Source organism: Capricornis sumatraensis, chromosome 12 (genome assembly GCF_032405125.1).
Source record: "Capricornis sumatraensis isolate serow.1 chromosome 12, serow.2, whole genome shotgun sequence".
Classification (NCBI taxonomy): domain Eukaryota; kingdom Metazoa; phylum Chordata; class Mammalia; order Artiodactyla; family Bovidae; genus Capricornis; species Capricornis sumatraensis.
Genome location: NC_091080.1, coordinates 26,454,062 through 26,742,419, shown reverse-complemented (window position 1 = coordinate 26,742,419; position 288,358 = coordinate 26,454,062). Strand labels below are relative to the sequence as shown.

At 41.9% G+C, this 288,358-nt stretch overlaps 2 protein-coding genes across 5 annotated transcripts; one reads left to right on the top strand and one right to left on the bottom strand.

The window, feature by feature from the left end:
* The first annotated feature begins 14,955 nt into the window (after positions 1 to 14,955).
* Positions 14,956 to 35,187, top strand: ESD (esterase D). Of its 3 annotated transcripts, XM_068984478.1 has the most exons (12): positions 15,019 to 15,060; positions 17,385 to 17,458; positions 17,593 to 17,821; positions 18,225 to 18,273; positions 20,761 to 20,835; positions 21,409 to 21,497; positions 25,014 to 25,112; positions 26,540 to 26,664; positions 27,932 to 28,051; positions 28,752 to 28,850; positions 30,736 to 30,903; positions 34,972 to 35,187. In XM_068984478.1, the coding sequence occupies exons 5-12, from the start codon at positions 20,768 to 20,770 to the stop codon at positions 35,050 to 35,052; spliced, it is 849 nt and encodes a 282-aa protein (XP_068840579.1). In that variant the 5' UTR covers positions 15,019 to 15,060; positions 17,385 to 17,458; positions 17,593 to 17,821; positions 18,225 to 18,273; positions 20,761 to 20,767; the 3' UTR covers positions 35,053 to 35,187. The 3 variants fall into 3 exon arrangements, with proteins under 3 accessions (XP_068840578.1, XP_068840579.1, XP_068840580.1); XM_068984477.1 differs by lacking the exons at positions 17,385 to 17,458; positions 17,593 to 17,821 and having other exon boundaries at positions 14,956 to 15,060; XM_068984479.1 differs by lacking the exons at positions 15,019 to 15,060; positions 17,593 to 17,821 and having other exon boundaries at positions 17,393 to 17,458.
* A 16,790-nt stretch (positions 35,188 to 51,977) lies between these two features.
* LRCH1 (leucine rich repeats and calponin homology domain containing 1) lies at positions 51,978 to 271,708 on the bottom strand. Of its 2 annotated transcripts, XM_068984230.1 has the most exons (19): positions 271,210 to 271,708; positions 162,125 to 162,269; positions 136,483 to 136,609; positions 123,721 to 123,826; positions 118,240 to 118,376; positions 117,311 to 117,438; positions 115,712 to 115,775; positions 112,398 to 112,500; positions 109,926 to 110,053; positions 105,499 to 105,566; positions 103,832 to 103,918; positions 99,086 to 99,175; positions 98,950 to 98,986; positions 94,224 to 94,277; positions 93,404 to 93,476; positions 81,791 to 81,900; positions 77,476 to 77,613; positions 73,317 to 73,394; positions 51,978 to 54,330 (listed from the first exon to the last, which is right to left on the bottom strand). In XM_068984230.1, exons 1-19 carry the CDS (start codon positions 271,499 to 271,501, stop codon positions 54,220 to 54,222), a joined length of 2,076 nt encoding a protein of 691 aa, XP_068840331.1. In that variant the 5' UTR covers positions 271,502 to 271,708; the 3' UTR covers positions 51,978 to 54,219. The 2 variants fall into 2 exon arrangements, with proteins under 2 accessions (XP_068840331.1, XP_068840332.1); XM_068984231.1 differs by lacking the exon at positions 73,317 to 73,394.
* Between the last annotated feature and the right edge of the window lie 16,650 nt (positions 271,709 to 288,358).

The following is a 288,358-nucleotide window of genomic DNA, read 5'->3' as shown; positions in this document are numbered from 1 at the left end:
TCCAAGCCCTCAGGAAACCATTATATAACAGGCTCACCACCTTTTAACCTGAATTCCAAAATTCTTTATCCTCAATTCTAACGCCCTAAAGTTCTGGACATTAAAAAATAATTCTTAATAACAGATTTGGTAGCAATACCTGACCTGACCTAAAGTCTTTTGTGGCAAAAATCTACCGAGTTGAAATGAGGTGGCATAATTTTTTCTGTTATCTGCTTGGTGTGACTATTCGTATGTGATTCCTGAGAGCTGGTCTAGAACCTGTTGGAGATGTATGTTATGGAATGTATTGGGTTCGGATCACCTTTCCAAAATTAAAACAGTCTAAATTCATGAATACTAGCAGCAGAGAGAAGACACCCAAAGAGGTATCTATGAATATAGTGGAGACAGAAAAAGAAAAAACTCATTTTGGGTTTGGGTTTAGGACAATAAAGATTATCACTATCCAGAATGACAAAGAAGGAGCCCCTCAAGTTAAGGAATGTTCTATAGGAGTTTAAGAATTTTCCAGAATGACAAAGAAGGAGGCCCCCAAATTAAGGAATGTTCTATAGGAGTTTAAGAATTTTCCAGAATGACAAAGAAGGAGCCCCTCAAATTAAGGAATGTTCTATAGGAGTTTAAGAATTTTCCAATTCAAATTATTCATTTTTTATAACAGTGTTTAAAGGCACCATTATACATATCTAGAAATCTACGTGTCTGGAATATCTAAAACCTCTTCCAAAGCAGTTAAGAGAGAACAAACCCCATGCCTTCAAATCACTGTAGTGCTTTAGAGCTTATCAAGCAATTTCCTATAATTATTGCACTGAATCCTCTGAACCGCAATGCATTTTTGTATGCATGTGCTCACATTTAGCCAAATCTTAATTTCAAAAAAAATCTTTCAGTTTATTTTTACATATGTTATGCTTCAAAAAATATACTCAATACCAGAAAAGCCTCTGTGCAGAGAAAAGCTTAATATTCTAGGGAAAAGAGTCCACAGAGCCACATGCATTCTAATTAGTTGTACTTCCATATCAGTGTGAAAAATGTGGAAATCTATACCGAATTAATCAAATAATACAGCACTATGGGACTGCTGTTAAAAGAAGGTGGGGGGCTGCCTACACTCCTCTCCCTTCAAGCATTTGAACAGTATGCTTTGACCACTATTTTCTTTTCAATCAATAAACTTTTCTCCCTTCTAAAAATAATGCACCACAATCTATAATCATATATCTGTTACCCCCAATTGTACTTACATTTCAGTCTCCTGAGTGAAAGCGAAAAGTGTTAGTTGCTCAGTCGTGTATGACTCTTTGCAACCCCCTGGACTGTAGACTACTAAGGTCCTCTGTCCATGGAATTCTTCAGGCAAGAATACTGGATTGGGTAGCCATTCCCTGCTCCAGGGGATTGAACCCGGGTCTCCTGCATTGCAGGCAGATTCTTTACTGTCTGAGTCACCAGGGAAGCCCAATCAATCTCTTGAGGCAATAACAAATTTAATGCTTCCATTCCTGATTACATTGTCCTTTCTAATGCTTTATTTATCAAATGGTTCCATGGCACTGTGCAGTGCCCTTGCTAACTGTAGATGCCAACTATTTCTCTTGATTAATGTGCATCTCTGCAAAGCTCATGTTAAAATGACATTGTTGGTTGTTTTTTAGTCACTGAGTCCTGTCCGACCCTTTGCAACTCCATTTGGACTGTAGATTGCCAGGCTCCTCTGTCCGTGAAATTCTCCAGGCAACAATACTGGAGTGGGTATTTCTTTTTCCGATCCAGGGATCAAACCCGCATTAGTAGATGGATTCTTTACTGCTGAGCCACCTGGGAAGCCATGCTGCCTACATGAAAAGAAACGTATCCTTAGCAAAAGCTGTTGGTCTCACCCATAACCTTTAAAACCCTTAAGCAAGTAACTTAAGGCTATATTGTTGTTGTAAAACATTCAAATTCATAGCCACACACTCAGCCAAATGGAAAGGTTCCTTTACAAATGTTGAGGCTCTCCTACTTCTCGCCATTGATAATATTAATAGTTTGGTAAGTCATCTCACCCTCCCCACCCTTTCCTATGCTCAAGTAGTTCAAAGGCAGAATTCAGTTGTTTTTCATATATAATTTTCCTTTTATTATATATTTAATAAAAGGAAAGGTACAAAGACAAGGAAAAGGGGGAAAAGGTGCAAAGGTATGAAGGAAACTGATTCATTAACGATTGAATTCGTGGCTGTGATGCTTGACCACTCATCAGTCAGCTAGCAGTTCTTGATCAATCATCTCAGTATTGTGCTAGATGCTAAGTAACACAAAGAAACATCCAGATGAGTTTGAGATGAGGGAATGTGAGAAGATGTCATTTTCACCTAAAATAGAAAACAAGTGGAGAGTTATATGGTACATACTCTCAGCAGTACAAGGACATCTTTCCCTGTAGTCATAGCCCTTGATTCAACTATGAATGAACAGATCTTTTAAATAAATGATATATCTGTTTCACAGCTAAGCACATATCCACTCCCTATAATTTGTTCACAGTTAGCACACTCTTGTAGTGCTAATAGACCAGACTAATAGACCAGAACTTAATGAGCGAACAACGTGAGGCATTGAAGAGTTTGCATTAAATCATAAGGATAACGAGAGATAAAGGTCTGTGGACCAGTGGTAGGCTGAATTCAGCAGGACCTGGGTGGAAGGTCTGGCAAGACTGGGGTTCGTGAAGAAGGGATAATAGGACATCGTAGGCAGGAGAAACAGAAGTGTGAAAAAGAAAATTGAGAGGTCAGGGCAAGATGGTTAAGGCAGGCCTGGGCCTGCCCGGGCATGTCTGGACATGCCCCGACAGAAGACTATTCACACCTCTTAGAAGTTCTGCCCGGCAACCTAGCTGACCAATCTGGAGCCAGCACGAAGCTCTCGCGGTCCAACCAGGAGCCGACACGGAGCCCTTGAACACCAATCACCGCTGAGTCCGCGTGCCCGCGTTTTCTTCCTTATATGGGAGCCCCGGCCAAGGCTATAAAACCTTTTCCCCACCCCTCCTACCTCGCAGACTCCCTTTGTCCCTTCGCTTACTCGCCCCCGGGAGTTCTGCCCGAGAGCGACCGCCCAATAAAGGCCCCCTCCATCAAAAGTCCGTGAAGGTGACTCCTTCTTCTTGCGGCGGTTCTTACAAAAATGATCACAACAGAAATGAGGGACAGTAAAACAGTCAGTTTGGCTACAGAACAGGGCTTAATACAAAGCAGGAGAAAATGAAGTTGAAAAAGCTAGACACAGGCATTTGGACTTGACGTGATAAGAATAGGGAGCTGTGCCAGATTTTTTCTCATTTTATTTGGAAAATTTTCAAACATCAAAACCAGTTCAAAGAGCTATATGCTAAACACCCTCTATGCATCATGTGGATTCTATAATTTACATGTCAGCATGTTTGCTTTATCCCTATCTAATCATTCCTGCATTAATCATTCCTATTAATCCATCTTGTGTTTTGGGAATTTTAAAAGATGTGGCAGATTTATTCTTCCAGATGAATCTTGAATCATTTTCCAAGTTCCACAAGAATACTCTTGGAATATTGATAGGCATTACACAAAACTTGTCAATAAATTTGAAAGGGATTTACATGTTTAATTATCTGGTTTTCTTTTCCAGAAAATACGCTCAGTAACGTTTTGTGTTGAGCATTTTGTATTTTCCACTTGCATGGAAGTGGAAATTTGCCAATTTATGATTAAACATATTCTTAGGTATTTTAATGTGATGTGAATATCTTTCCCCCAGCCACCACCATCTTATGTTTCTAATTGGTGGCCCAGATCTTTCATCTTTTTTTTTTTTTCTTCTTTAACGCAGACTTGGCTCATCTTGTATGTTTCTCTTATCCAAGACTCCATTATAACCTGAGCTCACAGTGCCAGGTGCAGGGCTGAGATCAAAGGGAGAGACTATACATACAAACTAGCATTCTTCTCAACAGTCCATTTAAGTTATTCACAAGAAAAGACATCTTTCTCAGTAATTATTGACTCTTTTGCTAACCTAATATACAAAAGAACAATTTATTCAAAACAAGTTAAAGAGTCAAGGGAGTCAAAGACATGGCAATTGACAAAATTTCATAACCCTAAGTAAACCTATGTCCTTCTTCAATAATTGGTAGTATTCATTTCCTGGATCAACCATTTATTTTCTTTTGAGAGAGAGTAAAAATCTGGGAGATATAGGTGGGTTATTTAAAAGCAAAGATAAAAGAGAGGGCATGTGAGAACATGTTCATTTTCATCTAAAATGGAAACGCAAGTGGAGGGCTGCATGGCACTTACTTTAAGCAGCACAAAGTCATCTTTAGTCACAGTCCTTGATTTAACTACAAATGAGCAGAACTTTTAAACAAATGATGTATGTGCTTTATAGCTAAACACAGAATCCAAATGTTTTCATTGTGCTTTAAAATCAATTTTACAGTAAACATATTCAGGTATTTCAAAAATCAAATGAATATATTTAGGAATCTCACTGCTTCCTGTTCCCTCATATCCTCTACAATTTATTTACAGTTAGTATACTCTAGTAGATTGTGCATTCTCCTAGTATTTCTTTATACACACACAAATGCCTATTTGTAATTTGTCACTTTAATACAAAAGCTAGCATGCTACATTCATTGATCCTTGATCTATGCTTGTTTTTTCTTTGGACTAGAGGTCATTTTACATTTGTACAAAAAGAACTTTGTCTGATAGCAGGCGGCATAGTATCCCATTTTGTGCTGTACCAAAGTATACTTAATCAGTCCTTAACTGATGGAGATTTAGGTTGTTTCTTTTGTTTTGCTGCAACTAATATGGATGTATAATATTTCACACATTTGTAATCATATCATGGGGTTTCTAGTATATGTACAGTAGATAAAATATTAATACTAATGAGTTAAAAGGAAGAGGAGTGGGAAGATGGAACAATCCTGGTTACAAAATTCTCACTTTTTTTTTTCATGAAGTGGCATAATATTAAATCAAGTAGATTGTGATAAATTGAGAATATATATTGTGATTTCTAGAGAAGCCACTTAAAAAATATAAAAGGGTAAAACTGAAGAGCCAATAGAGAAACATTGACCAAACACTGAAAATGGAATACTGAAAAATATTTAACAAATCCAAAAAAATCTATAAAGAGGAATTAGAAAAATAAAAAAACAGATAGGACAAATAGAAAATAAATAGCTAAAGACCAAAATCCAATAATATCAATACATATATTAAATATAAATAGACTAAACATCCCAGTTACTTTATAATGATAAATTATAATAATAATACCAAAAAGATATAATAATAAAGGTTTCCATGCTTAATACCAGGGTTTCAAAATACATGAAGCTAAAACTGATGGAATTAAAGGAAAAAACAGACAATTCCACAATCATGGATATGTACTTTAACACTTTTTCCTGAATAATTAATAGGACACATTTAAGACTAGACAAAAATTAGTAAAGATGTGTAATATCTGAGCAACTTTATCCACTAACTTGACTGTATGAATATTTAGAATCCATATAATTGACAACCACATGATACATATCATTTTCAAGTGCAGATGGAACATTTATGAAGATAGACACTATGTTGGGTCATAAAAGTATCTCAATAAATTTCAAAAGATTGAAGTCTTTCACAGTACAGTCTCTGACTACAAGGGAATTAAATTGGAAACCAATGACAATAGAGAGAGAAGATGGAAAGGAGAATTACAAGTATGGAAAGACTATAATGGGGTCTAATTCAATAGGAACATGACCAATAGGAAACTAGATCGATATTTCCCAAATTACGTTCCAGACAACGCAAATCTACCAGAATGCTCTAAGACAAAAACAGTGCTGTATCACCAAGGGGGAGTTTCATAATTCATACCTTAAAGATTCCTTAAATCTTTAGCACCTTAAAGATTCAATGAAGTCCTTCATTTAGCCTAGCATTCTCATATTTAATCCTAGAAACATGAATCTAAATAAAATTCTAAGGAGTTAGAATTTCCCAGTGTCATTTGGAGAAATGTGGCACCAGATTCATAAAGAAAGTCTATTCATTAATCAAGCTTTGTCAAGTGATGATAAAATTTAAAGTGAGATAAAAATTGTTATGTTAAGCTCTGATTTCACCTAAGTATATTCCTGAAACATCCTAGCCTATGATTTTATATAACTAGTTGGTGAACATTCCAAAACTTTGTCAGCTTTGCAAGAACAGTCTTTTGTATATCAGGTTATCCAAATATAACAATAAAATTATCACTGTTTTATGACCATTTCTAATAAGTTCAAAATGGTCCTGGCTCTTCTTCAATTCTTTCATTTTGAATCAAGTTTCACTCTATAAAAATCTCTCCTATTCACATATTTTATTCTCTTATTATTCTTATTCTCCACTCACTCCTTTTCTCAGAGTTTTTAAAACAATGCTCTTCTTCACTTGTTGATTCCAACAAAAACATTTTTAGAACCGGCACATTACCCCCCTACTCACAAGGTAAAGTTTCTATAATGTTTCCATAACATTTCTGACTTCCATGTTCTAGGTTGATTTAGTTGGAGGGAGACTGGAAAAAATCAGAATTTAAAAGAATCAAGAGATACTAGCTATGTCTTCTTAAATCCAGCTGAGCTAGTCTGGGCTGAAAGCCACAGTCATTTACACTCTGGATTTCATTCTGTGGGACTGATGTTGCCTTTCTTGAAGACCCTGGTCTGCTTCAAGCTAACACATAGTACTAGAAAGATAAAATTCTAAACACAATAATGTTTCAAAAATACAGAATTGGAGACAGATTATTTCAGAATGTCAATCTAAGGATGCTAGATCTATCACCGTGATAAATGCAAAATATTAAAATGTGCAGTTGTGATTGACATGTATACTCTCCCATGTGTAGAAGACATAGCTAGTGGGAATCTTCTGTATAGTTCAGGAAGCTTAGCTCTGTGCTCTGGGATGACCTAGAGGGGTGGGAGGGAGATTCAAGAGGGAGGGGACATACGTATGCATATGGTTGATCCACTATATTGTAAAGCAGAAACTAACACAACATTGTAAAGCAATTATATACCAATAAAATTGTCTAAAAACTCTTCTACACTAGTTCTGTGTTGTAAAAGAATCCATTGGATGTCTTATTAAATACAATTTATGAAATCAAAATTAGATTAAGCCTAAAATAAAGACTGATTACTTCTAGATATCTATATTATTTTGCTAGGCACAGAAAGGTGAAGAGCAAAATAACTCACACTCTAACTTTTAAATTGCTCTGAGATCATACTAGTACAAAAATTAATACATAACAAGCCCCACCTCCAAATCATCTATATGATTAAAGATGTAATTTTTATCAACTGATTTAAAACTTGAACTTCCCTCTCCATCATCTAAAAGTTATTGAGGGTATATTAGTTGTAGCTAGAGCCAAACATTCCAAAAAAGAGACAAAAATAAAAATTAAGTAGAAGAAAACAAAATTTGTATTTATAAAAATATTGATTAAAGAATGTGATAGTAGTTTGGTAAAACATAGTTATGAACATCCTAAAAAACAGGACAAAGAAGGAAATATAATACGTAGCACTTACTGATGGACAGAAGTAGAGTAGTTTACTGGGGAAAGCAAATGTTTATTCAGACCCCTAGTGCTAAGAGAAACAATTTTAGGAGGCTGTGTAGAGACTGTGCTTTATAAATATTATATAAAGCCATCTCAAATGTTACATGTTTTCATTTCAGCTATCTGTCTAAGAAAATAATGCCAAACATCATTCTGAAATGTAACTATAGTAGTGTAGTCTAGGTATTGAGTTTTCTAATTTTTTTAAACACATGGTACTCATCAAAGAGATACTGCATTCATCAAAACATCTCATTCATACAAAATTACAACTAGACAGTTATTCTATGTGATTTCTGAATTCACATTGGGAATTTGTAATGAAATGTGCTCAGGTTACACACTATAAAATGCAAAGTGCCCCTCTGGTGAAGAACATTGCCTAATGAAAAGAGCATAAAGAGATGGAACATATTGATGGGAATGTGAAATGGCATAAATGTTTGATATTTTGGCAACACATATCAGGAGGCTTAGGGCTTCCCTGGTGGCTCAGACGGTAAAGAATCTGCCTGCAATGTGGGAGACCCAGGTTTGATCTCTGGATGTGAAGATCCTCTGGAGTAGGAAATGGCAACCCACTCCAGTATTCTTGCCTGGAGAATCCCCATGGACAGAGCAGCCTGGCAGGCTACAGTCCTTGGGGTTGCAAAGGGTCAGACAGGACTGAGCAACTAACACTTTCACTTTCACTTCACATCAGGAGGCTTAAAAAGGAGAATGAATTTCGATTTAGAGATTCCATTTCCAAGATTCTGTCCTTAGGAAACAAGAAAGTCCCAGGGACTCCCCTGGTGCTGCAGTGGCTAAAACTCTGCTCCCAATTCAGGGGGCCCGGGTTTGAGAGAACTAGATTCCACATGCCACAGCTAAGACCCAGCACTGCCAAATAAATAAGTTTCATTTTTTAAAAGTAGGCAAACTTCTTACAAAATATACATCATCAAGTTCTTTATAGTAATGAAAAATCAAGAACAATCTAAACATGCAATGAGAGTGGTAAAATGCATTATATGGAAAATTAGCCATCCATTAAAAACTCCTTCATAGAAAAATATTTTTTTCTTGGAAATATGTTCAAATATAAGTTAGTGTTAGAAAAGGGATAAGGAAATAGTTTCTTTCCTGCGCTGAAGGCTGCACACGTTTGGTAAACTCTTAGAGGAGTGTTATGAAGTACATTTATCAAAATTCTAAATGTGCATGCCTTATTTGTGGGAAACACTCTGCAGGAATCCTTGCTGTGTGCACACAGATATACGTATGCACATCTTCACTGTTGTGTTGTTGTAATGAACAAAACCATAGACAGTCTACATGTTTGTAACAGGTGTGGTGGTTTTAAAACACAGACACAAATCCTTTGACTCTTCTCCCATCAAGAGGTGGGTCTAGATTCCCCTCTCCTGAAATCAAGGAAGGCTTGTGACTACTATTCAACAGAAAAGGCTCTGCAGCTTCTGCCTGATTCTCTTGGGACTCTCAGCGTTAGAGCCCTCAGATACCATGTGAAAAGTCCAACTACACTCTCGTTGTCATACTGTAAGGAAGTCAGACCACATGCAGAGGTAGGTGCTTTGTATAGAGCCAGCATTCACCAACAGGCATGTAAGTAAAAATGTCTACTGATGATTTCACTCCCCAGTTACTGAGTCACCTCAGTTCTTGGTTCTCCCCAGCTGAGGCCCCAGACATCATGTATCAGAGACAAGACATCCCCACTGTGCTCTGTCTGAATTCCTAATCCACAGAGAGAGTGCAGAAAAATGGTATTTCACATGACTAAGTTTTAGAGTCATGTTTATGTAGTATTGATAACCAGAGCAAAAAGGCACCAGTTGAATAAAGTATGGTATATCCACAGAATGAAGCACTATGCTGCTGCTGCTGCTGCTGCTGCTAAGTCGCTTAGGTCATGTCAGACTCTGTGAGACCCCATGGGCAGCAGCCCACCAGGCTCCTCTGTCCACAGGATTCTCCAGGCAAGAATATTGGAGTGGGTTGCCATTTCCTTCTCCCATGAAGCACTATACTGCTATTAAAAAGAAAAGATGAAGTAATTTTAGATCATATGATATGACCTTAATCTGTTTTTTATTTATTTTTTTCCCAGTTAACTGAGGTATAATTGGGTCACTATGACCAGTCTGTGAAAGGGAGAAATAAACACTGCACATGAATCTTATGAGCTTTCTAGAAACCAATATTGTAGTGTATCTCAAGAATACTAAAAATCTTAAGATTTGTTTAGTTGACTTAATATTTATTTAGTTGACTCAATAATCCCTCTTGTAGGAATATATTTTAAATTTCCATTTAAAAATTCATACACAAATCTAAGTATTGTTCTTTGGAAAGACCACCTAAAAAGAATCATCTCTGAATGAAAAAACAAAGCTAAATGAGAATGAACACAAACAGTGCCAACAAGGGGGAAAGTATGATAAACACAGGTGTGGAGATTTTTATTTTTAAAAAGAAAATACTACGAAAAATATAAAATCTGGATAAAAGAGATTAACTTCTTGGAAAACATAAATTATCAAAATTTACCTGAAAGGAATTTTAAAATCTAAACAATCATGTTAGAAAGTGAAAAAGGTTTCACTATTGCTTCCAAAAATTCATCAGGCACAAAAGCTTTGCAGGCAAGTGTTTTCAAACTTTAAATGACCAGATGACCTAGCAGAAAAATTGAATGAAATTCTCTCTTAAACAGTAAAATTATTGGTGATTTTATTTTATTTTTTAATTTTTATTTATTTTTATATTTGTAAGTGCTCTTTTCAAATATATCCTTGTATTATTAATATAATTAATACTGTATATATTAATGTAATTAAAATGTATTAAACATTGGGATGAAAAGAAATGAAATCATGAAAGTGGAAATATGTACTTTTTACTTTATGAAACGTTTGAAATCAGTGAAAGACAAGTAAAATGAAAGTGGTATCAATTTGGGGATGTTGAGATAGTTAGGAAGAGAGGAAAACAGAAATGTAGCCTGCCCCTTAAGGCGAAGCTCCAGGACACGCAAATCGGCCTCTTTCTCAGAAAGACTGGGGCTATGCTTCAGTCTGTGTGAGCAGGGCCCTGGGGTGGCGTCTGCTGCTCTGACCTCCAGAAACAAGTGGCCAGTGGGCATGCCCTGGGCTGCAGCCGCAAAACCTAGGGCTCTAGATGTGTGTAGAAGCTCCCTTCCGGGAGATACTGCCACTGTGGAGTGTGTCAGGAAGAGCTGGAAGATAGTGCCCTCCATACCCCCCAGAAAACAAAAGAAGTCCAAAGTTTAAAAATAAAAATAAAAATGGTACCCACCAGCTTTAGCAAGACAGAGGGACAGCGTGAAAATGGCCCCTGCCAGCACCCCTGCCCAGGAGAGTATCTGGACAGGCCCTGCCCTCCCCACTCCCTGCAAGCCAACCTGCGATATTTTAAGATTAGCAAATTAGTCTCTTTCACATAAAGTCTGAGAACTTTTCAACCACCAGGTGCTTCTGCCCTGAGCCCCAGAGCAGGTAGCCCAAACATGCTAGCCTTTGGAGGCTTGCTTCTCAGCTCGCACAGCCTTCTGGGTCTCGTGGTTTTCAAAGCCAGACATTTCAGGGGGGCTCATTTCTCAACTGCAGGTCTTAAAGGTTGGAGTGCCTAAAGCAGGAGATGAACACTTTCTCCCACACAGAAACTCAGATTCTGCAAGGTCAGGTTCTGAAAGGTCCCTCCAGATTGTGGGTTGACACGCAGGAGTGGGGTTTAGGGCAAGACTCTGTCTCAGCCTTGCCTACCTGTCTGGACGTGTTTGCTGATGTGAAGGAGTTGCTCAGATAATTTTCAGGTCATTTTCAGAGTGAACTGTACCCTCAGGAGCTGTAGACTAGGGGTGTCCCTCGGAGGAGCTGAGTCGAAGCTTTTTCTATTCTGTCATTTGAACTGCCTTCCAGGACTCGTTTTCCATAACTGGAAGTCTGGAAAGTCTAGAAATCTGGATGATTTTGCTCATCCCGACCCGTCCATCCCCGAACTCGCACCCTCCCCGCTCCCCTCTATCACCTCTGACAACCATCAATCAGTTTTTAATATCCAGGAGCGCTCGGTTTTTTTTTTTTTATAAGATCCGACATATAAATGAAATCATTCACTATTTGTCTTTCTCTGTCTGATATATTCATTTAGCATAATGCCCTCGGGTTCATTTACCTTGTACCGACTGATACTTTCCTCTTTTTAAAGACTGAATAACATTCCATTGTGCATATATACATAAAAATCTCACATCTTTTTCATCCATTCATCCATCAACGGACGCTTAGGATGCTTCCATGTCTTGCCTATTCTAAATAATCCTGCAATAAATGTGGTGGGTGCATACATATATCTCTTGAAATTATATATTATAAAATTATATACATATAGTATTAAAGAAGAAACAGAAATTTATTGAAGCTATAAATTATAGCTGTATTCATGTTGAGTAAAAGGTATTTTAAATTTCACTTGTGGTTATCATCACACTGTATCAACATAAGAACCTTTCAGTAGAAGACTTCATGTCACAGTTCTTAGGCTAGTCTGCACCCCACAGCAATCAATTTACCAAATAAATACCCTTAACTTTCTCCAAATATTTCCTATCAATTTTAAATAACTTGCAAGTTAGGGTATTCTATTTTAGTTGTGAAACTCAGTTTGAAGAAAATTCCCTTTTCAGTAATTTATATTAAAAAACAGTAGAAAGTAAACTGAAATTTTCATTTCAATGCTTTCTCAGAATGAAAACATCATTTTGATTAAATAAATACTATCTTCAGGCTGAATTCCACTGGATCCACAGCTCCTCAGACTAGTTCAATCCACAGCTCGCTATGGCCAAAGGGGCCTAAGCCACTGGAAAAATGCTGATGGGTAATCTCCTGTGTGGCATCTCTACCTATAACAACAGTTTCAACTACCACTCTTCTATGAGCAACAGTTCACCTACCGCTGCTTTCAGACATCATTTGCACTGAGTGCCTAGTGTAAAACGGAAATACAGGAGCCCTTTCCAAATCCATTAACAATGTGGCATCAGTTCAGTTCAGTCGCTCAGTCGTGTCCGACTCTTTGCGACCCCATGAATAGCAAGCACACCAGGCCTCCCTGTCCATCACCAACTCCCAGAGTTCACTCAGACTCACATCCATCGAGTCAGTGATGCCATCCAGCCATCTCATCCTCTGTCGTCCCCTTCTCCTCCTGCCCTCAATCCCTCCCAGCATCAGGGTCTTTTCCAATGAGTCAACTCTTCACATCAGGTGGCCAAAGTATTGGGGTTTCAGCTTCAGCATCAGTCCTTCCGATGAACACCCACGACTGATCTCCTTTAAGATGGACTGGTTGGATCTCCTTGCAGTCCAAGGGACTCTCAAGAGTCTTCTCCAACACCACAGTTCAAAAGCATCAATTCTTCGGCGCTCAGCTTTCTTCACACGCTGGTAAAGTAATGCTCAAAATTCTCCAAGTCAGGCTTCAGCAGTATGTGAACCATGAACTTCCAAATGTTCAAGCTGGTTTTAAAAAAGGCAGAGGAACCAGAGAGCAAATTGGCAACATCCAATGGATCATCGAAAAAGCAAGAGAGTTCCAGAAAAACATCTATTTCTACTTAATTGACTATGCCAAAGCCTTTGACTGTGTGGATCACAATAAACTGTGGAAAATTCTGAAAGTCATGGGAATACCAGACCACCTGACCTGCCTCTTGAGAAACCTACATGCAGGTCAGGAAGCAACAGTTAGAACTGGACATGGAACAACAAACTGGTTCCAAATAGGAAAAGGAGTACATCAAGGCTGTATATTGTCACCCTGCTTATTTAACTTCTATGCAGAGTACATCATGAAAAATGCTGGACTGGAAGAAACACAAGCTGGAATCAAGATCGCCAGGAGAAATATCAGTAACCTCAGATATGCAGATGACACCATCCTAATGGCAGAAAGTGAAGAGGAACTAAAAGCCTCTTGATGGAAGTGAAAGAGGAGAGTTTAAAAGTTGGCTTAAAGCTCAACATTCAGAAAACTAAGATCATGGCATCTGATCCCATCACTTCATGGGAAATAGATGGGGAAACAATGGAAACAGTGTCAGACTTTATTTTTTGGGGCTCCAAAATCACTGTAGATGGTGATTGCAGCCATGAAATTAAAAGACGCTTACTCCTTGGAAGAAAAGTTATGACCAACCTAGACAGCATATTCAAAAGCAGAAATATTACTTTGCCAACAATGTGACATAGCAATCAATTATACTAAGTGCAGGTTCCTTTTGACGTCCTGTTCCACTGGGCATGTTGCATGCCCCCAAAGCCAGCCTTGTCTTTTAGAAGATGTCATTAAAATTTGTCAGTATAACTATTGGCTAAAAAAAAAAAAATTGTAAGCTTTTTATGTAATCATATTTAATTTCCTCAATGGGCAAAGTACACTAATAATCAATTTGGTTAAAACAAACAAGCAACAGAAGCAGAAGGTCAAGCAAGTATTTGTTGTTAAGTCAGCAACCAGCAACTACTGTTGCTCAATTCATCTAACATTGAGAGAAGGGAGAAAACAGGACACAGGCGAAGCTCCTACTATGTTTCCAGCATAGATTTTTTTAAATGGCTCCTATTTCACTCCAGCAACCAAGCAGGTGAAAGATTGGGATGGTGGGGGGCTAGGGACTTGAAGTTATCTCCTGGTTTCTAAAAAAACTTCAAAAGATTACACGAAAACATTTTACGCAAGTTAAGCGAGAGCCAGAGTTCAGGTTCTCTCAAGCCTGGGCATTATCCTGTGTCCTCCGGGACGAGTCTGGTGGGAGGGAGTCGGGGAGGGCGGGAATAGAGGGAAAGGCCTATCCTTGACGTCGGGGGCGTCTTATCTTAGGACAGGGGGCTGCGGGCTAAGTTGCTTCAGTCGTGTCTGATTCTTTACGATCCCATGGACTGTATGGAGCCAGCCAGGCTCCTCTGTCCATGGGATTTTCCAGGCAAGCATACTGGAGTGGGTTGCCACGCCCTCCTCCACGGGCTCTTCCTGACCCAGAGATCGAACCTGCGTCTCTTACGTCTCCTGCATCGGCAGGCGGCTTCTTTACCACTAAGCGCCCACAAGGCAAGTCCTGGAAAGGGAGAGCGGCCCACAAGCGCTGTGGGAGGGGCAAGTCTGAGGGAAGGGGAGGGGACAGGGGGCGGGGATTATTTGGGGCGTGGCCAAAGGGAGGGTGGGGCTGCGAAGAGACTCGGGAAACAAGACCCCAGAGTGGGGGGGCCCGAAGGGGGCTGGGCCGCGGCAGAGGCTCCCGCAGCCATATTTAGGCCGGGCACTTCCCTTCTGGTGCAGCTGCTTTTCCCGCCGCCACCGGAGGTGAGCCTGGGCTTGGGGAGAGGTCTGGTCGTCCTCGGGCCGCCGGGGTCCTGTGTCGCACGGGTGACACTGGGGGTTCTGGTAGGGGCGGACTCTCCTGAGCCCTTGCGGCGGCTCGCGTGGGTTCGATCGCTGAGAACGCGGCCGCTGGGCTCGGCCGCGGAGAGCCGGAGCTGGAGGCCGAGGGAAGGGCGCTGGTCGGAGGACTTTGTCCCCAGGCTCGGCGCCTAGTCCCAAACCCGTGTTCTCCAGTGAGCCTCCAAGAATTGTAACTGCGGGCGCTCGGGCCTGCAGTCTCTTTCTTTGAGCAGCTGCTTGTTTCTTAAGTGCCCACTGCGTTTCCGTAGCTGTTTCTGCGTGAAATTGATGTGCAGCCCACTCATGTAGGAAGCAGACCCTAGACGGTCGCAGTCCCCACGGGAGGGGGAACCCGCTTCTCTGCACGCAGTTGCAAGCTCTTGGGAAGTCCGATCGTGTTGTAAATGCGCTGTCAGAATTGTCTCGGGGCGTGGAGGTCATCTCTGATGGGGTGGTCAGGGGGGCGACATTTTGCACGGACCTTGAGGGCCTTGGAGGTTGCAGAAATAATAGTGTGAGTAATCATAGCCAGCAGCGTTGTAAGTGCATGAATTAACCCTATCGGATTGGTCCTATTAATATCCCCATTTTATAGACGGGGAAATGAGGCATAGAAAGTTTGCCCCCAGTCACTACCACGACCAGAATACTACCAGGAAGTAGTACCTAGTGAAGCCAGAATTTGAACCTGGAGCGGCTGGCTCCACAACCTACTTTAAAATCACTGTACCATGGCCCCCAGGAGAAACATCCAGACTATACTAGAATGATTGAGTTTGACTAAGTTAAAATAAACAAGCCCAGAAAAACAGTGTGGGATCACTGAAGACAATTTAAGTTAAGGTGTCTGGAGTTCATGAATCCTCTTTTTTTCCCCAGGGTGGATTAAAAATTCTTCTGTGGGCAAGCCATGTGAATTTTTATGAAGGAAAAGAGATTATGATTACTACACAGTTAATAATATGACCGAAGTATATATGGCCTTTTATTCATCGTGCTCTTTTTGTCAGTTCATGGTTTGAATTTTGTGAACTTTTAATGGAATCAAACTTGAAAAAAATCGTATAGTTAATGCCAGTGTCTTCCATTTCAGTGACATACTGGTTTTCTGCTACTGGCCTGATAGTTGGGTGGGATTAACTCTCTACACCTGTAGCAGGATCCTGGCTGTGGGCCAGCATTTGTCATCTGCTGGTTAATGTGAGCAAGCTAACCATGTTTTCAGATGGACAGACTATACTTAACACTGTACAACTTAACACTATTGAACTATGCACTTAAAAATGGTTAAGACAGAAAACTTTATGTTTTTATCACAATTTTAAAATAAAATTAAAAATAAATTTAAATGATGAGTGATTCCAAGTAGACCATGTTAGACTTGACTGTGACTTTTGTAGGGCTCCATTGAGCAGTAAGGTAAATGGATTAAAGCCCTAGGCCTCTACTCAGGATCGGTTTTTGTGAGACATAAAAGAAGAAAACCAAGTAGGAACCTAAGTTTTAGTTTCTTGTATATAATTAGGATGGTGGTAATGGGAATTCAAAGAGGGGATAACTTTAAGACATTACAAACAGAATTGGGTAAGATGGGCCTAGATGTAAAGAGAGCAGAAAGAGGAATAGAAAAACATGGTTTGAAGGTAGGAGATTGAACTTAACTTCAGATGTGTTGAGTTTTGCTAGCCAGAGGCCTATCAGGTGAGATGGGTTCAACAGGAAATTTAAATTCTGGCACCAATGTTTGAGGACGATTGTGTGGAGAGGGGCAGATTTATAGTCTTTCACACAAAAAATGTAGTTGAAACTTTGGGAATGGGAGTTAAGGAAAGAGTGTAAACAAAAAAGGAAACGGAGATGGGAGGAGAAGGAAAGAATGGAAGAGAAGAACTCAGATCCTGTAGTTTCGTCGAGGAGAAGGATTTTTACGAAGAAGTGCTGGTGAGCAGTGCCGTAATTGGGTGATGCTGGGGAGACCTGTGCAGGTCATTAAGAGCCAGTGGGATGGGGACACACTTGCAGACAGAGAAATGGATCAAAGTCCATGAGAGGATGGGAACGGAAATCCAGGGAGAGATGGGCAGAAAACTTTTGACGCTGAGGAGAAGAAAGAATGGGTAAAATACAAAGAATACAGATTTCTGGAGATAGCCACAATGAGTAAAGGCAACAAAAGTAAGATCTGACAGTTTGGCCTTTTGGAGGAGTAGAGGCTTTGTGAATAAAGACACCTTTCTCTTTAATAGTTTTTACCTAAGTGGCGTTCCACGTGTTGATACCATGCAGTTGAGAGAACCTTTGTTCTCTGAAGACTATTGAGGTACATTTCATTGACTTTCTAGGAAGATTGGCACTGTGGGTTTTTGGCGGGGGGGTTTGGTTTTCGTTTTGGGGTTTCAGAGAGGGGTGTTTTTATTATTCTATTGCACTCAGTAATTTCATTTCTCCCCCAAGATCTCTTCCTAGAACTGAAGTGAAACACCTGTCAGACAAACGTCTCTCAGTGTGCACTGCTGCACACATTTCTCCTGGTTCCTGTGTTGCACTCGCTTCACCATCTTTCATAAGCCCAGTCAGTTTTCTCACCAGCTCGTGTTTTCTAGCCAGTCAGCCCAGTGTCCTTAAGTTCTCATCTCTCGCCTGCTTTATCCTCCCTGCGTGACAAGTGTGACCTGCAACTCAGGTGGGCTGAGAGCTCCCTCTTCCTTTGCTTTTGTAGGCTCCTCACTCTCAGCAGTTGATCATATCTCATGCTTCCAAATTACGATTTAGAACTTCTTTCTGTTTATTTAAAAAGAAAAAAAAAAAACACCTTTCTTCATTGGAATCTTATTCCAGGAAAAGTTTTTAACCAAACACGAGGCCTTGTGGCAAAGTAGGCATGAAGGTTACTTAGACTGTGGGCCTGGGTAAGGCGACGATGCTGCTCCGTCAGCTGGCCTTCCCATTCTGCCACACCCAGGGTGGATGGTCATCTACCTTAAGAAAGGAAGATACCTCTATTGAGAATGTGTAGTGGACTGTTGCCTTGGTTGTAAAAAGTATGTCCCATTTATACATCATTTGGTCTTTTTTTTTTTTTTCAGGATCATCTACCCTTTGGTACAGACCAAAAAGCAAGTAGTGATTGGACAGGTACATTAAATTTTATTTTTGATATATTACTTTTGAACTTGAATGTAAAAAATCTAGTAACTTGGCTTAAAATATGCTGTGTTTAGCATAGGAAAATTTTAGTGAAAAATGTAATCGCCTAGTATATCATATATCAAAGTATATCATATCTATTTCTTAGCTTATGTCTTGATTTTTTATTGAGCCTTTTTCCTTCATTCATAATTGAAGAGAGTTTCTAAAATGGGTGGTTGGGGGAAAAAAACTTTAAAAGCTTTAAAAAAAAAAATTCATTCTACCAATTTAAAAAACAGTATTTTCACTTTGTCTTCTTTGCCCAAACGGAAAGTAGTTGATTTTGAGTTTTAAGTAAAAAGAGCATTCAAAGAATAGAAGAAATAGACAAGTGATAAGTTACTAAAATAGGTGAATAGCAAAGTATAAAAACAATAGAGGTAACGATTAAGTTAATTTTAAAAACTTTCACATAATTTGGTAGCTAGAAGTTTAAAATGTATTCATTAATTCAACAAATAATTTTTAGATATCTTTCATGTACTAGATATATGCTCAGTGTATCATGTTTTGGTAAAGCAGATATAGTCCCTGCTGAGTCTAAAAAGCGAGAAGGCAATGGCACCCCACTCCAGTACTCTTGCCTGGAAAATCCCATAGACGGAGGAGCCTGGTGGGCTGCAGTCCATGAGGTCGCTAAGAGTCGGACACGACTGAGCAACTTCACTTTCAATTTTCACTTTAATGCACTGGAGAAGGAAATGGCAACCCACTCCAGTGTTCTTGCCTGGAGAATCCCAGGGACAGGAAGCCTGGTGGGCTGCCGTCTATGGGGTTGCACAGAGTCGGACACGACTGAAGTGACTTAGCAGGTCTAAAAAATAGGAATTCCTTGCAAAATAATTCCACCAGGTAAATTTTATTCTTTGGTCTTATATGCATATATTTTAAAAGTGTACTTCTGTCTCTTTTAATTCATTGTTTAAGATATAGTCATGAACAAGAATGGCTGAAATTAATATTCAGTAACTAATAACATTGTTTTTTCTAAAAATTGGCCTTTTGAAGATTAAAAGCATAAACCTTTGAATAGAAGGTAATGCCTCTGTTTGTAATTGTAATACCCTAATGCTGTGAAATTAGTCAATCTTTTCTGGGAAAAAAAAAATGTTTTTTTAAAGAGTGTTTAAAAAACCCTCTGGTGAGTCAGGAAAGCAGAGCAGCAGAGGGGCTCTGAGGTCAGACTCTCTGGGTCACACCCCAGATTTCCAGCGTGAAGCTCAGTGTTTGGATTTATCGAGGAGATTACCTAAAGGTAAGGTTGAAACTAACCTTTTGCAAAGACATTTCCCGAATAAGCTTTCCAAGATTGTTTTTACATGTCTTTTTAGAGTAACCATAGCAGCACAGCTGGACTAGGATACAGCAGAGGATTTCACCGAGCAGACCACCAGAGTGGCAATGCCTGTTCCTGGGATCCGAGGATTTTTTTATTTAGTGTGTGTGATTTACTGATTTGTAATAAGGAGAGAAAGGGAATCCTTCCTTGAGAAATACAAATCAGAATCTGATTTTTCTTTGCTCAATGGGTGCTTAACCATACATAAAAGATGGTGTTCCCGTTTTTTGTGGGATTTTTTTTTTTTGGTCTTATTATTAAAAATTAATAATGTGTGGTATTTTAACATTTAAGTTTAAAATTATTCATGAAAACTTTCAGATGTTTTGGAGAGAAAAGAATTAACCAAACTTCAAAAATTTTTTTCTGACAAGTTCCATAGACTGAGGAGACCGGTAGGCTACAGTCCATGGGGTCACAAAGAGTCAGACACGGCTGAGCGATTTCACTTTCACTTTTAATTCACTTAGGACAGCCGTATGTTTTCCTTGCTGGTTTGTTTTAAACGGAGAAATGTTGATCTGAAAGTTGTACAGCACTTTCTCTGAAATACTCCGCTAGGGTGAGGAATTTGATCTGGTTTAATGTATAGGAAAGTGCCTATGCTCTAAGTGTTGAATACATGTTCTTTCTTATTATTATCAAAACCATTACTGTTACTTCATTTTCCTCCCATTTTCTTACCAGCCATAATCAGTCATACCATTGATTCTTTCGTTACAGTTCACAGCAAACTATTAACAATGTTTAATCTTCTAAGCTAAAGTAATCAGTTAATAACTTATTTGTATTCTCTCGCTTTCTAAAAGGAATTTGGGGCAGTCCACAGACATACACATCATGAAGCTTGTTAATAAATTAGGTAATGACATACCAGAGTACTTAAGTTTTCTAAAGTGAATGTAACAAGTGTAAGTATACCTAATAAACTTAGTCACTTTCATAATAACGATTTATCAGAAAATTAGCACGTGAAAAAAATTCGAGGTGGCAGACAGCCATATGTTTAGATACTTTATCTGAAAACAGTTCTGTTGCAAATTGTCTTAAGAGCTGATTCTCTGGAGATTGATGAGATCCCTCTTCACTAATAGGGGAAGAATGGCCTTGAAACAGGTTTCCAGCAGCAAGTGCTTTGGCGGACTGCAGAAAGTTTTTGAACATGACAGGTAACTACAAAGAGGATACAATTTTAGATTTCTCTCTGCTTCCACCTACTGGAATCTTTAAATAAGCCCATGAAAGATCACGGTTGCATGAATAACTGTTTACATGGAAAACCTGTGGTTTTTATCAAATTTATCTTACCTAGTTTTGACATTGGTGATAGTAATAAGATATTTACTTGTAAGTTACATATAAATTTCATATTTATATGAAAAGAGAATTAAGGGTGTGGTCCATTTCAGTGTCTGTGAGCAAACATGTAGTTTAAGATCTTTAGATTTGTTATTTCATACATTTCTTTGAAACAATTTTTCTTTTAAAAATTGTCGTGCTCATATTGACGGTATTATATTTATTGTTTTAATTCATTCTTCTCCAAATGACTGTGTACCATGCACAGCATAAGCTCAGGTTGATTAGTATGCTAAATTGGCCCCATTCTTTCTTTAAGGGCTAGGGGTATATCCCTAAAATGTTGACGAGATCACTTATTCTGGACATCAAATCACTTGTTTTGTGTTTCTTTCTGACTAATGAGGGGCAATTTTTTTTTTTGATGTCTGTTAAAATTATAGTGTTGAACTGAAGTGCAAAATGAAATTTGCTGTCTATTTACCACCAAAGGCAGAAACTGGAAAGTGCCCTGTGCTATATTGGCTGTCTGGTAAGTGTTATGCGTTTGAGTTTTGTAAAGGAGTTTCTTTTTCTTTTTTTCCTGGCTTATCTTACTCTTCCATCTTGACTTTTTGTTATGCTTTCTTAACCATTTATAAAGACTTTAGGAGCCTGTAGTCTGCTCTTACTTTATCCTGAGAATAATTTCAAACCTACTGAATTACATTTCTTTCATTACTTCTTTTTCACGTCTGTGTTGTTATTGTGTAATTGCTAAGTCGTGTTGGACTCTTTTGCGACCCCATGGACTGTATCCCGCCAGGCTCCTCTGTCTATGGGATGTCTGGGCAAGAATTCTGGAGTGGATTGCCATTTCCTTTTCCAGAGGATCTTCTCGACCTAGGGATCAAACCTGCGTCTCCTGCATTGGCAGGTTGATTCTTTACCACTGAGCCAACCAGGGAAATCTACTTCTTTTTCAGTTAGACCACGTAATTTAGCAGAAAATATAAAGTTCTAGACTCATTGGCAAAAGCTTAGAAAACTTATTTAGTTTGTACCTAACCAAACATTTCTTAGAGACTTTACCACTCAAATAGAACATTGTTAGGTAAAATCAGGACCCCTGTGATATGGTAATTAGAAACCACAGACGAGTAACTTCTTACAGTGTTCTCTAGAATGTTTTAATTGGACCCGGATCTTCTCCCCCAGCAATCTGGAACATCACAGAAGACTTCTTCTTAATCACTGGTGAATATCAAAGACTGTCCAGTGGATTGTGAGAGCTCTTTCACAAGATCCTAGCACTTCATCTTTAGAAGCAAACATTTTAAGAGACTCATAGAAAACGGAATTATGTCATAGAGTTGTATTGTTGTTTCTTTAAAATTGCTTCTTACAACTTTGATTTACTAAATCCTCCCTTATGTATGTTTTCTCACCACACTCTTAGAGAATTATATTTCATTTTAAAAGGTAAAAATTAAGTACGTACATAACTTTAACTCAGCATCTTATTTCTTTGACTGGAGAAAGCAAACCAGTTTTGCTGGAAGAGCACTGGGCAGTGCCAAAAGCAGTGATAGATCCCATGTTTGTTTTAGAAACATAGTATTGTACAGCTAAAGATGCTTTAGAAATCATGTAAGCATGGCCAGGATATTATATATTACTCAGAATCACATACAGGAGTGAACACGTTTTCTGATTCATGGGCCAAAGCCGTATTCATTCTTTTCTCCTGTTCTTTTGGAATCTTGTTTCTTGTGAGAGCTACTTCAGTCATATCTCTTGTTAAAAGAATAATAACCCAGGTCAAATGTACCAGGGTATTGTATAATAGGCACTGTAATAATAAGGTCCCAAATTCTTAACTGTAATTGAAATCTATCGAGATGTATCATCTGAGCTTTATGAATATAGAAAATAGTTTGTTTGTTTACATCAAATGACAGGACATTTTCCGTAGTGAGATGCTAAAGAAGAGATAAACCTTGGAAATTAAGGCTTGATTTTCTGAAAAAAGGTAAGATTGACCAGCACACTTGAGAAAAAGTGACAGAAGAATACTGGAAGGTTTACATCCCAGTTAATTGAAGGAAAACAGTGACAGAAAGATAGCATCAATTGTTACAAATTAACTGAAATTAGACTATCTTTATTCTGAACTGTATACTTTAAAGGAGTGAATTGTATAGCATCTGCGTTACACCTCAATAAAGTTGTTCCCCCCCAAAAAAAACCCAGCTTTTCATATAAAATAAGTATAGTTGACCAAATAGCTGTTATTAATAGTAACCATCTTCGTATGCTTGCGCACAATTCTGCTAGTAGAAGTATCTTCATTTCCCTGAGTACTATTCACACCCTACTATCTTAATCAGGAAATTTGTGTTCTGACTAACGAAAAAAAATTCTTTTTCTCTGATCTCTAAATACATTTCCATTTCCCAAATGCACGACTCTGAACTGTGTCTCAGACACAGTTTAAGACCCTTTACACCTTATCGCATTTAATCCTCATAGCTACCTTATGAGGTAAAAATAGGTAATATCATCCCTATCATTTTTCAAATGGAAGAACTGAGGCTCAAAATATTCGTTGCTTGCATAGTTAAGTAACTAACTTAGTTAAGAAGGAGTTGAATGACATTTACAACCAGATACTGTTTGAAATCCAAAACTCATGCAGTCTGCATATTACCCTGCCTCCTTTGAACACGTCTACATTAAGGTTACATTTGATTTGCATTTGTATTACATTTACATTTAATTAAAATTGCTGACCTTTTATCAGTATTTGAGGCAGTTCTCCACCATGATCCGGCTCCAGTGTTTATGAAAGGCATTCTGAGAGGAACGAACAAGGACCTTGTTCCCTTGCCATAACTAGTGAAAATATATATGTCCTAATGGTTTATTTAACCATAAACTCTAGTAACATTTATCCAATGACACTTGTAACTTTCTTATAATTATTAATTTAGCACATCTTTATTGAGCAACCATTTCATAACTCTCTGTGCTGGGCTGTTGGGGAATAAATAGAAACTGTATGTTGTATAGTTAATTTATTCTGCTTCATGCAAATCAGTAAGTTTTAGTTTGCTAATTATCAGGCATATTGGGACATTTACCATTGGCTCCTAGAAAAGGCAATGGCACCCCACTCCGGTACTCTTGCCTGGAACATCCCATGGATGGAGGAGCCTGGTGGGCTGCAGTCCATGGGGTCGCTAAGAGTCAGACACGACTGAGCGACTTCACTTTCAATTTTCACTTCCATGCATTGGAGAGGGAAATGGTAACCCACTCTCGTATTCTTGCCTGGAGAATCCCAAGGACGGGGGAGCCTGGTGGGCTGCCGTCTATGGGGTCGCACAGAGTTGGACCCGACTGAAGCGACTTAGCAGCAGCAACTAGAAAAGGGCTATTGGGTTAAATGGTGTTTAACTTCAAGCTTCTATTGCATTAATAGAAGGACTCCCAAGGGCTGCCGTCTATGGTGCATAGAGTCGGACATGACTGAAGCGACTCAGCAGCAGCAGCAGCAGTTCTCTTCTTAGTACACTGAGAAATTCAAAGATGATTAGTCCAAATTTTATTGCTGAGAACTACTTGTATATAAAAATAGTACTATGATGACCATAATATTATCTCACTGAACATTTATATTTTAATGCAGGAATAGTATTAGCATACTTGATAACACGCCATTGGGATTGTTATAACATTTGGTTTAGGCACCATCTTGCCATTCTACGGTTTGAAAAATTCTGAATTCCCAAACACATCTAGTCCAAATGATTTCTGTAATTGAAATTTTAGTGGGTGACTTTGAAAAGACAGCTGGGGGATTATTTAACCTAAGACAATTCTTAGATTGCTACTGTTACAAATTTTATGAAAAGAGAAACTTTAGTGTCTTTTTCAGCATGATTTCTTTAGAAAAACAGCAAACCTTTTTAATAGTAAGTGAGCTTATTTTCTTGTATTGTAAAAAAATTAAAGCTTATAAGCCGTTCACAGTATAGCATGAGATAACAATATTTTTAATCTTTAGGCTTAACTTGCACAGAACAAAATTTTATATCAAAATCTGGGTATCATCAAGCTGCTTCGGAACATGGCCTTGTCGTCATTGCTCCAGATACCAGCCCTCGTAAGTGTTCTTACTCCAGAGATCCTTTGTAAAAGTATAAATCTTTAAGTTGCAAGCAGAGTAGCATATACACAATCTATTTTGTATTTTTGCTATTTACTAATCTTTCAAGCAACAGCATGACTCTAAAATACCATACTATATATTTTTCTCACTGAATTTTACTAACAGTTTTGCTATTCCCGTTTCATAGATTGACACTTTAAAGCAGAGCCTGAGCAACTCAAATAATCTTTGTCATATTGGCACTAGTACCAAAATAACTCACAATGCATAGGAAATAATTTTTTTGTTCCTTGGGTAGCCTGTCTTGTCATGTAGGAATTATCTTTTCTCATTTCTGTTAGTCATCAAACAGTCATGCAGTTAAAGAAATATTAGTTTTAATACAAGGGATTATAATGTATACATTAGAGAAATGAGACTATCAGGTATTTGAGAACTCAGTCCATCAGATTGTTGAAACTTGTTTTGTGCCCCTGGAAAGGTCAGGAAATGAAATATAAATGGAAGCTAACTCTATCTGGAAGTTGAATGACCGGCCTTGGGAAGCAGTGCATTTCCTTTCATGGTCCCTATGATACAAAAAGTAAAACATGTCTCACAGGAAATGTAATGAAATGTTTAATTCAGAAGAGCATCAAAAACATGTCTCCAGAATAAACTTTTAAAATAAGGTTTATTTTTAAGTAAAAACCATAAGAAATTCTTAATGATCATTAGTGGAAAAGTGCCATGTTCCTGGATGAGCAGACTGACTCTTACAAAGAGGTCATTTCCATCCAATTACATATCACTATGATTTTATTTGAAATCCCAGTGGTTGACTTTAAACTGCATGCAAGTATATAAAATAAAACCTAATTAATTAAAAAAGAATGTAAGAAAATTCCACTGGGGGGATGGATAAATAGAAGAAACAGGATGGAATGATTCCAGAGTATATAAGAAGACATTTTCGCTGTCAGTTCAAGATTGCGAATTGAACACAAGCATTTGTCCCCACTCCCTTCTGAGATCACAATGGTACAGAGAAGCAAAGAAGTGTTGGGGTAGTGAGGAGGGTCATTAGAGAAGAAATTTCAACACATTTACGAAGGATAAAAGAAGGTCGAAACCCTTTGACAGGTAAAACAGAGTGAGGATGTGTTCAGAACACTTAGGAGCTTCTAACATCAACAGAGAAAGCCAGTGAATACCCCGCCTGGAGGACCATGTCCTCCCTTTCCTACCTCATTGGCTGGAACTAGTCACAGGACCGCACTCAAGAGGGCAAGGAAGTACGTGCCCCCAAAGGCCAGAGAGCTCACAATGTCCAGTGAACAGCTCTGATGCAACTGAATATTCAGGTTCATTTTAAAGTGTATTATTAAACGTGGGCCATTACTAACAGAGTAGATGAAACCACGAGACTTTTCTTTAATTAGGTGGCTGCAATATTAAAGGAGAAGAGGACAGCTGGGACTTTGGCACTGGCGCTGGGTTTTATGTTGATGCTACTGAAGATCTTTGGAAAACTAACTATAGAATGTACTCTTACGTAACAAAGGAGGTAATTTAATTTACATTGTAATTATTAATCAATGACTGTGAAAGTTTGATTTTGGACACAAGGTCCCTCTAGTCTTTTAAACTAAGGTATGGTATTGTTGATCTGTTTGGTATATGTGATGTGATGTGGTCAGTTGTTCAGTCCAACTCTCTGCAGTCCGTGGACTGTGGCCCACTAGGCTGCTTAGTCCATGGAATTTTCCATGCAAGAATACAGGAGTAGGTTGCCATTTCCTACTCCAGGGGATCTTCCCGACCCAGGGACTGAACCCACATCTCTTGCGTCACCTGCATTAGCCACTAGTGGCACCTGCGAAGCCTATTTAGTCTATATTTACTAACTACCTTTGCAAAGATTCCAAAGTTTACTGGTACTATACTCCTATTTTCTACAATTTAAATTCACTAAGTACAATTGTAAAGAATTTAATAATTATCTTGATACCTGTTTACATTGACCAGCTTATACAAAGTAAATAGTATATGAAAACACTTTGCATTTCTCTGGTAGTTGGTTCATTCAGACATATTTCACAGGGATTAATCATAATCAGAAAGGATAAGTGGTAAAGCATTGCTTCTATTAATAATATTTGTGTACAGTTTATGCATTTTTCTAAATCTTATGATTTTAACAATGTCCACATCATAAAAATTCAGAAATAATAGTATAAAATTTTAATCATGCGTAATTCTGTCACCCCAGACAACTATATTTTGGTATATTCCAGATTTTGTTTTATGACTAGTTTTCATATAATTGTGAAGCATTTTTATCTTGTTCTTTTTTAGTTATGTAAAGCAAATATTTTATAATATTCTGATCTATTTGTAACATAATTTTAAGAATTGCATAGTATTCCATCATATGCCATGATTTACTTTTTTCTAATGAAGCTATTTGTATGTTTACATATGTCTTTTACCATAATGTGTATTATTGCATTGATTATCTTTGCATATAATTTTTTTTACCCATAAGAACTTTTCCCGTAGAATAGATTCCAGGAAGTGACATTATTGGATCAAAGTTTAGAACATTTTAAAGTTTCTTTCTGCATTATCGTCTTAAATTTGCTTTCTAAGGGTGATGTATCATATATTCTCCAGTGATATATTAATAATCATTGTCTATCCTGCATTTTTTAAAAAATCTTTATGGTGTAAACCATTATGATTTGGAAGTATTGATTTTTTTTATACAACTTTGAAAGAGGCTAAACTTACTTCTCTCATTATTTTCTGTCGCACCATTAAATTCTCCCTAGCTTCCCCAACTCGTAAATGACAATTTTCCAGTGGACCCCCAAAGGATGTCTGTTTTTGGCCACTCTATGGGAGGCCATGGAGCTCTGATTTGTGCTTTGAAGAATCCTGGAAAATACAAAGTAAGATTAACCTAAGCTTCTGGTAACAGATATTTCTCTGGAATAATATAATGTTAGGAACTTACAGAGATTGAAATTAGATCCTGTTGTTTAGTATTGGGACTAAACTTTTCTAGTGTTGGGCATTTCAAGAGATTGTGGGGGAAGAGTATTAAATTGACCATACAGTATATGCTACAGACTCAGAAGAATAGGCTTGTATCCCAGTGTTTTCTCATTGGTCTGCTAGAGGTATTATCAAGAAATTTTCATAGCTTCTATTCAAACTATAGTTTTCTAGGCTCTTTTTTTCCAAAAGTTAGTCTTGACTAATGTTATTGTAGCAGTATGTTATGATTTCCTTACATTTTTATCAAGAATATTCTCACATAAAGTTTACTCTGATTTTCCACTGTTTTAAATGCAAAAACTGAGTAGAAATTCATCATAAACTTTCATTTGTGCCTTATTTAATGAAAATGTAATGTACAGCTTTGTTGCTTTAGCAATTACATTTTACTAGCTCTTTAAATAGAATACACAAAGGATGATGGATCTTGGAGAGGCATATAATCTAAGCTCATAGTATAGCAGAAGAAAAATCGTTCGCAGGGATTTTCACGGCAAGTCAGACTTTTAAGCAAGTTGCAAATATCTGTGCATAGCCAACTTACGAAAATATAACTTGTTTGTAAATTTTATTTTATTTTTGTGCCTTAAGTCTGTGTCAGCATTTGCTCCACTTTGCAACCCAGTGCTCTGTCGTTGGGGCAAAAAAGCCTTTACTGGATATTTGGGGACAGATCAAAGTAAATGGGAGGTAGGTACTGGATGGCTCTCTTAATACTCACTCATAAGTTTTCAAATTTGTTGAAAAGCTGCTCTACAGACATTATATTCCTAACTTGTTCAAGTAAGGATCCAGGGTCCCCTGCATTGCAAGCAGATTCTTTACCATCTGAGCTACCAGGGAAGCCCAAACATCCAGAGCTAAAAATAATTAACAAAAGTGAATACATATAACAGTAACAACACCCATGAAGATCTTTTTAAAATTGTATTCAATTATGGCAGATATTCTGAGGCTACATCTTTTTTCTGCTAATGATTAATTTATATGTTTATTTTCTAAATTAACATTACAAAAAATACCCCGTTACTAAATTTAGACTTATCTGTTATTAACTATGTGCTTGATTGTATGGTAAGAACCAGGAGGCCTGGGTTTTTATTTTATGTATCTGTTTCAAAATCTAGTGTCTCTCAGGTTTAGATTTTTAATTCTAGGCTTAACAGCCTTTAAACATAGATACTGTGTATGTAATGTACATTTATGAGTCTATTTCCAACAGCGAGATTGCTTTTTAAAGCATAGGAGCAGATGCTTCTAGATGAAAATAAAACAGGCCCTTTTTTTCCAAGACTGTGCAGAAATGGGCTATTTGAAAACTCCTACCAAGAATTTGAATATTTTACAAATGAGCTCATCACCATGTGCTTGTTAGCAAGTAGCAGATACTTGAGTAGGGGGAAAAAAAGAACCTTTTTTCATTGCTGTTAATTCAAAATCATGTACTCATGGACCCCTGTTTTACTTAAGTTTGGTCACTGAAATTCTAACAGAATTGGAAAGTTAATCTCTTAGTCACTAGATTAAAGTTTAGTTTTGCTTAGGCCTAGGTTTTCATTACATTGGAAGAATGCCAAAAATTGTTACCGTTAGTTACTTGGAGAACAATGCGTTGACAATGCTTGCTCATCAGTGCTTTGAGTTTTCACGATATGCAGAGTTTGTGTGGAGTTTTGAAATCTTCTGTGAAGAAGGTGATGATCCTTTCCTGTGCACAGGGGCCTTACGGTCTAATAGGAGATTTGAGTGAAAGACCAGCTGATTGAGAGAAGTAGGGGAGAGGTAGCCTATAAAGGAGGCCAGCATTTAATTTACTCTTGGAAAAAGGAGGCTATGCAGAATTATGAAATCAAAGAACTTTAAACTAGTTGGACTTCATATGTCTCCTTTCACTCTCCTTTTAAGACTAAAGAAAGCAAGTCTGAAAAAGCATGATACTTTAGAAGGGAAAATCTTTTGTTTGTCTTGATCAATCCATCAGTGTGGTTAGTGAATATACATGAGTGATCAACATTTAAAGATGGATAGTAAAATAGAAAATTGTAACTAGTGGCAGCTCCTCAGATACTAAATTTGAGTTGTTAACATGATTCAGATTATTCAAGTCTTCCTGAAAGTTCCTGGAGATTGTAGATATTTGGTGGTTTTCAGCAGATAGAAAAAGAGAGATTTATGTCTGGAATTAGTCAAAAAGCAGAAACAAAAATAGACTGCTTATTTGAAATAGAAGAAATAGTCAATTTGTGAAAGGATTTACAAAGGAAAAAAATCAAGGCTTTGGGAGTTGAGAGGTGGTTAATAACCTTGATGATTTAGAAGAAAAAAGGCTACACAATGAAGAATACTTGAGACATAAAATCCTTGCTGTTGGTCTAGGACTGCTTGAAAGTAAGGAGGAGGCTGTAATGAGAATAGCATTCTGAAGACCTTATAAATAAAAACCAGACAAGCCAACTTAATCAGCCTTAGAGCTTGAGTGACTTAAAATTCTATTCCGTTCTAGTATAGGATATTCTGAAGAATATCTTTCTGGCACTTGTGAGTTTATTTTTCATTATTTCTCCTCTTTTTATAGGCTTATGATGCTACCTGTCTTGTGAAGTCCTATCCAGATTCTCAGCTGGATATACTAATTGATCAAGGGAAAGAGGATGAGTTCCTTTCCGATGGACAGTTACTTCCTGATAACTTCATCGCTGCCTGTACAGAAAAGAAAATCCCCGTTGTTTTCAGATTACAAGAGGCAAGTACCAGGAAACCTTACCTTGGTCTAAATTCACTATTAAAAAAACAAGATTCCATAGTACTTTTTAAATTTGATTTTAGAATTTGAAAAGGTACCTCTAGTTAAGATATTCTCTAATTATAATAAGACAAAGTGAAAACCTCCCTATTAAGTTAATGATATCTAAGACCAGATTACAGAGAAATAGGAAAGCGTTTGGCAGTGAAAAGTATTTACAATTTTCTGTCCTACTGTAAAATCAGTAAATAGCTCAAAGTTTCATGCTTGGGTGGTACTTAATCATCAACATTATCGGGCATCTTTCTTTACACACGCAGCTATCGTTGCAGTCAAATAAAAAGACAAGCTTACACCTTAATTACTGTTCACTTTAGATACACCTTTTAGCCTCGGAAGCTGTGTCTGACACACACATATGCACTGTATATTGAGTTAGATACTAACCTATCTGTTGTGCGGCTTGCTCGTTGTTTAAGAGCAATTACTAGATTTCAGTTGGTTTGCAGATTTTCCTTTTTCCTTGGCTAAAATACTTTTGACTATTCACTACTCACCTAGCTCTATGCTAATATAGTTATGATTAAAGAAATTCTGCCCTTTATTTTTTTTAAATTATATAGTCATATACTTCAGAACATAATATAAACAAAATTTTTCTTTCAAGATGAAAAATGAACCCTGAAAATTATACATGGCCAGGCTTTTTGAAAACATTTTTATTCATGTTTATGGGTAATATGCCATATGGGTAATATGTTTATGGGTAATGTTCCAGGCACATTGATCTAAAACTTATAATGATAAGTGTTATCTAGATCAATGTGTATGCTTACAAAACTGTTTTCACAGGATTAACTCATTTTATCCTTATATGACCAGATGAGAGACCATTCCTATCCTGTCTACCTGTTTGGGTTTTTGTTTGTTTTTTTTTTTTAATTTTTTTCAGCTTTTTAAAAATTGTGGTTAGATACCACAATACCACATAAAATTTACTGCCTTAACTCTTTGTAAGTGTCCATTTCAGTGGTGTAAATTCATGCATAAGCTGTGCAGCTTTCACCATCATTCCTCTCCACAATTCTTTCATCTTGTAAAAGTGCAACTCCATTCCTGTTAAGCGCTAACCCCCAATGCCTCCCTGCCCCCTACCCTTAGCAACCACCGTTTTACTTCCTGTCTCTGTGACTGCCCTGAGGATTTCCCATAGTGGGCTCATACAGTATTTGTCTTTTTGTGACTAGCCGGTTTCACTTAGCATAATCCTCTTAAGGTTCATCCATGTTGTATCGTGTGCCAGAATTTTCTTCCTTTTTAAGGCTGAATAATATTCCATCCTATGCATATACCAGATTTTGCTTATTCAGTCATCTGTCAATGAACCGTGAAGGTTGCTTCCAAGTCTTAGCTCTTGTGAATAATGTTGCTATAAACACGGATGTGTAAATGTTTCCTGAAGATTCTGCTTTTAGTTATTTTTGGTTATTATGCCCAGGATTGGAATTGTTGGGTCATGCGGTAATTCTGTTTTTAATTTTTTGAGGAAACTTCATACTGTATTGCATAGCAGCTATACGACTTTACATTCCCATCAGCAGTGCACAAGTGTTCTAATTTCTCCACATCCTCCCCAACATTCCTTTTTGCTTTCTTGTGACTATCCATCATTTAAAAATAGAATTTTTTTTATTGATAGATTAATTTGAACATTTATCATCAGAATTACATGTTTTACATCAATGATACACCTTGAGAAATTTGATAATAAAGATAACTGTGTTGAATTTTATTAACTCTAGCTATAAGTGATGTAACGAAGCGGGTTTTTTCCCAAATGACTTTAACTTCTTGGCAATAGTGCTGTGGGTTGCCTCTTCTGCATCCCTTGAGTTTATGCCAGGAAATTTTGTGGTTACCACTAACAGCAAAGTTTCAGCCTTCCTACAAAGACTGAAAAATTTCTAGAGTTTGTTATAAAAGCAGCAGGGTTAGAACACTGATGAAATTCTTGAGGGGAAAAAAATAAGTCAATTTTTTTATTTCTAAAATGCCTATATCCCAAGCAACTGAAAAATGTAGTTGTCTGTGGTTAACGAAGAGTGAAGACAAAGCATTCCTTTTCCTTTTTTATTTAACGATGAGAAAGTGTTGAAGTCATCAGTCACACTTTTTAGCTCAGGCCCAGTTTTCTGTTCCCTTTCCTTCCAGCATGGGCAGTTTGAGTGATGCACAGTCTGGAGCAGGTCTGCATTAGGTTTGTTGTAGCTGAATGTGCAGCACAATCATACCTCGGCAGTGGCTCCAGAGAGGCAGCTTTTCAGAGTTTCAAGCCAACTTCTGTTGGCTGCAGACTACCTCAGGTCTGAGGGACTTACTATCTGCTTTATCGTTAGGGTTTCCCAGGTGGCTCAGTGGTGAAGGATCCGCCTGCCAATGCAAGTAGACACAAAAGGCACGGGTTCGACCCCTGGGTCGGGAAGATCCCCTGGAATAGGAAATGGCCACCGCTCCAGTATTCTTGACTGGAAAGCCTCATTGACAGAGGAGCTTGCTGGGCTCAGTCTATGGGGTCGCAGAGAGTCGGACACGAATGAGCATACATGCATACCTGTTTTCGGTCATTTTTTATCTGAAAACTGGCAGATACTACTTGGTACGATGCTTCACAGGTTTTGTGGCCTAAAAATCGTGGGTAAATTTGACCTCTTAACAAGAATTACGTGGGTGCCAAATGCTCGTCTCCTACTTTCTTTATATAAGAAACTGTCCTTCAGCTCTAAATTAACTGATTAACTGGGACTGGTCTAATCATTGAGTGACGTGAAACCAAATAATTCCAAGGCTCAGCCTTAATTTTGACAGCATTCCTGTCAGATTCACTTCTACAGTTTGGCCACTGAAAATAGAAAACAGATTGCTTTTAAGTTTCTTTGATAATTTTAAAGTAGAACTCTCTATTAACGGGTGTACCCAAGATATGCTTTGCCTACTGCTGGAAGTTAGAGATTGAGAAGGTTTACTGATTCATCAAAACCTTAGGGATTTTGCCTTGTTCCCTGAAATGCAGATGATATTTTTCATTAGGTCCAGTTTTGTTTCTTCAGTGCTTAGAAAAATTTGTTTTTCTTCCAATCAGACCATTTGCTTGATCAGGTTAAACTTTCTTAGACTCATCTTTCCTGGTTTATTCTATTTTATATTTTAATTGCCTCTGGCAGGGTAAGGGCTGTCCTAAGAATTAACCTGGTTGTTAACACGCTCAAGTTTTTCCCATCCTATTTTTAATTTCTTTTTCCCTTGAAAGGTACTTACTTTGTACTCAGAGGACACCTTCAGGAAGGGTTGCTTCTCCTTTTGCCATTGATTTTATTTGACCAGATAGAAATCTGTTTCAACTCAATGACATTTTCTCTCTGCAGCATGGTAGTTTTTAAAAGTTTACTGACTTTTTACCCAATTTGGTTTATTGCTGAGAGATGTCAGCATTTAATTAATTATTCCTTTTTCCTCAGCTGTAGTAGGCTTTTACTGCACAGGAGGTCAAATTCTCAATGTGATTTACGATGGCCCTGTTTAACTTCCCAGGATGGGGCATTCGGCTGTGCACAAGTTCTTTCTCTGTATTGTTTATGTGCGCTTATTTTGTATCTTAACGTTTCCTTATCGGTGGGTGTGTGTTTCCTTTGGGATTTGAAACTTCTTGCCTGTGTTCCTAAGCTCTCTAAATTCTGAGTCTTTTATGTCCTTGTTGATATGACCACGTTTACTCTGTGCATTTAATTAATGTGTTATTTCTTTTCTTTGCATATATTACTGGCAGCATCTAGAAACTAGGCTATGCAGAATGTTTCTTTTTTTTTCTTTTTACATTTTTGCTATTCTTTTTTCAGTGAAAATATTGAAGTACAAGTGTAATAAGCTTTACTTTGATTAGAAACTGTTCACATATGGTGATAGTGTAATTATTTACAAGCAAATTAAGTGACATGCAAGATATATTTAATGTCCCTTTATCGACTTTTTCTGAATGGTAGATAAACATCATCTCTCTGTTTTGTCTTCTAGGGTTATGATCACAGCTACTACTTTATTGCAACCTTTATTGCTGATCACATCAGACATCATGCAAAATATCTGAATGCATGAAAAACTTCAGATAAGAGAATCTCTTCAGGATTATAAAATTGTAATAAACAGAATTGCAAGGAAATAAGATTTTAAAACTTTGGATTTCATAATGCTAAAAATGCTTCATTCTGTAGTTGAATCACTCACTGAATAAATATATCAAACCTGCTTCTGATTTTAAAAGTTACTTTACCAGTGTTTACTTGGGAAATATTTGATACTTAACAGTTTTTTCAAGATCATTTGGAAATGATTCAGAGGCATGGGGTGTCTTTTCTCCTGTTTTGTATCTAGTGTCTAACAACTGCTTGGCTTCTAGTGGTCACTGAATTGAATAAGTATTTGTTAGTTGATGAATACAGAAATAGACTCAGAAAGATTAAGTGAATTTCCCATCATTACACAGTTATTTGTGGGAGAGCTAAGATTAGAAGTCAGATTTACAGAACCCAGTCAACGATATTTCTTATCTGTTGAGTCAAATGGATTTGTGGACATTGGTTTATGGACCTCTCTCAAGAGACAAGAATTAAATACTAGATTAGATCTGAAATTAGATAGGGAAACTTGTTTCATATGTTACTGTGAAAGATATTTTCCTTTAGTTACATGCAGAAATGTAGCTTGATAAACTCGGCCAAGAAAAGTAATGATTCTCTTTGTAAATACCAGAGTGTGTTGCTTCGAGAACTTAATGGACACACTTTTGAAACATGATAGGTGAATTCTGGTTGTTTTAAAAGAAATATATTTTTCTGTTGAAGAGCACAAAAATTATACATTTTAAACATTCAAGAAGAGTGCATATTACATGGTGATAGAGGAAGACATCAGGTTTTTAAAGTTATAAAATAAGTACTATGTAAATGTGAATTAGACTAAACTTTTTTAAAATTATTACTATTTAAATATTAGTATTCAAGATTGAACCCTACAATGAACTGCACCCAAATGGTTCTAAGTCTGAACAAACTTGTGTCCTCTAATAAGAAAAATTTTTTAATTCACAAATTTTTTCATGTAGATAATTCCTTTATAAAGAAAAATAATTGTGTGATCCTATGATCTTTGTATTTGTTGAGGATTTAACCAGAGAAGCAGAACTATTGGTAGACATGTACAATAAGAGACACTTTACAAGGAATTTGCTGTGTCATTGTGGGAGTTGGCTAACCAAGTCTGAAATCCATGAGTCTTTCATATAATAAGGAATCATTTCCATGACTTTATAATAACAAATAACCTAAAAATGAACTCCTAATACTAGTTTTGTGTGCTTCTAGCAGTCACCTGACAGAAGGAGGCAAAGGAATTGACTCATTTCCTGGATCACTGTAGATATTGTAAAAGCTCTCTTTAATCTCCCTTTACGAAACAATACAGTAAAGCCACCATTACTAGTAGAGGCAAGCCATGAAATGGGTGGAGGTGCTTGCAAAATGGGGATTGGACAGAACCTGCATCCAGAATATATAAAGAACTCCATAAATTAATTATTTACAAGATAAACCAACAGAAAAGTGGGCAAAAGATTCGATTGGGTACTTCTCAAAATGGGATGTAAGTATGATTAATAAATACATGAAAATGTGTTTAACTTCATAAGACCAGGGAAATGCAGACAATGAAGTGCCACTATACACCTCCCTGAATGGCTGAAGCTGGGAGAAATCGCAAGTGTTGGCCTGTCGGTATGGTGGCCTGCTAGTGGGAGCTGCTGAGATCCAGCATAATGTCCAGTCACTCAGTCATATCCAACTGTTCGCGATCCCATGGACTGTGCACGCCAGTCTTCCCTTCCCTTCACTGACTCCCAGAGTTTGCTCAAACTCATGTCCATTGAGTCGATGATGCCATCCAACCATCTCATCCACTGTCACCCACTTCTCCTCCTGCCCTCAATGTTTCCCAACATCAGGGTCTTTTCCAGTGAGTCAGCTGTTTGCATCAGGTAGCCAAAGTACTGGTGCTTCAGCTTCAGTCTCAGTACTTCCAATGACTATTGAGGGTTGATTTCCTTTAGGATTGATTGGTTTGATCTCCCTGGTGTCCAAAGGACTCAAAGGATCTTCTCCCAGGGGCTCCCCTGGTAGGTCAGGTGGTAAAGAATCTGCCTGCAATGTAGGAGACCCTGGTTCGAATTCTAGATCAGGAAGATCCCCTGGAGAAGGGATAGGCAACCCACTCTAGTATTCTGGCCTGGAGAATTCCACGGACAGAGGAGCCTGGCAGGCTACAGTCCGTGGGGTTGCAAAGAGTCGAACATGACTGAGCGACCTTCACTTTCACTTTCTCTAGGACTACAATTCAGAAGCATCAGTTCTTCAGCACTCAGCCTTCTTTATGGTCCAACTCTCACATCTGTACGTGCCTACTGGAAAAACCATAGCTTTGACTATATGGACTTTTGTCAGCAACGTGATGTCTCTGCTCCTTAATGTGCTGTCTAGGTTTGTCATAGCTTTTCTTCCAGGGAGCAAGCACCTTTTAATTTTGTGGCTGCAGTCACTGTCCGCAGTGATTTTGGAGCCCAAGAAAGTAGAGTCTATCACTGTTTCCATTTTTTTCCCATCTATTTGCCATGAAGTGATGGGACCACATGCTATGATATTAGTTTTTTGAAAGTTGAGTTTTAAGTCAACATAACGGCCCTTCCCAACAATCCCACCAGAGGTGTACCCAGCAGAAACATGTATGTAAAATCTATATGAAAATGTTCATAGCAGCACTGCTTATAATAGCCCAAATCTGGAAACAACCCCAATGCCCATCTACCATAGTATGCATAAAATCGTTGTATTCATACAGTGGAATATTCTACAATGAGATAAACACACTAAAATTAGATGCAGCAACAGAGTCTCAAACATTAAACACAATCTTTTTTTTTCTTCTTGCCATACCACATGATATATGGGATCTTAGTTCCCCAACCAAGGCTGGAACCAGTGTCCCTGGAAGTGGAAGTGCAGCGTCTTAACCACTGGACCACCAGGGAAATCCCTCGAACACATTCGACTGTATATGTCATTATGTACCGTTTCATAAAAGAGTCCAAGCCAGGCAGATTTCATCTGTGGTGTGAGAAGTCAGGATGGGATTACTTACAGCAGAAGGAGTATGTGGCCCTGGGCAGAGGTGATTAGAGGTTAGCATACAAGGTCCTTCAGGGAACTAGTGATGATCACTTCATTTGGGTTAGTATATGAGCATGTTTACTTGGAAATTCATCAGGCCATACACTTAAGATTTATACACATTTTCATATGTGTTATACTTTAGTGAAGATTGGGTTAAAATCTCTGAAGTAGCCATGTTATGGAGATCATAAATATACTACTGCATGAAAAAGAAAAAAGATTCTTGATGTTACACAAGGATGTTTATTTGGGAGAATACAGTTTTCGGTGGCCACATCTTTTATGGAGTCAAATAATGTTGTTATCTCACTTAGAAACCACTTAGAAGTGAAGGTGATGTGTGATGGCTTGTGAGCGCTCTGAATTTTGAAGATGCAAGTGGAGTCCAGATAAAAATTATTTATTGAAATCTTACAGTGGAAAAATTCCAAACTGACATTTAAAAAATATTTTTAATATGTGTAATAAACTGTGACAAGTAGATGTGAATTTTTGTTTTGAAGGGTTCATAAACATTTCAAATTATCCAAACAGCTTTTTAACATAGACTCATCAGAAAAAATGCTGTTCTTGTATTTGACCACAATGAACATACACACTGGATGAGAGACAAAGTGGCTTTAGTTTTGATGGCCGCGGTCAACTTTACTAACAAGAAATTTGTGCATATAGCATATTTTAAGTTGGAAAACAAATTTTAAACATTAATGTTTAATAAATGTTGAAAGCCAGGAAGAAATAACAGTGCTTACACCCATCCATGTCAACATCTTTATGTGTATGTGTGTGTGTGTGTGTGTGTGTGTGTGTGTTTGGCTGTGTGCTGGGTCTTCATTGCAGCAAAAAGGCTTCTCCTTGTGGTGAGCAGTTTTCTCGAGTTGCAGCACACAGTCCTCTTGTTGCAGAGCACAGGCTTAGTTGCTCTGTGGCATCTGGGATCTTAGTTCCCCTGCTGCTGCTGCTGCTGCTGCTAAGTCACTTCAGTCGTGTCCGACTCTTAGCGACCCCATGGACTGCAGCCCACCAGGCTCCTCCGTCCATGGGATTTTCCAGGCAAGAGTACTGAAGTGGGGTGCCATTGCCTTCTCCTACCAGGGATCAAATCCACGTCCCCTACATTAGAAGGTGGATTCTTAATCACTGGACCACCAGGGAAGTCCCATGCACTTCTCACTTTCTTTACAGCCCTGAGAATTTAAGTTCTGATTCAAAAACACTTTAAAGATAGAATTATTATGATACTTTCAGAAAAAGTTAACCTGATATGTCTTCTGCTTCCATAAGGTAACATGGGCAGCTCATTTCATCCTTATAAGTCTAATTTCTCATCTGAAAATGTGTAGACAAGAGCCCCTTCACCCTCTGACTCACAGAACCGTGGAGCATAGCAAGATGAGATACCCATATGAAATCACTCTCATCCCACCCAGATATTAGGAACCACTGCACTATTGTCAGAGGACTCCTGAGTGAGGTGTCCTTTCCTTAGAGGTCACCCAGAGGAATGTCATAGAGCTTCTGCCTTTGTTTATTTTCATTTCATTCCCTATTAAAATCTATATTTATATTTTTCTATATGCCTTATACATAATGCATTGGTAAATTAATATAGGCAACTGTAAATAATAGTTCATATGCTGAGGATGCCTATGCAAATATGAGACCCTCAGAAGTCCCCAACTGCAACCTTTTGTGCAAAAAGATTTGTGAGAAAAAAAAAAAAAAAGATTTGTGAGGACCAACAAAGAATATCTGCTGTGCCATTAGTTTGTTTTTCTAAAAATAAAATACCTCCCTCCAGGAAGACATAGTTTGTATACTTCTTCACCTCCTTCAGTAGTCCTGGCCAGTCCAGGAGAACATGTCCTTTTGGTCTTAAGAGATAATAAAAGGAATTCGATTGTGTTCTGTTTGGCCTGATTCCAGGACTCCAATCCAAGAGCACGGATGCCTCCTCGCCTCTTTGGCCTCGGGTGTCAGTCTTCCGCCTCTGGTGATACCTGATGAGTGGCAGCAGGTGCCAATGAGAAGCCAGCTCTTCCCCTTTGGGCCGATAGCAGCACGTCCTCAACCAGTGAAATCAGTGAACATTTATCTTATTGGGTTTGTTGGACAAATTCAAATATGAATAGAAAACGTGCTCTGGAGGAGGGAACTGAGTGAGAGAACTTGTTTTTTATTTTTTTCATTTTTTTCAAGATCGTATTTCAGAAATCTTTCTGAAATCTAGACAGGTGTCTCTGTGTGTTTTACCCCTGCATGAAGCGTTATAATATTGAGCACAGGCTGCTCCAGTGCTGGATTCAAGATGCATTGCCTCTTTGGTCCTTGCTGCATAAGCACAATTTTTATTCTCAGAAGAGGAAAACCTAGTCCTGGTTGCTTCTAAAATCATTTCAGTAAAAACACTGCCACCTAGTGTCTTGATTAGGAGAAGCACGATAGACCATTCACTGACAGTTTCCCAGAGTAAACAGCAAGTAACTCATTTTCTTAGTTATATTCACAGAAAACTTGATGGAGTATAGAAATTTCCTGTATTGATTGTAAAATAATGTAGCCCATCTCTTGCTGCATAGTGCAGAGAGGCTGCCCCAGCTGTTGGAATGATTTTTAAATATAGATTCTAAGGTAATTCTGCTAACAGCCCAGCTTTATTCAGTTAGTCTGATCTGGCTCATTGCAGAAAGTCAAGGCAGAGGGATTATGTAGGTGCTTCTCACAGGGTTGCTGTGAGATTTACAATACAAACCTTTAACAGAGTTGGTCAGGTCGTAACTACTCAATTTTGGGTGCATGCTAAGTTGCTTCAGTCGTGTCTGACTCTTTGTGATCTATTGACTAGAGCCTGCCAGACTCCTCTGTCCATGGGATTCTCCAGGCAAGAATACTGGAGTGGGTTTCCATGCTCTGCTCCAGGGGATCTTCCCAAGCCAGGAATCGAACCCATGTCTCTTATGTCTCTTGCACTGGCAAGCAGGTTCTTTACCACTAGCGCCACCTGGGAAGCCCCAAGTACTCAATAAACTTCAGCTATTGTATTTAATTTTCTTTGTCACTTGATTCTGTGACTACTCTGGTTATTAAGATTTCTATAAGAGAACAAATAAATTATTGTGAGTTTTATTATGTCCCTTTCCCCACTGAAATTATTATTTGTCTAATATGAGCTTGATAAAAGAGGTTTATTGGGAAGCAAACCTTCAACTACAGCAGAATGGGTTCTTTTTTCAGGAGTACCAGGGAGGAAGACATCATCTGGAGGGGGAGGGGAAAGCTCACCGAAATGAAAGGCATTGACCATCAGTCATTAAGCCTGGGTAGCACTCTGCAAAGTCAAGAAGAGGTGAGAGGACATCTTAAGCAGGACGTGTAGCCTAGGAAACAAAAACATCAGAGGCCCTGGTGGTAACGGGAGACTGGCGGGGCCGCACCAACTGATAAATTGCCAACAGGCTGGAAAGGCATGCATGGCACTGAGACCTGCGAACAAGTAACCATGAGGCAGTGAAGGTGTTTCTAGTAGGGAAGAGACATGCTAAGACTTGTGCTTTTTTTTATATTATGGTCATAGGAGACGGTTGCAAAGATAAGGTAGACAGGGAGACCAAATGGACCCTTGACTATTCATCTCAGAAAGAGTTGATGAGGCTGGCACTAAGGTGGTAGAAGTGAAGAGGCGGTGCTGGAGCTGAGAGATGTTTCTGAGGAAGAATCTACATTGTTAAGTGACCAACTGAAAGGGCCAGGGACGCATCAGTGATGACCCTCCCGTGTCTAGCCTGGGAGACTGGGAAGGTGATGAAACCATTGAATTAGGAGATACATGAGAAGAAGAAGGAGTTTTGGGAGGTATTAATAGTAGGGAGTCCAATTTCAAATACATTAAGGTTGAAGAACCTCCAAGCGGATGACTTTCACAAGGACATTCAAGTGAAGATACTCAGAGCTACATTATTCTGGATCACAGAGGGGAAGCAGGGCCTAGAATTACAAAGATATGTAGATTTATCTATACATCACTGCTGCTGTTGGAACCACCGGATAGATATCTTTCACATGAATGGAAGAGTGTCAACACTCCTCCTTTAAAAAAAAAAAAAAAAGAAGGTGGAGACTGTGAAGAAAATGGAGAATGAACACTCTGAGAGAGAAAAATGGCACCAGGACAGAACTCTTGGGTTTCAAGTAGCAAGGGCTCAACATCCCAAATGCTACAAGAGAATCCGCTAGAACAAGGACTCAAAAGAGGCCACTGGATCAAGCGACTGGGATGGGATCCATGACATTATTACGTGTGTTTTCAATGGAGTGGTGAGGACAAGAGGGAAAGTGAATGGAAAGTGAAGACGTTGGTTCATTTGTTCAACAAACGCTTATCAAGTGCCTACTATATTTTAGACTGTCCTGGCCTCGTCCAGCAGGAAACAAAGATTCCTGTGCATGGAGCTTGCATGCCAGCATTGTTCAGAGAATGCCCTTCAAAGAACATTCTCGAAGGGTCTGGGAGGACAAGAGACTGGCCGGGTTTTTTTGAGCGGAAAGTGGAATCAAGGGAATTGTTTCCCACAGGCTGGTGAGGCTGGAGTTTGTGGCTGAATCACGATAGACAGAGGAGAGATTGGGGAAGATGCAAGAAGGAGGAAGTAAGAGAGAGAGACACACACAGACAGAGACCAATCACACAGAGCCCCCCGCAGCTGTGGAGCCGGCGATTAGCCTTGGAAGCGTGAGCAGCCACGTTCACCTCCAAGACAGGAAATGATGTAACAGTTCATATCTGACGGTCTTCGTTTTCCCCGTAAATGAAGAGACAAGCCGAGAGCAGACCAAAGGAGATTTGAGACCGCAATCTGAAGAACGGAAGCAGGAAGTAGGAAGAGAGCCAAAGGACACAGCGTCAACACCATTTGCCAAGCGGAGCTGTATCCAGCTAAGCACTGAATATGTGTGTGGTGCAGTGCTATTCACGTCTGCACGTGCATCCTCACCAGAGCCCCCCGCCGTGTCTTCCTCAGACAGAAGATGTGTCTTCCTTCTCCGTTCCCAGCCCCCAGCTCTTGTGACTAGAGCAGATACTTATGTGGGGCTCAGATTCCAAAAGATCGGATAATTTCTTTTACCTCCCAAAGAAAAGCGAGAGTTGTTAGGGAGCATCTACCGGCCAAGTGCTCAATTTTCTTTACTTAGGTCTTCTTGGAAGAAAAGTTATGAGTAACCTAGATAGTATATTCAAAAGCAGAGACATTACTTTGCTGACTAAGGTCCGTCTAGTCAAGGCTATGGTTTTTCCTGTGGTCATGTATGGACGTGAGAGTTGGACTGTGAAGAAGGCTGAGCGCGGAAGAATTGATGCTTTTGAACTGTGGTGTTGGAGAAGACTCTTGAGAGTCCCTTGGACTGCAAGGAGATCCAATCAGTCCATTCTGAAGGAGATCAGACCTGGGATTTCTTTAGAAGGAATGATGCTAAAGCTGAAACTCCAGTACTTTGGCCACCTCATGCGAAGTGTTGACTCATTGGAAAAGACTCTGATGCTGGGAGGGATTGGGGGCAGGAGGAGAAGGGGACGACAGAGGATGAGATGGCTGGATGGCATCACTGACTCAATGGACGTGAATCTTTGTGAACTCCGGGATTTGGTGATGGACAGGGAGGCCTGGCGTGCTGCAATTCATGGGGTCGCAAAGAGTCCGACATGACTGAGCGACTGAACTGAACTGAACTGAATCGCAGGGGAGAACAGGCAGCTCACCCCTACTTACGCTTTCTCCCCAATCCCTCCCCCAACCTTACCCTATTTGATCCTCCAGAAATAGTCAGCTGTCCTCTCTAAATCCTCAGCACTTTATTTTTCCATTAGTATTGCTGTACCAATCAACCTTCAAGTCCAGCATTTGAATCACAGAGGACAGTCATAAGATGGATTTTCTACAGGCAATTGCCTCCTGTTCCTTCAGTCTCATCACCTCTCTGAGTCAGAAAAGGCCTCTTTGCCCTCCGTCTGAGGACGTTCGTCTCGTCTCCTCAATGACCTTGTGCTCAGTGCAATGATCCTCAGCTCCAGACCTGGCTGACAGACCAGTGTCCTCCATCCACTAATACGTGTACCTCTTAACACAAAGACTTTTTGGTTGAACACAGCTGTCCTGGATATATATTGACACAGATTTCAAGTACCACTTGCTAGAGGGTTCTGCTTAGCTATTCAGATGATTCTCCTCAACTGCCTTTACCGAGTGATACTCATATAACTTGACTGGCTTTCCTTTTATTTATACTTGTGGAACACATACAAATCAATGTGTGGTCCTTTTATTTTCAATCCGTGTCCTTATATTTCATGGTGTCTGTAAACATCATATAGTTGGATTTTTAACCTGCCTTTTAGCTATCTAGTTCCTTAGTATTTACGGTGATTGCTGATATATTTGGGTTTATTTCTACTCTGTTATTTGGAGCCACTCTGCGTGTTCTGCTTCTTTTGCGTCTTTTTCCCAATCCACTTCCTTCCTGTGACTTTTAGAAGGGATTTTTAACTTCATAGCTTCTTCTCTACTGATTTAAAAGCAATAAACTCTTACATTAATATGTCCAAATTTACATTTAACACAATTAAAAATAAATCAACATCTCTACCCTCCACCAAAGAAGTACAAGGAGTTAGAGTATTTGAACTTCCATAATGCCTTCCTGTCTTTTGTAATAAGCAGCTGGTACTTTCTTTCCACTGTCCTTTAGTTAGCAACCTCCTACTCCAAATTAGACACCAGTGGTCCTATGGCCAGTGCTTATTCCAATATGCTTACATAGTTTTATATTTATTTCTCAACCATACTTTTTTGAATTTTAGACCTTTCTTCTCCCTGAAATAATTAATTCAATGAAGGTGAGTTGATGGTAATCCATTTTTTGTCTCAAGTTATGAATATTTATTTTCTCTTTGCACTTTAAAGAGGTTACTCACTGTCTGTTGGCTTCTGATTGTACTATCAAGAAGTCTATATTGTCAATTCAATTGGATTTTTCTTCTTTTTTGTAGGTAAGCTGTCTTCCCTTTTAGGATTGTCTTTGTCTTTACTTATCCTGCTTGAAATGCACTATGCTTTCTCCATCTAAGCATTCGAATGCTTTATCAATTCTGGAAAGTTCTCAATCACCATCTTTATATATTGCCTCTCTTATATCTATTCTCTTCTGAATACTGAGGATAAATGGTAAAAACAAAAAAAAAATTCAAATAGCCTCCTGACAGTTCAGATCAAGACTCACCACCAAGTAAGTTGCAGAAGAAGCTTTCAGGCTTCAAGTTTCAGAGCTAACTTTGTCACTTTGAATGGTAAACCCATGCATGGTTGGGTATAATCCCGAGAAATTAGGGTCTTGGTGGTGGAAATCTTCCTTCAGTAAGGAACTGCTTTTTTATCTCCCTGGTATCCTAGAGTGTGACAAATCTGAAAAACTTTAAGTAAACATGCTTCATCTTGGGGTTTCCCAGACTCTATCTGTGGTAAAAATTCAAATCTTAAACCTATGGAAGATGAGAACTGTAATGACAAAGTCACAGGAGATAATATTTCCCCATCTATTCTCAGTCAATAATGGCTAGTTTCCTTTGGAGATGAACAGATTTTTTTTTTTCCCCTATCCTTGCAATGATGAGGCAGCTTTATACAGATCCTAGCTTTGTGCAGAGATTTCACATCTGACTCAGGAGTTACCCTTGAATGGGTCCATGCACTTATTTCCATCACAGAAGACCTATTAATAATGTCTTTTCTTGGTCATCGTCAAGATGGACAGAAGATCCCAGTACAGCCGTGGCTCCACCTTTGTCTTATCACTCTGAGCTCCAGCTCTCTATGGATTTCCTTATTTTCTTATAATAATCACAGCACTTCAGTGTGTATTATTTATTTTTTAAGCATTTCTAGGCATGTTGTTGGAGGAGGTTTTTCTGGGCTATGCATACTGCAGCTCCCTCCAGCGAGCTTGACTGGGATAATTCTGAAGTGTGAGCTGTTCTATTGTCTGTCTGTCCTCTGTCACTTCAGCTGCGTCCGACTCTTAGCCACCCTGTGTACTGTACCTCCCAGGCTCCTCTGTCCATAGTATTCTCCAGACAAGAGTATTAGAGAATGTTGCCATGTCCTCCTCCAGGGGATCTTCTCAGGGATTGAACCCGAGTCACTTACATCTCCTGCATTTGCAGGCAGGTCAATCGCACCCCCACTCCAGTACTCTTGCCTGGAAAATCCCATGAATGGAGTAGCTTGGTAGGCTGCAGTCCATGGGGTCGCTAGGAGTCAGACACGACTAAGCGACTTCACTTTCACTTTTCACTTTCATGCATTGGAGAAGGAAATAGCAACCCACTCCAGTGTTCTTGCCTGGAGAATCCCAGGGACGGGGGAGCCTAGTGGGCTGCAGTCCATGGGGTCGCAAAGAGTCGGACAGGACTGAGCGACTTCATTTTCACTTTCACTCACTTCTTTACCACTAGCGCCACCAGGGAAGGCCGGAGGTGTTCCATACCATTTCTCAAAGCTTCCTCCAGGATTGAGAGGAATTCAGCAGCTCATTGTGGAGCTGCTTTAAGGACGCACCCCCTAGTGGCCACTTTCTAGAAGGCATCCCTAGTGATCACCTCTTTCTCTTTTTTAAATTTATTTTTAATTGGAAGATAATTGCTTTATAATGTTGTGTCGGTTTCTGCTGTACAGCAACGTGAATCAGTTATAAGTACACATATATCCTCTCCCTCTTGCACTTCTCTCCCCTCCCATCCCCCTGTACTTCCCCATTTTCTTGCAGGCTCCCTTTCACCAAAGACCTAAGTGCCCTTACCCTTATTTCCAAGTATGTCTGCTTCTTTGGGGCTTCCCTGGTAGCTCAGACGGTAAAGCGTCTGCCTACAATGCGGGAGACCTGGGTTCTATCCCTGGGTCGGGAAGATCCCCTGGAGAAGGAAATGGCAACCCACTCCAGTATTCATGCCTGGAAAATCCCATGGACCGAGGAGTCTGGTGGGCTACATACAGTCCATGGGGTCGCAGAGTCGGACACGACTTCACGACTTCACTTCACTGCTGCTGCTTTGGGGATTCCCTGGTAGCTCAGCTGGTAAAGAATCTGCCTGCAATGCAGGAGACCCAGGATCGATCCCTAGGTCAGGAAGATCCCCTGTAGAAGAGGATGGCAACCCACTTTAGTATTCTTGCCTGGAGAATTCTATGGGCAGACCACGGGGTCACAAAGAGTTAGACACAACTGAGCAACTTTCACTTTCTGCCTCTTTTAGGTATTGCCTGCCTAATACCATGTGCTTCTAGGAACTAGACATGCTTCTAGGTGCTTCTAGAGGAAGCCTCTAAACTATCCTGTTATGCCTGTTAGAGACCATAGTTTCTTTCAGGAAACAATTCTATCCTGGAAAACACATATACTCTACCATTAACAAGGGCCAGGGGCGGAGGGAACCAGTGTATAAGGTGGTACTCTGTAAAAATGCATAGGAATATCTCAAGGAGAATATTTTGAAAGTTTAACAGTTCCCTTAAGCTGGGATTACTGGTGACCTTCCCCAACCTCTTTATAGTTTCCGAAGTTTCTGTGATGAACATGTGTAACTTTGATAAACAGAGAGAAGAATCCCCAAATTTTAAAAAGTCGTAGCAATATTTTATTAAATTGGGATTAAAAAAATGGCAAGGAAAATGGAGATTTGTTCCTAGACCTCATGTCAAAGTGAAGTATGTGTCCTCTCATTGTGCTTATCTTATAAATCTTTTTTTCCTATTTTTTTTTGTTCTGACCTTAATCTGTTTTAGCTAGCTTTTGCATTGGTCTCAACAGGCTCAGCTTACCAGGTTTTATTTTATACACATACTTTCTTTTGTATCTCCAAACATCTTAGGTATTATCGAGAACTTTTTTTTTTTCTTTTAACTCTAGAAACTTCATGTGGGTTAGCTCTGCTGGGAAGTTATTCTGTACCGTGAAAAGGACATAGGCCAGAGATGGTTGAATTTGACTTTGCCCTGCTCTCTCACCTGCTGTGACCTTGAATGAGTTATTTGAATACTCTGAGTCTCAGCTTCTAGTTAATTTGCACTCAGTTAATTCCATGCAAAGTCACTGCCTCTTGAAAGCATTCATGGGAGGTTTGCCAACTCAAGCTTCAGAAATACAGAACTCTTTACTACTGGATCAAGAATGCAAACAGCAGGCCATTTTGGGTTACTTCTCCCTGCAGGTCAGTTTTATACTCTAGGTGTTTCCCAGATTTTGTGTCTTCTGTCTTCAGTCACCAGGAAAGAATCTGAGTCCTAGAGGAGACTTATTAGTCAATTGTGAATAACGGGGCTGCTCCTGAACCAGGTGGGCAGCGTCACATAAGAACCACCAAGGGAATGCCTGGGCAGTACAGTGGTTAGGGCTCTGCACTCCTGTTGCTTGGGTATGTGTTTGATCTTGGTCGCAAACTAAGATCCTGCATGTCACTTCACTTCAGTTCACTTCAGTCGCTCAGTTGTGTCCGACTCTTTGTGACCCCATGAACTGCAGCACGCTGTCCATCACCAACTCCCAGAGTTCACTCAGATTCACGTCCATCGAGTCCATGATGCCATCCAGCCATCTCATCCTCTGTCGTCCCCTTCTCCTCCTGCTCCCAATCCCTCCCAGCATCAGAGTCTTTTCCAATGAGTCAACTCTTCGCATGAGGTGGACGAAGTACTGGAGTTTCAGCTTTAGCATCAGTCCTTCCAAAGAAATCCCAGGGCTTATCTCCTTCAGAATGGACTGGATGGATCTCCTTGCAGACCAAGGGACTCTCAAGAGTCTTCTCCAACACCACAGTTCAAAATCATCAATTCTTCAGCGCTCAGCCTTCTTCACAGTCCACTCTCACATCCATACATAACCACAGGAAAAACCATAGCCTTGACTAGACGGACCTTAGTCAGCAAAGTAATGTCTCTGCTTTTGAATATACTATCTAGATTGGTCATAACTTTTCTTCCAAGGAGTAAGCGTCTTTTAATTTCATGGCTGCAGTCACCATCTGCAGTGATTTTGGAGCCCAGAAAAATAAAGTCTGACACTGTTTCCACTGTTTCCCCATCTATTTCCCATGAAGTGATGGGACCAGATGCCAGGATCTGTCTTCTGAATGTTGAGCTTTAAGCCAACTTTTTACTCTCCTCTTTCACTTTCATCAAGAGGCTTTTTAGTTCCTCTTCACTTTCTGCCATAAGGGTGGTGTCATCTGTATATCTGAGGTTATTGATATTTCTCCCAGCAATCTTGATTCCAGCTTGTGTTTCTTCCAGCCCAGCATTTCTCATGATATACTCTGCATGTAAGTTAAATAAGCAGGGCATGTCACTTGGGAGTAGCCCCCCCCAAAAAAAGAAACACAGAAAACCTCATGGTATACAAGGTAAGGTTAGCTCCTAGAAGCATGTGGTATTAGGGGACAACCCTATGGGTGTCTGGGCTTCCCTCATAGCTCAGTTGGTAAAGAATCTGCCTGCAATGCAGGAGACCCCGGTTCAATTCCTGGGTTGTAAAGATCCGCTGGGGAAGGGATAGCCTAATCACTCCATTCTTCTTGGGCTTCCTTTGTGGCTCATCTGGTAAAGAATCTACCTGCAGTGCGGGAGACCTGGGTTCAATCCCTGGGTTGGGAAGATCCCTGGAGAAGGCCACCCACTCCAGCATTCTGGCCTGGAGAATTCCATGGACCATAGATCCCATGGGGTCGCAAAGAGTCGGACACAACTGAGCAACTTTCATTGCACCACGGGTGTCTACTGCAAGTCCCTTCCTGATTGCCTCTTGGTGAGAGATTTTGAGATAATATATGTAAAATTCATTGATTCTCCTGACTGACATCTCTCCAATGCCTACTGCACGATAAGCAATGTACTGGGCAATGGAGAACCAGCAGAGAACCAAATAGACAAGCAGTCATGTTTTAATGGAGCTTATAGTTCAGAACCTTTATAGTTCAGGACCTTTACCAACAAAGGTCTGTCTAGCCAAAGCTATGGTTTTTCCAGTGGTCATGTACGGATGTGAGAATGGACTATAAAGAAAGCTGAATGCCGAAGAATTAATGCTTTTGAACTGTGGTGTTGGAGAAGACTCTTGAGAGTCTGTTGGACTACAAGGAGATCCAACCAGTCCATCCTAAAGGAGATCAGTCCTGAATATTCATTGAAAGGACTGATGCTGAAGCTGAACCTCCAATACTTTGGCCACCTGATGTGGAAAAGCCCCTGATGCTGGGAAAGATTGAAGGTGGGAGGAGATGGGGAAGACAGAGGATGAGATGGCTGGATGGCATCACCGACTCAATAGACATCAGTTTGAGTAAACTCTGGGAGTTGGTGACGGACAGGGAGGCCTGGGGTGCTGACCATGGGGTCGCAAAGAGTTGGACACGACTGAGCGACTGAACTGAAAGTTCAGAAAAAACACTGGACTCACAGGAACCACTCCATAAATTCTGGCCATTTAGGTGGCCCATTAGCATGTGAGTGTGGGAAGTACAGAGAGCTCTTTAGAGGGGAATCCTGCCTTACCCACAGCCAACGGGACCTGATCTCTGCTAGCTGACCTCCAGTGGAAGACAGAAGATTAGATAACCAGTCCCACTGGTGTCACTGCTGCCCTAATCTCACCCCAAAGGAAACCAGGAAATGCTCAGATACAGCAGGTGACTAGAATTCAGTCTCTGGGACAGTCCCCAGCTGCGGTCAGTGCCATGTGGCTGAACTGCATGGGTGACCCTAATGCAAACATGCCCTGCCAGGCTCCCCCCAGTGCTCTCACTTCCATCCTTCCCCTTGTCCTTCACACATTCCCAGTCATTCCAGTCAACTTACAATGCAAAGCACCTGCAAAGCACTGGACTCCTGTAATGTGCAGGGGACCAAGATGGCTCAGCTTTGGGTACAGTTGCAGCACTTCCAGTCAAGAGCCTCACAGGCCGGGCATAGCTCTTCCTGACTCGGTAGATATGGTCCCAGTCATCCCTGCTCAGGCTGGGGTCTCGGCTCTTGTGTGTGGGTTGGGGCAAGAAAGCAGAAATGATCTGTCCCTGTTTTCCCTTGAATCCCTCAAAACAGCTGCTCTTCTCCAGGCTGAACGTGTGGGGGAAATGGTAACACCGACCTGGACTCACGGGAGGTGTAATCAGGAAGCCACTGCACTCCCTGAGGGTCGGATTCCTCAGTAGACAGTTGGGAGGACCAGACCCCAGGATTTCACAGCAAGCACCACAGAACCTCCAGATTTCCTCAGGGACGCTTCTGGGGCCACTAGCCAAGGGGCAAGTGGAGAGGGCTGATGTACCATGGACCCCAACTGCCCTCCCTCACCAACCCCTCCCAATCATAGCAACTCCGCTTTTGAGTGCGGTACGTTCTGTGGGTTCCGGGGGAGATCTTAGTTTGAGTAAAAACTGTCCTATCCTATATATGCATATTATATTTCACAATACATAACATAAAAACATATAAATACACTAGATGATTGCTACAATCTGTTTCATCAGTGACACTCTACGTATGACTTTTTTTTTCTGTATCTGATGGGTAAGTCAATCAGAAGATGGTCTGTACAGATTCAAAGTTTTAATGGCTGTTAAGTCATAAAAGGAAGGATATTTGCACTGCACATATTCTGTCTACTTAGGGCACTGTCAGCCAGCCATGCACATCTTATTGCACATATAAGCAATGGACAAAGATCTTGAAGACATCTCAGCCACACAAAGGATTCCATTCTGAAGAAAAAAAGAAGCATTTTACAAAATATTGAAGTCATTCATATTATACAGCCAACTGCAAGAAAATACTGAAAATTAGTATCAAAAGAAATATTTTAATTCTGAAAAAAAAATCTTTCAAAACAAGGATTACAGAATTTCATATTGCCATATATACATGTTAAAAAAAATATTTCAGGACCCTGCATTCTCAATGCCCATCAAGGTGCAGTCATCTGAATTCCTATTTCTATCATCAACCTTTGACTGTGGCTAACACTGAATACGCTCTTTGTTCCAAGTGTTTTCTTTTTTTTTTACATCGTTACGCTATTTGACAAAACAGGTATTTGTGCAGTACAGGAAAACATTAAAATATATTTTCAATTAGGTTAAAGTGCACAGTACATTTGACAGGAAGTAACCACTAGCTGCCAATCCAAACGACTGTTTTCAGCGTCCCCTTCCCACTTGCCCAGACGGGAGGGCAGCCCTGGCATTGGCTGATGTAAGTCTGTGTTCAACGCATACTGTCCTCCTGGTCTCTTTGTGTTCACATCTGTCTTATAACTTGTGGCTGCTGCTGCTCTAAAAACTCAACAATGGCTTTTGACAGAGGCAAAGATGCAGTCAGCATTCACAAGACTTGGAAAGACAAATTCCTGGGAAATCTGTACCTGCAGGGTGAGTGCACACGCTTGTAACTGCCTAAAATAGGCTGTGTGTCTGTGAAGTCTTACGTGACTCCCTCAGACCAACACGGATCCCTCTCCTTCGCTGGGTTTTCTCAAGTCATTGTTTTGTTTGAACCTGCTCCCTCCTGGGCCCTTCAGGCTCACAAATACTACTTACTTCACCTTCTCCTGTGCCCACCTTGGTGCCGCATCCATCTGCCCCACCAATTCACTGACTCACTTCTGTGGTTTCACACCAGACATCACGAGTCTTACAGTGTTTTATGGGCTACTTTAAAAGCCACCAGCTAAGCTGCAATAAAATAAGCACGTCTACATCTCAGAATTGTTGCCTCTTTTAAAATGGGCAGCTGTAGAAAGTGCTGGTTTCCTGACCTAGGTCCTCTGTATCTCAAGTTATTTCTTGATCACTTTTCAACGAAGCTGCCCTTAAAAAACTTTTTGGTTACAGAATCATCTTTTTCTCCTCTCCACTCTCCTACACCACTTTCTTATTACCTACCTTTGGTGCTAGACTTTTCCCCAGGTTACAGTGCAAAATTACACAACAAGACACAGGGCCAACACTCGTTACTTCTTTGTGTTAAAACGTGAATGTTTTGTGCATAGCAAAATAAGTATGAACCCAAAAAAAGAACTGTTCACATTTTAATATTCAAGTTTAATATGTCTTTTTTTCCATCACAGCTATTTACAAATAACTTTGGGGTGCTCTCTTGATTTCAGTCAGTTCATTATATCAAGGGACAACAGGGCTGCTGGAATGTAGGAAGCTGGATGGAATGCAGACATATAAATAAGACCAATGTTCCATAAACCAAAGTGTAAATAATGGCTCCCCAGAAAGCAGTTCTTGTCACAGAAGCACCTGCTTTTTTTGCTTAAATTTTTTTTTGAGTCATATACATCAGAAAACATGACTATGGAGACCTAGAACTACTTGCACACCAAAGAGGATAGAAAATAACTCAATATTTATAATATTAAAATAAAGTGTTTAACCACAAAAAAGCAGTAATAAAATAGTTTCCTAGTTTACAATTTGCATCCAAAGGATGAATAACAACTCACTAATAAATAATATTTATATAAATATTTTGTATGTCGAAAATAGTTGTTTTTTTTTAAAGGCAATGGTCTCAAGAAACTTCTTGAAAAATTTGGTGGCGAAAAACCTGATTGAGTTTCATTCCCTCCACCCCCCCCTCCCCCACGAAATACACAATGTGTTTGGTTTTAATAAAAACAAATGCATCTTGCTGCAAAACGGTTGTGCTTGGTGTCTTGGTAATGGCTGTGGGTGAGCATGGAAGGGATGAAGGAGGCTGTAGAAGGCATTGATGTGCTGCTCTGTTCTTCACAACCAGCTCCCTCATGGGTTTTAGGTAATTATCTGTCTCACCTTAATGTCGGAGTCAGTTACAAAAGGTAGGAAATCTTTCATGTTCTTCCGTCAATTCAACTTGAGTTGGGGAACTGACGAGCAGGGAGGGGGAGGTGGGGGGGACAGGTGCTGAGAGCACAGTCCAGGGTCTCTGACCAGACAAGCGGGACCCAAAGGAGGGAGTTGTTCTCATGTGAACAGAGCCTTCGTTACAGTTACGTCTAGCAATGCTTGAACAGTAATGCCCACTTTGACCAGGCCTTTCTCTTCAAGGATGTGATGGGGTAGACACAGTTTTTCCTAAAAGGAAGAAGAACAAAGCATTGATTTTTAGATGACTGGAATCTCATGATAAAACCTTGAGACACCACTGATAGGAGTTAAGTCGAGCTCTGTCATCTGCCTATTTGATCACCTCAGACTGCTCTCTCCCTAGCTTTCAACCCATTACAAAGACCTTTTCTGTGTTGGCAAAGAAAACAATGATTTTTTTCCACAAGTGAGGGTTGCTCTAGAAAGACTTCCAGGCATCCTGAAATGTGCAAAAGATCTAAACGTTAAAAAAAAAAAATCTTTGACACTAAATAACTGAGCTACTTACAGTTGAAAACCACCCACCAGAAACATATTAGCTTATACTCTTACAAAGCAAAGTTGCAGACAGCCTCTCACACATTTTAAGGGAACTTGAATACTCATTTATACAGACCACACAAGGTTCTACTGACCATAAACCTTTACAAATCTTTTTTTAAACTGGCCATTAATCTTGAGTTAGTTCATTTTATTTCCCATGATCTCTGGAATGGAGGCATCCTTTCTCACAGTTTGCAAACAGCCTTATAAATAAGTAATTTTAACCACAGCCTTTAATAGCCTCCCTTTTAAGACTCTTTTATAAAACTGTCAAAGACACAAATGTCCTGCTACTTTCTCACGCTGTATTTTTGCTCTTGGGAAATGTCCAGCACATCCTACTCAAGGAAGATAATCAAGGCGACTCACTCCCTGTGTGTAGCACCCTGCATGCTCAACTGACGGTTTACAAAAGAGCAAAGACAAAATACTTTTATACTTCTGTCGTTTGACCCTGGGCTAATACCATACAAGGGAATCTCCTTCCAGAGACTGTCTGCCTGACGGGGAAATGACTCCACAGCAAACACTCCCTCTCATGTACCCGAAAATGGTGTGTTCTCCACAGTCCAGTAACCACTTTTTTTTCCAAACTGGAGTATCATTGCATTACAGTGTTGTGTTAATTTCTGCTGTACAACAGAGTGAATCTGCCGCATGTCTGTGTATATAGCCCCTCCCTCCCACCCTTCTAGGTCATCACAGAGCACCAAGCAGAGCTCCTCGTGCTGTACGGCAGACTCGCACTCGCTATTTCACACATGGTAGTGTTTCTATGTCAACCCTAATCTCCCAGTTCATCCCACCCTTCCCTTCCATGCAGTGTCCATGTCCCTTCTCCCTGCCTACGTCTCTATTCCTGCCCTGCAATTAATAGGTCCATCTGTACCACCCATCTGTACTTCACATATATGCGTTAATATATGCATATTATTGGGGTTTTTTTTCCTTTCTCAGTGGCCACTGTTTTTAAGAAGAGTTGAAATGAAAGCTGTATTAAGCCCCAGGTGGTGGATACAGTGTTTAACTTGAAGCCAACTGGGGTCACTGGTCAGAAATGCTTCCTTTCACGTGACTTTTCCTGGAGGAACCAGATCTTCCTGTTGCCTCAATGCAGGAATCTCCGTTAAGTTATCCCAAGTACAGGCTTTCTGCTCTTAAAAAAGATCTTTAAAAGACACATGCAAGAAGCTGTTCCACAACCTCGAAATGTCTGTAGATTCTAATCTCGCGGTCTTAGCATCCCCCATCCCTCTCACTTCCCCAACTTACAGTAAACTTCAGAGTGTCTCAAACTCTGACTCCGGGCTTTAAGTAATGGCTATCTGTCAATATAAAACAGCTGATTCTTTAAAACACAATTTGAACAGTTATTTCAAGCGGCTGGTGTGTATCAAATAGGATTATCTTGTCATCAATGTTGTGTTTGGTGGAGAGGCAAGCTTATGCTGCTCGCCAACTTAGTAGCCAAATGTCAACTTGAGAAAGAATAGGAGGTTCTGTCCAAGTTATGAACTGGGCCCTAGGCCACAGTGGATTCCTCCTTGCGCCACAGCCTGAGGCCAGTGTGCGCCCAACACCTGTTTGCCATGGCTTGTGAATCTCATTGCATTGCTAAGACTAATACCACAGGGACAGGAATGTATTTTCCTCATTCTCACGGTTTCCACAGAATCCAAGTAGGAAATTATAAATGCCTACAAATTATGGTTAAGCTCCTGGTGCAAGGAATTCCTTGGGAAAAAAAGAAATCTTCACTTTATACCAGATGCCAAGAACAATTTGAGATGAATTGAAGAGTTAAAAAAAAAAATCCCCTAACACTCCTTCCAATCAAATATAGGTATGTATTTAATATTTTCTCTGAAAAGCAGATGGGGATGAAAATGTGATATCCAAATCACAAAAGATAAAAACAACTGATCACCTGAAAGTGTAAAGCTCCTGTGTATCAAAAAACAAACACTCAATTAAAAGATAAACAAACTACAAAAATCAGCTGTATCAAATTACAAAGGGATTATATTGGCACATAAGCTCAACAAATCATTGCAAAAAAACACTAAGAAATCAATAGAGCACTGAGGAAGGAACATGAATAGAAGTTTAAAAACAAGGGATTTGCCCAAGGCATTTTGAACAAGATATTTTGCATCTTATCCTCAGTGTTCACCTATGTTTAGCAGCAAATATTCTTGAATTCTACAACTAATAGTTGGACAAAGCCTAACCTCTGTGTGCAACATGGCTTCAACAGGGCTGTCCTGAGTCCTGCTTGAGCTGTATGTCTCCATCAGTGACTGCCCAGTCCCACTGATGAGTGATGGCTCCAGTGTCTGCAGAGTTGAGTTTCCAAGATAGAAGTCATGCTTGGGAAGGGCTGGGGCTCCAGGGAAACAGGATGGGAAGATATGAGGCCTTGGCTGCCTGCTGACAGGACACTGGAGTTGTCACACACCAAGTGAGCTCAAAGTCCTCCCATAGAGTTCAAGATTCTCCCTTCCACCCTTGCAGCTGGTGACAAGGAGCAAACAGAAGATATAAAAGGTACCCCTTGCATCCTTTCTGGCTTTCTCTTTTCATTTAGACTTTCTAAGAATCCCTGAGGTGCCCTCCGATTACATTATGGGGTTGGAGGTACCTAGGAAGACAAGCATCAGATCATAGAAACCTAATAAAAACAATCAGAAGTTGTAGTTATTCTGTTACAGGACTAGGAGGGTATCTCTGACGTGAATCACAACCTGAGGTGCTGGTTGACAGGACGAGTCTGCCAGAAATACGGAGGCGCTTCAAGGGTGGCCAGAAGGCCATTTCGGTCACACCAGTCCTATCACTGCGTATCCCACAGGGAGAGAATCCCTGTAGACGTTGTGATGGGAAGGAACTGCTGTGAATTTATAGCTGGATGGGAAATGATTTCACCTTAACCTGTGTAATAAACTTAAAAGAGTGAGAGGTGAACATTTACACTGGGTTTAAATGCACAAAAATCTCCTTGTTAGAGGAGGTAAGCGGCTTCCATTGAGAATGTAGTAGCAGACTGCTCTCCTTTGCTGTTTCTTTTCAAAGCACAGAGCAGAATCAGAAAGTAGTATCCTGCATGCAAATACTCTGAAGAACTCATCCTATCCTTTGCATTGTTTGTCCAATCGTGAAACAATTATTCACTCTTATCCCTTCACCCATCCCTCTTCTGAGCCACAACAAGTAGGGCTGAAAAAGGCAGGTGAGCCATAAAGATTCACCTCCAACTCTGCAAGACTTCTGGGGTACCTCCTATAGGTCTGGTCCCAATGCTATAGATTTACGTTGCTTTTTTACTTTCCTCTTTTTGACAACTCTGCGAGGTATTGGGTTTTTCTGTAACAGCATATGGAAAAATCTGAATGAACTTTTTGGCCAATCCAATAAACAGAATATTCTGCTTTACAGAGGAGAAAACGGAGATGTAGAGAGCTTAACTTGGCTACAGTCACACAGTAGGTAAAGTAGGATTTGAACTCGTGTCTCATCTTACAGAAGCGGCCCCTTCCACGACATCATGTTGCTTCCCCCAAGGTCCTTGACTGAGAAATGAGTATGTTCCATCTGTGTCCAGGAGACAGGAAACGGCCCCTGGCCCCTTGGAGTTCTCTCTAGGTAAGTCGCACCAAATTCAGCATCAGGTGGGCATGAGAGAACACTCAACACAGGAAAGGCATTAGCTCTGCTGGTTAGCTCACTTAGTTTCCTTTGTAGTGAGCGACAGACGTCTTGTTCTCGCAGAAAATGCCTCGTGGGAGCAGGCGGATCGCTGTCCCTACCTGGCTCTCCTCTTTCTCTAGTTTCTTATGCTCCCCAAGAAGCACGCTGCCTCCTGCCAGGCCACCCACTAGACAAAATGAAGTCACCCAGGCAGCACATTTCATGTGGTTCAGTCTGTTGCTAAAACGTAAAGTCTTGGCACTAAATGATTGAACCTTGAAACTGTCTGCATGGCTAAGAGAACCTCAGTTCCTGCTCTGCCATGTGAGAACTCGGAGGGGCTGCTTCCTCCGATGTGAAACACAGATCATGTCAACCGCTTCTAGACCGAGAGAATTTCTTGTCAACTTTTCATTTGGTTCTCTGTTTTCCAGCCCAGCTACTGTCTAGAATGTTTGTTTTCTATACATATCCACCCCTTCTCTCACGCTTCTAAACCATACCCCCTTCACCTGGCTATTCCTACACATCTTTAAGGCTTCAGTGTAAATTTCATGGTTCTAGAAAGGCTTCAAAGACCACACACTCTCATCAGGGTCAGTCCCCCTCATCTATGTGTTTCACATACAGAATCCTGTACCTGACCTATCACAGAAACTTATCCATCGAATTCCTCTTCAGTTGTCCACTAAGTCCACTATATAGGGTCCAAAAACCTGTAAGCCAGTCCAGCCCGTGGTCTGTTTTTGTAAATAAAGTTTTACTGAGACACATTTATGCGTCATCTGCGGCAGCTTTCATACTACAGCAGCTGAGCCGGGGAGTCCTAAAGATAGGGTTTAGCCCACACAGCCTAAAATATTTACTGGCATTTTATAGAAAAAGTTCGCCAACTCCTAGTCTAGAATGTAAGTTTTTTTGAAGACAAAGTCACGTGTCATGGTTAACCTTTTTATTGCCAAGGTGGGGTGCTGCACAATCTTTATTCAATATTTGAAGAGTGAATGAATGAACACAATCGCAAACAAAATCCAGAGAAAAAGCCACAGAACGGGATCCTGATAGTCTGAAGGGAAAAAGCAAACATTCTATATACCTGATTATTTATTGAGAACTAATTTCAAAATCTGAAGCCAAATTTTAAAAGCCCACATGCCCCGTGGCCCAAAAACCCAAACATAAAACAGAAACAGTATTGCACAAATTCAATACATGTTTTAAAAAACTTAAATCTCCTGAAATAAAATCCCGTTAAAATATTTTTTTACCTGATCCAGAACCATTTTCAAAATCATAAAATTTTAATTTACTGTCCATTACATTTACCCTGTAGGTAAAACATCCTTTCTCCTTATAATAGAGACCAGCATGGAATTGAGAGACATAACCCTGGCCACCATAACACTAAATTTAATTTCTTACTCACAAATAATTGGCCTTTATTTGTGAGTGCCTTTACTTATCTACTCAGTGATGAAAATCCTACTCAGTGGTTTTGTTTTTGAGTTCTGTGGGGCCCTTTCATCAGCACCGTTTTTAGGTGTTTCTTCCCAAGGGCAGTGAGCTACCTAGGAAACACAAATCCATAAGTAGGACGAACTGATAGAACTCACTTAGTGTCACAGATTTTGGAAATCCCGACACTGAGTGGCAAGTTGCCACCGACTGGAAGAACTGGAGAAAGAGAAGTTTCTATTTCAAGTAGATCTATTTCAAAAGAATGTGTAAATAAATACTTGATCGTTTTTATCAGGTATTAGAAGGAAATAACTAAAAAAAATACAAGTCTTTCTTGTGAAAGGAAGATTTAGTATGCATATATAAATCACAACTAAATCCCCAACCACCTCTCAGATAACAAGTGGGTTGACCAAGTATCCCTAGTTATATGGCAGTGGCAGGCACCATGCTAGCATGTGAGCTGGTGCGTGGGTACCTGGGGGAAGAACCACGGGGAGGTTTAATAATATTCTGAATAAAAATGAACAGTAATGGGCAAGAGAGTTCATTCCAAGTTTTGCCTAGAGGGCTAAATTAATTGTGTTCTGCTTGTTACCAGACTATTTGATGAAAAAAAAAAAAATACCATCCAACAGATCCCCAAAGGAGCAGCACATTAGGGTACAGATGCATTAAGGACACAAGAAATGAAAGTGCCTCCAAAAAACTACTTCGGAAGCCAGAACTGAAATAGGAACGCAGCCAAAGAATGATGTCAGGTCAGTGTCGAAAATTAAATCTGCTCTCATGGGATTGTGCTAGGTTTTATTGACAGAATTTTCTTTCAGGTGGCCACCCAATAAGTCATCTCTCTTCTTCCTCTGTGCCCCCACCCTAATTAAGAAGAAAAAAACCAAAGAGCTATGACCGTGGAAGGGAAGTCTCAACGCACTGCAGAGCTGGACATTACGTGCTGAGTGTAACTCTGGGGGTGCACAAATTAATGTATTGATGGGCTGATTAAAAACTTGGATTTATCACCCAAAATGTGTTTATTAACAACTTATGGCTCATGGTGCTCGTTAGACATTGTACAAAGGGATTTTATTGTGTTACAAGTTAATGAGTACAAGACAGCACCAAAGGCAATTCAGTACATCTGCAGGTTACTTATTACACAACCGATGTGAATAAGACAACTTCCACACACCCCGTATTTCACCAATCAACACAAAGTCAGGAGGGAAAGGCTCAGTTAACTCAAGATATTACCATGTAAAGACTGTCTCCTGTTAGAAAATCTGATCTGACTTACCAACAAAGCATCTTCATAAAATATATTCTTCTAACTATGTCAGTTTTCCACATTCTCAAGTTCCCCTAGATTCATGGAAATGTTCAGAAAAATAAAATTATCTTCTTAGTAGCCATCTATAAATACTGCTTCTATCTGAGTAAATTCAGAAATTTATCTTGAGGAAGTGAACTCCATTCTCCCCCTCCACCCAACCTAAGAAAAGATATTTGGCAGCCGGACGTAAATTGAAGCACTGGGGAGTCTGTCTTCACCTTGGAGCAGGGCCTTCTCGTATTATAAAATGACATCCCCAAACCAGGAATATCTTGGTCTAGATAAGATCACAATGCCCTTTTCTTTAATTACAAACTGATAACATTCTTCTGAAAGCAGATATAATAATTAACATATAATCTAAGTTTATTAAATATAGAAGTAACTTGCTAATGTCACTGGAAATCAAAGGTTAAATGGAAATTTCAAGTCACTGGAGAAACTACATTCTTCTAAAATAAAAGCAATCTCATTGGCTCCTACCATAGTAACCCAAGCCCCAGGACCAAGAATATTCCATGACTCATGGCTTTATTTGGAAATAAATACTGTCAAATCCATCACATTCTAGACTTGAAGTTACGATGTGATGTAGCAAAAAAAAAAAAAAAGCAAAATGACCCATCATATTATTTAAAAATAGAAATCCCTTCTGGAAAATCCTTTCTAAGAGCCTCAGAGTAGACCAAACAAGGAATAAGTAAAAATATACAGAAAGAGTGGTGTGCAGTGGATCCTCCAGGGGGCACTCTGACAGTGTGAGCCCCCTTCTCCCTTCAGCACAGCTCTCATGCAGCAGGGCAGAGGGGCTCTCTCAGGGTGGAAGTGGACGGTCACCCTCCCTGATGCCCTTTACAGCTCCCGCTGCAGGAAGCAGGGAGGAAGCCAAGTGGACAGCCAGCAAAGCAGTCATTTTCCAGATGGTAATTTTCAACCTGGTCAACAGTGGTTATTATTAAAGATTTTTATAGACCAAATTGGACCCCAAATGCTTGCTTTCTGTCTTCTTAGCAAGGCAGCCCCTCTACAGCTCAACTGCCCAATCCCGAATTAGGATTCAGCTTCAATACTGACCCAATGGGAAGATTTTCATACGCTAAATCCCCTTTGCTCCTGTTCTGGAAACTTCTTCCGCTCTACCCAGGGCAGCAAAGCCCACTGGGAGAGAGAAGAGGCCCTGCATAGCACTGCTGCTGGCACTACATGGACAAGGAAACACACGGTGTGGGTACACCGAGTCCTCACTGTCTCTCAGCAAGTGAAATTATTTAATGCGAACCGCAGTCTATAAAGTTTGTGCTTCTGGAAAATCTGATGTATAAACGTTCAGCTTCAAAACTTGAGATTACTGAAGAGATGACAGGGATGGAAGTTTGCAAGGCCAAGGCTCAGAGGGAGGAAGGACCCTGTCACAGAGCAGGGGACAGACCAGAGCGTAAGGATGCACATGCAGGCGTTACGGAGGCGGAGCATTCCAGCGGTAAGTGATATAGATCAGCACTATAAAGAGAATATGGACAAGACAGAAGCTTATAAGGTCCCTGGAGCGGAGGGCAGAAGTTGGTTGTGGGGGTTTCTCCCCAAGTGCCAGCAGAGTGTCAACAGTCTTTCGAATGTGACGAAAATCCAACTGCAGGATGTCATACGGAGAGCAGAGGTCAGCCTATTCCGAGGGCAGCCATCAGAACAGAAAGAGACAGTGCATACAATTAAAAATACACAGAACAATGGCTGGAAAGAAGCACACGTTTTTACTTAACTAGCAAATGGCAAGAGTAACCCCTTATTTCAAGCAGGTAAAAACCGTTTCACTAAAGGTTTTTTTTTTTTTTTTAATTACAAAAGAAAAGCAGCATACCCAAGGACTTCTATGCAAATAGGACAAAGAAATTCTTTACCCCCAATCTTGCTAATGAGGAATAGAATGTTCTGTAATTGATATGTCATTCTGGTATTCAAAGAGTTTTAATATTCAAGTGTTCTCATAAGTCAACAATGGCATTAAAATAAGAGCTTTTCACCTGGGACACATTTAGGCCTTCACCTTACTAAAGGGAAAAATATAAACTTTAAAATTTAAGCCCTTTCTTCACCATTCTCTTAATGCATTTTTTATCCTGGTCTATGAAGACTGAATATAAAGTATTTCTCTCTGAAAGGTAATGAATGCACCTAATTTGTTTTTCTTTTAGAATTACTGATAAACTCTGGGCATTGCTAGTTCTAATTATATCCCTACATGTGCCTCAGAAGTACATTAAATTTCACATTTTTGCTACTGACATAAACCAAAAGTCTAGCAGAGCTTCTTAGATCTGCAGTTAAATAACAGTACATTCCTGCATAGCATTATTATATAAATTTCTTCACCACTAAACAGGTATGGTTGGGGCACAAACCTTCAGGTTTTGTCTACGTGACAGTCACCATGCAAGGAGGCAGAACTCTTCCTTTCTCAACTAAACGCAAAAATTAAGTGCTGAGTCTTGAGTTGACCTCTGGATGCCTACTGCTCTCAAGAAAAAAAAATGGTTTTCTGATACCCTGAATTCCTGACCACAGTTTCAACTTAAAAATTATAATTGATATGTTGGTATGAAACCAAAGTTCTGGTTTTGTTTCCAAACTGAAAAAGAAAATTATTTGAAAATATTTGTAATATATTTCATAAATGCAGCTTTATGTCCAAATTAGGCAAAGCATTTAAATATATATATAATATATATTTTATGATATACTTTGCAACAACATTGCCCTCTGTTTTAGCATCACTGCTAAGCAGAGGCAAATCACAGAGCAACTGAAAGATGTTTCTAAAAGACTATGTCTTTCTCATATATTCTGAAGTTAGCTTGATGCCCCCTGATAAGGAGGCAAACTCAGTGTAAATGGGTTGAATAAGATTATAAGCCTCCCAATCTTAATTTATGAAGGTAGAGATACTCTCAACAAAAGACGTTTAAGGAAATTAACAAATTATGTTACATCTGTTCGGATCATGCATCTTTTCTCAGTGCATTAGGAGGAATCAAGTCACCACTGCTATTTTCTCAAGAATTAAAACAGCTACTGTATGTGTGTTACTTGCTCAGTCATGTCTGACTCTTTGCAACCCCATGGACTGTAGCTCGCCAGGCTCCTTTGTCCATGGGATTCTCCAGACAAGAACACTGGAGTGTGTTGCCATTCCCTTCTCCAGGGGATCTTCCTGACCCAGGGATTGAACCCAGGTCTCCCGCATTGCAGGCAGATTCTTTACCATCTGAACCACCAGGCTACTAATAGAATGTATTTCACTAGGACAGTGATGGAGTCAAGAATTAACAGTTGGGGAAACATCTAGGAGAAGTAGCTTCCTATTGCAATAACAATTTTCTATTGCAACGTTGTGCTTAATCAGTGAACTCTGAACAAAACGAACATAAGACAGAAGGCATATGCACATTGAAATGTGACTGTCACAAAAGTGGTATTTCCATGGGTAAAAGCAGTATATATCTCCACTATGTATTTCAATACATTTCCCAGAACCCTATGGAAAATGTCTGGTCTGCTTCCCTGCATCTCCATCAAAGAACTCAGATCGTCTATGGTTTCCAGTGTATTTATCCAACAGTACACTTCTCACATGGGTGGGCAACAAAGACCATTCTTCTCATTCTGGAAATAATTTTCATGATGCCACAGATTCTGGGTTTTATTTAGATATGATGGGTAGAGCTGTTTTTAGCCAATCTGTGGCGGGTGGTTTAAATTAAATCACAATCTCTGAAGAAAAAGGCATGGGTCTAAGATTGGCTGACAGGCCCCTCTGCTTCCACCCAAGTCACACAGCTCACAGCCATCAAATCAGTCCCTCAAGGATGCCATGACGGGAACCAGGGCTGAAATTGCCAGGAGAACCTGGGAGTTTTCCAACCCTTGTGCTTCCCCAATTTCAGTTTTAATAAGAGGGACTTACAGATTATGCTTTATTTTTTCTTATAATTAAAATCAGAAAACACTAAAAGAGAAGGAAATTTAAAGAGGCCAAATTCCACCATATATTTACAGAGCACTAGTAAGTATTGCAAGGTGTTTGAAAAACATAGTTAATACACTCAAGAGTCCCCAGAGGCAAATGCAAATACTAATTTCCATTATAGTGAACAGAAATCACCATTACTAGAGGTTAACTGATTCTGATACAAGGCAACATGTGTGTAGCTAAAATTACTATTAAAGATTAATTCAGGTTCCCCAAAATACTACAGATATAAACAGATATGTAGATGGATCTGGCAAAAGGTTTAATTTACAGGCATTCTGAGTGTAACAGACTAAATCCTAAGAAATTTAGAATATATTGTTTATTTACATTTAATTTTAAAGGCAGTACACTTATTAATACAAAGTACTTTGAATCTAAAATATCATAGCACAGGAACATTGATGGTTATTCTGAAAATTTAAAGTCTTAATTGACAAGGTATAATTTGGCAGAGTGAATTAGGAAAAGGTTTCCAGAGTTTTCCCCAGATATGAGAACTAATCACCAATTTTATGCACTTAGAGAGTAACTCTAATATTGGTATGATAATTTATCTAGAAATGTAATTTTAAGCTTTTGGAATAAAATATTTATTTTCAACCATGTACATCTGAAAGGCTGTCAGACCACTGACCAGACTTTGTTCTGCCATCAGGAGACACCCAGTGGGAGAGGATTCTTACATGAACGGTGATAAACACCTACTAACTATTAAGGGATGACTGGTTTTCTAAGCTAGAGATTAGCTTTATTTAATAAATTATGAATTTAAAAACTGATTTTAATATAATCAGGTATATAATCAGGGGCCTGCACCTCTGGTTATCCAACCTCAGAGATAATCAATGCAAATATAAACATAAAGCTTATAATAAGAATCTCACCACCCCTCCAAAGTGTTTATTAGTTAGGATTTAAATTGATACTGAAGTCATTGATTTGGGGAAGAAAAGAGGCATCGGGCTCAAAGAGGCAAAGGAACTCATATCTCCTATTTTAAGATTAAAACAAACAAAAAAGGTAACGTCAATGTATCAAACGTGTTTCAATTAAAAATTTCAGATGTTTTATATGTATAGTGTCCTAAACCCTCAAAACAGGTGTAAAGTAGGAAAGGTTTTACAATTATTTTCAAAAATAATACCTCATATAAAAGTAAAAAAATACAAATATGAAAAGTACTGACAAGAAGACTCAATCATAATTCCATTTGTATCAACACAGTCATCATTAGCTTCTCAGTATATTTTAGGATTTTATTTTTAACTCATCTGGCTGATGCATAGGACTGACACCAAGTGACTTGCCCTGTGGACATGGAATGAAAACATTCCCCTCCCACAGTCCAGCAAGGACCGCTGGCCTCTGTGCTGCCCAGGCAGGCAGAGGCCCTGTATAGTACATGGAGTTGCTGCCCTAATACTCTTCCCTATTTCCTCCCTGGAGTTAGTAATGAATAGGAAGCGCTAGGCAGCTAGGTGCATTTAATTCCAAGTTCCTTCTTCCTCTAAAGAGAGCAAGTCTGTTAAATGAAGGACCTTGGTCCACAAAGAGGTTGGAGGCCAAGGTTTCTCATTTAAATTGGAGAGACAGAAAACAACATGTCCATTCTCAACAGGACCAAGGGTTCCTTCCTCAGACAGAAACCTGGGCAACTCCTCTCAGAAAAAGACCAGGGCAATCCCCTCAGAAAATCTGGCAACTTCTCTCAAGAAAGACCAGGGAGTCTCACCTTGGACAGACACCTGACAGAGACCTGTTCTTTCCCAGGAGAAAACAGGGTTTCTCCCCTCAGACTGAGACTTGAGCTATTTCTCTTGGAAAAAGAACAGGGCATCTCCTTTCAGTCAGAGATCTGAGTGTCTTGACCCAGAGAAAGAATAAGTTTTCTTTGCTCAGAAGAAATGTGAGTGATTTCTCAGAAAAAGACCAGGGCTTCTCCCCTCAAACAGAGACCTGAGCAACTTCTCCCAGAGAAAGACCAGGGTGTCTCCAACTCAGTCAGAGACCCAAGCACTCCTTCAATTAAAAAAAAAAAACAAAAACAGGACGTCTCCACTCAGACACCTGAGAGACTTCTCTCAGAAAAAGGCCAGGGCATCTCCCCTCATACAGTGAGTTGGGCGACTTCTCCTAGGAATGGCCAGGGCTTTTCCGCTTGTCAGAGACCCAAGCAGCTTGTCCCAGAGAAAGACCAGGGTGTCTCCCCTCAGTCAGAGACCTGAGCAACTTCTAAGAAAGACCAGGCTGTCTCCCCTCAGTCAGAGACCTGGAAGACTTCTCCCAGTAAAACTAGGGCATCTCCCCTCAGTCAGAGACCTGAGGGACTTCTCCCAGGGAAAGACCGGGGTATCTCCCCTCAGAGACCTGAGGGACTCTTTCCAGAAAAAAAGAGCAGGGCATCTCCCCTCACGTAGAGGCCTGGGTGACTTCTCTCAGAGAAAAACCAGGGCATCTCCCCTGGACAGAGAGTCGGGTGATTTCTCCCAGGAATGACCAGGGAGCCTCCCCTCAGAGACCTAAGCAACTTCTCCCAGAGAAAAACCAGGGTGTCTCCACTCAGAGAGACGCCTGGGTGACTTCTCCCAGGAATGACCAGGGCTTCTCCCCTCATTCAGAGTCCTAAGTGATTTCTCACAGAGAAAGACCAGGGTGGCTCCCCTCAGAAACCCAAGCACTCCTTCCATAAGGAAAGCCAGGGTAACTCCGCTCACAGAGACACCTGAGCAACTTCTCCCGGAGAAAGACCAGGCCTTCTCCCCTCAGGGACCTGAGCGACTTTTCCCAGAGAAAGACCAAGGCTTCTCCCCTCAGTCAAAGACTTGAACGACTTCTCCCAGGAAAGACCAGAACTTCTCTGTTTAATCAGAGACCTAAGTGACTCCTTTCAGAGAAAAAACCAGGGCATCTCCCCTCAGACAGAGAGCTGGGTGACTTCTCCCAGAGAAAGATCAGGCTGTCCCCCTCAGAGAGAGACCCATGTGGTTTCCACCAGAGAAAGACCAGGATGCTTCTCCCTTCAGACAATGAGTTGGATGACGTCTACCAGAGAAAGACCAGGGTGTCTCCCCTCAGAGAGAGAACTAAGTGACTTCTCTCAGAGAAATACCAAGGCATCTCTCCTCATAGGGAGACCTGGGAAATTTCTCCCAGAGAAAAACTAGGGCATCTCCCCTCAGACAGAGACCTGAGCAACTTCTTTAGGAAAGACCAGGGCGCCTCCCCTCAGAGACCTGAGTGACTTCTCCCACAGAAAAACCAGGCCATCTCCTCTCAGTCAGAGTCCTAGGCAACTTCCTCCAGAGGAAAGACCAAGGCATCTCCCCACAAAGACCTGGGTAGCTTTCCCCAGAGAAAAGGCCAGGGTGTCTCTCCCTCAGACTTCTCCCAGGAAAGACCAGAGCGTCTCCCCTCATTCAGAGACTTAAGGGACCTTTCTCAGAGAAAGACCACCGTTTCTCTCTTCAGACACAGACATGGGTGCTTCCCAGCAGGCTGAGAGACTAGGGCACTATCTTTCAGAAAAAGACAAGGCTTGTTTCCCTCAGACAAAGAGACCACGGGATCTCTCTCCAGATAAAGATTTCAGTGTCTCCCTCTCCAACCACCACCCCCCCCCCAAAAAAAAATCAAGGTGAAATATTCCTGGTAAGAAAAAAAATATTTTCTAGTACTTTTGATGCTAAATGAGAGATTTCTCTTGACCTGAGACTAGTAAGAGTCCTAAAATAGCCCTAAGTTTGGATAAACTTGGGAACCCTCCAGTAGCCAACTGTGAATTCTCCACATCAAGGTCAGAGACCAGGAATGACCAAGATGACTCAGAAAAGGCAAAGAAAGCCTCAATATGTTCACAAAATGCCTCATGACCTGGAGGCTTAATTGAAGTCAGATTTTTGGTGATTGAGAGTATATTCTGAAGAACTTGGAAGCCCACCAAGGGTAAGCCTGTGTTCGAGATCAAGTTAACACTTGCACCAGAGGTCAGACACAGCACACAGTCTGACTGGCATCAACATTACTGGTGTCTTTGGGACAGAGCCAGCAAAATCTCCCAATTCCCAGATTTCCATGAGATAATTTTCCTGCAGCTGAGCAGCTGATGGCAGAAAGCAACTGGAACAATTCTGAAATCATGGGGCTGCAGAGCATCCATGGATTATTGGCTAAAAGAAACCTTAAGGGTTCAGTGATTTTCAAACTATAATTAGCAATAGAACACTTGTCCCCCAAAGGAACTCTTAACTGGAAAGTGAGTATGTGCCACAAGCAAGGGAGAAACTGCTGTAGCTGAAGCAAGGCAGCAGTGATGATCCGTGACCTCCCCAAGTGGCTTTCCTCGCCTCCCAGGTGGGGCCTTAAAAAGAATCCAGGGCTCTGGAGAACGTGGCTTAATCTATCGCTTAAGTCCAACACCTGCAGTCTGCAGAGCAGGGAACTCCATCAAAGGGACCCTCCACGTAAGCCAGAAAGAAGGCAGGCGCTTGATGCTTTTCAACCCGACAGACCTGGGTTCAAAAGCCAGCTCTGCTGCTTCCCAGCTGCAAATGTGAGGTTAGGAAACTGTGTAACCTCTCTGGACCTCATTTTCTTCATTGTAGGTTAATAAAATACTTCTAATTCTCAACAGTGAGCACTCAAGAAGATGAGGCAGGTGTCAAAAGTTCTCAGCGAATGGCTTTAACGGCTCTAGGCTGCCACAGGCTCACCCTGGGCACATAACCAGTCAACGACACAGGGGTGGCTAATTTATCCCAAACCCCGAGAGTGCCTCCCTCTGCTCACAGACCCTCCACACTCACACTCATGCCTTGCCTTCCAGGTGCTGTCCCTTTGGTTGGGGAATTGGCCCCAAACAGAAGAAAACAAAATCAAAAACAAAAACCTAAGGCACAGGGAAGCAGGAAGTGACCCAGACTGAAATAACTACCGGAAGAAATATTAACTCTGCCAGCAGGAAAGAAACTTGCCAGGGAGGGCCATTTCCAATTTGTTTTTAAGGATCTTTCCTTGGCATTCTCATTAGCAAACCTCTACCTCATCCCAGAATCCCTCAGAGATGGCAAATGTGCCAGGTGTAACCCTAACAGAATTTCTCCCGAACTCCAAACCAACTACTTTCTGTGATGTCAACTCCTATCATTGGCATCAATTGTGCCAAATCCTAACTGTGCCCTAGACTAGGAAATGTATAGGTCCAGCCTAATCCAAACATCACTAGACGTCTGTCTAGAGTCACCAGTGTTCTTGCCTGGAGAATCCCAGGGACGGGGGAGCCTGGTGGGCTGCCGTCTATGGGGCTGCACAGAGTCAGACACGACTGAAGTGACCTAGCAGCAGCAGCAGCAGCAGGGTCACCATACACATCTGCTACATACTTTAACCTTCTGCAGAGATACTAGGCTGCTTACACTGTCTGCAATTCTGAATGCAGCTCATCTGAAGAAGCCACATTTATAAGTAAGCCACTCCACTGAACACACAATAAAATGCTCCATAAACCTTGACCAACCCCGAGGCAGATACCTGGGACTGTGTCCCTGGAGACTTCTAAAGAAAATATAATAAACTATAACAACTGGAACAACTTAAAAATGGTTTTCTTCCCACTGTATTGCTTTATGTGCAATAGTTTTAACTTAACAACCACATTCCATCCAGATAAACCTAATAAAAGTGAATAAGCTGCCGCCCCTGACTCTGGTTTGTAGTTTCAAATTGTAACTCTATTACAGAGGGCAACAAACTCAGGCTAGAGCACAGCTGTGGCTTTTCAGTCTCTACAGGATGGTTTATCATTGTCAATTAGATTAGCTTAAAAAATACAGAATTCCCGATCTCTGTGACTTCTCGGTATGTTTATGTAGATAAGCTATGAATGGAGAAGAGAGGACAAGCTTGTACATTAGGAGCAATTCATTAAGCTACTGGGAAATCAGTGAATATTTTCTTACCCAAGTATTAAGTTTGAAACCAAAAAGAAAACGTAATGTTAAAGGCCCTCTGCTCTTAAGTACCAGCCTTTTAAAACACCTGATTGCAAGGGGAAATTTCTGCAACTAGGTTTGGGATATAATTTCCTTTTCACTATAAATCCTGAATTGCAGTGTGCCACATACACACTGCAGTTCATCAGCCACCTTAAGTAGTGGAGGAAGGATCCTTATCTAAGAGGGACGGAGTCATTCCAACCCTCCCCCAACTTAGTATCATATTACTAGACAAAAACATTTCCATATTTCCAATAATTTATTCCTCATTCGTTCCAAGAGATGAAAACATGTTCCTTTCTGTGTACAGAAGATGTGCCAGTTGCTCTCTCCAATTGGCAATTTCTGGTTTCCATCAGAATATTCCACCCTCCCTTTAACATATCTTATTAAAGAAGTACAACTGCTAGCCAGTCAACAGACTGTTGCTCGTAGCAATGAACTTAATGTATTATAACTCCAGTTACCAGTAAAATTCTGTTGGATTATCCATCAGGATGGATGCAGATAGATGTACACACAATCACATACACACATACACCATGTGAACTTGAAAATCATCTCAAATCTTAAAAAAAAATTTCAAAAATAACCTTAATGATGTATTTCTTACTAAGCATAGTTAAGTGAAATACTGGCAAAAAAAAAGATGATTTACTCCTTGCAGTTCAATCATCTCAGGAATTATCAGCTGCCTGTTAGTGCTAGCGGCATAATTCAGAAATTATGATAAAATTTTCTCTGCATTTTGATGCTAATTTCCTTTTCCTCACTTAAAAAGGAAACCATAATTACCAACCTTTACCCACAATAAATAGTTAAGGGCATTCCCATTTCATTTTGTATCACTGTAAGCCAAGAAAATGCTGATGAGTTTTAAAATATCACAAGGAATTAGGTGATAACTCATCAGTGCTTTTGAGTACAGACACGAATAATTTACAGTCTGAAACTTGGTATGATAATTTTGATTCACACATGGGAAATCTTATTAACCCATGATGGAATCAAATTATTAAAAGAGGTACATGTATGAGAATTTCACAAACATTTGTAGCCAGGAATGTATGTGCAATAGTAAAATATACACATACAATATAGACACACAGATTAACATTGCTGAAAGACCTCTGGATAGATCATAAAGGCATTTAGTACATTATATAAAGATTATACTCTTTTTAAAAATGAATTTGCAAGCTTCTTTTAATTGATACAGTTTTGATTTAAAGATGCTTTAAAATTTTTCCCTTTTTCCTCAAGTAAGATTAGAAGCCCACTGCTAACCCTCACCTTCAAACCTCACCAAGTTGAAAAACAGGAAGGAAAGAAGGGAGGAAGAGGGAAAAAAGCCCTAATTCCAATAGCTAACTGTTGTCTCTGAGTAGAATTACATGAAAATATGATTCCTTCACATGCTCAAAAACATTCTCTCATGATAGCATTTGTAGTTACTTTATCCTGGAACATTTAAGAAATGTAATTTCTGCCCATTTCTGTTTATCACAATGATGAAAAGTCTGTCAAATTACACCCAAATTGAGTGGACTGGCTTTTATCTCCCTAAGAAATCATTTTATGTTCCTTTAGTGGACTAAAGGGGAAAACATAAGTGCAACAGTTAATAAACTATAAAACAATATGCAAACACTTCTATTATTAATGGTAATGATTAATGATAATAAGAATAATTATAATATTTTCAATTAATGCTGATTCTTTTGATCCACATTCCCCAAAAGTGTGAAAAGTCAACTACAGATCTGCTCTGCTTAAGAACTCTGGATAAGGAAAAACACCATCTCCAAAATTCTACCCTATGTAACCTCACAGAAGGCTCCCTGAAGCTTCAGCCACTGCTGCTCTCTGAGTGGAGAATCATGCTGACTAATCGTTTTTTAAGTTTGGAATTTCTCATTTATTTCAAAACCTTAATGTTCCCCTTTTCCCCAATTGACCATACCATTTTAAGCCATTTTTATTTCACCGCAATAGAGTAATTTAAACTAAAATTTTATAACTTATTCATATCATTCCTCAAGAAAGACGGACACAAAAAAGGATGGACAAAGAAGTATACCTAGTGGGTTGAAACATATATTAAATAAAACCGTTACTAAAACATAGTTATTGGAACTAAGTTTGATGTTACCTCTGGTACTCCTAATTTTCGGCATGCTTCCAAAAAGTTCTCCACGTTTCTTCTGCATTTGGCCATGCTAAGTTTAGGCTATAAATGCAACATTCAAAAGTAATTAGTTATTAAGAGGAATAATTGAAATAACAGGTTAAATTTTAAGCTTTCTAAGTGGCACAAGTAATACATGTTTATTGGAGAAAAATAATACATAAACAAATAGAAGACAATAAAATAATTATCCAGGAACATCTACCTGAACAGCTGTTAATATATGGATTATATTTTTCTAGACACTGTGTATGTACATGTGTGATCTAACAGGTGTGTACACACACAGATATGTGTTTATATGTAGAATTTCAGCATATTTGCATACATGTGCAAAATTTCTGCACATGTATGTGAATGTATATGTGTGGATACACACACACACTATTTTTATAAGATCATACTGTTGTGTAACCTGCTTTAGTTTACTTAAAAGCACACCATGCTGCTGCTAAGTCGCTTCAGTCGTATCCGACTCTGTGCAACCCCATAGACGGCAGCCCACCAGGCTCCCCTGTCCCTGGGATTCTCCAGGCAAGAACGCTGGAGTGGGATGCCATTTCCTTCTCCAATGCATGAAAGTGAAAAGTGAAAGTGAAGTCGCTCAGTCGTGTCTGACTCTTCGAGACCCCATGGACTGCAGCCCACCAGGCTCCTCCATACATGGGATTTTCCAGGCAAGAGTACTGGAGTGGGTTGCCACTGCCTTCTTCAAAAGCACACCATAAACATCACCTTTTCCCATGAGCAAATATATTTCTATATTAAGGGTTGATTCACCAGGCTAATGACTGTCTTTCTCCCCAAAGCAATGGGTTTTATTAGAAGGCTAAATTTAGAGGCACCGTGGGGAGCAGCCTTCTAGGTTAGAATGAGCAGCTTGTGCAAACACGGGAGTGGAGCGTGAAGGCGCAGAAGAGGCAGACGCAGGTTCTACGGCTACAGCACAGCTGGGTCTGGTCAGCGGGGGCTCAAGATGCCCAGTGAAGAATTTCTAAGAAGCGGACTAGATTCAGAAACATTTCTAAAAAGGAAAACTAAAGAATCCATCCGCAATGCAGGATACCTGGGTTTGATCCCTGGGTTGGGAAGATCCCCTGGAGGAGGGCTTGGTAACCCACTCCAGTATTCTTGCCTGGAGAATCCCCATGGACAGAGGAGCCTGGGGATCTACAGTCCATGAGGTTGGAAATTGCAAAGAGTCAGACATGACTGAGTGACGAGGCACAAAATATTTTACAGTTGTTAAAATACATGGTTACGAGGAATTTTAATGATTCAGGGAGATACTTAGGTTTCCATAAATTTTTTCTTTTAATTATTATTATTTTTTAATTTAAAAATCTTTAATTCTTACATGTGTTCCCAAACATGAACCCCCCTCCCACCTCCCTCCCCATAACATCTCTGTGGGTCATCCCCATGCACCAGCCCCAAGCATGCTGTATCCTGCGTCAGACATAGACTGGCGATTCAATTCTTACATGATAGTATACATGATAGAATGCCATTCTCCCAAATCATCCCACCCTCTCCCTCTCCCTCTGAGTTCAAAAGTCCGTTATACACAGCTGTGTCTTTTTTCCTGTCTTGCATACAGGGTCATCATTGCCATCTTTCTAAATTCCATATATATGTGTTAGTATACTGTATTGGTGTTTTTCTTTCTGGCTTACTTCACTCTGTATAATCAGCTCCAGTTTCATCCATCTCATCAGAACTGATTCAAATGAATTCTTTTTAACGGCTGAGTAATACTCCATTGTGTATATGTACCACAGCTTTCTTATCCATTCATCTGCTGATGGACATCTAGGTTGCTTCCATGTCCTGGCTATTATAAACAGTGCTGCGATGAACATTGGGGTACATGTGTCTCTTTCAATTCTGGTTTCCTCGGTGTGTATGCCCAGCAGTGGGATTGCTGGGTCATAAGGTAGTTCTATTTGCAATTTTTTAAGGAATCTCCACACTGTTCCCCATAGTGGCTGTACTAGTTTGCATTCCCACCAACAGTGTAGGAGGGTTCCCTTTTCTCCACACCCTCTCCAGCATTTATTGCTTGCAGATTTTTGGATCGCAGCCATTCTGACTGGTGTGAAGTGGTACCTCATTGTGGTTTTGATTTGCATTTCGCTGATAATGAGTGATGTTGAGCATCTTTTCATGTGTTTGTTAGCCATCCGTATGTCTTCTAAAACTACTAAACCGTATATATGTGAAGCTCACAGTTCAAAACAACATCTGTGTTGAAGGAATGCTAGGAGCATAAAAGCCAAGATGTAAACAGTGGGAGTGGGATAAGACACTATTTATCTTCCTCCTGCATTTCTCCATTATCTCTTTTTCTCTAATCAGGCATTATTTCACATGACATTTTCAATTTAAAGTTTTTTATTGGCAAAAAGATAAAAAGTGACAACCAAAGAATGCAGCATGTTTTTCCCCCTGAAGAAGGACAAAATATACAAATGTGTATAGATACATGATTCACAGTGTCTCATCCCTTATAAAACCATAATTGTATATTTAAATTGGGAGCTGAAGAATGATAGTTTCTTTCTTATAATTTGAGGAAAATCACTGAATGAGAATTTGGTTCACAGTTCAAACTTTACAGCTGTCTGGACTTGAAAACTTTTGCATATTAGGTTACAGGACAGCATTTACTGTCCAAACTAAGGCAGATAAAGCAGATTTAAGTCAGAAGACAAACTGATCTGTTTTTCCCCTGTGTTTTCTGAAGCCAAAATGTGGTCAGTCTTTGGGAAGCAAAAATTATGTTTAACTGTATAGAAAGAAAACTGAGAGTTGAAATGGGATTATTTTTCCTGCTGCCAAGAGAAAAGAAAGTAAGACAAATAGTGCCACCGAGATGCTTTCCCTGAGGGGTCGAGAGTGGGCAGCTTCACATGAGGCTTTCATTCCACACACTCTTTGTGTGACCTTTTATGAACACTGTGCCTTGAGGTTGGGGGCTCTGACTTTTGCAAATCTGCTCATAAACACTAATGATCACAGTGGCTTGCATTCCTGTTTATCATGTACGGGACCTCATTTCATCCTCATGAGAGCAGTTCTGTGACAGAGAAGAGCCAATCAAGTTCAAGAGAGGTTAAATAACTTTCCCAAAGTCATGTGGCTCATAAAGATGTGGAATTGGAATCCCAACACTACATTCTTAGCCCCTAAACTCTTCTGCTTCATCTAACAGCAATAGTGTAGAAAAAGTTTTTCTCTACTTGTCCAGTGAAACCTGTGTGGGCTTCAAAGACAAGCTTATCTTTGATTCCTCTCTTCTTGATGGTAGCATGCTCCATGAAGTACAGGGAAAAGATTCCAGTGCTGGCTTTATCTCCTCAACAGCGAGACAAGGATTTTTTTCACTCACTCTTTCTGATCTTTTCCGTTTCCTTGGTATCTCCAACCGACCCTTGAGCACAGCTAGCAGTCAAGGAATTACTGAATTAATGACCAGCTAACCAATCTCGGCCCTGACAGGTTACTAATGATATTTTACGCAGAACCTACATCTTTTTAGAGTGATCCTAAAATCCTCAATAATTATAAAATAATAGATTCCATTAGAAGAGAACCTACCAACCAAAAAATGTTTTTCAAAAGGACTTCTCGCTGCTTAAATAAATGCTTGTGAGGAATAAATCTCTGTCTCTACAGTCTTAAAGTTAGCGATCAGAGCAGTCATTTCTTTAACGTGATTTGCTTTATATTTGAAAGTGGTTCATTTTCTCTCATTTACATATTTACTTGAAATAGTTTCCCTTTTTATAGTAAAAATGTTGCTTCATTCAGAAATGCTATCCCTGGAATTCTCTGGCAGTCCAGTAGTTAGGGCTCCACACTTCCACGGCAGGGAGCACGGGTTTGATCCCTGGTCAGGGAACTAAAAATCCTGCATGCCCTACGGCATGGCCAAAAAGTCCCCAAACAAAGACAGAACAGACACGCTATTCCTTTTCTGCTCTTTCGAGTTGTTTGGGGTCCAAAAGAGAGGATTTGAACAGGGTCCTGGTGACCCCCATCAGTGTCTTTAACCAGCAGTCCTGTCCCAAAGGAGTTTGTTTTATGTAAGAGTTAGTTTTCCTTAAATGGTGTTACTTACGACTGCCGGTGAGGGGACATGGATGCTTGCGACGGATCGCGGGCGGATGTGGTTGACCAAATGGCAGAGGACAACGCCATCCATGAGGGCAGCCCCCAGGTCTTCGTGCAGGGTGACCTTGAGTCTCATCTCGATGCTCTGAAAAGAGATCAACAGGAAGTCAATTGCTCTCAGGCAACTGAGGGTAAAATACAGCTATGAGTATTTATGAACTGAGGTTTAAGTTTCACCATAAAGGATAAGAACACCTGGAAAACACTGACATGACTTAAACCTTTCAAAAGATATTAAATAAAAATCCCTCTGTAGAAAAATTAATTCAGTTATGCCAAAAATTTTTAATCGGTTGAATTTTTAAAATAATGGAATCACTTCTTGAGTTCAATATTGCCTCAGGCTTAGCAATTAAAATAGAAAACCAGAATGAGTTGACAAATAAAAGCCAAATCGGTGGTGACTGTTTTACAATGTCCAAAAATAGCGAATCAATATGCTCTACACATGAAACTAAAATCAGATTGTAAGTCAACTATATTTTAACAAAAAGTAAATAAAATAAGTAAATATTAACAAAAATCAAATGAAAATCCCAAGTCCAACCCAAACATTACATTTCGGGTAATGTATCTCAGGTAGCCTGCAGGGGGCAGAAGAGAGATTAGGGGTGTTTATGCATTGGAGAAGGAAACGGCAACCCACTCCAGTGTTTTGCCTGAAGAATCCCAGGGACGGGGGAGCCTGGTGGGCTGCCGTCTATGGGGTCGCACAGAGTCGGACACGACTGAAGCGACTTAGCAGCAGCAGCAGCATGCTTTCATTCAGAAGGCAATTTTTCTCCCTTCTTAAAAAAAAATTCAATGTTTTATTTTGAGGTCATTATAAATTCATATGCAGTTATAAGAAGTAATACAGAGAGATCTCAGGTACACTTTACCCAGTCTCCTTCTAAGGGAGCAACCTGCTAAAGTACATACACAGCTGGGACACTGACATCGATAGAACATGTACCTCACTGCAAGGATCCCTCGCGTTGCCCTTCTACAGTCACACCCACTTCCTCCCACCCCCAAGTACCTCTTTGCCCCTGCTCTCTTCTCCTCCCCTTCCAGGACTCCCAGGACCAGAATGTAGATCATCGGTTACAGTAACTCCCAAAGGTCCCTGAGGCTCTCTGCTCACTTATTTTCAGTCTGTCTTTTCTCTCTGCTGCCCAGATTAGGTAATCCCTGTTTTTCTTTCCTACAGTTCACTGATGCTTTGTGATGCTGTTGAGCCCATCCCCTGGGCTTCTCTTTGCAGATAATGTATTTCCCAGTTTTAAATCTCCATTGGTCCTTCTTAATGTCTTCTGTTTCTTTGCTAAGATTATCTATTCTTCTGCTGAGGCATTCAATTTTTTCCCTTTGTTTCAGCCATGTTCATAACTACTTGTGGGAGAATCTTCACGGTGAGTGCCGTAAAATCTTAGTCAGATAATTCTAACATCTCTGCCGTAACAGTGCTGTCATCTATTGATTACCTTTTCACATTCATTTTGGTTCTTGGTAGAATGAGTGATTTTTTTTTTTTCTGGTTGAAAACTGGACATTTCTGGTATTACATTATGAGACTTTGGATCCTATTTAAACTTCTCTTTTGGCTAGCTATTTTGGACACTGCTCTGGCAGGGAATGGGAAGGCAACACCTTGCTACTGCTGTGTAAACACAGATTGCCACTTGGTGTCAGTTGACTGGGACTGGGATAGAAATTCAGGGTCCCCATGTATAGGTTGCACTGACACTGTGGGAGGGGATGGGATTGTTTTTAGTTGGCAGGGATGAGATTCCTCGCTCCCAACTTGGCCTTCTCTGACATCATCCCAGCAGAGGAGAAAGTCAGCTGCCTATTCCATCTTTGCAGCCATAGGTAGGGATGGGGCCACAGGTTTTCTGTAGCTGGGGTAGAGCATTTATTGTCTAAAAGTTTTCTGTCTCCCTGCTGCTGCTAAGCCGCTTCAGTCGTGTCTGACTCTGTGCAACCCCAGAGACGGCAGCCCACCAGGCTCCCTCATCCCTGGGATTCTCCAGGCAAGAACACTGGAGTGGGTTGCCATTTCCTTCTCCAATGCATGAAAGTGAAAAGTGAAAGTGAAGTTGCTCAGTCGTGCCCGACTCTTAGCGACCCCATGGACTGCAGCCCACCAGGCTCCTCCGTCCATGGGATTTTCCAGGCGAGAGTACTGGAGTGGGGTGCCATCGCCTTCTCCATTCTGTCTCCCTAGGCTGTCCTTTTTCTGGTCCTCTGAGTAAAGTAAGCAAGCTTTTGTTGGGACTTTTTTTTTTTTTTAAACTGCTCCCATGAGCATTTCCAGTTTCCAGCTACTTCAGCTCCAAGTCTGAGAAAGATGAAGCAAAAAAAGAAAACCCACTGGACTCACCACCGAGTCATTCCTAGTCCCAAGGAGCCCAGCTGGTCTGAATTATTGTCTCCACCTTTCAGGGTGCTCTTATGCTTATTTTATATGTAATTGCCAAGGGTTTTAGTTGTACTTAGTGAGAGGAATGGGGAAAAGTACATCTACTCCAGCTCCTCAAAAGCAGGAAAATCAATTTTTTAAACTTCAAATATAAATTTCTGCTTTACAGCAAAAGCTCCTCATAATTGGGTAACACTGTAAGAAAGGATGACTTAATTTGGAGATTTGCAATAAGTAAAGCACTTGAAAATCAGTGTGTGTAACAGTGTTGCATAATTCTCTTTCAGAACTGTCGTGTGTCTAGACATCACATTTTTTTTCCTAAGCTTGCTTTCAGTCTCCAATTAAATTAAAACATAAGCTATCAATATGACCCAGGCTTTAAGATAAAATTATATCACTCTTTGAGAGGCTTGTCTCAACTTCTCATCTTATTTTCACATATCTCTGAAAGTTCGCCTCCCAAGTTTACAGCACATCCAAATACTCGAGGCAAATGACAGAGGTCTGACTTGCCCAAATGTGACTGTTGAGTCAACCACAGTGGCTTAAAGTGGTGGTGAGGAGTTTCTGGGTTTTTCTCTCTTTCCACCTGACTACCTATATATACTTTTGGGGCTTCCCTGGCGGCTCAGAGGATAAAGCATCTGCCCGGATTCGATCCCTGGGTTGGGAAGATCCCCTGGAGAAGGAAATGGCAACCCACTCCAGTATTCTTGCCTGGAGAATCCCATGGACAGAGGAGCCTGGCGGGCTATAGTCCACAGGGTCGCAAAGAGTTGGACACGACTGAGCGACTTATATAACCCCATATAAAGCATCATCTACAACAAAAAGAGATTCTGACCGACCTTAAATTCAGCTTTAATTTTACTTATAGCATTCATTGCTCATTCGTAAAATTCACTGTGATTTGAAATTGTATATTTATTTGTTTCCTTCTTACTTATTCTCTCTTCTCAACAGGCTTCATGAAAGCAGAGACCTTTTTGTTCTTTTCTCTCTCCATCACCTAGACTATATGGCCTGGCACAGAGCAGCAATCAGTAACCACTGGCTAGTGAAAGAAGCTCTAGTATAAAATCCACCTCTTCAAGAAGCTTCCTGTATTCTTCTAGCTAATGGCTATGGTACTTCTCTTTGAACATAAAAGAACTTCTGTAGTAATTCATGACATGCTGCCTTTAATAACTAATATATAAAAAAAAAGCTAACTAATATCAATGTGTTCTTTGGGAACTGATCCTTGGGCTGCCGTTTGACCTTCCACATACTTATGTGAGATCCTCCTAACTAGACACAAAGACCATGAGGGTAGACAAATGTATACACAGTTGCCACTAGGAGCTGTCCTGGGGATAGAAACACAACATGGAATAAGACAGCCACCAGCTCCTGCCATCACCAAGCTTAAAATCTCCCCTAGCGCCCTGCACGAGACTTCACTCTTGGTAGGAACTCAAATGGTTTGCCTACTAAATAACCTTCGAAAATTCTGCCTAGCAGGGATAACCATAAACATCCTTTAAAGTCATGTAATCTTATTAAATACATTAATAACAACACATTTTTACAAGTTTTAACTTTTATACATAGGTATTAAGTATTTCTACTTATATTACCTTATAGATTCCTCACAAAATCCCACAAAGGTAGATGGGAACCACTGTTTTAATATAGGAAAAAACTCAAACTCAGAGATGTGAAAGGACTTGCCCAGTAGCAGACAGTCAGTAGGCGAGTTGGCTAGATTTGAAACCAGGTCTGTTTGAAGTATTTCAAAATCTACTTTTAAAAAATACAGAATGCTGCTTCAATGCTGGAAATTATTATTCAGTAACACAATGTTTCCTGGTACCTCTCGGAGCTGTTCCACCAGCTCTTTCTCTTCTCTCATCTGTTCCATTTTCCTCCGAATCGTAAACTGTGGGTCTATAGATTCCAAATTTCTCTGTGGTCTTAGAAACACTAGAAGAGAAAGGGGGAAAGCCTTTATGGAGTGTCTAGTACAAGACTGCCGTATCGGGCTGCTCATGTTTGAATCAAATAGTTTATTTATCCCAAATAATTCATTCACCACTCACAAAAACAGGAAATTCTGACTTCACATGAAAAGCTTGATTCAAATATTCTAGAGAAGATTATGTTTTCAATTACCCTGCAATGTGTGGACAAACGATCAGCTGAATCCAGGAAAGGGCTTGGTCATCCTTGGTATTATTCCAGACCCCTCCTGTAATTTTTCTACTGCTTCTATCCCAAGCTTTCATCTACACGCCAGGTTTCACAATCCTTTCATTAAACTTGAATACTCCGTTTCAAGTAATAAGACAGAATCTCTGTACATGTTATAAACAAGCACAGGTGAATGATTTTGTTGGCTGAGGTTTTTTCGTCAGCCTGGATTAAGAACTACACACTATCCACTCCCAAACCTTATCTGTCTGAGTGTACAGGGGAAATTCTGGCTTCTATCACGTCACTGAAAGTGCATCCCTAAGTCAGCTCTTCAGAGATGACCGCAGATTCCTTTGAGAAAAGCTGTCAAGATGGGAGGCGGTTTTAAGAGATCATCTTTGCCTGCAGGTCCTTAAAATTACAACCTTCCAGGAATAGCAACTCACAGTGGCAACTCTGGAAGGAGTTAAGTCTCTGACTGCAGACAAAATGAATGTTCTCAAACTTTGAAGGATACCATCTCTTAAAGACTATCAAGAAAACATGAAATATTCTACATATGGGCAGTGATTCTGACAATTTATATTAGCATACAAAGCACAGGGCAGATTTAAACTTGAATCTTTTTCTTCCTTTAGATTCTTATTAAGACTATCAACTTTCCATGCACACTAGAGAGAGCAAAGAATGGTTAAGAGCTGTCATTGGTTCTCTGTGTCCCATAGATTTTCAGATTGGGAGAGGTGGGGATGGGAGGATGGGGGGCAGGGCTTCAGAAAATCTGGGGCAGAGAACTCCAATTTTACAAATCAATACCACATAGAAGGCTGCACCGACATACTGCAATTCTAGTTGCTTCAATCACCATATCTTCAATAATATAGAATAAGAAGATTATACGACATTTATTCTATTCTGACAAACATTTTCTATGAGCCACTTTAAAAGCTAATTCAATTTATTTATTGTTAAATATGGTTTACAAATATACTTTGAGTTAAAAACTGGGGCCCACCATATAATCAATTATCCTACATTCATACAACTATGTCATTTTAATCCTAATTTGTATATTTGAATCAAAACACCTTAATGAATGTCTTACACTATGCTTTTCACATTTAGGTATTTTCTTTCTAAATCAGTTCTAGGATATTTGAATCAGCACTCTGGTGCTCTACAGAGGACCAGCAAGTTGACACATCTTAAAAAATCCTTGACTTACAGAAGTTAATGGAGCAACGGGATGACTACTGTACATAAAACACCTGGAACTTCAGAGAGAAGTCAGCCTGGGGCCTGGGCTTCTGTCTCAAGCCCCCTAAGGAAGTCACAGGTGGAAAGAGCCAAAGTCTTGTCACCAAGACCCACAAAAACCAAACCCCACAGGAAGTGAGACCAACTGCTTCAAAAATAAAGGCAAGGCAGGCCAAGCAAGCAGGGTAGACCAGCCAGGAGGGGGAGATGAGATAAAGTTGCCTCTGCACCATATACAGCCCAGTCGAAAAATCTACCCACTTAAACTTAGTGATCAGAAGAGACATACATTAAAATGGAAAGTCCAGAAAAAATCCACACCCTCAAAGAAAAGAAATCAACCAAATTTACCAAAAAAGTCAAGGAATGTGGACTTAGTTGAGTAATACACATACTTGTCCGCAAGGGGGAGCGCCAGCTCCATTTAAACAAATCCGATGTTTTCTTTGGGGGTTTTGTTTTCCTTTGGCTTTTTTTTCTGGGGGCAATCTTATCTAATATTACACATTTAATATTTCCAATATGTTTTTACTGGCAGACTTCATTCTGAATACGAAGCTATCAGGAAGTTAAATTAACTGTGAGCTTTTGGTTAACAGCACACTCTTCAAGCATCTATGCCCTGTTAGAGCCCTATGTGAGATAACAACGCAATGGTGTCTGGGTTTTAAATACCTCGTATTGCTTTTCATCTTAAATGCCCATACATCTCAAAAAATACAAAATGCATGCTTAGGTATTTGCTTTATGAATATAAGCAGTCAAAAAATGTTAAAACATATGCGAACTGTTATTTTTTAAATGAACACTTCAAATGTATATAAAATTATTGGAAACTTTACTACTAGTTTTCTAAATAGATTAATTATTGTAGAATATATGAGAATTTAAAATGAATTACTTAGACTGATAATAAATCTACAAAGCACATACATTTTTTATGACAGAATAATTTTAATACGATCATTATGGTAGCTCTGATTATACTATACAATTTTTTTTCAAGTCATATTTAAATAATAAATACAGTGACCAGTTTGGTCAAAGCTTCAGAAAATTGATCTATGGAGCAATTATTCTAGCTTTCCTTAATTTTCTATCACTACATTTAAGAACTCCCCTACTTAATTCAGGGGAATAAAAGTTAACTTGGGACTACAAGAGCCGCCCTGTTATAATAAATATTTTTCAAAGCAAATGCCACACTGATTAATGTAAATAAAAAGGAAAAAAAAGCTGGGACAAGAGAGCAGAGGGAGGGTGTATATGAGCGAAGTGAGTGTGTGTGTGTTTGTGTGTGTGTGTGCTCAGCTATATTCGACTCTTTTCGACCCCATGGACTGTAGCCCACCAGGCTCCTCTGTCCATTGGATTCTCCAGGCAAGAATCCTGGAGTGACCTGCCATTTCCTCCCCCAGGAGATCCTCCTGACCAGGGATAGAACCATGTCTCCTGGGGCTCCTGCACTGGCAGGCAGATTCCTGACCTCTGAGCCACCCAGGAAGCCTGTGTGTACACACGTGCATATGTGCCTAAAGGGCAGCAAAAGGCAAGGGAACGGGAGATTTAAGATGCAGGAAAAAAATGAGTCCTGCTTCGCTGGCTAGTTACTATATACCAAATACCACTCAAAGAATGAAAAGGATGGTTTGCTCATACTTATACATACAGAGACAAATTTCTAAGCAAAAATTCTGCAGGGAATGATGAATATGCTTAGGCAGAATATCGAATTCATTCTGCAGGTACAGGTCAAATTCTACTATTTTCCCCTTATCTCCACCTCCTCCTTCACTCTCTTCATCATCTTCATCCCTGACCTGGGAATGGTCTGTCAGCTATGATTGCACAACGTTCCTTATCTGTGCCTCTCACGGCACTCATCACTTTCTGTCTCACAGCATAGATCTGATTTTCTCCATAGGACTCCCTAATACAGAGTTTATGTCTGTTTCCAATTTAAACCTCTACCCCGTCCAAGAAAGCAGCTTGTTCGATGAATAAACAACAACAAAAAAAAGTGTTTCAAAAACTCCCTCATTCAAAGATCAGACAATCTGGGACTTCCCTGGTGGTCTAGCGATTGAGATTTCCCCTTCCTACGCAAGGGGTATGGGTTCGATCCCTGGTCAAGGAGCTAGGATCCCACATGCCTCATGGTAAAAAAAAAAAAAAGAAAGAAACATAAACAACAGAAGCAGTACTGTAACAAATTCAAAAAAGACTTTAAAAAATGGTCCACATCAAAACATCTTAGAAAACAAACAAGTAAGAAAACAAAGATCAGTCTATCTGGAGAGTACCTTGGCAGAGATTACCCTACCCTGATATAAGCAGTCACCTGAAAAATCTCCTAAAGCTTAGTTTCCAGGTTTGAATGCCTTAGACTGCAAAATAAAAAGTTTCACAAAGGCAGAGATTTAGTCTGTCTTTTTCGGAGCAGAGTCCACAGTAAAGTGCATCATGCCTAACACACAGTAGGCACTCAATAGATATTGGAACTTTCCTGGTAACTCAGCTGGTAAAGAATCCACCTGCAATGCAGGAGACCCCGGTTCGATCCCTGGGTCAGGAAGAGCCCCTGGAGAAGGGAAAGGCTACCCACTCCAGTTTACTTGGGCTTCCCTGGTGGCTCAGATGGTAAAGAATCCCCCTGTAATGTGGGAGACCTGGGTTCGATCTCTGGGTTGGGAAGATGCCTTGAAGAAGGGATTGGCTACCAACTCCGGTATTCTTGCCTGGAGAGTTCCATGGACACAGGAGCGTGGCAGGCTCCATGGGGTTGCAAAGAGTTAGACACAACTGAGCAACTTTCAACAGATATTTAAGGATGTGCACAAGAAACTATTATTTTTTCTGTTATAAAAGTATCTTTCAGTTAAGCAAAGAAAGCCCACTCCTCTAAAAATTCCCTGAAGTGCTATTTATTACAAGAAAAGCATTTTGCATAGAAATTATTAGTGGATATTATTAACCTTTATTATCTAAATTTAACTCCAGATTTCTTCTCTGTGGACAGATGAGGTTCGGAATTCAGCTCTCCTCTTCCCCTTGAAAACTAAAAAACCTGTACAGGGTGTGATGTTAAAGACATACCGATTCAAGGGCAGCAATAGGGTGGCTTTGAAAAAGTATCATGAGCTGTAGATCCAGTTAATGTGAATCAGAAATCTGATTAATACATTCATTTATTCCCTCTGGTACCTAAAAATGAATTAGATAAATTCTCTGCCCTCAGAAGGCTCAAATTTCCTCTCTATTGTCTTGGGCAGTTTATTTAACCCAGGGGTCTTTACCTGCTTAAACAGAACATCAAATCAGCAAAACAATCAGTGTGAAGACTCCACGGTACACCAAATAAATTAGCATCTCTGAGTGTAGGGCACAGGCAGCCATTGTTTGAAAAATGCCCAGGTGATTCCAATATAAAGCCAGGATTGAGAACCACTGAAGCAACCCCTCCCAGCTTCAGTTTCCTCATTTTTGTAATGGGGAAAATAATACCTAGAAGTGTAACATTATGGTAAAAACAATTCCAGAAAATGTCTGAAAACTGGCCCAAGATAGGTATGTCCGTCCATTCATTCACTTTCCAGTGATAGTTTAAAGATCAATGTTCAGTATAAATTAGCACCCACCAATTTGTTGAAAATGAAAAAGAGAAAATACTTCAAAGGAAGGCAGGAACAACTTTAATTTCAAAATGAAGGGGGAAAGGAAAGAAAGCGGCACAGTAGTAAGAGGGCGCAAGAGAAGGAGCGGAAGTGAAGTGTTCACGTTAAGAACAACTTGAACTGAAGCTGCCCTCTCCAGCCCCAGGGGGCGGACAGACAGAGATACAGGTCCACACCCTTCTCCATCCATTTTAGGAGGCAGGACTTTGAGGACTGTAGAAACACAAACTCCCGAGGACTTCCTAAGCCAGTTTGTCATTTTTAATTTCTTTGAAGAATGAGTTTAGGGAAGATATGGGAATTTGAAATGACATATATTTGAAACAAAATATTAGAAATCAATATTTATTATTTCAAATGTGTTTCTTTAAATATTTTCCTTCAATATTGTCATTTTTAAAAAGTGGGAATTTTAATACAAAGCATGACAGTGAACAAGGCATAAACATGCCAACTTTACCAAAAGTAATTAACAAAAACCATAAATGAAAGGCAAGTTGCATTATGCTGGGTAGAGTGGGAATATGATGCCATTTATTTTCACAGGTTGAGATAACCACAGATATTGGACAACGGCGCAAATATGAGGAAAAACAACTGATGGGGTAATCGGCTTTGAGATGTCATGAGGGGCCTCTGAATGGGATCGACTGTTTCAGAGTAACCAGGAAGAACAACATAAAAGTAGGCTATTTCCCTCTTCCAACTTTAGCTCACATACTTGGGGATACATACAGTGCTTCTTCATTAATTAAAAGAACACTTACAAAACAGAAAGAGAATGTGAATGTATGGCAAAAACCACCACCATATTGCAAAGTAATTAGCCTCCAATTAAAATAATAATAAAAAAAAAAACAGAAGGAGACTCACAGACTTAGAAAATGAACTGATGGTTGCTGGGGGAGGGGAAGGGATAGTTACAGAGTTTGGGAAGGCCATGTACACACTGTTATATTCAAAATGCATAACCAACGAAGGACCTACTATATAGCACGTGGAACTCGAGTCAGTGTCAGACGGCACCTGGATGGCAGCAGGGTTTAGAAGGAACCCTGAGTTTAGGGGAGAGTGCATACGTGTATATGTATGGCTGAGCCCCTTTGCTGTTCACCTGGAACTACCGTTAACGTTGCTAATCGGCTATATGCCAATGCAAGATAAAAAGTTTAAAGTTTGAAAAAAATTTCAAATGTATTGGAAAATGTATTCAAATACATTGCTCTTTGAGCAACATTTAGCTCAAAGAGAATGAAGATTGTATTTGAAAGGTCAGATTTGGGAACCTACACAAATATTTGAAAAGACTTCTGCTGCCAGAAAATTATCAGATAACTAACAGAAAATTATCCCTTCCCTAGGGCATACTGTAGACAAATTGCAAAAAGGGGAAAATAACAACTACCCAATGTCTGACCCAAGTAGATTAATACTGAAAACCATCCCTTTGTTATTGTGTGTGTGTGTGTGTGTGTGTGTGTAGTACACTATAATAGCTACATGTGAATCCCTAGAATTTTCACTCAGAAAAAATATTAGATAAGTATTACATAGTTATTTTATTTTCAGGAAGGTTTTCACAATGATTATTTTCTATGGAAATCTTAAGACTTTATCTGGCACAAAGTATCTTGCACAAAGAATCCTCAATAAACAGCCGTAGATATGAAGGTAGATACGGTGGAGAGGAGACTGGACCCTTGGGCATGGCCCAGCTTCCCCTCTGTCTAGCAGGGTGAGCCAGGCAGGTCACCTCACCTTTCTTGTTTTAGTTGGTTCATTTATAAAGATAGAAATCTTACTGCTACATCTAAATCTTACCTAGCTTTAAAAAGTCTTTTTCAGATATCATTCCTAAGGAAATACCAAATCACACATAAATCTTTCATTCTAGGCCTTATTTCCTTTAGACATCATCAGATCCATAAATAGCCATGCTTTCTGAGAAACGAAAATGATTCTCTCCCCTTTATTTTTAAGTAAAGGAATAGTTTATTAAGCAAGTTTCTACTTAGCCTTCCTCAATTTCCAGGATTTAAAGTGGGGTGATACAAGAAGGAACTTTGGTTTCCTTGTTGTTCTTGTTTAATCACACTTGCTTTTGGTTTGAAATTTTAGAAATCTATGAAATAATAAAATTCCTTTTGTAACTAACCTGCCAAAATATACATTATCCTTCTATGTAATGAAGTCTGAAAAAGCATTTTTAGTTGAATTTTGACCAGAAATCACAACAAATGTTTTACATATATGGTTTCTATTCATTACATGTAACATATTGATATTGAGATTTAAAAAATAACATCAGAAAATAGATCTTCTTGTGTTTGCACTGTGGTTTTACCCCACGTCACTTCTCTTCCCTATAAATCATACTCTATTTCATTTAACGTTACTTTCATTACTTTGCATCTTGGAGTAAAATGCCTACGATCCGAACTAACAGACCAATAAGGAGACTGAGATATCTGTAATAAGTATATCTAAATAACTATATGTATTTTATTTTCATCTTTTAGGCTACTTTAGATATATAGTGGCATGAGATCAAACAATATCCACATTAATCCTAGCTGAGTGTCCTCAATTTTTTATTTGCACATTTGATTCTCAAGCCAATTTACCATTCGTGAATATCTGTTGTTGTATAGTTGCTAAGTTGTGTCCAGCTCTTTTGCAGCTCCATGGACTGCAGCATGCCAGGCTCCTCTGTCCGTGGGATTTCCCAGACAAGAATACTGGAGTCCACTGCCTTTTCCTTTTCCAGGGGCTCTTCTGGGCCCAGGGAGCGACCCCATATCTCCTGCACTGGCAGGTGGATTCTTTACAACTGAGCCACCGGGGAAGCCCTCTTGAATATTATACAGATGAAAGGGCTGAAGTTATCAAAAGTCAAAATGTGCAAACAATTTACAAAGGAAAAAAAAGCAAGTGGTTTCTCCTCATTTTTAGAAATTCCTTACTTCTAACCATTTGCAGTGTACTCCTTTCAGATCAGTCATAGTGTATCTTAATCACTTTAAAAATCTCATTATCGAAAGCCTAGATAATAAAACATGAAACTCCAAAAGCATTAGTTCAGAAGAGATTATCCAAATGTACAAAACCCCAAATTTTTATAAACAAGCAAACACACACACTAAAAAAAAACCCACGTAGAAAAAATAGAGAAGAAATTATTGTACAGTCCTTCCAAAATTCAGAATGTTCAAGATAATTAAACATAGTTTAACAAACTGCCAGAGAATAATGCATATGCATTTTTCTGGACTTTCCAGGTTTCCTATTATCTCTTAAGTCAGGCATGCAGGAGAATACATTCTATCTGCAGCTGCAGAGAAACGAAGGTTCAGCATATTCATTCATTGGCTTATTAATGAGCACATTGAAGAATAGGTACAAAGCCACCTACCATTGTCACTGTCTCCTTCAGATGGAACACAGTAGCTAGAGTTGTCCCATGTTTGTGCCTGTGTAAGTTTGTTGAAGGAGATAGGAGGAAGAGTGAGGGCTGGGTCTGCAGGAGAGCGAGAGAGCCAGTCCGCGTACAGTCGCACAAGGACCAGGAAAAACCAAAGGGGCGGCAGCATTTCACAAATGGCATAGGATTGTATGGAAATGAAGCGAATTTCATATTATGGGATTTAATTTCAAATGTACAATATAGCAGAAGAATGAAAGATGGCGCATGGAATAAAAAGAATGATAAAAAACTGAGTGTTAGTACTTATCAATCATACACTTTGCATGCAGTTAATATCATTCATCATTAATAGTTCTCAAGCCCACAGACTTAGAGCACTAATGAATCATGTCAGCGGAAAGAAGGGGCCCGCATAGACTATGCAGATAAAAAGCAAAAGCCCTACCAGATACCTTTTCCAAAGACCTTTTAAATAACTATTTTAGCAAATATGACTCACCATAAAAGTTGGCTATGCAAAGTTTAATATGTGTAAATATGTCTATTACTTATAAATAAATATAGAATATATTCTATATAGAATATAGAATCAGCATTCACAGGTGGTGAATTTTTTTTCCCAAGGTAGTGTAAAATTTCTCTTTAAAGACATCTATAATGATAGCTGAATCTAGTCAACTCTGCTCAACCCTTGAACCACAGATATACCTCTCAACATTGTCTTAGATATTGATCAGTATAAAACCAATTTTGGACACTAGTTGAGTCTCCTTAACAACAAACCTAATTGACCAATAAATATCAACCAGTTCAAAGCACTTCTAAGTTGGTCCATTTATGAAATAACATCTCTTTTGGGGGCACTAACTATTCATATAGTAGTTTTTGATATTTAGAAAATACCGACACAATTTTTATTCAATTTTAGGGCAAGGCTGGTAAAATACATGGACATGGTTCTAGGAATGACTATTTGGGTATATATACATTTGTCTTTCCTTGGAGGAAAACAGAAAAAATTTTCTTTTGAAAAAAACTACCAGCCAACTTGAAGAATCTAAGTTTCTATTCCAACTTTCTGATTTGAGAAGTCTGTTTTTATTTATAACACAGAAATCACATGAATTCATATACTTAATTTTAACATAAAAATCACTTTTAAAGATCCAAAGCTACTTAATCATAAAGAATGATATGATCTTCAATTAAGATTACTATATTTTTTCCAGAAAATGTGAAAAATACATACTGTAATATTGAAAACTTAATAAATAAAAATTTAAACATTTCCAACAGATGATGCTAGTTTCATAAAGTTCCAACATGCCATCTGATGTTCCTGAAGAAAAATCAGTATTATTTACAACAAACTCCACAAAGCTTTCAACAGCTAGCACAATTTCCACACTGGTTAGTCAGCATTATAGAAAGGCTGGAAGCTAGGAGAGGAAATTATATTTGTTTCCTGCTATTCAAAATGAATATTTCACTTAGTTTTCACCACTGCAAAGAATCAGAAATGGTTCAACAGTGTAGGCACAAAGTTGATAAGCTGAATTTGGACCTCATAAAAAGAACTGGAAAAGTCATGGAGACAATTTTATGACTAAACTACAAAGATGTACATTCAAAAGAATATTATTCTGTAGAGATTCATTCAAGTTTTGATTTGCTCAGTTACAAGAACTTTTAAAATTGTCTAAAACTGCCTGTAAGGGACAGGAGAAAGCCTAGCCAAGTATGAGGTCCTCGGTGTGTAGAGAACATTCCTGGCAGATCACCACTCAAGGCATGGGTGCCCCCATTCCTCCCAGCGCAACCTGAGACCTTGCAAATTGAAGCCCAGCCCATATCTGGCTGCATATACTCAGGCCTGTAAATGGTGAGGCCAGTCACTTGAGTCCAGTTTCAAGTACAGTTTGGCTCTCCATAAAACACCTCCTAAGCCCCACCACGCACCCAAGCATGTTCTCAAATAGCTGTGTCTTACAGTCCATTCAAAATGCCAGGAAACCATTACAGCTGGCCACACGTTACCCATCGACCAACTTCCTCCAAAAATGAAAAAAACATTCCTTTATAAAAGAATTATCTTTTTTTTTCCCTGTGGGTAAAAAATTATACATATGTGTATCTGTAACTGCTGCCAAAATGCTTTACTAATAAACCCAAGAATATCTAAGTTCTTTACTACCTTTTGCTTAAAGCATCTGAGTGCCTTCTTAGCACTTAACTGAAAAGCACTGGTACAGAATATATGCAAAAGACCTAACAAAAATATTAAAACAAAGAAGCACCTAAAAGAAGGTAGATAGTGCTAGGACTTTAAATAGGTGGAGACATCAGAAGAACCAAAATTTTCTATACATATTCCTTTTTAAAATCAGTAGTTATTTTGCCCATTGCTATAATTTACAATTGTGAATGTACTAACAGTAAGTTTTAAAAGTAGGTAATATAAGCAGAAAAGGCCTTTAAAATCTCTCCTGACCACTCACGTGAGTCTTGGAATGACTACCCTGTCACAGGAGTCAACACACGGACCTTACCAAGGTCCAGAGAGCAAATGAGGGTGTCTCACAAAAAGAGTCACCGTCTTTAATTCAGCAAGGTACCAGCAACCACCGAGGCAAAGGGGTGGCTATTTTATCCACAGAGTATTTCTGTACCACTTACAGGCCCCAACATTTTTCTCTCTTTGCTCTGATTCAAAAGAAGGTAAGATAATCTGTTACTGATAACACAGCCTTAAGAGGGGATATGCTGACAACGGAGCTCGAAAATGTGGCCTCCCCAAGCTGTAGCAAGGTTCTGATGCCAGGACTCAAACTCACCAGCGTCAACAAGGCTGCTCCCGCTATAATATATGCACGTAAAAGGCTAAAGAGAAACTCTGGAGTTGTTTCACGTGGGCAAGAACACTGAGGTTTCCATTTACCTGATCGAGGTTTCAGGCCAAACAGAGCTGTGCTGGTGTTGGTCGGAGAGATGGCAGGGGAGTTCTCTCTCATCTGTTAAAAGGAAAGGACATTTTTAAAAGAACTGAAGCAGAACTATGCATGCTTCTCCAGGATCAAGGATTGTAACAAAACCACGACCTCCTTGCATTGGCTGCTGTGAGGAAGTCCTGACTAAAAAATACGATAATGGATGCATCTTCACATTGCAAATTCTTGTGGTAGAATCAACAGAATGTTATTTGGGGGGAGACTTATTCAATTTTTATATACTCATTGTAAGGGTTCATAATCGTGTGATACTGGTATTCCTTTTCTGCTCCAGAATAGATGTGTGCATTCAAGTGCAGGCACATGCATGCATGTGTGCACACGTGCACACACACACACACAAGCACACACATACATCACCTCACAGAGGGCACATCGGATAAAGAATCTCATAACACAACGAGATGAGAAAACAGACGACACTGAGCAGATGTCTCAGCTAGATGGAAACCCCAATGCTGAATCATTTATGGTTAACAAGACATTCTAAATGTTGCCTATTTGAGCTATTTTCACTCTGGTTTCTATAAAAATGCTGCTATATTTAATTTTCAAAATATATCTTATGAGTCTTTAATTATGGATAGGGCTGGATCAGGCTATGAGAGCTAATAAGAGATTCCCTCCGAGATTCTGCAATACAATTAACTCACGAATCACAACAGTCTCAGATAACAGATTTTTGTAAAAGATACTCCAATTCAGGTTTCACAAAACACCTCGGCTTTCATTAATCATCAGGAAACTTACCTCACTGGGAGAATACTCGCTCCCATTACTCTGTAATGTTAGGTCATTTTGCACCTAAAGGAAGAAAAAAAATGCATGGTATGTTCCATCAGACTATAAATTTTTTGAGGCAAGAACTGAGTCTGACTGCTATCATATCTCTGGCACACAGGGATACAATGCCTAATGCATGGAATTAATTTGTAGTTAAGTAGGCCATTCTTACTGTATACTTTCTAAAAACATGCAGCTATATTCACAGAAAAATACATCTAAAATATACAGACTAAGAAAAGGGATTTCCCAGAACAAAGAGCTCAGCCCAAAGTACCTGTGAACATCAGCTTGCCAGGTTACCCAATAACCTGCAGGTTCCCACATGCTGGGAGCATATGGGTTTTCAGAAATGGTCCAAGGCAGGAGTTCCCAAATACACAAGATCTCACTGGGAGCTCTATAAACGAACATGCCTGGACCTAGCAAAGTCTTATGCTATCAATTCAACATCAGTTTGTTTTGACAACCAATGAGAAAACTCAATAGTTTATTTTACCCAGATCTGCCCTTTTTATAAGGTAATCAAGAACCCCAGGGAATTCCCTGGCGGTCCAGTGGTTACGACTCTACACTTTCACAGTCAAAGGCCCAGGTCTGATTCCTGGTCAGGGAACTAAGATACCATAAGCCTTGCAACATGGCCAATGTCAACAACAAAATCCCATTGATCCACCCTATAAAAAATTTGGTGATAACTAATATAAACATCTGAAGGAGATCAACCCTGGGATTTCTTGGGAAGGAATGATGCTAAAGCTGAAACTCCAGTACTTTGGCCACCTCATGTGAAGAGTTGACTCACTGGAAAAGACTGTGATGCCGGGAGAGATTGGGGGCAGGAGGAGAAGGGGACGACAGAGGATGAGATGGCTGGATGGCATCACGGACTCGATGGACGTGAGTCTGAGTGAACTCCGGGAGATGGTGATGGACAGGGAGGCCTGGCGTGCTATGATTCATGGGGTCGCAAAGAGTGGGACACGACTGAGCGACTGAACTGAACTGAACTGAACTGAATATAAACATCACTGACTCGATGGACGTGAGTCTGAGCGAACTCTGGGAGTTGGTGATGGACAGGGAGGCCTGGCGTGCTGCGATCCATGGGGTCGCAAAGAGTCGGACACGACTGAGTGACTGAACTGAACTGAACTGAATATAAACATGTTCATACATATCACCAAACTAGTATAAATTTAAGATGTCTATTCCTATTGTTGAGGACTGCTATGTCATTGACTTCCCTACCCAATTAAATGTCTTAACTGCTAACAAGTAACTTGCAGTTTTGATTCTCTATCAGAAACTCTGTTCTCTAATTTTCCCTGTGTTCCTCCCACATCCTTCCCCACTGGACAGTATTTATGTATGAGAGTATACTTGGCAGTTCTTCCTGGATGGATGCAAGTGCTACCCAAACTTAATGGGGACAGTCAGCTACAGTGTGTTAAAAAGCAGAGAATGTGGTGCGCTAATTACAAGCCATTTCACAATCTTGGTCTCACCAAGTAACTGGGCACAGCCTCTCTCTTGGTGCTTCTGTCTGCTTTATGCTCTATGCTGATTCCATCAGGCCCATGCTGTCTTGCTCAGCACAGCCTCCTGGGACCCACCCAAATGCAAATCACCCTTGAAATCTAGATTAATCTCTCTTTCCTTAAACTCTTATCCCTTCCCCTACCATCCCAGAGTTCCTAAAACACCCAGGATTATGGGCCATCTCATAGCCTTCTCTGGTTTCTCAATATCTATGGCTTCTTTTCTCCACAATTTTTAAAATGCCTTAAAAGTGAGGGCAACTTCATCTCCTTCCTATTCCAGTCTTGGGTATTAAAAACAAGGCTGCATCCAGCATAAGGACTCAACACAGACTGGCCAACTGATGCAAAACTCTGCTTATGAAACTGGTTTCTTCCTGAATCGGGTGGAAGAAATAATACAGAAATAACCAGACCATAAAGGAGGGGCCCACTTAAGTTCCACATGTCATCAGCACTGGACTTGCTCATTCACCACTTTCTTTTCCATTCCTCCTTCTTGTGACTTTTTTTTTCCACCAGAGCCAGAAATTCTCCCTCCCTTTTTAAAATCATGAAGACATATCTGTCATGGACAGAGAATTGCCCAAAGAAGGAAGACAAGCAATAAGAATTCCTTACACCAAACGTGATTTCTCATTCCACCAAAAAGGAAAAAAAAAAAAAAATTAATACTGTAAATCAGAGAAAGAATGGAGATCTTTTTTTTCCTAGAGGCTTGGTGTCTTCCTGATACTCCTGGTATCATGCACACAGGAGGGCATCTATTTTACTGGAATCAAATGTGGTTCTGCAGGGTCTTCCCTGGTGGCCCCGTAGTTAAGACTCTGTACTTCCAAGGCAGGGGGCTTGGGTTCAACCCCTCATCAGGGAACTAGATCCCACATCTTAGTGGGAATCTGTGTGCTATGCAGCACAACCAAAAAAAAAAAAAAAAGATTAAAAAAAAAGTGGGTCTGCAGCAGGATCCTACCGTGGTCTCAAAGTATCTCTTCACTGACTACTAGTTGCAAGGGGAAATAAAACAATACTTAAATGGTGGAGAAATCAAGTTCCACGTTAACTGGGTGATCAAATTACCATCACCAGTGAAGAACAGACATACACAATGAGCCTCTGCAGGTGATACCCTGAGAAGGACACCACATCACCTGGGCAGCATCCCAGACAAGAACACGGAGACTCAATCTAATCATGAGGAAATATGAAGGATTTCTGTCCCACAAAATAAGAGGCAGTTGATTCTTTAAAAAAGAAGAGCACTGTATTCTTTAAAAATGTAAGGTCATAAAAAAATCAAAGAAAGGTTATGGAAATATCCAGAATAAAGGAAACTATAGGTACCTGGCAACTATTGCTTCTAAACCGGATCCTACTAAAGGGGAAAAAGTGCTGTGAAAAACGTCATTAGATCAATCTAAATATTTGGAGTATGGAGAGCAGATTAGACGAAACTATTTTATCAGTGTAAATTTGTGAAGTTGATAACTGAAGTTGAGTTATATGGGATAAAATCCCTATTCTTAGGAAAGGGACATTGAGATGTTTAGGGAAAAGGACTATGACGTACAAAACTTATCCTCTGATTTTCAGAAAAAGAACTCTGGGGAGGAAAAGAGAGACAGAGATACCCCAAAAGTGGTAAAATGTTAATCACAGAAAATGTGGGTAAAAGGTTATAATTTTTTGTGACTTTTTGCAGACTTCTGTAATTTTGTAACCTTTTATGATTATTTCCAAGTAAAAAGCTAAATACAAAAGTAAGTCTGCACAGAATCAAAAGGCACATGTCTCAAAAGGAGAGCCTCATGAAATAGACCTGGGACAGCCTTCACATAAGAGGCTTCCTGATGACCCACTCCTGGGTCATTGAGTGACCCTCCACTTGGGGAGGAGGGAGTGAAGTGACCCTAAGGACAGAGCGGAGGAACAGTCACAGCTAAAGTCAGGTGTCCTGGGCTATAAGATGGATCCTAACTTACAGAAAATCAAGAAGTTAGAGAGGTAGCCCATGGGAGTCCATAGTTAGCAAGTCTTTGAGATGGAAAGAAAACTCAACGTAATCCCAAATCACAATACTCAACTATGAAACCATATTCTCTAGGAACATGGGTTTTTAAACTATAGCTCTTTTCCTTCTTATTTAACATAGAGACTTAGCTAGTTAAGAGTGTGAGACTGCTTTACTACGGTACCTGTTCAGATACCTCAAGGAACATAAGTTAGCTGTACTGAAATTAGCCATCCTAAACCCATTCAGTAAGAAGGGATGAAACAGGCTGTAACCAATGTTTTACTCCCTTGCCACCAACTCAGACCTTTTTCTCTCCTCCCTGTTTTCCTTGGGATCTTCCAAGCTTATCTCTAGTTTTATGTCCAAACTGCTTTCTCCGCAGCCACCTGAATTTTACCCTACATAGCTACCTAACCTACCCTTACCCTGTCCCCAGATTCCCCCATCAGTTTATCTTTTCTAGTCTCTTAATCCTCCTAGACATTTCTCAAATCACTTACCCTTATCTCTCAAGTCTTTCCTAGTTTACATTCAGCTGGTCGGTTCATAGGCTGCTGGCACTGGCTGGTCCTACCTCCAGTTTCTGACAGAGCCAGGTTTCCCTGTGGGTCTTATTTGCCATGGCCTGCCTTAAAACTGTCTGACAAAGATTTAGAGAATTCAATGGAAACAGTCAACTCTTATCTTCAATGGGAGGTGAAATAGAATAGATAAGCAGGAAAACTAAAGAAGCTAAAAGTACAAAATATTTGAAAAACAGATCTTGACCAAATTTGAATACTGATCTCACTAATGAAAATTCTGTTCAGTCGCTCAGTCGTGTCTGACTCGGTCGTGTGATGAACTGCAGCACACCAGGCTTCTCTGTCCTTCACTGTCTCCTGGAGTTTGCTCAAACTCAAGTCCATTGAGTCAATGATGCCATCCAACCATCTCATCCTCTGTTGCCCGCTTCTCCTCCGGCCCTTAATCTCTCCGAGCATCAGGGTCTTTTCCAACGAGTCAGCTCTTTGTATCAGGCGGCCAAAGTGTTATAATGAATGTTCTACCCCATGATACATCTTGATAGAATACGGCAGCCACTGTTCTGTGGCAGAATACTGCACCAGAACTCTGGTTCTTCCAAGAGCAGCCTTACCTCACATTCTGGAGACCTCTCCAACTGTATCTGACCACTGTAGGAATTACAGAATAAAAAGATATAAATATAATTTAAAGCAAAACTATTTCAATGTAAAAAGAGAAAATGTGCTGTTATAGAAAGGTCAACATACTTTAGTGCTGAGTCTTGCAATTCCAAGTCATCTGCTGGGTCCACAGGGTAAAAGTTTACAATGCTTCTCTGTGTAATATCTGTGCTTAATCTAAAGAGTAAGGGGGGAAAAAAGTGTTACCAAATTACTAAACTTTAATAAATCCTACTGCTTTTAGTTACATACTTAAAAGTTGTGTTTATCATTAGAATTGAGTAATAAAAGGTTTATGGTAGAAATTTCAAACTATATAGTTTTCTCACCATGAGTATATATATTTTTTTAAATATAATTTTCAATCTACTTTGGTATCAAAATCCAACTTATTTGAAATACAATAGTAATTTCTGATGAGGTCATAAAAGTCACAGGTAGCACACACTAAATTTTATTAAGAACTTGATCAGTTTGTAGAAACAAGTAAAGTTTCTCTCTACTATATTGTACATACACTATACTATAGATATGCACCAAGGGCATTTGTTTAATAGGAATATTAAAATAAAAAATTTCAAAAGCAATTTGAGGTATGCATTTTATCTCCAAAACTGTCTTACACTTTCTGAATTTCTGTAATTTTAAGAGTTGAATTTTTTTTAAGATCTATAAAACCAGGAATTTCTAACAGTCATATAAAAGTTACAAAGCTATTTTAAAAGATGGGTATGCATTCATAGTATACAATCCTATTGAAAATCATATCTAACCAACAATCAGAAATCCTTGAGAGAAGAAATCAAAGGCAAAACAGGAAAGCAATATTCAACTAAATTATTTGATGTTACGGTTGCATGAAAGGTAAAGCTCTAAAATTTAATCCTATGATCAGTGACTTGATTAAAACAAACAAAGCAACCTGGTTCAAGGAAATGAGATAAAGGGAAATCTTAATGTGTATATAAACTTTTTATGACTACTATTCAAGCAGCTAGAAATAACTGACCTCTTGAAGTGCCCTCTTTTTATCAGAAGCAAAAACAGGGCTCTTTCTTTATCTCTATTACACTGGCTCACAGACACATTATTATCAAGTTAGAACTGTAGTAGCAGAATATCTATTTCAGGACGCACAAAGATCTATAGCAGCCAAAGCAGGCGATTACTTTAGGAGGTCAAATCCATAAAAAGTTTTACAACATAATATAATTTTAAAATAACAATCCACAAAGATGTAAATCAACCATCCCTGGGACGGTTACTCAAGGCCGTTTTCCTTCACACCCACCAACTATGCCGACTGGCTCAACATCCTTGGCAACTTATTGCCTCAGACCTTTCCAAGCTGGAGCAGTATCTCCAGATCCTCAGCTCATCCACCTCTCATGAAGGATGATGCAACGGAGGCCCAGAGCGGGGAGCCACACCCGCCAGGCCACCCTGATCTTACTCTGGGTTCCAGTCCCACATTCCCTGGCCACTGCTATTTCCGCCAAAAGAAGCCATTCCTTTCCACTTTGGGGCTCACGTATTCATCTCAAATTTGTAAGCAAAGTTTACTGGAAACGTGATACAAAGTGTAAGAAGGCAGAAATATTAAAACAATATAAAGTTTGAGCCCAAGTGGGGGTCTCCTCTCTGCCATATCACGTCTTCGAGGCTCTATCTCGGATTCAAATTCCTTTCCCGTTGATAGGCTCACCCTTGGGAACTCCATCCATTTATAATATTGCTTCCATTAAAACATACCTTATGAAAGTAACTTTTACTTTATTTATTTTACTTTATTTATTTTCAAAATTTATCTGGCTGCACTGGGTCTTAGTTGCAGCATGTGGAATCCAATTCTCTGACCAGGGATCGAACCCTGGCCCCCTGCCTTGAGAGCTCAGAGTCTTAACCACTGAACCACCAGGGAAGTCCCTGAAAGAAACTTTTAAGTCTAAGTCTTGGAGCCCCAGACCTAAACATCTAGCAGCTGAATGGACACTATCACACTGCCACCTTGGATTCTATGCAGCAGGTCCTAAACTGACCCCAATACCCTCCTTCTCAAACTGGCTGTGCCCCATGGTTCCCCACCTCAGATGGAGACAGGAGGGGTCAGGTCTAAAACACCTTGGACTGTTTCCCTCCATCCTCACCCCGACTTCAAACAATCACCAAAGAACTACCACAGTATCTACTACTGAGTATCTCCAATGTTTAAAAGTACAGATAAAAACTGTAATTTAGAAACACTCAGAGAAAACTTCCATGTTGACATATTTGTTTCTAGTTTTAATTGTTAATGGGACCTGGGGCTTCCCAGGTAGCTCAGCTGGTAAAGAAACCGCTTGCAATACAAGAGACCCTGGTTCAATTCCTGGGTCAGGAAGATCTGCTGGAGAAGGGATAGGCTACTCACTTCAGTATTCCTGGGCTTCCCTGGGGTCTCAGCTGGTAAAGAATCCGCCTGCAATGCAGGAGACCTGGGTTCAATCCCCTGGGTTGGGAAGATCCCCTGGAGAAGGCAAGAGCTATCCCATTCCAGTATTCCAGCCTGGAGAATTCCATGGACTGTATCGTCCATGGGGTCGCAAAGAGGCAGACACGACTGAGCAACTTTCACTATCCACTAATTCTATTTATATCATTGGGAACAAACTGTATGTACTTTCACACTTTTTAAAGCTAACATTATATAGTGAGCAACGTAAAATACATTGGAAAGTTTAAAAAAATGTATTGGTTGCATATTTCATCTTATTAAGGACCATAATTAAAGTATCTCCAAACTGTTACATCATTGCCTTTTTCCCAAATATTTGCTAGGAAAAACACCTCTCTCCCCTCACAACTGCTGTTCATGTCTCTTTGTCCTTTAGGATACATTTTTGGAATTAATTCAAAAGCTTTATGTCTATTTTTAGGCTATGGCTATAAACTACCAGGATGCCTTCTGGAGAATGGTTCTGCCTGTGCACCTTTCCACCAGCAGTTTATTTATTATTTCAAATCCTCACAACAGTAAAAGACAAGTACTTATAGCCCATCTTACAGATGAGAAAACTGGGGTGCAGAGAATTTATGTAACTCATCCAGAGCAACTGGTGCTAGAGCCGGGCTTACAACCAGTGTCTGGCTGACTGAGGCGTGTTCTCCTCCAGCTGTACAATTTCCTCGCCCCATATAATTACTCTGTGTGTGTGTGTGTGTCTCTCTCTCTTTATGAACACGAATCATCACATGTTAAAGCCACCGCTGCCTCCTTCTACATATGAAATAAAATCTCAGCTCCTCAACCCCAAGTTTGAAGTCACACCTGCATCACTCCTAACAGCTCCTCTGGGAAGTCCCACTCCTGGCTGCACATCAGAAGCACCAGCAGAACTTTTTAAAAAATGAAAATGGCCAGACCTCCCCCCCCTCCCACACCACTGGCAGTGTCAGGCAGAGTGTCTGTGTTTTGAAACGTCTACAAATGATACTGAAGCACAGCCAGCATGGGAGATCACCTTTTCTCCCTGAGATTTTCCAAGCTTGCTCCACTCTTCTTGACCTCTATGCCTTTGCATGAGCTTTTAATTCAGTACAGAATTCACTTTCTTCTTGAAAGTGCTAGCTGTTAAAGGGCCAGGTGAAATACTCTAAACTTCTAAAGGCTGGCTGAGCCACCTCCCCTTTTCCATCCGGAGCCAGGCATTCACGCTATCACTTTTTTCCTTCACTTCAAGCTCTTAAATCCATTACACTTATAAATCACTACTCAAGGCAACATCTGTTGTAATCGTTTAAGTTCTTAGAAGGAAGAGCTGTGTCTTGTTCATCCTTATATCCCCCAGCGTACACACTGCACATCTTTCCATGCTCTAAGCACTCATCTAATGTTGGCAGAATCGAAATGCTTTTCAAATCAATTGCTGAAGGGTTCCAGCCATGCTCAGCCCGACCTGTGAGTATTCCTTCAGAGCCAGGCAAGGGTGGTGGTGTACTCTCCCTGGCACTCTGGGACTCACTAATAATTCTTTTCATAAATTCCCAGAACCTGGTGTGATTTCCACACCCATCATATTACAAAACCACATCATCTTCACATTTAAATCCCCACAAACTCTGAACAGTTTACCAGGGATAACCTTTGAATCTATTTCCCCATCAATACAGTCGTTATCCCTGATACTAGGTATACTGCCTTACTGAAAAATATTTTGTCCATGAGCATTCTATTATCTTCAGCTAAAAAGTCAAAACTATACTGACTGCATATAGTGCCTATTATTGATAATGACTAATTCAATTAAAAAATTATCACCCAAATCTTTGGAAATATTTAATTTAGTTAACATATACTTGGCACCATATGTATGGATAACTGAGTCACTTTGCTGTATAGCAGAAATTAAACACAACAAATTAAACAGAAATTAAAAAAACTTCTAAAAAGAAATAAATATGGTAGCACATGATAAATTAATACTTGCCCTTTTTTAGAAAATCTCTTATATTTCTATATTCCAGGGGTTTAAACTTCATTAATATAAAATATGCACTTTGACTATTTCTGTTGTCTAAACATTATACAAAAATCACCCTATGAATTGCATGAGGGATGAATGAATTTCTAGAAACGACAAACAGGGGGTAATTGCTCTCAATCCCTCCCGAAGTTTGACTCTTTTGTTTATGCATCTTGAGAAAACAGACAGTTAAAACTAACTTTTCTTCTTCAGTGGTTAGTGTTGAGCCCATACTGTGTGCACAGATACTTTAAAAACTGAGAAAATGCACTCAATAAATCAGTGTACATTATGGACCCACGGAAGCTGGGCCAAGGAAAGACGCACATACCTATCGGGATCTTGCAGCAAATCCACCGCTTCTCTCAGCTGTTCAATCATTGCTATATCGATGTCCTGGTCTTTGGATGCACTTATTCTGCAGCACGAAAGCAAGCATGAGACTGAAAATCGCCACTAAAACACGAACAGCACCTGGGTTCTTAAGAGCAAACTTACAAAAATCCACATAACATACAAAAATGACTTTTACAAACTCAGCATTTTCATGGAGCTGTGTCAGAACTCTGTGGGGTGGGCTTCCAGAGTTGCTGGGGTTGGGGAGCCAGCTTGGCTGTAAAACACATCATTCAAAGTCTCAATGCGCCTGGGCCCCCACCTGCTCAACTGTAACATGAGGGCAATGGACAAGCTGAGTGGCTCTCAGTCCAGGCTCTTTAAGCAGTAAAATCATCTAAGGTGCTTAAAAAAAATGCCAGGTCTGATACTCCCAAGCAGGTTGTCTAGGGCTTGAACATTTTATTAAGGTCTACAGATGATACTGATTTACAGGCAGAGTCGGGAACAAAAGATATAAGATTGAAAATGGGGTTTCCAAAGATTTACATAGTTTAAAAACTCTTTCTCTATAAAATCCATTTCCCTTTAATTCTGTGATTCTATAATCAAGCTAGCCCTCCTCCTCCTCAGCATATCCAATGAAGAGCTGGCTGTACTAGACGTAATTTGAAAGGAACTCTGCAATATTTTTAAAAGGCAAGAGAGATTTGATCACAGTTACTGCTTTCCACCATAGAACATACGTCAATGTCTTTCTGTAAGTGGAGAAATTTTTAATGATGGAGTAAATTCTCACTAAGAGGAAAACCCTCATGAAGTTTGACGGAAGGTCCAGGCCTATACACTGGATCATGGAAAACAAAATCTTGGGAACCAAAAATCTACCCTATGCCATATGGTCCAAACTCAACCTCCTGGAAGAGGTTCACTGTCTTGACAGATAACTCATGCCCTCCTGCATAAAGCTAGCCGAGTAAATCTTTATATGCGATAGACTGGAAGGAATGGCCATCTGGTGCGAGATTCCTCAGGTGCAATCCTAGCCCTCTGTAACCCTGGGGCAAGATGATCAGTCTCCTTGTGCCTCAGTTTTGTCATCGGCAAAATGAGGGATAAAAGCAGAATTTATCCCATAGGATTGTTGTAAAGAGGAAATGAGTTACGACCTGTGAAATACTTAGGACAGTGTGTGGCATGTGGTATTTAACAAACATTAGCTAGCACAGCTATTAGACTTAAGACCAAGACCTCAGAAGTATATGGTTTTCTCAGGCCTTGAGGACTCTGGGGAAAGAAGTGGGAACAGGACCACATATCATTTTAGGTCCAGCGGTTGGTTGGTTCAGACAAAGGAAAGTCAGCTGAAATCTTCAGTCCAGAAATTCTGTCTCATTTCCTGAATCACATTCTACCCATAGCCTCAAATCAGATAAAACTCACAGCCAAGGAAGAGGTATGTCCTAGTTCTGTGTTGGCCCAAGACTATGGCAATAAGCACCAGCGGATAAACTTGCACCTTCTGATCAACATCATTGGAGAGGACTGTATCAACTTGCCCCCCAAAAAGGTGAACCACGATTCTATCACGACAGAGCTGCTGTTCCACTTGAAACATGCACTTTCCAGGGTGGAGGCTCATCCCCGGCTCTGGGTACTCACGTCCCCTCGGATGGCCAGTGCGCATCCTCTTCTATCCGCAACAGTTCTTCACAGGCCTCGGTCCTTTCCTATGGGACAGAACACACGGGTCTTCTGAGAGCCACTGGCGGTGACAGTCAACAGTCTAAACCTCCCTCCGTCCATGTTCACGGCAGCACTACTCACAACGGCCAGAAAGTGGAAACGACCCAAGTGGCCGTGGGTTGATGCACGGAGAAGATGTGGTCTAGACATACGATAGAGTATCGTCCAGCCTTCAAAATGTAGGAAGTTGTGATACATGTTACAACATAGATGTCCCTAAGGACATCATGCTAAGTGAAATAAATCAATCACGAAAAGAAAAGCACTGTATGATTTCACATACATGAGGTCCCTAGAATAGTCCAATTCATAAAGACAGAAGGTAGAATGGTAGTTGCCAGAGGAGAGGGCAGAGAGATTGGGAAGTTACTGTTTAATGGGTAAGGAGCTTCTGTTTCACAAGATGAAAAGAACTTTGGAGGTGGATGGGGGGGGGGGGGATGGTTACACAACAAGGTGAATACACTTACCGCTGAATTGTACAGTTAAAAAAATGGCTGAGATGGTAAGTTTTAGGTCATATGCATTTTACCACAATTAAAAATAAAAGACATGGAAGCCTGGTGTGCTGCCAGTTCATGGAGTTGCAGAGTCGGACACGACTTAGCAACTCAACAATAACAACAGCAAAACATTAAAATTTTAAAAAAGAGAGCCTGGCTCTGGATTACAACGTAAGAGTCAGAAATGCCAAGCTTAACTCGATGCCTCATTGCCCTCTTAGCACCTCCTGATGTTGACAGATTCCTCCACTGAGCTTGTCAGTTACATGGAAATGTGCATTCTATTGTTTGTGAGGACCGTGTGTGTGTGTGTCTGTGTGTGTGCGCGTGTGCGCGCTTGCGTGTGCTATTAGGAAAAAGGGACGCATAAAAGACTTAACGACAAAAAATGCCTCAAATTGCATTTGATGGTTTTCATGTGTAAAACATCCAGATTTCACTGAAATGCACTGCTCTCCTATGATCCCAAGGAAGCGCTCTGGTGGGAGTATTTAGAAAGGCCTCTCCTACTGTTGGAACTTCCATGCGCTGTTCTCCACTCTGATCTCCAGCACAGAGAAATACTGCTTTCACTCGGCTGACAGCTAAAACGGAAGCCATCCCTGGAAGTGGGAACATTCCCCTAGCAAGCAAGGTTCAACAGACAGAAGGATTGTTTTCTGTGTCAAAGTTCTGACACATTATTAACTGACTCAGGCCCAGCCAACTCTCCAGATGTGTCATGGAGAACAAGTCTCCCTCTAAGGAGGGATCTAGCTGCTTGATGTCAACCTCTGGCTTGAAAAACACTGACTCCTTAAAAAAAAAAGAAAAACACTTAAGACTTTTTCTATATTGATTACACATTTTGTGCCTAATAAAAATCAACATCTAAATTACTGCACCTCTATCCAAGTGATAGTGAAATTTATGGGTGAAAATATACAACCAGAAATAACCAAGAAAACATGTTCTTATCTCCTCCTATTGGGTTTCAACTATAGGAGCCATGGGTATTTCCTTCTAAGTTTCAGTTTCACAATAAAAAGTAGCCAATATAAAACAATATAAAACAAAAAATATATAAAACATCTATTTCACTACACAAAATAAGGGGCATTCTGGGTTACTTTTGCTAAGTTAGATGGCTATACAGTCAACAAACATTATTCATTGATTTGGTATTTATGAATTTATCTACTATCTGAAATCTATTTATCACCCCAAAATCAATACTTGTGGTGATTTTATAGACACACGCAGAACCTGGTGAAAAACCAGAGTCCCCAACCCCAACATACACTTCCGTAGTTGAGGCTGAACAAGGTGAGGTCATCCATGCTTTTTTGTTTCAGTATTCAGACTGTAAAAAAGTGTCCTTTTCAGAGTCTACTTAGTATCACACTTTGAGGCTTTTCTTTGGTGATTTTGCATTTAAAATGCCCCCTAACATTCTGAAGGAGGTCAGCCCTGGGATTTCTTTGGAGGGAATGATGCTAAAGCTGAGACTCTAGTACTTTGGCCACCTCATGCGAAGAGCTGACTCATTGGAAAAGACTCTGATGCTGGGAGGGATTGGGGGCAGGAGGAGAAGGGGATGACCGAGGATGAGATGGCTGGATGGCATCAGTGACTCGATGGATGTGGGTCTGAGTGAACTCTGGGAGTTGGTGATGGACAGGGAGGCCTGGCGTGCTGCGATTCATGGGGTTGCAAAGAGTCAGACACGACTGAGCGACTGAACTGAACTGAACTGAGCGTAGTACCAGAGTGCTGTCTTATTATCCTAAGCATGAAAAGGCTATGATGTACCCTAAGGAGAAAATACCTGTGTTAGGCAAGCTTCCATTCTGTATGAGTTACAGGGTCTTTCTTGGCTGCAAGTTCAATGTTAACAAACCAACAATCCACATTAAATAACGTGTCTTGAGGCAGGAATACACATAAAACCAGGTTATGTACCAACCAGCTAACAAAACCGTGTGACCAGAGGCTCGTAGGAACCTAACCCTGTATTTCCCATGGGAGCAACAGTTCAGGATTAGACAATTCAGTGTTTGAGGAGGCTATATAACAGAACTATGTGAATGAGGATCAACTGTAGTTACAAAAGCACAAGATGCTACTTCAGTGAAGGAGAGGAGACACGATTACATACAACACAGAGCTCTTGATGGTCGAGGGCTGAGTAATTCAGTACACTGGATGGCAGTCAAACACACTCACACTTTAAAAGAGATGCAAGTCGAGGCTAAAATGGGCCTGATTTCAGTGTACAACTTTTCACTGTAGATTTAGGTTTTAATTTACTGTTAAGAGTTCTCCACCTGCCAAGAAAAGCCTCCTGCAGGAGTGTTTACTCGGGAAACATTAGCGGTAGATTTCAACACTCACCTTTGTTCCGCTAGACTCTGCCCACAGGACCTATTCTGTACAGTAGCCATTTCCATGGACCTGGTGCCTCCGGAAATCTCTAAATCTAGGAAACTTGCTTTTCTGAAACAACATGCTTTTTTTTTTTTTTTAACTATCACTTTAATTGTTTTCTTCAGGGCTTCCACCATTAGACCCGCAACTTGAACTGTTCATAAAAGAAATATCAAAGCCCAATTTTCCACGTTTTGGTGACAGACTTGTCTCAGAGTTGACAGACAGGCATCAAATGTGGGAGCGTCCTGTGAGAGCCACCAGCAGGAGAGTCACAGTCTGAGATTCTCACTGCAGGAGAATGCCTGGAGGGGTGGGATGCTGGATGCTCAGCAGGGGTTGGGGGACTCCTGCTGTCATCCCAATAAGCAGTGATGAGGCTGCACTGAAGCCACATCAGAGGAGGCGGAGGACAGAAGGAGGAAGTGCGGGTGAGATAATGTGAAATAAGAGCTGATGGATTAAATATACAGAGTAACGAATTAGGTTTTCTGCAAATGTGCATCATATGCCAGGATCACTGTGTTTGTTTTGAGCACACCTGAGTCTCCTACAGTGTACCATTCAGCTGTTTTTCTCCCAGTTCCCTCAAAGGTGATGCTCGGAGACATTCGTTTAGATGGAGCCCGGCCATCCTAGCACCATCCTCAGGAAATAAGGACCAGCACCTAAAGACCCCAGGCCTGACTTTAACACAGCAACTCAGAGACCACCGTCTCTCACAACCCACAAGGTATCTGAATTAAGCCAAAAGGAATATCCTCGTGATCCTTGGGTGCCACGACCAACGCCAAAGCACTGAAAGGAACAAACCAACGCACAAAATCCTGTCACAAAGTGGAAGCTTAACCGCCAGCCTTGCAAAGGGCTGGTTCTCCCCTCATCGTTGCCGCTCCGCCGATGGAGTTTCGTCTGACAATTTAGTGACTTCATCCAACCTTTCAACATCTCAGCGCCACTAAACCTGCTTGGGAATAAGTGACCTCAGAGGAACCTTCCTAAAAAGGGAACATATTCATTTAAAAGTCTTCCTTTTTTTCTCCTTTTACTATAAATACGCTCCCAAGTAAAGCACTTTCCTAGGATACATAGAAAAGCACGTGAAACTTTGTTTTAGCTTTTACTGGATGGTCACAGCAATTCTCACAAATTTCCTGACTTACACGATGCACTGACCACTGGAAAGCTTAGTAATTTCCAACTACAAAAGAAAATCATACATAAACACAGACACATAGGCATGGATGGCAGGGATCAGGTCCTCATATCAGCAGACAGACACGCGAGGCATCGAGAAGATGGTACAAAGGCCTGAGGAAGGTGGCAATAAGCCGAGAGTGAAGGTGATGGGTTGGAAACCTTGAATTTAAACTCTAAGGCGCCAAACAGAACTCAGTAAGTTAAGAAATTATTAACGGCTGACCCTCAACTTGCCTTCATGTAGTTTATAAATTCCGAATGGAGCACATCTGTTCCATGGGAAAACTGGCCTCTGTCTTCTCCTGAGTTGTCATTGTCACTCACAAGTGAAGGCGCTGGTTGAAATTCCTGATGAAATTCCCCTATTAGGAAAATAAAAAGAGAGAGACAAAGCATGACTTAATAAACAGATGAACAAAAACATAGATGACTCTAAAACACATCATCTAGATTCCCAATCTTCTCCCCGATCTCTTCTGGAGGTGTATGGTGACCCAAGTTTTATCTTCCCTATATGATGTCAGAACAAGGTGAAAAAAAGAGAAAGAAGGGGAATAAAAGTAAAAGAAACAGAAAACCCAAAATCTAATCATCAAGGCCTCTTGATCTAAAGCAGTGGGATGGGGTGGGGTGGGAGGAAGGTCCAAAAGGGAGGGGATATAGGTACACGTGCAGCTGGTACACGTGTAGCTGATTCACTTCGTTGTGCAGCAGGAACTAACTCAGCTCTGTAAAACAATTATCCTCCAAATAATAACATTTTAAAAAGTCACGGCCTCTTTATGGCTTAGTTTCATATGAAAGAAATGAAATCTGCTGTAATATTTTTTAAGGAACAGAGAAGAGAAAAATATAAAAGTGGGCTTTTTTTGCACTCCCAGCAACATGTGACAAGTAAGTATTTCAAATTCAAAATTCAGTGACTAGTTACTGAGCAACTACTAAATAAATGGCAGGTATAATGCTAAACATTCTAGGAATTTGAAAAACTAGTGAACATGGTAAGAAAGTGTCAGAAAGGACAAAAATAAGGATCCAAAATCATAACACGAGAAGCGACTATGATGAGGGCCCTATGGAGGGGAAAGTGCTGTCTGTCGGAGCTCATCCAACCGGACTGTGCTCTAGATGCTGCAGGACAGGAGGAAGGAGCAAAGGCGGATCTCCTCCAGCTGCTCTGGACGCTGGAAAGAACTAAGTAAGATCATATCACCTTCAAGGATTTCTGCCTGCCTGCTAAGTTGCTTCAGTCGTTTCTGATTCTTTGCGACCCCAACAAGTCCTAGCCCGCCAGGCTCCTCTGTCCATGGGATTCTCCAGGGAAGAATACCGGAGTGGGTCACCATGCCCTCCTCCAGGAGATCTTCCCCACCCAGAGACTGAACCCATGTCTTATGTCTCTTGCATCGGCAGGTGAGTTCTTTACCACTAGTGCCACCTGGGAAGACCTCAAAGACATCCAGCCAGCAAAAAACAGCCACTTCTAGAACAGAGGGAACAGTTAGAACTGGATATGGAACAACAGACTGGTTCCAAATTGGAAAGGAATATGTTGAGGCTGTATACTGTCACCCTGCTTATTTGACTTATATGCAGAGTACATCATGTAAAACGCTGGGCTGGAGGAAGCACAAGCTGGAATCAATATTGCAGGGAGAAACATCAATAACCTCAGATATGCAGATGACACCACTCTTATGGCAGAAAATCAAGAGGAACTAGACAGCCTCTTGATGAAAGTGAAAGAGGAGAGTGAAAAAACTGGCTTAAAACTCAACATTCAGAAAATTAAGATCATGGCATCCAGTCCCATCACTTCATGGCAAATAAATGGCGAAACAATGGAAACAGTGACAGACTTTCTTTCCTTGGGCTTCAAAATCACTGCAGATGGTGACTGTAACCATGAAATTAAAATATGTTTGTTCCTTGGAAGAAAAGCTATGACAAACCTAGACAGCATATTAAAAAGCAGAGACATTACTTTGCCAACAAATGTCCATCTAGTCAAAGTTATGTTTTTTCCAGTGGTCATGTACGGATGTGAGAGCTGGCCCATAAAGAAAGCTGAGTGTCAAAGAATTGATGCTTTTGAACTGTGGCGTTGGAGAAGACTCTTGAGAGTCCCTTGGACTGCAAGGAGATCTAACCAGTCAATCCTAAAGGAAATCACTCCTGAATATTCATTGGAAGGACTGATGCTGAAGCTGAAGCTCCAATCCTTTGGCCACCTGATGCAAAGAACTGACTGAACTGAACCAAACTTCCTCAGCTATAGAATAGAGTGCTTAGAGTATCCATGTCAGAGTTTTGAATTTTAAATGAGATCACCTTCACAGATTAGCCAGTGCCTGGTGCATATGAATGCTCAATAAACAGTAACTACTGTATTACTGTTGCCATATTTCTACATATTTTAAACATGGCATTTGGAACTTAAAAACAAGCACTTTCACCAGACTTCCCTGGTGGTCAGTGGCTAGGACTCCATGTCCCCAGTGCAGCAGTCCAGGGTTCGATCCCTGGTAGGGGAAATGGATCCTGATGCCACAAGTAAGAGCTTATATGCCACAACGAAATCCTACACGCCACAATAAAGATGGGAGATCCCCAGGTTTTCAACTAAGACAAGTGCAGCCAAATAACTGGACACATATTGAAAACAAAACAAAACAAGCACTTTCTTCCCATCCTTCCTTCTCAGACCTTGAACTGGGCTAAGGCGATGGCAGGAGTCGTCCTTGATTTGTTCTTCTTCCATGATGTTTGACATTGGCACATTGAGGCTAACCGTGTCTTCATCAGAAGGCTGAAAAGAAACAAGGCACTGTCTGATTCAAGGGAGAAGCGTTATCAAGGCAGATTAAGAGAATGTTTTGTGATCAAAAAAAAAAAAAAGTACTGTGATTCCCACAAACGTAGTACTGATTAAAAGAGACCAAAGGGCAATGCCACTAAAATATAAATTCAAAGATGGGCAAAATTAATCTACGGTGTTTGAAGTCTGGATAGTGGCTGCTCTTGGGTTGCGGGGTGGGTGCATGAGGGGGTCTTCCTGGGTGGCTGGTACAGTTTTGTTTCTCTAACCAGGAACTGTTTGTGTGAGTGTGCTCACTTGTTCAAAATTCGTCAAGTTAACGCACACACACTTCTCTGTACGTACGTTTTGATCTGAAATTTTTTCAGGGACCTGATGATATTTTCTAATCTAAGAGTCAGGACACTGAGAAGGACTGGATAACACCTGATAGAATAAAGAAATAACTGGAAATCCACTACCAAGCTAGCCCTAAGTCTAATCGATTGCTATCATAGTAATGGTGCTCTGAGATCTGACAACAATACTGATTTACCAAAAGTACATTAATAAGGTTTCATGGGGCCAAATACAGAGGGCAGGCAGCCAGCCCCTGAAACATCTCATTTATTTACAGTGCATCTTACACACAACATCAAGCTTCAGTTTATTTCCCTGTTTAGGTAGAGGAAGCTGTTTTAAATATATAAGAAGCTGCTTTAAATATAGTACTTAAAAGGAACATGGGTTCTGTGCAGTTTTCAGAATAATGCTTCTATTTAGTAATCAGACTTAGTTCTCCCTTGGGGTTGTGTTTCCCACACTAACTGATGAGGCTTGTTCAGATAATCTATGATTCTGTCACACGTGAAATATGAAGCCTCACGTCTCCGCTTTAGCTTCACTATTTCGTGAAAAGCTTTTCCAATCACAGGGATCAGGAACCCCCACAAGTTCAGGTGACTGTGGCTTGCTCCTAAACTCCCGAGGCTGTGACTTGTACCACATCGTGTTCATCTTACTTTTGGACACACGCACAGACTGTTCAGAAACTGGCAGGAAACAAATGTGCATTTCATTCATTACCCAGCTCCTTACTGGGCCTCACATTTGCTTTCTGCTTGTTTATCTGAGTGATAAATGCTAAATCCATCTGAGTGACAAATGTTGAAATTAATCGGACAATGGCAACAGCCAAAGAGGGGATGAGGTGTGAATTCTGAGCCTCACAAGGAGATGTTGAGCAGGGAGCAAGACTGACTGACCACAGATGGTAACATATTCGCCAAATAAAGTGAAAATAGAAAGTTGCATGGAATAATTCAGAACCTTTATCGGTGTCAAACACACATTTCTTAGAGGTGTTCTCAGGTAACGAGACGACAACGTGCAATAAACAGGAAGGCAAAAAGCCAAAGGGAAATGTGCACACTTTATTCTATTGAACATAATCCATTCTGCAGTCCTTCCTTCTAACCCTCCTCCCACATTTAAAAACTTAGCAAAATTGCAAGATATGCATCTAGTTTAAAAGGAGAAAATAAACCCTTGGCCTCCTTTTAGAATATTAGCATCCTACTTATACTAAGTGGGAACAAAGGGATAATGAAGTTCTTTGTTTAATGTTTTATTAATGAACTTAATTATCCTTAGAAGACAGACAAAGGATAAAGCAGAGCCTGTTTTAATTTAATAGAAAATAAGGTCGGGTGAGTAATTTCTGAAACAATGGGCTATTTCAGGGGACTTATGAGTTTTAATACAGCTAAGGGAGTTGAATTAAATAAAACTTACAAAGCAATGTGTTGAGTATTTTTTCCCCCAGGGAACCACAGTAAACTACTCATGTAGGTTCATGAGGGTAATTTCATTTTATTGATATTGGCCTTCTTTTTCTGCCTATAAACTCTTCTTCCTTTTGAAATATGCTATATGAAAAATATCAAGGTATACTAATTTTTAATATATTGCCTTATGAAATATTTTGTGGGAAATAAATTTAAACATCTTAGCTACATATTAAATCTCAAATGCCTAAAGAGAACAGGGAAAAGGCAATTTTCCTGGATTTATATGTACAAAGAGTAAAAATTCAGATTTATTAGAGTAATTGAGCTACTAATCACATCTTAAAAGAGTATTATCAGTCACTAAATCATATTTGACTCTTTGCGACCCCACAGACTGTAGCCCACCAGGCTCCTCCATCCATGGAATTCTCCAGGCAAGAATACTGGAGTGGGTGGCCATTTCCTTCTCCAGGGGATCTTCCTGACCCCGGAATCAAACCCATTTCTCCCGCATCGGCAGGCTATTCTTTATCACTGAGCCACCAGGGAAGCCCTTAAAAGAGTATTACAATGTTTCAGAATTCAATAATCACAAAAACTCAGTGTGTGAGTGGGTATGTATCTGTCGCTCAGTCCAACTCAGTAAGTTCCCTCAAAAAGGGAAGGCATCATGATGTGTGTGTGTGCACGCACGTGTGTGTGCGCGTGTGTGTGTGAAGGGGTCATGACACATCCATCCCTACCCCAGCTGTCCCTCTTAGCTCTGCTGGTCAAGAAACCTCACGTAATGATTTATTAGTGAAAGCGTTTGGGAACCTAACAAACTACATATAACAAATGTTCTAAATGAGTTATTTATAATCACTTTACAAAGCTCTAGTGTGGGAGGCCTCTTAAGTCACAAATCACCAAACTTTTATCCAATATTATCTGAAAAGAACACAATCTAAGAATTTCCGAAAAACAAATATTGCTGTAAAAATTATGGCTACTCAAAAATGCATTTCCTGTGGGGAACATGCAATGTACATTTGATTGCTTAACATTTATGCAGGCATATTAACAGCTTTTTCCTAAGTTACTCTGTCATTTAAAAACAAACACTGATATTTATAAAAATACTTCCTGAGTACTTGCACACCACTTAGTCATTTTATAATATTTATTAAGCATCCAAGAATATTCTAGATAATGTAAGGGGGGTGGGAGGAGAGGAAGGAGACAGGGACTCATTCTTGAGACATTTACAAAATATTAAAGATGCAGAAAAAGCTAACAACAGTTAATATGTACAGAACACTTGGAAAATTTCAAATAACTTTCACAGACATTGTCACATGTTCTCAGGCAACTGCCTTTATACAAGAGTCCAGTGAATGCAAGTAGATGTACCTAGAGGCACAGAAAGGAAAGAATCTGACCCCAAACTTCACCTCTGTGGCAGACAATCGCTTGTCTCCGTTATCACTCCCAACGCCCGAATCAGAATCCTTCTTGCTGGGTTATACGCCATCGATATTGAATTCATTTAGAAAAGAAACAAAATGACAAAGTTCAGAACAACATACATCAACTCATATCAAAATAATGACATTGCTTTATAAATTTTTATTATTATCCAAAGGCAACAAATCAGTTGAATATTAAAGGATATTAAGACAAGGTTCAACTTGGGCTTCCCTCATAGCTCAGTCGGTAAAGAATCTGCCTGCAATGCAGGAGACTCGGGTTCAATCCCTGGGTCGGGAAGATCCCCTGGAGAAGGAAATGGCAACCCACTCCAGTATTCTTGCCTGGAAAATCCCACGGACAGAGGAGTCTGGCAGGCTACAGTCCGCTGGGTTGCAAGAGTCGGACATGACTTAGCAACTAAACCACCACCACCAAGACAAGGCCCTAATGAAAATCAGATACGTGAATGGTTTGTTGGACAATTTTTTAATTTAATTAATTAGTTAAATGTATTTTTGGCCTCACCACCAACACATGAGATCTTAGTTCCCTGACTAGGGATTGAACCAGCAACTCCTGCATTGGAAGAGCAGAGTCTTACCACTGGACCACAAGGGAAGTCCCTGTACTGTCTAAAATAGAATGTAAAATAAACTCCTTGTGTCCAGAATTTCATGGATTTACATTCTACCTGAGTGGCCCGTTTTTTTAAATCTGGTAACAAATTTTCTCATTTTATTAATTCTAGCATATAAAAAAGCAAAATCTGTCAGTTGCTCTTACCTCTTATGTTATGAAAAAGTCCTAACTTTCAATAATTCTGTAAACTTTGATCCAGTGACTAAATAAATTTGATAGTATGTTTAAAACAATAAAATAATGAATACTTCTTTTAAGCATTATATAAATGTACCATTAAGGTAGGCTGAGATCTTAAGTCACTGTATTTACTTTTTAGTAAAAAGTTCAGGAAATATTTCTGCAATTAATACATCTCAAAAACAACCTGCATGTCTACAAATGTGTTCAGTGTGAGAATTCTGTTCTCTGAAAATTCAAGGCCCGATTCATGCCACAAAATGGTCAAGGACACACGAAATGACTGTAAAGTTTCCATTCTAAACAGAAAACGTCAAAAACTATGCACAGTGCATTTTTAAAAGACTATTAAAAAAATAAAGCCTGCACTGTTTCTTAACAATGTTCCAGAAGCACAGTAAAAATTAACTTAGAAAACCATGTCTCAGTTTGATACATTTGTTCACACTGAACATTTATATTATAGATCTTATTTATAAGGCTATACATAAACAGGTGTGTATATACATGTGCGCACACACATAGGCAGCACTCAAGAAGGACTGATTATTGAATTAGGAGAGGGTAGATGAGATTCAAAGATGACAAAATATTATCAACATTACCAATTTTCCCTTTCTTATTCCAAAAGTGGCTGAGACTCTGATGTATAAAACTGTACTGGTTGAGTGAAACAGAAGAATCTGAGGGGTTATTTACTGGGAGTGTGTTGGGCTAAGCAGATTATAAATGGGGCTTCCACTGAAGGCTGTCATACTCACCCGTCTTCCACGGGCTGGTGTAAATGTGGCCTTTCCATGGTGTGGAGATAAAGGGAGTCTGTTGTCTTAATCTGGCATGCCTGGATGCTCAGATACTTGAATATGTGCACTTTGCCCTTGGTGCAAATCTAAGGGAAAATAAATAATAAGTAGCTCCTTTTTTAAAGACAAAACAAAATGCAAACATCAGACATCTCACTCCCTATGTCTTAGTTCTTGCATTTTCACTTTAAGTAATATGTTAACAATGATCACCAAATTTGACGTCTCTAAAACAGGTACGATTTTTAAGGCAATCATCTCCTCCAAATTCTACCTGAACAGGAAACTGTGCTCAAGAAATTTCTAGTTTCTTGGCACTAAACTGCAAAATTTTAACAGAAATATATTTATGTAAAAATAGTATAAAAAGTATGTATGTCATATGACTGACCTAGAAATGTTCCAATTCTGAAAGCATATACATTTAATTTTGTTCTCACATAGTTTAATATTTGAGCTTGAATCTTATCTCTAAATAACTGACAATCATATTTTTAAATGGTCAAACTCCATTTTTCAGCTAACTTTAAAGACTCTATTACTCCTTTCATAAACTATACACTCCATGAAAAAGTTTCAAACACATGCACAAATGATCAATACAACTGAGTAAGTGAAATAATCAAACATCATAATTCTGGAGCTGCAGTGACCAGAACAGTGAGGCAAATGCTGGTAAACAATCTGATGTCACAGAAGATGACATACTGTAGTCAGATGTACCTGAGGGTTCGGTTTTTAAAAAACTGTGACTGTTTATGATCATGTCTCACACATCAATTCTGCAGAATACATAAAAAAATGGTTCTGCTTAGAGTTGCTTAGGTGCTATTGATAGCAGACCCCACCGCCCCCATCAGCAACAACTTTGCTGTGAGACCCCTCACCTGTGCTGGAGGAGACTGCAAAGGGTTATTCTCAAGCAGTAATACTTGCAGCTGTTTCATCTCTCTAAAACAAATGGGAATCACGAGCACTTTATTGCAGGAAAAGTCAAACTTTACCAAAGGAAGATCTACTAATTCTAAAAGAACAGGAAAAAAAAAAGAAAAAAAACTCAGAAAGCAACAAGATTAAGTGGCTAAACATTTTTAAAAAATTTCTGCTTATCAGGAAATATATCATTTAGCATAATTAAAATCAAGTTGTGCATGAGGAATATACATTATGTTTATATTGCATTGACCAAAAAGTCCGTTTGGGTTTCAGCAAAACCAAAAGACATACTTTTCATTTTCATCAAGAACTTTATTGAACAACACATTCAGTAACCAAACAAACTATTTGGCCAGCTCAATATAACATTTTACTAAAGAAGAGAGGAAAGCTTTCACTGGGGGCCCAAAAGTTTTAATTTATTGTTAGTTCTGATAAGAGCTGCAAACGTTATACATGCACAACATCTATTGTTTAAAAAGGCTTTTTTTTCCAGCAAAACAATCACATAAGCCACACCACACCAAGACATGCTTATGTTTTAACTTCCAACTGTTTTCAAACAGCTTGCTAGCTTATGAATAACATGCTAATTATAACATATCCTTATGTATTCTGTGTATGTGGGTTGGCAGAATCTCAGAATGAGTTACTAGAAATATGTTCATGATTGTTTAACACCACTTTAAAAAATAAATGCTATCAAATTTGGAATTTTGCAACAGACCCTGTAATTCTGATTTGATTAGGCTTTATTCTACTGCTTTAAAAGAGGTCTTCTGTAGCTCCACAAACAAGACAGAACATTATATTTAGCATAAAGTCCCCACCCAGTGGCACAGCAAACACTCAGTAATTTCAAGCATTCCAACCGACATTGGCAGCTGCAAGAAACGAACTCAAATATATTCCATAGAGCAAAGAGGCTGAGCAATGCCAGACATGTAGGGTGACACGGGGCAAATCACTAAGATCTGTGAACGAGAGGCGACACAGGGTTCATTTCAGAACAGGCCTCACCACGTTTATTATGAAACCTGGTAAGGGATGATACGCAGTGCTTTCAAATACTCAAGGAGTTCTCAAGCAGATGAAGGTCAGGGACTATAAGAAGAGGAACCAAAGGCAGCTACCTTGAGAAAGTATTCCTAATAACACTATCCCTCCACTCCCCCTGTACTGCCTGAGGGTTTTCACATTATTCAGCTAGACTACTTCATGTTCCACCAACAAAAGCTTAGCAACTGATCCCTTTTCGGAAGTCAAGTTGCTCTCGGTGTGGAGGGACATTCCCTCTTTCATACCTTAGTGAACTGCTCTATATTAAAGAAAAGAGTCATGAAACTGAAACGCTGCAACAGTGGAACAGGATCATTGCTCATCAGCTCCCAAACTCAGGTCCATGATAGGCAGGCAGTTGTGTAAGAGAAACCCAGGATGTGTATGTTTTTTTATTGGAATATAGTTGATTTACAAAGTTGTATTAGTTTCAGGTATACAGCAAAGTGTTTCGGTTATACATACATATGTATGTATATATAAGACACTGATGCTGGAAAAGATTGAAGGCAAAAGGAGAAGGGGGCAGCAGAGGATGAGATGGTTAGATAGCATCGCTGACTCAATGGACGTGAATTTGAGCAAACTCTGGGAGATGGCAGAGGACAGGGGAGCCTGAGATGCTGCAGTCCCTGGGCTCACAAAGAGTCAGAAACGACTTAGTGACTGAACAACTACTATATACGTATGTTTTTTCAGACTCTTTTCCCTTATAGTTTATTACAAGATATTGAATATAGTTGCCTGTGTTATAGAGCAGGGCTCTGTTGCTTATCTATTTTATATATATAATAGTGTGTATAAGCTAGTCCCAAACTCCTAATTAATCTTCTGGTAACTCTAAGTTTCTTTTTTATGTCTGTAAGTTTGTTTCTGTTCTGTAAATAAATTCATTTGTATCTTCTTTTAGATTCCACATATAAAAATGTTATCGTAAGGTATATGTATTTCTCTGTTTGACTTCACTAATCTCTAGGTTCATCCATGGTGCTGGGAACGACATTATTTCATTCTTATTCGTGGCTGAGTAATATTCCATCGTATATACGCACCACATCTTTATCCATTCATCTGTTGATGGACAGTTAGATTGCTTCCATGTCTTGGCTACAGTAAACAGTGCTGCTGTGAGCATTAGGGTGCATAGATCTTTTCTAATCAGAATTTTTGAAATCTAATTCAAGCTGGATGTGTATTTTTTTAAATTGCCCCCAAGGAATTCTCTGCTCAAACCCATCTCTCTGACCAGTAGCAGGATAAGTGATCTTCCCCAGGCCTCACTTGTCCCAGCTGCCTTGATGAAGTGCTTGGACAGCAGTGGGAGGTAGGCAGGAGGTGAGCCCTGGGACTGCACGGAATCAAGAAACTTAAAAGGAAGAGCTCTTTCCACTTCATTTTGTTTCTGAAAACAGAGCTGAGAATTAGGAGGACTCTCTATATAAAAAGAGTATCTCTTTGCTGTGACTTCCAGCAATATGAATCCATCTCTCCAGTGGTTGACTCGACTCTCACCAAGTTAGCTTGGCAAATCAGGACGAAGTTTAACCGGACTCTGGCTCTTCAACAAACTGTCACTTAAAATGAAGACTTTTAAGCAAGACTAGAGAGCTAAGCTCATGGAAGATATAGCAGAAGGGGAAAGAAGGTGACTTAAAGTAAAAGATGGTTTTTATAATGACTATTCCTGTTAGTGCCTGTTGGGGACACAATTACAATCTTAGTTTAGGAAAGCAAGAACCCGATAGTTTCAGAAGGAAATGGAAGAGAAAATGGTAACTCTGCTCAGAAAAGGTCAAAAGAATAGGAAAAGAGGTGGTAAGAAATAACAAAGAACAATGAATCCCACTGCTCTCTGTCCACTGCAAAGAGAAGCAATGAATCACTGCCTTAACACTCTTGTCTGTTCTGGTCCCAGAAAGTACAAAGTCAGTCTCCCTACTGCATTAGGAAAAACACCATAAAACTGATCTGGGCAGTAAGGCCACAAACGTTTCCCCTCCTCCTCAGATTGAAAGTATAGAAGGAGGGATACTAAAGAGGAAAAGTAAATGAGTAAACACTAAAAGTCTTTAAATTCACTGCCTCAGAGCATTATCAATGCTCTCTTGTTAACAGAGTTCTCCAGAGTGAAGCAAAAAGACACTTGATATTCAGGAAATTATTTTTTAAAAAAAGATTTTCCAGTAAACTAAAGCTTTAGCTCTTGGTGTTTATTAAAATATGGAACCTGAGAAAACAGAATTATGGAAAGCTTAGGAATTTGTAACTGATCTTTTTAGAAGGAATGCTTTTAACTTAAGAGAGATCAAGGAACAGTGTCAGAAACAAATCTCTTGATTTTACAGATGCATTTTCTTCCCTCATGTTTCTATTGCAGAAAACTGTTAAATGATTAAATTTTTATAAAAAGAGTTCAATAATTAGTGATGATTTCTCAATAATTAACATAAAAGCTTAAATGAAAGTTTTCTTTAATGCTATGAAAGGTTATATGCTTACAGATTTGCTGTCTATATAATAAGAGTTTTTCCTTTGTACTTGCTCAAACCAAGGAAACAATTTCATCCACTGAAAAGTAGAACTGCATAATGACAAAATGAAAAATCACTGTTTTTATGCCAAGTCATCTCAAGTAATAAAGTGATAAATCTTTATGCTTAGGGTTTCTAATTTTCCTTCTTTAAAATACTAGTCAGGATGAGAAAGGTGAAGATGGAAGATAACACTTAAAGCAGATGACATTTTATAAAATTCTTTCCCTTTCATGAGCTCCATTTTCTTGCTTTGAATAACGAAGCATTTCAAGCCAAAGATCATGAAACAGGAACAGAATAATAAAAATCAGGCAGTTCTAAAATAGCTGTGTGAGGGTCTGATTAACCAAATGCTGACTGTTTCCAAATATACACTTTAGCTTTGAGGTATATTTGCAAATGTAAATTTGAAATAGGGCATATCTAGTGTGCTCAAATGAAAAATGACAGAAACCAGTGTCATCCTGGAAAACCAGAGTATGTTCTGGAGAAAGCATTCAACGCCACATTGTTCATCAACTCACCCCTGATTCAGGTCCAAATGAGGATCCCAAAATGTGAAATTCAGATCCAGCACCACCTACAAGGCTGCTTATCAAAGTTCTTAATGGCCTAACACTTCTGAATATATATATCTTTTTAATTTTTTATTTATTTTTATTATATTGAAGTAAAGTTGACTGACAATTTTTTTGTATTGAGTATCTTTTTACTTGAACTTCAACACAACATCGCATCAGAGGGCACAATATGGAAGCCCAGAGATGCGGAGAAGCGTTTGCCTGAGTCTGGCTCCTAGGCGGTGCTATCTGTAGGGCTCTGAGTTCCTGCTGTGTCTTTGGGGACTTGAGTCTCTAGAGCCATCCTTGCTTCAGGCTTCAAGAAATTCATCAAAACAACCAGAGCTAGGGATCCAAATTTCACTTCAGGGGGCACACCCTTGCCTGAAGCATGGATCCAAGACATCCTTGCTCCAGGCCTCAAGAAATTCTTCAAAACCACCAGAGATAGGGGTCCCAACTTCACTTCAGCAGAGGCATACCCTGGCCTGAAGCATGGATCCCAGACACAAGGTGTTTCCTGGATCTGCAGGACCAAGCACAGCAACTGACTGTTGGCTGGACAGTTGAGGACATCAGACGTCCACACCAACAGCAACTCATGTTGCCTCCTGATAGGAGCTGGATTATGTGCCCCCCAAATTCCTATGTTGGAACCGTGACCACCACCCCCCCTCAAGTTCCTCAGAATGTAACTGTATTTGGAGGCAGGCAGGGCCTTTAAAGAATAAGTGAGTTAATGGGGTTATTAGGGAAGGAGGGTCCTAACCCAATATGATGGGTGTCCTCACAAGAAGAGGAGGTTAGGACACGCACAGTGGGAAGTCGGCATGAAAACGCAGAGAGAAGATGGCCCCCTGCAAGTCAAGGAGAGAGGCCTCTGAAGAGACAAAACCGACCACCACTACGATCTCAGACCCACAGCTTCCAAACTGCAGGAAAATGCATTTCCATTGTTTAAGTCACTCAGTCCTTGGTACTTTGTTATGGGAATCTGAGCAAATTAACCACATACACACACACACACACACACACACACACACACACACACACACACACACGGCTTTATACAGGGGAATGATTTTGTTACTGAAACCCTTGACTAAAATTACAACGTGAATGTAACTTCTCTGTTAGCTACACATGAAATTCAAATTATAATTAATATTAACAGGTACACACAAGCATGACTGGATTTACCTTCACAAAGGTTATTAAAAAATAATAAAAGTCTTCTGTTTGATTCATTTTTCCCCTCTATTTTTTTTTTTTTTTTTACCTTGTGGTAAAACTTTAAGGTAATTTCTTCTGACATTCAGTTCTCGTAGGGATTTCAATTGCCCTATCTGCTGAGGCAGGGCTGTGATCTCATTGCAGCTGACGTCCTGCATCGCAAACAAAAAGAGAAACAATAAAGGCCTTTCACTGGGAAATCAAGCGTTTCAGGGGAAATCTCCTTAAGGAATTTACACATTAGGATAACTATACAGGTACATTTTTATATTGGTCTCCAGGTCCGAGGCCAAGAGAGGCTTAGCACAGAGAAAAAGAAGAAAGTACAATGCTTTAAAAACATCCTCTGGGGAGAGAAAAGGTGAGAAGAGGCATGTTAGTACCCTTTGGTAGCTACTCTCGGGCTGCTGCGTTTACGTGCTTCAGTCTTACTTAATTCTCACAACAAATCCATGGGACAATATTACTGGCCTAATATGCACAGATCAGAAAAATGAGGCCCAGGGAAGTTCTGTCAATTGTCGAAGGCTTGCAGAGTAAACACTCAGAACCAATTTCCAACCCACTGTTCAGCCTACCTCACCAGAGGCTCATAATTTACAGTGTATAACTATGTATAGTAATGCATTGTTTAGATATATTATTTATTTTAAATGTAATTCTTATCAGAAGGCTGAAAACTTTGGACTGGAACATGCTTATAAACATTTACAAGCAAGACTGTGGAGGATGGAGACTGTGTCTTCTCTGCCTTGGAAAAAATAGTACTCCACTGGTAATCAACAAAGGTCCATCTAGTCAAAACTATGGTTTTTCCAACAGTTGTGTATGGATGTGAGAATTGGACTATAAAGAAAGCTGAGCACAGATGAATTGACGCTTTTGAACTGTGGTGTTGGAGAAGACTCTTGAGAGTCCCTTGGACTGCAAGGAGATCAAACCAGTCAATCCTAAAGGAAATCAGTCCTGAATATTCATTAGAAGTATTGGTGCTAAAGCTGAAACTCCAATCCTCTGGCCACCTGATGCGAAGAACTGACTCATTGGAAAAGCCCCTGATGCTGGGAAAGACTGAAGGTGGGAGGAAAAGGGGACAACAGAGGATGAGATGGTTGGATGGCATCACCGATGCGACAGACAGGAGTTTGAGTAAGCTCCAGGAGTTGGTGATGGGCAGGGAAGCCTGGTGTGCTGCAGTCCATGGGGTCGCAAAGAGTCAGATACAACTGAGCAACTGAACTAAACTGAATCATTGATTAGAACCACCTCGACATATGCAAAATGGTGGCCATGATATCTTTAATCTTCTATCGTATTATCATCCCTAATCTCACTCTTCCTCTTGTCCCTGGTTGCTCTGCCCTGCTCTCCACCTCCCTCACCCCAGCTACCCCCTTAGTCCAGACCAGCAGTATCTCTCAGCCAGACACTATAATGGTCTCCCGGTTGTCTGCAAGCATCAAGCTCCTCCTTGGATCCATCTTTCACACAGTCAGTGTGAACTTCACTGTGTCATCCACCAGCTCAAACATCTGTAGCAGCGCCTTAGAAACTCTAGGATAAAGTACCAAGCTCAAAACCACTCAACTGTTCGCCTCCTCCTGTGAGCTGGCGAGCTCCTAGATGGAAGAGACTATTTCTTAGCCACTTTGATCTCCTGGTGCCAAGCAGAATGCCAGGTAGAAAGTACAAGATCAATAAATATTGGATAAAACGTCTTAAGCTGCTTTATGTTGATGCTCCATGATGCTGAGGTTTATTCTGTCTCTGGCTGGGAGCCCAGGAGGCCTCAATATACACACCAAATTTCTTGCAGATCCTGCTTGGTGTCGCAGAACCATAGGTATATTTGGACTACAAATGATCCAAATGAGATCAAGTCCATAAACATCGTACACCACTGCTGAATCTACCAAAAAACTCCCCCTTCACTCCTTTTAGAAGGAACAAAGCCTCGTTTCATAATCACTTATATGAGAGCAACTCATTGACCAGTTCCCTGAAACCACCAGGCTCTGTGTAAGAGCAGGGCTGCACAGAACACAGTGGATCACTGTCCTCTGATCCCATCTCTTTTCAATATCCTCAGGTGACCTGCCAATCTGTCATGGTCATGAAGGTGTTAAATGGATATCACTTGATGAAAAGGAATAACATCACTCCTACTGAAGGCATTTAAGCTGTTCTATGAAGTCTGGGCACACACACTGGAATCAGCCCACCATGCTGTTCTGCACTCAGCAGTCTGACTCGGGGTAGAGGTGGGGGGCTGGCATGTGATAGTTTAAGAACATTAGATGTTTGATGGCATCACCCCCAAGCTGGCTGTTGCTGCATTGCTTCTGGCCCAGAAAAGTCATACCAAATTTTATGAAAGGCTTCCCTAATGTTTAAAAAAAAAAAAAAACCCACAAGCACATCTGCAGAGACATAAAAATCTAAGGAAGTAATTACATAAAGGAGGTCTAGAGATTGGTTCAGTTGCTCTTACCCCCTCACTGAGTCAGTAAATTATTCTGCCTTTCTGAATATACTTTCATGTATGAGAAGTAAAAAGTGAAATGCCATCTTTTCCCAATTACTACAGCATCTCATCAGCAATAGAAGTCAATAACCAAACCTGTGCAATGAAAGTTTATCTTTCTTTGCTTCAACCAAGTTACAAATTCGCAAGAAGTACCATTTTAAAATCTAAGAGCCTTCACACAAATGGTACACAGGTGAGCCCTAGAAATATATGAAATTAAATTATTTTATTGGACTCAGGATCAGGCACAGTCAGATTGTTGATGGCTGACAGGAAGGGAAGGTCATGGAGGAAGAATTAGTGAGATTATTTTCCACCTTTAAGGAGAATTTATGATGACATCTGAAATGTTTTTATAAGTCTGTGAGTGATAGCATGAGAAAGATATTTTTGCAGAATATGGGAACTGCAGATTTTTCAATGTGAAACTGATTTTGAGACGTTTCAAACATAATTTTTAAAAAATCTTTCTCTTAAAACAAGAGAGGTGGGAAGGGCAAGCCAAGAGACACCAGATATATTTAGGTAGCATTATGAAATACTCTGAGATAAAATGCATTTTTATTCTATTTTTTTTCTGTATACTATATTCATCTTGCACATTGTTGATTACCGCTGGTTAAGTCATGAAAGAGTCTGCTGTTTCCCTAAGCTTCCCTAAATATAGGTAACTTTTCCAACATATATTTCTAAATGGCTTTATCAAAGAAAGTAGACTCCCCTCAGCTATATTTAAATACTTAGTTACCAGCAGGGGAAATGCTTTCTTAATTTATTTTTTTTAAAGAACTTCACATAATGTTAACAACAAGCTTTTCCTTCTAACTTGCAAGAGAGGACATCTGTAGACCATTAGAAACACAAAGTCCAATTGTCCATTCACATTTTGAAGGATATATGGTGAAGGTCAAATTATTTTAATAATACTCTGCACTGCCATCAGTTACTTCCTGTTCTGCCAAAATAATGAGGGGAAAGCAAGATAGACTTTTCACTCTTGTATGATTAACACTGCAAAAACTGTGCTAACCTCTTCCTTCTCAGCTACTAAGCTCTGCCAGGTTTTAAAGAGGTTATGAATTCTGTCACAAAAATAAAACCACATAGGTAATTATGTCTTAATTAGTTGGGGAATGAGGAGGAGGACAGAGAGGAAAATAGTCTAGATGTTTTTGGATAAGATACTCCAGGTTAGAAACTGAAAAAGCAACATTCCTAGAATAGCCTGGTTCTTTAGAACATGTCTTTCCCCATTTGGTCTAAAAGAAAGTATGTTTTTTGTTTTTGTTTTTTAGGGGGGAGAGTTCACTTTTAAAAGATATGATTTAAAAAATAAATTTTAAAAATAAACATTAATGCTCCATATTGCTTCAGTAGTGATAATTTATCAAGTTATAAGTTCCAGATCCAGTAGCTTCTTCAGATAATCAAATGAAGCCCTTCTGAACTGTCTATTAGCCCTAAGCTATGATTCACAGAATAATTATTGCAAGATATCAGTTCAGTTCAGTTGAGTTCAGTCACTCAGTCAAGTCCGACTCTTTGCGACCCCATGAATTGCAGCACGCCAGGCCTCCCTGTCCATCACCAACTCCCGGAGTTCACTCAGATTCACGTCCATCGAGTCAGTGATGCCATCCAGCCATCTCATCCTCCGTCGTCCCCTTCTCCTCCTGCTCCCAATCCCTCCCAGCATCAGAGTCTTTTCCAATGAGTCAACTCTTCGCATGAGGTGGCCAAAGTACTGGAGCTTCAGCTTTAGCATCACTCCTTCCAAGGAAATCCCAGGGCTGATCTCCTTCAGAATGGACTGATTGGATCTCCTTGCAGTCCAAGGGACTCTCAAGAGTCTTCTCCAACACCACAGTTCAAAAGCTTCAATTCTTCGGTGCTCAGCCTTCTTCACAGTCCAACTCTCACATCCATACATGACCACTGGAAAAACCATAGCCTTGATTAGACGGACCTTAGTCGGCAAAGTAATGTCTCTGCTTTTGAATATGCTATCTAGGTTGGTCATAACTTTTTTTCCAAGGAGTAAGCGTCTTTTAATTTCATGGCTGCAGTCACCATCTGCAGTGATTTTGGAGCCCCAGAAAATAGTCTGACACTGTTTCCACTGTTTCCCCATCTATTTCCGATGAAGTGATAGAGAAACCAAATTACCATATATTTAGCATTATAATATTGTAAATATACAGAAAGGACCAAAAGCAAAAATCTTAAATGTGTCATAAATATTTACTAAATCTATTCTTTTTGAAACAGAAATGAATCTAATCGTCATGCATTACATAATCACATAAACACTCAAACGCAAGTTTTATGGGCCAGCCAATTTTCTCATTTAGATTAAAAAAACAAAGAACTTCAGAACTTCAGCAATGACTTAAAATACACATATTTTCCGCTGGTTTAATCAAAATGCTCCGAAGCAACCCAAAGAAAGACTTTAGAAGTTAAGATTCTCATTCATCACAACCCTTCTGGGCAATTACCAAAAAAGTCTCTAGAAGGGTTAGATGCGTGTTCAAGATTAAAACATTTTAGCTGACTGACTGCTAGTTGCAAACTTACCTTCAGAATGCAAAAATGACAAGGATTTAAAATATTAGCATAGGTTCAAGATTATTAAAGCAGGAAAGGTTCATTTTCAGAATATAACATTTTTGAAAGACTAGACCTGTTTTTTCAAGTTGTAACTTTTAATGAAAGCCAACATAATTAAGTGTGACAAGATGATTTTTGGTTAGAGAAGGTTTCCAGGGAGACCAGGCTACGCTGCAAAACTACATGTGGTATTCTCATGAGCTATCTTCCCCTGACTCTTGGGTTTTCAAAATCTTAGTGTTGTTATACTATGGCTTAAGTCATATTTTAAAATCTAGCTCTTTATTTAACAGAAGAAAATGTGAACATTCTGACAGGAAATACAAGCTATTAATACTACTGGCCTCCCATCATGTGGCCATGTCCTTCTGGGGAAATGTCTTTTGTGTGACTTCCACTGCGCAACTTGAGGGCAATATCTTAACCTCTCTGTTCCTATGTAAAAAGAAGAGATGAGATTATAGATCACTCTAATTTCCTTACAACATCAGGAAAACCCTTCTACCACAGTAGAAATAATGAAGAAATCTGTTGAAAGATAGATACTTAACTGACTTAGGAGTAATGTCAATTTTGATTTTTTAGCAATCAAACATCTAAAAGCCTGTAGTAAGAACTTTTTAAAACAAATTGGTATGTTCATTTAAATTCAAAAATTTTTCAAGCAACCTCTGGTATGATAAATTATTACCTCTCAACACTTACTGAGAGTCTCCTAATATAAAACTCTAGTTCACACCCTTCCACATTCCCACAAACACATACCTCATCCCCCAGCTCTTCATAAGAAATACAGAGATAGAAGCAACACAAGGGACCTTGAACAGGCCTTGGATCTCCAATTTTCTAACAGAAACCAGAGAGGCTGGGAGGCATCTGCAGAGACTATGAAAGGACCTAAGATTTGATTAGACATGAATTCCTGTCTCCATCACATCTACCTCAGAGACGGGAATGCTACACATAAAAATAATGAAGAAGAGATTTTCCTTAGAAGCTGCTCAATACATCCTGTGTCTCCTCTATCCTTGAATTCCAACTCTCCACACAACCAGACATTTCACACACACACAAAAAAAAAAAAACAGGGAAGAAAAACAATAGTGTGTCTACTCAGGGCCAGAATATGCACCTTCTAGTCAGTTATTACCTGAGTCAGACCCTGTGAGTTCTGGGGTTGAAAAAGCAGGTTTCTAAAACAGTGATATTATGTTCTCTTACGTGAAACTAAGCACTGGAAGGCACAATTTTTATCCTTAGCATAAGTTGAGAGGAGACAGGATTGAGAAAAACCAAACGAGAGATGGACCATCTGTGGACTCCAGTGAGTCAGCACAATCAGAAAACCAGTGAGACCAAAGTGAAAGTGAAAGTGAAGTCGCTCAGTCGTGTCCCACTCTTTTCGACCCCATGGACTGTAGCCTACCAGGCTCCTCTGTCCATGGGATTTTCCAGGCAAGAGTACTAGAGTGGGGTGCCATCTCCATTCTCCAGGAGATCTTCCCGACCCAGGGATTGAAGCCAGGTCTCCCGCATTGTAGGCAGATGCTTTACCGTCTGAGCCACCAGGGAAGATAGTGACTTTTGACAAATACCCCATAAAAGGTTCTCAAATTATTGTGTTCTTAGTGTGCCTATCTTCTTCAGAGCCATCTGTTAATTACAACATGGCTTCACACAGTATTTCTCACCAAATATTTAACACACCGTATCCTTCAGGTATGATCTGACAAGTGATAACCCTGTATGCGAGACAGCAAAAGAGACACAGATGTATAGAATGGACCTTTGGACTCTGGGGGAGAGGGAGAGGGTGGGATGATTTGGGAGAATGGCACTGAAACATGTATACTATCATGTAACAAACGAATCGCCAGTCTATGTTCGATGCAGAATACAGGATGCTTGGGGTTGGTGCACGGGGATGATCCAGAGAGATGATATGGGGTGGGAGGTGGGAGGGGGGTTCAGGATTGGGAACTCATGTACACCTGTGGCAGATTCATGTCAATGTATGGCAAAACCAATACAGTATTGTAAAGTAAAATAAAGTAAAAATAAAAATTAAAAAACAAAACAAAACAAAAACACAACAAAAGATAAGTTTGCAGGATCTTTAAGAATAAAATGATGTTTAGTCAACTCAAGAGAAGTCTATTGACCCTTGTTCCTGGCTTGTGGTTCCTCAAGGAGGAAACTCTCACAGACACTGTCCATTTGTACCACACCCTGTTTTTGTAACATTCTCCCTGCTGTTCATGGCCTGCCACAACTTTAATGGGAAAACCACTGCAAGCTGAAACAAGGAAGCTCCACAGAAAGAAACCACGGCTTCTCTCCATGAGAGGTTTGCAGTCCAGATGAGGGCCCGGTGAGCTCAGCCGCCGTTGTGCCGTGCAGAGGTTTCGGTTTCCACTCCAGCTTCACCACATCGTAGGCCCATGCCTTTGGGTAAGTAATTCTGAAACCCAAACTTGTCTGTGAAAGGTAGACAGGATATCCACCTTGCTGGGCGATTGTCAAGATCGAATGATAAATATACCCAGCGAAGTGTGTGGCATACAATTTAAGCGCTCAGTAAATGCCAGTGCCGCGTATCTCTGTCCCTGATAGAAAGAACACGCAGATATAAAGACTTAACAAAGGAACACAGACAGCTACAGCTCTAAGGAGATAAGCAGTACAGAAGTAATGCAGTGCCCAAGGAGATCAAAGAGTCCTACATCATTCCCATCAGAAATGATGCTTTGAGGCAGAAACTCAGCAGAGCTTAGGCTCAGGCTCCCTGAGTTTTCCAGCACCTGAAACGATGTGTTAATCCATCCTGGCCTCTCCTGTGGATTTAAGGGAAAAAAAATCTCAGAAGTACTTCTTAACGAAAGTCTTCAGGGAAGGAGGAAAAATTGCTTATCCATATCTTTGCACAATCACTAAATGCCAATGCTTTATGTTTTAAGATTCTTAGGTAACTGATATATTCAGGAAGGTAAGATACTGTATTCCAACACCTCTCAAAAATCAGAGAGGGCATCTCCTTTCTTACAGATGGCCACAGTGCTATCATTTTTGTCTTTTAAGCCAATGATGACTCTTGGAAGAGAAGGGTTTACAACTCAGTTTAGGATACTCTTTGAGTCTAAAATGAACATTTTCAAAATATTTCTTCCAAATAGTTAAACAATGCTTCAGTTCAATTCAGTTCAGTCGCTCAGTCGTGTCTGACTCTTTGTGACCCCATGAATCGCAGCACGCCAGACCTCCCTGTCCATTACCAACTCCTGGAGTTCACTCAGACTCACGTCCATCGAGTCAGTGATGCCATCCGGCCATCTCATCCTCTGTGGTCCCCTTCTCCTCCTGCCCCCAATCCCTCCCAGCATCAGAGTCTTTTCCAATGAGTCAACTCTTCGCATGAGGTGGCCAAAGTACTGGAGTTTCAGCTTTAGCATCATTCCTTCCAAAGAAACCCCAGGGCTGATCTTCAGAATGGACTGGTTGGATCTCCTTGCAGAGCCTAATAATAAACTGTGAGATTTTTATCAGCACTTAGGTGGCTTCATGTAACCTGAATGCTTTGGGGAGCTCCCAAAATGTTTTTCTTTTTCTTTTTGCAAGTTGGTTACTATGTAACTACAAAACAGGGGCCTGCCATGCAATTCCAGAATTATTTCAGGCTCCCCAGGGAATTTTTTTTCCAACTGATAGCTAAAAATCCTCTGACGTGGTTACCTGTAGTATCAGTACTATTTTAAGCAAAAAGATGAAAGATAAATAAGAACGGATGGAAACCAGTCATTTTTAGTCTGTGATCTTAAGCAAGGCCCAGTCACCCTTTGTGGTTAAATAATGGCAACTTATTAAATATTCATCAACTTTGCAAATAAATGCCTTTTGCAAAGATCATGCTTGCTCATAGAGCAGAAAGAGCACAGAATACAGGGTTGCCCATGAAGGGTGACCACGAGCCACACGTGGCTACTGGCCAACAGAAGTGTGGCCAGTCCCACCTGTGATGTGCTGCCGGTGGAAAACACACAGTTGACCTTAAAAACTTAGGGTGAAAGAAAAGCTGTAAAATACATCCGTTTTATATTATAGAGATGTTGAAACAATATTTTGGCTATCTAAGGTTAACTAAGATATGCTGTAAAGATGACTTTCCCTTGCTTCTGTTCTTTTAATGTGGCTACTAGCACACTTAAAATGACATTTCCAGAAGAACAAATATCGTGTGATATCACTTATATGTGGAATCTAAAAAAAAAATGGTACAAGTGAACTTATTTATGAAACAGAAATAGAGTCACACATGTAAAAACCAGTCTTATGATTACCAAGGGGGAAAAGGGAGGATGGATACACGGGAAGACTGGGACTGGGACAGGTGCACTGTAATGACCTATATAGGGAAAGAACTTTAAAAAGAGTGGATATATGTACAGCTGATTCACTATGCCATACAGCAAAAAGTAGTAAATCAACTATATCCCAATATTTTTTTTTAAGGCAAAAACAAAAAATAAAATGACGTTTGCTGCCTGCATGGTCTTTTCACAGAACCGTGCTGGGTGAGTGCATTTCTGTTTGGGTTGTAAGTCAGTTACACCAGGGTGACCTTCCGGGCGTCATTCACCACGTCCCTGCCTTGGATTTCTCCTTTTGCAAGATGTTCAAAGTTTGGACTAGATGTCTTTAAAAAAACCCCTATGGCTCTCACATTCCAGAGCTCAGGGGTTCAACAGTTTATTGCTAGTGGAGAAAAGACACAAGGAGGGGGCTGATGACGGTGCTGGATCCAGGAAGCAAGAGCGGCCTTCTCGGGAGCTGGGCTCCGGTCCGGGAGCAAAGAAAAGCCCCAAAGCACCCCCTTACAGCCAGCCAGCAGCTTGTGTGCCCTGAGGCTGCAGACGGTGCTCTTCTACCTCTGCCGCATGCCAGCTCAGCAGCTGACAAGAATACCCCAGGAAAGCCCTGCTCTGTGTGGGGCTGGCTCCAGGGCTCAATACGTGCGCCCCCTCTTAGCAGATGAGCAGGCCGGTAGCCACACAGCTGAGGGCGGGCACGCTGTCAGCTTAAGCCCGGGTGCAGCAGGACCAAAACACACGCTGGCTGCCAAAGACTGACCTCACCGACGTGCCACCCATCCACTCCATGGGAGCCTGGGCGGTGGAAAAAACCCAGCTCCTTATTCACACTGGATTGGCAAGACCTAATCCAAATTCTAGCAAACTTAGATTTGGGTGTTTATCAGAATCCTAAAAGAAGCATTTTTTTTTAAAGGCATATAACTCTCAGTTTCATCCCAAGTGTTTTTGGTATACTTTTTGTTTTCTGGGATCAGTTAATATGGAAACTTCTGAATTAACTTGGACTGAAAGACAGAGTCACCCCTCACTGGCATGGCACGTGGGAGTCTTCCCAATCTATCCCAAGCCACCTTCTTGGCCCACTCTCCCCAACCTAATAGTAGCCCTTAGCAATCACGTTTTGGGGATGTCAATCTTGCGTCAGGGGCTTCTCTGGTGGCTCAATGGTAAAGAATCCTGTCGGTGTAGAAGACGTGGGTTTGATCCCTGGGTCAGAAAGATTCCCCTGGAGAAGAAAATGGCAATCCACTCCAGTATTTTCACCTGGAAAACTGCATGAACAGAGGAGCTGGAGGGCTATAGTCCATAGGATCAGAGAGAGTCAGACGCAACTTGGTGACTAAACAACAACGTCTTGTCTTAAGCACTGGGATACAACAAGTAACATGCTGATCCGGTGCTAAAGCAGCTTTCTGGGTTTAGTGGGTACTGACCTAGAGAACGCCAAGTGAGAAGACAAATGCAGTCCACGAAAATTCCGTGCTATGTAGACAGTGCTGGCCTTAGGAGCACCCTACTCTGGCTTGGAGAATCTGGGAAGGATTTTTGGAGGAAGTGAAATCAATTTGGCTAAAAACTGACCAAGCAAAGAAGAGAAGGAAGAAACAGTCCTTACAGAAACAGTGATATGCTCAAAAGTGCTCACAAGTCTGTCCCTTACCTGGACTTACGTAAGGAGACTCTCAAAGGTCTCTTCCTGTACAAACCATTCTCAACCCAGGACTGAATCAATCAGACCCCAGGCCAAGCATGTACTTCTTGTAATAGAGACTTTGTAGGAGGAGTGTATCCGCCCAAATTAATATCTGTCTTCTTTCGGAATTGTCCCTCTAGGTGGCGGCAGTCAAGCAGCCATGTCCGAGCAGTGTGGCCGAAGGCCCTGGGCATTGTTGACCAGGTCAGGAGAGGACACTGGATCCAGATCTCGTCTCTCTCACTCAGACACCAGGGCTGAAACATGCTAGCAGGTCCTGCTAAATACTTTAGCTTAAGAACATTTAACCTTGGGATCTGTGGGCGAGGCAAACTCTCCACTCTACAGAGAAGTATGGAAAGCTTGAGTAAGAAAACCAATGGCCACCACGCTTCTCAATACCTTTCCAGTGTCTTCTGCTGGTCACTCATAATCCCTGACCAGATGCCGTGGTACCAGTGATGTGACTCCTAGCTGTTGGTGTGAGCTAGTGGGCATGAGCTTCAGATTCTGCTGTCACAGAAAAAGGCACTCTTTGTAGAGCTCTGTTGCCTTTATACCGCAACTACTCACTTCTTTCCTAAAGTCAAGTGGATACGTACGTGACATGGGTGCTGCTCCTTTCTGAGCCAATTCCAGACACACACCTGACCGTGGAGTCCCAGCACGCTCTATCTGGGCCCCATAAGCCATCACCCCAGTGTTCCAGGTAGCCACAAAGAAATTCACTGGAACTGGCACGCAAGAGAAAAGTTATGGGCCATCAGTGCCCTAGATTGGAGTCTGATTCAAGGAAGGTACTGTGCTCTTTTCATGGTTGAAATCAGAACACCCTGCTTTGTGCTTAACACAGAGACAGTTGCAAACAGCTGGACATGACTGAGTGACTGGACGACAACAAGGACTCTTGTTGGAGGATAAATTGTGATGATTATGGTTGAGCCCAGTTGCTTATTCTCGCCTCCTCATTCACCCAAGATACCTTAGCTCAATGGAAGTCGAGAAAGAACTCACTCTTTTCCCCTTTGGAAACAAGGTCAGTAACTCAATTAGTGGTGAAAAAGCTGACCTCTTGGCCTCAGGTACATACTTCCAACCCATCTCTGCCTATTTATAATTTGCTCTTCTTTCTTATCCCTGGGGTTATGGTCACATTCTAAAGTCACATCAATTGGGGGCAATGGTTACTAAAATCCTTACAGAATCAGAGCACTCTGTTCTTTCTGACTTAATTATACACCTTCACAAAGTGTGGCCTACTAATTAATTTGCAGATTATTTTGCCAGTGTATCCATATTTCATTACAAACTTACTTATCCAATCTGAAAAAAAAAGTGGTCTAACTACCATAGCATAATTTGTGAACCTGAGGAACTGTAAATCCTGCAAACTTCAGGAAGTGTAAACTACAGGAAACCGGTAAATTTCAGGAACTCCTTGTCACAGCAAAGCCATGATTATTCCCTTCCCCACTTAATGTCTTTATCATATACAGACCCCCAACAACATGATCTTCTCCTTGACCCCTTGTAGGAAAAAGTTTCTGATTACCTTGATGGGCTATGATTAGCAAACAAACAAGAAGGGCATCTGAAAAATCAGTAACATACCAACTCCATTAACTGTTTGAGCTGACCTATCTCTTCAGGCAGCGATCCAAGTTTGTTGTTACTTGCGATTAAGACTTTGAGAGGGAGACCACACAGGCAGGCCGGCAGAGCAGACAGCTGATTCCGACTGCAAAGAAACATAAGAACTTTGGTAAACATGCAGGCTACTTCCTACTATTTGTGAACACATTTATTTTTAATGCCTTTCGACTCGTACTGTCTTTTTAAAGATTTTTTTCCCTTGATATGGACTATTCAGCTTTTACTGAATTTGTTACACTATTGCTTGCTTCTATTTTATGGGTTTTTTTGCTTTTGTTTTTTGGGGGGGAGCCTGTGGGATCTAAGCTCCCCAACTAGGGATTGAACCCAAGCTCCCTGAACTAGGTGAAGTTTTAACCACTGGACCACCATGGATGCTCCTGTGAACATGTTTTTTAACAACCAAGGAGAAAGGTGTGATCTAAGAAAACATTTTGCAAATATAAAAAGTCCAATAAACTTTCTATATGTGTAAACATTCAAATCCCCAGTGCATAAGGATATGAAAGATATTAAAAGACGAGAGGCAGGAACTTCCTTGGCGGTCCAGGGGTTAAGACTCTGCACTCCCAATACAGGGAACACAGGTTCGATCCCAGATGAACTGAGATCTCACATTCTGCATATTGCAGTCAAAACAAAAATAAAACAAAAAATTTAAAAATAAGTAAAAAAGAGAACGGCAGGCAGTTCTGATGGAAGCAGCTTCTCTCAGCATGAGGGACCCTATCAAGCCCCCTGCAGACTTGGCCAGCCCGAAAGCAGATGGACAGCACAGGCTGTTCAACCAAGAGCAACGGGAAGCTGGTGCCAACTGTTCCCTTCCCCAGAGTGTGAGCGGAGACTCAGCGACCTCCAAGGCCCCCAGCTTTTCAGTGCAGTGACGCACCATCGCATCCATCTTCGTCGTGATGGGGAAGATCATTTCGCTGCAACTCACAAAACCACCGGGCCCATTTCCAACATTTTGATTCCGCTTCCTTTTGTTAAAGCAAGAGCTCTGTGGTTAAATTCTGCTTGGCTATCTGTGAGAGAGCTAATTAAAAAAAGAAAAAGGAAAGCTGGCCTTTTGGTAAAAGTGAAGCTAGAGCCAAAAGCGGTTCAGTTTCACGGAGGAGCCGGAAAAATGTGAGTCCAGGTCTCACTCTTGCTCTGCACAAAAAGGTCTCTACTTAATGCTCTGCATTAAGAAGTCTTTACACTTCCTATCGTCAGTGCTAGGAGAGAGCAGGAAAATACTGAATAAATGAAACCTATGAATCACCCATAAGTGTGTGTCAGCCATCTATTTATCCCCTGCATCATAAGCAGCTCTTTTCCTGCTATCGAGTAAGGAGACAAATGGTTTTTCGTTTCCCCTTATATCTTGGCTACTCTGCTGAGGAAGCCAACCACCAGACAGTTGAGTATCTACAAATCTGTAGGTCACGTTATTGCAATTATTTGGAACTCCTGTGTGTCTTCACACACACATGTATGAAGCTTCAGAGGTTATGCATGTTACTGCAATTATTTGGAACTTCTGTGTTTATTTACACACACGTGTATGAAGCTTCAGAGGTTGCAGGACTGTGTGTGTATTTATGGACATGCATATATATATATCTTTGTGTGTGTATGAGAGGAACAGATAGGCTGGAAACAAACCAAAATGTTAATCAGTGATCATTTTAGGGGGAATAGGTACAATGCACGGGTTGTATTTTCTTTATTATACCTTGCTGTATTTTTCAAAAATTCCTACAAATTCCTTCTATAATTAAGGAAGAAATCATTATAAAAGGAAACTTCACTAGGATACTGGTTACATGGGTGTTTCTACTTGTGAAAATTCATTAGGATGTACACTTAGACTTGTGCACTTTTCCATGTTATATTTCAACTGAATCTTTTACTTCCTCACCCTACCGTATGAGGGGGTGGGTAGCTGGTTAGTCAAAGGGTGTCTCTAACTTATGGGCTCAGAAAAAGCAGGGGTTGTGCTGTCAAAATAACCTCTCCAATCTGGGTGCCCGCCAGCAACCACCCTGACCAGGTGCCCGATGCCAGGTAACCAGGGTTTAGCAGGAAAACGTACAGCCGTATCGTCTCTCCACTGTGCAGGCCTACAAAGAAAGCTGTTTCCAGAGAGGGGCACGGCCTTCTCTAGGAGGGTCCAGCAAAGAGGGGAGGAGAGTGAGAGCCTGGGGGCTGTATCCTGGCACCAGAAGGACCAGAGAGCTCTTAGCTCCGCCGGCGAGGATAACAGGCTGCACTGGGGTGGTGGGCTCGCCCTGACACTCTCTCCTGCTGTGTGGGGGCACCTGACAAAGGGACCAGGGCTGCCAGCCTGTGATTCTTGCCCTCAGAGCCCTCCTGCTGCCCTCGCACTCCTGTAGGAACCCAGCAGCGTTCCTCTGGCTGGAGGAGGGGGCCTTCCACATGCCCTGCTGGGAGAGCCTTCTTCAAGCTTTGTTCACACTCCTTCTGGAAAGAATGCATCCATGCTCAGTTGCTTAGTCGTGTCTGGCTCTTTGCGATCCTATGGACTGTAGCCCACAAGGCTCCTGTCCATGGCATTTTCCTGAGCAAGAATCCTGGAGTGGGTTGCCATTTCCTTCTCCAGGGGATCTTCCTGACTCAAGGATCGAACCTACATTTCCTGCGTCTTCTGCATTGCAGGCGGAATCTTGTACCGCCGAGCCATCCAGGAAGCCCCTTCTTAAAAGGCAACAAGTAAATATTTTGGAATGCAATTTGTGGTTTAAAATATTTATTAATATATAATTTCACATAGTGAGGATCAGTAAATTAAAACATAGTTAGCTAATCCTTGCATTTTGGAGCCATATTTGAACTCCCCTTTGAAGACAGGATAAGGAGAACAAAGGTAAGTATTTTTAGAAGTTTCTACGCTCCTATTTTCCACAGAATCAGCGATTACAGTTGGAGATCTTTCCTGTGTTTGTCTGCCTGGAAACTCAGATTTACAGTATTCCCAGTCTCACTACCTCAATGCAGGCATCTAATCAAATTAGCAGGTATGGCACTGGCAGAGCGTCTATATACCATTTAAGCGATGTGATGAAGGCTCTGTTCCTTCAGACACGGGAGCATTTGAAGTTACATGGGATTATTCCCACTGGCATTCTTCCAGGCTAGGTAACTAATTGAAAATAAAATTTAGGCTTGGGAGAGCATTTGTGGTTTCTTTGATGGGGATGAATGCTTTTTCTGCTAAAAGCAGCTGATGGAAGAGCCTATTTATTTATGCCCTACACATTCTTCTATTTATACTGTCGTTAATCACCTGTAAGCAAATCAAGATGCCAGGACTAGTCATACTACGGCGTGCCACAGGCCCGGGGCACATTTCCTCTATTTCATCCATCCATTCCCTCAGCCTGTACTCCGTATATTTTATCACAGGATGTTGCTGTATTACTGGTAATTTCCCCAATAGAAAAAGGAAATACACAAAAACCCATTAGCTCTCCAGCAAATATTTATAAAGAAGAGGAGAAACTGCACTTCCTTTAATCCTCTCCCTACTAAAGACCACATCAGCAGCCAGAGCTTTCTAAAAACCACTCATCTGGCAGCAATTTTTCTCAAGCAAATAAGTGCCTCAGGCCACAACCCACCCTCCCGGCCCCCACTTGTCTGCGGCAGCCCTCTGCACTCTGAACAGGCCCTCGGAGGAAAGGGGGTTTAAAAATAAGGCCGTAACAGCATCCGATAAGGTAACGGCCAACATTTATTTTCAAATCCAGCCTGGAGTCACATCTGAAAGCAATATTAAAAAAAAAAAACGATTTTTTACACTCACTCATTACAAAACAGTAAATTAATGGGGGAAAAGAGGGCCACTTATTCAGAAGTAGAAATTACAGACTCGGCCATGGTGGCTTGGGCCTTGCTGCCATCTCAGAGCAAGGGCTGCCCAGTGCCTCCCGTCTCTCTCCCTGTCCGGGCTGGGTGGACCTGGCGTCCGAGATGGAGATGATGAAGGTGGACGATGGCGTGAGGAGGGGCGGAGCAGGGGCGGGGGGCACGGGGCAGGAGGGCAGTGGGCCCTGCGAGTCGGTGACTACTGCTAAGGCTTTGTCGTCATCTTTCTCAGCCAAATGACTTCTTCGCAGACTTAATGATCTGTTTCCCCATTTCAGGATGAAAAAAGGCAGCTCACCATAATCTGAATGTTTCTGATAGCCTAAGTCTGCAGGCTAAATTTCTCTTCAAGTATCACTCCCTTCATTTAATTCCTAAATTAAAGAATTCACAAACCAAGTCACTTCTGTATGGTTTCTTTTAGAGTCTTATTTTAATACATTTTTGACTATGGCCTTCCTTATTAATATCAGTATGTTCAGATCTAATTTTGGTATTTGACATTATTTATTATTGGTTTATCAGTTATTTTCCTTAATGTATGTGATGATAAAAACATGGCTATATACATGTGATTTTATTATCAGGCAGCATATACATTTTTTATTCTACTGGAATGTATCTTTTTTGTAAGTGAATGGGTTCACTTCAACATGAAACATGGAATTTTCACTTAACAGAAAATTATTTATAGAAAGATTTCTATAACAGATTCACCTATGCAATTGGTAGAGGTCACTAACTGTGGAGAAAACCTGGGTTCAAATCTCATCTCTACTATAATCGTCTCTGTAACTAACCTCGCTGGCTTTGTCATCCATAAAACATAGGTAATAATACTTACCTAATATGATGTATTAGTTTATGGATATAAAAGTGCTTGGCCCAATACCTAATCTGTACATAAAGGTTAAACCATACCCAACATCACTAATGTGGCAAAAGCAATGGGAGGGATCAAAAAGAACTGAATTAGGTTTTAGCCATGTATTTTATTTCCTGATTGCTAAAATTTCAGCCACTAGTAAAATATGGCTTCTTGTTCTATTTTTTAAAAACGTAAGCCAATTGAAAATGACCATTCAAAGGCATGCTGTGGAGAACCAGGCTGGGCTATAAAATTTCATGCCAAAACAAACCAAGTTACTTGTTCCAGCCCGGAGAACCAGGACTAAAACGTGTCATCACACAACGGACCTTCTCCCTCCCATCTTCTCTAGGATCCTGTCATTTCTCTGGAAGAACATGAATACCCAGGGATCATCATCTCTGTTTACTACTTGGTTTCCAGGGCTTCCCAGGTGGAACTAGTGGTAAAGAATCCACCTGCTAATGCAGGAGATGCAAGAGCCATAGTTTCAATTCCTGGGTTGGGAAGATCCCCTGGAAAAGGAAACGGCAACCCACTCCCGTATTCTTGCCTGAAAAATTCCATGGACAGAGGAGCTTGGCGGGCTGCAATCCACGGGGTCGCAAACAGTCAGACACCACTGAGCCTGAACACACACACATTCCAAAAAGGAACAGAAATAATGATGTGAAATCACTAACCATCACAAACCTATGAAGAAAATGTCACAGTATGCAGCTAAAGGACACAAAGAAAGCAGGGTCGGTCTCATGGTGAGAATGCCCCAGGCTCACCTGACGTGAGTCTCAGTGAAGGAAAGGAATAAACAAGGACGCAGGAGTTACTGTATATAACTGCTTCTCTGAATGCACTGTCTGTGCCTGAACTGCAGTGAAAAGCAGCTACTTCACTTGAGCCAAGGAAGCTTCCTCTTGCACAGAACACCTCTCTTAATTTTATGTTCTTTCTGCATACCCTGTTCCCCTTTCATCAAAGGCAGAGTAACGTTTTTTTCTGTTGTGTATATGACACTTGGCTGTTAATTGTCTTCATGTCCACACAACAGTGAACAATACCCATAGAGAACGATTTCCTTTTTCCGGCTTGGTTCATTCTGAAAACCCACCACAGCAAAATTTCTCACCCTCACTTCCCCAAGTGACTTAATACTTCCCCTCGTGGCCAGCCTGCCCCCTTCATTCCCACCGTCCTCACATGCCTGAGCCAATGACCAACAGCAACCAGATCCTGGCTTTAAGTGGCCTGGAGATATCTTGGTCAACTTTAATTTTAAAAATATAAATTCTACAAATATAATTTAATTTTAATAATATTTTACAGGGTATTTTTAGATAGAAATGTGAAACTTTGCATGTGCATAAAATCTGGGAGTCTATATTTACATCTAACTTTGAAAGGAGTTCTGCTACCTACCACTTGAGGATGACAATCACTTGAAAACTTAAAATGCTGCAAAACTAGAAACAGAGGGTTATCATTTCAAGTGAATCTTAAACCAGTTCTTGAATACTACACCAATCCATTTCATACCCTCCACAATAAGGGCCATGCTCTGAGAAGGTAAAACTGAACTTCAGAAAACTAAAAGAAAAGGAGGAAACAAAGAGCAGTTCAAAATTCAGGCAAATTGCTGCACCAGCCATTTCGCTGTGCATTTTTGCTGTGCATACCTGCACCATATTTGGCTTCTGCAACTGAACTGGTTTCCCACAATAACAGCCATCAGCCTCCTCTTGAGTATAAATAAACCCTTGCTTCAAATATTCTGGTTTCTGACACCCCTAATCGTTAGCAACCACTACTGATGTCTGTAATTAGATTTCAGAGTACAGTTATTGATAACTTGTCCCTTTCTCAGTTACTTCCTCTCCTTTTTTCTAAGAGCTCTTCAACTCTAAAGCGACAAGGTTCTAAAAACTATTCCTTAAGTTTCCTCTATAATATTGATCATGTCCTTCCTTCATTCTAAAATGGAGCTAAATGTTCAAAACCAAGGAAGCTTTGAATGTCAACGAGAACTCTGCAACCTGACACCAGCAAGAATATTAATTGGCCAGACACCTCCAGAGGCAACAACGTGGATTTGAGGTTTTAAGTATTAAGAGTATAGAGGCCATAGCCTTCTGTAAAACATTGTCGCTGGCAACCAGGAAAATGATCCCTAAGTGGCTGGGAAAGATGTATCAGCACTGAAGAAAATTCTCCCACTTTCGAGAACCATCTTCCATGCAGAATGGACGCCACCTTTCTGACGTCCATTTCAAGAAGGTGCGCCTCAGTTACCTGCCTTCTCCTCTCTGCCACTCCACACCAAAACCAAGGAAATACATTTTTCTTTACTTTAACATTTTTCCCTGTTAAAAAGGAAAAGGCTACTGACACTGATTTAAATGAGAACTGGCTGCTCAGATCAACTTATACCCAGGGACACTGAGTTAACAAAACATATTCATAATAAAATTTAAAGTGCTTGAACATCTTTGTTTATCATTTGAAGATGTGAGCCTCTCTATCTATTTCCAGGAATTTTTGAATGTTTGATACAGGTAGACTTGTAGGAATGTAAGTCTCTGTACACCCTTTTCTTCCCATGTGTCCTTCCAAGGAAGTGAGCCTTCAGAAAGCTTCCCTCATGACAGCCAATAATAATACAGTTCCACTTAACTGCTCTAATACCCAACAAATCAGCAACATAGCCTCATTCCTAAAAAATACTATAAAATCCACTTACTTGACTCAAATACTCAAATACTAGACCTCTTACTACTATTTTTCTTAACCCACATTGGAATTCGTTAGACAAAGCATGCTACAAACTTCATTCAACAATTCAATGGACTTTTCTTGGGTGGTTCTTACGGATAAGGCATTGTGCTAGGCAGGACAACTATCATCTTATCTGTATTCGCAATAATCCTATAATAAAGTATCAAATCCCCTTACTTTTCAGACCGGGGGCTCCCCTGTGGCTCAGTGGTAAAGAATCTGCCTGCCAGCGCAGGAGACACAGGAAACACGGGTCTGATCCCTGTGCCAGGAAAACCCCCTGAAAGAGAAAACAGCAACCCACTCCAGTATTCTTGCCTGGAGAATCCCACAGACAGAGCCTGGCAGACTACAGCGTATGGGGTCGCAAGCAGTCACACACGACTGAGCAACTGGGCACACGGGCACACACTTTTCAGACACAAAACTAGGTTGTTCAGAGAATTTAAACCACTTGCTTCAAGCTGTCTAACTAATGAGTCACTCTGTGCTAAGATATGAAATCAGGCGGGTTGGGCTTCAGGTCAACGTCTGTAGTTTTCCCTCAACACAATATAGCCTCTGCTCATTTTACTTTGGAATAAAAAATAAAGGCAAACCACAGCAAAAGAGACACAGATGTAAAGAACAGACTTTTGGACTCTGTGGGAGAAGGCAAGGGTGGAATGATTTGAGAGAATAGCACTGGAACATGTATATTACCATATGTGAAATAGATCACCAGTCCAGGTTTGATGCATGAGACAGGGCGCTCAGGGCTGGTGCACTGGGATGACCCAGAGGGACAGGATGGGGAGGGAGGTGGGAGGGGGGTTCAGGATGGGGAACATGTGTACACCCACGGCTGATTCATGTCAATGTACGGCAAAAACCACTACAGTATTGTAAAGCAATTAGCCTCCAATTAAAATAAATTAATTAAAAAATAATAAAGGCAAACCAAGAAAGCAGTAGGAAAAGGCCTCTGGATTTTAAGCAAGATGGAGTGAGGTGCTAGGCTGGCGATTCAATAACTGGTTTCATATAAAAAGCAATGGAGCAAAGGGTCAAAGATCGTCTCTGAGATTCCAAGCTGGGGGGTGGGGGTCCAGAGAAAAGCCGTAGGAGCATGGTCAGGAACAAGGTTCCAAATACACTGATTTGGGAAAGAAAAGAATAGGCTCAGTTTAACACATGTTAAATTTTGAGGCACTGAAAGGCATCTAAGAAAAACTGGATTTTAGTCAACTGGGAAAATGAGGACTAGTGTTAAAATAAGTCAAAGTGACAGAGAATGTACTGGACACACACACATAAGGCATGAGGTCTGAGAGACAAGATTTAGGGACCAAAGATGGAGTTTTGGGGAATACTAGAGTGTTCTTGCCTGGAGAATCCCAGGGACGGGGGAGCCTGGTGGGCTGCCATCTATGGGGTTGCACAGAGTCGGACACGACTGAAGCGATTTAGCAGCAGCAGCATTTAGGTGAAGGAAGAGAAAGAACATCCAGACACAGGAACAGAGAAGAGACAGAAAGGAGGAGAAGAGTGGGCAAGAAACCATGTGATCAAACCAAAGAAAGAAGATGCTATGGTGTCAAATGTTGAAAGGAATCCAGTTAGTTTTTACACCTACTGAGTGCTGTGCTGCCTGAGTGCACTGATAAAATGTGAAATGTACACGAATGCTAAAGTGTAACTCCTACCAAGACAGGCCACATCCCTCTAAGCTGTGATCCCCTACCTCCGACTTGAACGTGGATCAGGTATTTTAAAAGTGTTGGAGCAACCAATATTTCTTAACTGCGTTTAAAAATTTAGTGACTCTTCACAAAAATTTTACTGGACTAGAGCTGCTTTACAATGTTGTATTAGTTTCTGCTGTACAGCAAAGTGAGTCAGCTATATGTCTACATATATTCAGGCTTCCCAAGTGGCTCAGTGGGTGTAGAATCCGCCCGCAGTGCAGGAGACCTGGGTTCAATCCCTGGGTCAGGAAGGCCCCCTGGAGGAGGGCATGGCAATCCACTCCAGCATTCTTGCCTGGAGAATCCCAGGGACAGATGAGCCTGGCAGGTTACAGCCCATAGGGTCGCAAACAGTCGGACACGGCTGAAGTGACAGAACAGCGCAGCACATACATATATCCCCTTTTTGTTGGATTTCCTTCCCGTTTAGGTTACCATAGGAGCACTGAGTGGTACCCTGCGTTTCACACAGGTTCTCATTAGTTATCTATTTGATACATAGTATCAATAGCGACAGCTTAGGGTGAACCATGTTGGATTCGTGACCTCCCGAAGACTGAGCTTCGGGACCAGGGACCAGGCTTGATCACTCAAGAGCTTTTGTGTAGCAGAGTTTTACTAAAGTGAAAAAGGAACACAGAAAGCTTCTGACACAGACATCAGAAGGGGAACGGAGAACGCCCCCTTCACTACTGTCCGCAACGGAGTGATTTTACAATAAATCAAAAGAATGTCTCAAGTTTGTGAAAATGTTATCAGACCCACTCCCACAATTTACATTTTAGGATAACAGGATTAGAACTTAACAGTAGAAAGATCCTACTAGACCCACTCCCATAATATGCATTCTAAAATATCAGGATTAGCCAGCAGGTTTTCAGGAAGGAGAAACTGTCCTCAAGCAGGATACACTGTTGTTGTATAATCCCTAGCACAGAGTTTAAACTGAGCTGTTTGTTGTGTAATCATCAGTTTCAGACTTGAAGAAAAAAAATCACTTTAGGTGAGTCTAAGGAGTAGGCAATGGCACCCGACTCCAGTACTCTTGCCTGGAAAATCCCATGGACGGAGGAGCCTGGTGGGCTGCAGTCCATGGGGTCGCTACTAGTCGGACACGACTGAGCAACTTCCCTTTCACTTTTCACTCTCATGCACTGGAGAAGGAAATGGCAACCCACTCCAGTGTTCTTGCCTGGAGAATCCCAGGGATGGGGGAGCCTGGTGGGCTGCCGTCTATGGGGTTGCACAGAGTCGGACACGACTGAAGCAACTTAGCAGCAGCAAGGAGTGTAGAGAAAAAAAGTTTGTCCTTTCCTCTTCCTTGAGAACCCCAGACCCCTTTCCCCTCCTCAGGGGTCCCAGGCTTCTTATCAACCTGCCTAGTAACTGGCACTCTCAATTGTGTCTATGTGTCACCCCAGTTTCCCAATTCCTCCTACCACGCCTCTTTCCCCATTTGTTCTCTGTCTCTTGTCTTTCTGTTTGTAAATGAGATTATCTACACCAGTTTTCTTCTTTCCACATATAGGCACTAATAAAAAAAAATTAGTGACTCTTGCGGCTCACCCAGTAAAGACTCCACCTGCAAGGTGGGAGGCCTGGGTTTGATCCCTGGGTTGGGGCAATCCCCTGGAGGAGCGCATGGCAACCCACTCCAGTGTTCTTCCCTGGAGAATCCCCATGGACAGAGAAGCCTGACGGGCTGCAGTCATGGGGTCGCAGAGTCAGACACGACTGAAGCAACTGAGCACGGGCACAAGGAATAAAGAAAGTGAGACATCCTGTATGGATCTTATCCTGTAAGGGCGAATGAAGGACTCCAGACTGCTGGTGATAACTCTTGAAACAAGTGTCTGCAGATTTGGGCACCGCTGTCAGATGCTCAAAGGCTGCCTCTGCCAAGGCCCCTAGGCTGTTCTCTCCTGATCCTGACGTCACAAGGTCTCTTCCTGAGACTAATGCACCAGAGGTAACAGTTTTCTCAAACTCCCTGAAGATCACCCATTTACATGACTGGCCACACAAAAGTGAAAGCAATGTGCTGCCTTCAAAACACCCCCACTCTGTCTTCGGGCTTCCCCACCTACTACATGCAAATGGCCTCTCACAGTCTGGAATACAGGATGTGAAAGAAGTTTCCCAGTCCCTCCTGAACATCTCTTTATTTTTTTCTTCTACCTATGAGTGCATGCGTGCTCCGTCACTTCAGTTGTGTCCTACTCTTTGCAACCTTCTGGAACGCCAGGCTCCTCTGTCCATGGGGTTCTCCAGGTAAGAAAACTGGAGTGGTAAGATACATGCTTCAGTGTTACTCTCTCAAATCATCCCACCCTCGCCTTCTCCTACAGAGTCCAAAAGTCTGTTCTTTACATCTGTGTCTCTTTCGCTGTCTTGCATATTGGGTCATCATTCAGTTCAGTTCAGTTCAGTCACTCAGTCGTGTCCGACTCTTTGCGACCCCATGAATTGCAGCACGCCAGGCCTCCCTGTCCATCACCAACTCCTGGAGTTCACTCAAACTCATGTCCATCGAGTCGGTGATGCCATCCAGCCATCTCATCCTCTGTCATCCCCTTCTTCTCCTGCCCCCAATCCCTCCCAGCAACAGGGTCTTTTCCAATGAGTCAACTCTTCGTATGAGGTGGCCAAAGTATTGGAGTTTCAGCCTCAGCATCAGTCCTTCCAATGAACACGCAGGACTGATCTCGTTTAGGATGGACTGGTTGGATCTCCTTGCAGTCCAAGGGACTCTCAAGAGTCTTCTCCAACACCACAGTTTAAAAGCATAAATTCTTCTGTGCTCAGCTTTCTTCACAGTCCAACTCTCACATCCATACATGACCACTGGAAAAACCATAGCCTTGACTAGACGGACCTTTATTGGCAAAGTAATGTCTCTGACCATCTTTCAAAAACCACCACAATACTGTAAGGTAATTAGCCTCCAATTAAAATAAATAAATTAATAATAATAAAAAAGAATACTGGAGTGAGTTATTTCCTCCTCCAGGTGATCTTCCCGATCCAGGGATTGAACCCGCATTTCCTGTGTCTCCTGCATAGCAGGCAGATTCTTTACTGCTGAGCCACCAGGAAAGCCCCTCTTCTACCTACAGTCCTGTTCAAATAGTTCACACAGTGACACAGTTCTTGCACATGGTAATATAAATTACTTGGCATATCAGGAAAAAACTGTAAGTAATTTTGATACAGATATAAACTACGTGGGGGGTCTTGTCTAGCACATCCTTCCAGATGATCTCTTTCACTGACTTCAAGTTATTTTACAACTCTCTGTTTGCAGAAATGATCATAGTGCAAATCATTTCTGTTCATAGAAATATAGATGAATCATAAGGAGTGCAGAGGAGCTGCAACTGACTTCTGCCCTCTGGATACTGACCAGCTTTGCAACTATGTGTCAACTCATTTCAGCAAGTCCACTAGAGAGAGAGAGAGAGAGAGAGAGAGAGAGAGAGAGAGAGAGAGAGAGTGTGTGTGCGTGCTGAATTTTCCTTTAAACAAAATATGATGTTCAATCAGTTCTCCATCAATTACTGGGTTGTGTGTGTGTGTGTGTGTGCTGAATTTTCCTTTAAACAAAATATGATGTTCAATCAGTTCTCCATCAATTACTGGGTTGTGTGTGTGTGTGTGTGTGTGTGTGCTGAATTTTCCTTTAAACAAAATATGATGTTCAATCAGTTCTCCATCAATTACTGGGGTGTGTGTGTGTGTGTGTGTGTGCGTGCGCTGAATTTTCCTTTAAACAAAATATAACGTTCAATCGGTTCTCCATCAATTACTGGGTTAAACAGAAACTTTCACAGATGTACATTTTACATTTGTATGAGAGTTATGATTTTATCTTTTTTTAAAAAGAATTATCTTTAACAGGTGATTAGTTTTAACGAGAGGAAGTCTGGGGTTGTTTCACCAATAAAATCTCAGTACAGACAATTCAATTTAAAGACACAGCTGCTACAGATTTTTGGTCAAGGTGATTCTTTTCCTCATTATGTAATACAGAGCTCTCAGAAACTGAAAATATCCCCGCACCCCACTCCAGAGAAAGTTCAGTCTTACTAAGAAGCTGAGGAGAAGGAAACAGTCTTAAACCTGACTACTAGTGGGGGAGTGATGCACTTTTCACTCTTTGCACTTTTCAGTACTTATCTGTTTCTCAAAATGGATTGCCTATTTTAATAATCATTAATAACAAATAAATACATATTTTAAATGTGCTAAATAAAGAATAAATCAGCCTGGGTGGCAGCTCTGTGAACACACTGTATGTTATAGTGTTTCCCAGGGCCTTTCTCTTCTCTACTCACATTTCATCTTATCTTTCAACACATCCAGTCCATACAGATTCCTTGGCCTCTGAACAAGACATCACTAAGGCATATGCTTTTTAACCTCATTCTCTTTTAGGCATGAGGTCAGTTCCCAAAGAGTTCTCTAGGTGATACAGCATTCTGCTAAATCACTGTTTAGAAACAGATGTTCTGAAAAGCACTTTCTAGGAGATGCTCATACACAGACCTCACCAAAGAAGGGGGCTTCCCTATAGCTCAGTGCAGGAGACCTGGGTTCAATCCCTGTTGGGAAGATCCCTTGAAGAAGGAAATGGCAAACTACTCCAGTATCCTTGCCTGGGAAATACCATGGACAGAGGAGCCTGGTGGGCTGCAGTCCATGGGGTTGCAAAGAATCGGGCACAACTGAGTGACTAACACTTTCATTTTCACCAAAGAAAGGAGAAGAGTTCTGATAGCATGATACATGGACTTTTCTTAAGTAGGTGTACCTGTTATCATCCAACAGAAGCTTTTCCATAGAATATATTTTTAGGAAATGGTGGTGGCTCAGTGGTAAAGAATCCACCTCCCAATGCAAGAGACGTGGATCCGATCCCTGGGTCTGAAAGATCTCCTGGAGTAGGAAATTGCAACCCACTCCAGTTTTCTTGCCTAGAAACTCTCAAGGACAGAAGAGAGTGGCCAACTACAGTCCAAGGGGCTGTAATGAGTCTGACACGACTCAGTGACTAAACAACAACAATCTTCTACTTATACTCTAATGGAGCTAATGGCATTCACTGTGGTTGGAAATAAGTAACTTCTTTTCTCCTAGGGAATTTGGCAGGCAGACTTTCTCTGGTTCTCTTATTCTCTTTTTATGAACAGAAGGACTACACACTCAGTAGAATGGATCAATTTTCTTATATTATTTTCCCATCCCTTTCTGCAAAGGTTTGCCAGTTGCCAAGTGGAGTTTCAGAAAAACACTGCCTGATTTCAGGAGGATAAGGTAGATAAGCTGAGATTACAAGACAACACAGTTCCCAATGATCCAACTCTCAAAATGACCCAAATCTTCTAGCTATTTGGATCTCACCGTTCAGAGAATAAGCATAAGAAAAAAAGCAAGAGAGTTCCAGAAAAACATTTATTTCTGCTTCATTGACTATTCCAAAGCTTTTGACTGTGTGGATCACAATAAACTGTGGAAAATTCTGAAAGAGATGGGAATATCAGATCACCTGACCTGCCTCTTGAGAAACCTGTATGCAGGTCAGGAAGCAACAGTTAGAACTGGACATGGAACAACAGACTGGTCCCAAATAGGGAAAGGAGTATCTCAAGGCTGTATATTGTCACCCTGCTTATTTAACTTCTATGCAGAGTACATCATGAGAAACACTGGGCTGGAAGAAGCACAAGCTGGAATCAAGATTTCCGGAAGAAATATTAATAACTTCAGATATGTAGATGACACCACCCTTATGGCAGAAAGTGAAGAGGAACTAAAAAGCCTCTTGATGAAAGTGAAAGAGGAGAGTGAAAAAGTTGGCTTAAAGCTCAACATTCAGAAATCGAAGATCATGGCATCTGGTCCCATCACTTCATGGGAAATAGATGGGGAAACAGTGGAAACAGTGTCAGACTTTATTTTGGGGGGCTCAAAAATCACTGCAGATGGTGATTACAGCCATGAAATTAAAAGATGCTTACTCCTTGGAAGGAAAGTTATAACCAACCTAGATAGCATATTCAAAAGCAGAGACATTACTTTGCCAACAAAGGTCCGTCTAGTCAAGGCTATGGTTTTTCCAGTGGTCAAGTATGGATGTGAGAGTTGGACTGTGAAGAAAGCTGAGTGCCGAAGAATTGATGCTTTTAAACTGTGGTGTTGGACAAGCCTCTTGAGAGTCCCTTGGACTGCAAGGAGATCCAACCAGTCCATCCTAAAGGAGACCAGTCCTGGGTGTTCGTTGGAAGCACCGATGCTGAGACTGAAACTCCAGTACTTTGGCCACCTCATACGAAGAGTTGACTCATTGGAAAAGACCCTGTTGCTGGGAGGGATTGGGGGCAGGAGAAGAAGGGGACGACAGAGGATGAGATGGCTGGATGGTATCACTGACTCGATGCACAAGAGTTGGGTGAACTCCAGGAGTTGGTGATGGACAGGGAGGCCTGGTGTGCTGCAATCCATGATGTCGCAAAGAGTCAGACACGACTGAGCGACTGAACTGAACTGAATTCAGAGAGGTCATCTCATGGCATCTGTTCTGACAGTCCGTCTGCTCCAGAGAGTATAAAGGTATTCCAAGAAATAACAGAGGACGAAATACAAAGCCTTACAGAATAAACTGCCCTCTTCATAATGAGTCCTCCTGAATCCTAAGCACACAACCCCTCAACTCTTTGTAGATAAAGAACTACAGAATACATATTTATTCTTGACTTTATTTCTCATCCCTGAAAAAAATGTCATTTGAGACTATTATATACGCTGAAACTCTTGGCTACATTATTTTATCAACATTTCTCCTTCCTAAGTTCTTAGAGCACAAGCATTCCTTTCAGAAATAGGATAATATTTTTAATATCGTATTCTGCAATGTTCTAGCCACTACAGCATACGTTTTATTGCTTTTGAACATAAAGTGATGCATTGAGATCTGGATTGGGAACCCGAGGAAACCAACACTGTGTCTCTTTTTCTCAAAAACAACTCTTACAAAAACTTTATTTGTCCAGTTACTGTAACTGTTACTACAAGCAAGTAAGAATGCAAAGAGAACCAAAGCAGAACCCTGGCTTGGCCACTAGACCTCCACACTGCAGTCAAAACCTACTTCCTTAAAGCCCTAATTTCAGGGAAGGCGGCATGAGGATGCTGACAAGATTTTTTAAAAAGGGGGTGGGGGGGTGGGGCAGAGTTCAACAAAGACAAGATTGAAGATTAGGAAGTCAAATTGTCACAAACTTCAATATAAAGCCAAAAGGAACAAGACTAGCTCTCATCAAGTTTTATAATTAAAAAAAAAAAAAAACTCAAAGAAATTCAGCACCATAGAGTCCTTCACAAATGAATGAGGTGCGTTCCAAAAGTACATTCCTGAGTCTAATTTGTTCATAAAATCAATAAAGTTAGCCTGGGTACCCAGCTAACACAACTGGCTATATGGTACTGCATTGTAATAGGCTTGCAATGCCTTTCACATAAATAATGCATAAAAACCAAACACAAAAAAGAAAACATTTTCAATCTTATAGTACAGGCCCTTGAAAAGTACAGTAGTAGAGTACAACAGCTGGCATACGGGGGCTGGCATCGAGGAAACAGGAAGGAAGAGCTAGGGACTAGAGGAGGGGGAGGAGGCGGGAGATGGTACTACTGTCCTCTACACAGTACTGCGCAGTGCACAAAACTGCAGCCATCTGTAGAGGATGCAGGCACATGACAACGTGCACCAGACACACAACCGATTCACAACTGAGCACCGGACACAAGTGCGTACACTTGAAAGTTTGTGACTTGAAGTTTTGCAGGCAGGGAACTTACTGTATCGATTTGTTTTTAGGCAACCAACAAAGTATCCCACTGGAAGCAGAAGAGAGTGCATCAGATTTCACTAATGAGTCAAGTGCACGGTTCTTAGGCCATGCATCTCAATTGCTAAGACTCTTTTCCATTAACGAATCTCATGGTACTACCATTTTTCCTGCTTTCACACTTTACCGCACTTTCACTCTCGATATGTTAAAGGCATAGTCATGCTTAAAAAATATTACCCAAATATAAAGAGATGAGAACTAACAAAGAGACTAAAAATGTGAGAGAATGAGAGGTCTGACATATAACCAACAGGGAATACACTAAAAAAATAGAAGTGACAGAGAAATAGAGGAGGGAGCAGTATTTAAAAAGGTAATAACTAATTGTTTTTAGAATTATGAAAGACATGAATCTTTAGACTTAGGAAGCAAAATTAAGTGTACAGTCAGATAAATCTAAATAATATATCTCTGTACATATCGTAGCATAAAGTGCAGAAGCACCAAAGACAGATATGAGAAGAAATCAAATGAAAAAATATAGAAGATTTTCTACAAACGTAAAACAGAGGCCAGAAAATCTAATATCTTTGAAACACAATAGAAAAGAGCTGTCAACTTAAAACTTTATATTAATACAAATGAAAATTTTATACAAATAGTTGAATCTTAAAAATGAGTAAAGAAAGTCATTTCAGAAAAAGGCTGCACTTATATACTCTCCCTGAAGGCACTACTGAAGAATGCAGGCTATAAAAGAGCAAACCCCTAAAATAAGTGAGGTGCAAAAGCAACAGTAAGTTACACTTAGTGGATTTACTAAAATCCAGTCCACAACACTTAGCATACATTCTTTCCAAGTTCATGTGGAATATTTACAAAATTAACTATGCATGGGCTATAGAGCAAATATCAACCAACCTAAAGAAACAATGTCAAACAAAACATCCTCCAAATGTAATGCAATTGAAAATCAATTTTAAAAGACAACTATTTAAATCTATTCTATAGAAAACTCATGGGTCAAAAACAAAATACAGGAAGTCAGAAATGATTAAGGAGTGATTTTTTTAAATACTATATATCAAAATTTCTAGGAATCACCTAAACTTGAGTGCTAAAACACTAAAACCATAGAAACCCAGGGCCTTAAATGCTCCTATATGAAAAGAACAATAACTGGAAGCTCCTAAATTAAAAAAAGACTAAAACTATTAGAAAGTAGACCAAAGGAAATATGACAGTATCAGAAATTCATGGAAAAGAAAATATCAATAGAGTTAGTCATTGAAATTTTAAAACATACACAAAAAACAGACTTCTGAAAAAAAATAAAAAGGGAAAAAGAAAGGCACAAATTTATAAGCATTAAAAATTTTTAAAGCATGGATAGAGTAGCATGAATATTTTTAATTCCCTTATTTAAATATTTAGGTTGGCCTACTGGAAAATTCTCTAACTATGTGTTTTAATTCATAAACTATGTTTACAGTTCTGAAATGGTCCAAAGGGCATGGAATGCAGCAGACCAAACAAGATGAGAACGGGAAAGTGCTGAGCAAACAGTGAAGGCCACAGAAATAAGCTTCCCTAATGCCCGCGATTCTTATTTATGAAATAACGTGTTTTAGGGATGCATCACTTTCCTATTTCCTATCTCAAGTAAAGAGTTGTTGAAGGGCTCAAATATGACAGTGTAACAGCTCAATCATGTTTAGCTATTAAGAAGTGATGAGGCGGAGGTGATGACAATGGTGAAAATTTTTTCATCTACTACACCTGTTATAAAACTTGGTAAACTGTAACATTCTTGGAGGAACTATAAGCTTGTTGTTGATGAAACGGCAATGTTTCAAAGAGCTTTGGTCCATCTGATGAGAAATAGAAATGTAATCTGCAGCATGCTCATTTGGGGCTAACAGAAAAAACGTTGAGAATGAACATAAACAAGAAAATTTATACAGGGCATTGGGAGAGAGTGTTCATCCTATTTTCAGAAAGCAAATCTGCAGCACAAAGATCTTAAAGATTTTATTAAGATCAGAAGCAGAACTGAAAACAAACCCAACAAATTCTGACAGGAGTCTAGCTAGCATAAGCCATAATGCCCCTTTTGTGTTTCTCTGTTCTTTTTTTTTAATACAAACACTGATCTAAAACCACGTCTGTGATCAGGTGATATGTAGAATGGAAAAATCCCTTTTGGAAGTCTTGCCAAGCTTAGGCTATACTAACAGGAATGGAGTCTGATAAGAAATAGCTATTATGAACATATTCACATTTAATAAAGCCCTTCAACTACCAATGCTATTAACTTTCCTGGCACAATAATTTATAAATATGAACTAAAAATTTTAAGGGCTATTGCCTCAAGGTTCCACCTTAAAAACAAATGCCCAGTAAACACATTAGAAAAGGCAAGGCTTAAACCCCAAGTTGCTGCTCCTGCGATGGGTGCCTCTGATGACCACTTTCTACTCCAGCAGTCTATGGAAAACATTTTCAAATTTTAAGATGATACTTCCAAATTCCAACATGGTTCATTGTATTTTGGTGTCTTCCTGCTGATCAGTCATTTCACAAAGCACAACCCAGTTACCAAAGGCCAGTTCCAAATATGTGTGTGTGTGTGTGTGTGTGTGTGTGTGTGTGTACCCAAAGGTGTATATATATATATATATATATACATATATATACCTAAAACTGTGTGTATATATATATATATATATATACCTAAATATTCTCCTTTCCCCTTTGAACCAGATATGATTTTCATAAAAGAAAGAGCAATACAAGTCTGAATGAGAAAAGCTCCTATGATCTTCATAAAAGAAAGAGTGATACAAGCTTGAATGAGCAAAACTCCTCTCCTTTTTTCCAGTTTAAGAAGACATCACCCATTTTCTCTGTTTCTAGAAAGACAAAAATACTATCCTATAATTGAGAGTTTCTTCAGGAAGGTCAATGCAAGCAGAAGCTGTATTTCTCAGGGATAAAATTAAGATTCTTAGAAACAATGAAATTAGTTTTTGTTCATAACAAAAATTATAAAATCTATGCTTTCTAAGGCAAACCTAGCATGCAGGATGCTTCCCCCAAGTCCTTCAAATAGAGAGCTACAGTCTGAGGATTAAAGATTATTCTCCCAATGAGCCCCCAAAGGAATGTGGGGATACAGGTTATATACAGCCATCCGGAAGCTGGCTCTTTCTGCACATTGTTTAGCAGCCAAAAAGGATGCCAGGCTTCAGAAAAAATAGCCAAAAAAGATTCCTTGTACGGTGTGATAACATTCTGCTCAAGAGACGGCCCCCTTCTTTACAAGTAATACCTAAGATGCTGACAGAGAAAAGGGCTTCTAATGAATAAACCAGTTCCTGGCTCTGCATTTCACCCCAGAAAAGTAAAACCACTAACCAAGAGTTCTGGAAACACTATGATCAAATTCTGCGCCTTTTGGGGGCAGCTTCTGTTCCCCCAAATCTCTGAGATGAAACTTTGAAGCTAAGCTCCCTATTCTTAGTTTCATTCACAACACCCAGACACTTGCCAAAAGCTTTTCTGCTCTGCGTTCTTCTAAAAACTTTCTAAGGTACATTTTCTTCATGAGTCTCATCAACAACAACCTCTCCAACTGCTTAAAATAGATTTTGCACTTTGTGAGGTCTTCCCGTGTAACCCAGGTTCAAAGTGTTTGTTCCGATATAGGAACAAGTCTTGCTTAATCACTTATATTGTTCTTGGCCACATTTCTTGGATTAAGACACTTTCTAACAGGAAAACACACAGTGGCACATATATTAAATCAACATAACCTTTTGTTGTAAACACCAAGAAGAAAAGATTACAAGCCCAGTTTCTTCAAAGGCGCACAACATAAACAGCAATAAAGTAATGTTTTCCACAAACAGGACATTTCTACGGCGAGAGCAAAAATAGGAAACACTGAAGTGTTTTTAACTGTGTTTTACAATAAAGGTTTTCTTTCCATGTACTAATTAAACCCATCTCTAGTCTAAGATGGGAATTGGGTTGCTGGCACCAAACAGCCATTTGACATTTAAAGATAATGCCGCTGAGAGAGCCTACCAGCCAAGAAGCTACAGACGCAGTCACACACCACCACCATCACCTCTACTGGCTTCATCACAACGCCATCAAATATTTATGACTGTTTACTTGGCTGGAATATGCAATGCATCCCAGAGGGTGTCATCAATTTTGAATGGTTCCCATACGTTCAAAGTGGCTTCACAGGACATGTCTCTTGTTTTGGAACACACAAAAATCAGCAGTTTCTCCATGTGATTTACTTTAAAAAAGAAAACAATTAAAAAATACAGTGAGACCATGTCTAATGTTATGCACAGAAACATGAAATCTGTGGAATTTGAAAAGCAGCTTCTCTGCCTTATTTTCTCAAGCAGCTCTTTCTTTCTAGTTAGTAAGAGGAAAAATCCTAAGTGTACTATGGAAAAGAAAGTGTTTGGGGTATTTATGGATATAGTTTGCTGGCTTGCCTATCCGTTAAAGGTATTTCAGACCGTGCTATATCTGACCCAGTGTACACTGTGCACTCAAAAGTAATGTACAGGATTTTCTTAATTTTCTGAAATGTATACTGACTTCCCCAACACATCTAAATTAGTTACAGTTCAGATTAAACGCTTGATTTGATTAAATGCTTCTCTCTAGAAGATATCTTTTCAGATGCCATATGATACCACTTACATGTGGACTCTAAAACTAGTGAACATAATGAAAAAGAAACAGATTCACAGATATGGAAAACAAGCCAGAGGTTACCCGTGGACGAGGGCATGGGGAGGGGCAATGCGGGGCTAGGAGATTAACAGGCAGCAGCTACTGGGCTGGCCAAAAGGTTCGTTCAGGTTCTTCTTACGGGAAAACCCAAACGAACTTCTTGGCCCACCCAATATTATGTATAAAATAAATAAGCATGACTTCCCCAGTGGTCCAGTGGTTGAGACTCCAAGCTCCCAATTCAGGGGGCCTGGGTTCTATCCCTAGTCAGGGAACTAGATCTCAGATGCCTAAGAACCTGCACATGGCAACAAAGATCCCGTATGCCGCAACCAAGACCCAGCACAGCCAAATAAACAGAGTTTAGAAAATAAAAAAGCTATGAGGATATATTGTACCATACAAGGAATATAGCCAATATTTTATAATAACTATATATGGAGCACAACCTTTAAAAATTGTGACTCACTGTGTTGTACACATGTAACATCTAATACTGTACATCAACTATACTTCAAATAAAAAGTATCACTCGATTAGATGGACTATTGAAAAAGAGCTTTTTTCATTGGCATAATATCCAATTTGTAATTATCTCACACACACACACACACAAAACCTGGACTGAAAGGGGATCGGCAGCTCTCCTACAAAGCAGTACTTTTTGCAGCATCCTAAGCATCTTGCCTCTTTTCCTAGTAAGTGGACTGGCAGCTTCTCTCTGAAGGCCAGGAGTCAACAGATTTCTACCATGCCTCTTTACCACACCCATTCATTTTATTTTGTTGACTTAAGTTTTCATGAGAAAGAAAGACATGAAGAGGCCACAGTTCCCAACCCTGGTTGTTGTGAAGGGGACATCTGTCATGATCACAGACAAGCACAACATTCTAAATTCCTTCTGGTTACCAGCTGCCTTCAGAGTGGGGATGGTGGTGGCTGGGAGTGGAGATGGTAGCTTGAAGACAGGAAGAACTCACACAGACAACACTACTATCATGGGATGTTATTACTCAACATCTCTTAGAAGACTTACAATTTAACTAGATGCCACTGGCATTTCCTAGATATTATTGTATTACACATTTATAGATAAACAGATGTGACAGTCACCCACCATTTCAGAAGCTACCAATAAACCATTTAGGCAAAGTTAACATTCTACCTCAAATCTCTCCCACAAAGAATAAACTCAGTTCTAAAGGTCTTATTCCTAGAATTTTCATTTCAAAAACCTAATAATCAAACAGGAGTTAAAGGCCTTATAAATGAACAGAAAAGATGACCATCTCCTGCTCACTTTAAAAACTGCTAAATAGTGTTGCTATTTCAGGTTACATTCTTAAAGTAAACGTGACAGAAATCACCAAAGAAAACCATATATATATATATATATATATCTCACCAGACTTTCAAAGATTTTAGAGGAGACACATACATTTTTCTATACACCTTGACATATTCAGAGTATCTCTGAAAAGTAAGAGATATATTTTTCTTAATTTCCTCCATTTATTTATCAATTCCTTTGAAGAGTTATGATTCAAGACTACAGAATACGTCTTAAAAGATGGTAATATTAAAGTAGGAAATGTGAGCAAAGAAAACCAAAACAAAATTAAAATGACCTATATAAATGATTCCTGGGTTGGAAAGATCCCCTGGAGAAGGAAATGGCAACCCACTCCAGTATTCTTGGCTGGAGAATCCCACGGACAGAGGAGCCTGGTGGGCTACAGTCTATGGGGTTGTAAGAGTCGGACACGACTTAGTGACTAAACCACCACCATATAAATGGGACCAAAAATAGAGAAATGAAATCAAATGAGAAATGAGACCATTATAAGAAGAAAACAAAGTTTAAAAAGTTGGGTGCTTAATGACCCCTTTACTTCTTTCCTTTCTTTTACCTAGAAATACATCACAAAACTCTGTTTACAATATGCCAAACACAACTTCAACCGTTAACAATTCCAATAAATTCTCTCTGTCCTTAATGGAAAGACTCCTGAGATTCATATTCCAATATAGTCTTTCTACCATCTGAGAACAGTAACATTATTCTGCCTTCAACTAGCCTCAACATAAAAATCATCCTATCAAAAACAATTTTATTACTGCTTTTAAAGCAAAATATAAATGCTGAGATTAGATTCCCTAGTATTTGTAGAATTTTATAGTTTATATCATGCCAGAATACATACATCATCTGTTACCCCAAGGTTCTCAGTGTATATATATTTAATACTGTACAACAATGCAAAGTTAAATCTATTTACCTGTTGCAAGCAGGCTGCTGGAGGTGAAAGTATCAGGGGTAGCTAAGTAGAATAAACAGACCAACTACATATGCTCTTGGGTTATTTCCCCTATGTGGGCTGGGACTAGAAGACAGATGTTTTAGGGAAATAATAAGCCATATCTATAGACATTACTATGCTGGCTCCATCAGGCAATTCCAGGTAATTAATATTCTGCTGCAGCAGAAATGGTATGAATGGTTCTTATACAAGAAAACTCAAATGAACTAGAAACCTGGAAAATATGAAAGTTGGCTCTGTTGAGCTTCTAGTAGTAATAATAATAATAGCCTACATCTTATTTACCAAAAATGAAATAAAGGCCACTTAAAAACATGACTAGGATTTATTTTTCACTCCCAAGGGAAAAGATATACAGTCCTAATGAAATGCAAAGGAAACCCGTTTTTGACAACAAAGAAAGCTGCAGAAGACTTCTAACTATCAGTGGTAAACCAAACCAAACAAACAAATAAAAACTCTAAAATATAAGTGACGTTATTCTCGATCATAAATTAATACTATACCTGGTTTACTGAGAATCTTGCTCCTTGAAGGTTGCCATATTTGTTACACAGCACCAACCCTGCTAGTCAGGTTCTATCCTTTGCACAGTAAGATAACACAACTGACAAGAGTGATGGCTACTCAGGCTTGAACTCTGCAACTTCGTTTTAATAGTAGAGACAGACTTGATAAAACAGCTCCCCCTCTCTCCTGATATCCCAGATGTGAGCCAGGATTTGAGTATCAAGGAGTCAAAATCAGGCCAGAAAAGCTGACAGTCACAGCAGTAGAAGTCTAAAAGCTAGGCCTTAAAACTCTTAGTTTTTGTAACTTCAGGGCTACTCAGTACATGAATAGGTTACATTGTGTTGTGCTTAATCAGAGAGTCGGTACAGACCACTGATCCAGACTCAGCAAACACTGACCTAATTTAATGGGCTAAAGACAGCAAGTCAGATCTTGCAAGAGTGGCTCAATGTTCCTCCTCAGCCTTCTCTAGTGACCTAAGGTGAACAGGTTCAGTCACCTCTGGGTAGCAAATCCAATGGTTCCAATAACCTCCAGAACCAGGAAGGCCCTAATTTGCTTCAACCATCAATCCTTTCTCACTTCCTTCAGCCTTCCTCCTCCAAAATCTACGTCAATATCTGAAGAAAACAGACCAACAACCTTCCAAGTATCAAACAGACAAAAAGTATAAATCATGCTGTATCAATTATCTTAAGAAGCCAAAACATCTTGCCCTATTGACATTGAGAAGTCGAGCACCAAAAACAATATTAACGGCACTACAAACGTATTCTAAAAGATATTTCTTCAATAATCTTCATGTGATTTATTTCAAAGGGTGATCACAAACGATCAGAGAGAAAAAAACTGACAGAAATGCAAGTGATCTTTTTTCTTCTTTAATTAAATTTGGTTACCTAAAAGGTGTCAACCTACCTTAAATTTAAGTAAGTCAGCATCTGTAGATTAATGATGGCCTCCGGAATGACTCTGATACAATTATGGTACAGATTAAGAATTTCCAGTGATACAAAATGGCACAATTCCATCGGAACTTCAACCAGTCTGTTTTTAGATAAATCTAAGAGAAAAAGAAAGAATATTTTGTCAATAAATCTTCAACATAATCCAATACAATCTTATCAACTATCAATACCTTTAACATATTTTAAAATAAATATTATAATCTAAATTCAGATCAGCATTATTTTTTGTACCACTGTTCCTACAGAGTTGTGATTCCCATTTCCTAGCATTATAGCCCCATTCATATGGAAAAACAAAAATACTACTGAAACAGTTCTAGCTCTCTATATCAGTTTGTAAATTCAGGCCAGGTACAGGGTAACTGAATCAATATTTACTTTTTTCTCCATCTGAAAATGGTTTCTCCCCCAGATGAGTATGTAAATCGAATCCTTTAATATATCTGAATACACGTTTGCCTTAATATTTCAACTATTTAATTCAATTTTGCATTCATAACATATTGTCTCTCAGAACTTGTCTTTTAATCCTTTTCCAAACAAACACATAGTAGATACTAAGCAAGTATTTCATTCACCAGAATTACTAAATACCTACAATGTATTAGACAATCCTGTTGTCTGTTAAGGATGGATACCGTGTCTGCTGCATGATTTGCGGTAAAACTGGCCCCCTTGGCCAAGTGTACCGAAGACAGTAGCAACGGGGACTTCTCTGGTGGCCCACTAGCTAAGACCGTGCGCTCCCAACGCCGGGGGCCCGGGTTCCATCCCTGGTCAGGGACCGAGATCCCACAAGCCGCAACTGAGAGCTCACAAGCTGAACTAAGAGTCCATGAAGCCAAATAAACAAATGAATAAATAAAGAAAATTTAAGATAAAGAGCAATAACAGTCTACACAGTAATATAAGCATACAATTGACAGCATCACCATCTCAACAATAAAAATATGCAATAGTCCTTAGCGTCCAAATCCAGGAATGGTGTGCATGACTGTAAAATGCCATAAAGCACTGAATACAAACAAGAGCTGCCACTCTGGAAAACAGTGACTCAACAGTAACAAATCACCTCGCCCTCAGTTAGGCAGGACTTAATCAGTATGAGCTGAAGATGTTCAGTAAATAATATTTCAGATTTACTTAAGGAATCACACTAGATGTTGTGTGTACTAATGAAACACAAATCAAAAACCTACCTCCCCAACTGACCTTCCAATAGATAAACACATAAATAAACAAAAGCAGGTTAGATGCCTTCAGAGGAAGAATTCTGGGAAAATTTTAAGGGACAATTCTGATCATATTTAAACCATTTCAAACCATGTGATAGGAAGGAAAGTTTTCAAATTCTTATTTAAATAATAACAGATGATACTGATATCATCATCTAACAAAAAAGTACACAACAAGGAAACTATATATGAATCTCCTTTCTAAATACATGTGTGAATCTAAATTTAAAATGAATCAACAGAATTAAACACTTAGCTAAAAAGATTAACATACTAGGATCAAGTGGGATTCATTCTAGAAATGTAAGTACTTTCTAAATTATTTAAACATGTCATCAAATAAAGAGTGAAACATGAAGTAGTATAGGATCATCTCGCCTCTTAACTTCTTTCTTTCCCTTCTCCTATGAGTCACATTACAATAAACATCTTTTAAGGTCTCTGAGAGTTTCAATAGGAAAGTCACATGCAAAACCATTAGCTGTCCAGGATCTGGCCTACAGGATCACCCCAATCCTTTAACTGAGCTATTTTGGATTTTTCCAGTTTTTTCTTTTGAGAGTATTATTGATTATAAATAAAGGTATAAGGTGTTAACAGTGGGCACATGCATGCCCAGCCTACAATGAACAGACCAAATGAACAGACCTCCATGTCCAATGAGTTAGTGAGAATTTACCTATGTAACACGCCCTTATCATCCTGGGTTTGGGTTCCAGTCTCTGCGTACAAAGGGAGGAAATAACAAAACCTACATGGAGCTTAGACTCTTTCAATCCCTATAGAGAAACAGTTGCCTAGGTTAAATTAAAACAAAACTGAAATACAGAAAAATCACAAGTTTTCCTTTCCTGTTTGTTTAGATTCACTATTCAGACGATAAATTATTGACGGATTCATCAACATTTACTAAGTACATGGTTTCTGTAGAAGAGAAAAACACAGAGGACTACTTTTTTTTTAAAGTTTATAATTTGATAGATAAAAGGAGGCAAACCCTCAACCATAAGGTAAAAAGTTCCTATTGGGCTTTAAAAAAAAAAGATAGAAATAAAGAGGTAAAATCCAGGTGGGTATTTGTTATCGCCCCTTGAGCACTCCCATTGAGCCAGACACCGTATCTGGAGCTTTGCGTCTAGTAACTCATTTAAACCAATGGAAGGAGCACCACCAACCTACAGATGAGTCAACTAGGCTCAGAAAGCTTCTGTGACTTGCCCAAAGCCACAGAAATCAGTAACCACATTCACAGCTAAGTATATCTAACTCCAAGGCTGACCAAGTTCCCCACAAGAGCCCACCCTTGCTCCTTGGAGTAATGGCCAGATCATGTAGCCCACAGCTAGATTATTAGCAAGATATGGTGATTAAATCTTCACTGCATTTTCATTTGTCCAAAATACAATAAAAATCAAGTCAACATGTTCTGTGTAAAAACCCAGAGGACAAGAAAGTCAGAAACATTACGTTCAAAAAAGAAAGTACTAAAAACAACGGCACCTGATGGACTAAACTCTGGAAGTGGTTACAGGAAACTTGCTAAGAGAAACTGGCTTAAACTGCCAATTATCCTAATCTTACATAAGCACTCTGTTTCACTGAAAAGTTAGAATGAGTTTTCAAATACGTCACTTATTTTTTCCTACTTGGGTCTGAATATCATCTAATTCTCAACTAACTTTCTTATTGGAAGAAAGAGGGTATCAAAAAAAAAAAAAAAAGGAACAGGTTTGCTTTCCTATGATTTACTGAGGCTCCTGCAGACATTATTTTGTACCCTTGGACATCCACTAACTCACCATGGGAAAGATGCCCAGAAAGGCTAGGAAAGTCAGCCTGGATTAAGACATTTTGACTTTGATAACCCAGAGTGGATAACCCAATTATAAACAATGAGGAAAAATGTCTTACAAAATTTGTTCAAAAATTTTCCTGTCATCTGAAAACAAAGAAATAAAATATGGTCGGATCCCTCTTTAAAAACAAAACAAAGAACCAAAAACAAACAAACAAAAACAGAACACACAAGAAGGAAGAAGAGAAAGAAATCCAGGATTTAGCTGTAATTAAAGTCATGAGCAGAGAGTTCAGGGTGCCCGCACAGACATGAGTGTCTCTAACTGGGACTCTTAGAGGGCAGATCCTTGCTGGAGGCAGAGAGAAACGAAGCAGGAGCCAGGCAGTTGTAGTAATAATTACAGACAGACGGGAAGAATAAGAGTTCACAGATAACAGGCAAGAGTTAAGAACGCAATTTGTATCTTTATTTTGAAATACAACCCAATCCAGCTTGGGCAAATGAATCAGGGGCTGTGAAAAGTCCAGTAACTTCTGAATGACAGAATATGTCAGTTCTTAAACTCGAGATAAACAGGGATGAAGAATTTGTGTTTATTTTTCCTGTGTGCTGCTCTAATTCTGTAATAAACACATGGAGCTATGAATGAAGCCACTTATGAAATCTTTTCCTAAATAAAATATCTTCCTAGTATATCTCAACCATGTTAGTATACTGGGATCACTTAGAGAGAAGGTTTTTAAAAATCCTGAAGCCTGAGGTCCATGGCCAGAAGTATCGGGGTGTGATTCAGGCATCCCTGGATGGCTAGTTGATCCCCACTATCCCTTTATTTTCAGACTTTGTTTTCTTGGGCTCCAAAATCACTGCAGATGATGACTGCAGCCATTAAATTAAAAGACGCTTGCTCCTTGGAAGAAAAGCTATGAAAAACCTAGACAGCGTAATAAAAAGCAGAGACATTATTTTGCCAACAAAAGTCCGTCTAGTCAAAGCTATGGTTTTTCCAGTAGTCACATATGGATGTGAGAGCTGGACCATAAAGAAAGCTGAGCACCAAAGAACTGATGCTTTTGAACTGCGGAGTTGGAGAAGACTCTTGACAGTCCCTTGGACTGCAAGGAGATCAAACAGTCAACCCTAAAGGAAATCAACCCTGAATATTCACTGGAAGGACTGATGCTGAAGCTGAAGCTCCAATACTTTGGCCAGTTGATGCAAGAGCCGACTCATTAGAAAAGACCCTGACTCTGGGAAAGACTGAAGGCAGAAGGGGATGAGAGAGGAGGAGATGGTTGGATGGCATCACTGACTTGATGGACATGAGTTTGAGCAAGCTCCAGGAGATGGTGAAGGACAGGGAAGCCTGGTGTGCTGCAGTCCATGGGGTCACGAAGAGTCAGACATGACTGAACGACTGAACAACCATAATCCCAAGGGAAACGCAGGTGATTCACCCTCTCAGCTTCCTATCTAAACCAAGACCCACCAACAGGTGGCGCTCTCCTAGGGGCAAGTGGTTGGGTCTGGGAAGAGTCTGATTTAGACAACAGCCTTGGGAAAGAAAACCACACCAATTCAGTTTGATTAGATTCTTAGTCTAAATTCCAGCTCAACTAGTTCCAGATACGATTGGAGTGACAAAAATCTGATCTGCAGTGGAGTTTTACATATCATCAGTTGGCTATGATCATAGAAAATTAGGGTTTTTTCCTTGTTGAATCTTCACCATAACCTAGGAAAGCAGGTGCAATGATCACTCCCCAGTATGTGTGGATACTGAGGCCCAGAAAGGTTATGTAATTTGCCTCAGGACACAGAGCTAGTAAGTGGCAGAGGCAAGAACTAAACCAGTAGGCAGGACACCAAAGCCCTGTTTTCAAACATCATTGATTCAGCCTCGTAGGACTGCAGCTAGGGAAGGTCAGTTGTTCTTGTGGGGTATCTCTAATTTTAAAAATAATAATAATAACAGATCCATTTTCTTCTTTTTAAAAAAAAATCCATTTCTGATACCTGGAGAGGAGCCACGAAATGATATCAAAGCTCTGGACTAGAAGCAAGTGATCTTTGACCAGGTCCTAATATCTTCTCCAGTGAGGTGAGCCTGTGTATCAGGGCCTGGTTGCCCATCCAGAGCTGGATTCAGTCCGTCCTTGCTGGAAACCTGCCCAGAGGCCTCGGCTTGCCCTGGGGAGCGGGGTCGACTGCAGCTCTGGGCAAACAGCCGGGCAGCAAACCGGAACCCCAGAACCACGTCCTCCCCGCGTCCGCTTCTTAATTGAAGCGTTCACATGAGAGCAGGGCAGCCAGAAATAAAACAATAAGTTTCACCCTGGCCAAAACAAGCTCTGCGAAGCCCTAAAATAAAGTAGCCAAATGAATAAAAATAAGCAGAGGAGCGTAGGAAAACAGTCAATGGAATCTGGTGTGCAGTCAGCACCCTCGGAGGCACGGTGTTGTTTTTGTATAAAAAAGGAAAGTGGTGCCTTGGGAGGGGCTGGATGACCCCACCACCACCGGCCGCACCCCTCCAACAACAACATCCTGAGTTATCTATCAGCCACCACAGCCACGAGCAGAAAGCTGACAGACCAGGACAGCTGGGAACCTCATTTGCAACGTCCGTGCTTTCTGGTCTGAAGGAAAGGCCTGTTGGAATCCAATCATGCCCAGTTCCAGAAAAACCAAACGATCCATCTTTTAAGCTGAGAGTAAATATGTGATCACGGCTTCCCAGGTGGCGCTAGTGGTAAAGAACCTGCCTGCCAATGCAGGAGCCACAAGAGACACGAGTTTGATCCCTGGGTTGGGAAGATCCTCTGGAGAAGGGAATGGGCAACCCACTCCAGAATTCTTGCCTGGAAAATTCCACAGGCAGAGGAGCCTGGCGGGTTACAATCCATGGGGGTTGCAAAGAGTCAGGCACGACTGACAAACTGAGCAAAAGGAACAGGGAATAGAAGTTTAATTTTAGCGTATTAGCACCTTCCATGATGCCTTAGTAACTGGGTGAAGTATGTGTCCTTCACACATAAATCTAACCCCCTGACCCACAGACAAGCATACGGGCCCCACTGTCTTCCTAATACTGAAGAGCCCTCTGGGCCAGGCCCCCTTCGCCCTCTTGCTCGGTCCCTTGCTGGGTCCACAATTCAGAGACAATGCTTGGATGGAAGGTGGTCTGGGGCCATGTGCCCTGTCTGGACAATCCGTATCCATTCTCCCCTAGGCAGGCAGGGGTCTCTCTAGAAGAATCTCAGCGATATCCTTCTCTAAAGAACCGCTGCACAATATCCCAGGGGTCTAACCACCCCTTCCTCCCCACTCCAGGACAGACATGACACCCGGCCCCACGATTCAGCACCCAGAGCCCATTCCCCAGACACCTGCACACTTGGGAGTGTTCTGGTAAGAGACTTGCCCCAGGCAGTGGAGCGAGCCCAGGGGCTGCCTCAACCTGACTCTGGAGAGAAAACCACGTCGCTTCCAGGGTTAAACAGGCAGAACTAATAAACGGAGTCATCAAAGTTTTGAGTGAGTCAGTCAAGATCTCAAGCTACATCTCTAAGAGATCAATAAAAAAAAAAAAATCATCTTGTCAAACACTAGAGAACTGTTAAACAGTTCCTCTGTATGAACCATGAAGTTTTCCCTGATTATCTACTTAAAATGTCAACCTGTCTGTCTTACCTCCCCTTCCTCTGTTCTACATTTTCTTTCCTGTCTTAGCGCTTGGATAGCCTTCTAACATAGCGTACCATTTATTCATGTATTTTGGTTGTTCATTTTCTCTCTTCCTCAACCAGAATATAAGTTCTGTGAAGGCTGGGATCTTTGCATTGTTCACTGCTATACAGTAAGAGTTTAATAAATATTCATTGAAGGTAGTAGGAAAGGAGATTCTTCGCTCAGACAGCTTGAGCTCAAACCCTGATTCCACTACTTAGTGTGTGCACTTGGAAATGATTACTTAATTTCTCTATGCCTCAGTTTCTTCACCTGTAACATGAGGATAGTACCAGTACTGGCTTCGCTGAGTTACTGGAAGGACTAAATGAGATGATACATACAAATCCTTACAGCAGCATCCACACAGAGGGAGGGTCTCTAAGAACAGTCTCTGTCATTATGTTAGCTAATGCTGGGTTCCGAATACAGTGTTTCTAGCAAGGAAAAATGGCCTGGGCTGGGAAGGAGTTTAAAATCTAGCCGACAAGCACAAGAAGTACACCATATGTACAAATGCTTCATAACAATAAATCAGAGATGAAACAATAGACAAAAACAGTGGTGCATTATGAGTGAAAAATTTATAAGTTTGAACGTTACCCTTCCCAAGCAGAAGAAGGAAATAAGAAATAGAAGCTAGTTTTGGTAAATGCCAAAAAAAATATGACAGATCCAGACTCTTAGTCTGGTGAATTTATTAACAGTAGATACCTATTTAAGCCCACAGAATGAGGGTTTCCCAAGCGGTGCTAGTGGTAAAGAACCCAGCTGCCAGTGAGGAAGACGTAAGAGATGTTTGATCCCTGGGTGGGAAAGATCCCCTGGAGGAGGGCATGGCAACCCACTCCAGTATTTTTGCCTGGAGAATCCCCACGGACAGAGGAGCCTGGTGGGCTATAGTCCATGGGGTCGCAGAGTCAGACACGACTGAAGTGACTTAGCACACACGCACAGCCTTTTATAGAACAGGTGCACTGTTGAAATGTTGATAGCAAAAATTGATTTCTTTATGGTACCTCTCCTATCCAAAGCATTGCCAAAAAAATTAGGAAATAAAATTGTAAAAGACCACCATAGATAGAATTGGTGGGGGAAGGGGTTCCTGTCCCAAAGTATAATCATTCTACTTAATCTCTAAAAGGCTCACTCAGAGGCTGTTTCCTCTTCAACATAATTCTAGCAGATGATATTATTGCCTGTTTAGCACCACTGCGTTTTAGAAGCAACAAATAGATTCTACAAAGAAAAGCGGTCATAAGAAAGTGTGCTTCTAACAACAACAAAAAAAAAAAATTAACTAAGAGTAAAATATACATACACATTTTAAAATTTCAGTATTTTAAATTTAAAAATTCTAAATGTAATGGTCAAAACCCTTCTAAATATTATAGCACAATGTAGTTTTAGCACCAAAATAATACTCTCAATGTTGAATAATCTAGGACTAGTTGACACATTCAAAAATTAAACTAACAAATTTAAAATGTTCAAGAGAGCAGGGCAGTATCTATTTTTTTTAATGTTTTCATGTAAATTTGCTCAAAACAAAACATCTTAAATGGTTACAGCTTCTGTGAAATGACCCATTCCCTAGTGATTCTGTTTAGCTAATGAATCATTTCCCACTTCCTTTAAGAGAAATTTGGCTCTGAGACATAATAAAAACAGCTCATCTTTAAAATGAGAAATACCAATTTAAAGGGAAAACACTAATTTTCTTATGAAACATGAATGCTTTAAGTAGCATTACTGCAATAGTCAAAAGGTAGAATTAATTCAAATCTTTACCAAGGGATGAATGGAAAAGCAAAATGCGGTCTACACATACAATGGAACAGTATTCAACTTTAAAAAGGGAGGAAAGTTTGCCACACGCTACCACATGGGTCATCCTTGAGATTATGCTAAGTGAAATGAGCCAGTCACCAGAAGACAAATACTGTACGACTCCATTTACACAAGGTTCCTAAAGGAGTCAAACTCATAGAGACAGAAATTAGGACAATAGTTGCCAAAAGCCGGGGAAAGGCAGAATTGTGTAGTGGGGAGAGAGTTTCAGTTTCGCGAGGTGAAAAGAGCTCTGTGGATGGATGATGGCGATGGCACACACCAACGTGGATGTACTCAGTGCCACTGAACTGGACAATTATGGTTAACAGGGTAAATTTCATGTGACGTTGCTATTTTATTACAATTTTTAAAAATGAATGCTTTTTAAAATGATCATAAAATACAAACATTATCCTGGAACCTGAAATTTCCCAGAGTAACAGAAATTACTAACCCTATCACATGGGAAGCAGAAGTAAAAGGGACAGCTCTGGGAAATCTCACAAGGACAGACAGCACGTCTACACTATAAATGCTATTAGGCAGCTCTATGACTGGGAGTGTGTGGCTGCTCAATCGTGTCCAACTCTGGGACCCCAGGGACTACAGTCTGCCAGGCTTCTCTGGCCTGGGACTCCAGACAAGAATACTGGAGTGGGTTGCCAAGTCCTCCTCCAGGGGAACTTTCCCAACCCAGGGACTGATGACCAAGTACCACTAACTCAGCAGTCACCTCACCTAACAGTGTTCTCTAGCTCCATCCATTGATCCACATAGACAGATACCCTCACTCATCACAATGCCAACCACTGTACATGCTGGATACACTTGGACCTCGTAAATGTTGGAAAGAAGAGTGAATAGCAGTGCCTGGAACTCAACAGATGACAGCTGAGAAAAGAAAGAAATCAGGGCATGGCTTCGACTTGAATAATCTCGCAGAGCAGAAAGGTTAAATTCTAGGCAGACATGAGGAGAGACACAGTCACAGACCTTCCCAGGAATGGGGTCCCTCAGGGTACAGAGGAGCCCAAGGGAGACACAGCAAGGGGCTCCGGGGAACAGGAGAGAGTGTGGGCCAGTCCTCTGGCAGGTCAGACTCAGGGCAGTTGCTCAGGTGCTGTGAGCAGACCTTGGGTTCTCTGGAATGGCAAGAAGGAGAACAGAATCTCTGGAGCTTCCCCTGGGAGGTTCTAGAGCTCAAGGGGCCCTTCAGTAAAGCACATGATTGCCGCTGGACGAAAGCTGAGCAGCTGATGACAAGCACTCACCAGCCAGTTCATGGATAGTCTCTGCCACACGGTAATTGCAGGAAAAGTAGTTATTAGTGATTAAGGGATCTGACAAGTGCTGCAAGATGAGTAACGTGGGGAATGCAAAGAAAGTGAGTCCCAAGGGCCCTAACGGATCAAACTCACATGATTATACTGGAGTTAAAGGACAGGAGTGGTCTTGCTGTGGACAGAGCAGGGAGCAGGGAGGGACAGAAAGCAGCTACCCCTGAACTCCACGGCCTCAGCCTGGCCGGAGCTTACAATCATTCCAGGTTTACTACCAAGAACGAAACAATGCACTGTTGTGACTTGATTACATAAATATGAAAACCCTCAACCATAAAAAAAAATGTCATTTGGTGGAAAGAAAGTCCTTTATAAAAAAAATGACCTCATCATAAATTTTTTCCAGAATTTTTACACTTATTAGCTTTACAAATCAAATATACTGTGAAAGAGTCTGTGTGTGTGTGTGCTCAGTCGTGAATGTCAGATGACCACAATCATCAATAATTAGATGATGATGATATTATTATTTAATATTTTCTTGGCCATGCAACACAGCATGTGGGATCTTAGTTCCTCGACCAGGGATCAAACCTGTGCCCCCTGCATTGGAAGCCCACAGTCTTAACCACTGGACTGCCAAGGGAAGTCCCAGATTATTTTACTATAAACTTCAAAAATAGCAAATAAAAACATTAAGAAAGTTAACATTACCCCCACCAAAAGTAGAGAGGATGGAATGTTTTTATAGTTAAACAGCCCTTTCACATATATTATTGATTTGGTCTCTCATTAAAAGGAACCCTTTTAGAGGCAAACGAAATATCATTTTTTTACAGTGCTATAAATAATCTCAGGCATGAGACCATGTAAGATCTTTATCAAAGATAAAATTATTGACCTTCCAAGAGACTTTCTAAATGGCAAAAAAAAAAAAATTAGTACATTTTTAAAGAGTTCTAACATAAAGAAATGAATTTTTCCTTTTATTAATTCTAAAGTACCAGTCCACTAGCCAGATAATCCATTATTCAAGTTCCCCAAATACTTGTGTTAAACGTCAAGTAGAGTGTGGGTAATAGCCATCACTTTGAAACAGAAATCATACAGAATTCAAAGTTTATATCATATATAGTGTCAATTATATCAATGGTGATTAATCTCAAATGCGGCAGAATTTCAAAAGCTATCCACAAGTCATGAGCCAGTTTCACCATATGCTTATAAGGTCAAAGAAGGAATCATTACCACAAACTTTATTTTTGACAGGAAAAACCTTAAAGATATCACCAGTGATGTTTTTAAGTAGATATGATTCGGAAAATCTAAAGTTAGTATAATATTTAAATGTAATATTCTATAAGAAAGGCAATCTTATGTACCAGTCCATTTGAAAATCCATACTAACCTGCTTATACATAATAGAAATACCGTTCTTTTTAATCACTAATGACATTTTGTGTATAAAAATGTTCAGAGAAGCCTTTTATTATTATTTCATTTTCATGTCTTTCTTTGAAAACAGACACAGTGTTTGGGGGAATTTTAAATTCAGCTTTGTTATCTTTTGCATAAAATAAAAACTTGAAGTTTCTGAGGAAGCCTATAGTTTTAAGAGAGGGAAACAGACAATTTATTGTTCTTTTCTGTTTGAGAAAGCTCCTTCTTGACAGAACCACTCAAAAAATACTTTTGAGCACCCGCACCAGGAATACTTCTGCATGGTGGGCAAACAGCAGTGAACACTGGCAAAATTCCTGCCCTCCAGAGCTTACATTCTAGTGGGGTGATCTACACAAAACTAACAGGGATAATATGTAGCACGTTCGATGGTGGTTCGCGCTAACGAGAACGATAAGGTAGAATAAGGAAACAGAAGTATGAGGCAGGGGACTGCAGATTTGAACAGGATGATTAGGAAGAATTCACAAATAAAGTGACTGAGCGAACAGCTGGAGGAAGGAAGACAGGAAGTCACGGGAACATCTGGGGGAGGCACCTTTTCCAGGATCGATCAGGAGAGTGCTGAGGTAGGAGAAGGGGGGCGTACCCCCGGGACAGCAGGGGATCCAGCGGGGCTCACGAGGGTGACATCTTCAGAAGGCACGGACAGCAGCCTCCCACGGGGCCACGGACGGTTCCCCTCCAGGAGAGGAGGGGAAGGCAGCCGACTGAGGCACAGACGCAGGGAAGGAGCAGGAGACGGTCAAGATCTTAGGAGAGATGAAGTACGAAGCAGTCAATAGGCCAGTAGGAAAGTGGCCGAACCAGAGGAACGGAGAGTGAGTGCCGGGTGATCTGAAGACTGGCCACGAACTGAGAGTGGGGTGGCCGGGATGGCCACGGTGCGTACAGATGCCCGAGAGAAGGTGCACGCTTCCTGTGTCCCCCTGGTCATGTCCAACCTTAGTGCCTGTGCCTATCAAAAAAACTCGTCTAGAAATGAAAAAAAAAAAAACCGGTATTGACTTATCATGTGTAGCTCTCATCCCATAATACAAGTGAGGCATCTAAGTGAGGAGAGCCAAGCAAAGTCCGCACAGGTGAGCCTACTCAGCAGTAAGTCCCAGATGCCGGCAGGGGTGAGCGAGCAGGTAGGGGGCAGTCCCACGGCTAAGCGGCATCTTCCCTAAGCCTTCCCGCCGCAAGGAAGACCATCCACACTCAGTCTGTTATTTATAGGAGGTCTCTATAAGCTGGGCACATTACGCAGCTAGTGTATAGAGAGACATGAATTTAGGACTCAGTTCATAACCTCAAGTAGAGTCCAACAAGGGAAGAAGAGAAAGAAAAATGTACAACGAAAATGCACAATACATACACAAGATCTTTATTTATCAGTATGGTTAAATACCAACTTGTCTGACAGGCTGAGAAAGACTTCAGAGAGGCATTGACCTGTAAGACGAGTCTCTGGAGGGTGTTTGGGAGACCACCAGGGGCAGAACGGATACTAACAGATGCTGCCCAGGTGAAGAACGGAGGAGGGGGTAGCTCGCTGAGGAACTGTCACTGGCATTATGGCTTTGGTACACGGGGCTGATGCTCAGCAGGCATGCATGGAAACAGTAGTTAGAGAGACTGGACATAAAAATCCAGGTGAGAAATGAGAAGGGCAGGAGTAAGGTGAAGTCATCTGCAATGGAAGAATGCACATCATTATACGAGGGAATGGATCAGGGAGATATTTAAGAGGTAGAATTGGTAGAGCGTAGTGATCTGTTAAATACAGAAAGTAGAGAGAAAGAAAAGCTGAGGGCATCTTGAGGTCTCTGGCTTGGGGAAATGCCCGGAAGCATGCTACTCGAAAAGGAATGCAGGGAGGAAAAACTAGATTTGCGGGCAATGGTGGGAGAGGAGAGCCATGATGAGTTTAGTTTTCAACACACTGATTTAATGTTATCTATGGAGCAACCAAGTAGAGTGGTCTGTTGGCCATGAGATTTTGGGTCTGGAGCCCATGATAAAGGTCTTGGTTAAAATGTAGTTTGGAACACATCAGCATGTAAATAAGGGATGTTCATATATGACATCATCCTAGGAAAAACATGAGAACTGAGGAAACAAAATGAGCTAGCAAAGGACTTTCTAGCAGCTGCCTCCATAAAGCCAATGCCTTGCTCTTTCCCATCACAGCTTCTTTTTTTTTTTTTTTCCCCATCACAGCTTCTTGAAACCTAAAGGCTTGGTCCCATGGCCCAAGGGCCATGATGAATTCTGGAACCCAGACTTACCGAACCAAAATCCAGAGTTATTTCCACTCCTGCACTCTGGCCTACATGTTATTACACAGTTCAGTGATAATGATGGTTTTGTACTGACACCTTGACCAAGTGTGTAATATGATGACAGCATCTAATTGCTATATTATCACTCACTTTTTAGGAAGTAATCAGGATCCATGCTTTAGAAATGAGTATCCTTTCAGTTATACTTAGAGTCACGATCAATTCCTAAAACAATAAGAATACTGTAGGCTACACACCAAGGGAATTGAGAAGTTTGACTCCTTCCAGAAACACTTCCTGGGGCAATTTTTTTTTTCTTAATGCTAAAATATGAATCAAAGCACGAACTGTCTACAAAGTGCCTGATTTCCAATTTTTAAAGTTCACGTTTAGCTAGGGCAGCACTGATAAGAAAGGCATTTTTGTGACAGTGTTTGAATATAGTAGATTCCATTGTAAGAACATTGAGTTTTTAAGTCTAGAAATAGTTTATTTCAGATGGTTTCTGTATCCTTTTTTTACAGATCTAGCTGGAAGCTTTTTGCTGAACTAAAAAGTAATAAGATTGTTGATAGAAACTCTTGCACGTTATCACTTACTAACAACTACAATAGAAATACAGCTTATATTATTTAAGAAAGTATGTTAAACTGGTATATTATTTTCCAATATATGGTTTCTGAAAGACTTAAACATGTTTCTGAAAGCATGTAAACAACACGCTTATTTTCGTGTGACTTCTCTTTCTCCTCTCATTTTGGTCACATGATTTACTTCATCTAGAGTTCAGGCATAACAAACAATTGTTGCTCACATCTAATTTTCAAAGCAAGAGCTCTTACCAAAGGTTCTGAAAAGGTACACGGAATAGACTCAGAAGTCTACCCTCTCTAAGTTTTTTGAATTATGCCTTAAACTTGAAGACAAAATAGATTTTATCTTTTCACTATTAATGGCTTTGCAAATAATTTGAAATCCCGATCTGAAAAAATCTTTTTGTCCTCCTGAAGTTCAGATTGCATGTTAGACCCATGCTAAAGTGGACACAAAAATGATGTAAAATTACCCAGCGTTTGCAATGAGAATTCTCTAGTCTTCACGCTGAGTCAGTGAGCAAAAACGGCCCCATCTAAACATTTGTAAGTGTGCACCACACAGGGCACTAGTTCTGACTAGCAAACTCAGAGCCTGCCAGGACTACAAGTCACCATGAGAACGAATCATTACTCAGCACTTACTGTCTCCCAGGCACACCAAGGGTTTTCCAAGAACTCATCATCTCATAAAAACCTCACAGAAAAAAAAAAAAAAACATAATTCAAAAAGATACATGCAGCTCAATGTTCATACCAGAACTATTTACAGTAACCACGACATGGAAGCAACCTAAATGTCCATCAACAGAGAATGGATAAAGAAGATGTGGTATACTTATATAATAGAATATCACTCAGCCACAAAAAGGACAGAACTGGGTAATCTGTAGAGACGTGGATGGATCTAGAGACTGTCGTACAGAGTGAAGGAAGTCAGAGAAAAACCACACAAATATGTGGAATCTAGAAAAATGGTGTAGATGACCTTATTTGCAAAGCAGAAGCAGAGACACAGACATAGAGAACAAAAATATGGGTACCACAGGGGAGAGGATGGACGGGAGGAATTATGAGGTTGAGAAGGACGCATACACACTACTGATACTATGAATACAATAGATAAGTGACGAGAACGTTCTGGATAGAACAGGGAACTGTACTTAACGCACAGTGGTGATCTGATGAGAATGGAATCCACAGGAAAGGGGTATATGCATACGTACGGCTGATTCGTTTTGCTGTGTAGCAGTAACTAACATAACGTAAAGCAACTATACTCCAAAAATATATAATTTAAGGAAACATTAATGGAGATGTAGCGATAGTACATAGGGATAGAGACAGGGATACCTACTAGCAGATAAAGAAACTGAGACAAAAAGAAGTAAAATCACTTGATCTATAACATATGGCTAAAAAAGTCGTGAATGTACTTCATGCCACTGAACGGTATATCGAACAGTGGTTAAAATGGTAAACTGTGTATTGTGTAATATTTCACCCCCAACATCAAATAAATTATTTAAAAAAGAATACATAGCCAAACTTGACTCCTCATACCAAAGTAAATTCCAGGTAGACTGAAATTTTAGCAAGAAAAAGAAACAATAAAAGTACTAGGGGGAAAAAAAAAAAAAAAGTTGCAAAGCTGGGATTCAGAGTCCAGGCTCCATGCTAATGGTCTTCCACAAATTGCTATTTTACAGATAAAAACTACCCAAAGTGCTATTTTAAAGACCACCCTGATCATCATCAAATTAAGCTTCATAATCACTCAATAGCACTGCAGAGCTTGCTGGAAAATACAATGCTTTGGGCAGGTCTATCTCCTGTTGAGGAGCAAACCCCAAGACAAGGCTGGAAGCCACCTTTTATAAAGCCTCAAAATTGTATCAAGTTGTTGGTCGTGGAGACAGTTTCTCAGTGAGAGCACTGCAAGGCAGACTGCCAAGTGCACTAAAGAACCCACTTTTGAAACCTGTAGTTTAGGGGGAAGTGTTTGCTATGGAAAGGATGCAGAAAATAATCACACTCATGTTTTAAGAAACCACACGCATACAGCAGAGAACAAACACAATTACAGTTTTCCAAAATACCTCAGAGTTGAAAGCTTGCAAAAAGCCTCAGAACTTGACTGCAGATCTAAAATAGAGTTCAGAGAGAGGAAGGAGGGAACAGATCCCTGTGCTGAGGTCTCCCAGTGGCCTCTGGACAGAAAGATTCCCAAACCCAGCGAGCAGAACTAGAAGGCAGCCACAGAAAACCAGAGAACACCAGAACTCCCCAAAGCTTGCAGTTTCAGAGTGAAGTTCATAAAAGTCTTCTGTAAAGAACTGCCCATCTCCTTTATTTTACCATGTTTCAAATATTGAGTTAATTAGAACCTTTTCATCATTGTTCTGAGTATCAGTCTAACTGCACTTGAGGAAGAAGGAAAGTCAAAACGTCCCTCTCCCCATGCATTCAAAGCCTCAGTGCAGAGTGTACTTTCCATTTGACAAACAACGTGGTCCTTTCCCACTCCCAACATCTTAATGTACACAGAAGCCAAGCAGAGAAGAAATGAGCGAGAAAATAGAACAGGCTTCTGGGTGGAGCGCCGATCAGATTGTGGGGCTCCAGAGAGGCAGTATTAGACAAACGGGTCATCTTATGATGACTGGCATGCAAGATAACACAAAATACGTTTCCACGGGATTAATAAAAATAACGAGTGAGCTATGAAAAGTAAAAGACAGACATGGGCTACAGATCCTGAGAAGACAGTTGTCATCACTACTGTTTTATTAAATGGGGAAAGATGTCTTTCTGTCCCTATGAAGGATCCTATCCTGGTCTCCCAGTTTGCAGTTCAGCTCATTGATTTTACCACAGGTTCAAAACCCACAAGAAGCTCTCCACTATATCTTTGGCCTTTTTTGTTTCCATAGTTTACCAGGAACATTGCATTACATTTCTTGAGAAAACCCAATGAGATATATTTACTTTCTGGTATTGGGGGATATTTAATGTAGGCCACTGTCATGTTCAGAATGAATAAACATTCAAAATGTTCTGTAAACATTGTTGTTCAGTTGCTAAGTCATGTCCGACTCTTTGCGACCCCATGGACTGTAGCACACCAGGCTCCTCTGTCCTCCACGATCTCGCACAGTTGCTCAAATTCATGTCCAATGAGTCAGTGATGCTATCTAACCGTCTCTTTCTCTGCCACCCACTTCTCCTTTTCCCTTAAATCTTTCCAGCATCAGGGTCTTTTCCAATGAGCTGGCTCTTTGAAATCAGGTGCCCAAAATATTGGAGCTCAACTTCAGCATCATTCCTTCCAACGAATATTCAGGCTTGATTTCCTTCAGGATTAACTGGTTCGATCTTGCAGTGCAAGGGACTCTCAAGAGTCTTCATTACTCTAAGAGTAATGCAATGGGCATGTTCAGTGATGTTTAGTGGCATCAGTAACACTAGTTATTGTCTGTCACTACCTGACATTTTCTGTCACAGACAGGCAATAGGGGACTGGCTGCAGCATAGAACAAGAGTCACACTGTTCTTGCGTGTTTGCCCCCACCACAGCATTGCACCTGGAAGTGACAGCAGCTGGACACAGCGTATCATGAAGCTGGCACTCCATGCAGCACCTGGCCCACCATGCCAGATGCCCCCGTGGTCTGAGCAGGTGGAGACCCATGTCTTAGACGTGCCCTGACCCTCTACTTCCTATAAACCATATTCTTTCCAATGTGTGATTTTGTGGAATGGGAGGTTTTCAGGTATGTGTGTATCAAGCTTTTACTGAGATGCCTCCCTGGCATGGTAATTCAGTCCATGGACACTGAGAGAAAGAGAAAATAATGCGGGTACTTCAAAGATCTCACATGGGTCTCAAAACTGCAAATGAAAAGGAAAACCCAGAAAAAAAGAATTATTAATAGAATTAGCCCTTTAATATAAGTTATCGTAGTAAGTGACCAACAACATGGGCCATGGGTAGCCAGGAATGATATTGGCAGTTTCCGTTGGTAAGGAGACTGGACGCTGCATCCTTCTAGACCTTTGCTGTGTGTGTGTGTGTGTGTGTGTGTGTGTGTGTACATGCACATATGCCTACACTAATGGTGGACCAGGTTGAGAAGGAGGAAGAAGGGGAGAGGAAGCCTGGGAAAACAGCATGACAGGCAGCAGTCTAGCTATACAATGGAACACTGGACAAACTCTGCCTCTCACTGCACTCTGCTCCCCAGCTCTGCCTCTCACCTGTTATGAGGACTTGCATGGTTCATTCAATCCTCTGGGCCTCAATTTCCCCATCTGTCAAATAAAAGTCCAGCCTTCTCTAAAGCTCCACGGTAAAAGCAAAGAGTCAGAAATAGAACCATCCCTTCTAACTACCTTACTTTCCAGGAAGATGGACCTGTCATTACATTTACATTTACAGATACCAGTATAGGCAGAAGCACGCTGAAATCCAAAATGTTACTTTCAAATTTCATATATACACATGTACTTTCAGACATGGGCTGGTTGAATTGAACTGAATCTTTCCAATTGGCCCAGAGAGATGACTATTGCTACTTTCCCCCTTCTTCTAAATAGTATGTGTACAAACTCAGGTCAATCATGTCCGATTCTTTGTAATCTTACAGACCAAACCCGACCCCTCCGCCCCGCCCCAGGCTCCTCTGTCCATGGGATTCTCCAGGCAAGAATACTGGAGTGGGTTGCCATCTCCTCCTCCAGAGGATCTTCCTGACCCAGGGATGGAACCCCCATCTCTTACAACTTCTGCATTGGCAGGCATGTTCTTTACCACTACCCCACCTGGGAAGCACTCTAAATGGTATATTTACAAGTAAATGACAGAACCAAAACACAAACCTAAGCCCATCTGACTCCAAATGCAAGACTTATTCCATTTTACCACATGTCCATATAAAAGATGTGTAAGATAGATGAAAACTCCTAACCAATTCCTCAAACATTAATTTGAAGAACACATATGAAGAAGTTAAAGGAAATACTGCTCCCGAAAACACGAGTCCCTGCGCCCCACACACGGTGGGGCCAGACCGCACTACAACAGCGGAAGTCGGGTGAGCTGGGGGCCTCAGGGAGAAGCCAGGGCCCGCCCTCACCTCCCTCTCCAGCTCAGGACCACCACTCTGCTGTAGTCTGAATCCCCCTCACTAACTGTGGTTGTTAGTGGTCGGGACCCACTCTGGCATAGGACCACTAATGGTGCATCTTTGACAGCTGGTTGCCAGTGGGCGGGGACCACCAGTGGGTCCTGGGTGGACCCGGTACCTAGTGATGGTGCAGAGTAATGATGTCCACTGGAGGAGGGAACGGCGAACCACCCCGGTATTCTGGCTGTGAGAACGCACGAACAGTGAGCCCTCCAGGTCAGAAGGTGTCCAATATGCTGCTTGGGAAGAGCAGAAGGCAACTGATAATAGCTCCAAAAAGAATGAAGCGGCTGAGCCAAAGTGGAAGCGACACTCGGCTGTGGATGTGTCTGGTGGTGATCTGAAAAAACTCCGGGAGGTGGTGAAGGACAGCGAAGCCTGGCGGGCCGCAGTCCATGGGGTCACAAAGAGTCAGACACCACTGGGCGGCTGAACAACAACAACGACGCACGGCAATGGCTGCATGCTAAGGGCTGCACTTGCCCCGCTCTATTACGATAAACCTTGTGTCATCTAATTTACAATAAAACAGAAAGTCAGGATATTACAATCAGGTTCATTTTTGTTTTTGTTTTGAGGGGATTTCTTTCTCTTCTTTTTTTTTTTTTTGCATAAACCCACTTACAGGGGCATTCAAATAATGAAAGAAAACAACGAAAAGCAAGAGTCGCTATTAATTTTGTATTTAACACACGTGCTCTTTCCCATCCATGTCAGCACACAAAAAGGACTAAAACTTACCTAATAAAAACTGAGTCTAACATCAAGGTTTGGCAGTCGTTATCAAGGTTGCCAGGCTTAAAACGAAATTAAGTAGAAACCAACAAACAAAGGAAATGACTACTTTTACAACTCCTTGAATTACCCAGAAAATTTCTCAATACAAGACCGTGTATTAAGCACAGTGGAAGACTATAATGATGAAAAAGTATTAAAACGTAGCCTTTTTAGCTCATCGCCCATTTCCCAATGGCAATTTAACTCAACTCAACCTGTATTTAATAAAAGCTGACTCTGTGCCAGACCCTAGCCAGTAGGTCTATCAAAACAACAGAATAGGACTTGGCACATTATGGGATGGCCCCATCTTCAGTATGACCCGATATGGCCCTTGTCAGGCTTCGGAAATTAAAACCTTCCACCTTCCACTTAGAGTAGCTATCACCAATCCTTCCAACCATCTATCCACCCACCCGTACATTACTCATCCGACAAATACGTCTGTTGCCTATGCTGTGGCCTAGGGATTTAAAGACGGAAACTCACTGTTCCTGCTCTCAGGCATTTCCAGTCCAAAAAAAATGACCTCAAAAGACAGAATGAACCGTAACAGCTTGGTGAGTTTAAAACACATCTTGCGCTGCCCAACCATGTTCACAACAGCACTGTTCACAAGAGCCAACAGGTGGAAGCAGCCCAAGTGTCCAGGAGCAGAGAATACACTCAACGCCGTCTATGCATACAATGGATACCATTCAGCCTTAGAAAGGAAATTCCAACACACGCTGCGACTTGAATGCACCTTACGGACCTTGTGCTAAGTAAAAAGAGCCTGACTCAGAAAGGCAACTACTATGTGATTCCACTCACGAGACATACTGAGAGTAGTCAAGTTCATAGCAACATAGAGCAGAATGGTGGCTTCCAGGGTCTGGGGGACAGGAAAGTGGGTAGCTGGGTAGTTTAATGGGTACAGAGCTTCAGATTTGTGAGATAGGAGCCCTGTGGGTGGATGTGGCTGCTCACCAACGTGAATGTGCCTAATATCACTGAACTGTGTGTGTTTAAAAATGGTTGAGGTGGTAAATTTTATGTGTATTTTCTCACGATTAAAAATAAAGACATGTTCCCTCATTCTAAGATACTCTTCCCATTAAGACATGGGGTCCATGTACCCCCACCCCCTTTGTGACCCCCTTGATGAATTCAGTGCAGCAGACGTCACTCTGCATGACTTTCAAGCCAGCCAGGTTCTGCCAGGCTCTCTTGGGACACTGACTCCAGAAGACTTCATGCACCACAGAAATCTAGCTGTCTGAGGCTGCCATGTGGAGAAATGACACTGAGAAAGAGAGGCCCCAGAATCCCCAGAAGTTCCAGACCCCATGGGTGGGACCGTCCCCACCCCTGCACCAGCCCTGCAAGCAGAAGAGCCTCTTCGGTGAGCAGCCAGCACTCTCTGACTGTGACCACATGAGACTCCAGTCACTGACCTCCTAGGTGTGCCCAGTCAACACTCTAGGTTGATAGGTAAAATAAATGATGGCTGTTGATCTAAGCTGCTGTTTTAGGGTGATCTGTTCATAGTGCTGGAGCGCTGAAGCACAGAAGTAGCAGAGGATATGAGAGGCATTTGAAAGCAGGCGGTCCTAACAGGGACTGAGGGAGAAGGGGCGAGGAGACACTTAAGCTTAAGCCCCACATGCACACAGGGCACCACTGAGTATGTGGGCAGGGAGAAGCCTGGGCATCCAGACAGGTCAAGCCGGCAGGTACAACCAGAACCCGGTCAGAAGAGGGGTAATGGCGAACGTGAGGGTGAATAGATAGTCAAAGGCTCTCTATGCACGTGACCCAGAGGCTGCTGAAGATACTGAAGGTTCTTGGTTTTTGTTTTTCTGGCTACAAGGCATGCAGGATCTTAGTTCCCCAACCAGGGACTGAACCCGTGACCCCTGCAAAGGAAGTGTGGAGTCTTAACCACTAGACTGCCACTACTGAAGGCTTTTAAGTAAGGAAGTAATAGGAGGACTTCCATAATGGTTCAGTGGTTTAAAATCCACTTTCCAATGCAGAGGATAGGGGTTGAATCCCTGGTCGGTGAACTAAGATTCCACAAACCAAGGGGCAACTAAGCCTGTGTGCCACAACAAAGACCCAGAGCAGCCAAAATGAAAAAAAAATAAATCTAAACAGAAAGTAACAGGAAGAGTTTCAGTAGGAGGAAGACCACTGATTGTAATAAACCTTCCTAGTATAACATTCGACTCTACAAGTAAATGCTGTTGCAACAAAGGTTAAACTGTTCCTTGAAAAAGTAATTCACAGATTTGGAGTGGCTGTATTAAGCTCACCACATTGAGATATTTCCCGTCAATAATATCCCCAGGTCACTCCAAAGGTGTTAGTATGTGTTTTCCATTCTTTTTCCCTTCATGCTGGCTAAAACAGATTGTGCCCCCAAGATAAGCAGCAGAATTCTAACTTTGCAAGGAATTCCACCCCTCCCCCCACCCTCCTCGTCTTGCACCTGTTCTGGGACTACTTACAGCAGAATCCCTTCAGGCTTCACCGATTCCCTGCAAGACTTTCCAACTCTGTGGATCTCCTGATATCCAAACCATTTTAAGAGGCAGTAGTGTCCTCTTACCAAGGAAAAAATGAAAAATTCCATTGAAAATAGAAATGTATCAGTGAGCAAGGATGGGCTAGGAATGGGGAGAAACTGAGGGACTGCCAAGGGGAGGTCATTCTGAAACTCACTTTGGTGGATTCTGGTGGCTTCTCAAAGTGCTTTCTTTAATAAGGTGTAGAACACATCCATCCTCAAACTCCACAAAGGAAAGAAAGCAGCTCTTACAATGGTGTGCTCTATTTTGCCCACACAGATTATCTTATAATCTTACATAAACTCAGCCTGCAGAAAATGTACTGCAAGTTAAAAACAGAGTCATGGTTGCATTAATTATTCTTGGGAGTCAAGGAAAGGGGGTGGGGCAGCAGAAGGGAAAAGAATGATCAAATTGGCACAATCACTAATGGAAGATGATGGGATTAATTAAACATATCCCTGGAGAAAAAGGCTGACTTTGAACAACAAAAGGAGTCACCCTCCAAGGATGAAGTAGATTTTTATAAAGAAAGCTAGAGATTGGACACTTTGCCTTTCTAGTACTGAAAAGCTATCACTTTATAAACATTATGAAAGGCTGTTAATCATGTATTTGTGGCTTTCCTTATCCAGAAGATTTGCCTTCTCCTCATCACTATCCTTTTATTAAATAACATCTTTCTCCCACCACTAACCATCTTTATGCCAAAGCCCCTACTTAGTCTGGACATTCTAAATAACCGCAAGCATTACCCTTCCCCAAGAGTATGCGTTATTATCATTATTAGGTCCAAGAAATTGCTCCCAAGATGAGGCAGGATTGCACGAAACACACCAGATGACAGGTCCCCAGCTCACACAGAATCTGCAGCCCTTCACCAGCTGCTCTCGGCGAAAGCAGAATATAAAGCCCCCTCTAAAATCTCGTGCTCAGTTTCAATGGATGCAAATCACAGACCGGCATCTTTTAACTACACTGAGAGCTTCCAGCCTCGCTTTCTCTGGGACACGTGCCAGGGGGATCAGCTATGACACCCTGGGTCTCTCTCCAAATTCTGTTTTCCCAAAAGGCTTCGGCTCAATGAGCAATACGACACAAGAAAGCTGCTTCACTGAAATTACTAATTGCAAACTTTTTTTTTTTTAAACAAAAATGAAAGGGAGTGGTAAAGGATCTTGACAGAAAGGCAGAAATGCCAGCTTCACCATGGCGCTCTTGAACATGGCTGGAAATTTCTGCAGGCTGTCTGGTTGTTCAAATTCGGAAGTACATTTTCTTACCTTAATTCATAGCATACATTAATTTCAACAAATTAACAACCTGAGAACTTTTATTGCCCTTTCATGTGACAGGCTGTCTGGTTCTTTGACAGTTCCCCTGGGGTTTATGAAAAATCAGCACTGCCTGAGCGGTGTACTCATAGGATGCCTTCCAGGACGAAACTTTCATGGCAGCATGAAACGAGCGTGGAATCTTCACTGATCCTGGGAACACGATCCACTTACAAGGGTTCTGCAAGTTGGTGCCTGCTGCTAGAGACACTGGCAGGATTTGCACTGATTTTTAATGAGCTTCTGCAGGCAAAACACTTGCAGATGCTTGTCTGTTAAGAAAGATGCAAATCACACCCACCCAAGCTGAAGAGAATGTAAATCTATTTAATGGTTGAGACTGTACAGCGTTGGATGGTTTACATCCTTTGGAGGGTCCAGTGCCACTGAGTTGGTTAATGATACACTCTCTTATGGAGAAGGCAAAGGCAACCCACTCCAGTATTCTTGCCTGGAGAGTCCCATGGCCAGAGGAGCCTGGTGAGCTGCAGTCCACGGGGTCGCAAAGAGTCAGACACAAGTGAGGGACTGATACACACACACTCTCTTAACCAAGCAAATAGTTGGGCAACTAGAATTCAATCAACACTGAAGATACAGGATACCCTGCCTTGGGAAGAATCACAGAAATGAAAGTGTGCTTATTTAGATGTCAGTGTTTTAAAGTTCTTTATTTCACAAAAGTGTCACCTCTTTGTTTTACTTAATTTTTTTGTGGAGTGTTTATTTTTATTTTGGCTGCACGCCATGCAGGATCTTAGTTCCCCGACCAGGGATCAAACCCATGGCCCTGGATCAGGAGCACAGAGTCTTAACCACTGTATCGCCAGGGAAGTTCCCATCCCAGGGCTTCTTTAAGTAGCAACTTCTGTTAGCACATTCCATTTCATTCAATTTACTCAGGACTGATCAATACACAACATTGCATGGAAACTTCTATCACCTAAGGAAGAAAAAATGCAACATTTGCTTTACGTTTCAAGTCCAATGTCTGGAACACAAGTAAAATAAGCCTACATCTTATCCACCTTCTAAACCCTTCCAGCTTCTACGAGCATAAAGAAGTGAAGTGAAATGAAAGTTGCTCGGTCGTGTCCGACTCTTTGGTGACCCCATGGACTAAAGTCCGCCAGGCTCCTCTGTCCGCGGGATTTTCCTGGCAAGAATCCTGCAGTGGGTTGCCATTTCCTTCTCCAGGTATACAGAAGGGATTAGACGAAGTTCTGCGGGATTCATGAATGCGAGCTTCTCAAAGCAACACTCCCATCCACTTGATTAGTTTTCTATTTTACCATCAGAAGACACTGTAAAAAATATCAATTGTTTAAAAAATAATACCCTTTTTGTGACCCTGAGGGATGGGATGGGGAGGGAGATGGGAGGAGGCTTCAGGATGGGGGACACACGTAAACCCATGGCTGATTCATGTCAATGTATGGCAAAAACCACTACAATATTGTAAAGTAATTAGCCTCCAATTAAAATAAATTAATTTTTAAAAATATTATCCTTTTTGAGTATAAAGTGGTGACTAACTCCCTATATTCCCTTACTATATTAGGCTTTCTATAATTTTATATTATGAAGGGTATTATAATATCAAACTTTTTGTATACATCTAATATAAGGTTCATCTCTTCCTGAGAAATTCACTTAGAGTGATGGGAAATAAGTACTGCAGAGCTCCATCACTGCTCATCCAGACTTTGTCAAAAGTCTTACCCCAACCTCTCCCCTCATCTAATGCCATGAGAATCAACTTATGAGGTCGCACATGGAAGCCTGTCGCTCTCCTGCTCAATAACCTTTTATGGTTTCCTACTTTGGCTTCCAAACCTAAGTCGGAATTTGCTGTCCAAACTTGTGTATATGGCATTCACCCGCCTACGCTCAGAGGTGACCTCTGGAGAGTCGGCTTGGCCGCCATCCACTCAGTGAGCACGGCTGGAAACTGGGGGTGAGCACAGCCCTGGCCCTGAAGCCACTCGGGGTTGAGTGGGAAAGGGACAGATGCAGAGGCCACACCGAACCTGCCGTGCACCCCCGACAGGCTGGCACATGCCATGCTGCACGTGGAGAAATATCTGATTGACTGCACTCGCCCTGGAAGCTGATGAAGTGGGATGAAAAGGCTGCTAAAAAAAGGTGCCCACAAGTGGCTCTGCTCTAATGACCCCCATCTCTTGGGTTCTGAGGTGCAGAGCATGAAGAGGAAGGTCTAGGGGAGAAGGAGTGCGTGTGGGCATGGCTGGCCAGGGCACAGAAGCTGTTCTCAGAGCCCACGATGCCAGAACCAGTTCCCCTTAAATGCCGTCAGAACCCAGTGAATCATACACTTCTTACAAAAGCCAGGAAAGACAGCAAGCTTCCCCACAACATTTCAGCATGTGATATAAAGTAAGGGGCTTCTCTGATGCCTCTGTGGTAAGGAATCTGCCTGCCAATGCAGGAGACACAAGTTCAATCCCTGATCCAGAAAGATCCCACGTGCAACTAAGCCGGTGCACCACGACTACTGAGCCTGTGCTCAAGAGCCCAGAAACCACCGCTACTGAGCCCAAGCACCCTAGAGACGGTGCTTTGCAACAGGAGAAACCACCACAATGAGAAGCCTGCACCCCAGCTAGAGAGTAGCCCCTGCTTGCCACGACCACAGAAAAGCCCGCACAGAAATGAAGACCCAGCACAGTCAAAAATAATAAATAAAAATTATCATCAGCTAATGATTTACTCAGTATCCCTGCAAAATAGCGGGGGGGTGGGGGGGGTGGGGGGGTGGGAGGGGGAGGAGTGAAAGTGAAGTCGCTCAGTCATGTCCGACTCTTTGCGACCCCGTGGACCACAGCCCACGAGGATCCTCCGTCCATGGGATTCTCCAGGCAAGAATACTGGAGTGGGTTGCCATTTCCTTCTCCAGGGGATCTTCCCAACCCAGGGATCAAACCCAGGTCTCCCGCATTGGAGGCAGATGCTTTAACCTCTGAGCCCTGGGGCAGGTGGCGGGTGGGTGGTGGGGGGTGAGGGGGTGTGGGGGGGGTGGGGGGTGGGTGAGTGCAAATTGAGTATAGTCATAAATAAAAGTTTTAAAAAAGTTTAAATAGGAGTCATGGAAATGTCCAACACTGCTATATTCAAAATGGATAACCATCAAGGACCTATCGTATAACACATGGAACTCTACTCGGTGTTGTGTGTCAGCCTGGATGGGAGCAGGGTTTGGGAGAGAGTGGATTCATGAATGTATATATGTATATATGTATGACTGAGTCCCTTCCCTGTTCACCCGAAACTATCACAACATTGTTAACTGGCTATATCCCAACACAAAATAAAAAGTTTAAAGTTTGAAAGAGAAAAGAAATGTTCAATTCCAAAGGCAAAATTAGGCAAAAAGTAGCTCCCATGGCCTTCCATTGGTGGCTCATACAGTAAAGAATCTACCTGCCATGCAGGAAATCTGGGGCCACCTGATGGGAAGTGCTAACTCGCTGGAAAAGACCCTGATGCTGGGAAAGATTGAGTGCAGGAGGAGAAGGGGACAACAGAGGATGAGGTGGTTAGATGGCATCACCGACTCGATGGACGTAAGTCTGAGCAAGCTCCAGGAGATGAAGGACAGGGAGGCCAGGTATGCTACAGTGCATGCCGTCACAAAGAGTTGGACACGACTGAGCGACTGAACAACAGCAACAAGTCCCTGTAGACTTCAGCAACACAACTCATCATTGTTCTAGGAAAATATGGCAGATTATCCACAAATCACTTCCCTGCTACACAGCTCCACACCTGATGAGTTACCTGAGCAAGGTTCCTATAATGATTACAACCCTGTCCTTGGGGTCCCAGACCTGTTTCTACTGGAGAACACTATAGACTCGCAATTTACTCCATACTTGTCATTTCTTCCCTTAGGAGTTTACTGAACATAAGTGCATACATCAGAAAAGAGTGATCACAGCATGTCATCATTAGTGTAAAAACAGGAAAACAATAATAATAACCTTTCCTATTTGTTGGTACCAAAGGAAGGATATACGAGAATGTGGTAACCTGGTTGCCTGGAAGGAGGTGAACTGGGTGACTGGAGGCAGGTCCGGTGAGGAGTTTGCACTCTGTACCTCTTTGCATCTGTCAAATCTGAAACTGTGGAAATGAATCACTGAGACCAAATAGTTTACCAACCCAACACAGACACCGAAATTATATGATCTCCATTCATAATTTAAACTGTAATTGAACCAAAAGGAAATTAAAAGTACTCTTTCTCTTAAAAATATATTTCATTTAATATTAAAAGAAATAAAATGCAATTCTAGCATTCTGGAAAGTGTGTTACCAGTAGTAATACCAGGACTGAGTATATGGGTATAGAATTTAGGAAATGTTTCAACATAAGGATCTATTTTATCTAAAATTCTCAGCACATGAAATCCACAAGGCGCACAATTTGCTCCAGCTTCCAAAAGAAAAATAGCAGTAAAATTCATGCCAATCCAACAGCCTCTTCACCCAAGTGTTCGCTTCCCTTTCTTCTGACTTCAAACACCAAGCTTTTTGTGTATCATCTTTGTTTAATAAAAATTACCCCGAGGATGGTTTCCACACTGATGTATCTTCTTCTCTATAACATTACCATCTCCTTGCCTCTGTCTTTCAAAGCAGGGCCCTCATTTTAAGCCTGTTTGGCTGAATAATTCATTCCTTAATTAATTATCTGGAAATACTTGGTCGCTGCTTCAAACCCAACCAACTTCTTAAACTAAAAGCAGTCAGAAGAAAATATTTTAAATGGATAGTTGGGACATGAAGCTAAAACTCCCAAGAATCCTGTAAGATTTTCCTAAACATCTTTGTAAACTGTGAAACACCATCCATATAACAGTTATTATTTCACCTAATAACAATGCACTAAAATTAATAAAGCCCACACAGGGAAAGCATGACAGAGGAAGATCCATAGAGGCAGTGAGTTTCTACATGGATACTAGGAGAATTCAACTCTGCACCTCCTCATGGTCAAAACTAAAATTAAAAAAAAAAAACAAAAAGAAGCATGACTGATGAAGTAGGAAATGAGCAGTTACAAGGGGGGGAAACCCTACAAAATATTCAGGGTACACTAAGTTTTGCTGTTGTTGTTTTGCTTTTTATTAAACATAGGCATTGAAGAAATGCCCAGTGAGACATTCCTGAAAGGCTGCTGCGGTCTCATGTCCCATGTCTTCAACATCATCTCCACCACAAAGGCAGAAAACACCTCTATACTTAGGATTCGGGGCAGCAATTTGTCTTTATTCTTGTAAGTTTAGGGAAAAATATCAAAGCAAAATTCAGTGCAGCCAACACAAGAGAATAATTTTCCTACACATCAGGCTCTGCTAAAATTCAAAGTAGCTATAATTTGGGGTTCCTCATAGCTCAGTGGTAAATAATCCACCTGCAATGCAAGAAATGCAGGAGACGCAGGTTTGATCCCTGGGTTGGGAAGATCCCCTGGAGGAGGGCATGGCAACCCACTCCAGTATTCTTGCCTGGAGAATCCCATGACAGAGGAGTCTGGTGGGCTACAGAGCACGGGGTCACAAAGAGTAGGACACGACCGAAGTGACTTGGCACACACATAATTTTAGTAGAGGAACACTCATATACACGGCCTAGAGGATACACTGAGGGTGTCACTAACAGGGCATAAAGCTTCCAGAAGAGAGGGGCTATGTCTGATTTATCTTTGTGTCCAACTAGCTCCATAGACTCTCAAAAATACTTAACGAATATCAAACGAAGGGGACTGCCCTGTGGGTAAGACTCCACGCTCCCAATGCAGGGAGCCCAGGTTAGATCCCTGGCCAGGGAACTAGATCCCACATGCTGCAACTAAAACCCACCACAGCCAATAATAATTAGTTATTTTTAAATAAATAAATATTTTTTAAATGTATGATATCACTTCTATGTGGAATCTAAAAAATAAGATACAAATGAACTTATTTACAAAACAGAAACAGACTCACAGACACAGAAAACAAAATTATGGTAAAAGGGGGGAAGAGGTGAATTAGGAGTTTGAGATTAACATTCGCGGGTGCTAAGTCACTTCAGTCGTTTCTGACTCTTTGTGACCCTATGGACTGTAGCTCACCAGGCCCCTCTGTCCATGGGATTCTCCAGGCAAGAATACTGGAGTGGGTTGCCATGCCCTCCTCCAGGGGATCTTCCCAACCCAGGGACTGAACTCCCATCGCTTATGTCTTCTTTACTGTCTGGCGTTTTCTTTACCACTAGCGCCACCTGTGAAGCCCTGAGATTAACATACACTACTATATATAAGCCCTGGGATTTCTTTGGAAGGAATGATGCTAAAGCTGAAACTCCAGTACTTTGGCCACCTCATGCAAAGAGCTGACTCATTGGAAAAGACTTTGACGCTGGGAGGGATTGGGGGCAGGAGGAGAAGGGGACGACAGAGGATGAGATGTCTGGATGGCATCACTGACTCGATGGACGTGAGTCTGAGTGAACTCCAGGACAGGGAGGCCTGGCGTGCTGCGATTCATGGGGTCGCAAAGAGTCGGACACGACTGAGCGACTGAACTGAACTGAACTATATATAAAATAGATAAACAACAAGGTCCTACTGTATGGCACAGGGAACTACATTCAATATCTTGTATAATGGAAAAGAATATTTAAAAAATGTGTGTGTGGATGGGTGTGTGTACAAAACTGAATCACTTTGCTGTATATCTGAAGCTAACATAACATTGTAAATTGACTATACTTCAATAAATTTTTTTCATCTAAAAAATGAAAGAATAAGTGAATAGACCAATATGATGTGAGGAAATGACATCTGTTTGCCACTTTCTTCATTTTTTTAGTTGAAGGATAATTGCTTTACAGAATTTTGTGGTTTTCTGTCACACATCAACGAGAATCAGCCACAGGTACATCCATATCCCCTCCGTCCTGAACCTCCCTCCCATCTCCCGCCCCATCCCTCCCTTCTAGATCGTCACAGAGCCCCTGCTTGAGTTCCCTAAGTCATACAGCAAATTCCCATCGGCTATCTGTTTTATATATGGCATTGTAAATTTCCATGTTACTCTCTCCATACATCTCACCATCTCCTCCCCTCTCCCCATGTCCCTAAGTCTGTTCTCGATGTGTTTCTCCACTGCTGCCCTGAAGAAAATGACAATTTATCAGGATGGAAAAAAAAAATCTCTGGGGCCCATCTTGGAGGAGAGCTTTTATCTTCTTTAAGGAACCATCTCAAAATGATCAATTTCTAAGGAGAATCTGAATAAATAAGTCTAAGACAGTAAGACCACCTAACTGTAACAGAGAGCAGGCTTGAAGTCTGCCTTTTAAAGAGAAGGGTTAGCCACACCTAAGACTATGGAGCCTTTGGGGAACCTGAAGTCCAGACTGGCCCTGCTAGGACCCTGCCCCTGCCACACGGCGGCCTCTCTCAGCCTCCCCAGCCACACAGGAATGCAGCTCAGATGACCCTTTGTGACTTTCTGCTTCAAATGTGTGAGCTCCAGCTCACAAAAACACAGTGTTGGAGGCAACCACACAGAGGAGCCGACACCCTAACTTCACAGAAGGAAGCAGGGAGGCTCGGGCAAACGAACTGACTTGCCCACGCAGCTAGTAGGTCACTGGTCCCGGGATGAGAACCACGTTCTCCTGGCCCTGGGTCCAAAGGTGTGTCTAAATTCGCCACAGTCCTCTGCCTGAGAGGATGACCCCTTGACGTCCCATCCAAAGCATTTAAGTATTAATACAAACAACCCCAATGACATCTGGCCTCAACCAGAAGCCTGCCCGGAAAGCTGTTCATCTGACTCAGACCGTCTGACCATTTCATGATACCACCTCTGAAAAACATGCATAAAAAAAGACATTTCAGATCACTTAGTCTCACAACAGAAAAGGAGATTTATTCTGGGGTATTTAAAAAAAGCAAATGACCGCAAGTCTGTTCTCCACATCTGCATCTCCATTCCTTCCCTGCAAGTAGGTTTATCAGAACCATTTTTCTAGATTCCATAAGCTTTACTATATGATATTTGTTTTTCTCTTCCTGACTTATTTCACCCTGTATGATAGGCTTCAGGTTCATCTACCTCACTACCACTGACTCAAATTTGTTCCTTTTTATGGCTGAGACGAACGGAGAAAGTGGCATTGACATATATACGTTATCGTGTACAAAACAGATGGCTGGTGGGAAGGTGCTCTATAGCACAGCAAGCTCGGCTCCAGCTCTGTGATGGCCTAGAAGGGCGGGATGGGGGAGGGAAGGGAGGCAGGCCAAAGAGGGAGGGGCTGACCTGCCTCTTGAGAAGCCTGTATGCAGGTCAGGAAGCAACAGTTAGAACTGGACATGGAACAACAGACTGGTTCCAAATAGGAAAAGGAGTATGTCAAGGTTGTATACTGTCACCCTGCTTATTTAACTTCTATGCAGACCCACTCCAGTGTTGTTGCCTGGAGAATCCCAGGGATAGGGGAGCCTGGTGGGCTGCCATCTCTGGGGTCGCACAGAGTCGGACACGACTGAAGCGACTTAGCAGCAGCAGCAGCAGAGTACATCATGAGAAACGCTGGGCTGGAAGAAGCACAAGCTGGAATCAAGATTGCCGGGAGAAATATCAATAACCTCAGATATGCAGATGACACCACCCTTACGGCAGAAAGTGAAAAGGAACTAAAAAGACTCTTGATCGAAGTCAAAGAGGAGAGTGAAAAAGTTGGCTTAAAGCTCAACACTCAGAAAACTAAGATCATGGCATCTGGTCCCATCACTTCATGGGAAACAGATGGGGAAACAGTGTCAGACTTTATTTGTCCGGGCTCCAAAATCACTGCAGATGGTGATTGCAGCCATGAAATTAAAAGATGCTTACTCCTTGGAAGGAAAGTTATGACCAACCTAGATAGCACATGCTGGAATCAATGTCTCTATTGAAAAGCAGAGACATTGCTTTGCCAACAAAGGTCCGTCTAGTCAAAGCTATGGTTTTTCCAGTGGTCATGTATGGATGTGAGAGTTGGACTGTGAAGAAAGCTGAGCGCCAAAGAATTGATGGTTTTGAACCGTGGCGTTGGAGAAGACTCTTGAGAGTCCTTTGGACTGCAAGGAGACCCATCCAGTCCATTCTAAAGGAGATCAGTCCTGGGTGTTCTTTGGAAAGCATGATGCTAAAGCTGAAACTCCAGTACTTTGGCCACCTCATGCGAAGAGTTGACTCATTGGAAAAGACTCTGATGCTGGGAGAGATTGGGGGCAGGAGGAGAAGGGGACGACAGAGGATGAGATTGTTGGATGGCATCACCAACTTGATGGACATGAGTTTGGGTGAACTCCAGGAGTTGGTGATGGACAGGGAGGCCTGGCGTGCTGTGATTCATGGGGTCCCAAAGAGTGGGACACGACTGAATGACTGAACTGAACTGAACTGAACTGATGGTTGTTTCACGTTGTTGTTCAGCAGAAACCAACACAACATTGTAAAGCGATTTTCCTCCAGTTAAAAAATAAATTAAAAAACAATAGTTCACTTCTGTTTTTCAATACAGTGCCACTTAAAGTTCTCTGGGAGGAACCTGGAAGTGGCTTAAGAAGTTACACTTACTTTCATTTTTAGAAGCTCACTAAATAATAGATAAGCATCAGCCCCGTCCCAACATGCACTTGCACCACATTCTCCCTGTTATTTTTTTACACGCCAGGCTTACAACCAAGGACAGGGGGTGGAAGGATGCTGTCATCTTAAGGGCAGAGGCAAAGCTGTCTGTCAGACACTGGTTCTGTTCTAAGCTCATTTTGAAGGCAAATAAATTATTTTTATGGAACCATAGCATAAAAACTTAGTTTATAGGGCTCGGTGTCTGTCTGGTGCCATTTACTTTCAAGTTTTATTTGGAAGTTGGTCTTAAGCCCAGGTAGACTCTGGGAAGAGAAAGTACTGTCATCAGGGTACAAGGTTCAGTATTGTTCCAACTGGCTAAATAAAGCCAGTTTCCTTATCTGTAAAACTGAAACTCACTCCAGGATATTTTTCTTTTCCCAACACACAATTCCTCTGCCAAATGCATTACCGCAACTGAATTCTAAGTCTCTTGTTTACATTTCCAAGAAACGATGTTTAATTACTCCAGGAGAGAAATATGAGGGAGCTACTCAAATTGTTCCCAAACCGTTAGGACCAGGGTTGCCTGTACAGGAGGTGCAACAGAGAGGCAAGGCAGGAAAAGAGACCAATATTTGGTGTGCTTCATCTAATGGGTTCTTCTCACCAGCATTCAAAGCAGAAGGCTTCCTGGGAAGTTTTTCCATCAAACTCTTAATAATAATAATTCATTTTTAAGACAGTCCACACAGACTACCATAGTTGGGCATGTCTGTACACATCAGAAATACTTGTGGAAAATACAACTGAAAAATACTCAATCTTGGGGACCAAAACATTCCTGAAACTTCTGTGCCTAAAGCCCCTTTTGTTCTTGGAAAACAATAAGACAAAAGCCAGTCTCCGTACATACCCACAAGGCAGGTCTGGATGAAGGAACAGATGGAAGTTGAAAGATGGATTTTAAAAAAGCAAAAATTGCTAGAGGTGCATTTGAGGCCACTTAGCCAAGGAAGAAACATTTCTAAAAGAGCAAGAACCAAACCATCAGTAGTGATAACTCGGGTTCATGGCCATGCAATGAATTCATCAGTGTGGACAGGAAACCAGACGTAGCCCTAAAAAGAACAGCACCCTCAAAATTCAATGTATAAGGAGGTGGGGCAATGGAATGAGGTCAGAGTCCCAGGTGCCCAAATGTCAGACGGTGGTTTCCAAATGGTTTCTTACAATACCATTCAACTCCAACAGGATTTTCTGAGTCACTGTCGTCTCTTCCTGGGACAGAATGTTTTGAAATTGCACTGATAAACAATAGAGGAAGTTCTCCTTACATCATTCCTCATCTTGAATGTCAGAATACCTTTCATCTGAGTGTGGCAGGGAAAATTAACACAATAATACATAAGGGAGTTGAAATAAGGAGAATCCACAAGATCCTCTGGAGGAGGGCATGGCAACCCGCTCCAGTATTCTTGCCTGGAGAATCCCATGGACAGAGAAGCCTGGCAGGCTACAGTCCATGGGGTCACAAAGAGGCGGACACAACTGAAGCAACTTAGCATGCACTGACTATTCATTTTCAAGGGAAAAAATGAACAAAGCTGTCAACCAGAACACATAATTCAGGGTAAAATTTTAGATATGATTGAGAAATAACATTTACCACCAGAGATCAGATTTTATCAAGACTCTTTTTTAAATGTTTTTCCCTCTGAGAACATTTTGGTTATTTAGCCTTTTATGAATTCAGCATTGCTTTTTTTTTAAAACATATTTCCCTTAGGTGGATTTGTCTGGCAGATGTTTATGACTTTAGTTTTATGATTTGTTCACAGATCATCTTTAAGCTCTTTTCATATTCTGCCCTCTAGTCTTTATCAATTTCATCTCTCTGGAACCAGAAACAGCTTCCCAGAATTCAGTGACCGAGAACCATCACACTATGTTACTTCAAAGGTTATCATTAATGAAGTCAGTGTCGAGAGCTTAAAACACATACAACCTGGTTTACCCAAGAAAGTGTTGATGAAGCAAAACAACCCACTAATGTTTTCATGCTGGAATAAAAGTGTGTTGGCCCAAACCACTTCAAAAGCCTAAGAGTGGGAGGTAGGAATTCAGAGGACATTGAGGAACATTTCAGAGTTGAATGATGAATTCTGTGGTCACCTTACTTATGCTGTGTCAATTCCAATGCTTTCAGCTACAAGTTACAAAGAACCCATTTCAAGGGCTTAAGCCATGTCCTACCCCAGAGAAGTAAATCAGAATCTCCTTGGGCAGAGCCCAGGCATCTGTATTTAAAGTTCCCAGAGCTATTCTAATGAACAGAGTTGAGCAATGAAAGCTCTAGCCAGTCATGTTTCAGCCCTCAGACCTCACACCACCTACCTAAAGAGCATAGAGGGTAGAGGTCTGAACAAAGTTGGCATTTTATTATCAAGGAAGAAATGATGGGGGTGGGGGAAGAGACGACCGATAGGGAACGAGCAGAGAGTGGTAAGTATAAGTTTAGGGGCCTTCCCTGGTGGTTCAGCAGTAAAGACTCCGCCTGCCAATGCAGGAGACATGGGTTCGACCCCTGATCCAAGAAGATCCCATATGCCGCGGAGCACCTAAGCCCGTGCGCCACAACTACTGAGCCTGTGCTCTGGAGCCCAGGAGCCACAGCTAGTAAGCCCGTGTGCCAACACTACCGGAGGCCACACGCCCCAGAGCCTGTGCTCCCCAATAAAAGTAGCCACCACAACGAGACGCCCACACGCCACACAGCTGAAGAGCAGCCCCCTGCCGCAACTAGAGAAAATAAATAGATAACTTAAAAATGTAGAGGTTCATGTGTTCCGCCCCCCAAGAATACAGAAAACCTGATGACATGTATTATGCCGATCTGAAACACTAATGCACAAATAACCGGTGTCTGCCACTTTTCAAGGGCTCTTAATAATTTCCTTATCCATCAATGTACATACATGTATATACACTCAACCAGAAATACTTAAGATTACTTAAGCATTATACTGTATAATTTCAACAGGTCAAAATGAAAGTGGCTTCCTTATATTATGATTCTTCATAATCGAACAAGTGCATAAATAGCAAATTACACTGCCTTGGAAATGAGTAGGAAACACTGGTTTTCACCAACTTGTGTGATCCACCAACATATTTATACTCTTAACCAGGCACCTTCAAATTACTTAGCCATTGCAATCTATGATAGGTAAAAATGAACTTTTTTCTTCTTTAAATTGCTGTTCTTAATTGACCAAATAAACAAAAAATACACAGCCTTAAAGATGAATAAGGAAATAGCTTTATTCTTCAAAACAATATTGTAGTGTTTCTTAGAAATCGTCTGCTTATCTAGGAAGCCATGCATTAGTAGTATAGAATTTTCCTGTTTCTCTGATCTTGCTTTGAAAACACAAAACTAAACCTACTTAAAACAAACAGTTCCAACATGCTAGCCTATTCATTTTCTCCAAAAAAAACTCAAAGGTTAAAAACAGAGTGGTTCTTGGAGTGATCTGCCTGGTCTCGGGCAGAGTTGGTGCTTCAAAATCAACACGTACAGACCCCAGCTCTCTCTTACGTGGTGAGAGTTTCAACAAAACTGTGGGCTCTTTTTATGAACTTACACATACAGCCCAATTTTGTAACAGATCCAATTCCAAAGCATTATGGTGTGTCAAGTGACTTCTTTCTTATACAACTTAAAGCTACAGAATAGAAACATAATGTTGTTGTATGTCAATTATATCTCAATACAAATAAATTAAAATGTTTTTAAAAAGAGCAAATCATAAACTGATGAAGCTGTGCTTTATTAAATAAAAGGCTCTCTCTTGAAATTTTTAATTAAAAAACAAAATATTTTAAAAAGTGAAAATAAAACCCTACAAGATAGAAACAACTGTTCATAATTATTCAACTCATTAATATGTTCATACCTTTATGCTGTGCTTAGTTGCTCAGTTGTATCCAACTCTTTGCGACCTCACGGACTGTAGCCCACCAGGCTCCTCTGTCCATGGGGATTCTCCAGGCAATAATACTGGCATGGGTTGCCATGCCCTCCTCCAGGGGATCTTCCCCACCCAGGGATCGAACCCAGGACTCCCACATTGCAGGCAGATTCTTCACCGTCTGAGCCACCAGGGAAGCCCAAGAATGCTGGAGAGGGTAACCTATTCCTTCTCCAGGGGATCTTCCCAACCCAGGAATGGAACCAATGTCTCCTGCATTGCAAGCAGATTCTTTACCAGCTGAACTACCAGAGAAGCCCTGCTCATACCTTTATAAACATGTATATAAAACACACACATTTTTTAAAATTTATTTTTTAATTGAAGGATAACTGCTTTAAAGAATGTTGTTGCTTTCTGTCAAACCTCAACATGAAATCAGCCATAGGTATATGTACAGTCCCTTCCTCCTGAACCTCCCTCCCATCTCCTGCCCCATCCCACCCCTCTAGGTTGATCCAGAGCCCCTGTTTGAGATTCCTCAGCCATACGGCAAATTCCATTGGCTATCTATTTTACCTATGGTAATGTAAGTTTCCATGTTACTCTCTCCAAACATCTCACCGTCTCCTCCCCTCTCTCCATGTCCATAAGTATGTTCTCTATGTCCATTTCTCCACTGCTACTCTGCAAATAAGCTCTTCAGCACCATCTTTCTAGATTCCATATATATGCATTCATATACAATATTTATCTTTCTCTTTCTGACTTACTTTACTCTGTATAATAGGCTCTAGAAGAATACACATTTTTAATGAAGGTATTCACTTTAAAAAGCAGGAAACATAAAAGCTATTTCTTAAAAGACTTATTTTATTTCATTCTCTAACAGCCAAAGGAGGCTGAAGAAGGGAGCTATGATAGCTTGATAAACCAAATAGGATAAACCAATGTGGGCAGGCTGCAAAAGGTAGAAATGGCAACCCACTCCAGTATTCTTCCCTGGAAAATTCCAAGGACAGAGGAGCCCGGCAGGCTACAGTCCATGGGGCTGCAAAGAGTTGCCCGCAACTGAGCACATTAGTCTAAATGGGTGCTTTACAGTAAGGCCCTTGGAGGACCCACATGGGCGTTCGGAGACTGGAGGTCTACCTCATTAGGTGACAGCTGTAAAGCTGGCTCTGAAAGGCAAAGCCAACAGCGGACAGTGGGTCCAGAATCTGATCCTAAAACCTCCTAAAGCATGAGGTGGTTATCTGAGCCCAAGACTCGAAGGCTCCTGGACCCAGCATCTCCAGAGCAGGTTCTATCTTTGGCTGTAATACTGCCTCCAAAGGGATAAGGATGAGGGAAGGGATAGTTAGGGAGTTTGGGATGGCCAGGTACACACGGCTCTGTTTAAAGCAGGTAACCAATGAGGACCTCGTGTATAGCACAGGGAACTTTGCTCAGCATTGCATGGCAGCCCGGATGGGAGGAGAGGGTGGGAGGACATGGGTGTCTATAGTGTATATCTATGGCTGAGTCCCCTTGTTGGTTACCAGAAACTATCACAACATTGCTAACCAGCTATAAGCCCATACAAAATAAAATTTTTTTAAAAACTGCCTCCCAAATAACCTTTTAGAGTCACATCTTGAATATGTATGTTAATAGGATCAGTGCTTTACGAGGTAAATTATATTCCATGTCATTTTCCTAAGCCATTTCCAGTCAATTCTGTGAACACTGCATACCTAAATGCCTGTGGTGTATGGCGTAGAGCATGTCAGATAAACCCGCATCAGAAAAGATATTGTGTTATTTCTCAGGATGGAGATTTGGTAGATTAATAAAATGTCAAAGATTTTACAGAAAAATATAAATATGGTGACTATATCTTTTCACAAATTAAAAAATAACAACACAGTGATACACTCTGAAAGAGGCAGACGAAGTCAATTACTACCCTAGGAAGCATGCCTTTGAACATAAAACAATGGGGGAAAAAAGTGAATACAGCAAAGTGTTAAAAACAACGTTAAAATGATTAAGTTTTAGGATGTCCCAAGGAGGGGATCATTTTGGATTGCCATTTCAAACTCCCTCCCAAATAAATCCATACCAGGATTTAAGGTAAAGCCTAAGAAGTGAGCATGTCACTTCCTCCTCTTTCTCATTTTGTTTGATGTGACTGTGGAGCCAGTGAACAGTACGAAGGTCTAACTGGCAGCCGTGAAAAAGAGGGGAAAAGAAATGGACATCTTGTCAAATTGACTCCTGGACATTCTGACAACCACAGCCCACAAAATATCACCTTTTCTCCTTTCTTCACTCAACTTCCTTCTATAAGGACACTGGTTTAAGACTTCGAGAGGATCCCTCTCCCAGGCTGCCAAACATTTGGGTAGACCCCACTTCCCTCCTCCTTCTTCCAATTAATCCCCGATCATCCTCTTAATCTGTTCAAACATCCACTGCCCCCTTCCCCCAGACTAGATCTGGTCCCTTCCCCTCATATGCTCTTAGAGCTCCTTAACCTCTCCTACAGTGGACTTGCCGTAGTTTGTTTAAGCTTCTGATTAGAGATTTTTCTTCCCCAATTACTTGAATATTGTCCATCACCCCCCAAAGTATGAGCTCCATGAAGACAGGGACCACCGCTGTGGTGTTCAACATGTAATAAGCACAGTTCCCAGCACAGAATCCTCCACCCAGTGGGTGTTCACTAAGTCTTTCTGGTTGAATGAATTAATTGGCCATTTGGTGCGTTCATCTGAGACCTCTTTTCATTCTGAAATTCTAAAACTCTCTATGAGACCTTCCTTACATAACCAGCTTTCACCTTCCAATAAAAGAGAAAAGATCAGCAGCTGAGTGTTTATAAAAATACATGACTTTTTCCCCTTGTTACTCTTGTTGCAGCTTTCTCAAGATGAAGTTTTTAAAGATTACTTATGAATAGCAAGGGGACACAAGTGGCATGAAAACTTGGGGAAAAGTGATGTCCAGGTCTTGTTGGGAACACCGTCCCTCTCTAAGGATGTAGTTGTCTTGTTTAAGGCGACAGACCTAGACCTCCAGCCCAGAACAACATCAAGATATGGGGAGGGCTTCCTTGGTGGCTCAGTGGTTAAGAATCCACCTGCCACTGCAGAGGACACGGGTTCGATCCCTGGCCCGGGAAGTTCCCATATGCCAGAGAGCAACTAAGCCCGTGCGCCACAACTACTAAGCCTGTGCCCTAGAGCCTGGGAGCCACGACAAGAGACGCCACCGCAGTGAGAAGCGCTCACACTGCAACTAGAGAATCGCCCCCGCTCACCGCAACTAGAGAATCGCCCCCGCTCACCGCACCTAGAGAATCGCCCCCGCTCACCGCACCTAGAGAATCGCCCCGCTCACTGCAACAGACAAAGCCTGCATGAATCAACAGACCCAGCACAGCCAGAAATTTTTAAAAATAAATAAACCTTTTTTAAAAAGGATAGAAATGAGGAAAAGCACACAGACTTCACACCTTATGCTCATGCCCAAGTGTGGGGCATGTAACCAAATGGCCAAACTCAGCCAACAAGGTGGAGTTCAATGCCCTCTCTATGCAGAAATCATCGACCTGTTTTAAACTATGGTGACAAGGCAAAGGTCATAAACAACTAACCTGAAGCCAACGCGGCTAGGTGGACACTAAGAAACCATAGGGAAGAGGCTGCTTCTCCCTGGTTCACTCAAGAGGGTTACGTGGCTGGGATCACACAATTACATGCTACACCATTTCTTTTCATGGGATGAGTGAGTGAGGGGGACACCAAGTTCAAAAGAGAGAAGGACACTGCGTTCTGTCCATCTTGCTCAAAAGACATATGTGTTCAAACTGTGGTACTGGAGAAGACTCTTGAGAGTCCCTAGGACAACAAGGAGATCAAATCAGTCAATCCTAAAGGAAATCAACCCTAAATATTCATTGGAAGGACTGATGCTGAAGCTGAAGCTCCAATACTTTAGCCACCTGATGCAAAGAGCCGACTCATTGGAAAAGACCCTGATGCTGGGAAATATTGAGGGCAGGAGGAGAAGGGGACGACAGAGGATGAGATGGTTGGATGGCATCACCAACTCAATGGACATGAGTTTGAGCAAACTGAGGGAGAGAGTGAAGGACAGAGAAGGCTTATGTGCTGCAGTCCATGGGGTCACAGAGTCGGCCAGGACTCAGCAACTGAACAACAACATACAATGTGTAGTAACTTCTCGAAGAACTTAAATCACTAGACCATAACTTCATGAATTACCAATTGTGATAGATTACAGGGAAAACTAATTTTCCCTTAAAAATCCACTCCATATGGGGAATTCCCTGGAGGTTCAGTGGTTAAGACTTCCCCCACCAATGCAGGAAGTGCAGATTCAGCCCCTGGGTTCAATCTGGAGAGCTAAGATCCCACATGGTCAGAGTATATCCACCACCAACTCCCAGAAAGTAACTCATCACCTTCCACTCTGACTATAAAACTAGTACCTCATCTCTTGACTGCTCCCCCAGAAGCACAGGAGGCCCCTGCCTTCAGCTCTGCTTCAAAACTAACTAGTAGCTGGACTTCCCTGGTGGACCAGGGGGCCCATGTTCAATCCCCAGTCAGGGAACTAGACCACACAAGCTGAGAAATAAATAAACATACTTTAAAAAAAGTAATCAGTAGCCTTCTCCCACAGCCAAAGTTTTTCATTACAAAGGGAACCCCACCTCTCTGAGAACCCCAGGCCTTTGAGGTCTTTCCCACCCCACCCCTCACTTGCACAGAAATTGCTCACCTGATTAGCAGACAAGAAATGACAATCATTTTCCTAAGGCATCTGAGGACATTTCATAACATACTTTCAATAATACTGATAAAAGTGTTTAGCATGCCAAACATCATTTAAATGCTTGTGTGGAGAGCAGACATTTTAAAAGGGAGGGGTTGGGTTACTTCTGAGAGAAAATATCTAATGCTGACAGTGTACAGGAAAGGTTTGGGTCTTTCCTTTACCACAGCATCTTTCAGAATCTGGGCAGCATCTGCACAATGGAGGCATTCAGCCATTAAAGTCAACTGAAACATGCGTTCTTTCAGTCATTTCCTCTAAAGTGCAGGCGTGCGTGTGTGTGTTTGTGTGTGTGAGACAGAGAGAAAGAAAGAGTGTGTGTGTTGCTGCAGAGCCTGTGGGGGAGTTTGTGTGAGAGCTCTTCCTTTGATCTTTGGAGAAGATGTAGAAATCAAAAGTTTTCAAGCTTGGGACCATGTGAGATTCTCTTCTTTTCATTCAGTCCAACCATCTAGGGGCACTCATAGCCCAACAGGAATTGGGAAATTATAAATTTCTTCTGAAGCTGACTGTATTCGTTTCTGGCTGCTGCTGTAACAAACGATCACAAACTCAGCAGCTTAAAACAACATACATGTATTCATTCCCAGTTCTGGAGGTCACAAATCTGAAATGGGTTTTACTGGCCCACAAATGAAGGAACTGGCAGAGCTGGATTCCTGGCTCATCCCTCGTCTTTTCCAGCTTCCAGAAGCTGCTCATGGCCCTGCATCACCGGAACCTCTGCCTCTGTCCTGCCGTCTCACCTCCTCTGACTGGCCCCCACCCCCAACACCTCCCTTTACGAAGACCTTTGTAATAATGCTGGGCTCACTGGGAAAATCCAACCTAATCTCTAGAACTCAATATCCTTAACTTAATCACGTCTGCAAAGTCCTTTACGCCACGTAAGGTAATGTATTCACAAGTTCTGGAATCAGGACCTGCACATCTATGGGGGGGTTGATAGCAGGGAGCAGGAGAATGTTATTATTTGACCTACCACACGAACAAGTTACAGCTCAGTGTTATTCACAAAGGCTTTGGCATTAGGGATTTTCACTCAAAGAAAAATATCATTTCTGCCTACTCATGGATAAGATTAGGTTGACATCTTTTTGAGTCAATGTTTTTCATTATATGTCCTTGGTCACTTCAAACCCCCTTTCTTTGCCTCAGTTGCTGCTGCTGCTGCTAAGTCGCTTCGGTCGTGTCCGGCTCTGTGCGACCCCACAGACGGCAGCCCACCAGGCTCCCCCGTCCCTGGGAGTCTCCAGGCAAGAACACTGGAGTGGGTTGCCATTTCCTTCTCCAATGCATGAACGTGAAAAGTGAAAGTGAAGTCACTCAGTCGTGTCTGACTCTTCGAGACCCCATGGACTGCAACCCACCAGGCTCCTCAGTCCATGGGATTTTCCTGGCAAGAGTACTGGAGTGGGATGCCCATCGCCTTCTCCTCAGTTACTCTACCTCTAAAATGCAGAAGCACCCCCATTAGACCCAGAAATGGTGAGTAAGGCCTGTCTAATGCCTTATAACATTTTATACATTTAGACCAATTAACAGGTATCACATAGCTTCTTACATTCCAGGAGTCATTCAGAAGACAACGTCAACTATCAAGACAACTCTGATATCCACCAGGTAAGTAATAATGGCCAATGACAAGCCACTACAGATGCCACTCAACAAATACTTACTTCTGGGCAAAGACTGAGCACCCCAGCTCAGCACCCGACACTAAGGGGAAAACATAAGACAACAGAGGACCTTGCCTCATAGAGAAAAGAAAATGTACATGGAAAAAAACCAAAGCAGCAAATATCATATTAGAAGTACAAAGGGTTCCCCGGTGGCCCAGAGGTGAAGAATCCACCTTGCAATGCAGGGAGAATAAGTAATAATAAAATAGTAAAGATGATAATAAAATAACAATAATAAAACAGAATTATTAATTTCTGGAGTTTTCCATTTAATATTTTTGAATCCCAGTTGACTACATGTAACTGAAACTAATGAAAACAAAACCTCAGCTATGGGGGATGCCTTTACTTACAGAAGCAAAGGGCATCTAGGAGTTAAACACACACGATAATTGATGTTCAAAAGACAATGTTGGTAACAGTGAGACTGAGAAAAGATTAAAGTGCATGCTACCCTGTCCATTTTAACTTCAGAAGATAAAGTATTTCAGAAAGGACTTCGACAAAAAACTGTTAAAATCAGAGTTTGGGCATTTGAGTATTTAAATTTTAATACCGAACTTTTTCTTCAACAGCTGGGAGAAGGCTCTGCCGTGTTAGGCAACCCAGGTACCTGCTCTCAAACTTTGCCACTAACTTTGCTGTGACTTTCGGGAAGTCACTTCACATCTCTGAGTCTCTATTTCCTCTAATAAGGAAAGTGTTAAGACTAGATCAAATGTAAGATTCCTCCTAGTTCTGACATCTTCTATTTTATAAATGAATTGTCACTATTAAACTTAAAATGGAGCTTCCCTGATAGCTCAGCTGGTAAAGAATCCGCCTGCAATGCAGTTCAATTCAGTCACTCAGTTGGGTCCAACCCTTTGCAACCCCATGGACTGCAGCATGCCAGGCTTCCTTGTCCATCGCCAACTCCCGGAGCTTGATCAAACTCGTGTCCATTGAGTCAGTGATGCCACACAACCAGCTCATCCTCTGTCATCCCCTTCTCCTGCCTTCAGTCTTTCCCAGCATCAGGGTATTTTCAATGAGTCAGTTCGTCACATCAGGTGGCCAAAGTATTGGAGCTTCAGCTTCAACATCAGTCCAATGAATATTCAGGACTGATTTCCTTCAGGATGGACTGGTTGGATCTCCTTGCAGTCCAAGAGACTCTCAAGAGTTTTCTCCAACACCACAGTTCAAAAGCACCAATTCTTCAGCGCTCAGCTTTCTTTAGAGTCCAACTCACATCCACACATGACTACTGGAAAAACCATAGCTTTGACTATTTGCAATGCAGAAGATCCCAATTTGATTCCCAGGTTGGGAAGATCGGCTGGAGAAGGAACAGGCTACCCACTCCAGTATTCTGACCTGGAGAATTCCATGAACTGTATAGTCCATGGGGTCGCAAAGAGTCAGACATGACTGAATGACTTTCATTTCACTAAACTTAAAATGTGAATTCCAATCACATGTTTTAGTCATTATCATCAGTGATAGCTTTGTTTTTGCCTCCTAATGAGAAGCGTAAGATTTTTAGACGGCAAGGAAACTGAAAGAAAAAAGAAAACTCAGAGGTCAAAACTCTTCAGATCTCTCCTTAAGGAATTTATCGCATGAAGAAATACCCTACTTCCCCATCAGGATGTTTAGAAATCAGTCAAAAATTTCCAATAAAAATATTTACAAGCACATAATGAGGAATAATATCCTTATGATTATTTTTTTTCTTATGATTATTTAAAAAAAGAAAAAGAAAGAAGGCTGAGGGGAGGGAGGAAGGGGAGACAGGAGAGGAAGGCAGACGGGGGAAAGAGGAGGAGAAGGAAGGAGGGGGAAGAAGGGGCAGGGGGTCCCTCATCCTCAGCACATGGAGCCTCTGAACATAAAACAACTCCACAATTTCTGTACGTCTGTTCCTGCAGGACCCAAATATGTTTTCCAAGTGGCTCTGAAGGGATAAAAGGCACAAGAATGCCGTAAAATAAATACATAAAGTAGCATGGAAAGAACCCATTATTGTTCCAGAGTCAGGAAGCTCTGGAGCCCAGCCCAGGAAAACATTCTGTAACCTAAGGTGTGCCCTCCCAAGTCTTGGCCATTTGTTTATAAAGGACTCAGAGATAATTCCAGACACGTGCGTTTTTTATGTCAATCCAACTTTCCTGAGCAAAAAAAAAATAAGTGCTTTAAACTCAGAAGAGTTAAGACTTGAAAAGGGTAGGTTGGGATTACGACTTCCACACATTTCTGGCTGCTGCTCTGTGCTAAGAAAGCAGAGGCTTATCGAACTGCCTTTCCTATCTAAGAAACAAATGGGTCGATTTCTTGTTTAGAAGCAATAAATTTTTCAGTATTTAAGTATATCCCAAATATTGCATGGGACATACTTAAACTAAACACATGTTTCCTTGTTTCACTAAAATTCCAATTTAACTCTGGCATGGGACATAGTTATACCAGAAAAATTCATTGTTTGTATGAGATTCAAATAGGATGAGGTGTCCTGAAATTTTTTTTTCTTTGGCCAAATTTGGCAACCCCTTCCCCAGTCCTTTCACCACTCCTCCATGGTAGTCTGCAATACAAGAATAAAAATTAGTTACTGCCAGTGAAACAAACGGGCAGGGAGGATCAATGAGCTGGTTAGAAAAATAAATAAATAAACAAAATTTCAACAGTAGCAAGGTTAAACAATTTTAGATGTAATCCCTGTACCCTCCTGGCCTCCAAAATCTCAATCTCATGGAAATTAAAGGGCTTCTTTTAATTATTTAAAACAAACAAGGCCCTGGGGTCTGCAGAACATAACCTCTTTGAATCTCAAATCATCTGATTAAAAAGCTGACAATAGATTAGAAAGTGTTTTCAAATGCTTAAAATTCTCCAATACTTAATAAGTTTTCTAAGGCAATGAACTAGGTTGTAACCTAGTTCAAATTTGTTGATGGCACTCAGTGTTGGGCTTCCCTGGTGTCTCAGATGGTGAAGAATCTGCCTGCAGTGAGGAAGACCCGGGTTCAATCCCTGGGTCAGGAAGATAACCTGGAGAAGGGGATGGCTGCTCACTCCAGTATTCCTGCCTGAGAATTCCAAGGTTAGAGGAGCCTGGCGGGCTATGGTCCACGGGGTCGCAAAGAGCTGGACACAGCCGAGCAACTAACACTTTCACGCTTTCATTCGGCGTTAGCATCCAGCACTTTCCACTTCCATTACTCACTTTGGCGACACTTATGGACCCCCACCTCCACCTCAGATTCTTTTGCTAGACACAGAACACCTCTGAGGACCTTGGCCTTAGAAACCCATGTGGGTTATGTAAGGAGGGTGGCTGACAGAAAGAGAATGGGATGGACGGAAGATCTCAGGGAAGACCTGAGTCAGGGTCAGGGGCAGGAAACTGGATGGGTTCCCAGCACCTCAGATCTCCCCAGTGCGGCTTTGTTCCTCCCTGAATGATCAGACACACCCGAGCTCAAAACACAAAGCCACGCCAAAGGAGGAGGAATCAGGAGATTGTCCGTATCTCTGTTTGATGCCTGTAATAAAGAAGAAGCCTCCAGCCTCGTAGGCCATGGGAAGTGCAAGAGGTACAAAATCATTTTAAAGACGGAGCTGCAGAATGCAGACATTCTGTTATAAAAATACAGCCATTTAGGGACTTCCCTGTGCTCCAGTGGTTAAGAATCGACCTTGCAACGCAGAGGACATGGGTTCAATCCCCGGCTGGGAAACTATTAATAAGATCCCATATTCCTCAGGGCAACTAAGCCTTTGTGCCACAACTCAAGAAAAGCCTGTGCACCCCAATGAAGACCCAGGATGGTCAAAAAACAACAACAACAACAACAAAAACATAGCCATTTATTCAACAAGATAAGACTATTTAAATTTATTTAAATTTACTTACTTATTATTAACGTACTGAGCAATGCCTATCAATAAACAACCTGCTGATAATGCAGAATTTCAGCCTATAGAATCCAGAGAAGCACACTGAGGGATCAACAGTAATGTCCTTTGATTAAGAAACAATAATGATATTGAATGCTTTCTGGGTGCTGTCATAGTGCTGAGAGATTTGCATAAATTTATCTCATTCAATCTTCACCACATGCATATGAATTTTCTTTGTTAAAAAATATTCTTACTTCTATTTAACCTCACAGGAAGACTAAGTGCAAGAAGTAAGTAGCTTGCCTAATGTTCCAGACACAGTAAACTGAGGGGATAATTCAGATCCTTGGTAGACCAATCCAAGACCCACACTCTCAACCCTGAGCAGACACCCCGTCCCAGAGTAAATGTGTTCTGGGTGGTAATCATGACACTACCACTCACAGAGTAAACAGAGGAAACACACTTAAATTTCTCTGACTCTCAGTTACACAATGAAACTAGACCGTCTTCAAAGACTCCCCACATCCAGAATCCAGGCTCTACTCAATTTGATCCCCAAATTCACTGGATTCAAATTAACTAGTATAGGTTCAGCAGTACTAGTCACATTTCATCTTCCTGACACCTTTAAGGAGTGCAGAGGTTGACCCTTCCTCGAGGCTACACAGCTAGAACAGAAAGAAATGAGACACAAATTCTGATCTTTTGAATCCACATTCAGGAGCAGTCACCATTAAACCACAGCTGGATCCATCATCTCTAATTTACGGACAATGCTGCAAACTGGTCAACAGAAAACATCCAACCTACAAATCCACACATAACACACCAGCTATCAATTCCCAGGTTCATCGAACAGACTCTTTCCTCCCAGTAAAAAAGAAAGTAGATGAAAACTCTGACTCATAGCTGGATTTCAAGAGCTGGAGCAGTGCTGATGCCATGATGCAAGCCTCGCTTATGGCCCTAATGTCCCAGGCCCTGGTGACCTTGCCGGGAACCTGCCACTCGATGGCCCAGCCCCACACAGCAGGACAGTCCTACTGGATCTTCACAGGAGGAAAACAAACTCAACAGGGCTGGGCTTGACAGGTCCTGGATGGTGGGCCACCTGAACACTGCTACGGAAATCCAACTAGCCTTATTAACCCAAGACTTAATTCATTTAAGGTTTTGTGATACTTCATATGGAGCCAAGCCCCACCTAGATTTAAAAGGATTGGATAAGAAAATTCAGATTGCAAGAGGACCCTGAATCAACCTTAAAAGACAAGTCATTTAACTTTTTAAAAGCCTCTATTTACCTACGATCAACAAGATAACTATTAACCATTCTCCTGTATTCACTACTGCATTTTAAAATGTTTCTAATCTTACTTTTCCTTAATTTATAAGGGTCTTTTGCCCCAGTATGCCTCAAACACAAGCTTTCAAATACAAGCAGTTTCCATCTCCCAAACAAGTCGCCCCCCAGGTCATTCCACATTATTTCTTACTGTACATAATTCTGTTTTCTGCAGGGAGGAAGAAAAAGCACTGGAGAAAAAGAAGATGGAGAATGAAGAGACTCTACCAGATGTGAGGCTGATGCATTTTCTCCACCCAAGTCACCGTGCTAAAGATTGTGGATAACAGAGAAACCAAACACAGTACCTCTGCTCAGAGCATCCACAAAGTAAATGATCGTAGGGGATTACAGATGACTGCAGGTGACGCACGCTATTCCTAGTAGCCAGGAACTAGGCTTTGGAGGGCTGGAGTGGACTGACACGTGATCTCCTTCCTACTGAGTCTTGCTCTGGGAACACTGCCCTTGCCGCCAGATATACAGCTGTTTCTATGGAAAGTCCAGTCTGCTCTGAGAGTCCCATCTCCTGCGCAGAGCGCCTGCACAGGTAAAACTGAGTGTACAGCCAGAGCCAGCATGATGTCGACAATCAAAGTGCTTTAAGGGGCTGACAGCATCCGACAGCAACAGACTGTCAGTCACCTGCAGAAAGACTGGCTACGGCTATAGAATATGCATAGCAAAGGTCTAAGGCGCCAGCGCTCAGTGTCTGTCAAACTGTAGGACAAGATAAACCAATTCAGTGACTGGCATGTTATGTAAAGAAAATGAAAACGCATACCCTTACGAAGACCTGTATGCACTACAACAAATACTTCAGGTTCACTTGTGTGTGAGACTGGTCAGGACATAAAATGACAGCTTGGAAAACTCAACTTGCGGCAAGAGCAGCAAAAGAGACCCAAGAAATGGCAAACAAAAATGAACGAAATACTTCCTTAGAAGGGCTGACCATACAGTTCACAGTCTGGACTCTCTATTACTCTTGGCTCGATGGCATCCAACTATCTGAGAAAACTATTGCAAAACACCTGAAAGATTTCAAATGCACGTGTTCATAAAGCACACACAAAGGATCACATCAAGTTTTAAAAGACAGGAAGCCACATTCCCAAACCATAAAGATATTACTAGAAATGTTTACGCTTCTACGTTTAAGAGCCTGGTGGAACAGACAATGCATGCTGAAGAAAAATATGATGATGGCCCCCTGGGACTGCCAGAGATAGACATCACACGGGCAATGTCCCGTGAGGAAGCAGAAGGGAATAATTTTTTAAAGCATGAACATATTTTATATTTAATATAACTTAGCCTGGTGGGCTGCTGTCTATGGGGTCGCACAGAGTCGAGGACACGACTGAAGCAACTTAGCAGCAACACATTTAACGTTGGGTTACATTTATAACTGTGTGTGTGTCAGCTGCCCAGTCATCCCTGACTCTGTGCCACCCCATGCAATGTGGGCCCCCCAGGCTCCTCTGTCCATGGGATTCACTAGGCAAGAATACTGGAGTGGGTAGCCATTCCCCTCTCCAGGGGATCTTCATGTCCAAGGGATCCAACCTGGGTCTCCTGCATTGCAGGCAGATTCTTTACCATCTGAGCCACAGGGAAGCCTTGGGAAATGCCGGGATCCGTTTACTAAAATTCTCTTTTAAATCTATTAAACGTGTGTCTTTCAATAGTTAAAGTGAACATTTTTATGTTTTTGAGATAGCCAAGGAGTTAAAAAAAAGAGTATCCTAAATCTTTTCCAACTTCAATATGCATCTCCATGACAACAGAGCTCAACTGACCTCATGGTCACTGGCATTCGTTTTATAGAAGTTCACTGAACATCCACTAGGTATCAGTCACAGTTTCACGGTAGTACAAGGTAACCTGGTGCTATCAGGCTCATTTTTACCCTACGTAGGAGAAAATCTTCATGACATTGGATCTGGCAATAATTTCTTCAATATGACACCAAAATCACTGGAAACCACAGAAAAAAACAGGTAAACTGTACTTCATCAAAACCAAAAACTTTCTTACCTCAAAGTATATACTATTAACAGAATGAAAAGGCAACCCAGGAAATGAGAGACGATATGTCATATTCATTGATCTGCAAAGGGTTAATATTCGGAATCTATTAAAAAAAGAAAACTACAACTCAACAACAAACACAACAAACCGATTAAGAAATGGGCAAACGGACATTTCTCCAAAGAAGATGCACAAGTGGCAAACGAACACATGAAAACACGCTCAACATCACTAATTATTAGGGAAATCCAAATCAAAAACAGAAAGTAACACACGTTGGCAAAGATGCTGAGAAACTGGAACAACAGCACTGCTGGTGGGGGCAGGCACGATGGAAAAACGGCACGCCAGTTCCACAGAAGGCCAAAAAAAGAATCATTACATGACCCAGCAGTTGTATTGCTGGATATATCCAAAGAAGCGAAAACAGAGATTAAAACAGATATTTGTACACTTGTATTGTGAATAATAGCAGCATTATTCACAAGACCCAAAAGGCGGCAGCAACTCAAGCGTCCATCAACAGACGAAAGACAAACAAAATGTAGTGTACCTAGCCAAGGGAATGTTCAGTTCAGTTCAGTTCAGTCGCTGAGTCGCGTCCGACTCTTTGCGACCCCATGAATCACTGCACGCCAGGCCTCCCTGTCCATCACCAACCCCCGGAATTCACTCAGACTCACGTCCATCGAGTCAGTGATGCCATCCAGCCATCTCATCCTCTGTCATCCCCTTCTCCTCCTGCCCCCAATCCCTCCCAGCATCAGAGTCTTTTCCAATGAGTCAACTCTTCACATCAGGTGGCCAAAGTACTGGAGTTTCAGCTTTAGCATCATTCCTTCCAAAGAATGTTACCCAGTCTTAAAAAGGAAGAAAATTCTGACACATGCTCCAACTTGGATGAACTTGAAGACGTTGTGCTACGTGAAATAAGCCAGTCACAAGCAAATACTATATGATTTCACTTACATGAGGTATCTATAGAGAAGTCAGATTTACACAGACAGAAAGTAGACGGTGATTTGTTAGGTCGGAGAGGCAGGGAGACTGGAGCACGTATATGAGCTCAGTAGCTCAGTCGTGTCTGACTCTTTCCGACCCCATGGATTACAGGCTCCTCTGTCCATGGAATTTTCCAGTCAAGAATACTAGAGTGGGCTGCCACTTCCTTCTCCAGGGGATCTTCCTGACCCAGGGATGAAACCCATGTCTCTTGTGTCTCCTGCATTAGCAGGTGGATTCTTTACCACTGAGCTACCAGGGAAGCCGAGGAGAATGAAGCATTAGTATTTAATGGCTACAGAGGTTCAATTTTGCAAGATGAAAAGAATTTTGGAGACTGGTGGCATGACAACATGAATATACTTAGCACTGCTGAGCTGTACACTTAAAATTGTTAAGATGGTAAATTTTTAATGTATTTTACCAAGTTTAAATAAATAAATATATATATAATCTCTGGGGGCTTTGTGCACCACAGTGTTACCCATGATTCTGGGGGCAGAGAATAACTTTTCAAGTGTCCTGAGGCGGGCCGAACCTCAGGCTTCACAGCTGCACACACTTCCTTTCCCAAAAGCCCATCCAGGAAGTTCTGAGTCTTTAATTCATTGTCTAACCAAACAGCCTCACAAAACCATTTCCTCAAAACACAGAAAAGGGCTGTTTTGTGTCTTTTCTTTTTTTTTTTTTTTATTTCGGGGGTGGGAATGGGGTGTGAGACTATGAAAGAAAAAGTCCTAGGGAGGCTAAAAAGGCACACAACTTTTTCCCTTGAATTTTCTGAAATCGGTTTAAGAGCTGGTAGCATATCATCCATTCAGATGCAAACGCTTCCAAAAATATGCAACCATCTCCCTCCCCTAGACAGACAAGTTTCTGTTTTGCCTATTTTTACTCTGATTGTACACTGAACTGGGGAACCATGGCTACAAGACAACCAGAGGAAACCACCCCGGAGATGCTCAAAAGAGGCCATTTTACACATAAAGATATAATGGTGTTTCTGGAAACTGGGGAGGAAAGAAGGCACTAGATACTGACTTTGAAACTGCCTCAAAAACTGTGAAGTTGGAATTCTGTTGTGATTTTACCATACCTGTCGTTCTTAACCAGCACACCAACATCTATCCACACTTACAGTGCTAGACCAACTATAAAATGGTATCAAGAACCTTGCAGAGGGACTCGCCTGGTGGTCCAGTGGTTACAAATCACCTTGCAATGCAGGGGACACAGGGTAGGTCTCTGGTTGGGGAACTAAAATCCTACATGCCTCGGAGCAACTAAGCCCGAGGGCAGCAACTACTGAACACAAGAACCTCAACTAGAGAGTCTGTGTGTGACAATGAAAGCTCCCGCATGATGCAACGGAGATCCCGCATGATGCAACTGATACCCAACAAAGCCAAACAAATAAATAAGCTTTTCCAAATGGTCCACATCAAAAAAAAACCTTAAAAAAAAAAAGAACCTCCTCGAGGTTCCCAGAACTTTGGGTGCTGTTGATGAGGTCATATAGCTTATGATCGAACTGCATTCATATAAATTTTAGAATTAACAGGGCAGCAGGGGAAGGAGAGGAGCTCCTACATATATCCTCAGTATGTGTGGCAGTTCTGTTCTAGAAAAATCACCTTGAACACTGAATAACCAAACACCGAACTATTGTTACTGGAGGACTCAGAAGGACTAGGCTCCTTGAATACCACATCTCTGGGCATCACATTTTAGTCAACTCATCTTGTTTTATATGTGATTCAGTTTAAAAACATCTTATCTGATATATGATGCTGCTTCCTTACCACTGAACTCACAGCCAAAAGCGCTATTTTGGAGTACAGATTTGGGGACAATAAATAAATCTCAGCAAGCAGGAGAATTCACAAAGACAGAATCCTTGAATAACGAGCATCCACTATATTAGCCAGGCTTCCCTGGTGGCTCACTGGCAAAGAATCCACCTGCCCAGTGCAGGTGATGAGGATTTGATCCCTGGGTCGGGAAGATCCCCTGGAGCAGAAAATGGCAACCCACTCCAGTGTTCCTGCCTGGAGAATCCCCATGGATAGAGAAGCCTGCCTGGCTACAGTCCACGGGCTCGAAAAAACAGTCAGACACGACTGAGCGACTGAACAGCAATAACTGTATCAGCCAACTTAGGAACATTCCTAGACTTCTGGTGATAAATACAAAGTCTTTCAACATATTAATGGTGGCCCTTTTAAAAGTCATTTGAAGGACTTCCCTCGTAGTTCAGTGGCTAAGACTCTGGACTCCCAACAGAAAGGGCCTGGGATTCAATCCCTGGTCTGGGAACCAGGTCCTGCATGCCACGACTAAGAGCTGGCATGCAGAAACTAGAGACCCCACATGCTGCAACTAAGACCCGGCACAGCCAAACAGATAAATAAATATATTTGAAAGTCATCTGAAAATTCAGGTGTTCTGATCTGCATATAATTCACACACGTGACTGCCTGCCAGAGGCAGTGACAATGCTCCTCTGGTTCCCCAAGTTCAGCAGGCCAAGCAAAGCACCGATCACTGGACCTAACAGTCTGCCCACCAGCATCTACCGCCACCACGTCTGAGGGACTCTGATCCAATCACCAGCCGCCTGTCTGCCCACAACGGGATTTCCCACCGTCTCCAGCAGGCACACCCTCAAAATCACTCCCTTTGTCTATTCATGCTTCAAAGTTTCCTCTGAAAATAACTCCCAGTTAAAATTCGCTGGCGTTCTTTCACACTCCAACAAAGATATCTCTGTTGTTTCGGATATTTCATTTCCATACATATGCTTAAGATAAAACTCAAGATTAAAAGATGCCCAGTTTTTTCCTATTTACTCTTCACAGCCACACCACGTGTCTTCCATCAAAAAAAAAAAAAAAAGGAAACCTACAACAGACAGAACTAATACAGGCTCCTTGCAAAATAACACACGATTTTTTATCTCTCCGGAGAAGTAATGACTCTAAACTGAGCATCGTCATACCAAACTGCACCAAACTGTGCTGCCTCTGAGGCTGAAAATTTTCAGGGGGCATAAGACGTATCCCAGGTGCGCTGGGAATTCATGAGGGTCACAGCATTTCTTCAGAGCCGCAGGGAAAGTATAAAATTCACCAGCCCAATAAACGTAAGAACTCAAGACTTTCTTCAGAAAAGAAACCCCATGCTTCTGTCTCAATACCCCTGGGCTTTCCTTGCGGCTCAGCTGGTAAAGAATCTGCCTGCAATGCGGGAGACCTGGTTCGATCCCTGGGTTGGGAAGATCCCCTGGAGAAGGGAAAGGCTACCCGCTCCAGTATTCTGGCCTGGAGAATAGGTCGCTAAGACCACTGAGCAACTTTCCCTTCCACTTCAATACCCCCGCCCCCATCACCACCATTCAGTTCTCAGCTCCGCCCCCTTCCAGTCACACTAAAAAAGGAAGCCCGGGTCTCCAAAACTTCCGCTTTTTAAAAATCTCAAAACCTGCTACTTCTTTAAAGTCTTTTCTTCAAACAAAATTCACCTTCATTCTATTCCTATGGAATCTAATAAATCACTGGTCAGGAGAAGATGAAGTCTCTCAAAAAGCCTAGAAGGAGAAAACAACATCCTTCCAGTAGTCAACAATTTGACACACCTCAGGGGAGAAGTTACGCTGGTTTTTAGAGTCTTTTCTAAAGTTGTTTAAAGACTTTTTCACATCACAACTGGAAAATCTTCTTTAAACTTTTTATTTTATACTGGAGTAGAGCAGGATAGCAGACAATGTTGTGATAGTTTCAGATGGACGGCGAAGGGACTCAGCCATACAGAGACACGTTTCCATTCTCCCCCAAACCTCCCATCCAGGCTGCCACATAACAGAGCAGAGTTCCCTGTGCTGCACAGTAGGTCCCTGCTGATTATCCACTTTTAAAAAGCTTTTGACGTGTACACCGGTGGCGGATTCATGTTGATGTATGGCAAAACCCATACAATATTGTAAAGTAAAAAAAAATTAATATTAAATTTAATTTCATTTTAAAAAATAATAAAAATAAAGCTTTTGAGCATTAAGGTGATGACTTACTATTTTAAAGACATGCTTATTCTTACTTTCCCACCTTTAACATCCCCTTTCCTACATCAAATATTCAAAGAAAAAAATGTTGAGCCATAGTTTAGCTTTCACGATTTTGCCAGTCACCAGCAAAATTCCGTGTCTGGGTCGACCAGTATGTGCCTAGGGCTATTCCTGTTCTTTTTGTTTCCTTGAGTCAATTCCTGTCAGGTGTAAACACTCCAGAAATATAGAATTTGGACATAGGAATTCACCTTGAGTCACAGCAGGAACCCCGCTTTCTCTCCTGAGTTCACCATTAAAAACAAACGAGGTCTAAAATTACATCTAAAGCAAAAAGGTAGGTGGAAGTTTCAAGTGCACATGTGGCTTCGGCACCGGCTGGGGATGTTCAGGCAGAACGGATGTCAGTAATAAACTCAGAGAACAACAAGGGCTGGTTTATAGCCATCCCATGTCCTAGGTGAAAATGCTGACTCGAATCTAAAAGCGGATCCCAGTTGCTTCCTACCTAATCCGAGCGTGCCATGTGGAGACAGACACAACCTGGACCAGAATCCAGAAATGGGACGGAGACACAAAGCGGGTCTTTCGAGAGGGAGTGAGCGTATTACCCAGGCAGCACAATCATGGGGAAAGGTACAGCTCCTGCTCACAGCTGGTACCAGGCCTAGCCATCCTCTTCGCTCCCCAGACAGAGAAAACGTGTGATCCACTGTTCCGTTCACTCCCATCTGCCATAAGGGAATATGGTTATAAGGTTCTTATGGAGGCTGGGGGAGATGAGAGAGCACAACTAGAAAAGATCAGAGATGATACATTAAACCTACAGTGCACTGGGCAGGGGTGGGGGGAGCAAGCCTAAAAATAATCGTCATGAAGACTGCAATTAAATGAAGACTGCAAGTTTAGAACAAGGTCGGGAGAAACTCAGAGACTGCACAGCTAGAGGAAGTTAATGCAGCAGCGCTGAAAACAGTATGAATGGGACTCAGATAAAATCTGTTCATGAGACTTTCCTGCCCGCTCTGGACTGGGAAGCCACAGCACCTGGAGGCAAACAGGTTTTCGAAATGACACCCTTGTTGTTTGATCTTATTACAGTCTTCGCATTTCAGACAAGATATGTTTTATTTCTAAAAGGTGCCAACTTGAAAGTCGCGGTGTCTCTTTTAGAATGTGCAGCTGCATGATTTGGTGACTTTATTATTCAAAGCTAAGGGAAGCAGTCACTTACGAAGTCCTATGGACGAATTCAGTCAACTCGAGAAACTCGAAATATTAAATTCTCCTGTAAACTCTGCTGGAAGTCAGCTCTCCCTCTCCCTGGCCCATGGCCCTAAGCATTCTCAGCCTCAAGGAGAGAGCATGATAGTGGCTTTAAATCAAAGGGTCTTTACTTCTCTGGGGAGATTTTTTTTTTAAATCACTTGCTATTCCATAAGGATCCCTTCACTAAATTTTTCTCTGGGTAAGTAGGATGTGTCAGATAACAAGGGTCCCATACTCATCCTATGACTTTCTTAAAAGCCTCATCCATAAATATACTTCTTGAACAATTCCCTATTAGCTTGGAAATTTGCTACATCCTGTCCTTATTTTGCTTAACTGTTAAATGCAGACTTTCCACTTTTTTCCCTGAAATGAAGGAGGGGTCCAGTGCCAAACAATAAGAGTATATAGGTAAGAAAGGAAAGACGATGAATGTCCTGACTTGCTTCCTGGAGTCAGACTGCCTAGGTTTAAATGACAACGCCGCCACTCGCTGGCTGTGTGATCTTGGTCAGGTTAATTAAACTCTCTGTGCTTCCGTGAAGATACTAATAGCCACGACCTCATGGGATTAGTGTGAAAATTAAATGGGTAAACTAAATACGTAAAACATTTAAAACTGTTCCTGTCATATGGTAAATACTATAAGCGGGTTAGAGAATGGTGATGATCTTAGCATTCCAAATTCTATGTCATTTGAAGTTATACTACTTAATTCATAATATATTTATATTTTACCATGTCAAATTAGAATTAGCTTTATACAGGCATATCTCTAGGAGACATGTGGGGTTCAATTCCAGACCAGTGCAATAAAGCATATACCACAAAAGTCACAAGTTTTTTGTCTTCCCAGTGCACACAAAAATTATGTTTATACCATCCTGTAGTCTAGTAAGTGTGAAATAGCATTGTCTTAAAAATGTGCATAACTTAATTAAAAGTAATTTATTGCTAAAAAATGATAACCATTATCTGAGACTTCAGTGAGTAAAAATCTTTTTGCAATAGTAACATCAAAGATCACCATATCAAACATAATAATAACCAAAAGTTTTAAATACAGTGAGAATTACCAAAATGTGACACAAAAATACAAAGGAACAAATGTTAAAAGTGGTGCTCATAGATTTTTCTCGAAGCAGGGTTGCCACAAACCTTCAATCTAAATAAATCAAAAGCAATAACATGAGGTATGTGCAATAATAGATGATAAAAATACCTAATCATTATGGTGAGCCAACTGAACCAAAACTACAACAATAAACAAATACAAAATCAGAGCAAGTTGAGTTTAAATTCCAAAAGGGCAGGAGTAGAAGCTGATAGAGGCAGGGAGTGATATATGGTTTCCCAAGGAAATCCCATGCTTCCCTGGTGGTTCAGATGGTAAAGAATCCGCCTGCAATGCAGGGGACCTGGGTTCGATCTCTGGGTTGGAAAGCTCCCCTGGAGGAGGGCATGGCAACCCACCCCAGTATTCTTGCCTGGAGAATCCGCATGGACAGAGGAGCCTGGCAGGCTACAGTCCATGGGGTCGCACAGAGTCAGACATGACTGAGCGACTGAGCACAAGGAAATCCCGTGCTCCCTAGGACTCGATACAGGGGCAGCACTGGCCTGACCCCAGGGCCTCACCAGCTACAGAACGGGCCCCACCAGGGTCATGTTCCTGGCAGGGCAGCAGGCCTCAGGGGCCCCCTGCAAAAGCACAGGTGTGCCCGCTGGTTCACAAGGCAGCACCAGAAAAACTAGCCATTAGGGTCAACCGGCAGAACCAATTTCTTCAGAACACGGCCTCACTCATCTGAGGTTATGCTTAATTCAGACCACAATAATGAATCACGAAAGTCACTTTGGCTTCTCCTGGCTCTAAGATCCAGCAACTCTCTGGGTAGATTTTTCATTTCTGACCTTCTATTTTGAGCATGACCTAGTCAGCTACCAAGTACCGAGATTCCCAGAAATGTTTGAAGAATGGCATCTTCCACTTAACTACATCTGTCTCATGAAATTCAGGTCTTAGGAGGATGAAAAAAATAAGTAAATAAAAGCAAACCCCTAAAGTAAAGTAAACCCCTAAAGGAAAAACAAACATTGCTATTTCAATTCTCATTGAAAAAGTGTTTGAAAATACATTGATAAACTTTCACATTACATAAATGGAAGTCCAGAACATTGTTTAATTTTTCTAATGACTTGAATTCTAAATAAACTTTCTGAGGGTTTTAAGAGAGCTATAAATATAGAGTTAGCAATTCAGAGAAGGATGACAGTATTTCCAATTTAGAAGGAAACAAGAAAGGCTATTTGGGGGCACAAGTCTCAAAAAGGACTAGGGAATTTGAGGAGACGGAAACTGGAGAGGGATAGGATGGCAGGTTAGGGGTTAGGGATCAGGGGTTAGAGTTAGCCTTAGGATGGTGGGGCGAGGGCCTGAGGGCACGAGAACTCAAGTGATGAGGGAACTTCAGCTGGAGAAAAGACACAGACTTATGGAAGCCAGAAATCCAGCATCGTGTTCAGCACAACTGGTCCAATGCAAGCAGGAAGGGGAGTCTGAGTTTAGAAAAGCTGAATAGGGCCAGATCACAGGGAGCCTCACAGGACCCACCAAGGAGTTTGAACTTTAGCCCACATGCAGGAGGGAGTCACCAAAGGTTCTTCAGCTCTAAGACCAGGGATTGGGAAGAGGAAGGATGCGATCGAATGAGTGGTTTGGAATAATAAAACTGACAAATGTCAATAGAGAGTAATGTTAAGTACCATTTGTAGCATACTTGCTCAATGCTTGATATACTCTAACAATTTAATCTCATTTTATAGATAAGAAAATGAGACTTTGAGGATTAAAATATCCAGATCACAGTGACTCCAAAGTCCTGCACTGACTGTCACAGGGAACCCAGACGTCCCTACGGAGGGCACAGAGCAAGTAACAGAGCTCTTCCCTCCCGTGTCCTGCCTATTCTGAACTGGAAGAGTAAATCCAGGAGTGAAAGAGAGAGAACGACAAAGTGCCATGGACCACCCGGACACGTCGCAGGCATCACATTTTCAACGCCCTAAGCTCAGTCGCTAAAGAATCCGCCTCCGATACAGGAGACCCAGGTTCGATGCTGGGGACAGGAAGATCCCCCAGAGGAAAGTATTCTTGCCTGGAAAATCCCATGGACAGAGGAACCTGGCAGGCTACAATCCATGCAGTCGCAGAGAGTCAGACGTGACTTAGTGACTAAACCACCATTGCCAAGTGATTAACTGAGGATACAATCTCCCTAAAACTGCTGCCTCTGAGCTGTGGCTCACTCTGAAACAGAAACACTCCTGTTCATCATAGAAATTAGCAACCCCAAATCAGGAGACCTTCACTCTCCATTTATGTGAGGCTTTGACGAAATCAATGATACTCTTTAAAAATTTATCCAACAAAAAAAAAATTTTTTTTTTAATTTTTTAAATACCAGAAAAAAAGTCCATCCAATGGGTGCACACCAGTCGAAAGTTTTGAGGGGCCTCATCATTGCGCTGCTGCATTCAAAACAAGGACTGCGCCACAAACAGCCCGGCTGGGTGGAAACTGTGCCTATTCTGACAGTTTTTAAAACAAGAGTCTATTTTTGATTCAGATACCACAGGATGCTGGGGAAGCCTTGAAAATCAGGGACATTTTTCACCCAATTCCATCCAAAGTTCAAGAAGGACTCCACAGAGAAGACTTATGCTGCAAACAAATGACTGAACTCCTCTAGTCTCTCAAATTGTCAATATTATTTTCCTTGATGTTAGCCTAATGATTGAATGGAAAATACAAGTATTCTTAGAGAAGAAAAAGTGCAATGAAAGAAGACAACCCAGGCTACAGTCCCCTGTGCTACTTCATTTTTTTCAAAAAACATTTGCTTCCAAATTCTTTCCTGGGAACAGGAATTAATATATTACTTGCCTAAAGGAAAGGGTCTTGCCCTGCTGGTTTTCTCTGGCCCTGTTCAACTCTAAGAACTCAATTATATATATATATATATATAATATATACTTGCTAATTTATAAGAAGGAAATGAAATGGCTTTGTGACTTCGTACTTAAGAAACAGACACTGAAGCAAAAATTCCAAATGAAAACTTGTAAAATGAGTTTTGCTTAGTTGTCTATTGATTAACACACATCAGCATAAAGAATGGAACTACTAATCATAATTCTGAATTTCACTTATGGTAAATATATTCTAAATTTTCTGTACACTCCCTCTTAGAAGCAGGCATCCAAATGAATCCAAAGAGATGCACGCTTCTAAGGACTCAAATTTAATTAGGTTTGGGAGACTAAGAACTCTGTAATATCCTGACTTCCTTCTTAACTGCCTTCTGGAACCTGGGGCCTAGTCTGGAGCCCTCACTGAGAAAACAATATTTAAAAGTGAAAGCCGAAAGCCACCTTTCCTGTTGATCAAGTGCACATTCAGATGAATCTTCCTTTGAATTTGATTAAAGTATCCATTTCATTATGCCTCTCCAGAAGGGAGGTCACAATGAAATCATCATAACCCTACTGGAATCATTTCCATCCCAACAAATTAGATATTAATGAAGGTTTATTTTTACAACTGAAAAAAAAGGAACTAATTCATTATGAAAATGAATAGCACACATGCATGCTTATCAACGTCCCGTAAAATAAACATTTTCATATGAAAACTGTGTTTTTAGATCCTAAAATTATTTCCAGCCTTTGGCCTGTAGCCACAGCAACTCAGTAGCTTTGCCATTTATAGCAAAGCTTAGGCTGAGTTTCAGGGCACACAGAAAAGGACACTTACTTGACATTTTAAGGCCACAGAGCCAATTGGAATGTCCATGCAGGAAGGAGCTTCGCCTAAACAGGGCAAGTGAAAGTTAAGTCCACGTGTTCTCACAGCCACAGCTGGCAGAACACTGACAGAAAATAAAATGCCACAGGCAGCAGAGAACTCTGTTCAGAGAAGACACACATCAACTCCCGAAAGCTAGGACATCCACTGATAAACACGTCTACTTATCACTTCACGTGGGAGCAGCTGAAGACTAGAAACATATATATCACCTTTCAACGAAGCCATTATTCTCCCTTCTACTCAACAGCACAGGGGCCTGGGTGTGAAGGAAACGTACTCTGAACAGACAACCGTCACGTTTTCTTAATCTCCTCCATGCATGCCTGCTAAGTCGCTTCAGTCGTTTCCGACGCTGTGCAACCCCATGGACTATACCCTGCCAGGCTCCTCTGTCCATGGGATTCTCCAGGCAAGAACGCTGGAGTGGGTTGGCATGCCCTCCTCCAGAGGATCTTCCCAACCCAGGGACTGAACCCAAGTCTCTTCCATCTCCTGCACTGGCGGGAGGGTTCTTTAACCACCAGTGCCACCTGGGAACCCCCTAATCACTTCCCTACCCCCAAAAGAGAGTAAAAGAAATAATAACCTTCAACCTTTTCCCAGTTTGCACAAAATATGGGAGCGAGAGAAAACTGAATGGCCCGCAGGGAAACAATCCACCAGACACATCCTCAGTGTGGAACATTCTCCACGGCAAGTGGCCTGGTCTCTTTTAAAAACGGCAGTGTCATAGAAAAAAAAATATGAGAGCTTTTCTAGACTAGAAAATATAAGCCCTTAGGGCCATACCACCGCAAAGCAAGAACGCTGACTGGATCTTAGTTCACAGAAGAAATAAACAATCATAGAAGACATTCTAGAAACTGGGGGAGAGGGGTGCGAATATGGATTGGCTATCGAGAATCATGTGACAATTATAGTTAATTTTCAGATTTTGAAATATTATCATGGTTATGTAGGAGAATGTCCTTATTTTTAGAAGACAGATACTTAACGTAGCAGGTGAGTATCATAACATTCGCCTACCCCTGTTTGCCTCAAATTGTTAAGCAAAAAATATGCATGTATGTATACACACACACACACACACAGATAAAGAAAATATAGCATAATGTTTAACAATTAAGGAACCTAGGCATGTTCAATGTATGTTCAACGTACTATTTTTTCTATTTCTCTATGTTTGACATATTTTGTAATAAAAATCTAGGTGGGGCAGGAGTGGGGAGAATGCTGCTAAGACCTTAAATATGTGAAAAGAAAGTTAATCTCTCTCTGAGGAAACTCAGAAGAAATAACAAGGAAACATATATTACTTATCATGTAACTAGCAAAAACATTTAATCAGACTAATAAGTAACTTATTTATCTCTGAAAGTTGCTACCACTTTTAGTATCTACCACTTCCATCTACTATAATCAATCCCAGATTTACTATGTACTTAAAAACCATTTCATGACTGTGGATGGTAGTGAAACTGTATGGTTCTGGTTTTCACGCTTTCATACACAGCATGTTGTAAATGTGAATTACTCCAAGACAAGTCAGCCAGGAAAGATCAAATAACTCGGCATTTACAATTCTAACAGAGATATATGACTAGATTTACCCCAAAGAGAAAAACACAGCCTCAAGTTTACACATTCCTTTAATTTCCTCATATCAAATTATACTTAAATATCCCCATAGCACTAATAATTACAGCCCCACCAATTCTTAACTACTCAGTGGTACTAAAAATGAAACAGAAATGCTAAGATTAATTTCAGCAATTGACACAGAAAGGAGGTGAGTGAAGTGAAATGAAAGTCATTCAGTCACATCTGACTCTTTGCGACCCCATGGACTATACCATCCATGGAATTCTCCAGGCTGGAATACTAGAAGTGGGTAACCTTTCCCTTCTCCAGGGGATCTTCCCAACCCAGGGCTCAAACCCAGGTCTCCCACACTGCAGGCAGATTCTTTACCAGCTGAGGTACCAGGGAAGCCCAAGAATACTGGAGTGGGTAGCCTATCCCTTCTCCAGCGGATCTTCCCAACCCAGGAATCGAACCGGGGACTCCTGCATTACAGGCAGGTTGTTTACCAACTGAGCAATCAGGGAAGCCCGTATAGGGAAGGAAAGAGATTATTAATTTCATACACAATGCCTAATAATGAAAGTGATATATATATTTTTTACTGTTTCTCACAGCTCTCTGATCTGTGCTAAGGTTATAATTTTGAGTCTTTATTATCACAGATGTTAAAAATAAGGCAGATGTTTCAACTTTTAACCAACAAAACCAGCGTCATTTATTGAAACTTACCACCAAAAGACTGCTATAAAATAATGACAATAACAATGCACTCCTCTAAATGTGTCTCTGTGCCGTGCTGTGTTTAGTTGCTAAGCCGTGTCCGACTCTTTGCGACCCCACGGACTGCAGCCCACCAGGCTCCTCTGTCCATGAGGATTCTCCAGGCCAGAATACTGGAGGGGGCTGCCATGCCCTCCGCCAGGCAATCTTCCCGACGCAAGGATCGAAGAAACCCAGGTCTCCCGTATTGCAAGCAGACTCCTTACCATCTGAGCCACCAGGGAAGCCCAATATTTGTCTCTAATTCCCAACTAATCAAAACTACCAAAGAAAACACATAGTAAGAGGTCCATTCACAAGCTGAGGACAACCTAAAATTCAGCTTCAGTGAAATACTTTCTCTCAGGCACCCATAATGTGCTCCCACTCCCTTATTTTCTTCCGATCCTTCTTCTTAAATGTCTTTAACATACTGTAAATTTATTACAAGCGTTCTGAAAGGCTGTCTAATCTGCTTTAATCCATCAATGCCAGAAATCCCTTGCCAGCCTCAACACGTTTTTCACTTAATCAGCATTACAACCTGCACATTCTAAGGGCAGTGCAACCTACCTGGCTCTTGTGAAGGCACAGGGCAAACTTGAGGATGGGGTTTCATTTCAAGGAATTACCATTCCACTGACTAAAGGAAGTGTGGTACACAGAGCCAAGGACTGAGATGGCGCTTATGTCCAGCTCTTTGCAATCTTGTGGACTGCAGCACACCAGGCTTCCCTGTCCTTCACTATCTCCTAGGGTTTGCTCAAACGCATGTCCACGGAGTCGGTGATGCCATCCAACCATCTCATCCTCTGTCGCCCACTGCTCCTCCTGCCTGCAATCCCTCCCAGCATGAGGCAAAGTGATGTCTCTGCTTTCTAATACACTGTGTAGGTCTGTCACTCCTCCTGACAATCAGGGCGACTGGAGATCTGAAGCTTCACCTGCAGCAGGCAGCTTCCTCAAGGTGCTGTTGTTTGAACATTTACGACTTAAGAAACTCGGATGGGTAAAGAAAGGCCTGCATTTGCAAGCCTCTTCCAGGATCTGTCATGAGCTGTTTTATCCTCAACAAGCCACATGACATCCCAAGGATCTGAGCTGGAAGCCACTACTGACGTCGTTTAATGGCCAACTCCCCATCTTCCTGATAAAGAAATTGAGACCCAGTGAGACCCACGGCCCCTCTGCTGAAGCTGAGACAAACCACGTTATACACAACATCCAAGAGAGACCCAAGGTCTCTTCTTGGGAAGATTCAAAGTTAGGAAAACCTGCTCAAGACAACACAATATGGCAAGAACTATCCTGACCCCCAGCACTTACTCTTACAGCTGTAATATAATTCCTAAGCCCAGGGAGGGACTCAATCAAAGCTGGCCAAATGGAGAAACAGATGAACAGAGTTCTCCCCGGCCTTTGTGGGAGCTGTCCTTGGCTGCGGACCACATGCGACCGGCGACCTTGGGCCCTGTGTGTGGCCCTTCCTCAGACCTTCCTGGGCAACAATGACAATGCTGAGTCTAGCAAAATGTGTCATCTCTGTGGTCATACCCACTAATCTTTCCCCCTGTCTGTCATTCTGTCTTCCCGTCTCTTTATTTTTGCGACCACTGACTTTTATCTTCTCTAAGTCAAGCTATTTCTAGATGCTAGACTGGTGATAACCATGTCATCCTGGTGAGAAGAATGCACAATGCTTTTAAGGTTTAAAAACTCAAACTGAAAAGTCAAAATAAATTTGAAAGTGCAGTTTTCCCCTCAGGAAAACTGGACTGATTCATGCCTGAGAACTGGGAGATCACAAAGTCAAGGAAACTCTAAAACTGGACACCTGCACAGCACAACCAAGTCTAAATGTATGGTTTAGATTTAAAAGGGGGAAAAATACATTTACAAAGACTTAAACCACAGTCTTCATGGTTTGTTCCTTCAGCTGGAAAGGAGTTTTTTAGTACTGTAATTACATTTATCATTCCTAGGGGGAAAAATGACAATGTTCATTCTTATCCCCAGTAAATCCAGTTACAATCAGAAAGAGAGAGATGTAATCTAAAGAACAAAAATTACTTATGTGGGTAAAGCATGTTCAAGAACCCTCATTTCAGATCATACTCATTTCTACAAAACTGTTGCAAATTACAGAAATGCTGAAGAAAAAAAAAAAAGAAATGCTGAATGTATTCTTATGAGTAGCAGAAATACAAGTGCCAGCGCCTTTTAAAACATCGTACTTAACAAGTAGATCCAAAATGGTTTGAAATCTATGTCAGGAACACTACCAAGGTGTTCCCACTCATTTCCAAAACCTTACTAATCATGGGACAAAAAGACATCTGTTCATTTTAAAAGCTGGAAATGTTTCCAGTTACCTATGAAAAATGCAGTTCTCTTAGAGAACTACTCCTTCTCAATGTCACTATTACCCCATAAATTTCCTTTTACTTTTCAGTAGTGAAGCAAATTGTGAATTCCCTGTGCTTTTCATGGCTTCGTTGCACGGAGGAAGTTCGAGGCAGGCACTTTTATAGCAGACCAAAATATACTTCTCCATCAGTTCCCAGATGAGGCACAAATTCCATCCATATTTTACCTATAGCCTCATCTCAAGAACATCCGCTTTTTTTCGTAACAAGCGGTGCTTTATAAGACATTATTAAATATGTACCATGTGGGCTCTGACTATAAAATTGTCACCTGACTGAAATACCGTATTAAAAGTAAGGCATAAAAAGCTTAAAAGTTCAAGAGCACATGAAGAAATCAAAGGGACAAAATATTAAGGGGCAAAAACACACAGGGGCATAGCTACAAAGTCTAATAAGAGAAAGATGAACTACAGGAATCCTCAGAAGCCCCAAGGTGGCAGAGGGCATTGTGAGAAAGAAAGACTGGGCATCTCAGCTCTCTCAACAGCACAAGCTACGAAACCCTGACTAGGCAGGAAACCTGCTTGCCATGTGATTCCAAACACAGTTAACTTTGGTGTCTTGAGAGATGCTTTTCAGATTTTAACATGCACTTGCATCATAAGGGGATCTTGTTAAAAACACAGACTCTGGGAATTCCCCAGTGGTCCAGTGGTTAGGACTCCATGCTTCCACTGCAGGGAGCACAGGTTCGATCCCCGGTCGGGGAACTAAGATTCCACGTGCCACATGGCCAAAACAAAACAAAAAACAGACTCTGAGTCTGGAGGTCTGGGGTGGGGCCTGAGTCTGCATTTCTCTGGGAGCTCCCAGGTGATGTTAATAAGGCTGGTCCAGGGACTATACACTGGGGAGTAAGATCTTAAATGTTAAAAAAAAAAAAAAAAAAAAAAAAACAGGATTATCATAGCAGGACGCTATGGGAAGAGATGAGGCTATGAGGGTAAAGAAATTTAGGTTCCCTGGAAGAAAGGCACTCTGTAACTAAAACGTGAACTCCACCAGCGATGAACAAACAGACGACAATTTAAGCATCTTCATTATTCTCATGTCTTTGAGTACAAGTTCCACTGCCTGAAATTTCAAAATCATACATACTTCAGATAAAGGAATTAAGGTTTACTAACAAATGTTATGCGTTTCCAACCTTATGTGGTCTGATAGTTAAAATAAATTTATAATGGAAGGCGTGTGTTCCCCCGAGATACTGGAAAACAGTTATCATAGCTTCTGTATTTCTCCTTTTTAAGGCTTAACATCTGTTTTCTTCAACTATTCTTTGAATAATAAGGTTTTGATTTATTTCACTATTTTAGCTGCTCTATTCAGAAAATCGTTGTGTTGTTCTATGTGCGTCAGTTTACTATTAAAAAGCTAAAAAAAAAAAAAAAAAAAAAAAACATGAATAGAAAGAGTAATATGAGTTCCAATCTGTTGAATGTCGACTGTCAGGTACTTTGGGTGGATTATCTCACTTAAGTCTCTCAGCATCCCTTTGTTATCCTCATTTTACAGAACAGAAAAACAGGGCCCAGAGATATTAAGGAACTTGCCCAAGGCCACACAGCTAGCAAGTAGAGTCAGGCCAAGATCTGCATAAAATACGGAAATTTCACAAGTCATATCCTTAGCCACCACCCACACCATCTCTACAGAATACCTAAAAATTAGTCTTCCCTTTCCACAAAGGGAAAACATGTGAAAAATAAGTTTCCCAACTTCATGGAATTTAAAATCTAGGTGACTAAAACAACAACAAGAAACCTTAGTTGAAACATGAACAAAAATACAAGCCAATAATTAAGGTCAAAAGTGTTAGTCATGTCTGACTCTTTGTGAGCCCATGGACTGTAGCCCACCAGGCTCCTCTGTCCATGGAATTCTCCAGGCAAGAATCCTGGACTGGGTTGCCATTTCCTTCTCCTTCTCTGGATCTTCCCGACCCAGGGATTGAACCCTGGTCTCCCGCCTTGCAGGCAAGACTCTTTACCAACTAGACTACCAAGGAAGACAAGGTCAAAAGTCTATAGTAATCTGGTTGGATCAAATCACATCACTAACATTTATTCTATTAAATAGAAAAGAAACCTAGGGAATGTAGTTATTCTCAGTACCCCAAAGACTAGAAATACCCCAGAGTTAGAATCAATACTGATGTTTGCAAACACAGCCAGAAATCTGAAGGTGTCCTTTGGAGTCTAAAGTTCATGCTGTAGCCTCTGAGTTCAGGGGCAGAAGACTGCAAAGAAGACAAAACTACCCCACCATACTTCCAACCAGGACCCCCAGTGCACGTGAGAGGTCATGGACTTAATCCAGCAAGGAAAATGCCTTGATCCAGTGAACCTCATTCATTTTAATCTGGCCAGTATTCTCATTGGCTATATATTCTATAGCACCCAAAAAAGAACAAAGTAGTCATGCTTTTCAACATGGGCATGTGGCTGCAGCAAATTTCACCAAGATCTTTAAGAGAAGCTAGAATTGATTTGTCTTCACAGTGATCAAATGAAATGCATAATGTGAGAACTGGTAGCTTTTAAAAGATAAGAGGGGGGACTTCTCTGGCAGTCCAGTGGATAAGACTCCAAATTTCCACTGCAAGGGATGAAGGTTCGATCCCCGAATCCCTAGTCAGGGAACTAAGATTTTGTATGCCGTGTGGTTTGGCAAAAAATAAATAAATAAAAAGGTTTTTCATTTATTTTTTTGACGTTAAGATCCATCCACGGATGTTTATGTATAGCTGTGTCCCTTTGCTGTTCATCTAAACTACCACAACATTGTTAACCAGCTACACCCCAATACCAAACAAAAAGTTTAAAGTTTGGGTGGAAAAGTTAATTAATTTAAAAAAAAAAAGATCCATCCCTGGAGAATCTGAGATGGCAGGACACAGTCACTGGATGGTCTCTGGCCTGGATCAAAGTGGAGTTTTGGATAACACCTTTTTCAGAAAAATGTATTATGCTACTGGTTCCACCTTTGACTGAATACAACTGCCACTATTTTTCTTTCTGAGAACACAAGGCTTTGTGATATAAGGTGGTATGAGAGCTGGGGTAGGGGCCATTACTGTATTTTGAGGCTGAAAATCTCTGGAAGTGTTTGGGAGCAATTATGGCTTAATTCCATCAAAAGGCAACAGGCTCACCCCTCAGGAAGACATCCAAAGGAACTCAATGCAACCACAGAGAATCTTGTATTGCTCACAGCCACTGAGAGGATGAAATGGCACAAAAAAGAAGACAGCAACAGTTGTTTTCCCATTGGTGGAAAAACTCGGTGATGAGGGTCCTTTGTGGGCTGGTGGCTCAGATGGTAAAGAATCTGCCTGCAATGCAGGAGACGAGGTTCGTTCCCCAAGTCAGGGACGAACCTGGGGAAGAAGGGAATGGGTACCCATTCCAGTACTGTTGCCTGGAGAATGCCATGGACAGAGGAGCCTGGCTTGCCATGGGATCACAGAGTAGGACACGACTGAGTGAGTAAGCACACAAGCAAGGGTCCTTTGTATCTAAAGCGCACTCCAATTTAAAACTGCCAGCGTCCCGTGGAACGAGCAGTTTCTAGGTGTCCACTTTCTTCAAATAACTTTTTAAATTCTTTTGGATTATATAAAGGGAAGGCATCCAGTCTTCTAAGATCATGGCATCCGGTCCCATCACTTCATGGCAGATAGCTGGGGACACAGTGGAAACAGTGGCTGACTCCACTCTAGTACTCTTGCCTGGAAAATCCCGTGGACAGAGGAGCCTGGTAGGCTACAGTCCATGGGGTCACAAAGAATCGGACACGACTGAGAGACTTCACGTTTACATTCACGTTCCAAAAATCACTGCAGATGGTGATTGCAGCAATTAAATTAAAAGACGCTTACTCCTTGAAAGGAGAGTTATAACCAACCTAGACAGCATATTAAAAAGCAGAGACACTGCTTTGCCAACAAAAGTCCATCTAGTCAAGGCTATGGTTTTGCCAGTGGTCATGTATGGATGTGAGAGTTGCACTATAAAGAAGGCTGAATGCAGAAGAATTGATGCTTTTGAACTGTGGTATTGGAGAAGACTCTCGAGAGTCCCTTGGACTGCAAGGAGATCAAACCAGGAGGAGAAGGGGACGACAGAGGATGAGATGGCTGGATGGCATCACTGACTCGATGGACGTGAGTCTGAGTGAACTCCGGGGGTTGGTGATGGACAGGGAGGCCTGGCATGCTGCGATTCATGGGGTCGCACAGAGTCGGACACGACTGAGTGACTGAACTGAACTTAAAGGGAAGGCAACCGATTATGGAGAGAATGCGAAAACAAAAAGGACAGGAGTACTTGGGTTTGAGAAGATGGAAAACTAATGCAAGAATAGAGGCTGGGAGAGGCGAAATAATCTGAAAAATCTCCACCTTTAGTTGTGATTTTCATCCCACCCTTTGTTGACTCCAGTGTAATGGTGAGGGGTATGAACAGGAGCCAAGACTGCTGTGTTTTGATCCCTGAAAGGGCTGCTGCGAAACTGAAAAATGACTTCCTTTCGTGCTGCAGATGCCTCCTATCTAATATGAGGATAAGGGATTCCCTCACAGTGCAGTGATTGGGACTCTGGGCTCACACACACTGCCCAATGCTGGGGGTTCAATCCCTGGTCAGGGAACTAAGATCCCACCAGCTACAAGGCACTATCAAAATAATAATAATAAAACAAGGATGATAATGGTAACTGTTTAGGATACTAGTGAGACAGAGATGACCATGCCTGGCACGTGGTACCTGTTGAGATGATGCTGGGGAGACTTACCTACCCCGACCACTCTCTTGGGCTTCCCTGGTGGCTCAGACAGTAAAGCAACTGCCTGTAATTCAGGAGATCTGGGTTCAGTCCCTGGGTCGGGAAGATCCCCTGGAGAAAGAAATGGCAACCCACTCCAGTACTCTTGCCTGGAAAATTTCATGGATGGAGGAGCCTGGTAGGCTACAGTCCATGGGGTTGCAAAGAGTCAGACACGACTGAGCGACTTCACTGATCACCACTCTTAATCTCCCCCTCCAAGTCCTCCGTGCTCCATTTCCTTTCCCCAGCCCCCACGTCCCTTTTGCTGCTGTTGTTATTGTTGCCTTGCCTTCCGTTCTGTCCCTGGCCTTCCCACACTTTCTCTCAGATGCTTCACTGAAGTGAAGTGTCAGTCGCTCAGCTGTGTCCGACTCTTTTCGACCCCATGGACGGTAGCCTGCCAGGCTCCTCCATCCATGGGATTTGCCAGGCAAGAATACTAGTGTGGGTTGCCATTTCCTTCTTCAGGGGATCTTCCCGACCCAGGGATCGAACCTGCAGATGATTCAGAGGCATGGTTAACACTGTATTCCAAGGACTTCCCTGGTGGTCCAGCGGTGAAGACTCCATGCTTCCACCACAGGGAGCACAGGTTCGATCCCTGGTCGGGGAACTAAGATCATGCATGCTGCCTGGCACAGCTGACACACACACACGCATGCACACACACACGCACACATGCGCGCGTGCGCGCGCACACACACACACACACACACACACACACACACCAAAAAAACAAAAACAAAAACACTATATTCCATTCAGCTCCCAGAAGATTGGGAGGCTGGGGTGGGGATTGGGGGAAGGAAGTAAAAGGTATGGAGCTGCAGTGGGGTTGACTGAGACAATGAAAGAATCAGCAGGCAAAGAAGCAAACACAGCCTCACCGGCAAGATTCCCAATGTCAACAGGGAGCTGACACACGAACCCACTTTCTGGTACAACCGTGCCACGGGGACTGTGTTTTCCTTTACTTCATTAAGCAGAGCCCATGCTTATTAGATGCTTACCAGTGACACACCTATTAACATGAGGATGGATTCCAGCTACGTACCTCAGTATCCCAAGTGTCATGAAAATATTACTGCTGCTATTAATAATAATAATAAAGAGGCCTAGAGTCAGACCTTGTACATAAATTCCCTTTCCTAGAGCTTCATCAGAACTGACCCAGTGCTAAAAACTACCGAATTCTTAACCAGTTCTCTTTGCTCTCTGCTCTTTTTTCGTAAAAAGAACTTTATCCCAAAGCTCTGTCACTTCTGCTCTCATTCCCATATATTTAAGCTTTTCCATCTCAATCCGCCCTGCACATCAGGAAGGTTGGACAGGCGACAGTAGCTTTTATCACCATGTCAGCACTGATTAATGCACATTATAGAATCAAAAATAGCAAAATGTGAAGGGACGTTTTTTCTGGTCTCACAAACAAGTTCGTCTAACAAGCCCCACTTCAAAATGTTAAATAACAGGTGATTTACCAATTTTACAGATTTGAGCCAGGCCGAAAAGTCCCCAGTTTCAATGTTAGTACCCCCTGAAACAGAAAGCAGGGTATGCTAACAGTAAACACTGGCATTACAAGACACGGGTTGCTTTTTTCTTAGCAGTTTAGCTAGTGTTGTCTCAACTGTCCCATAGGATGCAAATTGCAAATTATACTTCAGATAACTTCATCTCTTCACTCTAAAAACACAATTCTGGGAAAGAAGTGAGAAGAGAAGAGCCCTATAAGAAAGAGTGAAATAACTGAAACCTTTCAATGATTTAAGAACTTTAGATACTGTCTAGAGTCAGCTTATACTTTGAAGACAAGTGATAAAATGAGTTTTTAAACTCCTTCTTTGTTGAAAATAGTCCTATAAAGCTTTTCCAGCGCTAACTCACAAACAAGAATTTCAGTTAGATGGGACTTGATTTTTCTTTTTTTTTTAAATTGGAGGCAGTTGGAGGAGGGCCTGGCAGAGGAAGAAATGCTATAAAAAGGCCTTGAGTTAGAAACGCAAACAGACGTCCATGCCAAAACCCTCTGGGAGCTTCGCTGGCCCACCCCGCTTGCCTGAGAGGTTTCGCTCCTTGGTGAAGCCTCCTTCTAGATCTGCCCTGCCCAGGTACAGACTGCGAGTCTTCTCAAACTACCCCGAAGCCCCACAAGATGAACAATATTGCCACACTCTTTATTATTAATTTTTATTGGCATACAGTTGTTTCGTAATGTTATGTCAGTTTCAGCTGTACAGCAAAGTCGATCAGCTACATGTACACATATGCCCCTCTTCCTTGGATTTCCTTCTCATTCAGGTCACCACAGAGCACGGAGTGGAGTTCCCTGAGCTAGACACCGCTGCTGCTGCTAAGTCGCTTCAGTCGTGTCTGACTCTGTGCGACCCCATAGACAGCAGCCCACCAGGCTCCCCCGTCCCTGGGATTCTCCAGGCAAGAACACTGGAGTGAGTTGCCATTTCCTTCTCCAATGCATGAAAGTGAAAAGTGAAAGTGAAGTCGCTCAGTCCTGTCTGACTCTTTGCGACCCCATGGACTGCAGCCCACCAGGCTCCTCCACCCATGGGGTTTTCCAGGCAAGAGTACTGGAGTGGGGTGCCACTGCCTTCTCCAGCTAGACACTAGGGTCACATTAGTCATCTGTTTTATACATAGAATCAGTAGTGTATACATGTATGTCAGTCCCAATATCCCAATTCATCCCTCTGCCCTCCTTCTTCCCACCTGGCATCCATGTTTGTGCTCTATATCTGTGTCTCCATTTCTGCTTTGCAAATGAGATCATCTCTACCATTTTTCCAGGTTCCACATGTATGCGTTAACATCCAATACTTGTTTTCCTCTTTCTGACTTACTTCACTCTGTAGGACGGTCTCTAGGTCCATCCACATGTCCACAAATAACCCAATTTCACTCCGTTTTATGGCTCAGTAATACTCCACTGGGTATATGCACCACACCTTCTTTATCCAGTCCTCTACTGATAGGCATTTAGGTTGATACAGAGCCTGGCTATGGTCAACAGTGCTGCAATGAACACTGCGCATGTGTCTTTGGAATGGCAGCTTTCTCGATGGGTTTGCTGGGTCATATGGTAGCACTACGCTTAGTTTTTTAAGGACCCTCCATTCTGCTCTCCACAGTGAATATATCAATTTACGTTCCCACCAATAGTACAAAAGGGTCCCCTTTTCTCCACATTCTCTCCTCAATGCTGAGCATCTTAAGATCAAGCACCTCATATTTCGCATTTTAAGTTGCCAGATGATGAATAACTGGACAGCTGTTTCTGAAACTGGATCTTCTTTAACTGACAATTATTTCAATATTCACATTGCTCCGGTAAGAAAGGGACAAACTAGCAGGCAACTGCCTTTGGATGAACCTACAGAAAAAATAACTGTGAAATATATGAAGGTGGTGAAAAGGTAATTTAGGGAAGAAAGTACAACTTATCTACTTTGTTAGCCTATGGAGGTGTTATTACCTCCTTACTGATCACATCATCAGATCCATAATGATAAACCCCAGAAAGGGAGCCAACCCTACCCTCTACTCAAGTTGGCCAGAAAGGGAAAATCATTTTCTTTCCAACTAGCTAAAAGTTGGAATATGTGAAAAAACTGTTACCAAGAAAGAAAAAAATAACCATAGGCAAAAAGACATAGGGCATATTAATCCATCTGAAATTGACATCTTGTTCCATGGAGTTCTAGAAGGCTACATGTATAGTCACTTTCCATAGTGATAAATACTTCTCTGATGAGCTAAAGAAATGAACACTGATGAGGGCTGGCAGTTAAGTTGTGCTCTGCAGGTTCACATCAGGTGGCCAATTGGGCTGTAAACTCAGCCCATAATCAGATGCTGCAGGCAAGCATACAACGACATTCCTGTTCATCTGAGTCAACCGGACCAGGGTTTCAAAAGAACAGTCCTTCAGTCTATTTTGTTTTTTATTCTAAGTTCTACATACAAATTCTTGAAAACCCTGTCCTTCTCCTGCACAGGGCAAGTCCCCTCCCTTCACCCTAGGGAAAATGAACAAGGACATTTTCACCAGCATTATGGTTTTATCCCTGCAGAGTTGGGAGGGTGCAGTGTGGCTCCCTCGATTAAAATCACTAATAAAAGTGTAAATGCCAACCCCTTCTCCCTGGGGAGCTCCCCCGGAGTGTGCTTCCCTTCTGGCAGGAGGGCCAAGCCCTATGCTTCCACCTCCCAGGATGTTAGCATCTGACTGCATACTCCAGATGTTCCCAAAGCCAACCGAGTGACTGCTAATTCTGCACCAGCTCATGGGGACCAGCCACCGAGCTACTTCAGTTCTCAAGGCAGTCCAAAGGACCGACATACGTTGGAAATGAAAGGAGAGTTGAGAAACAGGGGTAGGTTATCATGAAGAAGAATGATGTGGTCCTTCCAGCAGAAACGCTGGTTCTTACCATCCAGAAAAGCATTCAGAATGTATCCAATTGTTAATGAGATGAGACAAAGACTCTCTTATGTTTGGACATTATCAGACTCTAGCCTTCATCTATTTTCCTCCAAATTTGAATGAGATCCTCCAGCTGTTATTAATGTGTCATCCTTTAGCTTCTGCAGGCACTAAAAGCAGCCATGTTTACACAAGGTGGCACCCACGCCTGGGAACTGTCAGGGAAGCAGGGCCATTGTCTGCAGGGGAAGCTTCTAAGGCTGGGCAGGGCGGTATTAGGTCATGGAGACTCATACCATGTGAGCACCACACAGCACACATCCTTCGTGCTCTTCCAAATTAAACACAGATGACCACAGTTCAGTGTGATTTCTTACAGCCAACTGATATGAAATGAAGCCAGGAGATCAGGAGGAAAGGCTTTCTTTCCATACCTAATGCATCTCACAGCCCAGGGATTCCAAGGGGATACAGCATGGGCATGGCCTTCCCCTGTTGCTCAGATGATAAAGAATCTGCCTGTCAATGCAGGAGATGCAGGTTTGATCCTTGGCTCAGGAAGATTTCCTGGAGGAGGAAATGGCAAGCCACTCCAGTATTCTTGTCTAGAAAATTCCATGGCAATGGAATCCGGCAGGCTACAATCCATGGGTCACAAAAGAGTTGGACACAACTTAGCAACTAAACAACAAGAGCACGTGCATGTGGTTAGAGGGGATCAGAGAAAGACTCACACGCCTGCGTGCAGTCGCCTGAGTCATGTCCGAGATTCTGCAGGCAAGAATGCTAGAATGGGTTGCCAAGCTCTCCTCCAGGGGATCTTCCCGACCCAGCAATCAAACTCGTGTCTCTTCTGTCACCTGCACTGTGGCAGGTGGGTTCTTTTGAATTCATCGACTGGAAGGTAATCTGGAGTGGCCTGTCCTAAACGGGCGACGCCTTTAAAACAGGGACTTGGACCCCTTTCTCCCCCCCCTAATATTTATTTATTTTTATTTAGCCCTAATCATGGAGAAGGCGATGGCACCCCACTCCAGTACTCTTGCCTGGAAAATCCCATGGACAGAGGAGCCTGGTGGGCTGTGGTCCACCGGGTCGCAAAGAGTTGCACACGACTGAGCGATTTCCCTTTCACTTTTCACTTTCATGCATTGGAGAAGGAAATGGCAACCTACTCCAGTGTTCTTGCCTGGAGAATCCCAGGGGCGGGGGAGCCTGGTGGGCTGCTGTCTATGGGGTCGCACAGAGTCGGACACAACTGAAGTGACTTAGCAGCAGCAGCAGCAGCCCTAATCAGGTGATGCCTTTAAAACAGAGACTTGGCCCCTTTTTTCCCCTAATATTTACTTATTTATTTATCTGTATTTCTTTCTTCAGCTGGGCCAGGTCTTAGTTGCAGCATGTGGGGTCTTCAATCTTCACCGCTGCACACAGGGTCTTTTTTAATTGCGGCATGCAAATTCTTAGTTGCGGCATGTGTAATCTAGTTCCGCAACTAGGGAACGAACCGGGACCCTCATATTGGGAGCATGGAGTATTAGTCACTAGACCACCAGAAAAGTGCCTCTCTTTAAAAAAAGAAAAAAAGCCACCATGAGTTCTATAGTTCTGCAACCTCAAGGAATTGAATTCTGCCAATAATCTCACGAACCTGGAAGACGAGCTGGAGACTCAGATGAGAGCAGCCTCAGCCAATACCTTGATTACAGTCTTATTAGACCCGAGCCGGAGAAGGCAATGGCACCCCACTGCAGTACTCTTGCCTGGAAAATCCCATGGGCAGAGGACCCTGGCACGCTGCAGTCCATGGGGTCACTACTAGTCGGACACGACTGAGCGAATTCACTTTCACTTTTCACTTTCATGCATTGGAGAAGGAAATGGCAACCTACTCCAGTGTTCTTGCCTGGAGAATCCCAGGGGCGGGGGAGCCTGGTGGGCTGCCGTCTATGGGGTCACACAGAGTTGGACACGACTGAAGCGACTTAGCAGCAGCAGCAGCAGCAGCAGACCCTGAGCAGAGGACCTTGCAAAGCATGCCCTAACTCCTGACTCAGGGAGGCTGTGAGATAATAAATCCATGCTGTTTTCAGCCACTATGCTTTTGTGACAAATTCTTATGAAGCAATAGAAAACCGACACAAATGCCCATGTGGGCCTGGCACTCGGCTGGGGTGTTGGGACAAAGAAACAGAGAAGGGGAACAAAGCGAGGTGTGTATGTTTATATATATGATAAAGGGTAAGTACAGAATTCAATGGGACCAGTGAAGGAGCCTCTCATTCTGGTTTGGCAAAGTAGAGAACAAGCAGGCTGCTCCCCAACTTTTCCAAACTTGAAAGTAAAAATGTTAGTCACTCAGTCGTGTCTGACTCTTTGAGACCCCATGGGCTGTGGTCAACCAGGTTTCTCTGTCATGGGATTCTCCAGGCAAGAATACTGGAGTGGGTTGCCATGCCCTCCTCCAGGGGATCTTCCCGACCCAGGGATTGAACCCAGGTCTCCTACATTACAGGCAGATTCTTTACCATCTGAGTGACCTGGGAAGCTTGACAACCTTTTAAAACTCAGAACTCTCACCAACAGCAGCCTTGGGACCATGTAGTGAAAATCCTCTTGGGTCTCGAAATATAGAGAATAAGCCTAAAAGAATGCAATGATTCCTGTCGAGTTCAACACCAACCACGACTTCCACGTTATCAGAAGGGCATTTAAAGTAATCTATCACTGGGGAGCTCAACATTCAGATCATGGCATCTGGTCCCATCACTTCATAGCAAATAGATGGGAAAACAGTGGCTGATTTTATTTTTCTGGGCTCTAAAATCACTGCAGATGGTGACTGCAGCCATGATATTAATAGACACTTACTCCTTGGAAGGAAAGTTATGACCAATCTAGACAGCATATTAAAAAGCAGAGACATTACTTTGCCAACAAAGGTCCATCTAGTCAAGGCTATGGCTTTTGCAGTGGTCATGTACGGATGTGAGAGTTGGACCATAAAGAAAGCTGAGCACTGAATAATTGATGCTTTTGAACTGCGGTGTTGGAAAAGACTCTTGAGAGTCCCTTGGACGGCAAGGACATCCAACCAGACCATCCTAAAGGAGATCAGTCCTGGGTGTTCACTGGAAGGACTGATGTTGAAGCTGAAACTCCAATACTTTGGCCACCTGATGCGAAGAACTGACTCATCTGAAAAGACCCTGATGCTGGGAAAGATTGAGGGCAGAAGGAGAAGGGGACGACAGAGGATGAGATGGTTGGATGGCATCACCGACTCAATGAACATGGGTTTGAGTGGACTCCGGGAGTTGGTGATGGACAGGGAGGCCTGGTGTGCTGCGGTTCATGGGGTTGCTCGGACACGACTAAGCGACTGAACTGACTGATCACTGGGAATTCTAACAAGTTTTTAACCTGAATCCAACAGAAGAAGAAAAACAATGTTCTCATTTAAAGCTGACACTAAGGAAGCACTATTATTAAAACAGGCTGTTGTGCATGAGAACCTCGCTGAAAATGCCTTTCAGTTCTCATTTCTCCGGCTTAAGGAGAAGTTACATGAACACAAAATCCATGGTAAATGTCTAAACCCCAGATGGCCTTCCCCTGGTCGCTGGCATGTCTCAGACTTCAGCCAAAATCAGCATGTGGGCTTCCCATGTGGGCAGTGGTAAAAAATCTGCCTAAGACACCAGAGACAGGCGGGTTCGATCCCTGGGTCAGGAAGAGCCCCTGGAGGAAGGCGTGGCAACCCACTCCAGTATTCTTCCCTGGAGAATCCCATGGACAGAGGGGCCTGGCAGACTATAGTCCATAGGGTTGCAAAGAGTCAGACACAACTGAGCGACTGAGCGCACAATCAGCATGTGCTTCAGGAATGCGGACTGATTCCAATGTTAGTCCAGGCTGAACATGGGAGGTAAATCCACTGCCAAAAATAAAAATGCATTCCCAAGTCAAATATTCGTTACTTTCGATGTCATACTGTTCTATATCACAGGGGTTTTCCTCCTTCAACTTCTGCTAATTATCCTCGTGCCCTCCGAACTCCCCAGCAGATTTCCTGCTGTCTCACCAGAGGCACGAGCTCAAGGGCTTAGTAGTCAGCTTCATTCTCTAATTTCAGCCAGAAGGGGTTCCTGCAAGCATTTCAAGAAAAACGTATAGAGACGAGAGAAACGTAATAGAGAGAGAGAAAGAAAATATAAATACCTAAATATAAATTTACCTAAATATAGACTGGGCAATGGTTTCTGTATCTTTCCATTTAAATGGGTTCAATCTTTCAATTCAATTTAGATGGACTCCCTGAGCACAAAGTGATCTGCAACTGTTCCAAGGCACTGGGCAGGGTTCAAGAAACTGTGCTGACAGTCAACACAAGAAGCTGAAAATCACCAGCCCTGGGCAAAACTTTGAAAATCCCTGCCTGATGATTTTTACACGCAGGACTAAGACAGCTCTGTACCCGCCTCCCAAACACACATATGCACAACTTTCTGTTTTCCAGGTCTGTGCTACAGAGCAATGTCTCCTCCAGCTTGGAGAGAGAAACTTCTGTGTGCAGAGCAGATGAATGAAAAGCCCTCCCCAGCATGGTTCCTTCTTTAGCTAACCGCACACACATCTCCTGCTTGCCAGAAGCTAAGCCATACAACAGTCAGTCTTCACCAGTCTGGGGTGCAGAGCTGAAGCTAGCCTCCATACCTATAAAAGTACTGGCTGCAGCAGAGAATTCCGTCCTTCTTGCTGGCGGTGATGGAGACGCAGCGCGGAGTCAGCGCTTCTACCGACTCTCTGTTGCCCACTGTCAGTCATTCCCAAGGCAGGACAGGAATGGAAGAGTCCACCCTAATGAGGACCCCCATCTAATAAAAGAAGATGGTTCCTGCCCATCAGGCATATTTTGGTTTAATGTTTTTCAACTGTCTCACTATCCATTGGCCAAAAGAAACTTTAATGCTAACATTCAAGAATGTACTTGTGGGCTTTTCTAGTGGTCCAGTGGCCAAGAATCCACCTGCCAGTGCAGAGGACATGGGTGTGATCCCTGGTCTGGGAAGATTCCACATGCTGCGGGGCAAGTAAATCCATGCACCACAACTACCAAAGCCTGCAAGCCTAAAGCCAGTGCCCCTCAACAAGAGAAGCCACCGCAATGAGAAGCCCAGTCACTGGAACTAGAGCATAGCCCCCACACACCACAACTAGAGAAAAAGGTAGAACAGCCAAAAATAAATAAAAATTTTAAATTCTAAAAAAAAAAAAAAGAATGTACTTGTAAACATCTCAACTTCACCCTAAGACTATGTAAACTTCACCCTAAGACTAAGCAAAATCTTTATTACTGCACCCAGAAAGAATTTTGCTAGCTGAATTTATCCAAACAGACAAAGGAAAGATGAAGGAAAACCAACAAATATCCCGTATACCAAAATAGAAAAAAAAAAAAACTAATTCCAAGCAACCAAAAGTAAACAAGTGAGTGAGTGTTTCATAATCAGTTTTCAGTTACATAGGTTGACTTTTTAAAATCTCTTAAATCATAAAAGTTTGTTTGCCGTCCTTTTAAAAACTTTAGAACATGCAGATAATAGTTTTATCTGTTTGAAGAGGGAATAATAGAGTAGAAATGCTTTAAAAGTCAGGAAAGGAAGCCACAAATTATTATTTTAGGTCTCCAAATGGAGGAAGGGAAAAAGAGGTCCCGTTTATTAGTCAACCATGCGTGTGTGCGTGCGTGCTCAGGCCCTGAGTCGTGTCTGACTTTTTGTGACCCCATGAACTACAGCCCGCCTAACTCCTCTGTCCATGGGATTTCCCAGGCAAGAATACTGGAGTGGGTTGCCATGCCCTCCTCCAGGGGATCTTCCGGACCCAGAGATCAGGTCTCCCGCATCGCAGGTGGATTCTTTACCACTGAGCCACACGCAACATAGTCTGAAGATGCTACTTCCTCCCTGACCACATAATCCAAAATAGTCCACCTGGGCCTCAGCCTGCATGCCCCCTGTCACCATCTGTTACTATACATCTCCAATTTCCCCTTCACTATACTAACGCCCAGCTCCATGAAGGCCAGCACCACATGTGGTTCACCAGTGTAGATGGAACATCCAGCCCAGCCCAGTGTTCACTCTTTCATCCAGTCACTCATTTCTTGAGCTCGAATATTTACTAAGCTCCTACCATGGGCAACCCACTCCAGTGGTTTTGCCTGGGGAATCCCATGGACCTGTAGCCACAATAAATTCCAACTGGTTGCAATATGTAGTTATATGGGGCTTCCCTGGTGTCTCAGCTGAAAAAGAATCTGCCCACAAAGCAGGAGACCCAGGGTTGATCCCTGGGTGGGAAAGATCTCCTAGAGAAGGAAATGGCAACCCACTCCAGTATTCTTGCCTGGAGAATTCCATGGACAGAGGAGGCTGGCGTCCATGGGGTTGCAAAGAGTCGAACACCTGAGTGACTAACACTTTCACTTCACTTCAGGGATCCTGGGAACTAGGGACACTAGTTACAACAAGAAAAGGAAAACAGTCTCTCCCTGCATCTGATGACAGAGCGAGGGAATGATAAGAAAGAAGGGAACAAATAAAGAAGACTTAGATAATAACTAACAGTGACTGTTCCTCACGCCAGGCACTGCTCTAGGTACTTAACATGTTCCACTCCCTCTGAAATAGGTGCTATTATCATTTCTAGTTACAGATGAGAGGGATTATGGAGCTTGCCCGAGGTCACCAGACTGGGAGGTGGAAGAGCAGGAGCCTCGACGTGGCCGTGAGGGCCAAGTCATGGTGTGGGTCGCTGTCCTCATCATATAGGGACGTGAGCAGAAGGAAGGGGCAGCCCCTCCACAGCCCATGTGTCCTCTGCAGCCCACATGTGCTGGATAATAAATACTTGCTGGATGAATGAAGAAAAGAGCACAGCATTTCTTACTTTATAAAGGCTAAGACTCCATGTAGCCAGTGCAGGGGATACAGGCTCATTCCCCAGTCCCAGAACTAAGATCTCATTATGCTGTTTGGCCCGGCAGAAAAAAAAAAAAAAACCTTAAAAAGCCCTTTAAAGTCCTTGCGAAGTTTTACTGCCTCAGTTCACCCTCAGTTCACTGGGATACTCAGTGTCCCAGTACACCGCCTTCTCATTCGGCCTCCTGTACTCCCCTTACTCCCCGAAAGGTTAGAAAGATTTTACTCTTTTCCTTTAGTCGATGTAATAAAAATAATGCTCATAAATATATTTTCCAAACTATCTCCCTGCAGACCAAGCATCTTCACCCTAAGATGTTCCTATCTCTAAGGAGAATCGGCCTTTACGTCACCCTCTCTCTCTCACTCACTCGCTCTCTCCCTTTCTCTTTCCCTCCCATTTTATCTTTACCAAGAGCTAAGACACCATGCCACATCACATGCTGGTTTTCAAATTAAAGTCACAGTGCTTACAGGAGTCCCCAGATGGCTCATATAAGATGATAAACGTATGTGGTTAGGGGGCCACGGCCTCAGAGGAGCTGCAGCTACCCAGGCAGCCCAGTGCAAGACCTTCCATCAACAAGCGACCAGCACCAGGCTGGGCGGGACCACTGACACCCTGTGTACAGCAGGGAGTCCCCAGGCACTGCCTGGGTTGCGGGTGCAAAGAGGACTCGGAGGACTGGCAGAAGGGAGGCTGTATCAGCCAAGAGGTATATTCCCAGACTAGTGACAGAGACAGATGCAGGTCCCCAGCTCGGATGGGGCTGGAGACAGCGAGCAGATCACTCTTATCTAAAAATAGCTCCTCCAGTGGGGCCACCACAGCTCAAAGCACAGCTACTACTAATGTCACACACACACACACACGCCAAGTACCATGTGTTGAGAAACTGTTCTTTGAATCATCACAGCAACCCCAGGAGATAAGTTTTAGTATTTTCCCTTGACAGATAAAAAATCAGAGCTCAGAACTGGCCCCGAGTCACCCAACTAGTAACTGACAGAGCAGAGATGTGACCTTGATCTTGGCCTAAACAGCCATAATCGTTTTAAACCTCATGCATGGTCACAGCAAGCAAGAGACGGAAGCCACTGACAAAGACATGGTGATGTGAGCCCTCGGCGGTTCATTATGGAAGAGCTCGCCCACCACGTAGAATGCTAAGAAGCTCACAGCCAGCCCTGGGAGACGCCACCCCTAGCAGGCTTGGAGAAAACCCAGCGACACAGCCAGCATTTCTCCAGTTACTGAGAGTACAAAGGGCCATGTGTGGAGGGCAGATGGGGTGCCCATTGCTCAAGAGTCCACACTTGAGTCTCCTCTGTCCCTCACGCTAACACACGTCTCTGCGAATGCCACCACCAACTGTGCCCTTGGCATGCAGCAGTCAGCAGAAAGCAGAAACACTGCTGAGAAAAACAAACGTGGAGGACAAACTCCAAGGCCCAGGAGCTACATCTGCTGCAGACCTGTCCTCTGCACGCTGGGTTACTTATCCTAACACCAAGAACGGAAGAGCTTTAGTCATTCCCCTCTGCAGGGGATCTTCCCAACCCAGGGACCGAACCCAGGTCTCCCACATTGCAGGCAGATTCTTGGCCATCTGAGCCACCAGGGAAGCTCGAAACAAACAAGAACTAACCACAAGCTGTACTGGGTAGTCAGAGGATGCCTGCTTTGATCAACAAAATTCTAACATACTGTAACACATTTTTAGAACATAAATGGATCCTTTTTTGTTTAGTTTTTTAGTTGTTAATTAATTTGAAAGGTGAGCTCTAGGGAGAATTTCAAAAGTCTCCGAATCTACCAGTGAAAGAAACCAGGGTAACTGGCCACTAGCGTTTAATTCTGTACTTGAGAGGGGCAGGAAGTCAGCTGATTGATTAGAGAAAGCCACCAACAGAGGATCTTCCGAACGAAACCTTGTGCACAACTCTTCACAGCAGTGTTATTCACAACAGCAAGAAGCGGGAAACAAGTGAAGTATCCATCAGCTGAAGAATGTTATCCATGTGGTTTATGCACATAATAGAATATTATTTATTCCACAATAAAAAGGAATGATGTACTGATACGTGCGACAGCATGGATGACCTTGAAAACGTGATGCTCAGTGCAAGAAGTCAGTCGCAAAAGAACACGTACTGTATGATTCCATTTTATGAAATGTCCAGAAGAGGCAAAATTCACTATCACAGACTAGTGACGGGTTGCCTCGGGCTGGTGAGGACGGACTTGGGAGGAACGGGGAGTGACTGCTAGTGGAGACAAGGTTTCTTCAGGGGTGATGAAGATACTCGAAAATGGTGCCCATGGCTTCACAACTCTGAATATGCCCAATAGCACTGATTACACTCTTTAAATGAGTGGAATTGTATGGAATGTGAGTTACATCTCAAATAAACCTGTTTTAAAGAAAGAAAAAAAAAATCAGAACAGAAATACGAAATCATTCTCTCCCGTCCTTTAATTTCAGACAACCTTGCTCCACTAGGGTAAAATTCAGGAAGGTTTAAAATCACCTCTCGAGATACACAAAATTCTACAGTTGCACCATGCCATTTGAGAAGCTATTCCACCTCACCTTTGTTATTCCACTGTCCCTTCTCTAAAACTAACATCCCTTGCAGGTTCTACTCTTCCCCAGTGGACTTATTTCTCACATGCTCCCTTCTAACAGAATAAAAGGAAACGCGGCTTTCGGTCAATCAATCTAATCAGAAACTTTCACTAACATCCTGCAGAGAATAAAAGACGGGACATACAGTAGGAGGTCATCATGCCCAGAGGCGGTATTTCTAGGGGAGCAAAGACCGGCTTTAATTTTGACGTCTCACTTATTAGCTCTTTGACCTTGAGGAAATTATTTAAGCTGAGCCTCAGTTTTTGGAGACCACAATATCTCATTTTTAGCAGGAGAATAATATAGTAAGCCACCTCTAGGACATGCCATACTAGAGGCACAATAAGGGTCCTCCATGTTTTCTCTTTTCTATGCTCATCAAGGAATTTTTGAGGGGTCGCTAAAGGGTGAGATGAGACCACACAAGTCAAACTGGATTTGAATCCCAGTTTCTGGGCTTCCCTAGTGGCTCAGATGGTAAAGAATCAGCCTGTAATGCAGGAGACTCGGGTTCCATCCCTGGGTCTGGTAGATCCCCTGGAGAAGGAAAAGGCTACCCACACCAGCATTCTGGGAAATTCCATGGACAGAGGAGCCTGGTGGACTACAATCCATGGGGTCACAAGGAGTCAGACATGACAACTAACCTTTTTTTTTTTTTTTCACTTTTCTCCACTTAGTAGCTATGGGTGGCTATTTTTTCTGAGCCACCATTTTCTAATCTGCGAAACAGGGAGAATGCATGTACTTACATCCTAAGATTACTTGGGGGATTAAACGAGAGAAATCCTTAATACAATACCTGACTTAAAAAAAAAAAAAGCTATTATCATTCTTCTTGTTGTTATCAATAACTGGAGAGAAAGGACATGAAGTTAAAGAACAATTAAGGATCAATTCAATCCCTTGTACCAAAATCCTGAAGTACAGCAAAGCTAGGGGTGAGTGAGGAGAGGGAGGCCGTGGTTGGGGGCATCACAGAAGAGGCAGGTGTTAAGACTGTGGGGTGACTGGCAGGGACTGGAAATCCGGAGTCTGATTTTTTGATTGTTCTATTTTCTGTTGTGTTTTGTTTGGCACATGCAGAGAGGAAAGGGAGGGAGTGAGTGACAGTTGATCAATCATGTCCGACTCTCTGCAACCCCATAGACTGTAGCCCGCCAGGCTCCTCTGTCCATGGGTTTCTCCGGGCAAGAATACTGGAGTGGGTTGCCATTTCTTTCTCCAGGAGTAAAGGGAAAACAAGATCAAAGGCAAAATAGAGGTGCTAAACCTGGAACATATGGGGACTGAGACAGAGGCAGCTGAACCCACAAAGACTGGTGAGAAGGGTGAGGGGAAACCCGGTGGGTAAGGAGGGGCACACTGGGTCCCAAAAGCAAACGACATGGGAGCTCTGCAGGGAAAGAGCCTCAAAGGAGGCAGAGTGGGGAGCAAGCTGGCTCAGGGCTATCACAAAGGAAGGCTGCAGGTGATACCTCATCATAGGGTCCTAGGCTCCAGGGGATAAGCAAGGAGCCCGCCAAAAGGCTCCCAGCAAAAGGCGGTTCTTTCTAATGATAGTGCACTTGGTGGGAATGGCAAATACTTTTAGAGTCTGGCGGACGGGTTACACCCTGGCTTCTGGAATCCTGGGCAAGCTGCTGGGCATCTCTGGGTCTTGGTATCTGGGCACCTTTCCCGAAGCCCAAGGGGAAGAATGTGATCAGGTCCGCAGGGTGTCTGGCACCCAACAGGTGCACAGCAATGCTCTTAGACCCTGGAGATCGTCAGTCAGCGCCATCCCGGGGATGCCCGGAAGGTCAGCTCAGTTTTAGTTTTTTCTATCAATAAACTAAAATGCCACTCATGAAGAGAATTACAATATTTGATTTAGAGTGACCACATGGACAGCTGGGCTTCCCTGGTAGCTCAGCTGGTAAAGAATCCACCTGCAGTGCAGGAGAGTGGAGAAGATCCCCTGGAGAAGGGATAGGCTACCCACTCCAGTATTCTTGGGTTTCCCTGGTGGCTCAGACAGTAAAGAATCTGCCTGCAATGCAAGAGACCCCGGTTCTATTCCTGAGTCAAGAAGATTCCCTGGAAAACGGATAGGCTACCCACTCCAGTATTCTTGTCTGGAGAATCCCATGGACAGAGAAGCCTGGCGGGCTAGAGTCCATGGGGTCGCAAAGAGTCAGACATGACTGAGCGACTAAGCACAGCACAGCACATAGACAGTCAATAAGCTGTTTCAAAATAAAGAAAATGATGGTCAAAGAACATCAGAGAAACATCAGAGAAACATCAGTCTTCAGATAGTAGGCGAGAATTCAGCCATAAAGCTCCAGTTATTCTGTGTTTTAAAACGGCTTATTGGGACTGCCCTGGTGGCCCAGTGGTTAAGGCTTAGCTTTCCAGCGCAGGGGGGTGCAAGATCGATCCCTGGTCGGGGAGCTAAGATCCCACACGCCTCTTGGGCAAAAAACCAAAACATAAAACAGAAACAACGCTGTAACAAATTCAATGAAAGTGCGAGTGAAAGTTGACCAGTCATGTCAGACTCTTTGCAACCCCATGGACTATACAGCTTATGGAATTCTCCAGGCCAGAATACTGGAGTGGGTAGCCTTTCTCTTCTCCAGGGGATCTTCCCAACCCAGGGATCGAACCCAGGTCTCTGGCACTGCGGGCAGATACTTTACCAGCTGAGCCACAAGGGAAGCCCATTAAAGACTTTTAAAATGTCTCACATTAAAAAAAAAAGTAAAAACTTGAAAAGTGAAAAAAAAAAATAATGAAATAGCTTGTTATTCAGGGATAGCGCAGCAAGCAGAGAGCTAACGAGGAATTGGTTGTTCTACTTCTCAAGTTGGATAAGAGCACACAGAAGCATTTTAAATTTACCTTGCTGCTGCTGCTAAGCCACTCTGTGTCTGACTCTGTGCGACCCCATAGACGGGGGCCCACCAGGCTCCCCCGTCCCAGGGATTCTACAGGCAAGAACACTGCAGTGGGTTGCCATTTCCTTCTCCTTATTGAGGTACAATTAGTGTATAACAAAAAGCAACCTTTTTACGTGTAGAGTGTGATGAGTTCTGACAAATGCAGACTTACCTGTGCATTCACCGCTAACTCAAGACAGACACTGCATCAGCCCTTGTACCTCCCCAGGTCATCACGTCCCCACCCCAGTCCCAGCTTCCTACCTGCTGCTGTCGCTAAGCCAATTTCACTGTCATCATTGAAGCCATGCTTACATTTTGTATAGACTCTTCTATGAATGCTATATTTTATCATGATTTTAAAATGAGTGGTGTGTTTGCCCACTAAAATTAACGACAAATGCCAAAGACCTTCCTGTGAGGGCTCCCTGGTGTGAAAGTTAAAAAGAGAAACCAGGGACTTCCCTGGCGGTCCAGTGGTTGGGACTTGGCATTGCAATTCGAGGGTGAGGGTTTGATCCCTGTTCAGAGAGCTGGGATTGCTGGGATTGCACGTGCCTCATGGTCAAAAAACCAAAAAACATAAACAGCGAAGGCAATTATGTAACAAATTCAATAAAGACTTTTTTAATGGCCCACATTGAAAAAAATAAATCTTAAAAAAAAAAAAAGGGAAGAGAAACTATCCAAGCACTGTCATTCCATCAAAGAGCAGCAGTCTGGGCAGGTGATGGAGATGACCAGAATAAACTGCTCAGACCCTAAACCTGACTGAACTCAGTGACCAGAGGGCCTGGGCAAGTCACTTAACTCATCTCCATTTCAGTTTATCTTAAAACACGGTGCCTATGGTTCCATGAGTATCATGATCACATAATTTATCATCCAAATCAGGATGCATTATAAGGAGGTGCTATTATACATTAAGGGGCTTCCCAGGTGGCGCTAGTAGTGAAGAGCCCAGCTGCCAATGACGGAGATGTAAGAGACATGGGGTTCGATCCCTGGGTTGGGAAGATCCCCTGGAGAGGAGCATGGCAACCCACTCCAGTATTCATGCCTGGAGAATCCCACAGACAGAGGAGGCTGGCAGGCTACAGTCCATAGGGTCACAGACTCCGACACGAGTGAAGTGACTTAGCAGTCATTATACCTTAAGCCAGCACAAATGGTATCAACCAGACTGACTCCAGAAAACCTGGTCTGTAGGATACTTAGGGGCGTTCCATAAGAGCACCTCTTGTGATGTCCACAGTGACCTAAGGCTCTCTTGAGAAATGAGTGTTGCACAGAACCATACAAAGTGATATGTTTGAAAGCTGAAGTCTTTTGTCCTAAGGTGATGGGGTTCCCAATGTTTACAGTGGCATTATTTACAACTGCCAAAGTATGGAAGCAAGCTAAGTGTCCATCAATGGATGAAAGGATAAAGAAGATGTGGTGTATATATACACAATAGAATACTGTTGTTTGGTGGCTAAGTCGTGTCTGACTCTGTGATCCCACGGACTGTGGCCCACCAGGCTCCTCTGTCCAGGGGATTTCCCAGGCAAGAATACTGGAGTGGGTTGCCATTTCCTTCCCTGGGCGATCTTCCCAAGCCAGGAATCAAACTAGAGTCTCCTGCATTGGCAGGAGGATTCTTTACCACTGAGTCACCAGGGAAGTCCCCAACAGACTCAGTTCAGTTCAGTTCAGTTCAGTCGCTCAGTCGTGTCCGACTCTTTGCGACCCCATGAATCGCAGCACGCCAGGCCTCCCTGTCCATCACCATCTCCCAGAGTCCATCGAGTCCGTGATGCCATCCAGCCATCTCATCCTGGGTCATCCCCAACAGACTACTCAGCCATAAAAAAGAATGGAATTTTACCATTTGCAGCAAAACGGATGGACCTGAAGGGCATTATGCTAAGTGAAATAAGTCAGAGAAAGACAAACACTATATGATATCACATACAGAATCTAAAAAAATACAACCAACTAGTGAATAAAACAAAAAAGAAGCAAGAGTCCCCTTGGGGAGAGGGAATATAGGGGTAGGGAAGAAAAAGGTTATTATGGAATTACATGAAGTCATGGGTATGAAACTTTTGAAAAGTTTAAAGCACTACAGAATTTAAATAATCTTTCATTCAATTAAAAAAAAAAAAGGTGATGGGGCTTATCCAACCCAATTGTGTTAAGAGATCACAAACAAGGAGACCTGGCTGATACAGAAGAGGAGGGTTCTAAGAGAACCTCTGAGGCCACTGAGACCAGAGGGTGTGCACACTGAAAATATGAACCAACCTCAGAAAGACCCTGGCAGCCTGATGGCGAAAACGCTGAGCTGGGCTAGCCTGTCTTTGTCATTCACTCTCTAAAAATGCAGACATTAAGGGCACTGCCAAGGCACATTACCTTGGAACTCCCACTGTGTAAATTTCATATTGAGAAATCAAGTCTTCATTAACATACTGATTCCAAGGACTTTAGGGGTTAGGGGGGTGAGGGGGAGCAACAGCAAGTCTTCACAGCTGCCAAGTGAATTTCATAAAATAGATCAGACTTTGGCACATTAGAACACATAAAGTTATGGCATAGTGCCCTTCAAAGTACTGCACAGACGCAAGAAAGCATTCATTGCAAATATCTGAAAAAACCACGGCGGAAAGTTTATTACAAGACGATAGCCACCGGAAGGACTGGTACAACTAAAATTAACTTTGATTTATCCAGGCTTTCTAAAGACTGAAAACTACACATAATTGCCTTAAATTGCATGCAGAGATTATCATCCTCACCTTCTAAAGAAACTGAACAAAGAAAGATCTGTTTGCCTTCAATTGTACAATCAGATTCCTTTGAATTAGATTGATTTGCATTAACAAAAAATTTTGGTTATTTAGCCATAAGCTATGCTGCCATTTTAGTCAAAATGGACTGCTGTGTTATTTCATTTATAAGATTATAAAAGCAACTAATTAATGCATTGAAGGATCTTCATTACAAAATAAAATGCATGTTTAGAAATCAACTCAACAATTGTTATTTAAAAAAAAAAAACAACAACATTGAGAATGTAAGTACTCCTACTGTAGAGGGAACGCTCTAGAAAGTATATTACTTGATGACTCACTCAAAGACCATTCATTTCTCACTGGAGGGAATAAAATCAAGTAAATTTTAAATAGGCTGTTCAATTAAGTCATGGGCTATAAAGTCTGACAAAATTTCATAACAAAACCAAAAATCTGAACGTGTACTTAAATTTTTAAATAATAGAAATGTCAGAGGATTTTTTTTTTTAATGAGTATTGGCGCTTGCTGGAAAGCACAATTCTTAGAAATGGAGCTGATAATTGGCCACTGGAAACTGGTGAGTATCAGGACTAGAACTCCCCAGGCATCCACCTGGATCTTCTGTATCCACTCGTTTTAATGGGAGACGAGAGTCTGGAGTGGAATCTGACTCATCAGTCTCTGAGTCACCCCAGGGACTACCTATCAAAATGCTCTGGGCTTGATCCTCATCGCAAACTCTCATCCATGGATCCATAGCTCCAGCTCTAAATACGTAGTGACACTACAAGAGAGCACAACACAGGAGAAGAAAGCTTACTTCCTTCTTCCCTTCGAGGTTCTTGGTTGGCCTAGTAACTAAATTGCTATCCAACAATGGGAAAAACACTAATTTCCTACATATAGGAGCTCATAAATATAAGATACTAAAAGAAGCAACCAAAACAGACAGTTTTATATATATTTTTGATGCCCAACCCCTCAAAAAAAAAACAGTAAACCTCTTAAAAATTGACAAGACAAATGAGTTTGGACTTGGGGTAGGAAATGAGTGAAGAAGTAAAGTTTATTTACACAGCCATCTCCACCCTGAATTCTTCTCTTCCCTCTTTGCTATGGAGGGTATCTCTGTGTCTCTTTTGGTATCTCTTTCACACGAGGTGTTTAGCTCTAGTTTTCAGGGAGACAAAGGAGGCCAGAATGTTTTTAAAGTAACTTTAGTTAAAAACTGTAGGGCTGGAGAAGACTCTTGAGAGTTCCTTGGACTGTAAGGAGATCAAACCAGTCAATCCTAAAGGAAATCAACTCTGAATATTCCTGGGAAGAACTGATGCTGAAGCTGAGGCTCTAATACTTTGACCACCTGATGCGAAGAGCCAATTCATTGGAAAGATCCTGATGCTGGGAAAGACAGAAGGCAAAAGGATAAGTGGACAGGAGAGGACAAGATGGTTAGATAGTGTCACTGACTCCATGCACATGAATTTGAGCAAACGGTGGCTCAGAAAGTAAAGAATCTGGCTGCAATGTAGGAGACCTGGGTGCAAGCTCTGAATCAGGAAGATCCCCTGGAGAAGGGAATGGCAACCCACTCCAGTATTCTAGCCTGGAGAATCCCATGGACCTAGGAGCCTGGTGGGCTACCAGTCCATGGGGTCGCAAAGAGTCGCACATGACTTAGCAACTGAACAACAACAGCAAAGTTCAAAATAATCAATATGCCAAAGTGGCCTATTTTAGGGGTGGCAGATTCTGCTCCTATTAATGGCAAGAGTCTCCGGCACTTCTTCAGCCTGAGTTCTGATTCCAGCTTCAGCTCTGGCTCTACCGGCTCTGCAAACGTACTCAGACTTGCATAACTGATGTTTCCTTCTGGCTGCAAGGACACTACCTGCCTTGCAAGGCCATTGGCAGGACTGAAAGAGGAAATAGCCTGAAGGACCCTGGACCCAGACCATCTCCCCTTTTGGTTCCCTTATCAGTAACTTCGGGATGATACTGAACCTATCATCAGCAGGCCTTGGGTGCAATGCCTTCTGATTAAAGTTCAAACCAGATGCTGGACACCAGGAAAGTAAGAAAAGCAATCACATGTTGAAATCTACATATTCATTCTTTAATCTCTGCACCCTCACAGACATGTTCTCACTCCTTGGAGAAGTATTTGAGAAATGAATGGAAAACACATAAAAACTCAGAAGATATAGTCTTGGCTCAACGACTTAACTAGTAACACAACCCAAGGAAAACCATTTCACCATCTAATCTGGGTTTCCTTACACCTAAGATCTGAATATTTAGCTCTGGAAGAATAAATAATACCTACTGTCTGTGTGCTAAGTTGCTCAGTCATGTCTGACTCTTTGCCACCCCATGGACCATAGTCTGCCAGGCTCCTCTGTCCAGGGGATTTCCCAGGCAGGAATGCTGGAGTGAGTAGCCATTCCCTTCCCCAAGGGATCTTCCCAACCCAAGAATTGAACCCAAGTCTCCTGCACTGCAGGCAGATTATTCACCGTCTGAGCCAGTACCTACTCGACCATCTTCCAAAGACTGTCAAAAGAATATAAATAATGCTTACACACAGTGCAACCAGGTATCCTGAAGCTTTCTGGATATCACAATCTTTTCATTAATGTCACAATATTTCTAGGAATTTAGTCTTTCTGTGCCTTAGAAGACTGAATCTCTTTTCTAAAGATAACACACTGTGATCATAATAATGGCAAATGTCAGTGCCAAGCATTGATCTGAGCACTTTACACATATATTCATTCATTTCCTCTGCACAATAATCCTAGGATTATGATCCCTCATTGCAAGACAAGGAAACTGAGGCTCAGGGAAGTTAAGCACTAGCCGTGTTCTTGTGAAACCAGTACTGAGAGCCAGCCACGTGTGCCCTTAGCCACTATGCCAATGACAGGCCGATGACACCCAGTTATTTATCTTACTGAAGACAAACTATAACATGTCAACCCTTGGGAATCTAGAAAAGCAAGTGACATCTACTGATCACTCACTTAAGCCAAACCCAAATTCTGCTCTGGGGACTGTATCTCACCTCCTCGCAACAGCCCTGAAGGGAAAAGAGTATTTTTTAAATTAATTTATTTAGTTTAATTGGAGGCTAATTACTTTACAATATTGTGGTGGTTTCTGCCATACATTGACATGAATCAGCCATGGGTGTACATGTGTTCCCCATCCTGAACCCCCCTCTCACCTCCCTCCCCATCCCATCCCCCTGGGTCTTGGACTGGTGATCTATTTCACATATGGTAATATATATGTTTCAACGCTGTTCTCTCAAATCATCCCACCCTCTCCCTCTCCCACAGAGTCCAAAAGTCTGTTCTTTACATCTGTGTCTCTTCTGCTGCCTCGCATATAGGGTCATCATTACCATCTTTCTAAATTCCATATATATGCATTAATATACGGTATTGGTGTTTTTCTTTCTGACTTACTTCACTCTGCATAATAGACTCCAGTTTCATCCACCTCATTAGAACTGATTCAAATGTATTCTCTTTAATGGCTGAGTAATACTCCATTGCGTATATGTACCACAGCTTTCTTATCCATTCATCTGCTGATGGACATCTAGGTTGCTTCCATGTCCTACTGTAAACAGTGCTGTGATGAACACTGGGGTACACATGTCTCTTTCAATTCTGGTTTCCTCGGTGTGTATGCCCAGCAGTGGGACTGCTGGGCCGTATGGCAGTTCTATTTCCAGTTTTTTAAGGAATCTCCACACTATTCTCCATAGTGGCTGTACTAGTTTGCACTGCCACCAACAGTGTAAGAGGGTTCCCTTTTCTCCACACCCTCTCCAGCAATTATTGTTTGTAGACTTTGATAGCAGCCATTCTGACCGGCATGAGATGCTACCTCATTGTGGTTTTGATTTGCATTTCTCTGATAATGAGTGATGTTGAGCATCTGGAAAAGAGTATTTTCACCATCAACAAATTACACACCTGGGGACTTGCCTGGTGGTCCAGTGGCTAAGACTCCACACTCCCAGTGCCAGGGGCCCGGGCTCGATTCCTAGTGGGGGAACTAGAGCCCACATGCCACAACTAAAGATCCTGCATGGCACAACTAAGACCCTATGCACCCAGATAAATAAACATTAAAACAAATTACCCACCTGAAGTTCAGCAAGATTCAGTAATTTGCTTCAAATTCTAAAATTAATAATTTGGGGGAATAATATGTAAAAAATGCACCAACTAGGCAGAGAAGCGTTTCCATCCCTGCCCGTCTCCTGCACGGGGCATTTCCCAGACCAACTCGTCTCAGGTCTGGATGCCTCACTGAGCCCCAGAGCTGACCCCTGACTTATGCCCACCTGAGGTTCCCGGGTTGCTCAAGGTAAAGAATCCATCTACCAGTGCAGGAGACACATGAGATGCAGGTTCGATCCCTGAGTCAGGAAGATATCCTGGAGAAGGAAATGGCAACCCGCTCCAGTATTCTTGCCTGGGAAATTCCATGGACAGAGGAGCCTGGGGGGCTACAATTCACGGGATCGCAAAGAGAACCGGGGACAGGACTGAGTACGCACACACAGCACAACTGGCTGTGCATAGCACGCAGAGCTGGCTCCCCGCACCGGGTGGAAGGGACACCCAGTCTGCTGGGCCCACTGACCCAGGGGCCTGGGAGGGAGGTGGGCTTTCTGACACTGGGTCAGAATGGCCTCAGGGAAGAGAGCAATCGCCATTGCTCTGAAATCCATTGCTCTGAAATCGCTATTTCAGAGCAATCGCCAAGAGGCAAGAGTTTCACATCCTGATGCAGAATTCCGTATCAGAAGGGAGTCTGCATTTTTCCAAAAAAACACCGTGAACACAAAGGCCCAGCTCTGCCAGGGTTAAAGGGAGGATTGGCGAGGGAACCAAACCACCACTTGCTACTTTATTTCCACAGGAAAATGGATTCCAAGTGCTGAGAAAAGTTGTGCTCTGACAGGCGGCTGTGGACCTCCAGGCCTGAATCTGGGTGGGACTGCCCCATGCGTCTGTCAGTACTTTGGGATCCAATTTACATGGAGCCCAAGCATGTCCTCCAAACCACATGCTGTAAAATCCTGAACTAACACGTTTAATCTGTAACCGCGCTTCGTTTCCTATCTTACTCTCCCCAGCTTTGGACCACATGTTATTAAAGGTTTCACAGTATTTTTTTTCTCTTTTAGCGTCCTTCCTCCTGGATGGTCTGGGTGGGGCTGACCTGAGAAATCTAAGGAGGGAGGGAGCTTCCTGGCTGGGAGGTGCCCACCACCCTGCTGTGTGACCTTGGGCAAGTGGCTTAAGCTCTCTGAGCCTCAGTGTCCTCAGCTATTAAATGAGGGAGAGATGTGAAGGGGTGATTTCTAGTTATCTAGAAACTCCCTCTTCAGGCTACAGTGGTCAAGAAAGGCATTTCAGAGGCAGGTGGATTTCAACTGGATATCGGAAGTTGGGTGGAACCCAGCTGACAGCTGGGAAGGTAAGGAGACATTGAACTCCTGCTACAGTTAAAACAGAACACTCAGCAAGAATTAAATGAGGAAATGTATATATTACATATATTTAATATATCTGTTTACATATAAAGGACATGGAACAATGCCTGGCACAGGAAAGCTCTTAATAGCGTTGCTATCCTTGTTATAACCATTGTTTTCACAGCAGGATTCAGTATCCATTGTTCCCATTTTATAGGTAAGACATCAGTTAACAGGAAACTGACACTCCTGGTTTAAGTTATCTGGTCAGAGTGACACAGTTAATAATCGACAATACCAAGATTTGGACCCTGGTCTTTGAGGCTCAAGAGAGCTGATTTTTAACCTTTAAGCTACACAATGGGAAAGACAGTCCCTTAGGCTAAGGACTAAAAGGCTTTTTCTGAAAATGACACTTAAGTTACTGAGAATACAGTACTTTCGGGGCTTCCCAGATGGCTCAGTAGTAAAGAATCCACCTGCAATTCAGGAGACTCGACTTGGATCCCTGAGCCAGGAAGATCCCCTGGAGAAAGAAATGCCAAGCCACTCCAGTATTCTTGCCTGGAAAGTCCCATGGACAGAGGAGCCTGGTGGGCTGCGGTCCACTGGGTCGCAAAAGAATCAGACACATCAGCAACAAAACAACAACAGTGCTTTCAAATGATACTTTAGTCCTTATCCAATTCTGCAAAATCTATACGGACAACTATATCTCTATTTTTTTTTTAATCATCCACAGCTGCTACCCTTGCTAGGTGCTCAAAACCTGTTTACTTTCACTTCAATTGTTAACTTCAAGCAACATTTGATACAACAAAGCTCCCACCTGTCCCTCTCAGAAATCATGACAACTCGACCTCTGGATGTAATCTGGCTTATCAAACACTTGGCAAACATTGAAGAAAGTAATCTTACCTGTTGAAAAAGAATAACTCTAGGGACCCACCAACCACCAAAAAGATTCTAAATTTGAGCAAGGTGGTGGGGAGAAGGGGGACCCAGACTTTAGTCAGAGTCACCCATTTTTAAGTGTGTACGTGGCCCCTTCCTTTTATAGCACATCAGGTACTCAGAAACATTTACTGCAGGGAATAAGACAGGCCTGGCCCAGGCCTCCTGGGAGGGCAGGCTCACACAGCACAGTCACTTTATCCAGGCCAGGAGGAGTGTGTGCTGGGCTGAATCGTCGTGCAGTGAAGCCCCAGTCCTTCAGAACATGATCTATTTGGAGATGAGGCCTCTCAAGTTGCATAACCACTCATAACGCTATACGAGTGGGTTATGGGCAGGCACTAATTCAGTGTGACTGGTGTCTTCATAAGAAGAGGAAATATGGGCCCACAAGGAGACAGCAGGGACACTCAAGGACAGAGGAAAGGCCACAGGAACACAGGGGCAGGCTGGCCACCAACAAGCCAAGGAGAGATGCCTCGGGAGAAACCAGCCCCGCCGACACCATGACTTTCGACTCTCAGCCTCTCGAACAGTGAGGAAATAAACCTCTGTTAAGACACCCAGTCTGCAGTACTCTGTTACTGCAGCCTGAGCCAACCAGTAGAGTGGGGCGAAGGCTGAGAAGCAAAAAGATGCGGTGTGAAAAAAAAAAAAAGAAGGTGAGGACCAAAAAATCGGCATCAGATCAGCAAACCGTGCATCGTGGCAGATCCAAGATGACGGACTGAAAGTGCAGGGACTGAGAGACGGCTGCGAGTAGGAAAGAGGAGAGGAGCAGAGCACTGATGTTAATCTAGCACTTTCTGTCCCTCGTATGGAGGGCACACACAAAACTAAGGGAAAATCCCTGCCGGGCCAGACCTCACAGGCCAGCCAAGGAGGAAAGAGTTTAAGCATGGGGAAAGCACCAGAGAGGAAGGCAATGATTAACAAAAAAGCACCATAAGGAAATAACGCCAAAGTGTCTTAAAGCTGCACCCGATTCTGTGCTCAGATCTGCATGAAAGGGCTGCCAGGGAGCCCCCTGTCTTGAGGAGGCTGGGGACTAGCCTGAATGGAAGCGGGGTTGAGTAGACTTGTCCAGGGCAGAAGGGCTTCCCTGATGCCTCAGGCAGTAAAGTAAAACCTGGGTTCGATCCCTGGGTTGGGAAGATCCCCTGGAGAAGGCAATGGCAACCCACTCCAGTACTCTTTCCTGGAAAATCCCATGGATGGAGAAGCCTGGTAAGCTACAGTCCGTGGGGTCGCAAAGAGTCAGACACAACTGAGCAACTTCACTTTCAGGCTTTTCCAGGGCAGAAGGTGGGGAGGGGGAGGGGGGAGGCGAGGGAAATGACCTGGAAAAGGGAAATGGGGCAATGGGAAGGAAGGCCAAGTCAGGCAGTCTGCAAGGGGAGATGCTATCTTTGAACACATCGTGGCTGCCTGCAGAGAGAAAACGCGGCAATGAGGACATAGAGGGGTGGGATGGGGGTGGGAGGGAGGCTCAAGAGGCAGGAGACATAGGCATCCACAGAACTGGTCCACACTGTGGTACCTCAGAAACCAGCACAACATTGTAAAGCAGTTAAGACTCCAATAAAATAAATACATAGAATTTTTTTTTTTTTTAAAGGAACATCAGAGGAATACCTTGGGTGGCAAAACTCCACGGCCAGAGCAACAGAGGTTAGCTGTCAAAAGCAAGACCACAGGAGAAGCCAGAGGATTAAGAAAACCAAGATGGGGCTTCCCTCTGCCCCTCTGGGGAGAACAGTGAAGGGGAACCTCAAGGCTCACTGGGCCAGAGAGATACGGACTGTGTTTCGAGTCACAAGGTCTTAGGGCCCCACCAGCAAAGAGACTGAGGTAGCACAGCAGAAGGAAGAAAGCAAATATCAAAGATTTCCAAAATCATAAGGCATGACCCTGGAACATCCTGGAAGGGTTCCAGGTACCATAAATTAACCTGGCTCAGTATCAATCTCCTATGAACATAGGAGCAATAATTTCTCAGCAACCCCAAATTAAAACATTTCTATGATGCAAACCAAACACTGCTTGTCTCCAATTTTTTTTTTTTTTTTGGTCCCAGTATCCCTCCTTTATGGCCAGTGGAGTACCCAGATAGGAAAAAGTAGGAGCACACCCAGAAATCTGACTTTGAGAAAGGCATCTCACTTCTACTTGCTTGCAGTAAAAGCAAGAGAAGCCAAATTCTCACAGTTCTTCGACTTTCTATCCATGTAAACAATCTCAGTCGATTTTTGAATTACTTTGTGGGAACAGATGGTTTCCAAATGTACGACTTCTTACTACAGTATATGGAAGCAATATTACTGAACTCTGAAATTAAGATGAAGAGAACACAGACGCGATTCAGGCCTGCGTCTCTATTGGCAGGCCTAAGGCTTACATGGAATCCTGACCATTCTTTTCTTTTTTTTCTTTCTTTTCTTTCTTGCCTTTTTTCTTTTTTTGGTTAAACAATTCACACCACATACACACAAAAACTTCTCTGAACTATTATAGCAACTGAAAATTCTGCTGCAAAAAACCTTCCACGCCACACACAAAAAATAGTAGCAATAAAACAGAAGCCTCTTGACTTCCTATAAATTATACATCAGCTGTGTAAATATAGTTGGGTTTCAGGTCTTACATCCTTGAGCCTTTTATGATAGGGACTTCCCGGGGGGTGCTATTGGTAAAGAATCTGCCAGGGTGCAAGAGACATGGGTTCAATCCCTAGGTCGGGAAGATCCCCTGGAGAAGGACATGGCAACTCACTCCAGTATTCATGCCTGGAAAATCCTCCCATGGACAGAGGAGCCTGGCGGGCTACAGTCATGGGGCTGCAGAGTCAGACACGACTGAGCACACACACAATTTTATATTTGAAATAAATATCACAGTTAACTCCAAATCACCTGAATTCCAACAAGTGACATCATCACTGAAAGAGCTCACAAATCGTGATCGTGGTAGCAGTACCAGACCTAAGCCCAGGCCACTTTTCCCCAATGCCTTTCTAAGGCAGAAGTCTACTTTTCCGAAAAGCTAAGCCAAATCCGGCAAGTAGCATCACAAACAGAATTCTGTGAGGCACGGACAAAAGTTCAAGTCATGTGACCCAAGCAACGACCCCATAAGCACCTTAAGCAGAGTTCATAGCATTTCTGCCACTTAAATCGCCAAGTCTCTGGAAAAGCGGACACAGCACAGCGCCAGGAGGAGATGACTTTGGGAAGATATTAACAGAGAGTAAATGCTGCCCAGCATAAATATAAAAGGTGTTTATACCTATTATCTCTAGCCAAAAAAATTTATATAGCAAATGAAAAATTTGGTGCCACAAAACTTTCATACAAGAAATTTGTAGCAATAGTAAATGCCTCCACACTACTTATGAACTGCACATAAATAAAAGTATCGGATATGTAAATATAGGTGGGCTTTCTTTTTAGGCTAAGCAAATCACACACATATAAATGTATATAGATATAAGTATACAGATCTGTGTGTGTGTGTGTGTTAGTTGCTCAGCCATGTCCGACTGTTTGCAACCCCATGGACTGTAGCCCACTAGGCTCCTCCGTCCATGGGATTTCCCAGTTAAGAATACTGGAGTGGGTTGCCATTCTTTTCTCCAGGGGATCTTCTCAACCCAGGGATCTAACCCAAGTCTCCCATACCGTAGAAAGATTCTTTACCGTTTGAGCACCAGGGACGTCCAAGTATATAGATATATAACGATTAATACAGGTATATAAATACACCTATAGGTATAGGTAAATAGTTGTATCTATGGATATAGGTCAATAGATATAGATAGGTAGATATGAAAAGGGGGAAAAATAGAAAAGCACACGCAAAAGAAGGAAGCAACTTGTGTTTAAATATTGATAAGTAATGACAAAGTTGAGTAGCAACTTCTAAGCCTTTGTTCACATCAGCAGGACAGCAAGAGCAAAGGTAATTAACCTCTGCACCAATCAACACTAACATGGATTTCAAAAGGTACCTTACCCTTTAAATGCTTAAAACCAAAGAACTGCTAAACCACAGTATGAAAAATTTAAGTTGCAACAGAACTCAAAAAAAAAAAAAATTCTTAGTCAACAATTGAGGTTAAAACGTTTAAATAATGGGGTTATGCCAAATTTTTGCCTAATAACTGACACTCACCAAAAAAACAAATATGATGTCGCAGTGACTAACAAATTAGCCGGTGGAATACTTTCAATGATGAAGATCAAACCCTGGGCTGACCTTTATAAACTGGCACGGCTCAAAAATTCCCAGAGGTTTTATGGCCTATGGTTGTATGCTGTTATTCTGGAAACGTGATTATCGTGTTCCTGCCTTTTCAACAAAGAACAGCCCATGATGCAAGCAATGAGAATGCAGGCGTGTTTGTCGAGACTGTTCCTGCCACACACACAAACGTGGGAGAGCATGCGTGGCTATGGTGCAGAGCCACCAGGCACACGGAGGCCTGGCAGCGCTAACAGCTTTTACTACTAGAAGTCCTCTAAATGGCAACCCGTCCCAGTGTTCCTGCCTGGGAAATCCCACGGAAAGAGGAGCCGGGCAGCTAGAGTCCATTAGGTCACGAAGAGTTGGACATGATTGAAAGACTAAACCACAGTGAAACCAGGGCTTCCCTGGTGGCTCAGCAGTAAAGAATCTGCCTGTCAATGCAGGAGACATGGGTTCAGCCCCTGGTCCTCGAAGATCCCCTGGAGAAGGAAACGGTAACCCAGTCCGGTATTCTTGCCTGGAGAATCCCATGGACAGAGGAGCCTGGTGGGCTACAGTTCATGGGGTTGCAAAGAGTCAGACACAACTTAGTGATTAAACTAAGTCAGATACAACTTAGTGACAGTGAAACCGATCAACAACAATAATAAAAGGGAGGAAAAGCTGTGACTCCTTGTTTTTGAAGTATTAATAGTCAGAATATACGTGATGAACAGAGCCACTTAAATGAGAGTGACTACCACTATAAATGATCCTTACGGCACAGTGACTAATCAGTTCAACAGCAGAAACATAATTTGAAACAAAGCGTATCTACAAAAGAACATCACGTTCTACAAAAACACATGTGACTTCAAGTTTCATTACATTCATAATGAAAAATCTTTACGGCCAAAAGTACGGAATAGTTTTTGAGACCAGATAGATTTCATCAAGTCTTGGGTGCATCCCAGTAACTAAAGGAAACTAATATCCCAAGGATTCAGTTGGGACAGAATGGGAGTGGGGCAGGGGGACTCAGGCTTCAACAGAGAAGCCACAAATCTCAAAGAGTCTTTGCCTCTGCAGATATTTGAGAGAGGTGTCGCAGACAGACCAGGGCCTTAGTTCCACAGGCTGACATATCCCAGGCCCCAGCCATCCGCAGTGCCCTATAGGGTCCTAAGAGCCCTGTGCCGCGTCACCCCATTGCACGGTGACGGCAGGGTGAGAGCTCGTGACCAGAGGTCCCGGCCTCAACACCCGTCTCACGTGTACACACAGCAGATCTCAGACTGTCAGGCACACCCCACGTTCACACCATCTTTCCAACCACAGAATGTGCATGCAGACTTCCATCCACAACCAAGCCAGCCTACAAAACCTGACCCAAACCCCACCTCAGGCTAGCAGAGTCTCTCCTAGCCAGCTTAACTAAAATGACCTTTTTTTCTGAATTTTGCAGACAATGCCTATCTGTGCCACCAGCATCGCACCTTGAGGTCCCCATGGCTTCCCGGTTCCTGTGGCCGCCCCAGCAGCAGCCCCGGCGGCCTGGCCCACCTGATCCCCTCTGCTGATGTCCAGTGGTTTTATTTCTGTCCTTCTGTCTAAGGCAGGATACCAGGACTTCAAACCCTGTTCCTTCCCACATTTGACAGGGGGAATTGAAGGCTGTGTATCATGTTTTTCATATTTTGTTTCGAAATTAAAGGATGCAAAATAAAGGGGGGCATCCCTGGTGGCTCAGTGGTAAAAAAAACAAAAAAAAAAAAATCCACCTGCCAAGGAAGGAGACACAGGTTGGATCCCTGATCTGGGACAATCCCACAATGCCTTGGAACAGCTAAGCCGGTGGGTCACAACTGTTGAGCCTGCGCGCTAGAGCCCGGGAGCCGAAACGATGGAGCCCACATGACCTCGAGCCTATGCTCTGCCACGAGAGAGGCCACCACCAACGAGAAGTCCCCGCCCGGCAACTGGAGAGGAGCCCCCACTTGCTGCAACCAGAGAAGAGGCCGTGCAGCAGCGAAGACCCAGCACAGCGAAATAAAATAAAAAGACCCAGCACATAAATAAAAAATTATATACACATACATATATATTTAAAGAAGACGCAGGGATTTTACTTTTAAAAAAGGTCACTTGGCATCTCATGTGCTCCTGTGGTGTCTTTCTCTCTGCACCTCCTCCAGCACCCGCACTGGCACACACAGGACCTCACTGAGTAATTTCTCATCTGTACTCTTGCCTGGGCAGGCCCTGCACTTCCCATACCACCTTTCCTGCTTCCAGCCTCCCCTCAAAAAGATATCAGCAATAACACACCCCACTCTCTCGTTAATGTGACCAGCTTTCAACAACTGTTCTGTGCATCGGATCCAAGATTTTCCTTTTCATTTTCCAGGACCTCCAGCAATCAGCCTCAGACAGACTCTTTCTTTTCTTACTCCTCTTTTCAATTCACTTCATTTCAGTCATACAAACACCCTTTGGAACCTCCTTATCCCCAAATGACACTATTTAATAAATCAGCACAAGAGCAACAACAAAAAGTCTGCTTTCCCAATGAATGTATTTGCGTACTTTTTTCTCAGACCTGACTTTCTGCTTCAGTTCATATTTATTACTACCATTTGTGCTATTTTACAAGCTACTGAAAGTCACCTTTAATACAAGGCAGCGTGCATATTTCTAAATCAAGATAGCGTACATCTCCTAGAAGTCTTCCCAGTTCATCCTTCAAAATCTGTTTCTTCAATTATCTCCTCCCTCACCCACAAGGAGAATGAAAACTCCATCAGAAGGGGTCAAGGGAGTCTCTGTTGGTCTCTGCTGTATCCTTGGTGCCTCGAACAGTGCCTGGCACTGAGCGGTGCTTGGTGGGAACTTGCAGAACCAATGTTGGTTGAATGAGCCTCCAGGTACCCTCCTGGATCCTACTCCTCTCCACCCCTTCCCTGTGCGCGTGTGTGCCGAGTCGCTTCAGTTGTGTGCAGCTCACTGCAACTGTAGCCCTCCCCAGGCTCCTCTGTCCATGGGATTTCCCAGTCAAGAATACTGGAGTGGGTTGCTGTTTCCTCCTCCAGAGATCAAACTCACATCTCGTAAGTCTCCTAAACTGGCAGGCAGATTCTTTACCGCTAGCACCATGGTCAAGAACACACATGCTAGAGTGAAATCATCAGGGTTCCATCCCTGGTTTAGCATCTAAGTAGAGCGATGACCTTGAGCATGTATTACTCAACTCTTCCCAGCTGTACAGGAGGATCTGAACGGGCTTCTCACAAGGACCCAGCAGGGTGATGCAGAGCCCAGTCCGAGAGCTCATCGTGGCTCTTCTTCCATTTCAGCCAGGGTCACCTGTGCCAACACACAGCCCTTCTTTCCCCAGCTCACCGGCCAGAAGTCTAGATCCTGACAACCAAACTATTTGCACTCAAATATGAGTAAACTGACTGGCTCAAATTAAGGGGGAAGGCCTGAGAGTGTTGGGGTTTTTTCCTATGAAAGGGATGTATGCATTTGATTAACAGAGCTTAAACATCTATTGAGCAGCCCTGGGCTTCTATATTTCCATGTTTACATCTGGGTTTTCAACTCCTGGCCAGATAAGCTACATTGCCCAAGAGGGCAGTTCTGCTTAGGGTGGCTGCCAGAAGAGTTACTTTTACAAGGCATAAACCAAATGGCCTGAATTATACAACTGAACAGGGAGATAAAGCTTTCTCTGTCACTCCCTGTCTTACAAAATTTATGAAAAAGTCCACTTTACATCTTAGGTCTTTAAGGATCTTTGTGTGTCCTTTTGATTTTAAGAGATGTTCTGTAAACTAAATATGAACCCCAGAGAATCCACTGTCTTTACTGTATATGTTACTACTCAGACACTCCACTCTTCTAAAACTATATGCAGGAAATGTCAGCACTGCACGCTGGAGGTAATTTTAACTCTTGCTTTATTTCGAGTTTTGCTCTTCCAAATAAGGAACAGTGCTCTGGGTAAACAGAGCAAAGGGCAGAACACAACACCCAGCTTTGACCTGAGGCAAAAATGTTTTTGCACAAGCAACTCTTTAACACATTTGGGTCATGAAATTTCATGTAAAGGAGCTGTCACATTGACTACTCTTGACTTCAAGAGTTTTCCTAACTTCCTACAAACTCCAGTGACATTCCTCCTCCCGTCATTAACACTGCCTTTGTCCGTAGGGAGTTAACCCTGATGGCTCAGATGGTAAAGACTGTCTGCAAAGCAGGAGACCCAGGTTCGATCCCTGGGAAACGGAATGGCTATCCACTCCAGTATTCTTGCCTGGAGAACTCCCTGGACAGAGGAGCCTGGTAGGCCCAGTCCATGGGGTCTCAAAGAGTCAGACACGACTGAGGAACTAACATTTTCAGTTCACTGTCACTAAGGTTAAGCCTCCAAGATTTAACTCGTTAGCATTTTCTGCACACAAAACATGTGCAAGTGAGGTTTCAAATTAAAAACTTGTAGAACTCACAACCACAGCTCACCACAAACAAGCAAAGAGAGGACAACGGAAATGGTGTTTTAAACACCACCATGCTTCACACTGTTAGGTCTGAAATGAAGAGGTGGTCTCTGCTTTTAACAGCACCGGTCTTCTCCAAGAAACACCAGTAGGGTGAACTCCAAGTTCACCCAACTTTGAAACAAACGTCAGAAGCAGAGGAACACTATTCAGTGCCTCCTTCTGAACATACAGACACAGATTATTATTGGTCCTGCCAGCTCCATTTTCATATCCAATGAAATAAATATCCTGCCAGCTACATTTTCTGCAGTCATATCCAATCCTGCCATAGCTCACCTTACAATCTGCCGCAAAAGAGAAGTCCAACTTAACAATGGATTTTTTTTCTAAGTTAATGATTCAGGCAATTCTTGGAATAACTTCCACTTGAGAAACTGCATCTAAGTGGTCCGATCACGAACCTCCCCAGCTGTTGACAACTCAACTCTGGAAATTCCCTCCTTTTTGCCCATTCCCAACTATCCCTAGATCCAAACTGCAAAGTTTAATGACCCCAAAGAGTGCTTTCTGCCTCTAGTGAACTCAGAATTCTTGTCTAAATATTCATTAGGACTCTTAATAAACGTCCACTGAATTAAAGACGGGAGCGCTGGAATCTAGCTCCAAAAGACCACTGTCTGCCCCCTCTCTCCACCCCCACCCTCCCGCAGGATCTGGAGCTGACAGTCAAGCCATCCAGGATCCCAGGGGTCTGACACTCGGCCTGTGACGCAATGACAGCCAGGAGGTCTGATCGGTGGTTCCCAAATGGGGTACCCACTGCTCTGGGAAATGCTGGGCGGCAAGATACAAACCCTCCTCCAAAGAACTGAAACCAGACGGTGGGGAACCCAAGCAGTTCTATCAGGATCCCAAGGCCCGAATCGCATTCCACCACCCTCCTTCCTGTTTATAGATCCTGCTCCAGTAACTCCAACTACCAAAGGGAAAGCCGACCTCTCAGAAATATGTCAACACATGACATAACTTGAAAACGCTGTATGCTCATTGGCGCGAGTTACAACTTGTCGGGCTCACGGATGGAAAGCGGCGCACTTTAATTACTTTTTTTTTTTTTAAGTATACCCTGCCTTCTCTTCCAGGGCCCCCGCAAAGATCGGATTACTGAGTACGAGGTAGCCTCGGTGGCAGGACCAAACCGCGTGGGCGGTGAGCTGGCGGCAAAGAACCAGCGAGCGGACAGCCGGGCGAAGCGGCTGCAATTCAATTTCGCGACCAGAGCCGCCGCTCCCTCCTCACACAGACGCAGGAAGAGGAAGCCGCGGGCACAAGTTGCCTGATCGCTCGGTGGTGTCGCCGAGGGGGGCCCGGCAGAACCGCGGCGGTGCCCTCGGGTCGGCGGAGGGCGCGCCACCTTTGTCTAGAGGCTTCCCAACCCGGACGGGCGGCGCCTCGGCGCAAAGGGGGCTTTCGCCCGGGTAGGAGGCGCAGACGCGGCGCCCGGGTCCCCAGCCCCTGCGCCGGGCCCAGGAAGCGGCCGCAGCCGCCCGAAACCTCCCACTTCCACTGCGCGCACGCGACGTGCCCGCAAGTCCCAGCCCCGCGGCCACTTCCCAGGCGCAGCAGCGGCAGGGGGGAACCCACGCGCCCGCAGGCTCGGCAGCCCGGAGCAGCCCCGCTCTCCTCGGGCCGGACCGCCCATGCGGGTCGCTGCCTCGGGACAGCACGGGCCGCTGGACCCCCCGGTCAGGCCAGATCTCAGACTGGCAACCGCGTCGGGGAAGGCACGACAGCCCGCCAGACACCCACACCCACCGCCCGCGCTCGGCCCTCTCTCACCTGCCTGCACCGTGTCCGAGAGGTCATGGGCGGGGGCCGCGGTCCTGGGAAATTCCTTCAGTTTCCTGGCACTGAGGTTCAAGCCCCCGGAGTTGGCCGCTTCCTCCAGCGCGCGCTCCAGCCCCCGGTTCAAGGGCAGGTTGAAGCCCCCGCCGCCGCCGCCGCCTCCCGCGGCCCCGCCGCTAGCTCCGGTTCCTCCGTGGTGGTGGTGGTGGGGATGATGATGGGGGTGCAGCGTAGCCACCGACAGGGCAGGCACGAAAGGTTGGGGTTCGCTTCCCGGCGTCGCCATCTTCTCCCGGGCCCCCCCGCCCCGCCGCGCCGCTCCTGCGGGGGGAGGTCACACCTTCCCCCCCCACCCCCGGAACGGGAGACGACAGCCCGGGGCCGAGTCCCCGCGGCGCTCCGCCGAGAGATGCCGGAGGAGGGGCGGAGGGTGTGGCAGGCGCGCGGAACCGGGAGCCGAGAGGCGGAGGCGGCCGTGGCAGCGCGGTCTCGAAGGTTTCCTGTCCCCGGGAAGCTAAGGACTGCGGCGGCGGCGGCGGGCAGCGCGCATGTGTCTCCTCCCGCCCCTGCGCCCTCCTCCCGGCTGCTCTCCCCTCCTCCGCCGCTCGCTCTCTGCTCCGCCTTCCCGCGGAGCCGTCAGTCCAGCCCCGAGCCTGCCTCCGCCGCCCCGGGCGCGGGCCCCGGCTGCTGCCGCGCGCCGGCGCCGGGCTGCCCCTGTACTCGCTTGGGGCTGGACGCGGGGAGATCACGGGGTAGGCGAGAGGCTCTCTCAATTCTGCGAATTATTCGGATTCTTTGACCTCGAGTCCCCTCCCAACCCCCAGAGGCAGTGTTTCACGGTAGGATCAGGCTAACAGACGACCCCCGCCCCTAGCACTTGGGCACCTCCAGGGGGCCAGACGCTGGTCTCCGTAGTCGGCGTTCGTGATCTCAGGCATCCAGGGAACCCCGTGAGCGGAAAAATTGTTTCCCTCAGCCCACAGAGGAAGTGAAGAAACCCGTCTGAGGTCACCCAGGCAGTCAGAGGCGGAGCTGGGTTTGAAAGGAGAGCCTTCGGACTCCAGGGTTGCGCTCCTTCTGTAAACGCCAGGGCTGGACGCCGCTGCGAACAGCTTAGGAGTGGAGCAGAGGGTTTTCTGAGACATGGCAGAAAAGTACAGGCACAGAAAGGAAGGCGTTTTCAAGATGCAGGTCGTTTCTATGGTGGACAGAACCCATGGTCGTGTGAGGAAGAGGGGCTGGCTGTGGCTGGCTGAGCCCGGAATTGGGTGGAGCTGGAGGGGTCAGAAAGGCAGCGACCCCAACTATAAAATAACTCGGTCCGGGTTGGAGCCTGCGCACAGGTGTTCGTCAAGGTGACCTTGTGAGCTTCTTCGAGCCCCTGTGGGGCATGGGAGCTGACGTCCCAGTCTGCAGTTGAAATCACCTTCTGCCCAGACCAACACCAGGGGCATCAGAACTTCTGACAGCATACGAGTAGAACAGTTGGAAGGTTAATAAAGTCCCCCTCCTTTCTGAAGTTTCGGTTCCAACTCTCTAAGGCTCTATACTCAAGTCTTGAGCAGCGACCTTGTGAGGGACTTAGCTAGGGGAAGAGGATGCGGGTCAAATAAGAAAATAATTCAACCCTTGGTGGAGGGGGAGATGGTGTTTTAAGTGGTGATGCGGCAAGGTGATGGATCTAAAGTACCGCATGATCGATGTCACTTGCACTGACTGCGCGCTAAGTAGCCCTTGATTCCTACAGGATTCTAGGGTGAGTTCAAAGTTCTAACCTCGGAGGAGGAGACAAGCGCCACCTGCTGGTATCCTCCGCCAAAACCTCCTCTCACCAGCTCCTTTTTCGCCCCTCTGCCCCTCAGATTTTTTTTCTTTTTTTAATATTTATGTGTTTGGTTGTGCCAGGTCTTAGTTGCGGGCATGTGGGATCTAGTTCCCTAACCAGGCATTGAACCTGGGACCCCTGCATTGGGAGCTCGGAGTCTTAGCCATTGTTGGATGATAATGATGATGGTGAATGTGCAAGCATATTTATAAAAATAACCTAAGGTTTCCTTTCCTCTCTGGTCTTTTCCCAAAAAGCCAGTGAGAAACAGAGACACAGAAAAAGATTTCATTTGAAAATCTTCAGCTAAATCCAGGTGGTAGTGTGTGTGATGAGTCTGCAGGGTAAGGTTTAGGACACCTTCTGACCGACTTCAAATGTAGTTCAGGCTGTGAGTCGTGGTGCATTGTGTAATATTTTAAGACCACAAATTCTTTTTTTTTTTTAGAGGAAAATATGGGATATAGCAATCTGCCCTTATGTTAGGTTGACCTAGTTATGATAGCTTGCTTTAAACTTTTCCTTCTCCAGATTTCTAAAGTGTAAACTCCTTGAAGGAGGGACCTAGTCATGTTTGCAACTTCTTTCCCATAGTTCAGAATCCAGAAAAGTTCTTTGCATATGACGAGTGCACAGTGAAGATGGGTAATTAAGCATTGCACAATAGGCCAAGTGCCTTACAGGTTGCTATTTCTTGGTACATTTTTCAGAGGATGTCCTTAAATGAAGAAAATTTTCATTTAAATGGGCGGGGAGGGAGTGTTACTTTACCCTTGAAACTGATCTTGGTTATTTATACAGTCAAGAAACGTTAACAAGCCGTTTTTTCTTGCTATCAAGCTGTTTTTTCTTGCTATCTGGCTTCTTGACTATTTTTTCAATAAGGTGGACATCTCTGATTTATTTGATACAAATCTCTTCTGAAAACAAAATCTTCTTCCTGTTCTACTCTCCCCACACCATGGACATAGTCTTCTGATAACTGCTGTGTTATCACATCAACCCAGTTAACCATCTTGGTTATTCTGGAAGGGGGCTTCTGACCAAATGACGGAACATCCAGAGAATCAGAGGATCCTGACTGTTCAAACCCTAGATTCTGACTGTTCCTAAGTCACATCTTTAGTTTCTATGAGATAGCCAGTAGTGTGTTGATAATACATTGTGCTATTTGTTTATGTCAGTTTTATTTGGTTTTTCTGTCAATGCAACCAAAGGTTCTAAATATTTAGTCTTTTATCTTAGTCTTTATTCCTCCTTGTTTTCTAATATTGCCTCATTTTGGGATGGTCCACAAATAATCTTGTACCAACTATTTGGATGATGGCAGCTAACCTTATACCATGCTTTGTCTTTCAGTTCAGTTCAGTTCAGTCGCTCAGTCGTGTCCAACTCCTTGCGACCCCATGAACTGCAGCGTGCCAGGCCTCCCTGTCCATCACCAACTCCCGGAATTCACTCAAACTCATGTCCATTGAGTCGGTGATGCCATCCAGCCATCTCATCCTCTGTCGTCCCCTTCTCCTCCTGCCCCCAGTCCCTCTCAGCATCAGAGTCTTTTCCAGTGAGTCAACTCTTCGCATGAGGTGGCCAAAGTACTGGAGTTTCAGCTTCAGCATCATTCCTTCCAAACACCCAGGGCTGATCTCCTTAAGAATGGACTGGTTGGGTTTCCTTGCAGTCCAAGGGACTCTCAAGAGTCTTCTCCAACACCACAGTTCAAAAGCATCAATTCTTCTGTGCTCAGCTTTCTTTATAGTCCAACTCTATAGTCCACATACGTACATGACTACTGGAAAAACCATAGCTTTGACTAGACTGACCTTGGTGAGCAAAGTAGTGTCTCTGCTTTTCAATACGCTGTCTAGGTTGGTCATAGCTTTTCTGCCAAGAAGCAATCATCTTTTAATTTCATGGCTGCAGTCACCATCTGCAGTGATTTTGGAGCCCCAAAAAATAAAGTCTGCCACTCTTTCCCTTGTTTCTCTATCTATTTGCCATGAAGTGATGGAACCGGATGCCATGATCTTAATTTTTTTAATGTTGAGTTTTATGCCAACTTTTTTCACTCTCTTCTTTCACTTTCTTCAAGAGGCTCTTTAGTTCTTCGATTTCTGCCATGAGGGTGGCGTCATCTGTGTATCTGAGGTTACTGATATTTCTCCTGGCAATCTTGATTCCAACTTGTGCTTCATCCAGCCCGGCATTTCGTGTGATGTACTCTGCACATAAATTAAATAAGCATGGTGACAATATATAGCTTTGGCGTACTCTTTTGCTGATTTGGAACCAGTCCGTTGTTCCATGTCCAGTTCTAACTGTTGCTTCTTGACCTGCATACAGATTTCTCAGGAGGCAGGTAAGGTGGTCTGGTTTTATAAATAAGTTCATTTATATCATTCTGCTTTAGATTCCACATATAAGTGATGTCATATGATATTTGTCTTTCTGTCTGACTTACTTCACTTAGAATGATAATCTCTAGGTCCATCCATGTTGCTACAAATGGCATTATTTCATTCTTTTTTACAATTGAGTAATATTCCATTGTATATATGTGTCCATCATCTTCATCCATTCATTTGTCAAGGAATAGTTAGGTAGCTACCATGTCTTGGCTATTGTATTAATAAATAATTCTGCTATGAACTTTGAGGTGTGGGTGTCTTTTCAAATTGGAATTTTCTCTGGATATATGCCCAGGCAGGTGTATCTGTCATAGTCCTGACTGTCCCCTCCAACCACAGGTAGATAAATGCATCCATCAGACTCTCCTGACAAGTGAAGGAAAAACACTCCAAAACTATAGGCAAATAACAAAAAGCTTTTGACTCCAAAGGCAGCGCATCAGGGCTGTGCTGTGTGTGCTAAGTTGCTTCAATCATGTCTGACTGTCTGTGACCCCATGGACTGTAGCCCGCCAGGCTGCTCTGTCCATGGGGATTCTCCAGGCAAGAATACTGGAGTGGGTTGCCATGCCCTCCTCCAGGGAATCTTCCCAACCCATGTATCAAACCCAGGTCTTCACACTGCAGGAAGATTCTTTGCCGTCTGAGCCACCAGGGAAGCTCTTTTATCTTGCTTCATATTATTCTTTAACCTCTCAGCTTCAGTTTTCTCCCTCCTTCCTAAAAAAGAACCAAGAATATTTCCTAACTAATACCACCCTTTTTACTCCCACCTCCCTCCCTCCCTCTCAGTACTAAAGTTTTCTCTGTGTACTGTATCTGTAAATATTTATCAGTAAATATTTATCTGTAAATGATCAGGGTATGTAGGTTGTATTCATTAACTTTCAAGTACATCATTAACTTTCAAGTACATTCATTAACTTTTAAGTACATCAAATGCAGAGCTCAGTTCTTTTTTTCCTAGGAAATTCAATAAATAATATAGTCTGAGATATTTTTATATTATAAGGCAACTAATAATACCAATGTGAATTTCTCTGAAGATAATCAATACTTTCTTGGCATGTTTAGGAGATATTATTTTATTCTATTTTGCATTCCAAAACAATAATCTAACAAAGCGAACTTGCGTGAGAAAAATTAGAACAATGTCCAGAGTTTTTCATTAAAGCCAAATGCATTCAGTTTTAAGAATTGTATATAAATGTTGAACTGTGTATGTAAATATGACATCATGCTTTCCTATTTTTTTTCCTAGTGGAAAAAATAAAACAATGGTAATAATAAATTCTTGCCAAATTAGTCTATCCTTATTTGGGGAAAAAAATAAAGAAAAATGGGCTACTAGAGCCAGCTTTCAAATTCGATTTTTTTAATTGAATTTTTTTCCTTATCCTTGAAATCAAAAAGTCTATAAACCACTTGCTTAGATTCTTGGTTTTCTTTTTTTTTTTTTAATAAACTTTTTATTTTGTATTGGAGTTTAGCCAGTTAACAGCATTGTGATAGTTTCAGGTGAACAGCCAAAGGACTCAGCCATACATATATACTCAGCCATACATTCTCCCCAAACTCCCCTCCCACCCAGACTGCCACATAACTTTGAGCAGAGTTCCTTATGCTATACAGCAGGACGTTGCTGATATTCCACTTTAAATAGATTCTAGGTTTTCTTAAAAGAGAGTTAGTCATACTGCCCTCCAGCTACCTGCTTTCAAGCTTTTTCTCAAGCTTTGCTCACACCAACTATAATCTAATGTATTTTCTAGGCGTTCTCATTCCAGGGTTTAGCATTAAGTCTCAAAAGAAAATATTGTCTGCCATTGGATTTTAAAAATATTTCGCAGATGACTATTGTTCAGACCAAAACTTTCTTTCTACTCCAACCTCCTAATAAAAATCCTCAGTCCCCTCACAGGGGCTTATTTTCACTTCTCAACGAGAAAGCCTTAGAAGTGACTGTGGTGGCCAGGCCCTGCTCAGCTGTTTCTTACAGTTCTCTCCAAGATAAAGCAGAGCTCTAGCTCCTTGACCAGGGAGTCTTTATTTACGGCCTCCTTTCCACGGCAACTCCTATTAAATGGAAAAACCACAAAATCGGGGCCATCGAGATAGCAGTCTCTAAGAGGCTCTCTGAATGACCAGAGAGGAGCCATCTGTGAATGAGTGGTTTTATGGGCTGTACTCTGTGTGTTAGTTCATAAACATACTTGGGCTTAGGATAGAATGCCAATTTGCATGACTTTTATTATTTTTAAATAATATTTTTAAAGTACCTGTATATATGATATAGCCAATTGTGTAGCAGAAAGACAGCATTCTGACCTAGTGCTTATGAGACATATAGCATTTGGAAAGAAGCTAGGAGGGAAATATAGTTTGGACCACTCAGGTGAGAAACTGTCATAAGAAGACTTTCTTTGACTTAATGAGGTTGATATCTCCTTAAGGAAAAAAATATCAGTGACCAACAGCTGACCCTCTGGTTCCTGCCGGAAGTTTGTGAAGTGGCTACTAGGGAAAACGTCACCGGACAGTTAAGGACAGAAGGGGCCCAGCTAACTAGACTTTGATTTATAAAGAAATGTATTTTATGTAACTGACTTTTTAAAGGTGTGACTATATAAATGTTAGAAAATAGATAGGAATAGATAATAGCTATACTGTGATTTTGGAGAAGGCCATGGCACCCCACTCCAGTACTCTTGCCTGGAAAATCCCATGGATAGAGGAGCCTGGTAGGCTACAGTCCATGGGGTCACTGAGAGTTGGACACGACTCAGTGGCTTCACTTTCACTTTTCACTTTCATGCATTGGAGAAGGAAATGGCAACCCACCCCAGTGCTCTTGCCTGGAGAATCCCAGGGACGGGGGAGCCTGGTGGGCTGCCGTCTGTGGGGTCACACAGAGTCGAACACGACTGATGCGACTTAGCAGTAGCAGCAGCAGCAGTTACTGTGATTTATCTTTCTAAAAATTCACCTATTCATTCTATTAGCTTATTGGTGTATACATAATGCCTATTATGTTATTGGTTTGTAGTGTAATGGATATATGAAATATTTAAGGGAACCAGCTGTTTGTTTACAAATAAATAGCTTAACTTGCATGCAGAAACTGAAGCAGCACTATCCTCTATATGTACCTCTGAAGATCCCCTGGAGGAGGATGGCACCCCACTCCAGTATTCTTGCCTGAAGAATCCCATGGACAGAGGAGCCTGGCGGGTTACAGTCCATTGGGTTGCAAAGAGTCGGACACGACTGAGCAACTAACACTCAGGAATCGTGCATAAAGGGCTTCATTGCCAAATAAGTTTGAGTTCAAAAGGTGTAGAAGTTATTTTACTCTAGGACCTCTCAGAGCCTTTGATATGCTAACATGTATTGTGAATATGCAAGAGGGAGAGGGGGTGTACATCTCTGGGGTGCCAGCAATGCAGGAGTTTGATCCCTGGGTCAAGAAGATCCCCTGGAGAAGGAAATGGCAACCCACTCCAGTATTCTTGCCTGGGAAATCGCATGGACAGAAGAGCCTGGCAGGCTACAGTCCATGGGTCTCAAAAGAGTCAGACATGACTTACATGTATAAATACATAGGATAGGTCAAAGAATTCGTTTGGGTTTTTCTGTGATCTGAAAACGAAAAACCCAAACAAACTTTTGGCTGACTCAATATATATAACATTAACATGTCTAACATGTGCTTGAAAGTGAAAGTGAAGTCGCTTAGTCGTGTCCGACTCTTTGCGACCCCATGGACTGTAGCCCACCAGGCTCCTCCGTCCATGGGATTTTCCAGGCAAGAATACTGGAGTGGGTTGCCATTTCCTTCTCCAGGGGATCTTTCCGACCCAGGGATCGAACCCAGGTATCCCGCAATGTAGGCAGACGCTTTACCGCTTAGTTATATATGTTAGCATAAGTGTAACATACACAATGAGGCTTCCAAGGTGGCGCTAGTCATAAAGAATCTGTCTGCCAATGCAGGAGATGCAAGAGATGCGAGTTTGATCCCTGGGTTGGGAAGATCTCCTGGATTAGGAAATGGCAACCCACTCCAGTATTCTTCCCTGGGAAATCCCATGGACAGAGGAGCCTGGGTGACTACAGTCCATGGGGTCACAAAGAGTCAGACACGACTAGAACACACACACAACAGCAGCAACATACATAATAAATAACACACATATATAGCATAACTATGTATATAATAGATGAGAACTTACCACCAAATCAATATTTTAAACAAGCCAAGTGTCACTAACGCAGCACCTCCAGTAAATACCGTTCCAGGCCTATTGTTCATTAGGTGGATTTTAAAGGAGCTAAAAAGTCTTCCTATTTATACTTAAGGTACTTTGCATCTAACTAAAACAGTAATTTATATGTTCCCTCGAGACAGCTTTAAGACTCTTGATGTCATTACAGGGCTATTTTCCAAAGCCAAGGCTATCATTACTGCCTTGTCAGATGCAGAACTGGGGTAGGGGGGTTGCCCCAGAGTGGCTGCTCTTCCCCAATTTAGTAGGAAATGCACTCTGGCTCTGAGGACATTCCGAGCTGTATGTCAGATCATTCCAGTGCATCATTTGAAGAGGGGTCAGACCTGGACCCGGGAATAAGACCTCTTGATGAAGTGACATTGCAAAAGCAGGAACGGTATCATCCCAGGCTTGTCTCCTGGCAACCATATCAATGGGGAGCGCAACTGACTGTGGGTTTAGAAGCAAAACCAGTTAGAACTTTCGGCAGTTTCTGGTTGGTGCAAAAAGAGCCAAGTCAGGGATTAGTGGGCTTCAGACTAGACCCCTGACCAGGAAGGAGCTTCACTCCAGTGAGCAATGCTGGAATCCCTCACAGGAGCCACAGGGGGCGTGTGGTCTAAGGGTCCCTCCCAGACACTGGCAGCCCCAGACAATCGAGGGAGAACAAGGACAGTTCCAGGTCTGCAGCTTGAAGCAAGCTGCAAGGAGTGTGTCTGGTAGAGCCCAGCTCTGGGAGAAGTGTCCAGGAGGCCAACGGGCTCCCCAACCCAATTGGTTGGAAGATGGCCCCCCAGGCCCGATGGTGAGCTGCAGGCCAATCAGGAAGCACTGCATCCACGAACTATCTCTGCAAAGACGGGCAAGGATGTATAAGAAACTGCCAACAGTGATTGCTCCTGGAAGGAAAGCTCGGAGAAGGGTAGAAAAGAGATTTTATCTTTCTCTGGTACCTTTTGTTCAGTTTAAACGTTTCATTTCTGCATCCATGGGCTTCCCTGGTGGTTCAGACAGTAAAGAAGGTGCCTGCTCTTACAGGAGCCACGGGAGACTCGGGTTCGATTCCTGGGTCGGGAAGATCCCTTGGAAATGGGAACCCACTCCAGAACTCTTTTTTTTTTTTTTCAAGCAATTAATTACATTTTTTAAAATATCCATTGAGAAGATGGAGCTTGGGTCAATAGTCCCTGGGGAACTGTTGGTGAGTCTTGAGGAAGAGTGCTCTATGGGGTAAATCAGAAGTGAAGTGAACCAGAATATTGCTGCAGTGATGGGGGGGGTGAGATGAGAAGGGCTTGGAATGCAAGGAGACACAGAATGGGAAATACCTGGAAGAGGCAAAAGAGCCTCAGCTTTCAGCTAAGGTTTGCTGAGCTACTGCTGCTGCTGCTGCTGCTAAGTTGCTTCAGTCGTGTCCAACTCTGTGCGACCCCATAGACAGCAGCCCACCAGGCTCTGCCGTCCCTGGGATTCTCCAGGCAAGAACACGAATGGGTTGCCATTTCCTTCTCCAATGCATGAAAGTGAAAAGTGAAAGTGAAGTCACTCAGTCATGTCTGACTCTTTGCAACCCCATGGACTGCAGCCTACCAGGCTCCTCCATCCATGGGATTTCCCAGGCAAGAGTAATGGACTGGGTTGCCATTGCCTTCTCCGTGAGCCACTGCTAAGTCAGGTCAGTGCTAGGCACTGGATGTGGATGGAGGGACATGCTATCTATACCCTGCATTTACATTAGATGCCAGAGGCAAAGAGGAGACATAGAAAGCCATGCTTGGAGAGAGCAAATACAGAGCAGCTTATGAACATCCAGACTGCAGACACTGGAAGAAGACAAGGGAAGCAGAAACAGGAGGTATAAGCTATTTACTGGGATCCCAAGTGGTGATAATGGTAAAGAACCATCTGCCAATGCAGAAGACAAGACATAAGTAAGAGAAGCAGGTTCGATTCCTGGGTCAGGAAGGTCCCCTGGAGGAGGATATGGCAGCTCATTCCAGCATTCTTGCCTGGAGAAGCCCATGGACAGAGGAGCCTGGCAGGTCCACGGAGTCCCAAAGAGTTGGACACAACTGAAGCAACTGAGCACTCAAGCACACAGCTATTCGCTTGAAGGATTAGGGGGTTGGGAGAAGGAGAAAGTTTGAAAAGTGGCTAAAAAGACAAGTAGGCTTCCCCAGTGGAAAAGAATCTGCCTACAATGCATGAGAGACAGGTTCAATCCCTGGGTCAGGAAGATCCGTTAGGGGAGGGCATGGCAATCCACTCCATTTTCTTGCCTGGAGAATCCCCTGGACTGAGGAGCCTGGCGGGCTTCGGTCCATGGGGTCACAGTCAGACATGACTGAGGTGTACCAAGTACGCGTGTGTGTACAAAAAGACAAACAGAGCAGAGAAACTGGTTTAATGTTTAAGATAAGGAAGATCTGAGAAGACCTGCGAAGAGAATGGAAAGCCCGTGGGGAAGGCAAGACTGGAGCCCCCATAGGAGAAAGCACCGTGAGGGTGGAGTGGAGGGTTAGAAGTGGGACATCCAGAAAGGGGGTGGAGATGAGAGGGTGGAATCCAGGAGAGAATAGAGGACGCAGAGCCCCCCTTTGAGCCTGGAGGGAAAAAGTCAAGAGACCTGAGTACAACTGATACACCAAAGTATGGGTTCAGAGCCCTTAGGGCTTATTCGCCGAACAGTCTAGAATCTAAACGTATATGACCTGCTAAGAACAGAACTGGAGGTTGGAGGCGGGAAGGGAGATGTGTGAACAATATTTCCAAATCAGAAAACACACATTATAATCAGAAATATTTGATCTTTGACTCTCGGCTCTAACGAGCACATTGACCCATCACTGAAACCTTGACGCTGTGCTCAAGTGATGTTTTTCCTCCTGGACGCGTATATTTTCTTATGATCCTTCCCTAATCACAAAATCCAACATGTCTTAAAACATGTAGCTTGGTGTTTAAGATGGAAGAATAAACTGGCTCCTAATAAGAGACCCATTCCTTTCTGAATCCCTCCCCACAGGCAGGGCCACACCGCAAAACTTGTCCACAGCCTGTCACATCCTCAGCTATGGAGGCCTCAGGAATCCATTCCAATTTCCCCATTCTGTAGACTAGGAAACTGAAACAGTCGCGTGAGGGTGACTTGGCCAGGGCTGCGTGCTGGCCGGTGCAGACATGTGGACCAGGACTCAGGTATCCATTTCCTGTCCGCTGTGTTCTCCTTGTCCCTCGTGAGACTGGAAGTTAACTGACTCTGCCATGACCTATCCTTCTGGAAGGTCTCTTGTCCTCCCATCATGATGGTTCATTTGCTTTCTGCCTGAGTGCAACCTTATTATAGGGGTGTCATCTTGCGCGCTAGCTCACAGGGCTGATGCTGGACAAGGGCTGTGTTGGGATCCAGTTGGAGGGGCCTGAGATGGTCTAGTTACTTGACTCTGAAACACAGGCAGTGCGTCCTGGGCCAACTGAAGGGTGATGAAGATGGAGGTACCCAGGGACCAGGCGAAATACAAGACCGTGAGTCATCCCACATTCACTTCGTGTGCAGTGACCCTCCAGGATTCTTTCTGTCGTGATCAGAAAGGCTGAGTTTAAAAAATTAAAAAGAAAAAGAAAAGTTGAGCTCTTCTGACCTTTACTCCAGTGGCTACAAAATATTTTGGAGTCATGGATCTTTCGAGGTTCTTTGGATACAATTTCAAAGGTATTTGAGGCTTTCTGGATCATCTAGGGCAGATCAAACATCACTGTTCAACTCTGACTCTGAGCAAGCCTTCTTTATTGAAAAAAAGAGTCTCAAGAGAAGCAGTCTGTTCCATGATGCAATCTCAAAGAAGATTCTACTTTTTATGTGCAGCAAGTTTTTCTTGTCCTGAACCCCTGACCTTTCTTTTGAGCACAGAGGGGACCGGGTGACGTTGGAATTGTCTTCCCACTCAGAAGTAGAAGAGGGGATAGCTGAGGTAAGGCTGACGCTGAAGACTACCCCAGTGCCCCCATTTTTAACACCTTCAACACCTGCTTAAGCTTCTCCAGCCCCACACCGGCTTTGATCCCCACCCAGCCAGTCCTAATTGCCTCCCACAGCCCAGATTAGATTATTTACGTGTGCTTAGGCCTTTCCCAGCATTGCTGCCATCTGGCTAATGACGGGGCGCCATATGTCAGCAGCAGGGTATGGGTCCCCGCCTGTGGGTTGGGGCGCAGACCTGCCCTTGTGAACAGCATGGCTTCCCAGTGTGTGGTTCACTCCCCACTGACACAAGGCATTTCTGTTACGTGAGTCTGCACCTAGGACGCAGATGACAGAGCTTCCTCCCACACTGAACTGAGGTGGTGGTAGATGGCATAAATGTGTTTGCGTTCCCTTCAAGTCATCCATTACCTTCCATTTACCCGGAGCTGCTTCCCATGTAGGCCCAGAGATTATCTAACTAAACAACCCATTACCCTGCAAGGTTAAAAATCAGAAGTGGGTGCATGCTAAAGTCATTTCAGTCTTGCCTGACTCTTTGCGACCTCATGAGCCATAGCCCGCGAGTCTCCTCCGTCCATGGGGATTCTCCAGGCGAGAATACTGGAGTGGGCTGCCATGCCCTCCTCCAGGGAATCTTCCCGACCCAGGATTCAAACCTGTCTCTTGAGTCTCCTGCATTGGAGATCGCGTTCTTTACCACTAGCACCACCTGGGAAGCACCCCCTCCACCCCCAAAAAAATCAAGAGGCAAACGCTTTATTATTGAGTTCAGTGGATGCTATGGTCAACACCCAACACCCTCCCCGAGGGGTTCCAGATTACTCAGGTCATGCAGTGAATTATGACTGAGAGGAAACGCACTTTCCAAGCCTGATGTTAAAAACATACTAGATATCTGTAACAGAAGCAGGTACTTTCTGTCTTCATACTTCATCAGATGGGAAACTGTTAAGTGTGTTGGTTACCTTGTGTGACTGGTGCTTCTATGTGTAAACAGAATAGGGGGATCGAAAAGTACAGGTTTATGGTAGCCTCGTGATCGGATAGGGGAGAAACACACTTCTTCCAGGTCCTTCATTAGGCTGTTTCTAATTACACGTGCCTCTTCCTGTAGAACAGAAGCATTTGGGTCCAGATGACTGCATTAAGTCTTACCCATTTCCTTTTATCATTCTTGAAAATCCAAGAAATCCTCTAGGCTTAAGGTTTTCAGAAAAATTAAGCCTGGCTTTCCTTCACTTCCCCCTGGCCCAAGCTTCCTTTTCAACTAAATAATTATTTGAATGCAAATGAGCGGTATTAAATGCAAGACTCTTCATAATGGGCCATTTTCTTGAACTGTTGACTTCAGTAGGCAAACAAATATGTGGTCAGTATCCGTTGGCCAACCTGGTTTAACTTCAGCAAGCCCAGGAAATGTCCAGAAGGCCTTTGTAACATGGAGGAAGGTGGAATGTGTGACAGTCATAAGATCTAGTCCAGTTAGTGAGAACAACAGTGAAAATCTGGTGTTCACTTAAAATTTATTTTTGCAAGTTGTCATTGAAATGCAAATTTGCTGCCATTGACCTTGCCCTTGATTTTTCCTTCAAGTACCTAAAACAATAAGCTTTTTTAAATTGCATGATTTCGGAAGATCAGAGAAGTTCAGGAAAATAATGTGTGTTATATGTTATTAGCTACTGAACTAACCAGAGTTCTTGAAGGCCAAGGTTATTGAAATGCTGTGTGTCATGGAAAGAGAACTGAACTGAAAATGAGGGGGCAGCCCTCTTCCTAGCAAAGCCCACAGTGAGCTGTGTCACTGTGACCAAGTCATTCAGTTTCTCTGGAATTCAGTGTCTACTATGTCAAATGAAGGGATTGCACAATGCATACCTAAGATCTTTTTTTCTTTAAAATGTCATTATTCTCAAGAGTATAGTTTAATCAATTATTTCAAGTTTCTGTACTACCAAAAGTATTTTGATAGTACTACTTATCTAGAAAAAGACACATTTCTTTTTTTTTTTAGTTCTATTTGACTTTTTTTAAACTGGAAGATAATTGCTTTACAATGTTATTTTGGTTTCTGCCATGCAACAAGATGAATCAGCCGTAAGCATGCATATGTCCCTTCCCTCTTGATCCTCCCTCCCACCACCCACCCCATCCCACCCCTGTAGGTTGTCACAGATCATCCAGTTGCGCTTCCTTTGTTACACAGCAATTTCCCACTGGCTATTTGACATGTGGTAATGTATATATTTCAGTGCCACTCTCTCAATTCGTCCCACCCTCTTTTTTCTCCACTGTGTGCACAAGTCTGTTCTCTATGTCTGCATCTTTATTCCTGCCCTGCAGATAGGTTCATCAGTACCATTTTTCTAAATTCCATATATATGCATTAATATACGATATTTGTTTTCCTCTTCACTCTGTGTAACAGGCTCTAGGTTCATCCACCTCACTAGTACTGACTCAGATTCATTCCTTTTTATGGCTGAGTAATATTCCATTATATATATGTATACGTACCACAGCTTCTTTATCCATTCATCTGTGGATTGCTTCCACATCCTAGCTATTGTAAATAGTGCTGCAGTGAACAGAGTAGGGTAAAATTAGGAATGGCTAATGAGAGGCCTGAGGAAATGGCAACCCACTCCAGTATTCTTGCCTGGAAAATCCCACAGACAGAGGAGCCCGCTTGGCTGCAGTCCATGGTGTCGCAAAGAGTTGGACATGACCGAAGCGATGTGACTGAAGAGTCCTCAGGACTATGAGGAGCCTAAGGCTGGCAGAAGGAGAAACTAGTATCTTGAATAAGCCAGGAAACACATAATAATCTGTCATACAATGAGGAGTATGAAGTATTGCAGGAAAATTTAATTCTAAGATTCATTGTAATTAGACTATTATTGGATCTTTCCCTTCGATTTACTTTTTTGAATATTTATTTATCTATTTGGCTGTGCCAGGTCTTACTTGCGGCATATGGGCTATTGAGCTGTGACATGTGGGATCTAGTTCCTAGGCCAGGGATCAAACTCTGGCCCCCTGAACTGGAACACAGAGTCTTAGCCACTGGACCACCGGGGAATCACTGAATCTTCCCCCTTTAAATACTGTGTTGTTTCTCTGGAAGCAGTAAGCAAGGAATCTTAATGTTGCAGAAACAAAATCCATTTCAGAAGGAAATAAGAGAGGATGCAATGTTAGCACTGGAGAAGAAACTGAGGGAAAAACCATCTCAACATCAATCTTAAAAGCTAGCCAGCTGAGTGAGTTTAAGGAAAGTCCAGAATTTTCATATGACTTGATATGTTAATGTTGTGGGCACCTAAGTTATGAAGAAGGAACCATGATAGTGAAATAACGCTGACATTGTTTCTGATTATATTGATGCATGTACACAAAATAAATTCTGTTAAAATAACTTTTATGGGTAAAATCATGAGTGTTATCTGTACATAAAATAAACACATCAAGGAATTTAACTCATTAATGAATCATATTTCAGCTGCTTCAGAAGAGAATTCAAATTAGGGACCTCCCTGAAGGTCCAGGGGCTAAGACTCTGCTTCCAATTCAGGAGACTGAGGTTTGAACCCTGGTTAAGGAACTAGATCCCACAGGCCTCAACTAAGAGGCATGCCACTCAACTAAGAGTTCGCATGGCATAGCTAAAGATCCCATATGCTGCAAATTAGATCCAGCATAGCCAAATAAAATAAATGAATAAATATTCTAAAAATTAATACACATATATAGATACAGATAAGGAATGCTGAAGTGAATGTACAAGTAGAAAAGTAGTCTATCCACCAGGCAATTGTCAATTGCCCTCCACCAGATACAACTGATTTGCAATTCTGTGGACAAGAATCCTTTTCATTATTACTGGTTTCCTACAATTTACAGAGTTGTAAAATAGCTCTGAGGCAGAAAACAAGGGGAGATAACTCAGAAAAAATGCACTGGACAGAACATTCAGTAATCTTTTTCTTTTTTTTAAATTCCTTCCAAGTCTTTCACAATTTTTCCTGCCAGTTTACACTGAAGGGCTGTAACACTGCAGACAATAAGGAACCCAGGACATGGCAATAGGCAGGCCTGGGTTTGAATTCCTTTGTTATTTTGAGCAATATACTCGACTCCTCTGAGTCTCAGTTTCCTTTTCAGTAAAATGGGGGATGACAATCCCTACCTTTCAGAGTTGTTGTTAGGGTTAAATAAAGTAAACACATAAAGAAATGAATGCCATTCACCAAATAGTTCTGAAAAAGTGCCTTTATTATTACTGCCTTTATTTGGCAGTAATAATCACACAGAAAAGTCCATAGCATACCAAAGAGATAATATGGCTTTATTGTTGAAGAAATGTGTCTTTCTGGGATCCAGAAAGAGAGGTAACAGTGCTCTGTAAATTACAAAAAAGCTTAGTTATTTCTCATTACCTGCTGAAGGGAGTAGAAAACTATATAGTCCTTTGGAAGACAGTTTGGCAGTTTTGTAAAACTAAACACACTCTTACATATGATAGAGCAATCATGCTCATTAGTATTCAGCCAAATGAGTTGAAAAGTTATGTCCACACAAAAAGCTTCACAGGAATGTAGGTGGCAGCTCTGTTCATAACTGTCAAAACTTGGAAACTACTAAGGTGTCCTTCAAC

Bases quoted from the DNA above. Each gene is read 5' to 3' on its own strand.
- ESD (XM_068984477.1), top strand. From the start codon at position 20,768: ATGGCCTTGAAACAGGTTTCCAGCAGCAAGTGCTTTGGCGGACTGCAG. The intron at 28,052-28,751 runs GTAAGATTAACC...TTGTGCCTTAAG, and splicing joins AGAATCCTGGAAAATACAAA to TCTGTGTCAGCATTTGCTCC. The intron at 28,851-30,735 runs GTAGGTACTGGA...CTCTTTTTATAG, and splicing joins CAGATCAAAGTAAATGGGAG to GCTTATGATGCTACCTGTCT.
- LRCH1 (XM_068984230.1), bottom strand. From the start codon at position 271,501: ATGGCGACGCCGGGAAGCGAACCCCAACCTTTCGTGCCTGCCCTGTCG. The intron at 73,395-77,475 runs GTAAGTAACACC...TTGCATTTATAG, and splicing joins ATGTCCCCTCACCGGCAGTC to CCTAAACTTAGCATGGCCAA. The intron at 54,331-73,316 runs GTAACATCAAAC...TCTTCCTTTTAG, and splicing joins GAAAATTAGGAGTACCAGAG to GAAAAACTGTGTCTACCCCA.